Source organism: Euprymna scolopes, chromosome 1 (assembly GCF_053919585.1).
Source record: "Euprymna scolopes isolate OS-2025 chromosome 1, ASM5391958v1, whole genome shotgun sequence".
In the NCBI taxonomy this organism is placed as follows: Eukaryota; Metazoa; Mollusca; class Cephalopoda; order Sepiida; family Sepiolidae; genus Euprymna; species Euprymna scolopes.
Genome location: NC_136482.1, coordinates 175,186,281 through 175,474,638, shown reverse-complemented (window position 1 = coordinate 175,474,638; position 288,358 = coordinate 175,186,281). Strand labels below are relative to the sequence as shown.

The 288,358-nt window shown below is 34.7% G+C and overlaps 1 protein-coding gene across 2 annotated transcripts; it reads left to right on the top strand.

Annotated features, from left to right (window-relative positions):
• Positions 1-45,859: 45,859 nt before the first annotated feature.
• LOC145277637 (uncharacterized) lies at positions 45,860-270,891 on the top strand. 2 transcript variants are annotated; one of them, XM_080129219.1, is made up of 18 exons: positions 45,860-46,085; positions 64,192-64,330; positions 70,776-70,904; positions 72,436-72,621; positions 84,422-84,530; positions 183,341-183,440; positions 198,762-198,938; positions 217,683-218,038; positions 225,604-225,709; positions 236,114-236,260; positions 239,993-240,094; positions 247,557-247,733; positions 252,773-252,904; positions 256,774-257,006; positions 259,881-259,986; positions 263,129-263,239; positions 265,743-265,904; positions 270,608-270,891. In XM_080129219.1, exons 1-18 carry the CDS (start codon positions 46,047-46,049, stop codon positions 270,716-270,718), a joined length of 2,622 nt encoding a protein of 873 aa, XP_079985345.1. In that variant the 5' UTR covers positions 45,860-46,046; the 3' UTR covers positions 270,719-270,891. The 2 variants fall into 2 exon arrangements, with proteins under 2 accessions (XP_079985345.1, XP_079985355.1); XM_080129229.1 differs by lacking the exon at positions 198,762-198,938 and having other exon boundaries at positions 45,940-46,085.
• The last annotated feature ends 17,467 nt before the right edge of the window (positions 270,892-288,358 follow it).

The following is a 288,358-nucleotide window of genomic DNA, read 5'->3' as shown; positions in this document are numbered from 1 at the left end:
TTTTTTTTTTTTTTAAATAACAATTCATGTTCAACAAATCATTTACAATAAGGATTACGTTGCAGCATTAAATATACAAAATGGATGGAAATGTCTTTTAAAAAGACAACTCAATCATTTACAATAGGAATCGTGTTTTGGCATTATATAACACCTGTTAGAGCATTCTATGAAAAGAGAGAACTTGAGTATCTAAGGTTCCTCTGTACTGGGGTTTGTCAGGACAACCTGGCATGAGGATACTTTTCTATAGAAGTAAACCCTGACCAAATATTCAAAATCACATAGTATTTGGTGCCAAATAAGATCTCCTCAGTATGGCTAACTTACATTATCTTTTACAAGGAATGGCGCACCTTCTTCAAGTGCTGTTACCTCAAGTAACAACACGAAGCTGGATACTCCACCTGACTAGATAAATTCTTGTTCTGGAATCCAGTAAGATCAAGAGACCAAAACGAAAGATATACTGCAACGTGTGAAATGAATAATTGGGGAGAGGAAAATTATGTACTCAATTTCTTTACTAACTCAGTGTTTGAGAGATAAAGAACTTTAATGATGGAACATTCGAATATCTATGTATCTCATATAGAATTCAAGTGTTAGCCCCAGGTTGTGGGCCCTTTGATTTCTGAAAACTTCTATTGAAGTAAAATAAAACAAAAAGTGAAAAGAGAGAACATACACTATACACTGTTTTCGAGTGTCTAAGTTCTCTCTGTACAAAGGTTTGTTGTCACAACCTGGAATGAAGAGACTTTTCCTTACAAGTAAACCCTGACTAAATATTCAAAATCACATAGTATTTGCAGCCAAAATAAGGTCCTCTTTGGTATGGCTACCTCATACTGGCTTTTATGAGAAATGGTGCACCTTCTTCAAATTATGTTACCTCAAGTAACGACATGAAGTCGGATATGTCACCAGATGATAAATTCTTGTCCTGGAATCTAGTAAGACCAAGAGACCACAAGAAAGACATACTTGTAACAGACGAAATTGCAACAAACATAAGCAGGAGCGAATTCTCACGGCTGGAAACTTTAAATACACTTCCTTCCTGGCTTGTCTACTCAGAAGCCAACTCTCAATCACATGACCGAGTTTATAAAAAGTTAAACCGGCAACACTCTCTCTTTCTTTCTTCCTAGATCTTGGACTGGCAACAACAACACATGGAACGGACGTGTCACCCCAAACTTCTCTCTTGGGACTCAACAGAACTCATCTGGCCTTTGGGTTCGGGGTTCAACTAAGACATGTATACGAACAAGCTCACATGGTTACCTCCACACACAGACTTCAATGTGGTCCATACACAAACTCTATTTCTCATCCTACGGTATTGTCTCTAATCTTTCGTGATGCACGTTCATGACTTTAAGGAGACAAATAATTCATAACTTCAACACATGAATATGAACTCTTCTTTCTTTCAACAGGCCTGTATAATCATCAACGTCTCTACACAGAAACTCTTTCCACAACTAACCCTTTCTCTATACAAGTCATACTAATGAAGATAATCAATAAAGCTGCTTTTTAAATGTTAGAATGAGACTTCCTGTCTTACTCCACATAGTATAACATTTAAATGGTTAATTCGTGAGAAGAAAATTATGTTATAATATATAAGCGGCATCTTTCATATGTAATATATTACTACTGGGTATTCTGTGGACGTTCAGCATGAATGGAGACCCGCGATATTATTGTAGCCCTTTTGTTAAAACTGTAAATGTATTTATCTAAGTAATCTGATTAATGTAGTGTCAGAATATATCTAGTTATTACGGTTTATCTCCATTATCCTTATAGGAGTCTGTGACATATTTCCATTGTATGGACACCCAGTGCAAACAGAAACCCCACGATATCATTATACCATCTTTAGGCAGAACATATACCACCCTTGGATCCTAGCCAGAACACCAAAAGGTACATTTTAGTTTCACGTACAGCCCAAAAGTAACATCATTTAAAAAAAATACTAACTTATTGTTTTAGAGTTAAAGAAGAACTTTAATGGAATATTCGAATATCTATGTGTCTCATATAGAAATCAAGTGTTAGACCCTAGGAAGGGACCCCCTTGAATTTTGAGAACTTGAACTAAAATGAAACAAAAAAGTTATAAATATATTCTATAATATGTATATAAAGTTAGGTATGTGTATATGTTTATATATTTGTATACATATGATTCACTCCTAAACTAATAAACCGCTCACAAATATCTCCATCTATATAAAGTTAGGTATGTGTATATGTTTATATATTTATATGTACAGGATTCACTCCTAAACTAATTAACCGGTTATTCAGTTTGTATGAATCAAATAATTCTATTGTTGGCATTGGTTTCTTTGATATCTTTCTAGTTAGAAATCTTTTTAAACAAACACAGAGTAGTTACAGGATTGACAACATAAATGTTACCAACCTTCTAATTAAAAGTGTTTCTATGGAATCAACTAGATTCGATAAGCAACTAAATTCCACCCCTTCACTGTTGAGGTCCCTAAATGCTAGAAAGCCTTATACTCTAGTAGTTTTTCCCCCCTTTGGACTGCTAGACTTTGGGATTCCCTTCTGGTTCCCTACTTCACCGACTGTACTAACCTGTGGAAGTTTAAATGTAATGAGAACAGATGTCTTGCTGCTCAACTCCCCACAGTCGCATATTAGATACGATCCTAAATAATAGCCTATTACATCGAAGTAGAGATATGTCTTGCTTGGAGTGAAAAAGTAAAAAGAAATTTAGAAAACAAAAACGCTTAATCATTCATAATAGGATTCGCATTTTAGCATTATCCTACTCTAAAAAAAAAAGGTTGATATGCTATAAATCGAACAATAGCAAACAAATGGTACAGAAAAAGTGTTCTGTAACTTTCGACTCGTCTTTATTTCTTTAAACATATATTTTTTAATATTGAGAATCAATTCATACTATGTATCATGCTACTTTATTTTTCTTTTGTAGCACAGGCTTGAATCTTGTATGAGTCTCATTTTTCATCTTGAAATATTTTTTTTTCTTTTTATCATTTAAAACATGCACTGGGCTGCATGATTTAGTGGTGCAGAGGTTGCAGATAATAGATTCTTGTGTTACATGCAAGAATATGTCTAGGGGAAAACACACAACATATACTGAAAAAAAAAACTAAAGTAAAAAAAACAAACTAAAGTAAAAGAAAACAAACTAAAGTAAAAAAAAAAAAAACTAAAGTAAAAAAAACAAAAACAAACAAACTAAATAAAAAAAAATAAAGTAAAAAAACAAACTAAAGTAAAAAAAAAAACTAAAGTAAAAAAACAAACTAAAGTAAAAAAACAAAATAAACTAAAGTAAAAAAACAAAACAAACTAAAGTAAAAAAAACAAACAAACTAAAGTAAAAAAACTAAAGTAAAAAAAAACTAAAGTAAAAAAAAACAAACTAAAGTAAAAAAACAAAACAAACTAAAGTAAAAAAAACTAAAGTAAAAAAAACTAAAGTAAAAAAAAACTAAAGTAAAAAAAACAAACAAATTAAAGTAAAAAAAAAACAAACTAAAGTAAAAAAAAAAAAACTAAAGTAAAAAAACAAAACAAACTAAAGTAAAAAAAACAAAACAAACTAAAGTAAAAAAAAAACTAAAATAAAAAAAACAAACTAAATTAAAAAAACAAAACAAACTAAAGTAAAAAAACAAAACAAACTAAAGTAAAAAAAAAACCTAAAGTAAAAAAAAAACTAAAGTAAAAAAAACAAAACAAACTAAAAAAAACTAAAGTAAAAAAAAACCTAAAGTAAAAAAAAACTAAAGTAAAAAAAACAAAAACTAAAGTAAAAAAAAACTAAAGTAAAAAAAACAAAAAAAGTAAAAAAAAAAAACAAGTAAAAAAAACAAAACAACTAAAGTAAAAAAAAACAAACTAAAGTAAAAAACAAAACAAACTAAAGTAAAAAAAAACTAAAGTAAAAAAAAACTAAAGTAAAAAAAACCTAAAGTAAAAAAAAACTAAAAAAAACAAAACAAACTAAAGTAAAAAAAACTAAAGTAAAAAAAACAAAAAAGTAAAAAAAAACAAAACAAACTAAAGTATAAAAACAAAACAAACTAAAGTAAAACAAAACAAACTAAAGTAAAAACAAACTAAATTAAAAAAAACAAAACAAACTAAAGTAAAAAAAAACAAAACAAACTAAAGTAAAAAAAAACAAAACAAACTAAAGTAAAAAAAAACTAAAGGAAAAAACACAAAACAAACTAAAGTAAAAAGAAACAAAACAAACTAAAGTAAAAAACAAAACAAACTAAAGTAAAAAAAACAAAACAAACTAAAGTAAAAAAAAACTAAAGTAAAAAAAACAAAAACAAACTAAAGTAAAAAAAACAAAGCAAACTAAAGTAAAAAAAAAACTAAAGTAAAAAAAACAAAACAAACTAAAGTAAAAAAAACTAAAGTAAAAAAAACAAAACAAACTAAAGTAAAAAAAACAAAGCAAACTAAAGTAAAAAAAACAAAGCAAACTAAAGTAAAAAAAAAACTAAAGTAAAAAAAACAAAACAAACTAAAGTAAAAAAAACTAAAGTAAAAAAAACAAAACAAACTAAAGTAAAAAAAAACAAAACAAACTAAAGTAAAAAAAAAAACAAAACAAACTAAAGTAAAAAAAACTAAAGGAAAAAAAACAAAACAAACTAAAGTAAAAAGAAACAAAACAAACTAAAGTAAAAAAACAAAACAAACTAAAGTAAAAAAAACAAAACAAACTAAAGTAAAAAAAAACTAAAGTAAAAAAAACAAAAACAAACTAAAGTAAAAAAAACAAAGCAAACTAAAGTAAAAAAAAACTAAAGTAAAAAAAACAAAACAAACTAAAGTAAAAAAAACTAAAGTAAAAAAAACAAAACAAACTAAAGTAAAAAAAAACAAAACAAACTAAAGTAAAAAAAACAAAACAAACTAAAGTAAAAAAAAACTAAAGTAAAAAAAATAAACTAAAAGAAGGCGTTAAAGAGAAAAAATAAAAAAATTTATTGAACAGATAAACAGTAAAAACAAATATTTATGAGAAAAAGAGTGTAAAGGAGATAAATCCGATTTTAGGTTAATTTAGCTTTTACACAGTATAAATAATAACTGAGTTTGATAAATAATAATATATTACTTTGGTCAGAATATAAGATTAGAAAATCAACATTTACCAAGAGTCCAATTCTTTGTGAGGGTTTTTGCAATTGGCTTGTTTTAGGAATTCCTTATGAATGGATTTTATCTCAGGAAAAATAGGCCAGAGTCATAAATAGTTGAAAGATCGCCCCAAAATAGTGTCCCTTCTCAGAGCTGATTTAATAGCTGAAGTTATGACGCTATTAGCGTCTATTTATAATCCTTGTGGATGGAACTTTCTAGAATTTCTAAAATGGAACACTGCGACTTGGAACTTTCTGGGGCACTCGGAAAAAGAACACTTTCCTATTCTATTTTTAGAACTGTCCAGAAATGCTTAAAAGAATCTTTTTTTATTTTCTAATTGTAATGTAATGTATTTTAATAGTAAAAGTTTTTTTATTATTATATATCGTATAATAATATAGTTTATATTATTATATATATATTAATTTTATATTATTATTTATATTATATTGTACATTATTATTTATGTAAGAAATTGTAATTTCTTCATGTTTTTTAAATGGAAAATCTTCTCTCATGACATTCGCCAAAAGGAAAAAGAGAGGGAGAGCACAGAAAATTGAACTCGTTTAGTAACAACCATTGTCAATAATTTCCACCTTACTCTCTATCAGTATCTACGACTAAACGCAAATTCTATAAACAAAGTTTCTTTGCTAGAACTGCCCGTCTGACAAACTCTATACCACGGGGTGTTTTCTCACCTAACTAGAACATGGCAGCTTTTAAGTCCAATGCGAACAAGTTCTTGTTGAGCTGCCCTACTAAATAATTAAATTCTATCCAATTTCCACCACTACCAATCATCGCAATGTTATCACACCAACTACTTGACACTCATTAACCCTTATTCTTGAGTAGTATCCAAGCCTTGATATGTGATGACTCCCTTTTATAAGAGCAAAAAAAAAAAAAAAAAAGAAATCTCTGGTTGAAGTCTTGTCACTCAAGGGATGTGTTATTGTTTGAAATAGAATAAGTACCTTATTAAACAGGGAATTATATGGAGACCAAATTATTTAAGAAAAATAATGTTCGAGATCATCTGCAGATGGTTCCCTTTGAATAGGAACTTAGCCACTATCCCCAGTGGATATCTCAAGTATTCAACTTCTGGGTGGTCGAATTATGACCACTAACAAAGACCAGAATCTATTTCCGGTCAGGGGTGAAAGATTCCAGGAAATAGGAAGGAGACACAGTGAGAGCCAGCCCTCTGAGAGTGAGGTAGGTCAGTTAGAGTTGGACGGTTGAGGAAGCAGTCGGTTTTTCTGAGGGCTGGGGAGCAGTTCGTCTGATGTGCCTCTCCAGCAATGGATGGCCTTTGTAGCTCTTAACTAAAGGATTGATGAGATATATTTCGGATTGGTCAGGTAAAAATCTCATTTTGCAAGTCTGCTTATTCAAACTAAGAAAACAAATAATATTTTAACTCCGAAAGAAAAATAAATCTCTGTTAACTGTTGTTAAATTGAAGTTGTGGTTTTTACTTGAAAGAAGAATTCTTTTGTTGCAGTATTGACTGAATTGAACAACAACTTTGGATTGGCACACTGCTGTGAGATGATCATATATCCTTGGTTCAGTAAACTAAATATATCCTTTAGTTATACTATTAGTTATAGGTTAATATATTAATCTCTATATTAATACCATAGTAACTTTAATGTACGTACATATGTACGTGTGTCATGATTTCCAGATTATAAATAACTAGCAGTACCCGCTAACTGGCGTTGCTCGGTGGAAGCATACCCCCTCTCAAAAAAAATTAGAGTAAAGTGGTTGTTGTTGGTGTTGTTGTTGCTGCTGCCCAGCCCCTAATTTCGTCATGTTACGAACGGCTTTCAGAATAGACACCCCCAACTCCTCATGGTAAGAATTACCATTAGAATGTCAAGAACGGTTGGAGAGAGGTGGTGTAGTAAGGATATTGAACAACCCCCAGCCAGTGGTGCCAAATGAGATTTTAAAAACCCGCTAGATCAAGAAAAAAAAATCTCCAGATAATCGCTAGATTTATCATTTTTATCGTCTGAAATTTTCAAAAACTGCTAATACAAAACCAAAATATTCTCCCCCCACCAAAAAGAAAAGGACACCATATTTTTACTTCCTATCCTACATAAAAATAATATGAATATAGTATATTCAATATAAAAAATGTTCCGTGTTTTCTCACTATATATTTCTGGAATTATATTGAAGCAGTTAGCTCCCCAGAAGGCTTTCACATTTTATCAGCTAGTTTTACCTGATTTTCGGATAGGTTATATTTTGTTTTGCAAGAAATAAATCATATAATAAAACAGTGGTTATAATAAAAATTAAATTGAAATATATTAAAAATTAAACATCACAATAATGGCATACTTAAATATTGAATATTGTTGAATGAATTCTCTATAAATATAGGATAAATTAATATTTGCAAAATAAAATTTTGTACAAAAATCTGCAAAACATGGGCACTAGATTTTTTAACAATTCATAACAGGAGATCGGGGAAAGTAGGTAAAAATGACAGAAATGTATATAGGGAAAAATAACACTAGATGAAAATCTTTGAGAATATATATAAAGGAAAAACATTAAGTTTGTCAATTTTAAAAATAAATTATAACTATATTTAAAAGCAGAAGGGAACCCATAACAACCCTTCTCCAAAAAATGAGATTTTACTTTTTTAGGCGCTTACATGTGAATATTTCAAAAATATTTTAGAATTTATAGTGGGGGGGGGATCATTTTTTCATATAGATTAAATAAAATGATCCCTCATTTCTAGGACATTCTAACTTTTTTAGGACAGGTTACTAATCTTTAATATATGTCTAACTCTAAGTCTGACTCGTAATATAGTAAAACCACACGAAATCCCCTTAAGAAGTAAGACATGCAAAATTTATCTCACATAGCAAAAAAAAAAAAGAAAAAAATGCTTAAGTCTTTATTCCTAAACTTTTAAAAGCCTTAGAAATAAGGGTGTTACTTTACATTAAATTGGACAGTACTGTTCATGCCCACCATTCACAATCGAGTATATTTTTATGTGCTCTGAATATTTTGAAAATGAAAAAAATATTCGCTAATTTTAAAATATCCTGTTATTATCAATTTGTTTGTATTATTTTTACTTTTCCAAATATAATTAACACAGGAACAACACGGTCATTTGTTAAAGTGTAGAATAGTTAACAGTTGAGAAATTGTAAACAATAACAAAAATCAACAAATACCTGATACCAAATGCAGTAAAATTCAAGTATTTTTATATGGGCTGTAACTGTGTTTAAGATTTTTTTATTTTATTTCATTTCTTTTATTAATAGTTGTCTTTACAACAATTAACTGGTTGCTTGTCGCTTAACCATTGGGGATTTTAATCTTGAAAAATTGTATATAAAATGTCTGACTCTAAATTTTTTGCAACTCAAACTGAAGATTAGTGGTAGAATAAGTCATTTGTTTCCAACTTGAGGAATTAAGCCTCCTTAATTAAATTAAGCGTCCAGTTATTTATTTTTTTAATCAGTTTGTAAAGAACATTTTGAACAACATAATTTGAAATTATGGGGAAAAAAAACAGCATGTTAAAAGTACTTTTTTTTATTTTGTGCTTTTGTTTGTTACTTTTTACAAATTTCTGCTGGTAACTTGTGTACACTTTAACTAAGCGAAAAAATGCTTATAAATTAAGGTGAGGGTGCTTAAGGTGTATTTTAATGTCGACCGGTTAGTCATATGAAATAGAAAAAAAGTGTAAATTAAAAAAAAAGGAAAAAGTTACCGGCAGTTCTTAGGCACGAATGCTTATTAGAAAATGGGGTGAATTAAAAAGCAAACATGCTAGAATTTACCCTTATAATGTCTGATTGAATGAGTGACCTAAATAAAATTGTAACATGGCTGATCTCTCTCTCTCTCTCCTCCTCTCTGTCTCTTTCTATCCCAATTTGTCTCCCCCTCCCCATATCCCCCTCTCTGTTTGTCTCTTTCTCTCTATTGCTCGCTGGTCGGTGAGAATGTATACTGCTCAGACAATTAGTGGGGGCGGATTTTAGCAAGGGAGAAATTATTATCTATAAATAGGAATATGTGAAAGATATCATAAGTGTATGCGTCGAATAATAAGTTAAGAGCGGTGAAACTCTAGTAGAGTAGGAATAAGTAGGAATGGTGGTGGTGTTAAATGGGAGCAGTAGAAGTACAGTAAAGGTAGAGAGGGAAAGAGAAACTACTTCCTCTAAAGATGATGAGATTGTGATCATGACGCTCCTCAGAACTAATAAAAGTTTTTAATATAACGCCTAAATATTTATATAATGCCGTACTAAAGTTACATAAGGCAGTGGCAAATAGTGTAGACATAATAAATTTGTATGTGGCCTATGTTGTTGTAAACCTATGGTATTTTGGTCTAGTGGGGAAAACCTGTGCCTCTTTTATGATATATAGGGATTTAATCGGGTGATCCTATTTATTAAAAAGGAGGATAGACGGTTATAACATATTATGCACATTACGTTAGTATATAGATATGCTAATTTAATGTTTGTAGTATATTATTACCTTATATCCTCCTTTTAAATAAATAGAATCGCCTGATCATCGAAGACACAATGTAAAAAAAAAAAAGAAAAGAATTTAATGATTTTGCTTTTGGCCGTACGTTAAACTAAATTATACCTTTGTGTTCTTCTGGCTAAGATCCAAGGGTCTTTGTTTTCCTAAATAAGTACAAGCCTAAATAAACAATAAATTTAGTTACGTAAAAACATCTTGCAATATTGATTACATGTCAATTTTTTGTTATGAATCTTTTTTTCAATTTTTTTTATCATTTTGTCCTAGGCATCAGATATTCACTCACTATCTCGTACATTCGAACCAAGAGATCTTTTTAAGATTCTAATCATTCCTTTAAGTGCAATTGCTTGTATCTCTCTTGCACTTGGTTCACCGAGTATATTTGTCAGGTAGTTTTTTAAATTCATTTTCAAGAGTCCAGTTGCTCCTATAATTGCTAGAATGATGGAGATCTTCCTAAGATTCCAGTTTCTTTTCATGTTGTACATAAGACTTTGGTATTTCATTATCTTTCCCCTCTCACCTCTCTTTAACCCAACATCATTAGAGACACTAACTTCTACTAAGGTTACTTCTTTCTCCTTGTACCATATTACTATGTTAGGTTTTATTTTCTAGGTAAATAGCTGTAGGAATTACATAGTCATAGTGTACAACTTATTTCCAATTGTTCTTTCTGGTATATGTTCCCAGGTCTTACTGCTACATTTGATATTAAAATTTTTCAATATGTCTTGAACTACAAAGTTCAAAACCAGATTTGAAACCTAGTAGGTAATGCCCTTTTCTCTTTCTTGCAAGCTCTTTTCCACAGAAGAGATGTTACAGGCCAGTCTATGTTCTATCAATATTATCATAGAAAGTGCTCATCTGAGTTTCAATCTATGGTCCCCATTTCACAAAAAACATTTATCTTGCAACAAACAGGTGTTACTTTATCATGGGCTACAAAAAAAAAAAAAAATTTCTTCATTTCTTTTTCTCCCTTTATCCCTCTCTGCTCTGCTCTGCTCTGCTCTAACCAAGTCAGTCGACCTGTTCCACAAATCCTAAAACTCCATTATGAAAAGTCTCCAGAAAGAATACACGATTACACCCAGAACTCCAACTTCCAACGTAGACCCCCACTACCATGTCTCCTTCTCTAACATTAGGGGTTTACATTCCAACCTTCTAGAAGTTGAAACCCAATTACAGGAGACGAAACTAGATTTATTATTCCTAAGCAAAACTGGAATTTCCCTAGATGAGTTCGTAATTAAAGGATACTCTAAATTAACATCAAAATCTGATCCCCAAGATTGCCAGCAGCATGGAGTATGTGTCTACATTAGAGATCGCTTTCCATGTGGTAGGGACATTTCCAGAGAAGACCTTAAATTACCCTATATGTGCTTTCAGGTTGCATTTGCTCACACCATCTGTACGTATAAAAGGCAAAATGTGTGTGCACATTTCTTGGCTTTTTTTCAGGGGGGTTCTCGGGGGATTACTCTTTTTAGAACTTTTTATATACCGTCTAAATCATAATATCTAGGATTTGTGAATGCACGTCGTGTCTAGATTTATTTACATCGGCTTTTATCAAATTTGCAATATTTTGCTGTGTCGTGTGTTTGTTTGGCTTTTTAGTATAAAAGTGAAACTAACTGAAACGAATTCAGTTTCCTCGGCCTTTGCGCCGAGGACGTCCAGAAAGCAAATCAGCTTTGATCAATGCGGTGAAAACCATCATATCAGACAAATGATTTTCAAATAGACATCCCCATATTTTATGGGGAGCTTATTCCCCCCCCCCAAACATCTTGGGGAAACAAACAGCCAAAGTTGGGGAAAGAAAAACTGCCTCGCAGAAAAACTTAACTGCGAGATATGTTTGACCTCATTATCATTTAATTGTTAAAGTAAAACACTTTTCTGTTACTCTGCCGTCGTGGCTGAGTGGGTAACATGTCAGGATTTTTTCCAACTTCGCCTCAAGGTTCCGGGTTCGATACTATCTACCTACCAAAACTTTTTTTTCTTTTACCACATGGGTGACACAGGGCAGTTTGCTGGTTTTTTTTGGGTTTTTTTTCCGCTTTTTTAAAGAAGTTTAACATCGTTTTTTTTTTTTTTTTATCTACCCCCCAACCCTCCAACACACACACACCTCTAAACACCCGGGCACCCCCGCTAGTTATGTTTATATCTTCCCTTCATCTCCCCCACAACAGTGGAGTTTCTATCTTGAAGAGCATATCTGAGAAAATTGACCACATCCTGTCTGCTCATTCTTTGACTAACATTTACATCTGTGGAGATGTTCACAAGGTTAGCCCACTCAAACAAGACAGATGATGAGGAGAGGTTCTGTCACAATTTCTCACGATCTAACTTAGATCGTTCACTAACCCACCCATGTGCCTGACACTGACGATCAGTATATAAGTCTCCTAAACCTTTTTCTCACAACTTGCCCTAAGCTATGTTCATCCTCCGTTCTGTCTCCACTGGGATCCTCCAACCATTCAGTTGTCTCAGTTAAGATAAAACAAAATGTAATAAGTTTTCAGACATACTTCTCCATTGTATAGTTTATTGATAATCTATGGTCGACTGGAATAGCTTCTGTATATTTATCTCAGATCTGCCTCTGTATTCCATGTTTAAAAAGAATATGTCCTCTATAGTATCAGACCTGGCAGAATGGTTAATTGAAGGTATAGACCGCTTCATGCCCTCCAAAAAGTTCCAGCAAAAACCTAACAGCCAGCCATGGTTCTCTCCAGAATGTGCTGCTCACATTGCACACAGAAATCACTTTTTCCATTGTTTCCAACGTAATAGATGTACTGAGATTAAAGCTGCCAGCAACCACTGTAAAAGAGTAATAAAGCACGTGAGGGAGTTGTATGCCCAGTCCGTCAAGTCCAAAGTAGGTGAGCAGCGGCTTGGTTCCCATCAGTTTTGGCAAATAACAAACAGGGTCCTGAACAGAAGCATGTGCTCTATTCCAACTATCGTCAATGGACCTGAGGTAATCTTGTCAGCATCGGACAAGCCAAACTCTTTGCTAAGAACTTTGTAGCTAATTCTACCCTATGCGATCAAGGCTGCCAACCTCCTTTATTTCCTCTTGTATCTGAAAACATGTTATGCAACATACAAATATCTGTGTGTGATATTGCTAAGCTAATTAAAAACCTTGATTCCAGTAAAGCAACAGGCCCTGATGGCATTCCAATTATAGCGCTGAAAAAGCTTAAACCAGAACTATCACCTATACTTACAAAGCTGCTTAAGGAGAATTGCTTCCCGACATCCTGGAAAACCTCATCAGTATTCCCTGTATTTAAAAATTCAGGTGATCGGTCATCTCCCTCTCAGTACAGATCAATAAGTCTCCTGTGCATCATGAGTAAATTGCTGGAATCTGTTAGCAGAAATAACCTCCTCAGCGACATGCCATATAGTTTCCGTTCTGCTAGATCTATAGCAGATGTGCTAACAGTTATATCTCATAGGATTAGTGAATCTCTCGATGGAGGCTTCCTGTCTAGAGCAATTGCACTTGACATATTAAAGGCCTTTAACAGGGTGTAGCATAAAGGTCTACTTAACAAGATCTCCAGCTATGGTATAGCAGGAAATGTCTTTTCAATTATTAAATCATTTCTTTCTGACAGGTTCATAAGATTAGTGGTTAATGGCCAAAAATCAGAAGCTCATAGTATTAATGCTGGAGTCCCTCAGGGGTCCATCCTGGACCCAACTCTCTTCCTCATCTACATCAATGATCTCCCAAATCACATCCTAAGATCATTCATAGACATTTATGCTGACAACACTACCATCTATGGCAACACTTCAAAGGCCGTAAATGACCAAGTTCTCTTTGATTCTCTCTCTTTTTTTTTTTTTTTTTTTACACAGTGATCACCATTTATCAAGGCCCGGAAGCCACTCAGGGATAAGGGTTATTGCAAGTACATTAAGTTAGTGAGGAGATTTGCTGAAGTGTTTACTTAAGGGGGCGGTTCATTAGGAATTTGTTAACATTGGACTTGAAGACATCCAAATTGTAGTCCGGAGGGAAGCAGGCAGACGGAACAGAGTTCCACAGGCGTGCAGTTCTAAGAAAGAAGCTTTGTTCATGGAATCCGCGTTTTGATTTAGGCACAGATATAGAGTGGGGGAAATTTTTCACAGTGGATTCAGCAAGACAGGTGTTTCTCGTGAAAGATTGGCGAGGGGGGACCAGAGATTGGAGTTCAGACGAGCATCTGCCATGGAAATAACGATAAAACAAGGACAGGCTCGCAACGTCTCTTCTGTGGGAGAGAGGTTGCAGGGTAGAGAAAAGGGCATCCTCCACTAAGCCACGAAGTCTATTTTGTACTCTGTCAAGGCAGGATAGGCTGTTTTTAGCAGCTCCTGCCCAGATATGGCAACAGTATTCCATCCTTGGACGTACTTGGCTCTTATATAGATAGAGAATTGCATCAGTAGTGAGATATCTTCTGGAGCGGTAGAAGGATCCCACCATCTTTCCAGCGACCTTGGCAACAGACTTGATGTACGTGTTCCATTTCAGATCAGGAGTAAAGGTCAAACCCAGAAGCTTGTCAAAACACGGAGCCTCACCCAGACGAGAGCCATCCATCACAATTGATGCCAGATGGGGATCAGAGCGTTGATGATGTAAGGATAGGAGTTTGGTTTTGGATGCATTAAAGGTAACCAGCCACATCTTCCCCCACTGAACCACGCGCTTGAGATCAGAGGAGAGAGAATCAGAGAGAACTTTGTCATTTACAGCTTTTGATGTGTTGCCGTAGATGGTTGTGTCATCAGCATAGATGTCAACGAATGATTTAAGTATGTGTTTAGGGAGGTCATTGATGTAGATCAGGAAGAGAGTTGGGCCCAGGATTGACCCCTGGGGGACTCCAGCATTTATATTGCAGGCCTCTGATTTTTGTCCATCGACCACTACTCTTATGAGCCTATCGGAGAGAAATGATTTAATGATTGAGAAAACATTTCCCGTTATACCGTAGCTGGAAATCTTGTGAAGTAGACCCTTATGCCATACCTTGTCAAAGGCCTTTGATATGTCAAGAGCAATTGCCCTAGAAAGAAAGCCTTTGTCAAGAGATTCACTTATCCTGTGGGATATAACTGTCAGCACATCTGCGGTAGATCTTGCAGAGCGGAAACCATATTGTGTGTCACTAAGAAGGTTATTCCTGCTGAGGTGGTTGACTATTTCTCTATTTAATATGGATTCCAGCAACTTACTCATAACACACAGGAGACTTATAGGTCTGTATTGAGAGGGAGATGACTTATCACCTGAATTCTTAAATATAGGGCAAACTGAAGAGGTCTTCCAGGGAGTCGGAAAGCACTTCTCCTTAAGGCAGCGCTTAAATAGTTTCGTAAGTATGGGAGCAAGTTAAATAGTTTCGTAAGTATGGGAGCAAGTTCTCTCCTCTGATCTTGATCACATGGTGCAATGGGGAAAGAGGTGGCTGGTTAATTTTAATGCATCTAAGACCAAGCTTCTATCTTTACATCATCAACACTCTGATCCTCATTTGGCATCAGTTGAAATGAATGGCTCTCGTTTTTTTTTGGGGGGGGCTCCATGTTTTGACAAGCGTCTGGGTCTGACCTTTACTTCTGATCTGAAATGGAACATGCATATCGAATTCGTTGCCAAGGTCGCTGGAAAACTGGTGGGATCATTCTACTGCTCCGGTAGATATCTCATTGTTGATGCAATTCTCTGCCTATATAAAAGCCAGGTTCAGCCAACGATGGAGTACTGTTGCCACATCTGGGCAGAAACTGCTAGAAGCATTTTATCCTGCCATGACAAAGTTCAAAATAGACTTCGTAACCTAGTGGAGGATACTCTTTTATCTTCCCTTCAATCTCTTTCTCACAGAAGAGATGTTGCAAGCCTGCGTCTGCTTTATCGTTATTTTCATGGCAAGTGCTCGTCTGAGCTCCAATCTATGGTCCCTCCTCATCAAACTTACATGAAAAACACTTGTCTAACTGAAACCACTATCAATAATTTCCCCCACTCTTTATCTGTGCCTAAACCTAAGCATAGATTCCATGAGCAAAGCTTCTTTCTGTGGAACTATCTTCCATTTCCCTGTTTTCCAGCTGACTACAATATGATTGTCTTCAAGTCCAACGTAAGCAAGTTCTTGATGAGCAGTCCACTTAAGTAATAAAATTTACCAAATTTCCACTACTAACAATTACTACGATATTGTCCCATTGACTTGTTAACCTTTATTCTCGAGTGGCCTTCATAAGTGGTGACTCCTTTGTAAAAAAAAAAAATAAACAGTATCAAAAATTTTTCTCATTCTCTATCTGTGCCTAAATCTAAACGCAAATTCCATGAACAAAGCTTCTTTCCTAGAACTGCCGCCTATGAAACTCTGTTGCCTTCAAGTCCAATATAAACAAGTTCTTGTTGAGCTGTTCGATTAAATAACCAAATTATATCCAATTTCCACCATTAATGATTATTATAACGTCTCGGTGACTATTGTACACTCATTAACCCTTATCTTTGAGTGGCTTTTGGGCCTTGATAAGTGGTTACTTCCTTGTAAAAAAAAAAGTTAAGATTAAATATTAATCTTTCAAACATGTTTCAAGTCTTCTTGTCATATTTTCTTTAACCTTGTCATAAAAACACTTGAACGCTTTTTACTTTCACAAGAGTCTAAAGAAGGCAGGAAAAATAGTTCATTACACTAAAGCAGTTGAGATACAAAGCGAGCATACAGGTAACCATGTGAGACATTCCCAACGCAATCCTTTACTCAAGTACCTTCTAAGATGGAGTACTGTTGTCACATCTGTGAAGGAACTCCTAAGAGTACCTTTTCGTGACTTGACAGGGTTCAAAAGCAGATTCAAAATCAGGTTCAAAATCAGGTTCAAAAGCAGGTTCAAAATCAGGTTCAAAAGCAGATTCAAAATCAGGTTCAAAATCTAGTAAGCAAAGCCCTCTTCCCTGCGTTACTTTGTCTTTTTCACAGAAGAGATGTAGCGAGTCTATCTCTACTTATTTATTATTTTCATGGTGAGTGTTCAACTGAGCATCTATAGTTCACCCCTGTAGACTGTAGAACATTCACAGCAGGCACTCATCTAGCTACAACAACTGCCAACAATTTTCCTTATCATCTATTTGTGCCTTAAACTAAATGTAAATTCCATGAACAAACTTTCTTTCCAAGAACTGCCTGTCTGTGGAACATAATACCACGGGGCTGCTTCCCAGCTGATTATAACATGGCTGTTTTCAAGTCTAACGTGAACAAGTTCCTGCACTAAATAAACAAACACAACCCTAGTTCCTACATTACCGATCATCACAATCTTGTCTCACTGGTCACCTGACAATTATTGGGAGGGTTTCAACCAGTATTTTGTTTAATTTTCGATTTTTGAGCAAGTATCGAGACTTGCCAAATAACAGTCTCATATCGGTCATTTCCTTTCTTGCTCGAACTTAAGAATTGGCACTACTAGTGTTTCAAACTAAATAAACCCTTTAAAATAAGTGAAAACAGAAAAATCTTATCCAGGTAGGTAGAAGAGTAACTTATCTTACCTTTGATAATATGTATTTGTTATATATTAGTCAATGACCATTTTTTTGTCTTGTCTATACTGCAAAATGCCCTATTGATAAATGGTAACCTTTTTCTCGTAAAAAAAAACCCCAAAAACACAGTTCAAATGTATGTGTATATGGTCGAACTTGTCTCTTTCATTATTCAGGTTTTAGAATTCATACTTGGCTGAAAACCTCTTTTCTAAATGCAACATTTTCTCTAAACATGGCACTCTCAAACTAGTATTCGATTAAGTTTGGGAATAGAAGCCATATCTAGTTTTGGCATTACAAAAGTGGATTGAATATTTTTATGAATTGAGCATTCATATTATTTGGATTCATCGAACTACTGTTCTCATCTTGAGTGTTATTTTCACAACGTTTAGCTCGATGTAACTTCCGACCTTCTTCAGGTGTATCTTGTTGAATTTGGGAATGTTTCTGTCGAACTCAAGAATTTAGACGCAATTTCAAATGGAACTCTTTATTTACTTCATGGGGTAGCATGTTCTTGTTCCATCAGTCATGACTGAATAGAGGCCTGTTATGGCTTGCAATAAGCCACAAAGAAAACAGAACAACGGAACAGAGTTTAAACAATGTATTACTGGAACAACAACGTAAAAAGGTTACAATTGAAAAGAGTAGTAAACGTCACCGAGCAGGCGCAGGTCGCTCTGGTGTTTAATCTACACCTGGGATCAAAAGGTCTATGGTTTATATAATGGATAGAATAGTCCATTTGGAGGGTGATTCCCCCCCCCTCCCAAGCTGATTTCCGCGGTTGTGAAAATCAGTATTTCTTCCTTTTGGGGCAGACCACAAAGGGGTCTGTGCGCTTCCTCTTTCTGCTGGAGCATCTTGGTTCTGACATTCCTTTTGGAGGGTCTATGTCAAAACAGTCATACACAGTTTCAATCGCATCACTGCCGTCCTGCGGTGGTTCTTCTTGATCCTCGTAGAAGCGTTTCCTGATTTGGTTCAGGTGCCTCTTATGTTGGAACTTTGGGCCCTGAATGATGTATGTAACATGGCCAATTCTTCATAAGATCGTGCCCTATTCCCAAAAAGAAACGTTATTTCTAAAATGTCTAAAATACACATTATCTCCACTGTTAAACCGTTTCGTTGGCATTGTAAAGGTTCTGTTGTGTACTATGTGTTTGGGTAGAAGTTTATCAAATACGGATTTTATTTTCCGTCCAAACATGATTTCTGCTGGGGATCCTGCATCTGGTTTGTTCGGATTTCTCGTGATTCTGTAAACCTGCAGAATTGCTGAAGGGCTTTTTCTGTCAGTGTACCGGACGCCTTTTTTAATACCCTTTTAAGCGTATCAACGAAGCGTTCGGCCTGGCCATTGCTTCTGGCATGGTACTGGGGTGTCGTAATATGCTTGACTTGATACATCTCGCAGAATTCTCTGAACTCTGTTGAGGTGAACTGTGTAGCGTTGTCACTAACCAAACAGTCTACAACCGTAAACCGAGCAAACAATTCCAATAAAAAATTTGTCGTTGCCGTGGTTGGTTTTTTGCATCTTAGTACCTCTGGCCATTTAGAGTAAGAGTCAACTACTATCAGGTAGTAAAAATCCTCCACAAGTCCTGCATAATCGATGTGGATCCTCGACCATGGTTGTTCAGCCTTAGGCCAAGGTTTATATGTTATCGATGGTGCTTTTGCAGCCAAAGCACAGCCTTTGCATCTGTTCATCATGTCGGTAATATCTTGGTCCATAGCTGGCAAATAAACAAAACTTTTCATTACGATTTTCATTCTGTTTATTCCTGCATGCTCCACGTGAAAATCCCTGAGAATTCTTTTTTGAAGAGTTTGGGGGATGACAACCCTTTCACCGTATAACAGTATTTCGTCGCAACCAGAAAAAATGTCTGAATTGGTGTCACACAGTGCTAATTTCTGCTTCGTGGTTTGAATGAAATTGTCATTTAGGGATTCTGACTTAATTTCCTGAAGTGTGATCGGCAGTTTGCGGATAATATTGTTTACATCACTATTAATACGTAGTGCCACGATTACTGAATCTTCAAGAGGTTCCATTTTGGCAGGAATCAGTCTTGCATGGGCTAGTTGTTTTGAGGAGAGAAATTGAATTGTAAAATTATAGTTCAGCAGAATAATTCCCCATCTTAATAGTCGGTTCGCAGTTAATGTTGGAAGTCCTTTTTTTTATCCAAAAATGGGTATCAACAGCTTATGGTCGGTTTGTAGAAAAAAATGTCTTCCGTACAAGAACCGATGGAATTTTGAAACTGCAAATATAATTCCTAGGGCCTCTTTCTCGATCTGAGAAAAATTCTTTTCTGCTGGCAAGAGAGTCTGTGATGCGAAAGCAATAGGTTGTTTCGAGCCATCCGACATTCGATATAGCATGCACGCCCCGACGCCATATTGACTAACGTCACTAGCTACTATTATGTCCAACTGCAGGTTGAAATGCGCTAGGAATAGTTTTAAAGTTAGGATTCTTTTTATTTCTTCTTGGAATGATGTCTGGCAATATTCTGCCCACTCCCAAGCCTTATCCTTTTTCAGCAATTCATTAAGTGGTGCGCGCAATATGTGCATATTTAGGATGAACCCCTGGTATGACCTGATGGGGATCGGGCGATGCCGAGTGACCTTGCTAGTCGACACGAATTCAGAGGAATTCGCACGGCTGAATTCTAATGGTGATGATGATGATGGTTTGATCTTGTTTAAACAGAAATGTCTATGGGATTTTGTCAGAAAGAAAAAAAAACAAATGATAATTATTTTATCTCATGGCTGTTATATATCTGTTAACAACGAAAAGGTTGTTTTTAAAAACCTCTGTTGATAGGTATGAAGAATGGGGGTCAAGGGCAGGGGTCGCCGCCAAGCATTGTTCGACTTGGGGTGACAATCACGCCTAATTGGTAATAAGTAAAAACCTCAGTGCAGGTGGGGGTTGAGGTTTGGTAGAGATAAGCTCTAAGAGAAAGAAAGAAAGGTGTTTATAACCACTTTCTGAAGGAGAGGTGGGGAAAAAGGGGTTAGATTTAGAAAAAGGATTTCTAAGCAGAGGAGTCGTAGCCAGCAAGCTGAACGGCTGGGCTTGTCAGGCGCTCCCAATTTGGGGAGCCCTTCAGGGCTTGAAGTTATGATGGGAATTAGCCTGTGTTAATAGGAACTCTGTGACTTTACTGGTCTGGTCTTACATCGTTCACTGCTATAGTCAGTTACCTCAAATTAGACAGTAGTTGTTATGAAGTAATGAAAACAATAAATAGTTTGTTACTGTTATAACCTGGAGTTCTGTTTGTTGTGGTGAGGACTCTTGATTTTTTCAGCAAACTGCAAGGACCAGCGGAGTGATTGATGTACCCGGAGACTCCCTACACATGGAAGAAAGACGATTCGATCGAGAGGAAAAGTGCCCCTCCATGAAAACACAATGAGTAAGGACTATCAACAGGCCAACTTGTAATGAGACAAGGTACGATCAAAGGACACCTGCCACATCGGTACCGTTATGAATGGTGCCGGATCGTACATCGTTATACTGGTAATAATTTGCCAAACCTAAAAGACTCTACAATTGAGTTATCTTTACTGGTGCCGATATTTCTTTAATAGCGGTCACCCTATCTGGGTCTGGGCGTCTGCCATCTTTATCGATTATTTGACTCAGGTATTTAATTGTTTGTAAAAAGAACTCGCATTTATCTGCTTTGATCTTAAATCCATAATCTTGTATTTGACTGGATACTTGTCTGATATGTTTTTCATTTTCCTCCCTGCTTTTGCTCGCTATGATAATGTCATCAAGATATGTGATTGCAGTGTCCAAGCCGGACAGCATAGTATCCATTACTTGCTGGAATATTGCAGGTGCCACCTTGACACCAAATGCGAGTCTTTCGTATCTGTACAAACCCCTGATGAGTATTAATACAGAGGAGGTTAGCGCTTTTATCGTTTACCAGAATCTGTAGGTAAGCATTGCTTAGGTCGATCTTAGAAAAAAACTTGCTGCCATTTAATTTTGTGAACACTTCTTCTGGACTAGGTAATGGATAGTGAAAATCTTCTAAGGACCCGTTGAGTCCTGTCGCGAAGTCGGCACAAACGCAAATTTCCCCAGATCTTTTCTTTACGTAAACTGCCGGAGCGGCCCACTCACTATATTCAATTTTAGCCAGTATACCGATGCTTTCTAATCCGTCTAGTTTCTGATTTATTTTGTTCAGGGAAGCGAATGGGACATTACGTTTCTTTTTAAACACCGGTTGTGTGCCAAGTTTCAACTGAAAATCTGCGGCCATTTTTGTACATCTCCCCAGGCCAGGAGTAAATATGTTTGTAAATTCTTTTTTAAAACAAGTTATAAGTTTCTCCATTTCTGCTGGGCGGGTATTTATTTTCTTGCAGAATGTGGATATAGGAAGATCCCAGAGACGAAACTCCTCCATGCTGTCAGAACCGAACAGGTTCTCACTATCTTTTAGTACATACAATCTTAGTTTTTTGTTTTCCCCCGTAAAGTGACGTTTGTAATTAATTCACATTCAAAATGAATTTTTGTACCATTAACGGCTATTGCCATTCTGTTAGTTTTTAACATAGTCGGCTTTCGTAATATTTTCCACGTTTTGAGATTTATTATTGAAAGATCCGATCCACTGTGTAATTGGAATTTAATAGCCTTGCCGAAAATGTTAACCGTTACATATTTGCGTAGATTTTCATCTACGACGTCCTTAGTTCTGGTTTGACGTACATGGCTTCTATTCTGAGTTTTCCTACAGTGCAAACTTTTATGACCGATCTTATTGCATAAATGGCATCTTTTTGTTAAAAATGGGCAATCCCTTACCCGATGTATTCCACCACATCTGAAACAAGCGCTCGGTGCTTTTAGTTTTTCTGAGTTTCAGTGGTTAGTGTTTGTGTGCCATTTCGATGTTTTTTTCTTAGTTACTTTTTTTATATCCGCAATGCCTGCTTCGATATTTCTTGCATCTTTTTTTATAATTTCTACTTTTTGACAATCCTCAGTCAATTTTTGAAGTGTCTGATTTCCGCATCTTTTCCCGAGGTTAACCTTTGCGCAAATACAAGACATTTAAAATTGTCTGCTGTTAGTTCAGACAACCTAAAGTCATCACAGTGTTTGTTCACTACAGCGGTGTAGGTGGCAAAATCGTCATTATCGTCTTTTACCACATTCAAACATCTCCAACGCTTATGGAAAAGAGATGTTTTCGGCGAGAAAAGTTCTGTTAACAAAGTAGTCTGCTGAAATGCAGGCCAGCAGAACAGAGTTCCACACGTAGGCAGTTCTAGGAAAGTCGCTTTGTTCATGGAATTTACATTTAGATTTAGGCACACATAGACAATGGGGAAAATTGTTGATAGTGGTTGTAGCTAGACGAGTGTATGTTTAAACACGACACCAAGTTTCCATTATAATAGTACTCTTGTCAAGGTATAATAATTTCTCTCAATTAGTGCTAATTTAAAGTTGTACTGAACCCCCAGGAGAGTTGATTGTAATGATAGCAATTATTAATTGATAATGCAGGTCGATATGTTGGGTTTCAAGAAAAATGGCCGTCTGTAATAATGGTGTGTAGACAGTGACACTCAAGAATGTCGAGTGGTTATGAATATTGTTGAAGTGTGAAGCTAATGATTCTACCAGCATGCAGCAGGTGAGAACATGTTCGTGTAATGGGAGATATTTTAGAAGACCTCTTCATATTTCTCTTACTCAATTACTGTCATTCAAAAAATATGTAAAGGGTTATCAGCCAGGTGAATCTGAACAGACTCTGACGTCTTAAGCCTTGTTAATTTTTTGCTTCTTGCATTGGGGTAAGTCCTATTTTCTTAGTTTCTGTTTCATCCTTAGAATAGGGCCGCCAGCTCACATGATCAGTAATTAAATGTTTCAGATTATTCTAGACGAGGACCTTTCATTAAATACCCTCCACCCAACGGGATTTTATGCAAAGCTGATCCTCACTCTCAAGTCTAAAATAATTGTTCACGTATAATCGACTAAAATTGTATAATCTTATTTGGGTGGAGGTGGGGGGGGATTTAACGGATATTACTTATCCTAGAAATTTATCAATCCTCTAGATCAGGGTTTCACAAAGTGGGCTCTATGAAGCCCCAAGGCTCCGTGAATGAGGCTGAGGGGCTCTGGAAGTGCTTTCTTAAAAAGGACCAAATGCTTTAGATGAAAAAATTAAATGGCTGCAGACATTTAATTATTAATATTTTCTACTGGAAATAGATATGATACATGACTACAGGTGTAAAGAGTTTCAGGGTGGTTCATGAAAAAAGTAAATAAAATAAATTAACAAAAATATGCAACAATTTTTGATTAATCAAAAACAAAAAACAAAAAATGGTTGCAAACATGAGAATGTAATAAAATCACAATCAAGAACACCTAATTAAGAAGTATGAGTTAAAATTTGAAATTAATGTTTTTAATGTTTATTTTAGAAATTATCTTGTTAGTGCTCTGTGAAAAACGTTTGCCTTGCTCAGGGGCTTTATGGTGTCGTGAAATTTGGGAAACTCTGCTCTAGATGAGAACCGTCAGCTAAACACGCCCCCCCCCCGCCCATGATATTTTATATTAAATTTACGAGTATATGCAAAATTGATAATTAACTTTAAAATAATTATTACACTGTGCAACAAATTTGAGGTTAAAAAACGTACATGCCACATAAGATTTGTGTCAGTGTAAGAAAAATATCCTGATACTAAATCTGACCTTTATTTCTCTAGATTGGGCATTATTTCCACCTTCTATATATATATATATATAAGTGAAAATGTTTGTGTGTGTGTGTGTGCGTTTTTGTGTATGTCCGCAAAAGGGTTTTTTTCCGAGGCCTTCTGGGTAGGCTCGCTCATACTTAAAACTTTTTATATCACGTCTAAATCATAATAACTACAACTTAACAACGGGGGGTCTTGTGTGTATTTAATTAGCCCGAATTTTATCAGCTCGCTGCGTCTTTGAAAAGCGAAAGTGAATGATCTGGCTTGCAGCACAAAACTAGGTCAGACACCATGCCACTTCCTCGCACCTGTTTATTTCGTTTCATAAACCTTCATATAGTGCCCTTATCAGTTCCTCTCTCTCGTGACCGAGATGGTTAGGTAACTGGCTTTTTTCCCTTTTCGTTTCCACCTTCGCGTCAAGGCTTCAGGGTTCAATCCTATCTTCCTACTAAAACTTTTTTTTTTCTTTTAACGTTTTTTTTTTTTACACACACACCTCCAAACACCCGGGCAATGCTGGGTACGCCCCGCTAGTCTATAATATAAATCTCACTTGTCTGTTTAAATGTATGTATGTATGTATGTTTGTATATCTGCTTAAAACTTTCCAGAGAGGGGACAGATTTTTACAAAATTGGTATCGTTTTGAAGCTCGACCCTTCGGAAGACAAACACCGAAAAATTAGCTAATCCATCACCATCAACTTGGCACTTTTCTACAAGGAGAGGGCCGCTTTTTTCACCGCTATTTTCGAAAGTCATTTTCGATTGACTAGCCTTCGCCACTAATTCAACAAAAAAGAAGGCCAAAAATGGATTTTCCATGCCATTGTGCATATAAAAATGTCCACAAATGTTATTTATTTTTCTGTTTGTTGCACATTGTCATTTTTGTTTACTCCTTTAAAGTATTTCAGGGTGTTCACATGTAATCGCCTAAAAAATATAATTTCTCTGTCTTTTTTTTTTTTTTGATAGAGGAAGATGATTTAACTGAGAGTGCTCATTTATAAATTTGTCCATCCTTGCAGTCAATAGCAATCGAAAATGAGGAAAAATAATTGTGTGTATGGATGTTGCATATTCTTTGATAGTAGTGTGCTTCCTAGGTGAACAATAGCTATGCTTATCAGGTGCAATGGGTTATACAGTATGATTGACAGGAGATGACCTTAGGGTCAACTAATCCAAAATGGAAAAGTAGACAGCTGATTGGTTGTCATAATCATGAGAGATTTAGGTTTCATTCAGTTGCTGCCAATATTTTAGTGAAGTTAGATGTAGTGTAGGGTTTTAATAAACTGTGCATGCTGTGGGTATGGCCCAATCTTTTAGCTAAGGGAATATAGCTTTATAGTGAAGATGGATATAGTCATCATCTACTTCTTCTTAATATATATAATTGTCATGCCCAAGAAAATATTTGACGCAACATCTTCATCCTCACCCCATGAAAACCGGACGACAACATAAACCACATAAATATTATGCAAAGGAGGCAAAAAAAAAAAAAAAATGTAAGATTATCTATAAAGTTGATTATTTTTTCTCGCTCTGACGTTGATAAGCCTACTTATTTTTTTATCTTCGTCATGGATATGCGAGCGACTACATGAAGATTAACTAATTTTCAAATTCTTTGGAAAAACAAGCATTAATAAATTACTTATTCATTGTTTGTTTTCTTATTATTTCACTATTATGCTGAATTCTATTTATGCATAGTTTCTATATTCTGCATAATTGTGTAGAAGAATTTAAGGTGAAAACGTTCTAACACATGGAGATATATATATATATATATATATAAAACCTTGTTGGTGTGTGTACGAAAAGTCTCTATCAAACCCCTCTCTGAATATTTGGTTTATAGAGTTGAAATTTGATATATAGGGTATTTGGACTTGTAGCATACTTTCGATTTAGTTTTTAGCCAGTAAGTAGGTCAAAATTGAAAAAAAAACATTGACCTTGGCTTGGTGTAAGTCGACTATACCTGTTTTTTTTTTTTTTTTCTGTGCATGCATTAATTAAAAGTTTTAGGTTAAACACATTATTTTTTGCAATTTTTGTATACGTATGGATTTAGGTCATATGCTAACAGATAAGGCTGGAGAAGTATATGCTTTGGTTTCGATTCTAGCTGATGGCACTCAAGTTACGTCTTTTTAATTTTTGAAATCACTATTATATATTAAGTACAATAATGGATAGAGAATTGACTTTATAATAATAAATATGAAATCTGCATGAATTAAAAAATAATATTTAAGCGTATTTTATGACCGAGTAACGCCGGGCGGTCTGCTAGTTAAAATATATGCTTAAACTAGACTTCTATTCAGATGATTTCATAACGTTTTGCTTGTTGCACCTTTTCAACCTTCTTCAAGTAAAGATGGAAGAAGTTTGAAATGTCATCGTCTAAGAAGATACATTAAAAGCAGGCATAGCTGATTATTTATGGAGAGAAAAACGAAAAGACTCATAAAAAATAACTGTTCTTCTTCTTCTTCTGTTTTTTTTTACTTTTTTTGGTATTTAATGTGCTATGTGTATTCTGAGCTCCGAGTTGAGCAACACCAGGCAACGTCTTATATCTTCTCTCCATACAATCCAATCTAAAAGGGTTGATATTAGTCAGATTGCATGCAGTCAAATCACTTTGTATCCAGTTCTTCCTCAATCTACTATGCACCCTAGTGCCTGGGATATGTGTGTGTGTTTTTTTTTTAACTCTTTTTCACCCTAGGCAAGGTACATTGCCTCTTGTACGTGAAGGGATACTAATTGGGATCATGTCTATAGGAAACTATGTGGGGATTTAAGCTATGAGATATCTGTTTGCATTACATTTAAAGTTCTACATGTTAGTAAAATCAGGGAAATAGGAAACAGGGATAGAATTCCAAAGTTTTTTTGTCTGTGGGAAGAAACTATTAGAGTAGAAGGCTTTCCAGTGAAGGGATGGGATTTTTCTGCTTGTTGAATTAAACAAGAGTATGTACACTGAGAGGGTACAAGTGCTACAAGTTCATTAGAACATATTCCGTTAAAGTACTTGTAAAACAAGCCCATGAATGCAAAATTGTAGTGATGGGACAGTGGTTAGAGTTTGGCTGATAGTGTGAGGCCTATTGGATTGGAGACTCTTTTTTTTTTTGACTATGTCTAAGATAGAGAGATTATTTGTAGATGCACCAGCCCAGATGTGTTACAGACTTGATGGAAGGGGTTCCATGCTTTATATGGTCAACCTGAGAGGCTGGACGTATGAGGCATCTACAATCCCACCAATAACCAAGTTTCTGATGAAGCACGGTTGAAGCGACCATTTCTTCCAGTATGCAGTTACAGTTCCACCTGACCCTGTAGCAATTTGTTGTCTATCAGGGTCACTACAACCTGACACACAATTAGAAATATCTTTACTGATAATCGATTAGAAATATTTGATGAAAAACTAATCAATACGAGAAAGTAAAGCAAATTCAGTGGATTTTATAGTCGGCCAGATGAGACCGAATATTGTATGACTTTATTTTAGTGTCCATCAAACTGAAGAGATTAGGAAAGGGGGGAAAAAAGAAGAGACGATTTAATTAAAAGAGTCAAGATAATTCTTTTAATGTTATAACTTATTCGTGTAATCCATTTTATTCTTTTTAGCTTTGTTTTCTTTCTTTGTATTGATAGATGGTATTTTAATCAGCCTATTTAGTTTAATGTCTAATATCTACGATGTTGGAACAGCTGACTCAACTATACCCCCACCCCCCAAGTTTAATTTGACTGATTCAATTATAGTTAAGCTGTAGGTGCTCTCTGCATCTTCACCACTATCTTTTTAGTTTCATCAATATGCATAATAATCTGTCTATATAATAACTAGGGCTGTGACATTATTTTGACTCTCAAGTATATATGCAACACAGTAAGACACAGTCAATCAACCGAGAACCACATGAATCTGTATAAAAACGTATAAGATATTAACGGATATATACTCAAGAGTCAAAACAATGAAAAATATACTGTCATAGCCCTAATAATAACTATAAAACTTTGTTGATCGTTCGGGTTTACTTGCTTGTTGGAATCTTGTCTTCGGCAATCAGGCGATTCCATCTTTTAAAAAAGGGATGACAGGTGAATTATATATATGAAATACTGAAGTGTAGCAAGAACACAAATTGTATAATACTGTAAATGTAAACTCCAATATAAATATTAGTATCGATATTTATAAGACAACCCCAGGTAGATAAAGAACGCTCAATATACGAGATAGAGCAATACTATAAACGGAAATTCTGAGATTAATTGTGTATAATTACAACAAAATTTATTGCTTGACAAAGGAATCCAGATAATTATTAAAGTCACTCCTTCGTCAAACAATAAAGTTTGTTCTAATTAATACACAATTAATCTCAGAACTTCCACATTATATATATATATATATATATATATATATATATATATATATATATATATATAAGCAAAATACTTGTTTTATTCATAGCTGAACATTTTGCTAATTACATTTCATTTCCTCTGATGATCTGAGCCATTATTGAAAATCCATGGATAAATCCATGAAATAAACATAATTTTTCTCTATATATTCCTTGCTTAACTTAACTTAAATATATGTGTATGTATTTTGATTTACAGAATTTAACTTCACGCATTAAACTTATATATTGCTCTTTTTTTTTTTAAATAATGAGCTTTAACTTTTGGGCAAGGATCATCCTGAAAATATTACCTCAATGTGATATCTGACAGGATAATTCATTTGATATCTACTCTGTGACTTATCTCACTTTGTATATATATATATATATATATATATATATATATGCGCGCATATGAGTGTGGCTCAGAAAGTAAGGAATGAGGATGGAGAGTTGTATGTTTTGGTTTCAATTCTAGCTGATGAAACCGAAGTCATATATATATATATATATATATATATATATATATATATATATATATATATATATAACTACTTCATTTACTCACATAAATCAATATACGAAAGTATAGATTTATGCGTACACTTTAAGTATTTATTTCAACAGTGCTCAATACGTAGGTAGAGCTAGTTAGTAAGTTATAAATATATATGGTGATTAAGCTGTAGGGGACTAGGATATATAAATACCCCAATCCCGTTACAAAAGAATAATGAAACGAATGGGAATTGAAGGAAACAAAGACTCAAGTAATGGATAAGATAAAGGTAGTTTATTTGCTGTTGAAAGAAATGAATATTTTAGTTATAACATGTCCGCGCGTATGTAACCAATGTCCGTTGCAGGACTGGTGTTGTAGCAAGAAAAGGAAATGTGTTTTCATCTCAAGTTTGGGTCATTATTGTTTGTTCGCGCGTGGGAATTGAAGTGAGTGTTGTAGTGGAAATGAGAATCCAGCGTGTAGGCAAGGAAGAGGATATTAGAGTTGTCATAAGTTAGTAGTCAGCTACGCGAAGGTGTTCTTAGTGGCCAGTAGTAGATGGAGAGAGAAAGAGGGAGAATGTATACATACAGTCATTAGCTCGTGCCCCATACATAGTAGGAAGTGGGCGTGAGGTGTGCGTGCGCGTCGAAACGGCGGCGGCTTGTTCGCCCAACCTCTCTAGTTGAGAGTTGGTCCTAAAAAGAGTTAGAAACAGCTTGTCTCCATGTTTTATACTCGCTTCTGGAGTGTCTTTTGCGCATGTGTATTTCCTTAGAAAGCGGAAGTGACGTCGTCTATGTGTGTGTTCGTGTGTGTGAGTACATGTATATACGTAAGCGTGTGTGTATATATACGTGAATGTGAGTGTATGTACGCGAACGTGAATATGTGTACATGTGTGGACGTGGGCGCGTATGTTTGTGTGCGCGTATGTATATGACAGCTTGAAATATGAATGTGTGTTTTGTGTGAGACTTGAAAAAGGCTCGTACAAAGCTACACTGAATATTCCGCATTTCATCCACTCTAGGATTCTTCATATATATATATATATATATATATGACTTCAGGCACTCTGATGAGTCGTAGACGACGAAACACGTGTCAGTGGATAATTATATTTTAAAAACAATATATATGCCGTACCAAATATATATGGGGGTACCAAATTGGTTAAAGGGAAAATTATTCCCAATTCGAATTTAGGTAAAAACCCACTTTCATAAAGAATTGAATTCATTCAAAACGTATCGTAAAAACAAAAATAACATCTCTCTCTCTCTCTCTCTATATATATATATATATATATATATATATATAATATGTTAAGGGGTCAAAGTTCAACGATTTGACTTTTGAGAACTCTACCAAACTCTTCCGACAATTTTGGGTCTAAACATTTGAAATTTTAGATATAGGTTCCTTGGACATGGAGCTAACTTAATAACTTGATTTGAACCCAAAACAATAAATGTTAAGGGGTCATAATAAACGTCAAAGTTATAAAACAAAATTGACCTCTGCAGTCTCTACCAAATTACTCAGACAATTTCTGGTCTAAAAATTTGAAATTTTACATAAAGGGTATTCAGAGATAGGGCAAGTTTTTCATCGGTTTGAGTCGAAAATTTTTAGTTACCAATATATGAATGTATGTATGTATGTTTGCATGTCTGCCTAAAAGTTTCGACAGAGGCGACGGATTTTACCAAGATCAGTATTGTTTTGAAGTTCGACCTTTCATACGACAAATATCGAAAAATCGGCTAAAAACATTAATATCTTCACCTTCAAATAGGCACTTTTCTACAGGGTGGGGGGGTCGCTTTTTTCGCCAATATTTTTTAAAGTTATCCTCTCCTTTCGATTGTCTAGCCTTAATTTTAACATAAGTCACTTCAGGTTTGGCAGTGGTCGTAACCGCAAAGACATCAGGTTTTTTACCCCATTCTTTTCCTCCTTCACGGTATGGGTTTGAGCCTGCCTTCTTACTACCACTTTTTTTTTTTTTTTGCTCAACATACAGATCGAAACACCCGGGCAACGCCAGGCTGAAATGCTAGTATATCTATAAAAGTGAACGTGTCTGTTTGTCTGTGTACATTTTACTACGCAATAATAATGTCAATTTTAAGTCTACCAAACTCCTCCGCCAATTTTGGGTCTAAACACTTGAAATTTTAGATGTAGGTTCTATGGACATGGATCTAACTTAATAACTTGATTTAAGCCCAAAACAATAAACGTTAAGGGGTCAAACTTTAAAAAATTGACCACTTTTTTTTTTTTTTTTGCTCAACATACACCACCAAACACCCGGGCAACGCCGGGCTGAAATGCTAGCATATATATAAAAGTGAAATTGTCTGTCCGTGTGTGTGTCTGTGTGTACATTTCCCTACCAAACTACTCTGTCAATTTTCAGTCTACAGACTCGCGATTTGACATAAAGGGTATTGAGATTTGCGAAAATCTTTTTAATCGGTTGTGAACCAAAAATTTGGCTGTCTAGAGATCAAAGTTCAACGAGTTGACCTACCAAACTCCTCCACCAATTTTGGGTCTAAACATTTGAAATTTTAGATGTAAGTTACTTGGACATGGATCAAACTTTTTAATTTGATTTGAGCCCAAAACAATAAATGTTAAGGGGTCAAAGTTTAAAAAAATTTGACCTCTGCAGTCTCTACCAAATTACTCAGCCAATTTTTGGTCTAAACATTTGAAATTTTACATAAAGTGTATTCAGACATAGGGCAAGCTTTTTAATCCATTTTTGACCGAAAATTTGAGCTGCCAAAGGGTCAAAGTTCAAAAGATTTGACTTTTGTGGTCTCTAGCAAACTATTAAGCCAATTTTGGGTCTAAACATTTCAAATTTTACATAACGGGTATTCAGAGATGCAGCAAGCTTTTAATCAGTTTTTAGACAAAAATATGCTTGCCAAGAGGTCAAAGTTGAAAGAGTTGACCTTGACTCTACCAAACTCCTCCACTAATTTTGGGTCTTGAAATTTAAGATGTATATTACCTGGACTAGAGTCAAACTTTTTAAAAGTTTTGTACAGTACATAGGTTGAGCAAAGCCGGTTTGAACTGCTAGTATTCCACAAATTTGAGTTTCTTTAGAGTATCTTAAAAAATCTTTAAAGGGCATAGTATGGGCACAACTGCACAATTTGCACTGAATGTGATTCAAAGTGATTCAACACAGATTAAGCACGATTTCACAAATCCCATAAACTTAAGTCTTAAATTTTAGACATTTTCTAAAATCAAACTAATGTAATCCATTTTGATCAAAATTAGAATAAAAATTCTAAACATAAGGTTTACTGTCATTACATCGTAATTTTAGTGTTCAAAGAAACACATAAAAGTGGTATAAAATTGTTCTATTCATTAATTTTACCTGTCCTAGGACGAGTATTCCAGTTTATTTATAATAGGAAAATAGTTGTTATATTATAACCGGTAATATTCAAATAACTTGTTACAATATTTTTGATTAAACGATGCTGCTAGGAACTGACGAATCGAATTAATTCCCGTTCTGCTACCAACCAATCAGAAACCAGAATTGCTCTATAAATATTAAACCTTTTCTATAGCAATTTTGCATATGTTTTTTCCGTCTCGACACGGTAAGAATCTTTTGCTCTGTGGAACTGTCTACTGCAAACCAGTCACCTCTCAGGACTTGTGTGGAACAACGAACCATCGGAAACTGTTCTGAAACTAAACATTGTTTACACTTCTAGATAACTTTCATTTGTAGAAATAAAATTGATTTTTCTTTACAGTTAAATAATACTAGCAAGGAAACCCAACATTGTTCAGGACTGAATGAGAATCAACGAATGTTCCACACTTCCAATACTTTGTCATCGAAATCAGTGAAATCGCCCATTTTGCCAATCAAATCAATTGGTTGCCTGCTCTATTCAGGAACCCACTGTGATGCACCGGAAGGAAACTCACATTCCTCCCTGCAGTGACTTAGTTTACAATACATTGTAGTCTACATTGCACTGTAGAGAACCTACTGTTGATTTTATTAAATTATTTTTGTATAATGACTTGAATTAAAGTTTAAAATGCAAAAGTCAAATATTATGATTCACTTGTGCTCTAAATAGAAACATTGATTTCGAATACACCCCTGTCATATCAAAGAACCTACTGTTGATTTTATACACTAGGACTTTCTACTTGTGCGGTAGTAAATTTCTCAAATGCGCTTGTGATGTTAGTCTGTGTAAAAGTGTTAACTTTTATTAAAATCGTACTGTTCCTTCTTTAGTCAGATTTTTTTCAGTTATCGATTTTCAATACAAAACCTATCTAAGAACACTGCTAGGCACATAAAGTACATTTGTGTGACACTTTAAAAAAATCGGCCGAGCCGTTTTAGAGTCCATAGGGAACTCTCTCTCACATGCACACACAAATTGCCTTTTATATATGTAGAGATTTAACCGTTTTCTTTGTTTTTTTAATTATTTTTTTAACTTAAGCAAAAAATGATTTTTAAATAAACTTAAAAACTTTAAAAAATGTTTATTTTTACTTTTGTCTATAAATAATATTTCTTTCATTAAGATATTAAAATATTAAAATAGCTAAAAAAAAAGTTTACTAAAAGAATTAATTGAAAAAAAGTATGTATTGGTAAATAAAAAAAAAACAAGTTAAATCCTGAATTTTCTGAAATAGTTTTCTTTTCCAAGCCACAAGTTGTTACTGAGCACAGTAAGGTTTGATCCAAGACTTTTTTTTTTTTTTTTCAAGAATTGCTTGAAAACATCAGAATGGGTACAATCGAACGGCTCAATCGACAAGTGCCTTATGACCTTACTCAAATCTGCCCCACATCGTTTTTTGTTTTTTTTTCAGTGCATCTCCAGTTCAATTAACTCTTTTATGACCTTTTTATTCAAATTACATTCATCGAAAGAAAGGTTCATCTTACTAGAAACTCGTAATTGGAAAAAGGATACCGTTGTGTGTTCGATTGGAATACAAAGAAAAGGGACAAGCGAGAAAGTAAACCAATCATTGGCTGCGCCGACTGTTCAAATAAGATTTTGCTTTTTCTAACTAATCAAACGAAAATCTCTCAATTGGTACCATTATTATCTTTGGTGATTTTTTGTGTTATCAGTACTATCAATTTCCCAAAAGGGTGCACACACAGTTTTTATTGAGTTTATCAACAGACAGCTGTTTTGTCATAACATTATCATAATATATATATATATATATATATATATATATATATATATATATATATATATATATATATATATATAAAGTTATAAAAATATATATGGCGATTAAGCTACACAGAATATTCCGTGTTCCATCCATGCTTGGATTCGTCAGGCTTATGTGCATATATATATATATATATATATATATATATATTGATTGATTGAGATTGTCGGATTGACTTCTCATCTTGATTGTTATAGTCACAACGTTTCGGCCGTTTTGCCCTCCGGCCTTCATCAGGTGTTTTTTTTGTATCGAACTAGGGAACCATTTGTTAGGAGTCTCGAACCCAACCCTTTATTATTATTACGGGGGTACCGTGTTCGGACTCCAGCTAGGCTCACTCTCTTTCTCTGCAACAATAGACTTTCCTTCTCACCAGTTAACAGTGAGAGCGCACGCCAAACTAAACACTGCTGTACCCTTTTCTTTCATTTGTTTCTTCACGAAATAAATCCTAGTTCGTTTATTTCAATTTAACACGTTGTTCGTTTCTTCCTCAAAACAATTCATTTTTCCTATTTTGTACGACTGGGGGGGATGTATAATATATCTACCAGTCCACTACAACAACTGACAAGTAAGAAAATTAATTTTGAAATCCGAATACATTTGTAAATATTATTATATAATAGATAAAATATTAAAGCAATAATTCCAAATTGCATTTGAATATTTTAGGCTTAAATTTAAGATTGTAATTTAACTCTAATCAGATACTTAATGCCCTTTTTACTGAAATATGTAAGCAATTTAGTACATCTATTGCTAATGAAGATTTGGTTAGTCTGAAGCCGAAACTATACTATTACTTCTATTACTAATAAAGATTTGGTGTCTGTTTGTCTGAAGCCGAAACCATAGTATTAATATCTTTTTAATGCTCAATTTATTAGATTTGAGACTCTCTTTGGACCTTTTTTTTTACAAGGTGGTCACCACTTATCAAGGCCCGGAAGCCACTCAGGGATAAGGGTTATTGCAAGTACAGTACGTTAGTGTGGGTATTTAATAAAGTGTCTACTTAAAGGGGTGGTTCATCAGGAATTTGTTTACGTTGGACTTGAAGACATCCAAGTTGTAGTCAGGTGGGAAGCAGGCAGACGGAACAGAGTTCCACAGGCGTGCAGTTCTAAGAAAGAAGCTTTGTTCATGGAATCTACATTTTGATTTAGGTACAGATAAAGAGTGGGGAAAATTTTTGACAGTGGATTCAGCTAGACGGGTGTTTTTCGTAAAAAATTGGCGAGGGGGGACCAGAGATTGGAGTTCAGACGAGCACCTGCTATGTGGGAGAGAGGTTGCAGGGAAGAGAAAAGGGCATCCCCCACTAAGAGTGATAGACTACTGGTAGATGCTTCAACCCAGACGTAGCAGCAGTACTCCATGCATGTGCGAATTGTGGCTTTGTAAAGATAAAAGATGCCCTCAAGTGTGAGTAGTTTTCTAGCATGGTAGACGGAGCCCACCTTTTTTTTTTTTTCATCAGCCTTGGCAATGTCCTCAATATATTTGTCCCAATTCATATTGTCTGTGAATGTTAGGTTGAGGTTTAAAAAATGGGCTCTCAGGTAGGATGTTATTTATCATGGTGACTGGTGGTTGTGAAGGTTTTTTTTATAGTTATTAAAGGAAAGAAGCTTAGTCTTAGTAGAATTAAATGTTACCATCCACTTACAACCCCATTCCACTACCGACTGAAAATCGTTTTCTAGGGTTTCTGCCATTGCCTTGGATATGTGTACGTGTGTGCAAATAATGTACCTTATATGCCTGGCAGTATTTTTAGATAGGTTTTGTATTGGAATGTCTTTGATAAGTATCGAAAAGTGAAAAAAAAAAATCCGATAAAAGAAGGAAACTAGCGATTTTGACTAAAGTTAACACTTTATACAGCTTAACATCACCAGTGCATTTGAGACGTTTTATTACCACACAAGCAGAAAGGCCTGACATATAAAATCAACAGTAGGTTCTTTGATATGACAGGGGCGCATTTGAAATCAAAGTTTCTGTTAAGAGCACAATTAAAACATGATACTTAATATCTGTTTTCTAAACTTTAATTTAAGCCATTATATAAAAATAATTTTATAAAATCAACAGTAGGTTCTCTACAGTGCAATGTAGACTAAGTAACTACTGGTTGGATTGAAAAATTAGCAATTTTATAGATTTCGATGACAATAAAAGTGTGAAATATTCGGTGATTCTCATTTATTCCCAGGCAACGCCAGGTCTCTCTGCTGGTTTAATTCTAATCAGATACTTAATGTCCTTTTTACTGAAATATATAAGCACTTAATTTACTATATCTATTTCTACTGAAGATTTGGTCGGTCTGAAGCCGAAACTATACTATTACTGCTCCATTTCATTTACTATACTATTTCAGATTAATGCATTATCTTTCTATGCTCAATTCGGATGGTGGGGAAGTATCTGTTCTGTTGCCATAAAACAATCTTCCCAGGCATTACCCCTTTCCTTTAGGAAAGTAGTGTAGACTATCAGGAGAGGGACAACATAATTCTAATAAATAAAGTTGCGGACTATTGAAAATCCTCTCAGATATATTATGTTCGTTTGGAAAGGTATGAGCCCTCTATATATCCCCAGATATACATAAAATAACAACGTGTGTTCAATGAATTGTATACAATAAATCGTTAATCGTTTCAGCATTAATTAATCTTAAAAAAATGATTGATAATCTGTTTTAAATTCAAATAACATGTTAGCAGTGCTAGATGTGAAGAAAATATATCTGGATGGCAAAGCTATTGAGGTTATTCAGAAGCTTTGTTACCTTGGTGATACCATTGGAGCTCAGTGAGTAGAATAAGTTCAAATGAATTTGGTGGTGTCTCAATGCGATAACTTACTGAAACGAACATTTCAAGAGGTTGGTGGTGGTCATGATTATCGCTGCTTCCTTTAATCATCTTAGCAGCACAAAAGCAAGGAAGTTTTAGCAGGAACATGTGAACTCAGAATATTTTTAAGCAATGAAAATCGTTCTGAGAGAAGCGAAAAGGATGCAATGATTCGCATATCAACATTTTTCTTTGGGCCTTAATAAACGGTGACTCCCATTTAAAAAAAAAATGAACAAACAAAAAAAGCAGGCAATTTTTATTTTTGTTCTGATCCAGCAATTTTTATTTTTGTTCTGATCCAGCAATTTTTATTTTTGTTCTGATCCAGCAATTTTTATTTTTGTTCTGATCCAGCAATTTTTATTTTTGTTCTGATCCAGCAATTTTTATTTTTGTTCTGATCTAGCAATTTTTATTTTTGTTCTGATCCAGCGATTTTTATTGTTGTTCTGATCCAGCAATTTTTATTTTTGTTCTGATCCGGCAATTTTTATTTTTGTTCTGATCTAGCAATTTTTATTTTTGTTCTGATTCAGAATTCTCAACAATATAATCGGCTGCATTTAGTAGCTATGTCTCCATTCTACCTGCAAATGGAATCTACATTGCTAAAAGATAGACCCCTGACTTAGGATGAATACAGCTTAACCAAAATCGTCCAGATCTTAATAGCTGAGCCATTTCAAAAACACTTTAATTAGAAAGTGCATGTAGAAATTCTTTTTCTACACAAATGCAACATTGTAACTTTTGCTTAGAATAATATTTTCTTATACAAAACAGAAAACAAAAACAGCCGTCAAATTGTTATTTATTTATTTATTATTTGTGTGTGCTTAAAACTGACCTCTGTTCCTGAGTGGTACAACTCTAATGACCAAATCCAGAAGATTTTACTCATGATCTTGAGTGGTAATCTGATGGAATGGAACTCTTCAATATCAACTCAAAATTAACACACACACATACATACATACATACATATACACACACACATAAATATAAGTTTGGTGGTTAAATTTTAAATTCTGAAAAAACAACATATAGACACATATATTCGAATTAAGAATTATTGAAAATTCATGGATTAAGGAAATCTTCTATATATTCCTTTTTGTCAAACAATAAATTCTTAATTCGAATATATGTGTCTATATGTTGTTTTTTTTCAGAATTTAAAATTTAACCACCAAACCAATCATATTGCTCTATTCTTAAATATTGAGCTTTTTCTTTTTGGCTAGGATCACCTTGAAAGTATTACTTCAAGTAATATCTATCAGGATTTTTCATTTGAATTCTATCAGTGTCATATCTCGCTTATCTAAAAGCTCCCTTTCCCTGATTGAGCTTTTCTATCCTTACCAAAAATGTTTGACAAGGAATATATACCCCTCTCTGCTAAAAATATCCCCATTCCCTCTAATTCATCCTTCGTCCACAAGCTTACACAGGCTATCAATAAATTCCTCATTAATATTAGATGGAAGGCATACCATTTTGATATGCGCTCCAACAAACAGTATAAAATCAAAACACAAATCCCATACCCAGAATACTGTAAAAATGACCTCGCAATTAATTCTAATAGAGAACTAAAACAAATTGAAAGAGCCGCCGCCAATTTCTATGGACTTAAAACAGTCTCCCACCCAAAATTTAACTCCCACTTAGAAGAGTTTGAAAAACTTATGCTGAACCTAGTTAAGAAGATTAAATTAAAAAGCAGAAGCACCCAGTTAATGCCACCACAAGTAAAATAAACGAATTCACACAGAAAGTTCAGAAAAACCCAAACCTATTTGTACCTGCAGATAAAACAAAAAACCATTACAAGATGGATTACCCCACCTATAAGAAGCTTATGTATAAAGAATTGAATAAATCATATAAATCTGTTCGTAAAAATGAATTAGACATGATAAATATAGATGCCTTGAACATACTCAAACAAATGAACCTCCACAATTTCACCACCCCGGGAACCCCAAGATTTACAATGAAAGACCATAAAGAAAATTTCCAAGACAACCCTTCGTTAAGATTAATCTGCTCCTCAAGCTCTGATTTAGGACTAGTTAGTAGGAAAAACTTAGAATTATACTGCGGATAAAAGAGAAAATAAAATTCCCCCTCTGGCAATGCTCCCAAACTGTCCTCAAATGGTTCACTCAACTCAAAGATAAAAATAGACTTAACTTTATTACTTTCGATATATGTAATTATTACCAATCTATATCCCTAATGCTTCTTAATAAAGCCCTGATTTTCGCTAAGAACAATTCCAATATAACAGATCTAGAAAGGAAACTTATCCTCCTGGCTAGACGTTCTCTGATTGACTTTGATAGAAAGTACTGGACCAGGAAAGATACCCCATCTAATTTTGACATTTTAATGGGGCCGACCGACTCCGCACAAGTTATCGATTTGGTCGGTCTCTACTTGTTAAGGGAGCTCAGCCTAGAATTCAAAAACTTACAGGGAGGCCTGTATAGAGATGATGCCCTCTTCATCACAAAAGACAGACCCAGACAATACAATAATACCATAAAGAAATTACATGAATTCTTTAGAAACTATGGCCTTTCTATTGAAGTTGATCCTAATAAGAAGACTTCCAACTTCTTGGACATTTCCTTAAATCTAAATTCGGAAACCTACTCCCCTTACCATAAGCCTAATTTGAACCTTTTCTATGTGCATAAGCAATCGAATCACCCCAGATCTATTATCAACTCTATAGTACCACCCGTCTCAAAAAGAATATCAAGCCTATCAACCGACAAGAAAACATTTAGCCAAGCAGCAACCTTTTACAATAATGCCTTACACAACTCAGAATATACGGATAAGATAGAATACATAGGAAACAAACTGGAAAACAACAAAAATAAACCCATAATCACACATAACATGACCCAAAAGAAAAACAATAACCCCATCTGTAACTCCTCGAACAAGCATAAGTATATTCCTAATCCAGAGAACACAAAGTCTAAGACTAAATCCAGTAGCAAACAAAATAAAAAGAATAGCAATAAATTAAGGCGAAAAAAATCCATATGGTTCAATCCACCATACAGCTCCAACGTAAAAACTAATATACGAAAGGAATTTTTACATAATTGAACAATCCTTTCAACAACCCCATAGATACAGCTCTATATTAAATAAAAATTCAATAAAAATCTCTTACTTCACTATACCTAACATAGCACAAACAATAATAACATCAAACAACTCTAAAATAAGAAAATCCCAGGCCCATCCCTCGCAGATTCCACCAACACAAAATTGTAATTGCCGAAACAAACAATCTTGCCCCTTAAGAAACGATTGCATGCACAAGGACGTCATCTATTCATGTACAGTAAGTGCAACTAATAGAACACCCAAAAATCGTACTCAAAATACATTAACTACTGAACCAACAACACTAGAGAGCTCTATTGACTCCCACTATGCCAACCCCATAAATAAGACACATGATAACACCCAAGTTACTCAGGAACCCCATCCTGAAAACGATTTGAACCTAATCATTCCTTCCCCCTCTGCAAGTTTATCCCACACCCATAGTAGAAACTCCGACAGCTTAAACACTATTAATGCAAATGTAAAATCCCACATGTATATAATTAAACTGAGAATTTCCAACCATGTAAGCTCCTTTAATAATGAAAATCGTAATAGCAAGAGAGGCACCTCCCTAACAACTCTGATTAAAGACCTCTAAAATAGGAATATTCCGTACTCGCTAAAATGGGATTTATTGAAAAAATCCAATTCATACACCCCTAAATCCAAACTCTGCAACCTTTGCACTTCAGTTGCAATAATAACATATTCTAAAGCCACGATAAACACCAAAAATGAGCTTATTTTGTTATGCAAGCATAGGAAAAAATTCAAGTATAGCCAGCTGAAAACCACTTAAGTCACCATAACTGAACTAGTTTTGGCATGTTGCCCCTATATGTATAAGCATGGATTTATGAGTGTATATGTATGCATGCATGAGTGGGTGGATGTTGCATGCGTTGTATCAGTGTTAATATATATATCTATATGTGTACTTATACATGTGCGTGTTTGAGTAAGTATATGTTTGTACATATCTATGTATGGCTGTACATGTGTATATGTATGTGTATATGTGTGTACACGTGTGTATGTATATATATATATATATATATATATATATATATATATATATATGCATGATTTTGTCTCTATTAATTTAATTTCCTTATGTATGTGGATGTATATATATGTGTGAGCATGTAGGCATGCATTTTGTGTTGAGTGTGTATACATATGATTATGAGCTGGAGTGTATATATGTTTGTGTGCACGTGTGTGTAAGCATATGTATGTGTGTGTATATATATATATATATATATATATATATATATATATATATACTAGCAAAAGTACCCGTCGTTGACTGGGTTCAAAAACAGCCTACAGAAAATGGACTCTGATTTATGAAAGTATGATAGGTTATGAAAAGGAAGGGTTGTAAAAGGATAACTTCGAATTTGGGGGTATCAAAACCAAAGCAAAATATGATGAAAGTAAAAATAAAATAGATAAACCCCATAATTTATTATACCATACCTGTTCACACTGAAACACTTATCATAATATTCTGTGGATCTATATTAAAAAACCTCGTTAAACTTTGTGACATATTTCCATTCTATGGAGGTCAGATGCGAACGAACACCCCATAATTTTATTATACCATATTTCTTCAAACTGAAACATAATTATCCAAGTATACTTATGCAGATAGATATGAAAAGTGTTTATTAAAGTTTGTGCCTATTTCCATTCCATGGAGGCCACGCGTGAATGCAGACCCCACAATTTTATTATACCATCCCTATTTAAGTTAAAACATACTTATCAAAGTATTCTTATGTACATCTATATCAAAAACACATGTAAACTTTTTTTTTTTTAATTTTTAAATTTCTTTATTTCCATACTTTGTGGACCAGGCGCGAATGCAGACCCCACGATTTTAATGAACCACCATTCTGCCAGATCAAACATACCCATTCCTGTGTCTCGATACATCTTCTATCATTATATGTAATCAGTTTTTTAAAATAGTCAACCATATAAGAGCCTATGCATGACCAGACACACACACACACACACACACATTCAGCTTTATATTATATATATATATATGTGTGTGTGTTTGTGTGAGCATGGACATTTAATGGAGTTACACACCTTAGCCATATGTTAGTACACTCTAGCTGTCTGTATCTCCCTGGACCATATGTATGTGCAGGCAAATGGGGATGATCCCCCTCTCTAAAATAGAATCATTAAATAAACCCGATCATTTGTTGATGTATGTATATGTTTAACGGTAGGGGCATGCTCATTGAATTTATATGTTAGATATATCAGTGTGCACACCTTTATCTCTGTTTAGACATAACAGTTATGTATTTATCTGTACGTTGGTATGCATGTGCGGGTGTGACTTGCATGCTTGCACATGATTATAGCGATGTCTAGCCGTGCATATGGGTGCAGCTGTACACTCGAATGCATGCATGCTCAAGTGTATAAGTAGTTCCCTTTTCTAATATGTGTGTTTGCGTGTATGCGTTATGATGTGTATATATATAATTGAGTACACATGTGCATTAGTATAAGGTTGCATGTGTATATAAGTCTGTATTTATGTATGCATGGTATGAATCAGTGTTTGTGCATATGTGTATACTATGTATATGTATATGTGTATGTATATATGTATATGTGCGTGTGTATGTGTGTCTGTGAGTATATATGTGCTTATATCTGCACTTATGTTTAGGTTTGACAGATGGATATACAGTTAATTATTATATAAATAGTTAAATTTAACCACGTTTGGGCAGCCCCATACCCAGCCTTGCATTTAAATCAAATCTCCCCATTATAAAAATAGCTAATAAACCACAGTATATAAAGCACTCACTCAAACATCGACTTCAACCCAATGAATAGCAAAACAAATTCATCCATAGATCGCCTCCAAACAGAAATATATACATTTTAAATAAATTTTAAATAAACTTAATTAAACCAGATCACACTACGACAGCAAGCGTAATGAACAAACTGTATCTCAGTTAATCAAGTTACCTTTAAATATACACTCAAAATTAAAAGAACCCAACCTTAAACTCACTTAAATAAGTAACCCTCCAAGCATTCCAAAATTTCAGGCCATGACTCGTCTCTATCTCCACCTCACCCACTCACCCATCCACACAGCAAAAGCAGCACACCCACCCCATATCATGCACACCCCCATTGAAAATCACAAGAATATCCATTTCCCATTTGAACTTAAAATCAAGAGGTCCACCCTTTTAAAGAATACTAAAATACAAATCGCCCCCCCCCCCAAATTCCACTAAGCACCTGTATGCTGGCCCATTTTTAATCCTCCCCCCTCTCTCTTTACCCTCTCTACTTCACCCCACTCTCCTCTTTCCCTCATCTAAAAGGCTTCCCTCACCCACTATCAATAAGAAAGCGAACTATCTTTCTACCGGAATTCACACCAGAAGCTAATCGGCCAACGCACCGTTCTGAATATCATCTCATGGATTATTTTGCTATTTTGCTACCCATACTATTGATTTCGAGGTCCATTGCATACATAATTCAATGCTCAAATTCTATTACTCATGAGGATAATTACAATGGAATGGTATATCCACCCAATATCAAATACACTTTGTCAACACCGAGAAAGCTTTTCGACTACATCAACCAACACACACTCAACGCAACAACGAATACGGCTGCCCCGTATACCTTTCGAAAAATCAATAAGGAGCAATACGCTTTTGCTATATGGGAATATTCCCTTCTCCCCTAGACCTATCTTCTGCCCACCTGGATTTATAATCCTGAAGGACATTGTACTCCTTCCGATAATGAACTGCCCAGGTTGTATCAACTTCTCTTTTCGTATAATTTTTTCCATATAATTATCCACCACTAATAAAAAAAATTATCAATAATTGTGCTGAAAAGTAAAATAAGCGTCCATTCACAGCTGAACATTTTGCTAACGGCATTTCATTTCCTCTGATGATATGAGCCATTAATTGAAAATCCATGGATTAAGAAAATTAGCACAACCCCTTCTATATATTCCTTTTGTCAAACAATAAATTCTTAATTCGAATATATGTGTCTATATGTTGTTTTTTTCAGAATTTAAAATTTAACCACCAAACCAAATATTACTCTATTCTTAAATAGTGAGCTTTTCCTTTTTGGCTAAGATCACCTTGAAAGTATTACTTCAAGTAATATCTATCAGGACTTTTCATCTGAATTCTATCAGTGTCATATCTCGTTTATATATATATATATATATATATTATTGCATTTTCATCCCAAACAAGACACTGTGCCACTTTGATGTAGGGTGCTACTATCTGGGACATAATTTGCATGGATACTATATAGGGAGTTGAGCAGCAAGATGTCTTTACATTACACTTGAACTTCTGCATTTCAGTACAGTCAGAAAAGCAGGAACCTGGAAAGAAATTCCAAAGTCTAGCCATCCTATATATATGTGTGTGTGTGTGTGTGTCGTTTATTCATATTAATTTAGATTTTTAGGACTACTGTCCTCATCTTGAATGTTATTTGCACAAAGTTTTGGTCGATGTAACCTCCGATCTTCTTCAGGCGTATCTTGTTGAGCTCAGGAATCTTTCTGTTGAACTCGGAAACCTGCATGGAATTTCGTACGAAACATTATTTAACTCAGAGGATTAGAATGTTCTTGTTCCTTAAGTCATGACTGGGTAGAAGTCCTAAATAATTAGCTGTTGTATTTTTAGGTTGCCCACACTGAGGATTGAACCTCCAGTAACTTTTTCTGACTAAACTTCACCAAGTACTTTGTCCACTGCGCGATGGGTTCTTACGGACTGAATTATTGTGAAAATAACACTGAAAATTAAGAGCAGTAGTGTGAAGAATCCTAATAACAAGAATAATTAATCCTCATCTCAAAAATTTAGAACTATATTGTCTTGATAAAAAATACCGTGCCATGAGTTTGATCCTCAGTTTCGCCAGCACATCTTAGCTCATCTCAAACTAACTAAAATACTAACACAAACGTTAACTTGAATTGACAGCTTAAATGATTCACGATTGCTGTGTCAAAGGATTATCCTACTTTTATTTTTTTTATATTTTTAAAATGTTTTTGTTCCTCCTCAGCCAACTTGAACTTTGACGGTTAATTTGATATTTTGGAAATAAATGCATCAAGGAGTAGTTATGGATTAATGACTCTTAAAATGTTTTGTAAATGTTTATTTTAGTTTTGCCTCCCGCATACAATTGTTGTCTTTTTTTTTTTTTTACGGCTCAAGTTTGATCTTGTCCAGTGGCTGTTCACAAACGAAAGAAGATATTAGCCTCATTCGGTTAGAAACTCTTCATTTTACGATTCCTTGTTTGAGGTCGAATAAACATGCACGTATAAAGACGGTTTTCTCTTTGTCAACGCCAATGAAGATAATGTGGTCTTTACACAATATATTGATTTAAAACCACTCCACTCATTGCTGTTACTAATATATTTTGAAGGGTTTTACTTAATCAAATGACCGTTAACAATTCCTGAAAAAAAGAAAAGAGTGATGAATGGATTAAAAAAAAAATTTATATTTGAACGCTGTGTAAGTACATTTGCTTATTTATTTATTTATTTTTTTATCAAGAACTTAAGTATGTTCATTTTTACTTTTAAAAACTTTGTAAATACATTCAGTTTTTTTTTTTTACTATTAAGAAAAATGTGTTAAGATATAGACATAATGGTTCTATATTTTATTTTGAAATATAGAATACTATGTAAATTATTTATTTGTAAATTTTAAATATAGTTTATTTTGAAACATGGTTGCTAAATTTTTAACAATGTCAATTTAATTTTTAAGATGAGAATTTATTATTCATATTATTTGGATTTTTGGAACTACTGTTCTCATCTTCAATTCTATTTTCACAAACGTTTTGGTTGATGCAAACCTCCGACCTTTTTCAGACATATTTTGTCAAACTCGGGAATCTTTCTGCTAAACTCGCGAATCTGCATGAAATTTTGAACGGAAATCTTTATTTAATCCACAGAAGTAGCATGTTCTTATTCAATCAGCCATGACTGGGTAAAAGTCCTAAGAAATTCGCAATTGTATTTTGAGTTTCGCTCAAGATACACGAAGAAAGTTGGAGGTTACATCGACTGAAACATTATGCGAATAACACTCCAGATGAGGACAGTAATCTGAATAATCTAAATAATACGATCAATTAGTCGAGTAGGACAACTGCTATTGTGTTTTTGTGAAAAAAATGTCCATCGCTATTGGCTAAAACAAAACGTCAGCCATTAAAGTGTCAAAAAGTGAGATAAGTATGTCTCCCTGTATTCTCAATCTTCAAGGTGTTCACATATAGGGAAAATGCAATTTCCTCGAATATTCCGTAAAAATTACTTTTAACTAAAAAATAATTTTTTACTTGATGAATTTTTGTACTTTTTGGATATATTACTATTTTATTAGTATTTAGTAAGTACTGTTGTTTTTGCTTAAAATAATATATTTTTTAAAAAATCGATCTGTCGACCCTATCTTAACAAGCCCCACAAAATAAATTTGACCCCTCCCCACACAAAAAAAAGCAACTAGCTATCATGACTGTTCGTTTTTGCATTCTCATTTTTAATTACTTCATATTAAAAGCGAACATTTTATTCCACATTTAGATGTGAATTTATTTGCCATCCTAATTAGAACATTGCATTTATATCTATATATTTTAAACTATTCTCCTTTCGTATAATATTTAACCCCAAAAACTTTCATCCATTCTTTTAACGTAGTAAAACCAACAAAGTCTCCTGTGCATCACACATCCCTTTATACTGTTCAGATCCAATCCACATCTGACGTCATCAGATCTAAGCCTGTTTTTAAGACTCACATTACACATCCATCATTTTATTCCTATATCATTTCCCTCCATGCAACATATATCCTCAACTCTCACTAGCCAGGTTTCATTTTGTATGCATGGTGGAACCACACACACATGCTTGATAGACACTTCTCTTGATAAACAGTGGTAACACTCTACTGAATAGTAATGGCTGAAGTTCCCTGAATTTATTCCATGCACTTTTTACTCTTTCTACTATGCCAGCACCAACTTTTCATATGCTCCAATGTAATCATCAAGTTAACAATACTTCTGAACAGCCTTAATAACTTCTAATAACATTCAAATATACTTTCTCCACATCTGAGAGTTCATCCATGCTTAGTTTCATAACCTCTTGCACACAAACTAGTTATCATCTCTCGTTTACCTGTAATTTCACTGCACTTCTAGTGTACCCAATGCTTAAAAGTATCACACAAAAAAAAAATTGAGTTTCACCCAACTTTATTTCCCCTTAACTAAGCAGAGCAACTTTTAGTAAGTTCAGCTCTTGAAGAAAAATCTCCTCTGAAGCTTCTTGGTCTTTCTTTCTCATCAAATCTTTCTTGGAATTCGTATATTAGATCCACTGCTTTTTCTGCTTCTTGTAAAGTAGGTTCTTTATTCCGTTCTAAACACTTGCTCACACCTAAGGTTATTCTTTATCTCTACAAATCTAATATCAGACCATAGATGGAGTATTGTTGTCATATTTGGGCTGGTGAATCTCTGCCCCATTTGAGAGTTCCTGATGAGATGCAGAAATGTATTTGCAATTTTATTGACCCCCCCCCCTTATGTTCTTTGTAACATTTCTCTCTCACAGACGTGATGTTTGTTAGTCTCAGTCTTTTCTATTAATACTATTATGGAATGTGTCCTTTAGAATTGTCTGATCTATTTAATGTTTCCTTTGTTATGGCTCATTTGACTCATTGGTCTCGTAGTCGCCGTCAATTCGTTGTTTTGATATATCATTGTAATACTTATTCCTATTCCAGTAGCTTCTTTCCAAGGACTACAGGCTTGTGGAACTCTCTTCCCACTGACTGTTTTCCCCCTTTTCAAGACTAAGTTCAATACGCATCTCGTATCTTTGCAATAATCATCTTTCGTTCTTGTTAGCCCCTTGCATTAAGTAGCTTCATGCGTTGTCTGGAACTATTTCCATTAAAAAAATTTCCCCAAACAGCCAATATACTACCAGATTCAGATGTAGACAAATTAATAAAATAATCAGGCTTTTTCTGTTATCCGCAAAGTAAGCTCTCTATATCGTTCTAAACATTTGCTCACACCTTAGGTTATTCATTATCTCTACAAATCTACTACCAGACCATCGATGGTGTATTGTTGTCATATTTGAGCTGGTGAATCTCTGTCCCATTTGAGAGTTCCTGATGAGATGCAGACATGTATCTGCAATTTAATTGGCCCCACTCTATTTTCTTCTCTACAATCTCTCTTTCACAGACGTGGTGTTGCTAGTCTCAGTCTTTTCTATAAAGATACTACTATGGTATGTGTTTTCTTCAGAATTGTCTGATCTATTCCCCTACTTCTTTTGTTCCAGCTCATTTGACTCGTTGATCTAGTGGTAACCATCAATTCGCTGTTTTGATGCCTCATCATAATACAGTTTCCTATTCCAATAGCTTATTTCCAAGAACTGCAGGATTGTGGGACTCTCTTCCTGCAGACCGTTTTCCCTCATCTCCCGTCTTTGCAATAATCATCTTTCGTTCTTGTTAGCTTGTTACATTAAGTGGCTTCATGCTTTGTCTGGAGCAATTTCCATAAAAAAAATAAAAGAGTGCTAATGTGTGTGTCTTGGGAGGCATACAATCAGAATTTGCAGCGGCCACCACCAGACCTTTACACACCATTTTTGCTATAGAAGTATATTTTGGATTCGTTTGAAGTATTTTAGCATTTGACTTCTTGCCTAGGATCCACAGGTGTTTCCATATTATAAACTCAGCCCGCTCATATTTCAAATAATTGTTATTGAAATTATTTTATTTGAAAAATTATTGAACCAACAGTAAAATGTCTTGAGAGAAAATCTTTTAAATGAAATTCAACAGACGAATGTCATTAGAATATAATTGCCATGAAACCATTGAATAGTCATGGCTTTCTGTCAAAAGTTTTATGTTAATTATCGGCTGATGAATTTCAGTGGAAGGCAGAGCGGGTGGTGGTGGTGATGACCTAATTCTTAACCATATGTGCTATGGAATGGATGAGTGGAGTTCAAATCATATTTCATAGTTGAAGAGCTACGAAGGCAGGAGTGGTACCATTAAAACGAGTGACTTTTTGTGCTTCAGAATTTATTTTTTTACATTGCCACGACCATTCTCAATGCATTTTTGCCAGGAATTCAATGATACATCTCTGCTTCTGATGCACGTCCATGACAGGAGTTGCTTACTTACAACCGTCAATATGTGCAAGATAAAGAGAGATAAAACTTTCAGATCATGAATGCATACATTCAGTCATCATAACGATGTAATTTGCAATCCCTCTGATCCATTCGAGCAGAATAAAAAAAATAGGAGGTATTACTTTTGCCGCTCCTATGTGCCCTTTTATTTTCATTTTGTTTCTATCTTTTTATCTATTTCTGTCACTTCATATAAAATCAATTTCAATATTTCAGAATTACAAAAAAAAAAATAAAAAAAACAAAAACAAACGAAAGAGGTTAAAATCAAGTTTCATTTGTCTTTGTTTGCACTCCTTGTCAGCTGATTTGATATATATGAATATCCAGGAAATGTCACTTCTGATTAATGTTTACCAATTTTAAAATATGCAAACGAACTTGGCTGTTTTTTTTGTTGTTTTTTTCCAGAATAACAATATTTTAATATTGGTAAACATTAATCAGAAGTGACTTTTCTAGGGTATTCATATATATCTGATCACATCAGCTGACAAACAGTGTAAACAAAGATGGACGGAACTTGATTTTAACTGAAAAAAAAGACAAATCTCTTTTCTGCGATAAATAATAAGAATGAAATGACGTTCCTAACTTATCCATAACCCATTCTGATATTTGTCCCCACAAATTATATTTTATTCAACTTTCTGTTGATCAAACAATCAATCTTTATTTATTTATTTATTCTTAATAATCGATCTATCTGTAATGTATTTCCATTTAGTTATAATTTTGTGGAGCAACTTTAGTCAAATGATAGTTTGTGCTTTTCTATACAAAGGGCCATTAAATACGAGTACTGCCAAAGTGACAAATCTGCCCATCCCCACTCCAATGATGTAGAAGGCTATTACTGTAGAACCCCCGGGACACAGCGACCCCGTGATACGGTTTTGCAGGTTACAGTGTGGAATAGGATGTTTTTCTGACTCCTGGTTATGGTATTTTCCCCACCTTACGGTGCTATTTATAAAATTATTTTATTTATAAAGTTATTTGATTATATACATGCATATACTTTACTGTATTTTGTAACCAATTTTTAATATGTACTATATAAAATTTTGCTCAGGCCCCACTATACGGCGATTTCACCAACCCCGGAACGGATTAATATCATATCCTGGGCTTCTACTGTATTAGATTTATTACATACTCTAGAGAATATTAATGAACTTATGTTGTGGCTTGGTCATGTGCACAAGATGGAAAACGATCGTATCACGAAGCTCACCTCTGGAACCCGACTAACTGGACAACCCACCCTGCGCTACAAGGACACCTGCAAGAGAAACTTGAAGACTTATGGCATTCAAGCAACAGATCACACCGCCTGGCAAACAATGATCAAGGACGACATCAAATCAGCAGAGGAGAAGAAAAAAGGAACTCATAGACGACAGAGGATACAATCCACTTCTGCCGCTCTCACCATCCTTACCACTGACTACACCCGTAGCAAATGGTAACAAAATTGCAAATCAAGAATTGGACTTTATAGTCACAGTAAACACTATAGTGTACCAGACTAAGTGCAGAACCCCACTGTCTCATGAGACAAAGTTGCCATCATCATGTTGCAAAAAAAAAAAAAAAAAAGAAAAAATTATAATTGTATTTTGAATAACTGCATTAAAAGATTTATGGGATTAAAATCATTATTGGAACAAAAAAATCATTTATTTCCTTTTGCAGACTAAAATTGTAAAAAGAAAAGTGATTACCCTATTATCTAATAAAAACCAGTTTGTCAACGTAATTATGCTATACTAGCTGTCATATCTGGGCTGGTGCATCAACCACTAGTCTCTCCATCTTGGACAAGGTCCCCCCAAAAAAGTCTCTAACCTAACAGGTCCTGCACTATCAACCAAACTCAAACCCCTGTCCCATCACCACAATGTTGCATCCCTGTGCCTGTTTTAGAAATATTTGAATGGAATATGCTCTGATGAGCTCATGGCACTTGCACCCTCTCAACTAACCCGACAAGCAGCAAAATGCCACCACTTCGCTGTAGAGATCCCTGGATATCAAAAAGTCTTGTAGTAGACACAAATAAAGATCTATCTTCTTTTGTGAATCAATGCCCACCTCTCCTGCTGAGTGATTTGACCACACACTGATCAATCAGCTGGGAGAGCGCATTGATTCATCAGCCCCCCCCCCACGAAGGAACTTATTTAGCCTCTTTGAAAACCACGATCAGCCAACAGAGAGAACCCAACCAGCAGTGAAGCCAGACATCTTTTCCTCTTGTCCTTTGTCCACTTGACATTCCAGCATTGACAATTTTCACCGAAGGTAACTGCTGACCAACCAGAAACTACACAAAGAATGGCTGCCTAACTGATAGACTCAAAGAGCTTTCTCCTCCTTTTTTCAACCTGGATACAGTCCAACCTTCAACTTTCTACTGCCCAAATAAAATCCCTTTGCTGTTTTGTTTTAAAAGATGTTTTGTTATCTATTCAGTACTTTGTGTTCGACAATTATTTATTAGGGGTACTAACAAGTAACAATCCTCCTTAAGCTTCCTAATCTAATAGTTTCTCCCCTCAAAAACATAGTTTGAAATTCCCTCCCGATCTCCTGCTTCCCTGACTGTACTGACACACGGAAGTTCAAGTGTAATGTGAACAGACGTGTTGCTGTTCAACTTCCTACGTCGTGTTTCTGTAGATATGGTTTCAAATAGTATCCCTTTATCTCAAAGTGGCAATATGCCTTGTTTAGGGTTAATAAGGGTAAAAAAAAGAAAAGAAAAGAAAATCAAACCTTATTATTATTATTATTATTATTATTATTATTATTATTATTAACGGGGGTGGGGCGCCTGGCTTTGCCCAGGCGTAAAATCTGCTTAATATATTTTAATTTGTCCAGATTTCATATATAATATTATAGTCGTGATTTCAAAAGTAACAAAAAAAAAAAAAAAAAAAAGTATTTGGATGCCATCAGCTAGAATCGAAACCAAAAGCAAAACTGTAGCATTCAAAGCTGATGACGTTACCACTGTACCAACGTGACACGCATATGAACTGATTTAAAATTGAAAATTAAAAATAAACTAAGATGAATTTACAAAATGTATAACAATTTGTTTTAATTTTGACCCATTTAAAACTATTTTAACCCATAAAAGAACCGTCCATAAAAAAATCCTATCATTTGAGGCCCCTAGTGATGCTCTGCAGCTTTTAGTTTCTAAGGAGATAGAGTATGAAAATATGGAGACAGACACACAGACAGACATACAGCCTTTTATATATTAGATTATTATTATTTCATTTTTAATCTAGTTCTTAAAAAAAGTGGCTGTTTGGTGACTTCAGGTCTAAATTGTTTTGATGTTGCATATGACAATTAGATCATTAGACCAAACGTCTTTGTTATTTGAATAACGAATTTATGTTGACATAGAGGAGTTCGAATTTCACAAATCCTTGGCAACAATGAAACTCTTGCTTATGCAGAGGAGGGGAGGGGGTTATCTGCTCGCCCACCCGTTTTAGTCGTTTGTGCTTAGGAATAAAAGGATTGAAAAAAAAAAAAACAAACAAAAAAACACTAAAACAAAAAAAGAAAACCGAAAACAATAGATTCCTGTTTTATGTAGAGAACAAAAGACAACAAAATGGAAGGTAATTAGCATGAAGTTTAGAGGAAGTTCCAATATAGAGGTCAACAATTTTTTGTTTTTGTGGACTGGACCACGACTCACGTATTAATGACTTCGGGCAGACCGAATGTGTCTGAAAAAATAACCAAAAAATCTGTATATCTTTGATTTGAAATTTAAGTAAAAAAAGAAAAAAAAAACAAATTCGTCGACAATATATATTATTAATTGGAATTCATTATTGAGATGAGTTTTATTAATTTATTTTATTGTGGACTATTATTCTCATCTTTTTCTTAGTTGTTTCATGACGTTTCGACCAGCTATTCCTTTGGCCTTCGTAAATTTAAAGAGAATATAAATATTAAATTAATGAAAATTGTAACCTGCATTTGAAGCATTGCATATTATTAATTGCGGACTATTATCCTCATCTTTCGTGATTGTTGTTTCACAACGTTTCGCCCAACTATTCCTCTGGCCTTCGTCAGGTGGTAACTGCGACGGGATAGGAACTCTGAATCTCCTAACTGCATTCTCAGCAATTACTGCCATCCATAGTTGTTGTCGTCTCACCACGTTTTGGCCAAGTAAGCCTCTGGCTAGTTTTGAGTAGGATTGAAACCGCTATCTCCAGACAATGCTCACTTCTTTGGTTTTCATACATAAAGTAAATTTTACAGTGTATAAGGATTATTTGATACTGCAGATATTCATAATCGACCCTGTTTCCAAAAAAGGGGAGATATAACGTATGAGAAATATTTAAAATCAAATCTTCCCTTGCTGTTATTTCAGATCATTTGAAACCATAGTAGAAAGTTTTAGTCTCCCCTCCATCAAGGCCAGATATTTTGGGGAAATATATATATATATATATATATAATTTTTTGTGGGGTATGAAATTTATATATTGCAATTATGAAGGGAAGACATATTTTGATATAAATGATTAAAAGCATAAGGAAAAAATGAGAGGCCAGCTGACTGGTTTCGCCCTCACTCTTCTAGAGTTAAATACATTACAATAGTTTACAATACATTGTTCTTTATACTGCACTGTAGAAAACCCACTGTTGATTTTATAAAATTATTTTTATCCACTAGCTTGAATTAAAGTTTAAAATACAAAAGTCAAGTATCATAGTTCAATTGTGCTCTAAACAGAAACATTCATTTTGAACGCAATCCTATCATATCAAATAATCTACTATTGATTTTATATGCTGAGCCTTTCTGCTTGTGCAGTAATAAAACTTCTCAAATATAATTTTTTAATTTTTATTCATTGCGGACTATTATTCTCATCTTTTTCTTAGTTGTTTCACGATGTTTCGGCCAACTATTCCTCTGGCTTTCGTCAGGTGGTAACCACGACAGGATAGAAACTCTGAATCTCCTGACTGCATTTTCAGCAATTACTGCCTTCCATAGTTGTCGTCTCACCACATTTTTAGCCAAGTAAGCCTCTGGCCGACTTTTGGGTAGGATTGAAACCGCTATCTTCAAACAATTCTCACCTGGAACCATAGAGATTCAACGTCGGGCCCCAAAGGCAGCAGTGACTAGAGACTAGTAAAAAAATTAGTCTCTATTTTCCGATCCCAAAAACGATTACTTAAATTGTTTATTTTTTGGTTGTAAAACGTAGTTTTCCATTGCTGATACTAAAGACAAAATGATAAATATTTATTGATTTGAAAAGTACAATCTATCGATCACTTCAAAATGTGTGTTTTACGTTTGGGAAAATATATGCATATCCAAACATGTGCTCTTACGGTAACCCGAAAAGAAAATAATAATAATAAACAATCGATCTACAACTGAATATTAAGAGATTTTAAAAGAATCGGAAGCAGAATCAGTAATTGTATCGGAATCAGGAATTTAAAATAAAATCGATAATTGTAGCAGAATTAGGAAAAATATTGGAATCGTCTCATCAGTATATATATATATATATATATATATATATATATATAAAATTTATTGCTGTGAGTTCAGAATGAATTTACATTTTGTTTCTGCTAGGAAAATATCCTCTGAAGATGAGGAGAGATCTGACCAGGTTCGTCAGAATTCATAGATGGACTCTATCTATGAATTCTGACAAAGCTGGTCGGATCTCTCCTCATCTTCAGAGGATATCTTCCTAGCGGAAACAAAATGTAAATTCATTCTGGACTCACAGCAATAAATTTCCTATATACTGCTCTGGCTACACATTGAGCACTCTCGTCTGGGTGTTATTCACCACTGAAGAAATATATATATATATATATATATATATATATATATATATATATATCTCACAGGGAGATCCGATGTTGCCCGGGATTGAATGAAAACCAACAAATATTTATTTATTTACTAGCAGTTCCGCCCAGCTTTGCTCGGGCCCTATGTACTGTTCATAACTTTATGTGCATATGTATATATTAAAAAGTGTGCATATGCACGGTAATGCCTTACTATATAATAGGCTTCCTTAACTACCATAGAGAAACGTTATTAAAAAGTGTGAATATGCCTTTTTATACAATAGTCTTCCTTAACTACCATAGAGAAAAGTTGGTAGAGACTGCAGAGGTCAAATTATTTTTAACTTGGACCCCAATTTTGACCCCTTAACATTTATTCTTTTGGGCTTAAATTAAATGAAAATGTTTGACCCATGTCCAAGTAACCTACATCTAAAATTTCAAGTGTTTAGACCCAAAATTGGCTTAATAGTTTGCTAAGTAAAATCTTTTGAACTTTGCTCCTTGGAAGCAAAATTTTCAGCAAAGAAATGATTAAAAAAGTTTGCTCTATGTCTGAATACACTTTATGTAAAATTTCAAATGTTTAAAGCAAAAATTGGCTGAGTAATTTGGTAGAGACTGCAGAGGTCAATTTTTTAAAAACTTTGACCCCAATTTTGATCCCTTAAAATGTATTGTTTTGGACGCAAACCAAATTATAAACTTAATTCCATGTCCAAGTAACCTATATCTAAAATTTCAAGTGTTTAGACCCAAAATTCTTGAAGGAGTTTGGTAGAGTTCTCAAAGGTCAAATCGTTGGACTTTGACCCTTTAACAGCCAAATTTCTGTCCGAAAACCGATCACAAAGATTTTCACAAATCTCAGTAACCCCTTATGTGCAATCTCGACTCTGTAGACCGAAAATTGACAGAATTATTTGGTAGGGAAGTGTACACAGACAGACACACACACAAACATTTTCACTTTTATAGATATACTAGCATTTCAGCCCGGCGTTGCCCGGGTGTTTGGATGTGTATGTTGAGAAAAAAAAAAAAAAAAGTGGTAGTAGGAAGGCAGCCTCGAACCCGTACCGCAAAGGAGGAAAAGAACAGGATAAAACCTAACGTTTATGCTGTTACAACCACTGCCAAACCGGAAGCAACATTTTTTTAAAATTAAGGCTAGACAATCTAAAGGAGAGGATAACTTTAAACAATATCGGCGAAAAAAGTGACCCCCCCCTCTGTAGAAAAGTGCCTAGTTGAAGGGGAATATATTAATGTTTTTAGACAATTTTTCGATATTTGTCGTATGAAAGGTCGAACTTTAAAACGATACTGATCTTGGTAAAATCCGTCGCCTCTATTGAAAGTTTAAGGCAGACATGCAAACAGACATACATACATGCATTTATATATTGGTAACTAAAAATTTTCGACTCAAACTGATGAAAAAGCTTGCCCTATCTCTGAATACCCTTTATGTAAAATTTCAAATATTTAGACCAGAAATTGTCTAAGTAATTTGGAAGAGACCGCAGAGGTCAATTTTTTTTTTTAACTTTGACTCCTATTATGACCCCTTAAAATTTATTGTTTCGGGCTCAAATCAAGTTATTAAGTTAGATCCATGTCCAAGGAACCTATACCTAAAATGTCAAGTGTGTAGACCCAAAATTGTCGGAGGAGTTTGGTAGAGTTCTCAAAGATCAAATCTTTGAACTTTGACCCCTTAATCGCCAAATTTCTAGCCAAAAACCGATCACATCGATTTTCCCAAATCTCAGTACTCTGTATATCAAATTTCGAGCCTGTAGACTAAAAATTGACAGAGTTATTGCGTAGGGAAATGTACACAGACATACACACACGCACAGACAGACACGTTTTATAGATATATAGACTAGCCCGGGTGTTTGGAGGTGTGTGTTGAGCAAAAAAAGAACAGTGGTAGTAAGAAGGCAGGCTCGAACCTGTATCCCGAAGGAGGAAAAGACCGGGAAAAAAACGTTACATCTTTGCTGTTACGACCATAGCCAAACCGGAAGTGACGTAGGTTTAAATTAAGGCTAGACAATCGAAAAGAGGGGATGACTTTCGAAAATATTGGCGAAAAAAGCGACCCCTTCCTGTTGAAAAGTGCCCAGTTGAGGGTGAAGAAATTAATGTTTTTAGCCAATTTTTCGGTATTTGTTATCTGAAGGGTCGAGCTTCAAAACGATACTGATCTTGTGAAAATCTGTCGCCTTTGTCAAAAGTTTTAGGCAGACATGCAAACGTACATACATACATTTATATATTTGTAGCTCAAATATTTGACCCAAACCGATTAAAAAGCTTGCCCTATCTTTGAATACCCTTTATGTAAAATATCAAATGTTTAGACCAGAAATTGTCTGAGTAATTAGGTAGAGACCGCAGAGGTCAAATGTTTTTTAACTTTGACCCCTAAACATTTATTGTTTTCAGCTCAAATCAAGTTATTAAGTAAAATTTCAAGTGTTTAGACCCAAAATTGTTGGAGGAGTTTGGTAGAGTTCTCAATGGTCAACTCGTTGAACTTTGACCTCTTAATCGCCAAATTTCTGGCCAAAAACAGATTACAAAGATTTTTCCAAATCTCAGTACCCTGTATATCAAATTTCGAGTCTGTAGACTTTAAATTGACAGAGTTATTGCGTAGGAAAATGTGCACAGACAGACACTTTTATTTTTATAGATATATAGATAGATTATCATTGAAATTGGTGAAATGGCTCTTTTTTCAATCAAATCGATTAATTACCTTCTCTAGTTGGGGACTCATCACGATGAACCAGGAAAAGGCTCTATATTCCTCCCTACACTGAGTTAGTTCACAATATATTGTAGTTTACACTGCAGTATAGAGAACTTATTGATTTTAGGAAATCATTTTTATATACACTAGCCTGGTTTCCCGGCGTTGCCCGGGTGTTTGTAGGTGTGTGTTGAGCAAAAAAAAAAAAAAGAAGGGAAATTGCGAGCACAAAAAAAAGTGGTAGTAGGAAGGCAGGCTCAAACCTGTATCGCAAAGGGGGAAAAGAACATGAAAAAAAAAGTCAAACCAGAAGTGACGTAGGTCTAAATTAAGGCTAGACAATCGAAAAGAGGCGATGACTTTAGAAAATATTGACGAAAAAAGCGATCCCTCCCTCTCCCTGTAGAAAAGTGCCCAGTTGAGGGTGAAAGAATGAATGCTTTCAGCCAATATTTCAATATTTGCCATCCGGAAGGTAAAGCTTCAAAATGATCTTGTGAAAATCCGTCGTCTCCGTCGAAAGTTTTAGGCAAACATACATATATGATGATTGCAACATCTTGTCAGACGAGTGCCACTCCCTCAGACACTGAGTCCATGAGCCCGAAAATGACTTTTTAGTCCTGCCGGCAAATTCACATGCTCAAGCAGACATGACACTAAAGACGGTCATTGATATACATACATATATATACATACATACGTGCATACATACATATATACACATACATACACATGTGCATACATACACATATATACACACATATACAAATACAAACATACAAATACGTACACATTTTATTTATATACTAGACTACCCGTGACCCGTTGGGTCAGTATGTTATATTAGCTATGGAATTCGTGCATGAGCGTGACACGTGTGACTTAAAGAAAATAGTTTTTTTTGACATTACAGAAACATTTCTATGAAAGCATATTAAAATGAAAAAAGAATATAGATAGATTTCTATGAGTCGTTCTGTTTATTATAATTGATTATTTTTGAAAAAAAAAAATTTACAGTTACTGAATTATAAGTGGTTGGTCATACTTATAGGTAAATGTGCACTGAACAGATGCCATAATACTTATTATAGTTAAATTCAAATTTTGATATGTCTGCCTTTTCTTTTTTTTTTTACATCGTTCATTTCTGTATTACGTTTAAGTTATTTTAAACCCCACTCTTCCCATGTTAAATAATAATTTCGAAATAATAACGTTAACATTTTAGCGTCCAATTGTTCTTTTTTTTTTTTCGCGTTTAAATTATCCAAATAAACAATTGTTAATACTGTCTATTTCTGTATTACGTTTATGTTATTTTAAACCCCACTCTTCCCATGTTAAATAATAATTTCGAAATAATAATGTTAATATTTCAGTGCGCAGGTCATGCGCACATGCGCAACTGGATGTCATAAACCGGAAAGTGGGTTACATACATCGTTACAAGATCATTTGAGTTTTATAATTATATAGATTTATCTTTCAAAGAATTTTTACAATGAATTTGTTTAACTTCAAAATTTAGTTGAATTTGTCAGCTTCTGAATGTCGCTGTGAAAACATTTTTCATTATGATTTTTTTTTTTTTATCTGTACAAATATTTTTTTCCATTTGTAAATTAACTTTAGGCTTTAATCTTTCAAATGCAATCAAAAAGTAGTCGGAAACCTACAAAAAAATGATGATAAACTGGCTTTCAAAACTATGTCCCCCTATCTTTTTTACACCATTATTGCTCGTACCTAGATGAAGTGTTTGAGTTCTCAGAGAACATTCAGTTAGAAGTTATGATTAATAAAATGTATGTACTTATATTTTTATGAGTGTGTGTATGCGTTCGACAGTGTAGGCATTTGTGTATGTGTTACTTTTTGTTGATTATGACCTTCCCAAGTCCAAAGGGGTCGAGGGAAGCAGTGTGCTGACTTTTTCCCAACTGATTTTCTCCATGAAGATCAGAACTTAGATAATGTTTTATCGGCTCTAAATTTATGATTTTATTTGGGGAATGAAAAAGGATTTTAATTGAACGATATATGGCAGACATATTTAAAAGCGCCACATCACGTGAGTGTCATTCTTTTTTTCTTTTTCTTTTTTAAGTATTTCTCTAGGCCTGGGAACTGATTTCGTATGAAAAATGTAATTTCATTTTAAATGTGATTCTTAGGCGTGTTTTTTTTTTAGTATCATAGGATAGAGATACATGTTAACCATATAAAGGTATAATCAAGTTAAAGAATTCTGTTATTTTTACCAATGTTTTCTTATATCTATTATATAAAGGGCAGTTAGTTGTGTGTGTTTGTATATCCAGTTAATTTAAAACATGAAAAATACACAACAAACCTCTACAAAGTTGGTACTTTTTAATCAAGGTAATCCTGGAAAAATAATATTTAAAATTTAGAAAAAAAAAAAAAATTATTTAGGGGGGGTCAAATGGACATTTATATCAGTTATCAAGAAATAAACAGGATTTTTAATATTATCATGTATTAATACAGTCCAGAAAATGAGTCAGTATTTTTTTTTTTTAATTAAAAGACGTTAACTTCAGATTTAATTTATCGTGCCTAAACTATTGTCATTTCTCCGCAAAGAAAAGGGTGGGTAGGAGAAATTTAATTTTAATAGTGTTCTGGAGGCATCCTTAATTTTATTTGGCATTTTCAGTAGCACTATGAGTGCCTCCGGAGTTTTAAATTTTTTCATTCCTCACTTAAAAATAAAAAACAAAAAAAAAAAAAACGAAAATATGTTCTTGCATTTTATGTTCTAGACGAGCGATATCATCTTTTTTTATTGTTTTAAATAATAATATTAAATCTCAGAAAACATTTTTAAAAGATACACTAACTAAAGTGTACTCTCTCCAAAGATCTTCACCACGTGATTGAGAACAGAACTTCTGGGACCTTTGTTTTATTGCCAACACATGTGTAGATTGCCAAACTTTTATAGAAACACTTGTCTAGCTGCAACCACTGTAAACAGTTCCCCCAACTTTCTGTCTGTGCCTAAATCTAAATGCAGATTCCATGAACAAAGATTATTCCCTTAAACTACCCGCCTGTGGCACTCTTTTCTGCTAGCCTACTTTCCAGCTGACTACAACATGGTCATCTTCACGTCAAATGTGAACACGTTCCTGTTGAACCGTTTCCTTTAAATAATCAAGTTATACCCAATTTCCACCATTATTATGACCACCATACACTCATTAACTTTTATCCTTGAGTGACCTTTGGGCCTTAATAAGTAGCTAGTCCCTCGTAAAATAAAATTAAAAAACAAACATTAGCATTCTCCCACATACAACGCCTGGTATTTCCAAATGGTCACCAATTTGATACTGGCAAGGCTCAACATTGCTGAGTGATCCTATTGCTGCATTCAGCCTGTGTGGGTTGAACTGGTTTCCATCTTGAAGGAAGAAGTTTTTAGGAAATATGAAATTTCCAGTTTCATGTATATCCTGATCAGGGGAGATTTTGCAGTGTGTTTTCGTTATTCCGACACATACAACACTAGTTATGTCCAAATGGTCCCCTCCCCCCATCTAGTACTGACCAGGCTCAACATCGTTTACCTTTGATGATCTAATGAGAACCAGTGTGTCAATATGATTAGGTTTCCCCTTTTTGATTCATTTTATTTCAGTCGAAGTTCTCAGAAATATAGGAGCACCCTACATGGATCTAACACTTGATCTCCATATAAGATACATAGATGTTCGAATATTCCATTAAAGTTCTCTTTTACCTCTCAAACACCGAGTTAGTAAAGAAGTTGAGAACATAGTTTTCCTCTCTCCAATTGATCATTTATGTTATGTTGTAGTATATCTTTTTTGTGGTCTCTTGGTCTTACTGGATTCCAAGACAAGAATTCATCTAGTCTGGTGGAGTATCCAGCTTCATGCTATTACTTGAGGTAACATCACTTGGAGAAGGTGCACCATTCCTCATAAAAGCCAGTGTTGGTTAGTCATACCAAGCAGATCTTATTTAAGTAGCGAATACTATGTGATTTTGAATATTAAGTCAAGGTTTACTTTCAGGGAAAATATCCTCATGCCAGGTTGTCCTGACAAACCCCTGTACAAAGAGAACTTAGACACTTGAAGACAATGCCTAGTAGGCATTCAAGTTCTCTCTTTACACTTTTGTTCTATTTTACTTCAGTCTAAGTTCTCAGAAATCAAGGGGCCCACTACCTAACTCTAACACTTGAACTCTATATGAGATACATGGATATTTGAATACTCCATTAAAGTTATTTATCTCTCAAAACAGATCATAATTTTCCTCTCCCCAATTAACCATTTTCAAATGTTGTAGTATATCTTTCATTTTGGTCTCATGGTCTTACTGGATTCCAGGACAAGAAGTTATCTAGTCTGGTGGAGTATCCAGCTTTGTGTTATTACTTGAGGTAACATCATTTGGAGAAGGTGCACCATTCCTCATAAAAGCTAATATAAGTTAGCCATAGTGAGAAGATCTTACTTGGACAACTAATACTATGTGATTTTGAATATTTGGTCAAGGTTTACTTCTAGGGAAAAGTATCCTCCTGCCAGGTTGTTCTGACAAGCCCTTGTACAAAGAGACCTTAGAAACTTGAGGATAGTATCTAGTAGGCATTCAAGTTCTCCCCAGTAGGCATTCAAGCTTTCTCTTTTCATAGAATGCTCTAACAGGTGTTATATAATGCCAAAATACGATTCCTATTGTAAATGTTTGAGTTGTCTTTTTAAAAGACATTTCCATCCATTTTGTGTATATTTAATTCTGAAACATAATTTTTCTTGTAAATGATTTGTTGAACACGAATTGTTACTTTAAATAAATAAATGTTTATAGCATGTTTTCACCTTTCACAAAGGTTTATGCAATAGATCTCATGGGATTTACACTTTGTGACTGGGACTCATAGTCTGCGTCAGTATCCATTTCGCCACATATAAGCCCCCCCCCCTCCCGCCTATCTCCCTAATGTAACATTTGGTAAGTTTTCTTCTTATTTATCCAGCTTATTCGTATGATTGTTTTTGTGACATTGATGCATTCAGCTAGTTTTATCTTATTGTCATGGTTTTGAAGGAATCCGTTCTTTTATGTTTTACAATTCTGGTGTTTTTTAATGGAATTTCTAAAGGAAAATATGCATGCAATTGTTGGTAAAACTGCAGTTTAGTGACTTGGACATTATGTGATGAAAAATTGTGTTCGAGTGATAAATATTGTTTTGTGTTGTTTTTGTTGAATATTAGTAAATGGGCAACCGTTTCGAGTTAAAATCTATTTAGTATTACGCCTGTTATCTTAAGAAAAAAATAGTTGAAATATGTACATACGCTGAAATAATCATTAACTTCCGTTTGTATGATGACTCTTTTGTTTTATTTTTTTTCTAGTGATTATATCATATATTCAAGCACGTTCTGGAGATTACAAGCTAAATAGATTTTAACTTCAAATGGTTCCTAAACAAAAACAAGAAAAAACTATTTATCGCATATACATTTTTTTTTTTTTTTTCATCCAGTTGTTTTAAAAATTATTTTTGTTTTTAAATTGATGTTGCAACTTTGAAACAAATAAATACATGATAGGTAAATGTCCCAGGGTTATGAATTTTGGGTGTATTAACCTATTTTCTTTCTATTTTCAGATATTAATGAAATTGATATCGGCGAAAATGTCAGAAGCGGAAAAACAAACCGTCCAAGAGAATTCGGATAAAGATGATCATTGTTATCTGGCCTGGAAGATGGACTTGAAATTCAGAGAAATACTCAACAAAAAGACACGTAATTAATATGATTTATTATTTCTTGTTTGAATTTGCTGCATATTTTCAATGTATTAGATTAGTTGAAAAATAAGGTTTTTGTATTAATCATATTTGAATAATGAATTAAATGCCTATAACTTTTTTCATTTTTCTTATCATTTTGTTTAAGCCAGGGATGGGGCATCCTACCAGATGCCAAACATATACCTGCTATTTTAGACACTCCAACCGAGAGATCTTTTTAAGATTCTAACCGTCCCTTTAAGTGCAATTGTTTGAATCTCCTTTGCACTTGGTTTACCTGATATATTTGTAAGATAGTTTGTAAAATTCTTTTTCATAAGTCCGGTTGCTCCTATAATTACTGGAATGATAGAGATCTTCTTAAGGTTCCAGTTTCTTTTCATGTCATACATAAGACCCTGGTATTTGGTAATCTTTTCCCTCTCAGCTCTGTTTAACCCAGCATCATTCGGGACACTCTGTCTAGGAGGTCATGTTTCGGGGCAAGTTTGTTGGTTTGTCACTATGCTTGTGTACAGTCTAGTGTCCACATTGCTTGACTAATCGTCACCAAACTTGGTCAAAATATCTGTCATATTTTAACTTAGAATTGATTTACTTTTGGGATGTGTGTGTGTGTGTGTGTGTGTGTGTGTGTGTGTGTGTGTGTGTGTGTGTGTGTGTGTGTGTGTGTAGCAGCATAGACTCTAGCTTGTCAAGATGCTGACTTTAATTGAGAAAATTCTAAGAATACTTAATTTTGTATAGAAATCTACACAAAGTGAAATAACATGATGCAACAATAAAACGATTGGCTAGTGAAAAGCAAATATCGATCTGACAGATTAAAATTCCCCACAAGATAACTTTAAATGTTATATACTAATTTCACCATTCACAATTCATTTGGTAAGCCCATAAGTAATGATAATTATGGTCTGTTTTCAAATATGGGGTGAAGGGAAAAATTATTCTTACCTAGCATTTAGAAGACATGGATGACTGTTTACTCGTATACATGGGGATAAATTTACTGCAGCTTCTTGAAACGTGTAACTGCATAAAAAAAAATCACCAGAAACTTAAACATATGCCCTCAGAATTTTTCAACAGAAAAGCCCCAAATCATTTTGTGAAAGTCTAACGAATTAGGATTGGAAATTCCGTCTCACCAACTAGCATTTCTTTAACCATCTTGATTATTGCTTGTGATAATTCTTGAATTGGAAGCCATGTTTAGTTTCAGAACAGTTTCCGATAGTCGGTTGTTCTATACAAGTCCTGGAGATGACTGGTTCTTAGTAGACAGTTCTTGAGTTGGAAGCCATGTTTAGTTTCAGAACAGTTTCCGATGGTTAGTTGTTCTATACAAGTCCTGGAGGTGACTGGTTCTCAGTAGACAGTTCTTTTGTTCAGGTTTCTGCCACAGAGCAAAAGATTCTTCCCGTGTTGACACGAAGAAACATATGCAAGGTTGCTAAAGAAAAAGGTTTAATTTTTATGGAGCAATTCTGGTTTCTGAATGGTTGCTAGCAAAACGTGAATTAATTTGATTCGTCAGTTCCTAGCAGCATCGTTTATAAATAGAATCTTCCAACTATGAGCCATACCCCATTATGTATCAAAAATACTGCAACAGAAAAGTAGGTTTGGTCACAATTGCTTTTGATTACTTGTCGAGTCCCAGGAGTCAGAATTTTATGCAACTGTGTATTCAGTATATACCACTTATCAAATATAATGCTATATCATTACAGGTTTTTGCCTGATTCTTTCTAGTATCACGCTAAATATTTACTTGGTTAGTTTCAATAATTGTGGTCACTTGTTATCTCAATAGTAAGATAGTGTGTAAGCAATTGTAAAAAAATTATTTAAAAAAGGGTTTATAGTTACATATCTGTAAACAATATATAAAGTTATAAAAATATATATGGCAATTAAACTGCACAGAATTTTCTGTGTTTCATCTCTGCAAGGACTCGTCAACTAGCTCTATGTATTGAGCATTGTTAGAATAAATACGGAAAATTGATACATAAAATATTATATTTCTTATAACATTCATGTGGATATATGAAATAATAATAATAATAATAATAATAATAATAATAATAATATATAACATTTTTGCAAAAATCACAACAAATTATAGAATATGGTGTATTTCCTTATATGTTCCAATAATTTTGTAACAATGTGGACAAATTTAAATATTATATTATTTAAACATATTCCAAAAATAGCTACTCCTCAGACACCAAAAATACATTTTTCATATATATATATATATATGAATATATTCATAATCCCTATTTTAAGAGTATAAGCAGTTTGGACTCACCACGTTAACCCTCATTTTTATATTTTATATATATATATGTGTGTGTGTGTGTAATTAAAAACAATTTAAAACTGTAAATTATGCTTTACAAAAATTTATTCTTCCACAGGATACTTAAAAAAATATTAATATTTCTTTTTTTGAGTATTTTGTTGCATAATAAATTCTTGTAAAGTATAATTTACAGTTTTAAATTGTGTTCTTTATTGGGATTACTGTATACATATTAATACTTATATTCATTTTAAGTTTATGGAAACTTCATTTGTATTTCTTGATATATATATATATATATTTTCAGATTAAATATGTTTTTAACTCATTTCTAAGTGTTTTTTAACATATTTTATTAACTGTTTGCTCATATTATATATATATATATATATATATATATATATATATATATATATATATATATAATGAGGACTCACAGAATTCATATTGATTATGTCATAAACTATCTCTATATATAATATTTTGATTGCAGAAATTCCCCTTCGGACCAAAATACCGTAGATTTGCAACAACATATGCCACATAAAAATTTATTATGTCTAGATTATTAGCCACTATCTTATGTAACTTTAGAACATTTTAGACACATTTAGTTGTTATAATAAATCCTATATTTCATCCTAAGAGAAACATCATCACAATTGCGACCATGTTTAGAGGAAGTAGTTCCTATTTTTCCATCTAATTATCAAGTCCTTCTACCGTCCCCAGTCATCACCAGGAGGAATTCTGCACTTTCAACAGATATGGGGTTTCACCCTTCGTAACTGGATCATAAACATAGACATAATTTTCTGATTCAAAAATAATAAAATATCCTCAGACTAATTCCACTTAATCTGATTGGCTAAGCTCTGATCATTTCTATATTCTGGTAAATGGTATTCACATGCTAGACACAATGCTAATGTACCATTTAAATATGGCGTCACAATGTTACCTACTTTTGCCTTCTGAGTAAATTGCTGCATTCATTTTCTTACATTTTATGGCATAAGTTTGCATTTCCTCTCTTTCTCTCCCCATCTCTCTCTGTATATATTCTTCCCAACTCTCTCTCTCTCACGCATTTGCTTTTTGCATCTCTTTCTTATGTCAAAGAAAAAAAAAACATTTTACAGCGATGCCGATGAAAAAACAACAAACATTTATTTTCTCTCTCTCTTTTGCTTGCTCGCTTTGTACGTTTGTTCCAATAATTAATTATATTTTTTCAAACATAGTTACGTTTTTTTTATATGTACTTTATTTAAATATATTTTATTTAAACTTGGGCAATCTATTATGATCGTCGCTGAATTAAACATAAATGTTTTGGCAATATCATCCACTGGATTCTTGACATTGTGCACACGTTAACTTTTTATTTTTTTTATGGGTGTGGATGTGGGGGGTAAATTTGTACATTAGGTCCATCTCCGTAATTTTCTTTAGAATGACGACTTTTAAGGTTTTCGACTATGCTGATAAAGAAAATCTCACTGAAATTTTGCAGAGAAAAGTACTTACATATATAAATACCTGTATTATGCACTGTAATTCTCTGGTTGCCAGGTTTCTATGCATGCACGATAAAAAAATTACTTCTCTCCTACTGACACTGACACCCCACATTTTTTTTTTTTAGCATTTGCAGGTGGGTATGCTGACACCGATTATCATGATTAAATTTGGAGAAATTATTTTTCCACCCTCTCCCTGAAAAAAAGGGGGTTGTCGACTCTGAAAGTCGTTCTTTACATGAGGATGTTGGGGGGTGTCTGTTCCAAACGCTGTTCTTAACATGGGGAGTTTGGGATGTCTATTCCAAACATCGTTCTTAACATAACAATACTCAAAGTAGTGAAGTGAAAAAAGTCGTAATTGTTTTGTTTTACACATTAAAAAAAGACGACATAAAACTGGAATTTAATTTAATACTATTGGTGGAAGAGTTAAAAAGAAGAGGAAGACTTGAACAACAAACGGAAAAAACTAGGACTGCTACCACTGATTTCGATCACTCTAAACAGTTCAGATGCAGTAAAGAATTCCTAAACCTCTAAAACTTCTGTTTATACTTTCAATTATTATTTTAATGGACCATTTTTCGTAATTTTATTAATTCAAACTGATTTATGCATTCCCTTAATTACTTTTTTTTAAAATTCAAACAGTACCTGCATGTTATCACCTCAAACTAGCACTAATCGCCCGTGAAAGCCATATTACTTCATTTCTGCCACAGCCGCCAGCATCCGCAATTGTTCAGGAATGGCAATGGTCACCAACAACAACCGTAGTTTACTTTTTTGCGAGGGGTGGGGGCAGGCTTCCACTGGGCAACGCCAGTTAATGGATCCTGCTAGTAGCCAAGGCCGTTGGAAAAATGGTGGGATCCTTCTATCGATCCAGTAGATATCTCACTGCTGATGCAATTCTCTATCTATATAAGAGCCAGGTATGTCCAAGGATGGAGTACTGTTGCCACATCTGGGCAGGAGCTGCTAGAAAGGACTTATTCTGCCTTGATAGAGTTCATAATAGACTTTGTAGCCTCATAGGGGATGTCCTTTTCTCTTCCCCGCAACCTCTTTCCCACAGAAGAGATCTGTACCTAAACCTAAATGTAGATTTCATGAGCAAAGCTTCTTTATTAGAACTACACGCCTATGGAATTGTCTTCCGTTTTCCTGCTTTCCAGCTGATTACAATACGGTTGTCTTCAAGTCTAACGTAAACAAGCAGATGTGCTAACGGTTATATCCCACAGGATTAGTGAATCTCTTGACAAAGGCTTCCTTTCTAGGGCAATTGCTCTTGACATATCAAAGGCCTTCGACAAGGTATGGCATAAGGGTCTACTTCTCAAGATTTGCAGCTACGGTATAACTGGAAATGTTTTCTCAATCATTAAATCATTTCTCTCTGATAGGCTCATAAGAGTAGTGGTCGATGAACAAAAATCAGAGGCCTGCAGTATTAATGCTGGAGTCCCTCAAGGGTCAATTCTGGGCCCAACTCTCTTTCTGATCTACATCAACGACCTCCCTAAACACATACTTAAATCATTCATTGACATCTATGCTGATGACACGACCATCTACGGCAACACATCAAAGGCTGTAAATGACAAAGTTCTTTCTGATTCTCTCTCCTCTGATCTTGAGCGCGTGGTTCAGTGGGGGAAGACGTAGCTGGTTACCTTTAATGCATCTAAAAACCAAACTCCTATCCTTACATCATCAACGCTCTGATCCCCATCTGGCATCAATTGGGATAGATGGCTCTCGTCTGGGAGAGGCCCCGTGTTTTGACAAGCTTCTGGGTTTGACCTTTACTCCTGATCAAGACTTTTATTTTAAAAAAAAATCTTGCTCGCGAATATTCGTAAAAATGTAATATTTAAAAATATTATTTTGAAAATATATTAATTGTCGCTGAAGTTAATGTTTTAAAGAATAAATATTGAATTGTCTTAAAATGTTTTGTAAATATATACTTTTTCTTTTAAATCTTCAAAGGTTTTGTAAATATATTTTTTAAAAAATGCTGGTGAATATTCGAGCATGTTTGCTATTTGATGTGTTTAAAAACAACCGACGCCATGTGCTTGTGCCAATGTCAAGGTCGAATCACCGGTGTTAGTTGAATTGTGCGCCTGGCACCGCCGGGCGGCGTTGTCTGCTACGGGGTATCTATTCTTTACTTCATCCGATTTAATCAACTGATGAAAATTACATGGTGTAATTAGAAATATCTCCATCAGTTAAGAAAGAGACGAACTGAAAAAGAGAGGAGGAGGAGGAGACTAAAGCATACAAAATACGTAAGATTGAAAAGAGGTGAGTTAGATAGGTTCAAAGACAACAAGATAGTAGGGAAGTATTTCTGAAGGATATCTTAGTAAAGCTACTTCATTCTTGATTAGAAAATTTATTCTGGAATTCAAATTTTTGGGAACTAAAACTTCTAGGAATGATTTAAGTTTGACCTTTGAAATAATTGAATAAAAATCTTTGGCCATTTTTATTGTATAAAATAACATGAAAAAAAAAATGACATGATTTTGCTTTTTACAATAAATTTAATTCTGTGAAAATTATATTGAATTTTTCAGCCAATTATCTCCAGCATTTGAAAAGCCTTCCTTCCCATGATGCAACTGATTCTGTTTATCAAAGAACCAAATGGTCCCATAATAGCATGCATCCACCACCAGTCCATAATTTTCTTAAAAAACTCAAAGGTAAATATTAGAATATATTATTTATAATTTGTAAATTAAATAGGCTCATTGTACTTCTCTCTCTCTCTCTCTCTCTCTCTCTCTCTCTCTCTCTCTCTCTCTCTCTCATATATATATAGCTTAATTTTTTCTTGTCATGTCATTGATATTAAAAACCTACTTTTTCTATTTAAAAATTATTAAAACAAACTTTTTAATATACTCAGTCATGGATATGTGAGCGATTTTATGAGGGTTAACTAATTTGCATATTTCTTTGAAAAACGAGCATTCATTAATTAATTAATCATTTTTTATTATTTCTTATTAGATGAATGGTTTCATTTAACTATTATGCTTAATTCTTTTTATGCATCGTTTCTACATTGTGCATAATTGTGTAAGATTTAGGATGAAAACGTTCTAGCACACAGACAGATTCATATATATATATATATATATATATATATATATATATATATATATATAAAGTGACTTTGTCTGTGTGTGTGTGTGTGTGTGTGTGTGTGTGAAACATCTCTATCAAACTCCTCTTTAAATATTTGATCTACAGAAACTTAATATATAAGGTATTTGGACCTCGAGAACACTTCTGTTTGTTTTTTAGCCTAAAAAGTAGCTGCTTTTATTTTACTTTTTTGCTTATTTATTTTTTGAATTTTTAAAATTATAATGACCTTTCTTTCAACAATTTTTAGTCATTCCTGAACTCTAGACGAGATGAGTAACATCACCCAAATGTAGATTAATCAATGAAGGTTTTTTTTGGTGTATATATAATTTCACTTGCTCTCCATATTTATTGGGAATTTTTGAAAAAATAGTGTTTTTGTTTTTTTTAGTTCAATATATTTGAACTTATATAATTATATAATGTATACAGGGTGTCCAAAAAGTCACTGAAGCGTTTTGAACTTAAATAGATTCTTTATTTTTGACGATATCTTTCTGTAATTTTAACACAATGCCAAAAGGCCACCACGTTCTCCAGACTTAATTAATCCGAACTTTTTTTTGTGGGGATATCTTAAAGAAAGAGTATATGTTATTAAATTATTAAATCATTTCTTTCTGATAGGTTCATAAGAGTAGTAGTTGATGGGCAGAAATCAGAAGCTCACAGTATTAATGCTGGAGTCCCTCAGGGGTCCATCCTGGGCCCAACTCTCTTCCTGATCTACATTAATGATCTTCCAAATCACATCCTTACATCATTCGTAGATATTTATGCTGATGACACTACTATCTATATAGACATTATTATTCATAAATAAGAATTGTTTGAATTTTGCAGTTTTTTTAAATTTCCCAATATCTTTGTCAGATTGTGTTAAAATTACGGAAAGATATTATCAAAAATAAAGAATCTATTTAAGTTCAAAACCCTTCAGTGACTTTTTGGACACCCTATACATTGTTAAAAATTTTTCATTGATTTTTATAACTTATGTTTCATTGAATAAAAGCTTTCGTTTTGGAGAAATTTATTAAAAAGTGAAAAAAACATTGTAATACGCTTTTCAATTTTCAGGGTGTGCTGAAAATCCTGACTGGAAATCTGATGGCATCAGCGATACTGATTCTGTGCGAACTGAAGATTTTGAAAGTCGTTTTACCGAACTTTTAGTGCCAGTGTCATCCATTGGAAGTGAAAGCCAAGATACAATTGATGCTGCGGATGGAGCTGATATGGATGACTGTAATGATATTCCAATAGGTGAGTACACTCTCTTCTGTATTGTGTCATTAATTATAGCATAAACTCTAAGATTTGACATATGCAATCATTGATTTAATGTTATGGGGACTTACCCATTCACTCGTGATAGACTTTGCTAACCATCATATAAACCGCAAGGCTAATACAGTAAAACCCTGGGATACGGCATTTAAAATTAATAACAAAATACAGTACAATATATAATCAAATAACATTATTATGAATACTGTAACCAGGTGCCAGAAAAACATTGTATTCCACATCGTAACCTGAAAAAAAAGTATCCTTAGGTCACCGTATCCCGGGGTTTTACTGTATCTGCATTGAGAAATATTGTAACCTAATGTCTAATTGTTGGAAATACTCATAACCTTACTTTGTATTCACTTTCTTGTACAATATATTCTTTCTACCTAAACCTGTTGTTCATGTTTTTCTTTATGGCCTTTTCCTAAGGGAACAACATTTAACAAAGTAGAAATTTTTAATTTTGCATTATTGTTTATATGTAAATGTAAACAATAAATACATTAATTTTAAGTGTATATTAATTAAAAAAAGGATACTTAATATTTTTAGTTAGCATTTTTTTTTTTATAATTCCTCTAGGCAACGCCAGGAAATGGAGCCTGTTAGTTATTTATACATGTCTAACAAGATCTGTTGCCTCAAAGAAAACTGGATTTAAAATGTCAATAATCCACTTTTCAACTCTTCTCTTGTCTGTTCCAAACATTTCTGCCACTAAAAACCAAGAGTTGGATTTAGCTTTTAGAGACGCTAAAAGGAAGAAAATAATGAAATACCAATGCTTATGTACGACATGAAAAAAAAAACTTAAAAAAAAAAAAACTAAAAAAAAAAAAAAAAAAACTGGCACCTTAGGAAGTAATTATAGGAGCAACAGAGTTCATGAAAAAAAGATTTCAATAACTATTTGGTGAATATATCTGGTGAACCAAGTGGGAAAGAGATCCATATAATTGAGCTTAAAATCCTAAAAAGATCTCTCGGTTGAAGTTTCTGAAGAAGTGATTGAATGTCTGGCATCTGGTAAGATGCTCCTATTATCAGCAAAAACAAAAAGTTAAGAAATTAAAAAAAAATGTCTGAAAAATTGTGGGATTGTAATGAGCAACGCTTGTTCAAAACGAATTTCACTTGCTGAACCGCCATGAATATAATCCAATGTCCAGTAATCAATTTAGCTGCCTGTTTTACATCAAAATTGTCTTTTCTTAGATGGATTGCTATAGAGCTGGTGGAGGAGCCCCATCGCCCCCAATCCTAAAATAAACTAGACTAGTTTCTCCCAACATTTTTTACATGGCAGCACACTATTAAGCTCTTAAAATTTTTGCAGCTCACCTATCACACAAAAAAAAATAAATATATTCTACCCATAAAACCTTTTTGTAATAAAAGAAACTATATATCTATAATAGTAAGAATGTGTATGTGTGTGAGGACACGTCTCAACCTATATACTCAATGAATTTTTGATTTACAGACTTGAAATTCGGTATATAGGGTATTCAGACATGTGGGAAACTTTTTAATCGGCTTTCATCTGGAGCAAGAGGGCCGCTAAGTGGTCAAGATTGAAAAATTGGTTCTTGAGGGAGGGTCATCGGATTTTTAGCTCTTTCTAAACTGTTTCACGACTGCGCATGCATGAATTGCTTACACAAAAGTTCCTTATGTTAAGAATAAGTAGGTTTGAAAACACTTTTTAAAGATCGTGTCAAGCTGGTCTAATGGTTATTGTACTTGACTCACCGTCTTTAGGTTTTGGTTTTGATCTTAGCTCAAATATTTTTTTTTATTTACAAGAAGTGAACTGTTAAAAAAAACAATACTCACATGCACATGTCTCGGTTCCGTTTTTTTTTTTTTTTTTTCTTAATTTTTTTAAAAAGGAATTTAACATTATGCTTAATACATCTACTAGTAAAAATAAAGATCGTATAGGACGACTTTTTATTCATATAAATAAGTTATATCATATAGTATTCAGTACCTGGTATAAAATAATAATGGTGAATGGCAGTGAGACAGTTGTGGTTAATGTCTCCTTAATACTGCTACCATATGAGGGCTAATATGAGATAGACATAATCTTAACTCTTCTGCAATGTTTTTTTTTTTAAAGTCTTTTATGTTTTTTTTTGTTTTTTTAATATTTTTAATGTTATTTAGGTAAGTGTTGTGGAGACTCACGATGCACATAATATGAACTCTTTCAAATTGTATAAATAGACCAACAGGTACTGACTCTCAAAGTGGCCTGTGTACTTTTGTAGTATGCCATCTTAGCGTTACGTGCTACGACTCTTGCTCTCTGTTAATTCTGTTTTGTTTCAATGCAAATTATTTTTTCTAACCCATATCTGTGTCAGTGTTTTCCTTAGTGACCCTTACAGGCCACAACAGTAAGAAAACCCTAGTTCAGATAGGTACAAAGTTGAGAATTGCAGTAATGGCTTTTTTTTTTATTTTTTTTTATTTAGAGTTGGATATTCTTCCATAACAGAAATTCAAACAGCATCTAATGGCAGTTGTGCATACTTTAGTCTGAGTCTACAATCGCTGGAAAGACTTGCTAGATTATTCTGCTTCATATATCTCAAAATTATAAAGATTGATAATTGATAGATTTAATAAAGAAAACTGATGGAAAACATATCCAAAACGTCTATCTTCGCCCTATTCTTCCATAATCCAATTTTTTACTTATAAAAACCTTCTCAATACATAAATATTGGATAAGAAATACAAAGAATTTGTTACTATTGTAAGCAAGATAAATAGATGCTATCACAGCACAACGCTTACCAATTTTTATGAACATTGGTAACTAGCAGGGAGACACAACGTTGTCCTGGATTGAATGAAGATCAACGAATGTTTCACCCTCTCATATTTTATTGTCACCAAAATCGGTAAAATCGCCCATTTTTCAATCCTCCCTGTAGTGACTTAGTCCACAATACAATGTAGTCTACATTGCACTGTAGAGAATCTACTGTTGACATCATAAAATTATTTTTATATAATTACTTGAAGTAAAGTTTAAAATTTAAACATCAAGTATCATGGTTCAATTGTGCTCAAAACAGAAACATTCATTTCGAATGCGTCTCTGTTATATCAAAGAACCCATTGTTGATTTTATATGCTGAGCCTGTCTGCTTGTGCGGTAATAAAACCAATATACTTGTGATATTCAGCTGTGTAAGGCATTAACTTCAGTCAAAATCGCCTGTTCCTTTCATCGGGGTTTTTTTCAATTATTGATACTTATCGAAGATATTCCGATACATAACCTATCTAAAAACACTGCCAGGCACATAAAGTAAATTTGTGTGAAATTTGAATAAAAAATCGGTCCTATCGTTTAGGAGTCCATAGAGAACGAACCCACACACACACACACACACACACACACACACACACAGTTCCTTTTATAAAATAGATAATGTTTATAAACATTGATAAGTTCAAAATATCTAACAATTTAAATAAACGATTCATTATGGATTTTATTTCTTCTTTTTTTTTATATTTAAACATGAGTATTGTGTAAATAATAATGTGTGAGTATTTATTTAATATAAACAAACTCCGGTCTATATTAAAGCTGTATTTCACCTATAATAACTTGTAATTTTCACGTATAACAAACGAGATTTGTCAGCTCAAAGCAAACTGGATTTAAAGTTTGTTTTACTATACACATAAATTCAAAAAAGTGGTCAAAAATCAAATATATAACAAATAAAAGTTACCAAAGGCAAGATAAGTTACTCTTCTTCCTAGCTGAATAAGTTTTTAGTGGTTTTATTCACTTTAAAACATGTAATCGGGTTGAAAATCATACAGTGTTTATCGATATATTCGAAAAAGAAAAATGGCAGTGTGCTCGCTGTTGAATACGGTAAGTTTGGGAAAATGAGTTCAAACTAAATAATTATACAAAATACTGTTACTGTTCTAAACATTTCTGCAACAAGTAGGATAGGAGCTGGATTTAGTTGTTAAGTTGTTAGAGACTGATACATTATTATTATTATTATTGTTATTGGCTCACAAGGAGCTTTCACACAGGTCATAAAGGATCTCTCCTTGAAAAGAGCCTGTGGTGTTCCCTGGAAGCTGAGTGACAACGAGTCTCCCCAGATTTCCAGTACTCTCCACCTCTTTCGATAATACAGTATGACTCCTATAATTTGAACATCCGCTTCGTTCAAATTAGAGGATGCTGTTCAAGTTTTGTGATAAAAAAATGTGCCGCAGTTAACTTTAATTTTCTAAGAATTAAGAAATAGTAAATGAAATTCAATGCTATATGATACTTCGAGTATATATTAAGTTGAGTTTACGATATATTGCAAGTAAGAATTGGTAAATATTATTACCAGAAACAAAAACATTGAAAATAAATTAAATCTACTCTTACTTGTTAGGTATTTATTACCTAAGTTATCATCTACAGAAATCATACATTTATGTAAAATACAGTTTTTTTAGTTATTCATTGAATGAGTCTCATTGCAGTTTCTATTTTCATTGATTGAGCTCTTGGGCGCTGCCATTGTATTCCGTAAGCGATCACGAAAATCTACAATTTCTTGGTTCTGTAGCTTCTTTATGATTATATCTCTTCGGAGTAACATTGCTTGCAAAACATAGTTGTCACTAAAGTAAGGACTTTTTTCTAGAAATTTTATAACCGTCTCCATAGACTTTTCTGCATCATCCCATGATATTGCTTCATCAGAGTATTCTTGGTTATTTACAAGGGTCAAGAGAATGGGAGCTGTCGCTATTTTCATCACCATTAATGCCTTCAGGATATTGATCAGTAGTTTCCTCATCCTGTTGCACCCACATTTCAACATCATTTGCATTAAGTGATTTAAGAACAGCGTGGTTGGTCGGTAACTGTTTGGTTTCAAGAATTTTATGCACTTGTGAGAGAAGATATGGCATCTTTGATAGTAAAATGGCTCTGAAAATCGCTTATACTCACGGTACTATTTATCATATTCATCATGAAATCATTTCTGTAGAAACATTTTAAGTTCCAAATAATCCCTTGATCCATAGGTTGGATGAGAGAAGTCACATTAGGTGGTAAGTAGCACACAAAAATATTCCCGCAAGATGACACTAGTTCTGACTCAGGAGGATGTGCTCTACAATTGTCCAACAGAAGCAAGCACTTTGAATTAGGTTTACCTAATTCAAGAAAACGCCTCTGGAAAACTGGCACAAATTCTTGCAAAAACCATTTTTTAAACAACTGTTGATTTATCCATTCATTTCATGAAGAATAATAGGATACTGGCAAAGGCGAAACTCCTTCCAAGGCTCAGAGACAGTTTGATTTGCCGATGACAAGAAGCTTAAGTTTACGAGTTCCAGAAGCATTAGCGCATACCATCACTGTTGGTCTTTCTTTATTTAATTTGAATCCTTTTATTTCCTGCTTCTCGGATCCGGCTAATGTTTTGTAGGTAAGCACTTCCAATTTACGCCACTTTCATCAGCATTGTAAACATTAATCGGCAATTATCGTCTTGAATTTGTCACAATAATTTGATGCTGCGTATGTATCAGCAGACCGTTGTTCACCTGACATTGTTAATTGTCTTATACCATGTCTACTCTTAAAGCTTCTAAGCCAGCCTTCACTGAATTTCATATCTTCTGTGATATTCAACTCTTCCTTCAGAAATTTTGCTTTAGCAATTAACATGGGCCCAGATATTGCTATACCTTCATTCCATTTTGCTACAAACCACTCATGCAATATTCGATCGAATTCAACTTGCTTTGGTCTGCAAAGAGTCCTTCTTTTGACATGTCTTTTATTTGAAGAGAAATATTTCAATATTTCCTCCTTTTTCTTTTTGATGTAAAACAGTGTACTTCCTCCAATCTTATAATCTATCAATATAACACTATTTTCAATTCCAGCATCTAATCTTTCTATAATTTGACATTTTTTGAGTAAAGTCAGTGTCACTTGTTTTCTTTTAGAGTTGCAAACCATTTTGATGGGTTGTTTTACACTATTTTAAATATAGAAATCTGAAAAAAAAAATTTACAGTTAGTGTAAATTAATTATCAATAGCTAATCTACATTAATTACATAGTACCAATATTAACATTTCTGCACAATACCTGACTAAACCATGTAAACAGTTTTACTGCAACTCCGCATCAAATATGCTAATACAATTTCAATGACGAGACAGTTCAAGTTTAGAGAAATTCCAGGTTTAGAAGAAGTCTAAATGAGAGGAAGTCCAAATGAGAGGATAAGGAGTTTTACTGTATTTGCAAATAAATTTTCATTAATCTTGATGATAACAATCTAAATTTACATTTGCTGAAGTGGACAAAAATAGGAACTCTGGTTTTGATGAAGTTAATTACTGTTTCCCATATTTTATTTGTGAGTATGCTTGGCCTATTTAAGAGGTCACTGTGACATAGAATGTGTGCGGTTCGTTGAGCCTTCTAACATTATAATATTAGTCTCTCTCTCTCTCTCTCATCCTCTCTATCTCTCTCATTCTCCTCCACCCCCAGAGATCGGTGACCTTCTTTTTCTCTCCATTCATGCCAAACTGATGTGAATCTACAAGCACAAAACGAGGACATTAGTCTGACTGTGATTAATGGCCATAACATCTGCTGCTGCCATAAACTAGCCTAGTTAAGGGTCAAACTGTTACACTAATAACATATTGTTAACTTTTTGACATAACCGAGTAAAAAAAAAAAATGCAAATTCCAATGTAAATTAAACTGTTTGACATTTCTGACTTGTGAAACGCATGCAAAAATACATGGTGTTAAAAATGATTTTTACAAATTATTTTTGAAGTTGAGATTCATTGATGTTTGATGTTTTGGGATCTCTTTGATCGGTTGTGTTTCTGTGGAGACGATGCAAAACGCAGAAGGCATTTCAGAACAGAAATTAGGATTATTATTTAGAGCATGATTGTTCACATGAACCAAGGATTGTCTTCTTTTTTTTTTTTTTTTTTACCCCACTATTACATACACATTTGCTTTCTTTCGAGTACACGTATACTCAAACTGTCTCTCTGACATGTACATGCACTCTCTATCATCATTACATACATGCTCAATTGCACATACTACCCTCCCCCCCATTCTCTTGTGTATACACATTACGGATATAAAAATGCAGAATCAATATCTAACTCGCTCGCATCATATGGATACCAAACTTATATAATACTAAAAATCTGCGTTTGAAATCAGCAGCAGCATAACCAGCATGTCAACCATAACTGCTGACTACTGATATAGAAGAAGAAGAAAGAAAGAAAGAAGGCGGATGAGAAACCGGAGAGAAATAAGGAGTCAGAAGAGGAGAGAAATAAGGAGTCAGAAGAGGAGAGAAATTAGGAGAAGGAGGAGGAGCCCAAGAAAATAAATAAGGGGGGGAGGAGGATAGAAATAAGAAGGAAGAGGAGGAGAAATAAGAAGGAAGAGGCAGCAGGGAAGAGAAATAAGGAGGCAGAAGAAAGAAATGAGGAGGAGGAGGAGGAGGAGAGGAGAGAAATAGGAGAACAGAAAGAGGAGGAGGAGAGAACTAACGAGGAGGAATAATAATAATAATAATAATAATAATACATGTTTCATAAGCTGCTAATAAATAAATGAACTATTAATTCACTTTAAGAATTGTTTAAGGTCATTAAATGTATACACTAATGTACAAGGTGACAACATTGACTCAACGGGTCACGTGGTGTCTAGTATTATTTACTAATATTTTTAAATAAAGAATTGTAGGAAATCATGTTTGCAAACATCGGCTTTCAGCCATAAAACTATTTTATAGTTTTTATACAAAGTTATAAATGGCTTCGTGAAGAATTTACATGTTTTTGTATATTGTCTTTTCTGAGAACATAACATACATTACTTGAAAAACAAAACAAAAAAATTATAACGAGAATTAATGAAACGCAAAAAATATTTATACGTAAAAATAAGTAAAGAAAATATATAAAACAAAGTTATATATATATATATATATATATATATATATATATATATATATATATATATATATATATATATATATATATGAATTAATTAGCAGGGAGGCCCAACGTTGTTCGGGATTGAATTAGGATTAATGAATGTTTCACCCTCCCATATTTTGTTATCATCGAAATCGGTGAAAACCCCCATTTTTCAATCAAATCGATTAATTGCCTACTCTAGTTGGAGACCCACCGTGGTGCACTGGGAAGATGCTTCACATACCTCCCCGCACTGACTTCGTCTACAATACATTGTTATTTATACTGCACTGTAGAGAACGCACTGTTGATTTTATAAAATTATTTTTATACACTGGCTTGAATTAAAGTTTAAAATGCAAAAGTCAAGTATCATAGTTCAATTGTGCTCTAAACAGAAACATTCATTTTGAACGCAATCCTATCATATCAAATAATCTACTATTGATTTTATATGCTGAGCCTTTCTGCTTGTGCAGTAATAAAACTTCTCAAATATAATTTTTTAATTTTTATTCATTGCGGACTATTATTCTCATCTTTTTCTTAGTTGTTTCACAATGTTTTCGGCCAACTATTCCTCTGGTGGTAACCGCGATGGCATAAGAACTCTGAATCTCCTGACTGCATCCACTGCAATTACTGCTTTCCATAGTTGTTGTCGTCTCACGACGTTTTTGGCCAAGTAAGCCTCTGGTGACGACAACAACTACAGGAGGCAGTAATTGCAGTGGATGCAGTCAGGAGATTCAGAGTTCCTATGCCATCGCGGTTACCACCTGACAAAGGTTAGAGGAATAGCTGACCGAAACGAAGGAAGATGAGAATAATAGTCCGCAATGAATAAAAATTAATAAATAATACTTATCTCAATAATAAATTCCAATTAAATTATATATATACCATTCGGTACGGATCTGACCATGGAAGATCAGATAATAAATAAACATGAATTTATAAGACCAAAAAATTCAACCTTGATCGCCCTTCAGGGCCCATGGCGTGATTGATAGAGATGTTGAATCTTTACGGTTCTCGATAATGAATTCCAATTAAAAATAATATATTCTCAAATATACTTGTGATGTTAAGCTGTACAAAGCACAAACTTTAGTCAAAAACGCCCGTTCCTTCTTTCATTGTATTTTTTCGATTATCGATAAGACATTCTGCTTCAAAACCTATCAAAGAACACTTCCAGGCACATAAAGTACATTTGTGTGAAATTTAAAAAAATCAGCCCTACCATTTAAAAGTACATAGGAAACTCTCTCTCTCTCTCACTCACACACACAGACATATAATAGTAGAGATAAGGGAATAACATCTGGTTTAAAAAAAGGGACAGAACATTTTCATTTTTTTCTGTCTATACTAGCCTGAGTGCCAGGCATTGCCCGGGTGTTTGGAGGTGTGTGTTGCACAAAGAAAAACAAAAATTGGTAGTAGGCAGGCAGGCTCAGACCCATATCACGAAGGAGGAAAAGAACATGAAAAAAAAAAATAACGTCTTTGCTGTTTTGTCCATCGCCAAACCGGAAGTGGCGAAGGTTTAAATTAAGGCTAGTCAATCGAAAAGACAGCATTACTTTCGAAAATATCGGCGACCCCTCCTTGTAGAAAAGTGCCCAGTTGAGGGTGAAGGAATTAATTTTTTTTAGCCAATTTTTCGATATTTGTCGACTGAAGGGTCAAGCTTCAAAACGATACTGATCTTGTGAAAATCCGTCGCCTCTGTCAAAAGTTTTAGGCATACATACACACATACATATATTTAAACAGACAGGTGAGATTTATATAATAGACTAGCCTGAGTGCCCGGCGTTGCCCGAGTATTTACAGGTGTGTGTTGAGCCAAAAAAAAAAGTGGTACTAGGATGCAGGAGTACTGTGAAGGAGGAAAAGAAAGTGAAAAAAAAATGTGATGCGTTAACTGTTGCACCCATCACCAAACTGGAATTATTGTAGCGTTTTTTTTTTTTTTTAATGTATATAAATGATTAATTTTTACGTATTACACTTAAAGTATGTATGTATCTGGAAATTGATTTGACAGCCGGTCTGTGACACTGACATCCGGAAAAAAAAAAAAAAAAAAAATGAAGCGACGAAAGAAAAGCCTTGCCGAACAGTTGTATACGTCTTTTTTTTATTTTCTCCCCTGAAGAAGAGATACTACTCTCGAAAATTAGGGACATCAACACCTACCATCACGTATGACACATTATATTGGTAAATAAACATAATATAATTGAAAATTCCTTCCAATCTCGTCATTATTCTTGTATCTACTAACTCGTGTCCACAGTGTTTCAGTGCAGACAATACTAAGAATACAACTACAAATTACATTAAGACTTCTTCCTGGTCATGGCTGACAGAATGAGAGCATGCTACAACAGTGAATCAAATAAAGGGTTCTATTTGAAATTCCGTGCAGATTCCTGAGTTTGACAGAAAGATTCCCGAATTCAACAAGATGCTCCTGAACAAGATTGGAAGTTACATCAAAAACGTTGTGAGAATAACACTCAAGATGAGAACAGTAGTCCAAATAATCCAAATTATCAATCCTCATCTCAAAAATGCAGGAACATATACAGCAATATTCGGTCAAACTCTCATAATATTGTTTGCTTGATTGCACACTGAATGATTAACTAAGATGAGGAGAAGGATGAGACAAGAAGTAAGTGAAGGATGAAATAAGTGGAGAGGAGTTATAGTAAAAAAATATATGGATCACAAAATGAGTGAAAAACTAAAATTGCTTTATATTTAATCCTTCAAGAGAATCCAAAAGTAATAGGAAAAAGTGGAGAGAGAGAGAGAGAGAGAGAGAGAGAGAGAGAGAGAGAGAGAGAGTGCTGTCTCTTCTGCTTTTAAAAAAGGGAAAGACCGTCTTCATTTGTCCTTTTTATTTTTACTTCTCCTTACTTTGGGTGACACAAACGGAGAGGGGGGGGGGAGAAAACAGTCTGGTTTATATATTTAACTAGCCTAGGTGCCCGGCGTTGCTCAGATCTTTGGAGATGTGTGTTGAGCAAAAAAAAAGTTGTAGTAGGCACGCAGGCTCGAACCCGTACCGCGAAGGAGGAAAAGAACGTGAAAAAAAAAAGTGACATGTTTGCTGTTGCGTCCATCGTTACACCGGAAGTGACGAAGGTTTAAATTTAGGCTAAGCAATCGAAAAGAGGGGATAAATTTCGAAAATATTCGCGATAAAAGCGACCCCTCCTCGTAGAAAAGTGCCCAGTTGAGGGTGAAGTAATTAATGTTTCAGCCAATTTTTCGATATTTGTCGTCTGAAGGGCTGAGCTTCAAAACGATACCGATCTTGTGAAAATCCGTCGTCTCTGTTGAAAGTTTTAGGCATACATACATACATACATTTAAACAGACAGGTGAGATTTATATTATGGATAATCGTAATTTCGTACCTGCTTCCCTGAGTCAATTCGTTAGTTTGTTGTACTTAGAGACAAAGTTTTTAAGTTCGAACCTCACCTGGGCTCATAATTATTTTCACTCACATTTTGTCTCAATAAATCAACTTGAAATAGTGAACAGATTGATTAGTTTTATTTTATTTTATTTTTTTATCGATCTTAATCAAGGTAATTTGTGAAAATTAGAATCCCGGGAAACGTTGGGTGACTCTGCTAGTTAAAAACTATATACATTTCGGTCAAATGAAACTGTTTGTTTTTGTTATCAGGAGAGGAACTACTTGAAGGTGTTGTCTCCATTAATCATCCACCTGTTGCCAATGCAGACAGTTCTGATGTGCACAAGTGGAAGAATCCAACTGTTGCCGCAAAGCACAGGTAAAAAAAAAAAAATAATATATATTTTTCAAATCAATTTTTTTTTTTTTTTTTTTTTTGCTGGTTCAATCTTTCTGCTTATGAAGATCTGATGTTTTGCAGATAGAAAAGCAATGATTTATAAACAGGATTTCTTCATCAAAGTTTTTTTTTTCCAGCACTTCTGCATGTCAGTGACATATTAGCAACAGAGACGAGTTATTGACCCTTGTTTTTCGAAAGAGAACTGACGTCTAGCGGCCATTATGTGAACCTCAAATATAAACAAGTGTTTACGATAACGCAAAAATATGAAAAGCGAAACATTTATTGTATAAAAACTGTATAAAAATATAATTTTAATGTATTAATGTAATTTTTTTTAACAAGTGATTCATAACTGAAAATAAAATAATAAATATGAAAAAAAAAACACGAAACATTTATAGATTGTTTTTAGAATTATTTTTTTTTGTTTTTTTACGTTAAGGTCGTATAAAAATATAGCAAAATATAGTACTTGTACAGTTTAGTCAAGACATTAAAAAATGAAAATATCAAAAAAAAGTTTAAATTGTATGTATCCGTTATAGAACGAAGTTCTCCAAAAAAAAAAATTCACTTAATTTCATCAAGTAGTTTTTTTTTACAGCGGAAAAACACGTTTTTATGAGAGCACGTTGAAGGCGGCCATCTTGGATTAAAAAAAAAAAACAACTTTTGTTTGAATTTTAGAAATGCCAAAGGGAGATAACTCCAATTAAAGCGCTGACACCCCTTCCAATCTTTAATACTAGCTTTTCTTCCTAAAAATCGAACATTTTGCTCGGTATCATAACAAATTGTTTTTTTGTTGTAAAAAAACAAAAAACAAAAAAAAACTACTTGATGAAATTAAGTGAATTTTTTTTTTTCGGAGAACTTCGTTCCATAACGGATACATACAATTTAAACTTTTTCCGATATTTTCATTTTTTAATGTCTTGACTAAACTGTACAAGTACCCAAAATATAATTAAAAAAACATGATACATTTATAGAGGTTTAGCCTCATTTGTTTTTTTTGCTTTGTTTTGTTTTTTGGGTTTTTTTTGTACAGAAAGAATGTATAAAAAATGTATCAAAATATAATTTAAAAAACATGAAACATTTATAGAGGTTTAAGAACAACTTTTTTCTTGTACCGAAAGATTATATAAAAATGTAGTTTTTTTTTTTTTTGTAATTAGTTTGCAGGCACTTTTAGAAAAGGAAGATTTATCGACCCCTGTTCTTTGGCTGTGGCTGATAAGTGACATATGTCGGCAGTTCTTGAAACTAAAATACACACATTCGCCTCATGTCACTGACATGCAGAAGTGCGCTTTTTTTTTTCTTATCAATATGCACACTTTTGTTTTCTCCTTTCTCAGCTTAAAAAAAAAAAAAGAAACATCAAAAACTTTTTTAAAAAAATGAAATCTTTTATGTGTTTCACGATTGTCTAATGTGCACAGATTTCGTAGTGTTGTTGTTGTGATGAGCACAGAATTTTAAAATAGCTATAGTATACAGATTTAATATTTATTGCATCCACAGATTTGAAAAAATACTTTGTCTTGTATGCAGATTACAATATCGTGTCTTGGGGTTTGTATCACTATACACATAGATTCGAAAAAGTTATCAAAAAACAAATATATAACAAATAAATGTTCTCAAAGGCAAGATAAGTTACTTTTCTATCTAACTGGATAATTTTTTAGTGTTTTTATTTAATATAACATTTTTATTCAGCTCGAAAAACATGCCGTGATGCATTTGAAAATTGCAAATGGCGGGGCAGGGCACTCTCTGGTGAACGCGGTAAGTTTGGGAAAATGAGTTAAACTAAAAAACTGAAAAAATACTGTTAAAAGCTCGCTAAATATATGTTACCGTAACATAGGCTGACATATATTCAGTGGGTTTTTAACAGTATTTTGTGTATTTTTTTAGTTTTAACTCATTTTTCCAAACTTACCGTGTCCACCAGAGAGTGCCCCGCCATTTGCAATTATCAAATACATCGGTAAACACGGTATGTTTTTCGAGCTGAATAAACATGTTACATTAAAAAAACACTAAAATATTATCCAGTTAGGTAGAAAAGTAAATTATCTTGCCTTTGATAGCATTGATTTGTTATATATTTGGTTTTTTTGACAACTTTTTCGAATCTATGTGTACACAGATTTCAGTACTTTATCTTGTTGGTTGTTTTTGTTTTACGGCATATCAACCCTTTTCAGGTTATTCAATGCCAAATCCAAAGATTTTGAAGAAAATATTTTTAATAGAATATATTTGTTGTTTTCAAGTCGGTTTCTATTTAACCCATAGTTGGGACTCTACCAGGTACTACCACTCCGGGTCAGCGTGGACCTGGGAGCAATAGCAATTAAAGGGTTACTCCACATTCCCCAAAGCCCGCAAGCTGGGGCCTCACCACTGGATATAGTTTAAGGTCATATCCAGGACCACTTTGTCTTGTACACAGATTTCAATACTTTGTCTTGTGTACAGATTTCAACATCGTGTTTTGTAGTGAAAATAAAGTGCTTAGCATTTTTAAATAAAATAACAAAAATAGAAATAATAATTTTGGCCACTAATATTTTTAAATAGATTCTATATTAATGCATTGCTTCAGTTGGACAAAATTTCGAATATATTTTAAAAAAATTTAAACTGGCTCGAAATATTTATTAATAACAACTGAAAATATTTTTGATTGTTGATATTTTTTTTTACATTTGAACATTTATATTTTTATTATGTAATCCCTTATAATTGAAGGGTCCTTTTGGGTGTCATTTAATTATTTTTTACACACACACATATATTAGTCAGTCAGTTAGATAGATAGATAGATAGTTAGATAGATAGATAGATAGTTAGATAGATAGATAGATAGGTTCTTAGGAATCCACGCAGGCTAATCATCAATATTTGACTGGAATTTAGAAAGTTTACAAAAATTCAGTGAACTTCTTGTTTATGTTTCAGCCGATGTACCAAACATTGCTGTTATTGATTTTTCTTTCCCTTTTTCAAACTCAATCATGTTCTGCAAAGTAAAAAAAAACAAAAAAAAACAACAATTTTCCACAACAAAACAACCAAACCAAACACCAGGAATACATATTTGAAAATATAAAGAACTCAAAGCATAAAACCTTTTCCCAAAATAACTGGTTCAGTGTTAAATAACCCGTAAACGGTTGATACGCCGTAAAACAAAATAACTAAACAACTATGTTCCAGCTAAAAAAAAAAAAAACTTAGTTCGGAACTATTTCGATATTCATTCAATGAGACCTTTTGAAGTGTAAGGGATCTTTTTTGGAGTCTAAAAATAATCAAATCTCAAAACGTTTGTTTTAGCATTAATTCTGAAAACAAACCAAATCAAGACTCCAGACGTTTTTAATATAAAGCACTCCACATATTTTCAAATAGAGCTTGATAAAAATAATAAATTTGACATATCTGAACACTTGAGTGAAGTTTTCTATCTATTCATCAGAAATATTATATTATTCAACATCATTTTGATTGCAAAAGTCAAGTGAATGAAAAAAAAAAAGCAAAAAAAAAAACAAACAATAAAAATAAAAAAACCCCGATTTCTGAAATATCTAATGTTATTTTTTAAAATTATGAAAACGTCCCCCATGAAAAGAACCAAGAACATTTGTCTTTGCATATTAGTTCCTAAAATAATTTGAGTAAGAAATGATCTTTATGTTTTTGAGTTTTTAAGAGTTGAAGATTCTTAAAATTCATACTAGAATTGTCCACAAGGACCCATTGCATAGTGGTTAGAGTACTTGGTAAAATTCAGTTGTAAAAGTTACATTTTTGGAGGTGGAAAGTTCGATCCTCAGTGCGGATGACACTCAAAATACAACTACAAATTATTTAGGACTTCTACCCAATCATGGCTGACGGAACGAGATCATGCTACCTCCATGGATTAAATAAGGCGTTTCGTTTGAAATTCCATGCAGATTCCCGACTTTGACAGAAAGATTCCTGAGTTCGACAAGATAAACCCGAAGTAGGTTGGAGATTACATTGACCGAAACGTTGTGAAAATAACACTGAAGATGAAAACAGTAATCCGAAGAATTCAAATAATACGAATCGATTTTTATTCAGAATGTTTTTGTTGAGCTGTTTGAAGTAACAATCAGAATTGGAGTCAGTAGGAATTTGGAATTACACTCGTGAAAAAATGCGAAAAGTCGGGTATTTTAATCTATAAAGAATCAAGAGACAGTCTTGATATTGGAAGGCTTGGAGTCACACATTGTGAAAATCTACAAGTCAGAATCAGTATTTTTGAAATCCGAGGAATCAGAGTTGACGTTGAACCGGTTAACTTCCAATTCTACAACCCTGTTAACAACCTGACTTAATGTGGAAGTTTTTACCAAGGAATACACCAGCCCTAGCAATGAAACCCAGATGCCTTTCAGCTGATAGCAAGGTAAGATATATCTTATATTTCTTTTTGAATTACAAAAAAAGATCAAGTTATTATAAATATGAAAAAATATTTTGCATATCTTGACAGGTGGTGTGGGTACTTTTAGGATTAATTATACATTTTATTATATATTTTTATTTTTATTTATTATATTATTTATTTTTATTATATTATAATTATTGTTTGTCTTTTTTCAAGATTCCTCTGAATATTATCAATGTAGTCTACCTTTCATATTCATTTCAATGGTTTACTAATAATAATATGATTAAAGATATAAATGAATAAAGGCAGAGTAAGGTGTGATGTACCCTGCATCTCCTGGCAAACACAACTTTGATACCTTTTAAAATAGTATAATTTTTGTTTCATGGTGAGAAATATATAGGAGTTAGAAGTTTATTTTAATTATAATCATGGAAAAGAAAATATTTCACTATTTCTGTAAAGATGTGTTATATAGGATGAACTGCAAAAAAAAAAAAAAAAAAAAAAAAAAAAAAAAAAAAAGAAAGAAAAGAGCGACCCAAAAATAAATGTCACACATGGAATCGTTAACAAAATTCACAATACTTTCTGCAGTTGAAATGAACAGCTTGTATTTCAACATATTGATATATGTATGTATGCATTATTCATCCATCCAAACAAAGATTTTACTTATTATAAACCATCCTTGGTGTATTATTATTATTTCCTGTTAATTTCAGGGTTATGTGACCAGTAGTTTAAGAGTTCATCGGTTAAATATTTGCACAGACAGACAGACAGACAGACAGACAGACACACACACACACCTATCTACTGTTTTATTCATATAGACATGTAAATACTTTTCAAGTAACATGAAATACTTTTTGGTAGTTTAGGAGATTTGTTTGGATTTTCTAATGATAATATTTATCTTGATTGAATGAGAATATTTAGTATTTGAATGGTTTATTGAAAACAACACAGATTTTAATCAAACGATTATGTTCGTTAATAACTAATAATTAGTTTATTTCGATTGAATAAATTAATCCTTTTTAAAGCTAATCTATAGATTAGGAGATGAAAATTAATCAGCCATTCAATTTTAATTCAATTTAGAAATTTAAGAAAATGCATCAGTGGGGAATTTTGAAAATTTAATTAAAAAATATATTGTTATCAATTGTTACTAATTTTTTTTACAAATATTTTCTTACATTTTGAATTTTCATTTGCCGAGCAAAGAATCCTCATCTGTGTGTGTTTGATGCATTGGAAGTTGCCCTTTAATTTTATTCACACCATATCCAGGAGGTTAAGCATAAGGTCAAGTGTGAGTTTGATTAAAGTGTTTTTGTGGAATGAACTGGATTCGAACTTGGCATACCCAGGTTTTCAGTCTGTGTCGTTAACATCCTCTCTCGCCAATCTAATAACTGCTAGTTTTAAGAAGATGGTCTATCACTATAGGTGTTTCAGTTTCGAAATTTTCAGTCTTTTCTCCTTCAGCTTGTTTAATGATTAATATGCTTCAATAAAAAGTACAGTTTTTATGTTAATAGCACTACCACTTATGCCAGCCAGAGCCATCTAGCTTTACACAGTCTGAACAGCCAATCTGCAAAGGGGAGATAACCAAATTGACAACTACTGACTAGGTTTCTTGGCTCTTAAATCCTTTTCAATATTTCATCATTTTGTTGGGACATTGTGTCAATACTTTTCAATCAAACCTCATCTATTCCATTAACAGACACAATCCATGCAAGAGTATTATCTTTTGAAGTCACATTGTACAAGTAAATGACCTAGTTGCAGCAATCTACTCTAAACTCTGATGAAATTGCTTTGCTGTGCTGTTCCATACTGATTGAAATAACGAACACATTAATTGTATTGAAAATCAAATACAAGTTATAATCAATATCATTATTACTTAAAGTTCTCATACCAGTCGTTTATTATGGATAACAACTGATCGTTTTTCCTGGAATCTGGGTAACAGCAAGTTCTCTCAGACACTCCAGAACTTCCTGTTCAATTCCATTATTATTGTCACTCACTTGGTGTTTTCGTACCAGACGTTTACCAGTGAATTTAAATGGTTGGTTTGAAGAAGAAAAAGATGATGATGATGATGATGATGGTGGTAGTTGTCAGCATTTAGCAAGTGGTAAATTTATTTTAGTACTTGCTTAAATCACGTCTTCGGATGTACCAAGATTCATGATAACATTAAATATGTAGTATTTAATGTTATTTTTTTTTTTTTTTTTTTTTTTTTTACAAAGGCATCACCACATTATCAAGGCCCAGAGGCCACTCAAGGATAAGGGTTAAAGAGTGTACAGTAGAAATTGGTCAATATAGTAATCATTAGTAATGAAAATTTGGTAAATTTAATAACTTATATGGAACAGCTCATCAAGAACTTATTTACTTTAGACTTGAACACAACCATATTGTAGTCAGCCGGAAAGCAGGAAAACGGAAGACAATTCCACAGGCGTGCAGTTCTAAGAAAGAAGCTTTGTTCATGGAATCTACGTTTAGGTTTAGGCACAGATAAAGAGTGGGGGAAATTATTGATAGTGTTTACAGCTAGACGAGTGTTTCTTGTGAAAGTTTGGCGAGGGGGGACCATAGATTGAAGCTCAGTTGAACACTTTCCATGAAAATAACGATACATCAGAGACAAACTCGCAACATCTCTTCTGTGAGATAGAGGTTGCAAGGAGGAGAAAAGGACATCTCCTACGAGGCTACGAAGTCTATTTTGAACTCTATCAAGGCAGGCCAAGTCCTTTCTAGCAGCTCCTGCCCAGATGTGGCAACAGTATTCCATCCTTGGACGTACCTGGCTCTTATATAGGTAGAGAATAGCATCAGCAGTGAGATATCTACTGGATCGATAGAAAGATCCCACCATTTTTCCAGCGGCCTTGGCAACAGATTTGATATATGTGTTCCATTTAAGATCAGGAGTAATGGTCAAGCCCAGAAGCTTGTCAAAACTTGAGGCCTCCTGAAGACGAGAGCCATTCATTTCAATTGATGACAAATGTGAATTAGAATGTTGATGATGTAAAGAGAGAAGCTTGGTTTTAGATGCATTAAAAGTAACTAGCCACTCCTTTCCCCATTGTACTACGTGCTCAAGATCAGAGGAGAGAGAATTGGAGAGAACTTGGTCGTTTACTGTCTTAAAACGTTACTAGCTTAAGTTCAGAATAAAATCACGATTTTCTTTTAACGGCTAATTTAAAAAAAAATGTTTTGAACGCTACTAACTGAATTTCTTTCAATGCAGTTTGCAATTTGGAGACGGAATTGTTTTTGTTGAGATAAGTGATTTCAATCATGCTTTTTATTTTAGATTTAAAATATTAACAACTCCATTTTATTTCAGTATTTAATTTGTGTATTTCTGTTTTATTAAATGCTAGCTTTTTTTTTTTTTTTTTTTCCTCGTACATATGTTTATTTATCTACCGAGTTGATAGCAAAAATTACGAATTATACTCATTTTTAGTTCGTGTGAGGGGAATCTATCACCATACTTTCCCATAAACACGTCTGTTGGACTTTTATTAAGTACAATACTTAATGTTATTGTGAATCTTTATCATGAACGTTATCGTAGTATGAAATGGACCCCCCCCAAAAAAAAAACGCTTGTTTTGAATAAAAGCATGGCTAAGAAATAGAATATATTCATATGTTTATAGATGTATTAAAGATATTTTTTCGTTTGTAGAAAATTTGAAACAAGGAAAAGATACAAGCATTAGAAATATGTAGATGTTATTTTTAGTTTTTTTTTATTTAGGGTCTCATTTTGTGAATCTGTATGTGTTTACACTTTTTGTATTATTGTAAAAAAGAAAAGCAGCTGTAATTAAGTAATTTTCCATGTGGCACAAGTTGTGTTTCTTGGAGTATGGCCATGACCTGTGTTGGGCACTGATTGTTGATTTACCGAGTTAGAGCGCATGGTGTGTCAGACAGAAGAACTCTTTCTGCTTTTTGATTGTCAACGATTGCTTAAATTGGAATCAGCTAGTTCACATAGGCTCAAAGCAAATCCATTTCAAACGAGGAAGGAATTCACCACATTGGTTGAAAATTCATAAGTTCACACTTACATGTGAAATAATGTTATTATTTGTTTTGTTTTTTTTCATTTTGTGACCGCCTGTTGTGATTATGCCGACGTCAGATAAAGGAATTGATTTGAGTGTATCCCATTTCCATTCATTACAGGAGGAAGAAGTGAAGAGTGAAAAAAGAGGAAAGGCTAAACTAAATGAACAGAGAAAGAAAGTAGCTTATACAATTTCTGATATCTTTTTCATGTTCATTTATCTTGCATACCAAATTACGAATATGCTACAGTCCCCCCCCGCCCCCCCGCTATCATCTACTGAGGGGTTTCCCTGGAATCTGAGTAACAATAGATCTTTCGCAATATTGCAGAACATCTTGTTCAATCTTAGTGTCTGGATGGTATTTAACTGCCTCAGTTTTACTATTACTGCTAGTTCATCTGGCTAATAGCCTGTAAAAAAAATTGTGAGATGGCTATGTGAACTTTTTCCACACCGAAGGAAATATCTTGGATTAACTGCGTCGTCGTCGAGTTGTGAAACATCCCAGCAAAAGAAACAAAAAAAAGGGGGAAACAAAAGAAACTTGTGAGTGCAAAGATTTTGATTACAACCCCCCCCCAGGACTTTCACTCATTTCCCTATGTGTAGATATATTCCAGATTCCATAACTTTGAATACATTTCTTTTTCTTTCGTTAAACTCTTCCTTTTTTTTCCTTAAATAAATCTTTTTTTGTATCGTTTGGAAAAGTGTTTGTTATTTCGTTATTTTCTCGCATTTTTATTGTGTTCGTCCTTGTGGTTCCATCCACTTGTTTTATTTTTATTTTGTTGTGTCACATGTGCGATAAAGAGAAAATACTTGGGTTTTTGCTTTCGCGTAAATTCCCTTGTACCCCCCCCCCCTTTTTGGGCAACGTCTTACAAAGATAAACAATTTTCATTCTTCTCAGAAATTTCTTATCATACCCTATGTTTATTTGTTGCTTAAATCCTCACCTTTTATCGCACATATGTTACAAATATAAAAACATGCTTGGATTAGATAAAAACGCTATCACAAAATGTTGAGGCAATAGCTTCAGTAGTATTTTAGATTATCGATTACGAACAAACATACTTTTTGACATATATATATATATATATATATATATATATATATATATATAAAAGAAACGATAAAAATGTATGACTCTAAATAGCTTGTATAACAGTAATTCAATTAATTTTTTCAGGTTGATAATATTAATCCTTTTGATGCCATATCCACTCCATATGTAATTACAATGAGTAAGGCATGGTATTTCAGTCTGTGATTAATTGCTGAATATTAGTGTCATTTTTTTTCTTCTTTTTCTATTTCTTGCCAGCAAAATATTGTATTAAACCAATTAATCATTGTTGAGAGAAGAGACCACTCTTCCATTATTGATATTAATAATAATAATAGATATTAATCTGTGCAAATATAATGAAGAATGTTTTATTGATTTCTACATCCGACAGTGAGTTGAAAGGATATCATGCTAGTTTGATTATTGGCTAAAGCTTATATAGTTTAAAAAATCAGTTCTTATTCAGATTGGCACTTATGACACTAATTAGAAGTAAAGAAAAATACAGCAAACTCTGTATGATGTACGCACCAGTCACAAAACAAAGATGAAATATTCAAAAAATTATGCAGTTTTTTTTTTTATATTCAAGAAAATCAAATTTTACTCTGAGTCGATGTGGGGGTGAGGGGAGGGGCACGCAGTGACTATGAAAGAATCAAGAGCAGACAACCAACTTTCAGTTCAATTATTATTATTTTTTTTTAATTTTATTTATTTTTTATAATGTCGGAAAGACAACCGAAACATAAGAATTAAAACTAAACAATAATTTATTAACACAACGTGTATTTTAAAAATTTTTTTCAGAAAATAAAATTTTCAAATTATGAAAACATTTTTTAGATGGATCATTTTATGTAAGTTAAAAACAAAATTTGAAGAATAATTAAATGGATTCGGCCTTGACTTATTGGTAAAAAACGAGAAATTTGTTTTTTTGAAAAAAAAAAATACTTGATTAATTTCTGTGATGTTTTTTAGTGTTGTGTCGTGGAACAACAGTGAAAATAAGAACAATCAAGTCGAGGTTCGGTTAAGGAACAAGTGTATTAACAATAATGTACAAAGATAGGAAAGCGTGTATATCTGCTGGGCACTTGGCTAGCAGTTGAAGTGCAGTCGCATCTCTCTCACCGGTGTTGGAATTACTGGCGCTATTTATAGTGCTAATCAGTGTAAATTCCTCTGTTCAAGGAAGGCCGGTATAACATTTAGATACCATCTTCATTCCTATGTGTCACAAGTAGGTACACGATAAAAAGCAAAACAAGAGTAAACCCAAAACTCCAACCTCCAACGTAGATCCCCACAACCAGGTCTCCAATTCTAAAATCATTCAACTTCCAAAAGTTGAAATCCAATTGCAGGAGACCAAACCAGACCTATTGTTTCTCTGCGAATCTGGCATTGGACCAACTGTTTCCTTAGATGAATATCGCGATCAAAAGATACTCTAACTTTACATTCAAATCTGACTGCCAAGATCGTCATGAGCATGGAATATATGCCTACATTAGAGATAGCTTTCCATGTGGTAGGGACATCTCTAGAGAAGATCCAAATTTGCCCTATATGTGCTTCTGAGTAGCACTTGCTCACAGTACCGCGTTCATATTTGCCCTCTATCGACTCCACAACAGCAGTTACTATTTTTAAGAGCATCTCCGAGAAAATGAACCATATCCTGTCTGCTCATCCTTCAGCTAACATTCACGTCTGTGGTAAATTCAATGTTCACAATGTTGAATGGCTACATCACTCAAACAAAATGGATGATGAAGGGAGTTATTGTCATCATTTCTCAATCGCCTACACTCTAAATCGGATTATTCACGAACTCACCCGTGTGCCCAATACTGAAGGCCATTATGCAGTTTTTTCTTACAACTTGCCCAGAGCTATGCTCACCCTCCATTCTGTCCCCACTAGGATCTTCTGACCACTCTGTTGTCTCAGTTAAAATAGAAACAAAATATAATAAATCCTCAGATATTCCTCTTCACACCATGTTTTAAATGGACATGTCCTCTATAGTATCGGACTTGACTAAATTGTTAATTTTCAGTATAGATTGCTTCATACCCTCTAAGAAATTTCAGCAAAAACCCAACAGCCAGCTGTGGTCCTTTCCAAAATGTGCTGCCACCATTGCATACAGAAACCACTATTTCCACTGCTTCCAGCGAAATAGAGGTACTAAGACTAAAGCCGCCTTTAGGACTGCCAGCAACTACCATAAAAGAGTAATAAAGAACGCAAGAGTTATATGCTAAGTCCGTCAAGACTAAAGTAGCTGAGCAGCGGCTTGGTTCTCATGAGTTTTGGTGAATAACAAACAGGATCCTTAATTGAAGTGTGTCCTCCATCATCAAAAGACCTGAGGTAATCTCATCAGCATCAGAAAAAGCCAAACCCTTTGCTAAGAACTTTGCAGCAAATTCTACTCTATGCAATCAGGACCGCCTACACCTTGTATTTCCTCCTGTGTCTGAAAACACGCTATGCAACATACAAATAAATGTGTGATGTTGCCAAGTTTATCAAAAATCTCAATCCTAATCAAGCAACTGGCCCCGATGTCATTCAAATTATAATGCTCAAAAAGCTTCAATCAAAACTAGCTCCCATACTTACAAAGCTGTTTAAGTGTCTTAAGGAGAAATGCTTTCCAACACCCTGGAAAGCCTCTTCAGTCTGCCCTGTATTTAAAAATTCAGGTGATTAGTCATCTCTCTCTCAGTATAGTCTCCTGTGTGTCACGAGTAAACTTCTGGAATCTGTGTTAAACAGACAAGTGATCAACCACCTCAACAAAAACAACCTCTTCAGTGACACGCAATATGGTTTCCGCTCGTCTAGATCTACAGTTGATGTGCTAACAGTAATATCTCACAGGATTAGTGAATGTGGGTTTCATTTCTAGGGCAATTACTCTTGACATATCAAAGGCTTTTAATAGGATATGGCATAAAGGCCTACTGCACAAGGTCTATGGAATAACTGGAAATGTCTTCCTAATTATTAAATCATTCTTCTCTGATAGGTTTATAAGAGTAATGGTTGATAGGCAGAAATCAGAAGCTCACAGTATTAATGCTGGCGCCTCTCAGGGTTCCATCCTTGGCCCAATTCTCTTCCTGATTTACATCAATGATCTCCCAAATCACATCCTTAGATCATTCATAAACATTAATGCTGATGACTACCATCTATAACAACCCTTCTAAGGTGAGAAACGGCCAAGATCTCTCTGATTCTCTCTTCTCTGATCTTAAACATGTAGTGCAATAGGAAAAGGGGTGGCTGGTTAATTTTAATGCATCTAAAACCAAATTTCTATCTTTCCATCATCAACACTCTGATCCACATCTGGCCCCTATTGAAATGAACGGGTCTCACCTTGAGGACGCCCCATGTTTAGGCAAACTGGTCTGACCCTCACTCCTAATCTGAAATGGAGCACATACATCAAATCCATAGAGAAGGTTGCTGGAAAAATGGTTGGATCATTCTTCCATTCCAGTAGATATCTCACTGCTGAGGCAATTCTCTACTTGTATAAGAGCCAAGTACGTCCTAGGATTGAATACTGTTGCCACATCTGGCCAGGAGCTGCTCAAAGCAACCTATCCTGCCTTGACAGAGTTCAAAACGGAATTTGTAATCTAGTAGACAGTGCCCTTTTCTTTTCTCTGCAGCCTCTTTCCTACAGAAGAGATGTTGCGAGCCTGTCCCTGCTCTATTGCTATTTTCATGGCAAGTGTTCGACTGAGCTCCAATCTATGGTCCCTCCCTAGCCAATCCTTCACAAAAAACACTTATCTAGCCAAAATAACTATCAATAAATTCCCCTACTCTCTACCGTTGCCTAAACCTAAATATTGATTCCATGAACAAAGCTTCTTCCCTAGAACTGCCCAACTCTGTTTCGCTGGTCTGCTTTCCAGCTGACTACAATATCATTATCTTCAAGTCCAACATAAACAAGTTTTTGTCCAGCTGTCCTTGTAAATGATCTAATTATACCAAATTACTTCTACAAACGACTATCACGCAACTGTCCCAATGACTACAATACACACATTAACTCTTAACCTCAAGGGCAGGGAGGAGGGCATTGAAAAAAAAAAAAAACTCAAATTATCTCTAAAATTATTTTTTTTATAAAAATAAAACTACTTCAATTTACATGATTTTACGTGTAAAATATTTTCTTTCCGTCAATGATAGCCACATCATAAAAAAATTTTTTCTTTATTTTTATTTTTCAGTGGGTAGAATTCTGGACAAGCGTCTAAATATTACTTTTCATTTTTCTTTCAAAGCAAAAATTGTAAACATGACAATATTTTAATTTTTTCCAGCAAATATATCACCATATGAGCAACGCCGGGTTAAAACCGTTAATAAACGTATCAAATAAATATCAATGTATGAGAGGCTATTATTATTTGTGGCTAGATGGGAGACCTGATATTGCCAAGGATTGAATGGGGATCAATGAATGTTTCACATTTCCATCACGTTTATTTCATCGAAATCGGTGAAATAACCCATTTTTTAAATCAAATTAACTGATTGCTTATTCTAGTTGGGAACCCCACGCAGTGTACCAGGAAGAATTATCAATTTTCAATATTTATCGGAGGTATTCGGATACAAAACCTATAAGAACACTCCCAGACACATAAAATATATTTGTGTGAAATTTCATAACAATAGGTTCAACCGTTTTGGAATTTATAAGGATGAGTTTCTCTCTCTCTCTCTCTCACACACACACACAGAGAGTGTCTTTTATATAAAAATAGAGATAACAATATAGATAATCTGTTTCTCTCTTTACTACTAGAGAGCTTAATTTATCTTCCTGTCGCTGGATCTTGTGTATTTTGTTTATGCCGTTAATAAGCCCTTTTGCTTGTACATAAAACATCTCAAAATGCACTTGTGATATTAGGCTGTATAAAAGTGTTAACTTTGGTTGAAATCAAACTGTTTCTTCTTTAATGGGATTTTTTCGATTATCAATACTCATTGGAGGTACTGATACAAAACCTATATAAGAACACTCCCAGACACATGAAATACATTTGTGTGAAATTTCATAAAAATCGGTTCAACCGTTTTGGAATTTATAGGGATGCACTCTCTTTCTCTCTCTCTCTCTCTCTCTCACACACACACACAAAGTGCGTTTTATATATAAGTAAATATAATAATACAGTCTGTTTCTCTCTTTATTCCAGAGAGCTTAATTTATCTTCCTGCTGTTGGATCTTGTCTATTTTATCTTCTATGTAAATAACCGTCTTATTCGAATTCCTCACAAGACTGAATCCAGCTACTTTAGCTGTTTTTCTTTTTTCTTTATTGATGAATATTTCTTGTTGCAACTCTCGCCCTCAAGCAATTTCATTCTTCATCTCTTACGTGAGGTATCCTAGCAACCGGTTGTCATGACAAAATAGTGATAGTGTTGGAACTAAACCAGGGAAGCCTGGATTGTCGTCAGAACTCACGGCTTAAGGTAAATCATTCAATCCATGAACAATGTAGAAAGATATTTGGTTGACCTATATGAACCCTCACCCACCAAAAATCTTTCTTATTGAATGAATATTAATTTTTTTTTTGTTTTTAAGTCTAAAATCATCAAATGACTATGCTTATTAATCAGCATATTTTCAAGAGAATAATTTGTTTTTTATTGAATCGATTTCAAGATAAATTTTTAAGTAGGGGTTCAATTTACTATGTAAGTTTAACCTGAAATTTATTATTCTTCCAAATTTTTTCATCATAACCCTCTAAAAGTTTTTTATTATTTAATTAAAAAATACTTATGTTTATTGATGATTAAATCTTCAGATTATTAAGCATAAAAAAAAGAAATTTAATAAAAATCGGCTCAGCCGTTTTCGAGCCCATAGAAAATAAACTCACACACACAAAGTTCCTTTTATATATATATATATATATATATATATATATATATATATATATATATATATATAAAAGAGAAAGAAAATTAAAACTAAGTTGAACTTTACAATCAAAATTTATTGTTCGACTGAATACTCCAACCACGGAATAAGGACTTTGTAAATTGTTTTTTGGAGTATTCAGTCGAACAATTAATTTTGATTGTAAAGTTCAACTTACTTCAAGTTTTAATTTTCTTTCTCTTATAATAAGTTCTACTTTCTATTGCATATTGAGCCTTTTTATTCGGTTGGGATTAAATCTATATATCTATAAAAGTGAAAGTGTCTGTGTGTGTGTCTGTCTGTATACATTTCCCTACGCAATAACTGTCAATTTTCAGTCTACAGACTTGAAATTTGATATACAGAGTACTGAGATTTGGGAAAATCTTTGTCATCCGTTTTCGGCCAGAAATTTGGCTGTTAAAGGGTCAAAGTTTAACGATTTGACCTTTGAGAACTCACCAAACTCCTCCGACAATTTTGGGTATAAACAATTGAAATTTTAGATATAGGTGCCTTGGACGTGGATCTAACTTAATAACTTAATTTGAGTCCAAAACAATAAATGTTAAGGGATCATAATAGGGGTCAAAGTTTTAAAAAAATTTGACCTCTGCGGTCTACCAAATCACTCATACAATTTCCGGTCTAAACATTTGAAATCATACATAAAGGGTATTCAGAGATGGGGCAAGCTTTTTAATCGGTTTGGGTCGAAAATTTGAGCTATAAATTTATAAATGTATATATGTATGTTTGCATGTCTGCCTAAAACTTTCGACAGAGGCAACGGATTTTCACAAGATCAGTATCATTTTTAAACTCGACCCTTCAGACGACAAATACCGAAAAATTGACTAAAAACATTAATTTCTTCATCTTCAATTCGGCACTTTTCTACGGGGGGAGAGGTCGCTTTTTTGCCGATATTTTCGAAAGTCATCCCCTCTTTTCGATTGTTTAGCCTTAATTTAAACCTATGTTACTTCCGGTTTGGCGGTGGTCGTAACAGCAAAGACGTCACGTTTTTTTCACATTCTTTTCCTCCTTGGCAGTATGGGTTTGAGCCTGCTTTCCTACTACCACTTTTTTTTTTTCCTTTGCTCAACACACACCTCTAAACACCGGGGCACCCATGCTAGTTATCTATATATAAATAGTAGTATTTATATATAGATTATAGTTTACCGATGCGTATATCAGGTAAACACTATATCCTTTTTATTTCATTACTATATATATATATATATGTGTGTGTGTGTGTGTCTGTTTTATGTATATATAGCAAACTACCTATTCCTCTCATATATATATATATATATATATATATATATATATATATGTTTATATACTTTTTATTTATTTTACATATACATTTATACGTCCTTACATATTCATGAGTATATTTTGATCAGCCAGTTACTAGTAACTAAAGACCTCTTCAGGCGATATTGCTTATACGGAAGTTGAGTCAGTTACCTTACTGACTGAACTTTCATATAAGCAATACTTGTAACTGGTTAAAACTAAAAGAGGTCTCTCTTTATTTGGAACTAGCTGACCGGAACATGCTCATGAATGTGTAGTGAAATATCAATGCTTTATGTAAAACAAATGAAAAAGTATATCTTGCCCTACTTGGGTATTGAGCACTTGCATTAACCTCATTAAAACTTCAAAAGTTGCTTTACCTCTAGAACATATTAACCTGGACTTATATGTTTATATATAGTTTTAATATATATATTTAAAAAGTTAACGGTGTATTGCAACAATCTCATCCACGTGGTATCTATGTTTTTCTGGAGCGGTTCCTTTTTGGAACTATCTATGAATAACCTATATAAATAACTGACAATTACTAAGTTTTTTTTTTTTTTTTTAACTTTTTACCCTTATGACTGTAAAAGAATTCGGTTTCTTCTTCCACCTTTGGTCCTTTTCTAAAAATAAAATCTGTTATGGATTAATATGGGTTTCTGATGAGTTATTTGGTAAACCATTCAACGAAACACGTGTAAGACGTACCATATATCAAATAAAATTATATGAATATAAATATATTTGTGGTATTTGAATTGTTTACAAATTATATATATATATATATATATATATATATATATATATATATAAAATAAACTTTATAACTTAATAATCCTTTATTTTATTTCTTTATTTCTTCTTTGTTTGGCTGGTTTTTTATCTGCAATTTCCGTCTTAGTCTTTAAATATTCCTATCTATCTAATATATCAATCTACCCACACATCTATATCCTGTATATATATTTACTTATATTTTACTATATGCATTTACTTTACATACTTACTTGCTTTATCCTGAATTTGCAGATACCGGGCATCCTCTCCCCTTAAAATATTTTATATCTTATTTATTTTTTTTATTTATTATTTATTTTTTATTTATCTATTTATTAATTTATTTTATTTTTTTTTTCCATTTAGTGTCTTTTAACAACTCGTGCTGACATTTTCTTAAGTAATAACCTGTACATTTCAGTTGACCTATTTTTTTGCCCTATATTTTTTTCACGCCTTTTAACATCTTTTTGTGTGGGTCATTTTGACATTTGCTTTTATATTTTATATTTAATTCTATCACCATTTAATTTTTTTTTTTTAATTTTCCTCTTCTTCCCTGATCTTTCTTAGTTACATTATGTCTCAGCAGCCGTGTAAATAGCATATCTTATTTTTCTTTTATTAATATTATTGGAATTTTCCCCCTTTTCCTTGTACATATTTGTGAATTATTCCATGGATTTCGGCCTTTTGGATTAATTTGGACCATCTTCCAATTACGTGACTTCCTTGGATTTTACTTGTGCAAATGGAAATTCAATTAACTTTCTTGGAGTTATATTTTTTGACTTTACCGTCATTGGATTATTTACTTTTCACTAGACTATCCATTCACGTGTAATCACCTTTTTCTTCACCATATTCCCTCTGCTTCACTGTTTGTTATCAAGTAAGATCTTTGACTTACTTGTAGTTTCATCAAATACTTTTGTATGCAAAATCCAATCCCGCATTTTGCTAATTCCTACCGTCTGATGAGAAGGAAAGTATTTCTTCGAAACTCCGCTTATCCACTTATCAAGTGTTTCCTTTTCAGATTAAATATGTTTTTAATTTTTTTTCAAAGTGTTTTTTAACATGTTTTATTAACTGTTTGCTCTTATATATGAACCTTTTTTCGGGGTCAATGGCCAACTAGCACGGTGTGTGTTTGTGTGTATGTATGTGTGTGCTGGGGTGGCGAGGGCTCCCATAAGCCGTGGTGAAGGCAACCTTTCTAGGAGAAGCAAATCTCTGATTTAAAAAAACAGAAAGCGGGAGACCAGTACCCGCATTAAGCTGATCTGCAGTTTAACTTGTTGCTGGCTATCTTACTCTTGCTTGTTGCTGGATCTCAACATTTTGAACCGAGAGAGAGACTTGGCTGTTGTACAAAGCTAAGACTCTGTAACATCATCTGTTTATAGATACTCCCTCAGGCATTTGTCTATAAAAATGGTCCTGTGGCGATGGAAGTCATTTTTGGGCTCATGGATTTTAAGTGTCTGAGGGAGTGATACTCATCTGACAAGACGTTGCAATCATTATATATATATATTACATAGAAAAATGCAATGATGAAAAGTAATATGGTTAAGATTAAACATGGAAAAGTAAAAGGACTAGTTGTTAAAACTAGAAAATAAAAAGAGAAGATAATCTAGTTTTTTTTTTTTTCCACTTATCAAGGCCCAGAGGCCACTCAAGAATAAGGCTTAAAAAGTGTACAGTAATCAAAGGGACAATATCATAGTTATCGTTAGAAATGTAAATTTGGTAAATTGGATTACTTAAGGGGAACGGCTCATCAAGAACTTGTTTACATTGGACTTGGAGACAACCATATTGTAGTCAGGTGTAAAGCAGGTAAACGGAAGAGAATTCCACAGGTGTGTAGTTCTAAGAAAGAAGCTTTGTTCATGGAATCTACGTCCAGGTTTAGGCACAAATAAAGAGTGGGGGAATTATTGATAGTGTTTTCAGCTAAACAAGAGTTTCTCGAGGGATGGAGCTCAGACGAGCACTTGCTATGAAAATTACGATAAAGCAGACACAGGCTCGCAACATCTCTTCTATGATAAAGAGGTTGCAGGGAAAAAAAAAGGGATTCCTCTACCAGGCTATGGTCTATTTTGAACTCTGTCAAGGCAGGATAAGGTATTTCTAGCCGATCCTGCCCAGATGTAGCAACAATACTCCATTCTTGGACGTACCTAGTTCTTATATAGGTAGAGAATTGCATCAGCAGTGAGATATCTACTGGATTGATAGAAGGATCCCACTATTTTTCCAGCGACCTTGGCAATGGATTTTATGTACGTGTTTCATTTCAGATCAGGAGTAAAGGTCAAGCTCAGAAGGTTGTCAAAACATGGAACCTTCCCAAGACGAGAGTCATTCAATTCAATTAGTGTCAGATGGGGATCAGAACATTGATGATGTAAAGATAGAAGCTTGGTTTTAGATGCATTAAAAGTAACCAGCCACTTCTTTCTCCATTGTACCACATGCTCAAGATCAGAGAGAACTTGGTCATTTATGGCCTTTGAGTGCTGCCAGAGATGGTAGTGTCATCAGCATAAGTGTCTACGAATGATCTAAGGATGTGATTTGTAAGATCAATAATGTAGATCAGGAAGAGAGTTGGACACAGGATGGACCCTACAGGGACTCCAGGATTAATACTGTGAGCTTCTGATTTCTGCCCCTCAACCACTACTCTTATGAACCTATCAGAGAGAAAAAAAATTTATAACTTAAAACATTGCAGCAGTAAGAATTTTTTTAAAAATTCAATTTAACATTATATAATCAATTCTTAATTAATGCTGCAATATTTTAAGTTATAAATTTATTATATTTCTTACTAGAATATCTTGTCTTTTTCTTTTCCAATTTTAATAACTAGTCCTTTTACTGTTCCATGTTTAAATCTTAACCATATTACTTTTCATGCTGGCATTTTTCGATGTAATCCATGATTTTTTCAGGCTTTGCTTTAAAATAGAATTTTCGCTCTGTTTCATTTGTTACCTGTGAATTATTAGCGAGAGTACAGCTGAGCGACAGATCAGGATAGTGGTGAATTATTACCGACAGTTTTTTTATATCCTGTTATGTCATCATCGCCACTGTTCCGAGCTGATTTTGAGGTAGCATAACAGATTTGGTTGCTATGGTAATCATCAGTCAATCAAAGAAAAAAAAAAAAAAACGCCTCTCCATTTCTTACAGATTCTAAGAATTTTTGAACAAAGAAATTTTATTATAACTTTTGTTTTACCGAACGAAAATTGAAAAATTTGTTTCAAAATATAGCCGAGAAGGTGACCTATGAACTGTAAAAATTGTTTGAAATTTATTCGCAAAATGAGTGAGTGGTGAAGCCTTAAAGCATATCTGAATAAGTAAAACTAACACTTAATCATATATTCAAACACGGTAGTGTTCGAATGATATATATACATGCTTCACTATTTTTTACCAAGTAAGATCATTGACTTACTTGTAGTTTCATTAAATACTTTTGCAAGCAAAATCCCATCCCGCATTTTGCTAAATCCTACCCTCTGATAAGAAGGAAAGTATTTCTTCGAAACACCACGGATTAAGGACTATCCACTTATTTCGTGCTTCCTTTTTAAAATTGAATATGTTTTTAACTCTTTTTCAAAGTATTTTTTAACGTTTTATTAACTACTTGTTCTGATATATATATATCTGACAAAACTGAATTCTTACTATAAACTGAACAAGTAATTTTCCTCCAATTCTGTTTTTTAATAATTTGAAAATTTGGGACTTAATTCTTAAAAATCTCTTCCCTCCCCAAATCAGTAAAACTAGTTTTAGAAATAAGATAAAGGAGGTCGTAAACACCTACCAGATTTTTTTTTTTTTTTTACACTTTCTTGGCTTAAGCATACATCTCATTTACAATCAGAACAAAGTAAATATTTGACTGATCTACTTAATATATTTGCTATTGATTTTTGTTTTGTCATCGATTAAGCACTCAAACCTTTACTTTAAATCTTTAAAAATTTAAATAAAAAATAAAAGAAACTGAAAGAGAAATATGTTTATCATTTTTACAGGGAGGAGATCAGTTAGCCATCTAGCTTTTCATATAAAACGACCCCCCCCCCCTTCTTCTCTCCAAGAATCAAACCTGTGCTGCTGTTTAAAAGTGTAACAGTTACGTAATTATAATCTTTTTTCTTTTCACTTTTGGATTCTTCCTCACGGAAGGATTTATGCATGGTTCAATAAGAATAACATTTGCGTAGGAAAGGCGACTTCTGCTTTCACCCAAACCTTACCCACGCTTTTACGGACAGTTAGAGTGGAAACGTCTATGCTATCAGACATTATGCTTTTTTTTCTCATCTCCAGCCATGACAAAAAATCCTGATTCAACATTTTTTTTTTTTTTTTTTTACACAGGAATTACCATTTATCAAGGCCCGGAGGCCACCCGAGGATAAGGGTTAATAGGTACACATTAGTCAATGTGTTTATAGGGTAGTAAACATTAGTGGGAATTTTGTAAATTGGATTACTTCGAGGGATGATTCATCAAGAACTTGTTTACGTTGGACTTGAAGACCATCAGATTGTAGTTAGCTGGAAAGCAGGCAATCGGAAGAGAGTTCCACAGGCGTGCAGTTCTAAGAAAAAAAGCTTTGTTCATGGAATCTACATTTAGGTCTAGGCACAGACAAGGAGTGTGGGAAATTATTGATAGTGGTTTTGGCCAGACGAGTGTTTTTCGTGAAAGATTGGCGAGGGGGAACCATAGAGTGAAGCTCAGATGAGCACCTGCCATGAAAATAACAATAAAGCAGAGACAGCCTCGCAACGTATCTTCTGTGGGAAAGAGGTTACAGGGAAGAGAAAAGGGCATCCCCCACTAAGCTACAAAGTCTATTTTAAACTCTGTCAAGGCAGGATAAGCTGCTTCTAGCAGCTCCTGCATTGCCATTGTTGGCCGTACCTGGCTTTAATATAGATAGAGAATTATTTGAATTAGTCGGACTACTATTCTAATCAAGGGTGCTATTCACACAACGTTTTGGCCGATGTAACCTCTGACCGTCTTCAGGAGTCTTGTGTCGAACTTAGGAATCTTTCTGCATGGAACTCTTTATTTAATCCACTGGAATAACATGTTCTCATTCTGTCAACCATGATCAGAGAAAAGTCTTAAGTAATCTGCAATTGTATTCTTGGTATCGCCTGCACTGAGGATTGAACCATCAACCGCCAGAAGAGTGTCACTTAGAAATTAATTTTACCTATTACTTTATCCGTTACTCCATGGATCCTTGTGGACAATTCTAGAATGAATTTTGGTAACCTTCTTGTTTTTAGATGTACATTCTTACTACTTATCACTACACGTAACTACTTATTAATTTAATATATTAACACTCTTTTTTTTTTCATCTTCTCATCAGTTTGTTCAAATAAGCATGATGAATTCACAGCTCAAACATCAGAATGGTGTGAATGAAATGCCGTACGAAGGACAAAAAAACTCTTAAAACTAAATTATATGGTAGAAACCTTAAAAAAAAAAGGTATAAACATATGGGCAGTGCCACTCCGGACCATTTATAAGCTAGACCAAAGAAGAACTGAGGCAACTTGACCAGAAGACCAGGAAACTCATGACTATGCACAATACACTATATCCAAAGGATGATGCTGACCAACACTATGTGAAAAGGAAAGACAGAGGAAGAAGACTATGTAAATAACACAAAAAAAGGACTCAGAAAAATACATATCTTAAAAAGACTCTACAAAAATTAGATGCAACACATACCACACTCTACATTGCCCCGTGTAATGGCTCCTATGTTTTTTTATTTCGCCCAAATGGATCAGAGAATATTACAAATTGCATTGAAAACTGGAAGTAACGAACTACCCAATTAAACAGTGATAAGGGCACTAGGTGAACAGAACAGCTACAACTATCTGGGAATCTTTGAAGCAAACACTATTAAAGCAACTGAAATTAAAGCACACAAAAAGAAATAAGAATTAGAAAAATACTTAATGCAGAACACTGAAAGAATGATTATTGCAGCAGGAGACACTGAAAAAACGAACAAGACAAAAAAAAAAGAAACAAGGGATAAGACGAGGAAAGAAAAATGGGAATCAAAACAGCTACACAGATGATTCATAAGGATGACAAAAGATGAGACTAACGAAAACACTTGGACATGGCTACAAAAAAAAGCTTAAACAGAGATACTGAATCCCTAATAACAACCGCACAAGATAACATAATCAGAACAAACTACATCAAAGCAACAATCGACAAGACACAAGAAATAGTAGATGCAGACTCTGTGGGCGAAGAGACGAAACAATAAACCACATAATAAGCGAATGCAGCAAACTAACCCAAAAAGAATATAAAAATAGATACTATCAAGTGGGGAAGGCAGTACACTAGGAATTATGCAGACAACTGCATCTTGAACGCACTGACAAATGGTACAAGCAAAAACCACCAGCAGTACTTGAAAACGAAAGTCACAAAATCCCATGGGACATGGATATACAAATAGATAAAACCATTCAAGCAAGAAGACCGGATGTCATAATAGTTAACAAGAAGGAAAAATCCTATCAGATTGTAGATTTTGCTGTTCCAGCAGACTACAGCGTGAATAGCAAGGCGACAGAAAAGCGGAGCAAATACGTAGAACTGGCTAGAGAGCTCAAAGGGATATGAAAGATAAAGAAAGTCGAGATAACACCACTAATAATATAATAAATAATAGTAGGAGCACTAGAAACAATCCTGAAAAACTTTAAAAAAAATATAGAATGGGCGAGATTGGAATCAAAGGGATGGCTAAGAATATACAACAGATAATAATAATGAAAACGGTTGAAATATTAAGGAAAACCCTTGAATTAGGAAACTAATGCATGTAAGCTGAACATATAAAAACTGCTACAGATCTAAAACACACACACAACAAAAATAAACCCACATGGAATCATGAAAAGTTAAACTATATAATTGTAAGTTACCTTCCATCAATTGTAAAACTGGTGCCACACCAAATAATCAAGGAGAGTCAAGGAGGATAGAAAGACCGAGGAGAGAAGCACATACTTCCACTGGAAGAGTGCAAAGAGGACTGAAACCTTGGGGAGGCTTATTGCCACCCAAGTTCCAGTGAAGATCGATGATCACTGCCAACAAGAAATCAAACACAAATTCATTTGCAAAGGTTATTGAAACAGGTGGAGATTACCAGAAATCTGGAGAGACTTGTTGTCACTCAGACGCCAGAGAACACCATAGGTTGTTCTGAAAGAGAAATCTTTGATGATAACCTGTGTGAAAACACCTCCTCCTCCTCCTCCTCCTCCTCCTCCTCCTAATAATAATAATAATAATAATAACAGCAACAACAACATCATCATTATTTCTTCTTCTCATGAAATAATAATTATCTATGGGGATTAACAATATTACACCAAAAAGTTGTCTCTCTTATGTAAAAATAATTGCACCAACGTGTGTTGGGGATGGTGACGTCATATTATGAGATTTCTAGCAGTTTAAGTTCCATTGGGTTTGTGTAATGTTCTTTCTATATCTTTTGTTTTATTTTCTTTTAATCTGAAAATAACTCCAGACAAGACCAAGGATGGAATACTGTTGCCATATCTGGGCAGGAGCTGCAAAAAAAAGCCTATCCTGCCTTGACAGAGTACAAAATAGACTTCGTGGCTTAGTGGGGGATGCCCTTTTCTCTACCCTGCAACCTCTCTCCCACAGAAGAGACGTTGCGAGCCTATCCTTGTTTTATCGTTATTTCCATGGCAGGTGCTCGTCTGAACTCCAATCTCTGGTCCCCCCCTCGCCAATCTTTCACGAAAAACACCCGTCTAGCCGAATCCACCGTGAAAAATTTCCCCCACTCTTTATCTGTGCCTAAATCAAAACGTGGATTCCATGAACAAAGCTTCTTTCTTAGAACTGCACACCTGTGGAACTCTGTTCCGTCTGCCTGCTTCCCACCAGACTACAACTTGGATGTCTTCAAGTCCAATGTTAACAAATTCCTAATGAACCGCCACCTTAAGTAAACACTTCATCAAATCTCCACACTAATGTAATGTACTTGCAATAACCCTTATCCCTGAGTGGCTTCCGGGCCTTGATAAGTGGTGATCACTGTGTAAAAAAAAAAACAAGACATGAAGCCACTTGATGTAAGAAGCTAACAAGAATGAAAAATGATTATCGAAAAACCGAGGATGCTATTGGTTGTAGTCTTTAAAAAAAGAAGACTACAGCTATAGGTAAGAAGGAAAACAGTCAGCAGGAGGAGAGTTCCATAAGACTACAGTTCTTGGAAAGAAGCTACTGGAATATAAAGCTGCATTACAATGAAGGATCAAAATAGTGAATCAATGGAAACCACTAGATCAACAAGACAAATGAGTCAGAACAAAGGAAGCAGGGAATAGATCAGATAATCTTGAAGAATGCATGTCATAATAGTATTTATAGAAAAGACTAGCAACATCACAGCTGCGTGAGAGCGATGGAGGGAATTGGGTTTGAGAGAAAAAGAAAGGTGGAGGCCATTCAAATTACAGATACGTTTCTGCACCTTGTCAGGAACCCTCAAATGGGACAGAAATTTTTCAGTCCAAATATGACAACAGTACTCCGTAAATGGTTGGATAATAAATAGAAGATAACCTCACATGAGAGAAATTGTTTGGAACGATAGAGAGAACCGATATTATGAGAAGCAGAAAAAGCAATGGATCTTATAGACGAACCCCAAGAAAGATTTGATGAGAAAGAAGAACCAAGAAGTTTCAGAGCCGATTTCTCTTCAAGAGAACAGCCATCCATGAGAATCTCAAGAAGAAAACTGATGTGATAAATACAAATACACCCGGGTTTCTTTCACACAGGAATATGATTGGCTGGTGTAAGCCGTAAATGTGGACGAGTATATCAGCTAGGGAGACGTGTTAAAAAACATGCAGAAAGCCTGAAGTTTAAGCATATTACCAGCTACAACTACGATCAAGATTGTATTAATCGATTACTGTAGCTAAGTCCACTCAGCTACTTCAAACAAATATATACCTGGGGCGTATCAAAAAGAGACATGCTTACGATTGAAAGATACAAGCCGAGTCTAAACAGGATTAAACAGAAACAAACCAGTACTGAGAAATGTGATAAAGGGAAATAATTTGAATATGACTGACTGCCTCCCCTCCAATATGGATGTCAGAGCGGCCATTTTGTTATCTCCACCTTGTCCCTTGCAAAAACTGAAGATGAATAAAATTATGATTAATTGAAAAATAAATAAAATAAGTTCCGACCCCTGTTCCATCGTCACAATTTTGCATCCTTGTTTTATAAGTACTTCCATGGAATCTGCTCCAACGAATTTACTACATTGCCCTCCCCCCTTGACGTTAATACCCCCCCAACTGACCTGACAATCAGCAAAATCTCACTTCTTCATTGTAGCGGTCCTCAGATTCCAGAAGGCATTCTATTCTATTAGCTTCTTTCCTTGAATTGTTAGCCTTTGGAATTCACTACCTGCTCCCTGTTTCTCTGGCTGTACCAACACGCAGAAATTTAAATATAATGTAAACATGCATCTCACTGCTCAGCTCCTTCCTCACTGAGAATGCCCCTATAGATATGGCCCCTAATTCACAGTAACCCCTTATGTCTCAATAGCAATGTGTCTTGGTTTGAGATTAATTCAAGTAAAAAAAAATATATATAAAAAAAATAGGTTTGCAACGACCAATCAACTTTTGTTTACTTTGATTATTCATATTATTTTGATTTTTCGAACTACTGTTCGCATCTTAAAGTGTTATTTGCACTAAATTTTGGTCAATGTAACATCCGACCTTCTCGTGGAACTCTAGAATCTTTCTGTCGAACTCAGGAATCTGCACAGAATTTTGAACGGAACCCTTTATTTATTTGTTTCGTCAGCCATGACCAGGTAGAAGTCTTAAGTAATTTGCATTTGTATTTTGGGTGTGGCTGACACTGAGAATTGAACCTTAAACCTTTTTATAACTGAATTTAACCAAGTACTTTAACCACTGCATTGTGAAAATAACACTGAAGCTGAGAACAGTAGTCAAGATAATCCAAATAATCAATCCTCATCTCAAAATTTCAGAATCGTACTTGAAGTTCGTTTTATTGATTAAAAAAATTTTTTTTTATTGCTGTAAAACTGTTTTATCAAAGCAAAATAGAAAAATTGCCAGTGGAGCACAGCACGTGTACCCTCTTCCGCACCACTGGCATCCTAATCTTGTGTATAAAGTGTGATTAACCAGACAGGATATGTTTTTGTAATTAAATAAAATCCTTTTTTTTTTTTTTTTTTTTTTGGTAATAAATATCTTAACGCAGCAGCGATTTACTAAATGTGTTAATTCACTTCCTGTCTAAGAGGATGATCATTTGAGATTGTTTAAAACAGATCAATTCTACTTAGGTGATAATCGATGGATTTACGTGGATTATCCAGCAAACAACTAATAATTTGCTTTATTCTGTGTCGTTTTATATTTCTACTCGTGTTTATCATCATGTGACAACACAGTTTTCCGCGTTTGTTATTGTTGTCTAGTCTCTATTGAAAAATAATGGAAGTATCGTGTAGAAGGGTGCCTATGCAATAAGTAGCTCATAGAGAAGCAAGAATTGCATAATCACCAACTGCATTTATCCTTGCCCAGTATTGCTTAAGTTCAGTGGCAGGAAGAAATTTTAGACCACTAAATGCAATGTTTGGATAAGCTGGGAAGGACTGGGTTTTATTTTGGAGATTTCCCTATCCAAGCATGCTTCTACAGTTTCACCTAAAGCTTGAAGAAGAAGTGGATTCCTATAATTAACCAAAGAACATACATACATACATATATACATATATATATATATATATATATATATATATATATATATATATATATATATATATATATATATATATATATATAAAGGGACTTTACAGCTATTTCCATTTCCGGCAATTGGTATTCCCAAATGGTTACCCACCTAAGTACTGGTCCTGCTCAACATTGCTTAACTTTAGTGATCCGACTAGAACCAATGTTTTGATATAGCCATAGGCATTTGTCTGTTGATCCCAAACAAAACTCGTTCGTCATTTGTCCAGGGCGCTTATTTTGATTTGAGAACTTTTAAAACAAAATCCATCGTCGGTGTAAATTTTCATTGGCGATGTTTTTTTTTTTTTCTTGTGTTGAAACATTTTTTTTTTCTGATCAATATATTTGTTCTAATAACAAACAAAGGTAAGTGCAAACAGCTTTGCTGGTTTATTTATTTTTACTTCATTGTTCAAAAAATTATAAGTTATTTTTCTTATTTCTTTTGTTAAATAAGTAATTGTTGCTTTAGGTTTTTCTTTGTTTAAGAATTTAAAAGTTGAATCCTATTAATATAATCCTGTTAATCCACTTTTAATCCTATTAAAACTCAACTCGTGTCTTTCAGTCCTAAGCATGTTCCTTTACTTCCTGAGATTCTCCACTGAGATGGCTCCACTTTTGAGGGGAAATCGACTCTGAAACTTCTTCCTTTTTCTTTCTCGTCAATTCTTTCTTAGAGTTCATCTATTAGATCCATTGCTCTTACTGTTCCCACTCTAAACACTTTTTCACACCTGAGGCTATTTTTCTATTTCTACAAATTTATTATGAAACCATTTATGGAGTACTGTTGTCATATTTGGGTTGGTGAATCTTTGCCCCATTTTAGGGTCCTGATAATTTGCAGAAACGTTTCTGCAATTTGATTGACCCCACCCCCTCACCTTTTCTTTTTCTCTACAACCTCTCTTTCGCAGCCGTGATGTTGCTAGTCTCAGTCTTTTCTATAAATACTATTTTTTTTTTACTTGGGAGTCAACACTTATCAAGACCAAAAGGCCACTCGAGAACAAAGGTTAACGAATGTAAGGTGGTATTGTAGTAATTGTTAATGGTGTGAATTGGGTAGAATTTGATTATTTAATTATTATCTGATGTATTCCCTGCTTCCTTTGTTCCAGTTCGTTTGACTTGTTTGTCTAGTGGTCTCTGTCAATTCACCGTTTTGATACCTCATTGTAATAAAACTTCCTATTCTGGTAGCTTTTTTCAAGAACCGCAGGCTAGTGGAACTCTCTTCATGCTGACTTCTTTCCTCTTACCTATAGCGTTGGTCAATCAAAGACTTGAGCTAATAGGCATCGCCTGTGTTTGTGATAGTCGTCTTTCATTCCTGCTATTTTCTTACATCAAGCGGCTTCATTTTTTTTACCCTCCTTTTCACACTTAACAAGGCATATTGCCGCTTGGCATGTAAGGGGCCACTATTTGGGATCATGTCAAATGAAGGACTGTGGAGAGTTGAGTAGCGAGATGTTTGTTTACATTACATTTAAACTACTTCTACAGGTTAGTGCCGTCAGGGAAGCAGGAAACATGGAAGGTTGGTTGGTTGGTTGGTTGTTTTTGTCTTACGGCATATCAACCCTTTTCGGGTTATTTAATGCCGAATCCAAAGATTCGGAAGAAAAATTTTTTTTAATAGAATATATTTGTTGTTTTCACGTCGGTTTCTATTTAACCCATAGTTGGGACCCTAACAGGTACTACCACTCCGGGTCAGAGTGGACCTGGGAGCAATGGTAATGAAAGGGTGGCTCCACACTCCCAAAGCCCACAAGCTGGAGCCTCACCACTGGATATAGTTTAAGGTCATATCCAGGACCGAAACATGGGAGGGATTTCAAAGTCTAGCAGTTTGAAGAAAGAAACTATTAGAGTAGAAAGCTTTTTGGTATCTAGGAACCTCAACAATGGAGGGGTGGGATTTTGCTGCTTGTGAGATTAGACGAGTGTATGTAAGTAGAGGGGGCACAAGTGGTATGAGTTCATCAGAGCACATTCCATTAAAGTACTTGTAAAGCAGGTACAGGGATGCAACATTGCGGCAATGGGACAAAGGTTGGTGCTTGGCTGATAGTGCTAGACCTTTCTGATTTGAGACTCTTTTTTGGACTTCATCTAAGAGTGAGAGACTGGTGGTAGATGCACCAGCCCTATATGGCGACAAAACTTCGTGTGTGCAGGGATGTGACATTGCGGCATTGTCTTCTCTGGAGTGATTTCCATTAAAAAAAAAAAAAAAAAAAAAAAAAAGAAAAAAGCATATACACTTACCTAACTTTATATAAAGAGAGATATGTGGATATGTTTATATATTTGCATATCTAAGATTACTCCTTAAACTAATTAACCGATCATGAGTTTTAGAACATAGATAGTAGGCATAAGAGTGAGTAGTGTGGGCTATATATGGCTTTAGTTTTATTTGAAACATTACGAAAATAACAACCAAGATAGGAATAATAGTTTGAATAATCAAAATAAAACATGTTATTAGTAGGGCTGTGACAACAGCATATTCTTTTCATTGTTTTGACTCTTGAGTATATATCCGTTAATATCTTATATGTTTTTATATAGACTGATGTGGTTCTCGGTTGATTGACTGTGTCGGATATATACTTGAGAGTCAAAAGACTGAAAAGAATATGCTGTTGTCACATCCCTAGTTATTAGTTGCTCATGTTTTAGTTCACCCAGAGATGATTTGTTTTATTTTTTTCCAAATTGTTTTCATGGTTTTTAACGAAGCTTGAAACTACAGTAAAAATATGATTCTGTGACATGCGAATGGCATTTTAATTATTGGTGTGAATTATTTCATTGACAATTCGAATTCAAATCCTGTTAGATTTTTTTGTTTTTTTTTAATTTTCTAATCAGTTTGTTCTACCGTATATCAAATATTCACCTGCTAATTCAGGTATTCTAACTGGGAGATCTTTTTAAGATTCTGGCTGTCCCTTTAAGTGCAATTGTTTGAATCTCTCTTGCACTTGGTTCACCGGGTATATTTGCCAGGTGGATTTTGAAATTTTTTTCATGAGTTCAGTTGCTCCTATAATAACTGGAATGATACAGATCTTAAGATTTCAGTTTCTTTTCATGTCGTACATGAGACCTTGGTGTTTCGTGTCAGCTCTGTTCAACTCAACATCATTAGGGACACTAACTTCTACTAAAGTTGCTTCTTTCTCCTCCTTGTTCCATATCACTGTCAGTTTTTTTTTTGGGCTCCGTTTTCTAGGTATATAGATGTAGGAATTGGATAGTCATAGTGAATGGTGCATGACTTATTTCCGACTGTTCTTTCTGGTAAACATGTTCCCAGGATTTGCTGCTGCATTTGATCTTCAACTTTTTACAGATCATCCAGTGGAGATATTTGCACACTCCATTATGTCGGGTCGTATAGTAGGCATTCACTCTTGTGTATGTTGAGACAAGATTTGAACCCACAGTTCTTCCAAATTATGCTTGAAATAGAAGTTGATGAGAAGTCCACAAGAAATTGTTTATCATGTCTATTGTATTTATATTTGAATTGAAAATTTCATAAATTAAGGACACTACTTCTTATGTAGACAAAAGAACTTTTTTTCTTTTTTTTTTCTGGCAGTTTAAAGACTTTTAACGTTCCTTTAGTATTCACTGAATATCTTTGTACATTTTCTTTTTATTTTTAAACTTTGTGAGCATGTCTTTTACACATTAGCTTTCTTCTTCTTCTTCACTGGTCTCCATACTTAGAACAGTTTTAATTTTTCAAAGCATGACAGTTAAAAGATCAGACGCGTGTGATATTTCTATTTTTTAATAAACATTTACTTATTTAAAATTTCTAATTTTCGGGTTATAGCAAGGGCTTTGCCTAGAAGGTTCAGACAATAGTTTTTCTCTTTCTTTTCTTACTTGCCATGATGTTGTTCGGCACAGTCTCTAGTTGTCGAAAGTAGAGGTTGTATCGTCCAGTTCAGTGGGTAAGCGCACGAGCATGCGCACATAATAGAAATCCACTGTTTAGAAGCATGATAAAAATGAACTTCAAAACATGACGATTAAAAAGATCGGACACGTGCGATATTTTTATTTTTTTAATAAATATTTATTTATTACAAATTTCTAATTTTCGGCTTATAGTAAAACCCTCTAGAGGAATGTTGATATACATTTTTTCTTTTTTTACTTGTTATGATATTATTTTAATTTTGCTTAATTTTGGGGGGAGGGCGGGGTATACTTGATTATTCAACATGTTATTCTCTGATATGCAGACCCATGTAATACATTTCTCAGAAGTTTATCCACTTTTTAAATAATGCAGATAATGTTTTTTTTTTTTAATATTTGAATTACAATATAAAGTATTATATTTCTTTTCTACATCCCTTTTTTTATAGACTAGACGTTGCTAGTCTTTCTCTGCTCCATCATAATTTTAATTATAAGTGCTTAAATGAGCCCCAATCTCTGGTCCCCTCCATCTGGAAAACATTTGCAGCAAAAACTCGTCTCTCTACAACCATTGCAAATAATTTTCCTTTCTTCTAAAACTAAACAGCACTTCTTTGAACAAAGTTTGTTTCCAAGAACTACCTAGTGGAAGCCTCCATTCAGTCTCGAAAGACAATAGCTGTGCGTGAAATTTTGTGTAATCCTGAACCACACTTCTCCTAAATTGGCACTGCTTGAGTCCAGTGGCAAGGAGAAGGGCTAGATGACTGGAAACAATGCCGAGATAAGCGGAGAGCACATACAACACCTGGAATTCTCAAATGGTCAACCATTTTAATACTGACTAGGCTCAGTGTTGCTTAACTGATGATCTAACGGAAACTAGTGTGTCAACGTGATTATGCCATGTATAAGAAGAACTACCCATTTATGTAACAATACTGTAGGACTGCTTCCCAGCTGACGACAACATGATCGTTTTCAAGTCTAATGTTAGAAGCTTATTGTCAAGTTATCTCCTTAAATTTCTGTTCTTTGCCCGGTTTCCAATCTTCATGGTATTGTCGCATTGTCCACCTGAAAGACTCATTAACCATTATCCTCGAATGGATTTTGGGTCTTAATAAAAACAGTGACTCATTAATATAGAAAAAAATGGTAAATGATGAGTTTGAAGAGGTAAACATAATGTGCTAAAAATTGTTTATATGCCATAAATATGTTTTGTTTTTTCTTTTAAATAATATTTAACTAGCATCACCTATGGAAATTCCACAGCGGCATCTTTCATATGTAATATATTACTGCTGGGCATTCTGTGGGCGTTCAGCATGAATGGAGATCCCCACGATATTATTGTAGCCCTTTTGTTAAAACTGTAAAAGTATTTATACAAGTAATCTGGTTAATGTAGTGTCAGAATATATCTGGTTATTACTCTTTATCTCCAATATCCTTATAGAAGTCTGCGACATATTTGATTGCAGAGAACCCCCACAGTATCATTATACCATCTTTAGACAGAACAGATACTACCCTTGGATCCTAGCCAGAAAACCAAGAAGATATATTTTAGTTTCACGTACAGCCTAAAAGCAATATTTTTTTTATTTTACATTGCATCTTCAGTGATCGGGAGATCCTATTTATTAAAAAGGAGGACAGAAGGTGATAACATACTACGAACATTAAATTAGCGCATCTTTATAACAATTTAATGTATGTTAGTATGTTATAACCTTCTATCCTCCTTTCTAATAAACATGATCTCCTGATTGAATAATTTAGAATCTGGAAACCGTAACACACGTACGTACATTAAAGGTACTGCGGTATTAATATATAGATGAGGAACCATTTCGACTTAAAATCGATGCATGTAAGTTGAAGGCAAACACGTTTGAAATGTCTAATTATGCTACAAGAATTGTGATTTTTACAAAATGGTGTTATATAAGATGTTTCCATGTTGTTTTTGTACCACTCAAGACAAAGAAAATACTAAAATGCCTTTTCCCCCTCTTACTATGTGATACTAAATTGATTTTAACTCCAAAACGTTTTTAATGTTATAATCTTGAAAAAAAAAATATATATATATATATATATTTCAGAATGTGTGAGAGAATATATAATTATTTCCCCAGCCAAACAACATCACAGCCCACAAGAACCATGGAAGCCAACAAACCGGAAGTCCAAAACTCAAGTTTCACCCTCATTTGGATTCATCAGTTAGACACATCTGAACTCAGGATTCGAAACTCGAGCCACTTGCATGTAAGGCAAGCACTCTACCAACTGAGCAAAATGGCTCGGGTTTTAAATCCTGAGTTCGTATGTGTTTAACTGATGAGCCCAAATGAGAGCGAAACTCGTGTCTTGAACTTCCGGTTTGTTGGCTTTCATGGTTCTTGTGAGTTGCGATGTTATCTGGCTGTGGAAATAATTATATATATATATATATATATATATATATATATATATATATGTATATTATCGTCTATAAAGAAATTGATTAATTCTTCAAACTCATCAAAATAGAGAAAAAAAGTCATTAATGGTAAAATAACAAAAACTTTCACCCCTTCAGTGACTTTTTAGACATCCTTATAAGTAGATTTTGCTAAAAATGGTGAAATATTGTAAAAGACAAATTTTAGATTAAAATTTTTGGTTTTGAAATGGGAGGGGGGATAACCTGTTTGTTTGCAAGAAGTGAGAGGGATGAAAACTCAGATACGGAGAAAGAATATTTGGGTGACAAAATTATTGAAATTTTCCAGTAGTTCTTTTAGTTTGGTAATACAGTTGGAACACCAGTAGGAGCTGGTGCTAATGTGATTGCTAGAATTAGTAGTGAATAGAATTAGTTCAGAAAACTTCTGCCATTAATACTTATACTGTCGACAAAGGAAAGAGTCTGAGAGGCATGACTACACAGTGTGATGATGCATGGAAGTGAAATCTGGCTAGTGAGAATTGAGGACATGTGTTGCATGAAGAGAAGTGATATAAGAATGATATGATAGATGTGTAATGTGTATCTTAAAGACACACCTAAGTCTACTAACCGTATCATCATATTTAAATTAATATGTTTTATATGCTGGCATCTGTTGGACAGTTTTTAGAAATTGACTTTCACACTAACCTATCTCTGACCAGGTCTTTATTCATCCCTCTTTTTCTCAAATCCATCCTTATCACTTCCTCCTATGTTTTCTTGGATTTTACCATGTCAACTGACTCTGCAACCTGTAGACAATTCTAGTATGAATTTTAGGATACTTAAACCTATTTTGTTTGTAGATGTACAATTTTACTACTTGTTATTATATATCACTATTTATTACCATATATATATATATATATATATATATATAACTACTTAATTTACTCACATAAAATTAATATACGAAAGTATAGATTTATGCGTAAACTTTAAGTATTTACTTCAAAAGTGCTCAATACGTAGGTAGAGCTAGTTAGTAAGTTATCTATAAATATAAAAGCGAAAATGTATGTATGTTTGTACGTGTGTTTGCTTTTTCTGTATGTCTACAAAAAGCTTTTTTCAGAGAAGCGGTCGGTCGCCTAACAACTTTTTAAAACTTTTTATATCACATATAAATCGTAATATCTCACAGTCAACAACGAAGCTCGCCTATCTATTTAATTTGCTCGACTTTGGGAAGATAAATATTCAACATTTGTCGCTCGCCGCATGTGGGTTAGTCTTTTTCCTATAACATCTTGGGAAGCGTTCCCGCAGTAAATGAAATACTATCACACAGTCAAACTTGACCTCATTAACTCATTAAAACGAGCACTTGCCAAATCCAAGTAATTAAATAAATTAAAACATGTTTCCGTTAGGATCATGCGGTGGGGCAACGGTTAACGTCGCACGTTTTTTTTTTCACACTTTAATTTACAACTTTGCCTCAACAGTTCGGGTTCGATCCTCATACTTACGTACCAAAACATTTTTTTAACCCCCCCCCCACCCGGAGTTTCAACACACCTCCAAACATCCGGGCAACGCCGGGTACCCCTCACTAGTAAAATGTATATAGCGATTAAGCTACAGTGAATATTCCGCGTTTCATCCACTCTAGACTCTTCAGGCTTTGAGAATACCAGTATATATATACACACATGGCATAATCACGTTGACACACCAATTCTATCCAGATCATGAAGGTAAACTATGATGACCCTGGTCAATATCAGATGGGTAACTAATTTAGGAATACCAGACGGGTGACCAATTTGGGAATACCAGACGGGTGACCAATTTGAGAATACCAGACGGGTGACCAATTTGAGAATACCAGACGGGTGACCAATTTGAGAATACCAGACGGGTGACCAATTTGAGAATACCAGACGGGTGGCCAATTTGAGAATACCAGACGGGTGACCAATTTGAGAATACCAGACGGGTGACCAATTTGAGAATACCAGACGGGTGACCAATTTGAGAATACCAGACGGGTGACCAATTTGAGAATACCAGACGGGTGACCAATTTGAGAATACCAGACGGGTGACCAATTTGAGAATACCAGACGGGTGACCAATTTGAGAATACCAGACGGATGACCAATTTGAGAATACCAGACGGATGACCAATTTGAGAATACCAGACGGATGACCAATTTGAGAATACCAGACGGGTGACCAATTTGAGAATACCAGACGGGTGACCAATCTGAGAATACCAGACGGGTGACCAATTTTAGAATACCAGACGGGTGACCAATTTGAGAATACCAGACGGGTGACCAATTTGAGAATACCAGACGGGTGACCAATTTGAGAATACCAGACGGGTGACCAATTTGAGAATACCAGACGGGTGACCAATTTGGGAATACTAGACAAGTGACCAATTTGAGAATACCAGATAGTTGACTAATATGAGAATACCAGACGGGTGATCAATTTGAGAATACCAGACGGGTGACCAATTTGGGAATACTAGACAAGTGACCAATTTGAGAATACCAGATAGTTGACTAATATGAGAATACCAGACGGGTGATCAATTTGAGAATACCAGATGGGTGATCAATTTGAGAATACCAGACGGGTGATCAATTTGAGAATACCAGACGGGTGACCAATTTGAGAATACCAGAAGGATGACCAATTTGAGAATACCAGAAGGATGACCAATTTGAGAATACCAGATGGGTGACCAATTTAGGAATACCAGATGGGTGACCAATTTAGGAATACCAGATGGGTGACCAATTTAGGAATACCAGACGGGTGACCAATTTGAGAATACCAGACGGATGACCAGTTTCAGAATACCAGACGGGTGACCAATTTGAGAATATCAGATGGGTGCACAATTTGGGAATACTAGACGGGTGACCAATTTGCGAATACCAGACAGGTGACCAATTTGGGAATACCAGATGTTACATACGGGCTGGGCAATATTTTAATATAACAATAAAATGCAAACGCAGGGGGTATGGATGGGCATTTATGGATAGCAAACGCTTATCACAGGCAGACAAATCTTCTGCAGTAGGGGTATGTTCATGTGTCCTAGATTGGGTTCACATTTCAATTTTTATACAAAAAGGTTTCAAACAAATAAAACAACAATTATTTTCTGTGAGACAGGCGGATACAAAATAAACACAAAAATCGAACACAATAAAATTTGCAAGAGATAACGAAACAAACACTTTCGAATCATATAAAACTAAATTTATTAATGATAAGGGGAAAGAAAGATTTAACAAAAACAAATATATTCAAAGCTAATGGGATTGGGGAATATTTTAACATACTAACTGAAAGAGAACCCTATGACAGAAAGACAAAAGGTAAACGGCAGCAACCAGTCAACACGAGGAAAAGTCCGATCTCCAGCTCGACAGAGAAAGAAAGTAAAGTTTTTTTTTTTGTTTTTTTTTCACTTAAAGTTCAATTCTTTACTTTTGTCGACCTAACGTTTTTCAACCCCCTTATTCTCTGTCTCTCTCTCTCTCCGTGGGTGATGAAATCCGTAGTGGTTCTTTTTTCCTCTGCTTCCGAGATTGGATCGCGGTATTCCGCCGTCACATGTCACTCTCTCCGTCTCCGGCCAAGGAAAGAGAATCTCTCCAGACTGATTTTAATATTAGGTTTTGGGTGGATTCTCGTCAAGTCAGAACATGCCAATCAAATATCTACTATATACTATCAACAGAATACTAAAACAATACTTGATGTCGAGATGGCTGTTTGTGACACAGACAAGTGACCAATTTGAGAATACCAGATAGATTACCAATTTGGGAATACCAGACAAGTGACCAATTTGGGTATACCAGACAAGTGACCAATTTGGGAATTCCAGATAGGTGACCAATTTCAGAATACCAGACAAGTGACCAATTTGGGAATGCCAGACGGGTGATCAATTTCAGATTACCAGACAAGTGACCAATTTGGGAATTCCAGACAGGTGACCAATTTCAGAATACCAGACAAGTGACCAATTTGGGAATGCCAGACGGGTGATCAATTTGAGAATACCAGACAAGTGACAAATTTGGGAATGCTAGACGGGTGATCAATTTGAGAATACCAGACAAGTGACCAATTTGGGAATGCCAGACGGGTGATCAATTTGAGAATACCAGACAAGTGACCAATTTGGGTATACCAGACAAGTGACCAATTTGGGAATACCAGACAAGTGACCAATTTGGGTATACCAGACAAGTGACCAATTTGGGAATTCCAGACAGGTGACCAATTTCAGAATACCAGACAAATGACCAATTTGAGAATGCCAGACGGGTGATCAATTTGAGAATACCAGACAAGTGACCAATTTGGGTATACCAGACAAGTGACCAATTTGGGTATACCAGACAAGTGACCAATTTGGGTATACCAGACAAGTGACCAATTTGGGAATTCCAGACAGGTGACCAATTTGGGAATTCCAGAGAGGTGACTAATTTCAGAATACCAGACAAATGACCAATTTAGGAATACCAGACAAATGACCAATTTGGGTATACCAGACAAATGACCAATTTGGGTATACCAGACAAATGACCAATTTGGGAATGCCAGACGGGTGATCAATTTCAGAATACCAGACAAGTGACCAATTTGGGAATACCAGACAAGTGACCAATTTGGGAATGCCAGACGGGTGATCAATTTCAGAATACCAGACAAGTGACCAATTTTGGAATGCCAGACGGGTGATCAATTTGAGAATACCAGACAAGTGACCAATTTGGGAATGCTAGACGGGTGATCAATTTGAGAATACCAGACAAGTAACCAATTTGGGAATGCCAGACGGGTGATCAATTTGAGAATACCAGACAAGTGACAAATTTGGAATTCCAGACAGGTGACCAATTTCAGAATACCAGACAAGTGACCAATTTGGGAATGCCAGACGGGTGATCAATTTGAGAATACCAGACAAGTGACAAATTTGGGAATGCTAGACGGGTGATCAATTTGAGAATACCAGACAAGTAACCAATTTGGGAATGCCAGACGGTTGATCAATTTGAGAATACCAGACGGGTGATCAATTTGGGTATACCAGACAAGTGACCAATTTGGGAATACCGGACAAGTGACCAATTTGGGTATACCAGACAAGTGACTAATTTGGGAATTCCAGACAGGTGACCAATTTCAGAATACCAGACAAATGACCAATTTGGGAATGCCAGACGGGTGATCAATTTGAGAATACGAGACAAATGACCAATTTGGGTATACCAGAACAGTGACCAATTTGGATATACCAGACAAGTGACCAATTTGGGAATTCCAAACAGGTGACCAATTTGGGAATTCCAGAGAGGTGACCAATTTCAGAATACCAGACAAATGACCAATTTAGGAATACCAGACAAATGACCAATTTGGGTATACCAGACAAATGACCAATTTGGGAATGCCAGACGGGTGATCAATTTGAGAATACCAGACAAGTGACAAATTTGGGAATACCAGACAAGTGACCAATTTGGGAATGCCAGACGGGTGATCAATTTGAGAATACCAGACAAGTGACCAATTTGGGAATGCCAGACGGGTGATCAATTTCAGAATACCAGACAAGTGACCAATTTGGGAATGCTAGACGGGTGATCAATTTGAGAATACCAGACAAGTAACCAATTTGGGAATGCCAGATGGGTGATCAATTTGAGAATACCAGACAAGTGACCAATTTGGGAATTCCAGACAGGTGACCAATTTCAGAATACCAGACAAGTGACCAATTTGGGAATGCCAGACGGGTGATCAATTTGAGAATACCAGACAAGTGACAAATTTGGGAATGCTAGACGGGTGATCAATTTGAGAATACCAGACAAGTGACCAATTTGGGAATGCCAGACGGGTGATCAATTTGAGAATACCAGACAAGTGACCAATTTGGGAATACCAGACAAGTGACCAATTTGGGTATACCAGACAAGTGACCAATTTGGGAATTCCAGACAGGTGACCAATTTCAGAATACCAGACAAATGACCAATTTGGGAATGCGAGACGGGTGATCAATTTGAGAATACCAGACAAGTGACCAATTAGAGTATACCAGACAAGTGACCAATTTGGGTATACCAGACAAGTGACCAATTTGGGTATACCAGACAAGTGACCAATTTGGGAATTCCAGACAGGTGACCAATTTCAGAATACCAGACAAGTGACCAATTTGGGTATACCAGACAAGTGACCAATTTGGGTATACCAGACAAGTGACCAATTTGGGTATACCAGACAAGTGACCAATTTGGGAATTCCAGACAAATGACCAATTTGGGAATGCCAGACGGGTGATCAATTTGAGAATACCAGACAAATGACCAATTTGGGTATACCAGAACAGTGACCAATTTGGGTATACCAGACAAGTGACCAATTTGGGTATACCAGACAAGTGACCAATTTGGGAATTCCAGACAGGTGACCAATTTCAGAATACCAGACAAATGACCAATTTGGGAATGCCAGAGGGGTGATCAATTTGAGAATACCAGACAAGTGACCAATTAGGGTATACCAGACAAGTGACCAATTTGGGTATACCAGACAAGTGACCAATTTGGGTATACCAGACAAGTGACCAATTTGGGTATACCAGACAAGTGACCAATTTGGGAATTCCAGACAGGTGACCAATTTCAGAATACCAGACAAGTGACCAATTTGGGAATACCAGACAAGTGACCAATTTGGGTATACCAGACAAGTGACCAATTTGGGTATACCAGACAAGTGACCAATTTGGGAATTCCAGACAGGTGACCAATTTCAGAATACCAGACAAATGACCAATTTAGGAATACAAGACAAATGACCAATTTGGGTATACCAGACAAATGACCAATTTGGGAATGCCAGACGGGTGATCAATTTGAGAATACCAGACAAGTGACCAATTTGGGAATGCCAGACGGGTGATCAATTTCAGAATACCAGACAAGTGACCAATTTGGGAATACCAGACAAGTGACCAATTTGGGAATGCCAGACGGGTGATCAATTTCAGAATACCAGACAAGTGACCAATTTGGGAATGCCAGACGGGTGATCAATTTGAGAATACCAGACAAGTGACCAATTTGGGAATGCTAGACGGGTGATCAATTTGAGAATACCAGACAAGTAACCAATTTGGGAATGCCAGACGGGTGATCAATTTGAGAATACCAGACAAGTGACCAATTTGGGAATTCCAGACAGGTGACCAATTTCAGAATACCAGACAAGTGACCAATTTCGGAATGCCAGACGGGTGATCAATTTGAGAATACCAGACGGGTGATCAATTTGAGAATACCAGACAAGTGACCAATTTGGGAATGCCAGACGGGTGATCAATTTGAGAATACCAGACAAGTAACCAATTTGGGAATGCCAGACAGGTGATCAATTTGAGAATACCAGACAAGTGACCAATTTGGGTATACCAGACAAGTGACCAATTTGGGAATACCAGACAAGTGACCAATTTGGGTATACCAGACAAGTGACCAATTTGGGAATTCCAGACAGGTGACCAATTTCAGAATACCAGACAAATGACCAATTTGGGAATGCCAGACGGGTGATCAATTTGAGAATACCAGACAAGTGACCAATTTGGGAATACCAGACAAGTTACCAATTTGGGTATACCAGACAAGTGACCAATTTGGGAATTCCAGACAGGTGACCAATTTCAGAATACCAGACAAATGACCAATTTAGGAATACCAGACAAGTGACCAATTTGGGAATGCCAGACGGGTGATCAATTTGAGAATACCAGACAAATGACCAATTTGGGTATACCAGACAAATGACCAATTTGGGAATGCCAGACGGGTGATCAATTTGAGAATACCAGACAAGTGACCAATTTGGGAATACCAGACAAGTGACCAATTTGGGAATACCAGACAAGTGACCAATTTGGGAATGCCAGACGGGTGATCAATTTGAGAATACCAGACAAGTGACCAATTTGGGAATGCCAGACGGGTGATCAATTTGAGAATACCAGACAAGTGACCAATTTGGGAATGCTAGACGGGTGATCAATTTGCGAATACCAGACAAGTAACCAATTTGGGAATGCCAGACGGGTGATCAATTTGAGAATACCAGACAAGTGACCAATTTGGGAATTCCAGACAGGTGACCAATTTCAGAATACCAGACAAGTGACCAATTTGGGAATGCCAGACGGGTGATCAATTTGAGAATACCAGACAAGTGACAAATTTGGGAATGCTAGACGGGTGATCAATTTGAGAATACCAGACAAGTAACCAATTTGGGAATGCCAGACGGGTGATCAATTTGAGAATACCAGACAAGTGACCAATTTGGGAATTCCAGACAGGTGACCAATTTCAGAATACCAGACAAATGACCAATTTGGGAATGCCAGACGGGTGATCAATTTGAGAATACCAGACAAGTGACCAATTTGGGAATGCTAGACGGGTGATCAATTTGAGAATACCAGACAAGTGACAAATTTGGGAATGCTAGACAGGTGACCAATTTCAGAATACCAGACAAATGACCAATTTGGGAATGCCAGACGGGTGATCAATTTGAGAATACCAGACAAGTGACCAATTTGGGAATGCTAGACGGGTGATCAATTATAGAATACCAGACAAGTGACAAATTAGGGAATGCCAGACGGGTGATCAATTTGAGAATACCAGACGAGTGACCAATTTGGGAATGCCAGACGGGTTATCAATTTGAGAATACCAGACAAGTGACCAATTTGGGAATGCCAGACGGGTGATCAATTTGAGAATACGAGACAAGTGACCAATTTGGGAATTCCAGACAGGTGACCAATTTCAGAATACCAGACAAATGACCAATTTGGGAATGCCAGATGGGTGATCAATTTGAGAATACCAGACAAGTGACCAATTTGGGAATTCCAGACAGGTGACCAATTTCAGAATACCAGACAAATGACCAATTTGGGAATTCCAGACGTGTGTTCAATTTGAGAATACCAGACCAGTGACAAATTTGGGAATGCTAGACGGGTTATCAATTTGAGAATACCAGACAAGTGACCAATTTGGGAATGCCAGACGGGTGATCAATTTGAGAATACCAGACAAGTGACCAATTTGGGATTTCCAGACAGGTGACCAATTTGGGTATACCAGACAAGTGACCAATTAGGGAATGCCAGACGGGTGATCAATTTGAGAATACCAGACAAGTGACTAATTTGTGAATGCTAGACGGGTGATCAATTTGAGAATACCAGACAAGTGACCAATTTGGGAATGCCAGACGGGTGATCAATTTCAGAATACCAGACAAGTGACCAATTTGGGATTTCCAGACAGGTGACCAATTTCAGAATACCAGACAAATGACCAATTAGGGAATGCCAGACGGGTGATCAATTTGAGAATACCAGACAAGTGACTAATTTGGGAATGCTAGACTGGTGATCAATTTGAGAATACCAGACAAGTGACAAATTTGGGAATGCCAGACGGGTGATCAATTTGAGAATACCAGACAAGTGACCAATTTGGGAATGCCAGACGGGTGATCAATTTGAGAATACCAGACAAGTGACCAATTTGGGAATGCCAGACGGGTGATCAATTTGAGAATACCAGACAAATGACCAATTTGGGAATGCCAGACGGGTGACCAGTTTGAGAATACCAGACTAGTGAGCAATTTGGGAATGCCAGACGGGTGATCAATTTCAGAATACCAGACAAATGACCAATTTTGGAATGCCAGACAGGTGATCAATTTGAGAATACCAGACAAGTGACCAATTTGGGAATGCTAGACGGGTGATCAATTTGAGAATACCAGACAAGTGACCAATTTGGGAATGCCAGACGGGTGATCAATTTGAGAATACCAGACAAGTGACCAATTTGGGAATTCCAGACAGATGACCAATTTCAGAATACCAGACAAATGACCAATTTGGGAATGCCAGACGGGTGATCAATTTGAGAATACCAGACAAGTGACCAATTTGGGAATGCCAGATGGGTGATCAATTTGAGAATACCAGACAAGTAACCAATTTGGGAATGCCAGACGGGTGATCAATTTGGGAATGCCAGACGGGTGATCAATTTGGGAATGCCAGACAAGTGACCAATTTGGGAATACCAGATGGGTGATCAATTTGAGAATACCAGACAAGTAACCAATTTGGGAATGCCAGATGGGTGATCAATTTGAGAATACCAGACAAGTAACCAATTTGGGAATGCCAGACGGGTGATCAATTTGGGAATGCCAGACGGGTGATCAATTTGAGAATACCAGACAAGTGACCAATTTGGGAATACCAGACAGGTGACCAATTTGTAGAATACCATACGGGTGACCAATTTGTAGAATACCATACGGGTGACCAATTTGGGAATACCAGGAACTAACAAGCATTTATTAGATTGACAAGAAGGTTCTCAAAGTATTTTTAATTTTGATTTCAAATAATGTATTTTCAAATAAGTTTTCATTATAATACCTTTACTTTATATATCACTTTGAAGAGCGTCTTTCGCTCTATCTAATTCTTGTGATTACAATCGTTTTAAAACAATGTTTTCTTTTCAAAACATTGAATACAAGATGGGAAAAAAGCAAATTCGCACAATTTTCTTATTTCAATTCAAGCTAGGCCAAAAAGCTGCTGAAACAGCTCCCGCTATCAACAAAGCATTTTGTGGAGATGACGAGAATCATGATGAACGTAGTGGTCAGCCATCGGACGTTGGCAACGATAAATTAAGAGTTTTAGTCAAAGCCAATCGACGCACAACTGTTCAAGAACTTGTTTCTGAATTAGACATAACGTATACAACAATTTCCAAATACTTGAAAGATATTGGAAAGACAAAAAAACTTGATAATTAGATGCCTCATGAATTGAACGACAACCAAAAGAAATGCTGATATGAAGTGTCATCTTCCCTTCTTTTATGCAACAAGCACGACCTGTTTCTCAACCGGGTTTGACTTGCGATGAAAAGTGGGTTCTTTATGACAACTGGTGATGCTCAGCTTAGTGGTTAGATGCCAATGAAGCTCCACAACATTTTACTAAGCCATAGTTACACCAAAAGAAGGTCATGCTGACTGTTTGGTGGTCTACGACCGGTCTCATCCATTAGTTTTTTTTTAATGCAAGCAAAACCATTACGGCAGAGAAATACTGTCAACAAATGGATGAAATACATTAGAAACTTCAACAACAACACTCAGCATTAGACAACAGAAAAGGTCCAAATCTCCATGACCATGGTCGACCGCACGTTACTAAACCAAACCTGAAAAAGTTGAACGAATTGGGCTACAAAACTGCCTCATCCGCCATACTCTCCAGACCTCTCACCCACCGACTACCACTTTTTCAAGCATCTCGACAACTTTCTGTGTGAGAAAGCTTCAAAAACTTAAGCGATATGAAAAACGTTTTCAGCGACTTCATCCCCACCAGAATGTAAGATTTTTACGTTACTGGCATAAATACACTTGTTTTGCTTTGGCAAAAGTATATTGATTCTGATCGTGTTTATCTCGATCAATAAATTTTTGTTTGAGCCAAGATAAATCCATCTGAACTTAAAAGTTTAAAACAGCAAGAACTTTCTTGTCAACCTGATACAAGCAACAGGGGGTCGCTTGTGGATTCCATACTCTCAAGAAACTTCCTCCTTTGGGGGAAGCCGATTAAACCCACATTAGGGTTAGTGCCACAGTTTCATTTCATTCATTTATATATATAATTTTTTTTTATATAGCTGCCATTTTGTGCTAAAAGATATGAATTAGCAAACACATGAAAATCAGACAACATAGATTGGATTCTAGAAAAATAACATCTCTAAGATTTTATGTCAAATTTGATGAGAAAATCAATCCCTATATTTCATTAGTCACTTGTGCTTAGACAATTTTTACTCATGGGGGAGGGGTTAAATGTTTGGTTTTATAGTGACAATTCATGCAAAGGTGATGTAATCTTTCATCATCATCATCGATGCCTCTGTTCAGTCTCGAAAGACAAAGGATACCCCCTGTAGGAGCAGCTGCGCATGTAATTGAGAGGCAAGGGTTGCGCAATCCCTAACCAATCCCCTCCTGAATCGGCACTGCTTGAGTCCAGTGGCAAGGAGAAGTCCAGGATGACTGGAAACAATGCTGAGATAAGCGGAGAGCACATACAGCACCTGGAAGTCCCAAATGGTCACCCATTTAATAGTGACCAGGTTCAATGTTGCTTAACTTTGATGATCTAAATGTAAGTGCTGTGTCAGCGTGATTATGCCATACATCATTACTATCACATCCGGTTTAACATCAGTTTTACATGCTGGCATGTATTTGATGGCTTTTAGAAGTTGACCTTCAAATTTACCTATGTATAACCAAATCTTTATTTATCCCTTTTTCTTTTAAATTCATTCTTAGCAATTCCTCCCATGTTCTCTTTGGTCTTTCGCTGTGAACTGTACCTGCTATTTCAACTGGTCTACAACTTTTGACTCAAATACTCTCATCCATTCTTTTGACATGACCATACAATCAAAGTATCGAATTCTACATCTTTCTATGCTGCCCAGATTTAACCTTCCTCAGATCAAAGCCTAACTTTGAGACTCACATTACACATCCATCATATCACTTACATCATTTCTCTCCATGCAACTCATGTCCTCAACTTTTGTTGGCAAGTTTTCACTTCCATATATCATGATAAATAAATAACCACATGGTTAGAAATAGGTTAGTTTGGAAATCAATTTTCTTTTTTTAAACAAAGGAATCACCACTTATCAAGGCCAAGAAGTCACTCAAGGATAAGGGTTAAAGAGTGTACAGTAGTCAAAGGGCTTCTTATCTGTTGCTAAATTATTATCTCAATCACACACTATATATATTATTCCAGGTTAATATTTTCGAGAGTTAACCAATGAATTTTAACGAGGTTTATACAAGAGTGCTCAATTCTGAAATAGGGCAAGATATACTTTTTATTTGTTTCACATAAGCATTTATTTGTAAGTACACATTCATGAGGATGTTTCAGTCAGTTACTACTACTACTACTACTACTAATAATAATAATGGTGATGATGATGATGACAAATTTGTGGATTAACACCTTCAGTTAAATCACTCCCCTAAAATTAGATCGACTTTATTAGATTAAGTGGAATCGTGCAGCGGAAAAAAAACAAAACAATTAGTTTAAAATTTTGAGTAGGAAATCAGTTTCTAATATAAATGTAACGTAAAACGATCATCATTTCCAGTCTATTCTAACGTGTTAGAGATATTCACTATATTTTGTATCACTAATCGCTCAAAAATTGAAAATTAAACAAAATATTGATAGAACATTACATTTATTCCTCGATATAGGAATTAAAGTTGACACCGATAAATATATTACTTATCCATACAAAAAACCTGCCAGGAAAGAATCATGTCTCCTCAATTATAAAAGCAAATGCTTCGATAGATATAAAATGGCTATAGTGATAAATCTCATCTACAAAGTCAAACGTAGTTCTTCTACTAATTAAATATTCTATAAGGCACGTTCTAACATAATCAAATCCTAATTAATAACAACTTCCCAAATTATATCGTTGACCAGCAGATTAAACACACTTTAACCGCTATTAATAATAATGATAATAATAATATTAATAATAATAATAATAATAATAACAACGATAATATTAACATATTTTATTGTAAACAGATGCATATGAATTATAAAATAGACGAAAAAATAATTAAAAATATCGTACACAAACATATTTCAACCATGGGAAAAAAAAACCCCTCTAAAATAAGATTTATTATTTATTACACAAAAAATTAAAAACAAGCTAATTATTAATAAACAATAACCCTACATCCGACAACAGTATGCTCAAAACCAGAAATGCTGTGTACGTCTTTAAATGCCCTATAGGAGAATGTGTCTCCAAAAATAACACGTACATTGGCATGACTAAAACCAGCATCTCTTGTTGACTAACATGTCGCCTATCTTCCTCGAATAGCTCCATTTATCAGCACCTCACAGTATACGACACCCCAAAACCGAATTTAGAGACATACTAATAAAAAACACTGCCACTTTAGCTGTCTTATATGGTGATGTACGCCTCCCAATTATTGAAGCCTTGTTAATCTGTATTAAAAAAACCAACCATTAATCAAACTCAATATGAAGCGGATGGCACGCTTAAATGCTTTGAAGTATTTTAAACGATTTTAATCGTCTTTTCATTCAATTCATAACTTTATTATTTTTCATCACTCCCTTGAGGACGACTTATGGAGGTTGAAAACGTTTGCGAATACGGCAAATTTCTTTTTACACTCAAACAGAATGTTCGGAAACTTGTTTGTCAAAAAGAAAAAAATGTATTGTAAGAGAAACAAACAAGAGTTGTCTCTGTTCTTCAATGAAACGTGCATATATATATATATATATATATATATATGTGTATATATATGTATATATATATAACACTGAAATATTTATTTTAATTTTGATTAAAATCCATTACTTCTTTGTTTACATAATTTTGATTCTAGAAAATGTCTAAAATTTAAGGTTTTAGCTTAAGGGTTCTTAAAAAGAATTTCACCGACTGATGCTTAACTTGTGTCTAATGACTATGGATCAATGGAAAGCTGATATATTTCAATTTTGAAATGTGAGGCTGTTTCCATATTATGCTCTCTAAAATTCATAACCATCTTTTTTCCCCCGGAGACCACTCAGGGATAAGGGTTATTGCATGTACAGTAATCAATGGGATAATATCGTCGAGATAATGGAGATTTGATAAAGTGTCTTACTTAAGGGGGCGGTTTATCAGGAACTTGTTTATGTTGGACTTGAAGACATCCAAGTTGTAGTCAGGTGGGAAACAGGCAAACGGAAGAGAGTTCCACAGAAAGAAGCTTTGATCATGGAATCTACGTTTTGATTTAGGCACAGATAAAGAGGGGGGAAATTATTGACAGTGGTTTTAGCTAGACGGGGATTTTATAGTGAAAGATTAGCGAGGGGGGGCAGGGATTGGAGCTTAGACGAGCACCTGCCATGGAGATAACGATAAAACAAAGACAGGCTCGCAACATCTCTCCTGTGGGAGAGAGGTTGCAGGGAAAAGAAAAGGGCATCCCCCACTAAACCATGAAGTCTATTTTGTACTCTGTCAAGGCAAGATAGGCTCTTTTCAGCTCCTGCCAGATGTGGCAGCAGTACTCCATCCTTGGACGTACTTGGCTTTTATATAGATAGAGAATTGCATTAGCAGGGAGATATCTCCTGGAGCGGTAGAAGGATCCCACCATTTTTCCAGCAACCTTGGCAACGGATTTCTGCAGCCTAACCATATTTGGTGCAAATAAATCAGTGCATGCTTGATTTGACAATCAAGTTTCAGCCATAAATGCTCAGCAGTATTTTTTACAGTTATTCAATGGTACACATACCTGGATAGAATGTGCATAATTGTCAATAATTCGGCCACACATCTTATTGAATTTTGGCTGTGATGGCTATTTTCAGTTCAGGAATAGTCTGCGAATTGTTTTGATAGACATTATCTCTTAGATAACCCCACACTGATAAAATAAACATCTTGGGTTTTAGCCGGTTAAGGATTGCACCTACTGATGAGACGATCATCAAAGTACTCCCATATCATTGAATAGCTTTAAACAAAGACTGTTGGACATTCATGACTGACACTTGGTGGACAAGTCAGACATAGAGTGAAGTTTATTTGAACCAAATATGGTTGGATCACAGAAAAGGTTGTGAATTTTATTAACGATTCCACGGTTGGCATTTTTCTTTTTTAGGAGTGGAGGTGGAGTGTAGCCTGAATAACCACATCAAATTTAACTCGGGAGGGCGTTGTTATTTATATACAAGATGACTGTTTATCTTTGCAGTAAATGGTTAACATTAATAAGTTACCTAATAAGTTAATAAGCTTTGCTTCTTTTAACCGGATAGTTTGCGTTTTAACTCATGATTTGTATAGATTTAAAATTTTGATGTCATTAGGATAACTAGCAAGTATATTCGCCCTCTGGATGAAAACATTTAACAAGTTTATTATAATTGATGTAACAATATGTTATTGGGACTCATAGAAATTCCATGGTTGCTTTTTTTTTTTTTTGATGTCTCTCTGTACATTTTATTGTCAATAATAATATTTCTGTTAAAATAATAAATATATGTATGTTTTAATAATATTAAGAAACCGATTTGTATTTTTTTTTCTTCCATAAAAGTAATCGCCATTCTCAGATTAATATTCTTTAATCAAATAAAACAAATATACTCCTTTATTTATTTACTAGCAGGCCATCCAGCATTGCCCAACGTAAAATATGCATAAATATTATATTTTAATTAATACAGCATAATCACGTTGACACACTGGTTCCCGCTGGATCACCGAAGTTAAGCAACGTTGAACCTGTTCAGTACTAAATGGGTGACCATTTGGGACTTTCAGGTGCTGTATCTGCTCTCCGCTTATCTCGGCATTGTTTCCAGTCATCCTGGACTTCCCATTGCCACTGGACTCGAACAGTGCCGATTCAGGAAAGGTGTGGTTGGCGATTGCGCAACCCTTGCCTCACAATTACACGCGCTACTGCCCCTAAGGGGTATCCTTTGTCTTTCAACGGAAGCATGGGGAATTAATACAGAAACTGAGACATGTGTATACGAGTATTATGTTTTTTTCTAAACAGTTTACTTGTTGTAAGTAAAAAAAAAAAAATACTTGAGCTGAGACCGAAACCAAAATCTAAAAAACAGTGAATCAAGTACGATAACCATTAGACCAGCATGACATGTTCTTTAAAAAGTGTTTTCAAACTACTTATTCTCAACATAAGTAATCTGTAATGTGATCTATTCATGCATGCGCATTCATGAAACAGTCAGGAAACACATAAAAATACAAGGACTCCCACGCACCAATTTTTCAATTTTGACTCTTCAGCAACTGAGTGAAAATGGATAAAAAAGTTTTCCACATGTCTTAATATCCAATATACCAAGTTTTAAGTCTGTAGATCAAAAATTTGTTCAGTATATAGGTTGAGAAATGTCCACACACGCACACATACATTCTCACTTTTATAAATATATGGACTAGGAAGGATACCAAGCATTGCCCGAAGCTTCAAAACAAATAAAAGAAGTTAAATAATGTGTGTAATATGTTTATAGTAAAACTTCTATCTCTCCCTATCTCTCAGTCATCTCTTTATCTTCCTCTTTCTCTTTCTATATATATTATAATTGTTATTATTATACTAAACGTGTGAATTTATCACCATCTAAAATTGTAACGTCATGACGTCATTTCTAGCAAACTTTTCAAACTTAACAACTAAGGCTGGAACATTATAGGTTTTCGTTTTAATTCTAGCTGATGGCACCCAAGTCATATATTTTTTTAAAACTTGAAATCACTACTACATATTGAGTACAATATACTAATCAATAGAGTATTGGCTATAATAATAAATATGAAATCTGCATGAATTAAATTATCATATTTAAGTGTAGCTTATGACCGGGCAATGATGGGTAGCCTTACATATTGGGTACAATATAGTAATCAATTGAGTATTGGCTCTATAATAATAAATACAAAATCTGCATGTATTTAAAGATATTTAAATATTTGGAGCTGAACACATTTATCTTTTGAGGTTGGTTGTAGGGGATTCATTGGTGAGAGATTATAGAAATGGTTCACTAAAATTGGTCTCAATCACCAGCAGAGAAACAACACAATGTATATTTAAATACATCCAAATTTCGTATTTATTATTATAGAGCCAATACACACTTATTAATACCATGAGGATCCATTTACTGTATCGACTTCAGTATTTACGAGGATAAGCCACATTTCATTGTCGAACTGGTGATTTTTGCTGTTTATAACACTGTTGAAAGGACATTGTCTTGTGACTTGAGTTTACGTATGTATTTGCCGTCATCTTTCCAACCAGTTTGTGTCACCTCTCTTTAACCAGATCCAATAGTTTGCCTTCTGAACTGCTTTGGCTTATTTTTCTGCTGGTGACGGAAGCTAATTTTAGTGAGCCACGCCTGTAATCTCTCACTAATGAATACCCTCTAACTAATGTCAAAAGATAAATGCGTTCAGCTCCAACCTGCTTCTTGGTAATCTTCAAGTAGCTTCTCATAGCGGTCATCTTTTCTCATCTGTACTGCTTCGATTATATGGAACTGTTAATTCTAATTATTAGGGAGGATCTAATACTCCTTGTGTTAGATAGTGATCTGGTTCCTTCATTCTTTGCAAGAAGAGCTGGTCACGAGCATCAAAACGATGTCTGTTATATAGTGGGGCTGCGTGTATATTTACGGGTGTATACAACCGAGTCTATATAATGAATGTATATCCTGTATATATATTTATGACCATGTCTCTGTTGATCGTCTAGTAATGTTCATTGTGGGTGTATTGTTGCAATATTTTTTTTACTCATAATGAGGTATGGTCCCTCAGTGTTGGGAGATTCTATTTATAAACACTGCTGCTAGGAACTGACAAATCAAATTAATTCACGTTCTGCTACCAACCAATCAGAAACCAGAATTGCTCCATAAAAATTAAACACATTTAGCAACCTTACACATATTTTTTTCGTGTCAACATGAGAAGGATCTTTTGCTCTTTGGCTGCAAAATTATGAAGTCCGGAACTCGTACAGAACAGCGGTCCACTGAGAATTCATCATCTCCAGGACTTACACAGAATAATTACTCATTGGAAACTCTTCTGAAAATGTGGGCGTATATAATTGTTCATATATGTAAGAATCTTTATAATTCGTGATCACCTAGTAATGTTCGTTGTGGGTGTATATATTACAACAGATATAAATACTTTTAACAACAACCATTGACAACCAGAACAAATAACATCTTTGTCTGTTTTCACAGACAAAGAAACAACATACCGTTAGATGCAACCATGATGTGTCGTTCCAATGTGCACTTGAAAATGTAAGACATTTCCTCCCCCAAAAACTCAGACAATCAATTTGTTTCCGCAACATTTATTATTGGTTGCGACTCATTCCTGGGTTGCACGCTGTTTCTCTTTCGGGGATTAAATATTACTATCTTGTCAGTCTAATGCCTCTATGACTGACTCCCAGACACAAAATGTATTTATCTAAGAATTCCAAAATTACCATTATCCATACTAAAATTTTTAACTTATTTCTAAATTTCATTCAAGTTAACATTCCTGGTACATTTCTAACATAAATATTTTATCTTTAAAATACCTTATTCATTCGATACATATATTCTAACATTGTATCTTACAAACATCAACAACGATAATAATAAAAACAAGTGAAGCATGCATGGTCCCCTGTGAGTGCACAGTGAACGAGGCATAAAAAACCCCCGACTAAGTTCAGCAATGCCCCTCTCCCCCACCTCTATTTAGCCCCAAAAGTTCCCAGAGGATGTTAAATCCTGGTGCAAATGAACAAGCGGTGTTGTTTTAGGCCTTAACATATGTAAATTTGAGTTCTGCACCATGCAAAAAAAAAAAAAAAAAGAAATGACTAAGTCCATCATGTGCCCTTCCCCACCCAATTTAGCACCAAAAGTCCCCAAGGCCTTAACATATGTAAATTTGAGTTCATCACCATGCAAAACTGCTAAATAGACATACACAGAAAATTTTGGACAAATATGGTAAAATAGTCCCAAAAATGGAGCGTTTTTATTAGCCCTAAACGAGCCCCTGGGGCACACCCAAGAATTATCGCGAAGTATAGGAGGATTTCATAACCACACGCCCATGCTTCTGATCTGGCGACATGCGAGTTGTGGACCGGAGCGTTGTCCTGCAGGAGGAGGTTACTTTTGCTGATCTTGCCCCGCCTCTTGATTTTGATAGCTTCCCTTAATTTCCTCAAAAGTGAAGCATAATAGGCTCCTGTAATTGTGGTACCCTTTGCCAGGAAATCTGTCATCACTACTCCGTTCTGGTCCCAGAAGACTGTGAGCATGACCTTGCCAGCGGAGGGCTGCACCCTTGCCTTCTTTGGAGGTGGTGAGTCCAAGTGCTTCCACTGCATTGACTGGGCTTTGGTCTCTGGATCATAGTGATGGATCCAGGTTTCATCCTGTGTAATCAGTATTTTGAAAAACTTTGACTCACCATCTTTGCACATCTCCAAATTCATCCTCGAGCACTCAACGCGTTCTCACTTCTGGAATGGTATGAGCAACCTGGGAATCCATCTGGCAGACACCTTATGCAAATGATCATGAATGATAGTTTCCACAGACCCTGTACTAATCTTGACATCTTGGGCAATTTGGCGAATAGTAATGCGCCGATCTTCCAAAATGGCAGCCTCAACTTGACGGACAGATGTCTCATCAATGGCAGAAGGGGGGCAACCGGGTCTGGGAGCTGTTTCCACAGACTTCCGGCCATGTTTGAATTCACGATGCCAGCGTTTTACAAGGTCATATATAGGGCATTATCATCATAAGTTTCTTTCATTTCATCAAAAGTCTCCTGTGGTGTGCGTCCTTTCAAATACAAAAAACGGATCACTGCTCGACATTCAACAGGTTCCATTTCACACCTGACTCGGTCCCAACACCTGTAAAACAGAAACCACAATTAGTTCATAGCTGTAATTTGCCACATAACCCGTAGAGATATAAATCATCGTACATGCAAAATTTCATCTAGATCAGACAACTGCAAGTTGGTCAGGGGCATTACTTATTGCACGCCCCTTGGAGATTTGATAAAGTGTCTTACTTAAGGAGGCGGTTTATCAGGAACTTGTTTATGTTGGACTTAAATACATCCAAGTTGTAGTCAGGTGGGAAACAGGCAAACGGAAGAGAGTTCCACAGGCGTGCACTTCTAAGAAAGAAGCTTTGTTCATGGAATCTACGTTTTGATTTTGGCACAGATAAAGAGTGGGGAAAATTATTGACAGTGATTTTAGCTAGACGGGTGTTTATAATGAAAGATTGACGAGGGGGGGGGACCATGGAAATAATGATAAATTGTTGGCCAGGGTTGTGAATTCAAATTCAATCAGATTTATCACATCTCAGCTATAGGTAAAATAGCGACTTTTTTTGTTTGAATCGTTTCCTATTAATCATATATTTCGGCATTAAAGAACAAAGATGTTCAAATGAAACAACCATCGGATGTTTGATTTTTCTGCCACGTTCAAGTTGTACTATGGATATATAAATATGGATATATAAATATGGATATATAAATGCGGATATATAAACATGGATATATAAACATGGATATATAAACATGGATATATATAAATATGAATATTTATGTTTCTTATTTTAATTAATAATCCCATTTCAACTTTTAATTGAAAGAACAATTAATATAAGTTTACACTATATCTGTTTGGTTGATTGAAAACAAAGCCCTATACCAAGATCAAACACAAATATTTTTCTTAATCAGTGCATTTGCATTATATATTCTGTAAGATTATAAGTATTTCTGTGTGCGTGTGTGCGTGCGCGCGCTTGAAGTACAAAAACAAAACTCAAACCAAAATTTAAGCTTTTACACTATAATTTATTTCACCCAAGCTGAGTTATTCAGCTGTGTAAAGGCTAGCTGATCGGTCAAGTACTGAGCGATTGAGACACTTAGACAGTATTGGAAATATTGGGGTGGTATTTACCATTCAGCCATGGAAGAATAAGTTCAAGGTAGGAGTGGGAGTCAGCCAGTACTTAACCTAATGTCTAGTGACATGCTTCGCCCCACCCCCTCTGTCTAGCTACTCTGTTGATTTCATTGTGTCTGGAGTTAACATGACCTTGATCCTATTTCTGTTTATATCCACAACATTATGAGTTGAAATTTGAATTTGAATATGAATCGCCTTCACACCTGTAAACTGTCTACAGAAATATAAAATTGAAAAGTGAATACGGATTTAGCGATATTAGATAATATATAATATTAAATTTATTTAGTCTTAACAATATTTTACACTAAGGTATCAAGACCTGGGGTAAATGGCTATTGTGAAAAGGAAAAAATGAAGAGCGAATTGTAGAGTAAATTGGCCAAAGCGGCACATATTGTCAGAGGCAAATAGTATAGAATGTGATGAACATTTTTCAGTAATGCCGTGTGTTAATTTGAAATAACGTTCAGACAGGAATGTGATAAAAGCAGGATGTTTGTTTATTTGAAGTGTGAACACGAGCGAAATACAAATAAATCCTAACACCTCGTCCTTTTTTTCCCCCTGGTGGCACTCTTTTAATACAAGGGGAGATCACCGGTTTTTCGTTGGGCAGGATAAATAAGGTAGAATGTTAACACCTCCATAGCAGCAGATCTCTATTGTTAAACCAGTTTTTCGCTCTGCCCTTAAGGTAGTATAATTGGTCAATTGAGATGGGCTCAGACTGAGTGGGTTATGTTTCTGCTGATTTATACCTATGCTAAAATAAAGTGAGTCTCTTTCTCGAATCTTGAATGATTAATAGCTTACTTACTTACGATAAAATCAATGTTTGATTCTGATGCAACAATTTTGTTTTGTTGATAATTAGTCTTCGTTTTTAAGAACAAAAAAAAATGTATTTTGATTCCTTTTCTTTAAAAAATATTTCATCCATCTAGGAATATTTTTCAGATGCACATTTGAAATCTCTATTTTTAAACCAGTGTGACAGTGTGGTTGGATGTAACAATGATGATGATGGAAATAAAGAGCATTGTTGAGAAAAGTTGCTGTGGTATCGATTTAATGTACACAATTATTTGTGGATATAATGAATTGATAAAGAAGAAATCTGTTTTCTTTTCTGATAATTAGGATGTCATCCAATAGCCATTAAAAACATGCTAGCTGAAAAATCTGGCATCTTGAATTAGGAAATGTTGTCAGAAATGTCAGAAATGGTGCTTTTTGGCAATTTGACAAATCCCATCTTAATGCTATCTTTGTTAAGAACAACAGCTAACCTAATTCCTTGGGGTGGTCAAATGTTTGAGGGTCCCCCAAAATACAGGTCAGATATTATGAGTTTCTTTGGATAGGAAAAACAGGGTAGCAGATACTAATTCAAGTGCCCATTAATTGTTGTCTTGCCTTGGAAAGAGACAGAAACTTTTCTTTTTTTAGCTTGAAATGACCTCTACTTTTCAGTGATGCCAACTTGGGATACCAGGGCACACTATCAAAAGCAATATGATAAAAGATTTTATGCTTCAAGTTTTCTTTTATATTTTCAAATATTTATTTATAGAGTTTGGTTTGGTTGTTTTGTTTTATGACATTTCATGTTTCATTAGTGCATGTGAGTGGCAGATGTGCAGTTGTTTGATGCTTAACCAGAGGAAGAGGAGTGTGTAGAGAACTGAAAATATATCTGGTCAGTCAGCTCATCCAAGATTTTTGATAAATGTTTACTTCCCCTGTAAAAAAAAAAAAAATAAAAAAATAAACAACAGCAATGTTTATTATTTTGGATAAGTGACATTTCATCAAGTATGAATGGCACTTTAAAAAATAAAGTGCCTCATTTAAGGGAAGATCTTCACTGGGATCAGCTTTGTGAGGGAAACTATGTCTGGGGAACCAGTTGGATGTTATCTTCAGTGAATATCTTCTCTGGGTGGCTAAACAATGACCACCAATAAAAGACCAGAACCAGCCAAGGATATTCCAGGATAATAGAAAGAGAGGCAGTTATATTTAGTCCTCTTCCCTCGGAAGGTTAGGAGGAAAAGTGGAGTCGAACGTTTGGAGGAGTTGGTTTTGGACAGAGCTATGAGGCAGTTTAGTCACTGTGCCTCTCAGACCAGGTTTGGTCTCTTTGGAGGTCTCAGTCAAGAGACTTTGTATTGAGACTTTGGTGTATGAGTTGAAATTTGAATTTGAATATGGATCTCATTCACACTTTTAAACCGTCTATAGAAATATAGAGTTGAAAAGTGATAACAATTCTTCATGCATGAGCGAATTGTGGCTTTAAAAATTACCGACCTTCTTTAATTATATATTGTAGAATTTTGGAATCTTTCTGTTGAACTTGGGAATCAGTACAGAATTTTGAATTGGAAACTTAATTTAATTCATTTGGGTAGAAAGTAGAAAGTTTTAAGCAATTTGGAATTGTATTCTTAATATCGCCTGCACTTAGGATCAAACCATGAACCTCCAGAAGAGTGTTGCTTAGAACTGAATCTTACTTAGTACTTTATCCATTACGTCACAGGTCTTTCCAGATTCTTAAGTTCGACAGAAAGATTCCCAACTTTGACAAGATACACCTGAAAAAGATCGGAGGCTACAATGGCCGAAATGTTGTGCAAATAGCATTTGAAACAAGGACAGTAGTCTGAATAATCTAAATTATCAATCATTATCTAAAAAATTTAGGAACAACTGTATACTATGTTTAAATTACGCATTTTTTTATGTTGATGACATTTTTTTTTTTTTTTTGTCACCTGGTGATTTATTGACTTGTGTAATCCTTGAATCTGTAAGAGGCTTTAAATAGTTGAATGGGCGTGTCTATTCGTTGGTGGATTGAGAATTACATTCAGGTTTCAATGTGAATGCAGATACTTTCAGATACACAGATTGATTGGTTTTTTATTTGTATTTATTTTTCTCGTTGTTTTATTTCCATTTTAATTTCATTCTGCTTGTCTATCTACAAAATTATTCAAAAAGGCAATACAAGTTATGTTTACCTTTTTTCTTGAAAATGGATGCCAAAAGTTCTTAGTTGCACAACTGTAAGTGCCCTTATATGTAAATATAATATCAGAGTTAAACAATACATCTTCTATTATATAAAGGACAGTTGTATGTGTGTTTGTTTGTCCAGGTAAAAAAAAAAAAAGAAATACTACAAAACAAAGACCCACAAAGTTGGTATATTCTTGATCGACGTTTCTTCAGTATTATTATGTACTAATTTGTTAAGAAAATTATTATGTATTAATTTGTTAAGAAAATGCAGACTAATTCCATGGGGAATCTATTATATAAATCTCACCTGCCTGTTTAAATGCATGCATGTATGTATACTTGTATATCTGCCTAAGGTGACGAATTTTCACGATATCAGTATCATTTTGAAGCTGAACCTATATCAAAAATAACAAATATCGAAAAATTAGCCAAAACCATTAATTCCTTCACCTGGGCATACAACGAGGGTTGTTTTTTTTTTTTTTTTTTTTGCATCGCCATTTTTACAACTCATCGTGTCAGTTGGAATGACTTCACTAATTTCAACGTTCCGAACTTACGGTCGCATCATGGAGTAGGGGTAAGACGTCAGGTTTTCTTTCACTTTCTTTTCCGCCTTTGCGCAACGGGTTCGAGCATGCCTTTTTTCATATTCTCTTCCTCCTTCGTGTCAAGGATTTGAGCCTGCCTGCTACCAATTTTTTTTTTTTTTTTTTTGCTCAAAACACACCTCTAAGCAGCTGGGCAACGCTAGGCTAGTCTATTATATAAAGGAGAGTTGCCGGTGTGTATGCGTATGTCAATCTAGGAAGAGGGGTTTAGGGAAAAGAAAGGAGAGAAAGAGAGATGGATAGAAAGAGATAAAGAGACAGAAGTTTTAATAGAAATATGTTACACTTTTGCCCAGTGTTACCTTGGAAAATCGAGGAAACCAAACTTCTGCTCCCACACCTGAACCCAATATTACTATTTTCATCCTCATCTTTTACTTTCCCTAAGTATCAAGAAGACTCAGGCCTGACAGAACTTCATGGATCACACATCACCTGACACCTGGTTTCTCAGCTTGCCTGACTGCAATCCTTTTGACTTCTTAGGGAGAGGTGAATTGAAGCAAAACACAACAGATTAAGCTACAACACTGAGAATTAGCTAATTGCTGAAGCCTTTGGGGTCCTGATGGGAAAAACTGATAAAGGCTTATGACTGATTCCGAAGCCGCATGGAGGTTGTCATCAAGTACAGTAGAAAGTGGATATTTGGTTTACTTTCAGCAACCGCATAACTCTCACTTTCCTTATTTTGTCCTTTAGTTCTCAGATTCAAAGAGTGATGTTTCTGACATTTTTTGTCATTGCAGAGATCACTCATCTTCTTAAAGTATTGGCCATCAAGCCTTGATAGTTTGTGCAGCAAAATGCACATCAATTCAATGTAAATTCATGGCGGTACGATGTTACAAAAAATACATCTTTTTTAATTTCTAATAATTGTTTAATTTTTTTTTTTTTTTTGCATTAAAAGATAGTTTCATTACATTGAAATCAAGCAAAGATATATTGGTAAGCGTTAAAGATTGTGGCCAATGCAAGAAAATATTCTGTATAGGCACTGAAAATGGTTTTATGTTGTTTTTTGTTAAATATTAATAAATAAGCAATCATTTTCAGTCAAACTGTTTAGTATTATGCATGGAACTTTAGGAAAAAAGTACATTTGAAATATGTCAACGTTATATGTGTAGTGACCAGCTAAATCGAATCGCTCGTCATGTAATCAGAAGAATGTATTTGACCGAAATTTATTCATTTCAGGAACAATTTGGTTTTGTCGTTTGCCCATGCAATTCTATCAGCGCATAAGATTGTGGTTGTGACACATAAATCCATGGGACTATATTTTTTGTTTATTCGCGCATGTAGACAGTAACATTCTAGAAAATCCATATAATAGGCCTGATATGACAAAAACAAATCAGCCCAGACAACATTTCCGCGAGTTCCAGACACCGTTTCCACATGTTGCTTCATCGCTGCCTGTGATTTTCACATGCATCTGACTTGGTCAAAAAGGCGTAAAACTCAAGCTCAACTGCAATGGATAAATTATTTGGTCCTTTACCAATGAAGCTCATGCAAACAACAAAGATGAATATTTTTTTCTTGCAAAACTCTTATCTCCATGGTATAGTTTCATTCGTGGTGTTTCTTCATAAAATAAGCTGACAATAACAATTTCTTCGATCGCGAAGGATTTCCTCAATCAAAAAAGATTTCCAGCCAATACCCTCCCAATTACACAAACATTTTTTTTCACTTGGATTCTAATTCTGAACATTCATCTCATAAAAATATGCCCATTTCCCAGTTTTATTTATGGACTTTAATCTTAATAATTTCATGCTCATGGGAGATTATGAACATACAGGGTTGAATACAAATTACACATCTCCCATATATAGAAATAAACTACTTCTGGTTAAATAAAATTTATTATTTTGAGTTTTAAAATTTGTTCCCGCGTTGTTGCTATTTACTGATATTTTTTTTGTTTTTCTTAAGGAAAGAAGTTTCGACCTATGCTCCTGCCACTGTTATGAATTTGAACATCGGTCGTTACCCTATTCCCTTCATATGAATAAGTACAATGAAAACAGATTTTTTGTTGGCATTGAAAGACATTCATTACACTGAAATCATGTCAGAATATATTTTAGGCCACTTTTATAAATCACTAAATAAATCTAAACAACTTCTGTAAAAGAGCAGCACTGCCACATTAGGACTGCATGAGTTTCATAAAAAAATAAATCTTATTCCATTATCTACTGACAATTTCAAACTGTTTTGATTGCATATTTGACATTGCATCTCATTAATCTCACAAAAAAGAAACACTTTAAAATTGCAATTCTCTCATCTGTTAATACTAAAACGAGGCACAAGTGAACTTTAACTCAACTAAGGTATTTTTTTGTTTTCATTTTCAGAAGAGTTATACTCGTGAAAAGAGAAAGCAATCTAAAATTAATGCTTGTTTTCTAACGAAACTTTTCTGATAATTAAAACAAGTTTAATAAAATAAGAAAATATCACAACAGAAAACGTTAAATAACGAAACATTTATTGAATCTAATTGATCGTATTATTTGAATTATTCGGATTACTGCCCTCATCTGAAGTGTTATTCGCACAATGTTTCGGTCGATGCAACCTGCAGCCTTCTTCAGTCATATTTTGCCCAACACTCAAATTACAACCGTGAATTACTTAGGGCTTCCACCCAGTTATGGCTGATTGAACGAGAGCATGCTACCCCTGTAGATTTAATAAAGAGTTCCATTTGAAATTATGTGCAGATTCCAGAGTTTGACAAAATACATCTAAAGAAGGTCGGCGGTTACATCGACCGAAACGTTGTGGAAATAACACTTAAGATGAGAAGAAGCTAAATAACCAATTCTCATTTTAAAAATTATAATTTAATTGAAATTGTTAAAAAATTTAGCAATAATATTTCAAAATAAATCGTACTTAAATTTTACAAATAAAATGTAAAATTCTACATTTTAAAATAATTATTTTCAAATAAAATATAAATAACATTCAGTTTACAATATTATGAAACAGATGGAATATATTTTTAAAATAACTTTTTCTTTTGGAAAAAGATAAATTTCTTTAACAAAATAAATAAAAGTCTTAAGAAGTGCAAGTCATTTTAGAATATTTTGATATGATTTTTTTTTTTTTTTTTTTTACTTGAAACATTGCTTATTTTAATTTTACAAGCATTAATGATATTTTAGAGGCAAGTTTTCTAAAATGTAAAAATTGCTTCCTATATCCATCACTCATTTTATAGCAACCAATTATAGCGGAGAAAGATCAAAATGAAAGAAAACACAGAATAAACAGAGAAACACAAGACAAAAAGGAAATGATTTTTAACTTTAATAAGCATATCTATATTCATAAGATTTTGTGACAACTTCTTGTCTGTGAGTGATTACGTGATTAACACATTTTTATTATTTACCACTTTTAGGGCTATACGGCATTGCCTGGGACAAAAGTGTAGCATATTTCTATGAAAACTTCTATCTATCTACCTCTCTATCTTTCTCTCTTTTTCTATTCCTGTTTTCCCTCTTTCTTCTCCACCAAGCCCATTCCTCTCTCTGGACATACACACAAACAGCTTCTTTTTATAGATTCCTTGAGGAATGAGTCGACATAAGGAAAATAACTCCTGGATTAAAATATCAGAATTATTTCTATTTAGTTAGTACATAATTTGGATGGAAAATCGACCTCCTTACAAAATCTGCACTAGTTTAGGATCAAAGAATGTATAATTTTTTTCTAAATTTTAGATGATTTATTCGAGGTAATACTAATCAAGAAAATGTCAACATTGTAGGTATTTGTTTTGTGGTTTTTAGTTTTAACGAGACATATAAACATACATACATACATACCACTGCCCCTTTTATAGATTAGTGATGGAGGGAGGTGTTGGTATTTATTATTACAGAGCCAATTCTCTAGTGAATTGTACCTTTTATATATAGTACCGGTTTCAAAAAAAATAAAACTAAAAAAATAATAACTTGAATCAAATAAATAATAGTAGCTAGAATCAAAACCAAAACATTTAGCACTCCAATCGTGTTCCCTACCGTTTGAGCTATCGACAGATAGATAAGAAAGATTTAAAATTAAACCACTTCAAGCTATGAATGAATTTGCACATGCGCAAAAGTAATAGAAATGTCGGCAAGTTGAAATGAACATTTTGCTTTTCAACTTGCCAATTCATCCATCCAAACAAAGATTTTACTCGTTATAAACCATCCTTGATGTATGATTACTATTTTCCGTTAATTTTAATGTTATGTGACCAGTAGTTTAAGAGTTTATCGGTTAAATATTTACGCACACACACACACACCCATACATACATGCATTGTCTTATTTATATAGATTAATCAAAAATTTATTGTACTATAAACTGTAATAGCGTAAAAGAATGATCCAATTTAAAAAGCAAAATTTGTAAAAATCGTTCCAAATGAACTCACAATTTCAGCTCGTATTTTTTTTTTTTTTTTTACTTACAAGAAGTGAACTGTTTAGAAAAAAACATAATATTTGCAGGCACATGTTCCAGTTTCTATATTAATTAAAATATAATATTTATGCGTATTTTACGATCAGGTAACGCCGGGCGGCTTGCTAGTATTTGATGTATTATGTATGCACACGTCCCCAGCGTTCTCTCTAGACAATTTAAAGACATTAATAAGCATCTCCATTTGATACTTGGAGGTATGTTTGTCATTCATCATTATAGCTCGACAATAATAATAATAATAACAATAATAATAATAATAACAACAATGATAACAATAATAATAACAATAATAACAATAACAACGATAATAATAATAACAACGATAATAATAATAATAATAATAATGATAACAATAAATAACAATAATAATAACAATAATAACAATGGTAATAATAATAATAATAACAATAGCAATAATAACAATAATAATAACAATAATAACAATAATAACAACAACAATGATAACAATAACAACAACAATAATAATAATAATAATAAAACAATGTCTCTAACTCACTAAGGAAGGACTGAGTTGGCCGAAATATTTGGTTTAGATTGTTTTTATTTATTGAAAAAATATATCTTCTAGCACCAAATTTGGTTTCAAAAACGATTTTTTATATGTTTCATTCTATAGATGGTCTTCAGTGTAAAACTATTGGATTCATTATTTAATTACAGTAGAACCCTGGGATGCAGCATTAAAAATTAACAAAATACAGTACAGTACACAATACACATGTATATAATCAAATAACATTATACATAACACTGTAAGGCAAGGCAAATACCGTAATCAGAGGCCGGAAAAACATTGTATTCCGCATCGTAATCTAGAAAAAAAAAAAGACGTATTCCAGGGCAAACGTATCCTGGGGTTCTACTATAATTTTATTTTAATTTAAATTGAATTAAAATACATATTTTTAACATTAAAATGACATTCAATTCCAGAATATTTTTACGTTTGATCATCTAAAAATATTTCAAAAATGAATTCATATTACTGAATTTAAAAACGAATTTTTAACTATCCAAGATTTCTACCTGGGCAACGCCGGTTAAATTCAGCTAGTTGAATATAAACTTCTTGTCTGAAATTGATGTCACTGATAAAAATAGAAATTGTCACTTAGACATACTTGTATTATTTGATATTTCTTTTGGTCTATTACTGTCTATTTATGAATGTTCAAAAACAAAGGATTTGAATATTTGTTATTCTATTTCATCAAGTTACCAACGCACGGTTGAACAAAATTAAATCAATCCACGTGGGGGGTTGCTAAGATTTGCTGTGTATTGGTTGCCAATGCACACACGTGTCATGTTGGAAAGAAACAAAACTGTTAAAATAGCCAGAGGGAGCGGGGGGGGGAGCACGCGAAGACATTTCATTTATTACTAGTTTGTCTACAACAGAAAAATGCATGAACTATTTCTATGAAAAGGATGTAGAGACGTGTCAAGGACATTCCCCCCTTGTAGAGACAGCCAGCAACAGATGATTAAATCCGGGTCTTATTTCTCAACTGCGTGTGATGTGAGAATTCCCAACTGACCTCCTTTTCTCCCTAAGAGGAGGATTACTCTGTTCTAGAAACCAGTTTCTGCCCAAGGGAGGTAACTGTAGTCTTAATAACATGAAAAATATATTAAAAAATGAACAACTATAATATCAAAACTAAAGTTGTCTTTTGACTTTGTCTTTAAATGTGTGACACTAATCCTGCATTACTCAAACATAAGACATCACAGACTTCATTAGGTCAACCATGATTTCTTCATTTTTATCTCTGTCTCTAGAAAATATATGTCTGTGTGAGTTTGTTCCTTATAGACTCGAAAATGGCTGGGCCAAGTTTTATGAAATTTCATATGAAGATACTGCAGGGTTCTTAGGTTTTGTATTGGAATGTCTTTGAGAAGTATTGATAATTGAAATAATATGATGAAAGAAGGAACAGGCAATTTTGACCAACCTAACATCACAAGTGCATTTGAGAAGTTCTATTTTCATGCAAGTCAAATGACCCAACATATAAAATCAACAGTAGGTTCTTTGATATGAATGTTTCTGTTTAGAGCACAATTGAAGCGTGATACTTGACTTTTACATTTAAAACTTTAATTCAAGCCATTATATATAAAAAAATATTTTATAAATCAACAGTGGGTTCTCTATAGAGCAATGTTCACTCAATGTATTGTGAACTAAGTCACTGCAGGGAGCATGTGAAGCTTCCTTCCTGTGCACTGCGATGGATCCCCGAATAGAGCATAGAGCAGGCAATCAACCAATTTGATTGAAAAATAGGTGATTTCAACGATTTTTATTACAATAAATTATGGGAGTATGAAATATTCATTGATCATCATTCAATCCCGGGCAATGTAGGTCTCCCTGTTAGTCATATATTATATATATATATATATATATATATATATATATATATATATATATAATCTTATTGATATTTTTTTAACCAAAATTTTTATATATTAAAATTCTGATAATGTTCACATACTAATAAAATAAGCGATTTTAACGAAAGTTAACACCTTATACAGCCTAACATCACAAGTCAAAATTAATTGACTCAATTATTTAAGCTTCATGATTATCAGTTTTCATAATCGAGCATGCATATGATATTTTTGCAAAAATCAAGACAACAAAATATGAAATGAAAACATCATATGGTGTCTTTTCTTGAGCGTTACAATTGTTTCATAACTATTTGGACAAATTTAAATATTATGTCATTTAAAAATATTAAAAAAATAGCTACTCTTCAGACAGCAAAATACATTTGTTATACATATATGAATATATTCATAATCCGTATTTTAAGGGATCAAGCAGCTTGATTCATATCCTTACCATTCTTTTATTTTTATTCTCAGAATAAAGAACATAAAAAAAGAAAAGAAAAGAACTGTAGTTTAGTCCAACTGCTTGATCATAGTCATTTGTTTTTCTAGTTTTGCATATGTAATTACAAAATATCTGATATTTCCCCAAAACCTTTGGCCTTGATGAAGAGGAGACTAAAACTTGCTGCTATGGTCACAAATGATCTGAAATAACAGCAAGGGGAGACTTGATTCCAAATATTTCTCATATGTAATATCTCCCCTTTTTGGTGTTTATACAAAAAGTAAATTTCACAGTGCATAAGGCTTATTTGATACTGGAAATATTCATAATCGTACCCTATTTCCAAAATAGGGGAGATATAACATGATAAATATTTTAAATCATGTCTCCCCTTGCTGTTATCATTTGATGCCATAGCAGTAAATTTTAGTCTCTCCTCCATCAAGGCCAGAGGTATTGGGGAAATTTTATATATATATATATATATATATATATAGCCACTTACTCAAGGTGACTCACAACACAACCGGGATTTGTTCATTTGTTGTCACATAATCCAAATCCTTGCTAAAGCAGCTTTTGGTTGATCTTGGAACCAATTCAGATATTTTCTTTCATTTGAAACTTTCCCAATTGTGCCCAGTTAAAATGAGGTCAGATTAGTTACAGACGATTGAAATCTATGAATTTCAACATGAAATGCATATATTGTCAACCGTATATATGTACAACGTACAGTGAGAAGCAGAATTATCCGTACAACTCAATCAACTTTTATTTACATTGATAAAATTCACTTAAAAAAAAAAAAAAAGAAAAAGACCCTTATTCACTTTAAACAAGGCAAACTAACATTTAGACAAAAAGGATCATCATGTGGGGAGGGAGTGCATCATTACAGGGGTATTATGTAGTGAGTTGAGCAGCTAGATGTCTATTGACATTACATTTAAATTTCTGCATGTTAGTACAGTCAGGAATGCAGGAAAGAGGGAATTCCAAAGTCTAGCAGTTCGAGAAAAGAAATTATTCTAGTAGAAAGCTTTCTGGCATTTGTTGACATATCTATATATCTATAAAAGTGAAAGTGTCTGTCTGTGTGTGTGTCTGTGTACATTTCCCTATGCAATTTCACTCTGTCAATTTTCAGTCTACAGACTCGAAATTTAATATACAGAGTACTGAGATTTGGAAAAATCTTTGTAATCCGTTTTCAGCCAGAAATTTGGCTGTTAAGGGGTCAAAGTTCAACGATTTGACTTTTGAGAACTCTACCAAACTCCTCCGCCAATTTTGAGTCTAAACACTTGAAATTTTAGATATAGATTCCTTGGACATGGATCTAACTTAATAACTTAATTTGAGCCTAAAACAATAAATGTTAAAGGGTCATAATAGGGGTCAAAGTTAAAAAAATTGACCGCTTTTTTTTTTTTTTGCTCAACATACACCTCCAAACACCCGGGCAATGCTGGGCTGAAATGCTAGTATATATATATATATATATATATATATATATATATTAGTTAAAATATAATTATCCACTGACAATGTGTTTCTTTGTCTACAACTCATCAGAGTGGCTGAATCTAGCGAGATTCAAAATCAGGACCCCCCAGGGTAAGAAATGTAAACCTCGACCGCTGGACTATCTCGCCCGACTGCTGAATGTATCGCGTTTTATGTAGATGTTATTTGTTTTTGTTTTGCGATACTTTTTGAAGTATATCCGCATTAATATTGTTTTTTCAAATATTAAGGTAGATATTCTGTTATCTACAAAAGTTAGAAATGGAATACAAGACAGAATGAATAGTGATATTACAATCCAGAACGTTTTTACTCAATGTAATAATATCTACTTTTTAAAGTTGGTTGCGTTCGTTTTACATCGATGGATAATAAAAAAGAGAGAAAGCTCAAATTTGGTAAATATTATCTTCTATCTATTGCTTATTATGGTGATAATGCACGGCTATCGTTTATAAATATTGTTCGCTCTAAGAAAAGTGATAGATCATTCACCAAGATGCTATGCGTTGTCTATCATTTATTTAGTACTGATTACACATGTATCCTGATACAAACCAGCTGGAAAAGTACTACTGCAGTCTTTAGAGGTCAAGCGACAAGCTGGAAAGCATTATATTATGATCAACTCGTCTTGAGAATACTGGTCTCTCAGGATTCAAACTTCTGGTCACGTGATGTACATATTTTCTGAATGTTTCTCCATCAACTGATGGATGACTAAGATCAATGGAATTTATTAGTTCATCCAAATGCCATAATTTTTAAAAAGATCCTTACTTGCTCAAAATTTAAATTCTTCAAAATACCATCAATTAAGTACAAACTTTTGAGACTATACATTTTTTTAAATTACTTGTACAATTTTTTCACAAAGGGTTCAGATTGCTTTGTCAGTTTAATGAAACAGTCTCTCTGGAATCGGTAACACTGAAGATTTATTCACCAACCCCCAAAATTTTTGTTATTACTGCATTCATAGATTACCAAAGTTTCAGATAATTTTTTAGGAAGCTTAATGCGAAAAAGATCCTTCCTTGCTCGCAATTCTGAAAAGGTATTTATTAACTATTTTTTTCTTGGTGATTACAGCATATCACATTGTGTGCAATTAACTTTGGCTCAAGGTCATTCCACCAGGAGTCTTCAGGGCATTATGTTATACATATTAAACTCCTAGTTTGTTTGTAACAAATACAACACAGCTTTACAAAAAATAAAAGTATTTCCGTATTAACTGTTTTCACACTTTCAAGAAGTTTCTTAGCATGATATTGGAAATATATAATTACAACTTATTGCCTATTTTGTAAGAAGTAAAGTTCCTTAATAAGTTTGTAATTATATATCTCCAATATCATGCTGGGCAAGGAGATGGGAGTTGAATTGTGAATCATCCTCTGACTTGTCGAATTCTTGAATGCCTTCATTTTTTTTTTTTTTTTTTTGAAGAGGGTATCTGAAGCAGGATGTCTCCAGATATGTTATTAATCCTAGAATCGGCTTTTATAGTCTCACAAGTTATATTTTGACTCCTAAAATATCTGACATTTTGACACAAGCTATTCATTATACTACTGTAAAAAAAAAAGCATTCAAATTTATGCACATACTAAGTAGGTAAACCCGATGTTGCCTGGGATTGAATTATAATCAACAAATATTTCATACTCCCACATTTTTATTGTCATCGAAATCAATGAAATTGCCAAGTTTTCAATCAAATCGATTGATTACCTGCTATATTTAGAGACCAATCACCGGGAGGAAGCTTCATATGCCTCTATGCAATGAATTAGTCCACAATACATTGTAGTCTACATTGCACTGTAGAGAGCCTATTGTTTTTTTAAAATTATTTTTATATATAATGTGCAGTGATAATGGCTTCAATTAAAGTTTAAAATGCAAAAGCCAAATATCATGGTTCAATTGTGCTTTAAACAGAGACATTCATTTCAAATGTGCCCATCATATCAAAGAACGTACTGTTGATTTTATATGCCGGGCTTTTCTGCTTGTATGGTAATAAAACTTCTCAAATGACCTTGTGATGTTAGGCTGTGTAAGATGTTAACTTTGGTCAAAATGGCCTGTTCCTTCTTTCATCAGATTTATTCGATCATCAATACTTATCGAAGACATTCCGATATAAAACCTGTCTAAGAACACTGCCAGATACATAAAGTACATTTGTGTGAAATTTCATTAAGATTGGCCTAGCCGGTTCAGAGTCCATAGAGAATGAACACAAACAAAGTTCCTTTCATATAAATAGATTTTATTTCTTTGTATTTGACTAAAGTGGGGAAAGGCTCGGACGCAATTTATGAAGTAAACAAATAACAAATGCTGAGATTACCGTTAAAAAACATTTCTCACTCTCTCTCTCCTTCAAAAATGGACAAATCTTAAATCGCCGTGACCAGAACCAATGACTACTTAATAAGCACTAAAGTAAGATTACTCTAACCATTCTGCTACTTGACTTAACACTTACTCACTGCCAGACTTTTATGCCTTAGCAACACCATTTCCTTCCTGTCTGCAAGCGGCCATTTCCCATCATAGTCGGAAACTTGTGCCAGCAATCTACATCATTCAAATATCAGCAATTAAAAATATAATTTCACAATTTGACCATGACAATGTGACCTTGGTGTTGAATTAATTTTAGCTTGCTTGGGTTTAAACCTTATTATTCAACTTTTCGTGACTTTCTTTTATTGTAGTAATCCTGTTATTAATATAATGGATATTGTGTGTCTGTTTATAAAAATTATTTTGTTGTTTGCATTGTTGAAATTATTCTTACTATTATGCAAGAAAGAAGAAGAGAGAAAGAAATTGTCCCTATTTACTTGCCTCTTGTGAAGAGAAATTAAATTTTCATTTGAGGAAAATCCAGCTCCTCTCCCTCTGAATTGGGACAAAAATAAAACTTGCTTCAATCTAGAATTATATCTATTTCATTATTCGAAGAAAAAAAAAATAGTGTAATATCAGAATAGATATTAGACTTTGATCCCAGCCAAAAAGCCAAGATTATGTCACATTTTGGAGACATTCACAGATTGTTTCGTTGTATTTCAGCTCTTCAATGTGGTTAGACAATCTAGTGCCTCAATTGACTTAGCTATTATCTGACAGGAGTTGAGAGTAAGCGAAATTTCAATGATAAACATTGTCAATTGCCTGAGAGCTCCAACTCTTTACACAAATAGTAACATATTATAAGCTGGTGGTAATTGACGATTTCACTTACCAAAGAGCTCAACCTACTACAAGGCATATATATATATATATATATATATATATATATATATATATATAATAAAATGCCTGCAGAAATTCCCCTCTGGACCAAAATATCATAGCTTTGTAACAACAGACGCCACATACAAATTCAATACATCTAGGCTAATACCCACTATCTTATGTAGCTTTCGAACACCATTTTAAACACATTCAGTCATGATAATAAAATTCTACATTGCATATTATGAGCAACACCATCAGAATAGCAACATTTTTAGAGGAAAGAGTCCCTATTTTTCTCTCTAAATACTTAGTCCTACCACTGCTACCAGTTGTCACTGGGACAAATTCTACACGTTCCACAGATTCTGTGATTACACCAACTGCAACTAGCTCAAATACATAGACCTACCATAATCTTTTCCAATTTCTGATTCATAAATTTTAAAGTCTCCTTCGCCAAAGTCCATTCATTCTGATTGGCTAAGCTCTGAAAATTCTCATATTTCGGAATCCAGTTCTACATTTAATAAATGAACGCTTACTAACATTAAAATCTGCCGTCACTAAGAGACATTACGACATCTTTGTCAAAACAACAAAAACAATAAACAGACCTTGCTATCAAGTTTTTTCATAATTAAACACACGTGTAGATTGGTGATGTTTCAAACTGATGCAGTTCATATATATTTATATATTGAAGACTTTAGCTACCAAATATTTGCGTCTTTTATATTAAGATTTCTCCTAAAAAAAAAAAATAACAACAAAGAACAAAAAAAAAAACAAACAATTAAAATACGGACAGAAGTTTATTTATAAATTATTTTATCTTTTCCATGCAATTTGATGAGATTTATAGGTTCCAGTATTATGATACTGATTATCACATGTAAAATATTTAGTAGAGTCTGGCAACCCAATTAGGGTCAGCTATTGGACATGTTTACTCTTTTAGAACCTTTAAAATGCACATAACTTTCAGATTGCAAAGTAATAAAAAAAAAAAAAAAAAGAATTGGTGGACCTGAATAATGCTGCCCCTACCATTTAATATTTTTATTTTTAACTTTTATTTCTAATCTTTCAGGCAATTATCAGCACTTGGAGGCTTAAATTTGGAATTATAATATTCTACTACAGTGAACACCCACTTTTTGGCCACTCACGTTGTTAATGCTGCCACTAGCATTTAGGTTTTTCCTTTTCTATTTTTCGTAAATTTCTACAGTGCTTAGATTACATGCTTAGCTTTCACATTACCAAAATACCTTGGAAAAATTTGTATACACCTTAGTAACTGAAAAGGGAAACATTTAAAGGCTAGGGGCAGCAGCATTAACAACTGACGTGGCAAAAAAAGTGTGTGTACCAATTTTTAGAATGTTATTACAAATTGCTCCGCGACTATCACAGTCATTTAAAATACTGCCTTAAATTTTTTTTATGCACAGTCATTTAAAATTCTGCCTTAAATTTTTTTTAGGCATTTTCCTCATGGCACAATGTTAACATGTTAGGTGACAGCACAGAATAATAACAGCACAAAATTACATCCGCATGGTAAGAATGGGATTATAGATACTAACATTGTTACTTCAGCGCAGTACATTCATTTTGGCCATGAGTGCCAGTGTCCGCTATTTTATTCGGCCGGCAGTGGCTCCCACTAACAATTGTAGTTTACTTGTTTTTTTTTTTACATGTGGGGTGGAGGGTATACTTCTACTGGACAACGCTGGTACGCAGGTCCTGCTAAACATTATTGCTCATTTTTCGGTCTGATGAGGTGGTCTCTCTGAACTGAGGTACTACTGAAACATGTATGCGCATATGTAAACAATAATGTTTGTATAATAAACCTACTATACATAAATATAATAAAAAAAAATGCGGAATATTAAATTACTAAGCCAAGTCTAACCTTTATGATAACCTCTCTTAAGAAGACTCTTAGTTTATGCTACTCTATCAATTGTTACATGACGTCACCGATTTTGTGTAAAAACTTGGTGATTCTTATTTTCTTTCTTGTTTCACTTTTGTGAATTGAAAGATTATTTTTTTTTCTATTATCGGATAAAGTGATTTAGCCGTGAAAATCTACATTGATGATTCCAACTTTAATCAATGCACGTGATGTTAGGCTGTGTAAGGTGGTCACTTTGGTCAAAGTCGCCTGTTCTTTCTTTCATCAGATTTATTCGATCATCAATACCTATCGAAGACATTCCGATATAAAACCTGTCTAAGAACACTGCCAGATACATAAAGTACATTTGTGTGAAATTTCATTAAGATTGGCCTGGCCGATTCAGAGTTCATAGAGAACGAACTCACACAAAGTTTCTTTTATATAAATATAATATATAATAGATTTTAGTTCAGTATATTTGACTAAAGTGGAGAAAGGCTCGGACAGAACCTCCGAAGTAAACAAATAGAAAATGCTGAGATTAACGTTGAAAAACATTTCTCACTCTCTCTCTCCTTCAAAAATGGATAAATCTTAAATCGCCGTGACCAGAACCAATGACTACTTAATAAGCACTAAAGTAAGATTACTCTAACCATTCTGCTACTTGACTTAACACTTATTCACTGCCAGACTTTTTTGCCTTAGCAACACCCTTTCCTTCCTGTTGCTTATATTTTTTGTGACATTGTTTGCTTAATGCAGACAAAGAGATTTTTTCTTGGAAATAATGGCTTTTTTTTCTTTGTGTAATTCTAGAAGAAATTCTTTCTTTCTTGTATTCTGATATTTTCTTATTATTAATTATTAATATTATTTGGTTAAGCGGCAAACCTGTTGCAGGAATGGGAGATAATGGTTTTTCAAATCCTTTTTAGCAGCAGAAATGCAAAGATTACAATTATTGTTTTTTTTTGTTTGTCTTTCTGTGGTGCAGATGTTGAGATCTTGGAAAACTATGTTATTCTTTGTTTACCACTGTCTTTGCTTCCAGCAATTTTCCCAAGTAAATCAAGCTTCTTTAAATCACCATTCTTGTGTGATTTGACCGATAAATTGCATTGTGATCTTGTGGTTGTCTGAGCAACATCACAAGTATTTGTTGATTTCTCTCGGTTCACAACAATCTTGTGATATTTCTAAAATACTACCTGATGGAGATATTTTATTTACCTCTTTTTCAGTGTTATTAATCACTTAGCCATTGTACAAGATCGGTTTTGCCACGGTGAAATATTGAAGATTAAATTCCCAAATTTCAGGATTAGTTTTACATGTTTGTCTTTTAACAACAAAATAGATATAGTATGAAATAGTTTTTAAACAGGTGCTATATTAAAAATTTTTCTTTTTTAAATTCAGATTTTTGTGGATTTAATTTGATTACAGTATCAGTGGTCATTATATTAATTAATGAATGTGTTTAAAATTATATGTGACAGGCAATATCCTTTGTGAAAATTTCATCCTATAGATGTTGTATTTCTGCTGTGTTTAAAAGAACGATACTGATATATGAAAATATGACAATACATCTTTATTCTCAGTGATGGTTATGGATGGCTGGTTGTTGAGAGGGAGATGTACGCTCAGGAATTTGGCAGGTTGATTCTTCTCAGGTCCAAATCATCAACCAACAACGATATCTTTTTCGTTTGTTATTATAAAATCATTTGTGACCACTCGAAACCCCCCCCCCGTCCTAGATGATGATGAAGATTTGGAGTATAAATAGAATTTTGTACCAATTACACGTGTTTCTGCTTTGTTCAGATAAGGACTGATAATACATATTATTTGGATTACTATTCTCATCTTGGTTGTTATTCTCACAACATTTCAGCTGATGTACAAAGAACCATTGTCAAGATACACTGGAAGAAGTTTGGAGGTTACACCGGCTGAAACGTGTGAAAATAACAACCAGGACAAAAACAGTAATTCAAACAATCCAAATATTACATGGGGTTTAAATGTCCTTAAAATCAGAGGTAAAACTATTTTAGTAGAGGTTTCAGGCTCTCCTGGGAACACTGTCATGAGAAGAGAGATAAGTCAAGAGCAAATCTCCAGAGACAATTATTTCTAACAAATTTCATATTCCTATGTTTAATCTAAAAACGTAAAAGCATTTGCGTTATTTACATATGTGAAAGATAACTACAACCTTCATCTCAGAAATATTGTCATAATAAATAAACTGAAGATCCATGAGATGATATAATCAAATACTTACCGGATATCTTATCTAATCAAAGGAAAAACTTTATGCCTACTTCGGATTATTACCTTGTGCCTTGGAAGAATTACGATACGCATTGGATTCTTTTACCTCCCTGCTACCAAAAACTCTCACTTCAGGATTTACCATACAATTTGGATATGAAGTTCAATATCTTTTTTATTTTGAACCAACATACCATTTCCCTTACTCTATGATTTTAAAACTTTAAAAACTTTTAATTATAGTTTTCTATGTTTATTGCATTTAGCAAATTAGGTATAAACCATTTATAATATTTGCTGATATTTTTTCCTCTGAGAAGATGGGTAAACATCGAAAACCTATAGGTTAAGGAGATATACTTATTGAAATGTATTCTTTGTCTTGCATATAATAAAAATTCTAGATTTGAAATTTAACCGTTTCACATCATAAAATTTAAATTGCTAAATTATCTATTTGCTCTATCTGGTATATTGAGCAATTTTCATTTAGCTGGGATTGTCTTTATAAAATATTACAGCCAATAATATTTTATAAGATATTTTATAAGACCGATAATCACTGGATTTGCATACCAGTAGATTTATTGCATTACATTATTCTGGAGTAATATATATATATATAAAACCTTTTTTGTCAATTTTATAAGTAATAATAAGGAGCAGTCAGTCCTACATTGTTTGGGCATGATTTTGGTCATACATTTTTAGTAAAACCTCATACAAGTTTTCTATTTTTGCTCTCATCCCAGCATTTTTTATCATGGCAAAAATCTTTGAGAGAGAGCTTTTTGAAAGACTCTTCTCACACAGACTCATTTAGAAGTGTGCCTAAGATTATTATCTGAAGATATTGACTACCTAGAATAAAATGCATTAAACATTGATATTATTGTTTCTTTTTTCTTTTCCTTTGCAAAACTCAATCATGTTTTGCAAAGGCAAAAACACAAACAACAATTTTGCTGTAAAAAACAAAAACAAAAAAAAAAAACAACCAAATCAAACACCATGAATAAATATTTGAAGGTATGATGTACTTAAAGCATAAAAACTTTTATCAAAATGGTTGGATTCAGCATTAAATAATTAAAAAATGTTAATATGCAGTGAAACAAAACAACCAAAACCAAATCAAAAGGGATTTGAAGAAACCTTATAAGTGCAATAGCCTTGAGTCTATCTTATATCTACCCAGCACTGAATTTTCTTTATTTGATTTTTTAAACAACTTATAATAAACAATTTTATTAACTGAAATCATTTAAAACTGCTTTATAGAATATTTTTCTTTTCTAATTTCAGATTTTGGTTCATTTGATCCACAAAATAGATACACAAAATGGATCCACAACTGATGAAAGAATTAAAATGGTTGTCAGATATTAATATAAAAAGCACAGCATTCGTCTTTGCATCAAATATTTGAAGAGAAAATCCACGGATTATCGACTGTCAAGCATTTTGATAGGTTTACACAAAAAACATTTCTTCAGTTTACAAAATCAACCAATCAGAAAACGTTTCAGATTCTGTGCAGCTTTCATTAATTTGAATTTCCTGTAAACTGTCTTTAACGAATCAAATCTTTTCAGCTGCTTACGAAATGATGATATATCAAAGGATTGCATATTCTATACCATCATAACCTTAAATATTACAATCAGATGTTTTCATTATTTCATTGGGGAAAAAGTTAAAACAAAGTACTCTTCGTTATTAAAAACTAGATTAAGGCAACATCTTAACTAAAATGTATAATGATGATTGCAACGTCTTGTCAGACGAGTGTCACTCCCTCAGACACTTAAAGTCCATGAGCCAAATGCCTGAGGGAGTATCTATACAAAGATGATGTTATAGAGTTTTAGCTTTGTACGACAGCTAAGACTCTCTCTCAGTTCAAAATGTTGAGATCCAGCAACAAGCAAGAGCAAGATAGCCAGCAACAAGTTAAACTGCAGACCAGCTTAATGCGGGTACTGATCTCCCGCTTTATGGTTTTTTAAATCAGAGATTTGCTTCTCCTAGAAAGGTTGCCTTCACTACGGCTTATGGGAGCCTTCTTCACCCCAACACATATATACACACACACAAATATACATGGTGCTAGTTGGCCGTTGACCTCGAAAAAGGGTTCATTCACCCTTTGGAAGGTCTTGTTTTTATCCTTCAGGGAGACTAGCCGCCCTCCTCACCAAACAAGTCTGGTGGGGGAAGCAGTTTAGTCACCAGTGACCCGACCATGAGGCAGGTAGTACTGGGTTACATGGTACCAGTAGCATATGACATGACGTGACACACAAAAATGTATAATAGTTACATATATACCTATCAAAATATTATCAACTGACGCAAGAATTTTATGTTCTTATTGTGATAATTCTTTCTTACTTAGTAAAAATGTAAAAAAAAAAAAAATTAATCAGGTTTGCATTCATAGGAATTATAGATAATTTATAGAATAACTAGCAGGGGTGCCCGGCGTTGCTCGGGTTTTTGGAGGTGTATGCTGTGCAAAAAAAGCAAAAAAAAAACAAAAAAATGGTTAATTTTTTAAAACTTTGACCCCTATTATGACCCCTTAAAATTTATAGTTTCGGGCTCAAATCACTTTATTAAGTTAGATCCAGGTTCAAGGAACCTATATCTAAAATTTCAAGTGTCTAGACCCAAAATTGTCGGAGGAGTTTGGTAGAGTTCTTAAAGGTCAAATCGTTGAAATTTGACCCCTTAACAGCCAAATTTCTGGCTGACACCCGTCACATCGATTTTCCCAAATCTCAGTACCCGGTATTTCAAATTTCGAGTCTATAGACAAAAAATTGACAGAGTTATTGCGTAGGGAAATGTACACAGACAGACACACAGACAGACACGTTCACTTTTATAGATATATAGATATGTATATACATATATACATATATATATATACATTATTCCAGGTCAATATTTTTCAGAGATGAAGCAACCAATGAAGTTTTAACGAGGTTAATTCAAGCGTGCTCAATACCGAAGTAGGGCAAGATATACCTTTTATTTGTTTTACATAAGCTTTTATTTGTCGCTACACATTCATGAGCATGTTTTAGTCAGCCAATTACAAGTAACTAGAGACCTCTTTTGTTTGTGCGTGTGCATGCATATATAATTTCAGTATTTACTTCAACAGTGCTCAATACATGAGTATTATAGTAGTTGTATAAAATATACTTATTGCAAGTGAGCTACACAAAAACGGCTGTGTCATTCTAAAGAAGTAATTCATCAGGCAACTACTGACAACATTATTTGTATATTTATTTCATTTAACAAAGTTCAGTTTTTACTTATAAAAAAAAAAAAGAATTCCTTATTAAAAAAAATAATAATCTTATTAACCATTCAGTTTTATAGAAATGAATTACCTGGGAATATATTTAATGTGATTCGTTTGACATTTTAAAGATCAACAATCATAATTTATAACTATTAAAAATGTGGAATTTCTAGCAGAGTCAGATTAGTTCTGGCAGTTAATATTGATAGAAATCAACATTTGAATGTGTTTTGTTTTTTCTAAGTAATTTTTAAGAAAATTTTATGAATGAACGAAAAGGGAAATTGTATTGTCTACTGTAAATAATTTAAATAATTTTGAAGAATAAACAAGGAACCGACGAAATCGGAAAGCTTAGCTATGAAAATGTTATTTCAAACTAAAGAGCGGTAGATCAAAGGAAATGGCACTTAAAAAAAAATTTTTTTTTAAAAGTTTTGTGACAGTATCAATACACTATTGCGATAGCGTTTATGTAGTACCAGTGTTATAACACTTTCCAGCCAGATTGTCAAGATAATAGTGGTAAAGTCCGTCTTGTGTCGATGTGAATAACTTTTTTTCATAAATGTTCACATTAAATATTCTGGAACAGTTTTTCAATTCCACAACATTCTGATTGTCTAATCATTGCATTGGCATTTGGTTTGTGTCTACGAACTGTCATTTTGTTTTGTATGATTAGACGTGTGAGATTGTAAATTCAGTTCGGACAATACTGTTTTAACACTGCCATAACACTCATACTACATTGCAGCGATACTATACCACTGCAATAACACTTACACTAGATTGTGGCGATACTATACCACTGCCAGATGAGGATTACTAATTTTTATCATTTGGATTACTATTCTCATCTTCAGTATTATTTTCACAACGTTTCGATGTAATCTGCGACTTTCTTCAGGTGTATTTTATTGAACTTGAGAATCTTCTTGTTAGAGTGGCTGAATCAAAGGTTAGAGAAATACAGAGATAGCTAAAAAAAAAAAAAAAAAAAAAAAAAAAAAATGGATGGTTGATTTATTCAATTAATTATAACTTACAACTAATTAGAACACTTAAAACAGAATTTTTTTCAAACATAACTCAATCCCAAAACTAAAGTATTTTTAGTGTACATTTTGTATTATTACAGTATACAGGAAAAAATCCTTAGAATAACAAAAGTTGATTAACTCACATTTCCCATAATAATAGATATCGCTTTTATGTTTTTATTATCCAGATTTTATCTTTTGCGAATATAAGAAATTCATTAAGACTTTTATATTTTCTTCATAACTTATGAATTGATTTGAATTCAATAAGAAATAACATTTATAAAATAGTGAAATAAAGATTCCTTATTTATCTGAAAATAAATTACCCCCCCCCAAAAAAAAAAACAATGCCAATCTCAAATGCATTGGAAATGATCCAACCGACTGAAATAAAATATAGCGGAATCGTTAGCAGCAACAGTTCCACAAGTTTACACTCAAAATCTAGTATTAATTCTGAAAGACTGCCTTCTGATTCGTTTTCTGACCGAAAAGTTGATTCTAGAATTTATCATCGTCACGTCTTTTTTGAAGACAATAAAGAAAGTAAATTCTTCCAATTAGAAAGATCCTTAAATGCTGAAGAGGAGGATTCTTCAAATAATAAAGAAGCTTATTACTCTGACTTTTACAACAGTAGCGAACAGTTGCCTGCAATGAAGAAATGTGAGAATTTCCACAAGAAAAATAATTCTTCCAAAAGTGACGATTTCAAAATGTTTGCGATTCGAAGATTTAGCTTGAACCCAGAGATTCTAAGAAAAGCAAAAGCATCGAGAAGCATGGCCCTGACTTATTTCTCTTTGGATGATATGGCCTCCTATCACCAATTTCATGACAGATTCTCTGATTGGAACGGTAAGTCTGCTTTCACACAAAAGACTGCCGACTTTGAAGAAAATATGTCCATGAGCAGCGACCATTTTGACAGTTCGTCAGATTCACTCACTAGCAGCAGCAGTGGTCGCGGACAGTCGCTTGAAAAGTCTATACGGAATTACTTTAAGAACAGAGTAGACAGAGATTCTACCAGTTCGTTATGCACTTCCCAGTCGAGCAGCTGTGCAATGACACCTTTTCCAGAGAAGACAGTGAATAATTTTGAAACGTCAGACATGTCTGTTGAAGAAGAACAGGTTATTAATTCTTCAACTTTTGAAAGCTGCAAACAACCAACCTTTGTGAATATCACAACAGCAGCTGAACAAATGTTGCTTAATCTTGGATTCTGTGATTCTTCAGAAATCATTCCTGAAAGATTTTTTGCAAAAGTACCAAAGCAAAAACACAAAGAAGCACCCCAAAACAACAACCAGGAAAAGGTTGAGACAGAAACTTTGTCTGAAAATAAGGAACTTGAAAATTCAGTTAAAACAACTGAAGATGTTATTTCAAACGGCCGAAAGAGAAAGGACATGAAAGTTGACATTAATGTTGAACACTTGCTGATGAATAAGAAAAAGGATGGCATCAAATCATGCAACCGGACGAGAAGTTTAGATTTTGAAGAAATCAACCGATCGACAGTACACGTTATAAATAATAATAAGCATCTTTTTTACAAACAAAAGAGTATTCAGGAGGAGATTGAAGAAGCCAGCAGAAATACAAAGTCTCTCAGTTTCGAGAATAAACCTGCAAAAAACAGTTCTGTCATTGACAATCTAGACAAAAACCAAACAGAAGATCCGATTGAAAATAGTAAGAACGAACAGAAAGATGCAGAAACTGCTCATTCCACAATACCAAACATTGTTGTTTCAAAGAAACTCTCCATTGCAAAGATTCCCAAAACATCGCAAGAGTGTTTCGAGATTGAATCGATATTTGCTGAATGCAAGCCAACAACAGACGTTGAGGTTGAAACTAAAATTGAAAGTGGTCCAGGAGAAAAAAATAGATTTTGGAATTCGGATTCATTTTTATCCGTCTCATTCACCAGTTCTCCCACAGAATCACCCCTGACTGTTATCAATATGTCGTTTGATGACAGTAAAGACAAAGTCATAAGAAGCAGTGAAGACATTCAAAATCAATCAACTCAATCTTCGGTTGACTTGGACGCTGATGATACGCTGAATGATATCTTAGATGAACAATTCGAGGACATCTTTGCATATAACTCAAATTCACTTTGCATTGAAGAACAGTCTCCAAAATGGAAACATCATTCATTTTTACCATCAAAGACTTCAAGTTCTTCTTTTTCTGATATTGAAGAATGGTATTGGCAGGATGATGAGAATTGTTCCTGGAATGCAGCACCGTTGAATCCCTATCTGACCTCTGGCCCTGATATGGTCACAATTTACAAGAATGCATCACGGGTTAACAATGAAGATCATAAGAATCAAAAATCGTCTTCTGGATCTTATACTTCAAGTTTTAATATGGCGATCAAGACTGACTCAAAAGAATGTTCGGATGAAAGAACACGGTTGATTCCAAACACATTTTCTCCCTTGGTAATAAACGGAATACGATTTAACAAGTTCAAGAGAGGTTCCGCAGATGGAGAAGATACAAAAGAAAGTGAAGTTTTACGTCCTGCTGACTATTTTTCTTCGGATTTACCGGCTGAAAAGATAGCATTTTATTCTAGGGAGTCTGAAACAAAAAAAGATGAGGATGGCAATTCAAAAGATTCAGCAAATGAGCAAAATGAAGGAAATAATACTTCAGAAGCTGAAAACAGAGACGATATGAATGGCTGCCGTGAAATTAAAGTGTCTACAGCAAAACTCATTTTCAAGAAAGTTTCCCAGCATCCTTGGCACAACAAAATTTCAAGCAAAGTCATCCTTAAAAACAAAACAAGTCAAAGAGACAACTCAAAAACCGGAACAAAGATTACCAATTGTACAAAAGATTCATGGACTCAATGCAATTTGGACGGTTATCAAAGATCAAGAAACATTTGCAACGATAAAAACCTTTTGAAGAATCATTTTTCAAAGAATTCCTGCCACCAAGAACCAGACTCACTCATGGAATCTAAAAGGAAAATATTAGCAAAGAAGAAACCCCTAACAACACAAGCAAGTATCCAGAAACATAGCAGCATAAACACCGGCTTAGGATTCTTCAATACATCTGCTGCCGCACAAAACATTTTTACAGATCTGAGCCGGAAGGTTCAATTCCCTAATAATTCCGACACTGAAAAAGCGGTTCTGAGTTTGCACAAAAGTTCCCAAACTAAATTTGTGCAAAGTTTCCACCCATCATGCAAAACTGCATTGAACATTTGTGCAAAATGTTTGCATCACAAGAATGTGCATTGTTTATAAACATTTATGAAATAAAAATGCATTCTGGTATTTTTTTTTGTTCATCTTTATTTGCAATGTGTTCACATACCACTCAAATCAGAAGATAGCAATTCTTCTCCCTTTGCCAGAAACACTGTTCATGGATTATGAAGGCTAAAGGACAAAATAGGGAGGTGGGGAACCTTTAGAAATCTTGCTTCCTCCTCATTTTATCCTTTAGTCCTTACTTTCCATAAATAGTATTTCTGGCAAAGGGGAAAGAATTCCTGCTATCTGGGCCAGCTATTGTTTTCATACAATAGTATATGGATATTTTAATCTTCTCAAAATATTCATCATGATGGAACTCTCAACCTTACTATATTATTGATAATTATCCTCAAATGATTTTAGTCTTGATAAGAGACTAGTCTGGGTTCCCGGGTGTTTGTAGGTGTTTGTTGAGCAAAAAAAAAAACAAAAGTGGTAGTAGGCAGGCAGACAGGCTTGAACTGCAAATTTCTTCTTAACACAGCTAATTCATTCATCTGCAGATTAATGCATTTATATCTTAAACCATGTGTCCCTATGATTTAAAAAAATAATTTTGCATCATATACGAGTAACGTATCAAGCAAAGCCCAGTCATAAAGTACACTAAAATATGATATTTTAATCCCTGCAGATTTCGTATATATTATTGTAGAGTTAATGTTCTATTGATTTTTATATATTATAAAGTTACAATTTCAAAAATAAAAAAATATATATATTCACTGGACTTGGGTGCATTAGCTTGAATCAAAACCGAAATAAAAACTTATGAAAATATATATATATATATATATATATATAATTTGAGTTTCTTCAGCTATAATCGAAACCAAAACCAAAACTTATGAAGAATTCTTGGTAAAATCATTTATGACAAGAAATGGAAGTACATAATTAAACGACCTGGATGTAAACGTGACACAGAAAATAACACACACGCTATCGTATTAATAGATAGATTCTTCTTTCATTTTACTTCAGTGGAAGTTCTCGGAAACTAAGAAAATCGATATTTGCTTACAACTAGTGATTTCTTTAATCACTGCAGCGTGCTATTTCTACTAAAAATGTAATTTCCATACTTTCTTTTGGTCAATAAGTATTCCAAGAAGGCAAATCATTACAGTGAAGATATTTTCCATTACAAAAATCTATAAAAATAAAACAGTAGACGTATGCATGTAGGTCTGTGTGAAAATATTTAACTGAGAAATTCTTAAACAACTGGTAACTCAACACTGAAATTATCAGGAAATAATGGTCATGCATTGAGGATGGTTTATGCAAAATCTTTGTTTGGATGAATGAATAATGCGTACAGAAATATGTCGACAAGTTGAAATGCAAAATGTTCATTTCAACTTGCTGATATGTTTCTATTACTTTTGCGCATGTGCAAATTCATTCATAGCTTGAAGTGGTTTAATTTTAAATCTTTTTTATTTATCTGTCGGTAGCCCAAATGGTACGGAACGTGGCTGGAGTACTAAATGTTTTGGTTTTGATTCTAGCTGATGGCATGCAAGTCATTTTTTTTTTTTTTTTAACTTTTGAAATCAGTACTATATATTAGGTACAATATAATATTCAACAGAGAATTGGTTATGTAATAATATGAAATATGCATGAATTAAAACATTTTTAAATGTATTTTACAACTGGACAAGACTGCCCCACGCTAGTAAATAAATAAAAAGCCGAGTCTACCTATGGTATTAATAAAAACATATCACCATTAATATGTTAAATAAACTTATTTCATTTTTACTTCTGCTTTCTGTTTAATGAAAGTCATGTGTGTGTGTCTTGTATATATATGTGTCAATATTACATGGGTGCGTGTATCGTATATATATATATATATATATATATATACTCCAGCTAATCCAACAACAACACATAGAAGAAACATATAAATAAACATATTTCTTCATATTTTCTCGGTATAATGTATAATGATGTGGACTCACACTAAAATGCAAAGATACAAAAAAAAATAAAAATAAAATAACTAATATTTTTTAGCTTGTTTTTTTACAAGAACATGAAGTTACACCTTACTGGGGGTAAGAAAAACACCATACCATTAGTGTATAACATTCAACTTAATTTTCTTTAAAATACATTATAAACTGTGTATGTTTTACCAAGTTTATGAATTTACTGCAATATAAAAGGATGGTGATCATGTGCAATTATAATGAGTTATTTCCCTTGAATTCTTTTCTCGTTCTATCTACACAATTTTTTATGGGTTTTTACAAAAAGTCTATTTCAAAATTCATGTGGCTTTTTTAAAAAGGAAATCGCTCAAGACAAAGCATGAAGCCATTTAATGTAAGGAACTAATAATTAAAAAAACAAAAAACAAAAAAAAACTACTTCAAGGTAAAAAAAAACAAACTAGCCAACGATAAGTGTTAATAGATTCCAATCTAGAAAACAGCAATTCTTCCCTCTTTGTCGGAAACATCGCTCAAGGAATATGAGGATTAAAGGACAAAATAAGGGAAACGAGTCATGTGTGTCTGTGTTTCCAATAAAGTGCAGCAAAAAAGACAAGAAAAATATTCCCGTGTAACATTTATTATAAATTTAACAAATTAGATGTGCTTTAAATTTCTACATTTCATAGGAAAAATTTAAACTATAATCTTTAGTTACCAAATTTTCACTGGTAATGAAAATGTAATAACAAAAATTAAATTATAAATCTTCCCATGTAACATAGTTAATCTAAAATGCAAATACATGGACATAACTTGCTATTTTGTACCAAAAGACAATATCTTCAAGAATGAAGTTAACACTTTTTGGAAAGGAAAGAAACAAAAGGTGCCATATCTTGGTCAATAATTGCCGTATTCTTAAAATACAAAGTACAATGTGAATTTCTGCTGAATACAGCTTATTTGGATAAGCCACCTCTAGCCTCCAGGTGGGCCCCAGACTTTGAAAATGTGCCCTTCAAGAGATACGTAATCTTGACAATCAACTCGTCCTCATAGTTAATTGTTGCCTTTTTCATATATTCTCCATATATAAAATTCCATGGGGCTGCATTCAGGTGAGATGTTGGAAAAAAATAGTGAAATCATGAAAGATAAACATTTTTATTACAAAGTTATAATTTCTTCCAATCTTTCAAATGTAACGTTACATACGTTACAACCAACATGCTGTTGCAGAGTATCTTGCAAGGAACACAGGATAAGTAATAACTCGACTACTTTTTTTTTTTGGTAACAATGACATTTATTTCTGAGTACTTTCCCATGATTGTGCTCCATTTTTTTTTTTTTATTACATTTTCACCCCAAACAAGGCAAATTGCCACTTTGGTGTAAGGGGCTACTATCAGGGGCAACAACTACTGGGGTACTATGTAGGGATTTGGGCAGCAAGATGTCGGTTCATGTTACACTTGAACTTCTGCACGTCAGTACTGTTGGGGAAGCAGGGACCTGGAATGGAATTCCAGAGTCTAGCGGTTCTGGGGAAGAAACTATTGGAGTAAAAAGATCTTTTACATCTAGGGATCTCTACAGTGTAGGGGTGGGATTTAGCAGCCTGTCGGGTTTGTCGAGGGTGCTCACGTCGTGGGGGCACAAGTGATTGCAGTTCGTCAGAGCATTCACCACTAAAATACTTGTAGAAAAGGCAGAGGGATGCAACATTTCGTCAATGGGACAGAGGCTGAAGCTTAGATGCCAGTTCCGGGCCTATCAGGTTTGCGACTCTCTTTTGAACCCTGTCAAGGAGCGAGAGACTAGTAGCAGATGCACCAGCCCAGATGTGACAGCAATACTCCATACATGGGCGAATGGTGGCCTTATAAAGGTACAGGATACTTTCGGGTGTTAGTAGTTGTCTAGTACGGTAGAGAGAGCCCACTTTTCTTGCAGCGGCCCTGGCAATGCCTTCAGTGTAAGTGTTCCAACTCATGTTTCCTGTGAACGTTAGGCCAAGGAGTTTGAAAGATGTACTCTCAGATAAAGAGTCATTGGCCATTGCTATAGGTGGTAGAGAGGGTTTCTTGTAATTATTGAATGAAACTAGTTTAGCCTTGGCAGCATTGAATGCGACCAACCACTTTTGTCCCCATTCCACCACAGATTAGAGGTCTTCCTCTAGTGTTTCTGCCATTTCTTTCGTCTTCCTGTTGTGCCTGTCTTCTTTCTGACCTGTCCTCTGAAATGTCATTTTGCAGTGCTATCAAACGTCATTTTCAAAAGTCACTGAAGGGTTTTGAACTTAAACAGATTCTTTATTTTTGATGATATCTTTCTTTCATTTTAACACAATCTGACAAAGATATTGGAAAATCGGTAAAAAAAAAAAAAAAAAAAAAAAAAATCGCAAAATTCAAACAATCTTTATGAACAATAATGTCTTAAATGTTGTCCATTATAAGCTTCATATATTTGTGCTCTTTCCAAAACATTCATGACAGATTGATTTTGTTGTCATTTGATTGAAGCAATGTTTACAAAAAAAAAAAAAAAAAAAAAAAAATCAAGCTTTGCTTCTTCAGCAACAAACACTTTCAAAATTGTAAATTTCGTCATTCAAAAATGTGAGGATTTTCCTGGTGGTGTGAGCCGGAGATGACTTCTGCTGCCAAAGGTATGAGCTTTCTGCAACCATCTGATAAGAGTAGACAGCAACTCTTTATAATCATCTGAATCGAGTCTGAGTCCCTCTTCAAAGATGTGGATCTGTCTGGCGACATCCATCCATCTGTGCTCAGAGTTGTTGCACCTGTCCTGCTTTTCAATTTGATATATAAAAGGTATGGTACTGAATACGCCTGTGGAACTCTCTTCCGTTTGCCTCTTTCCCACCTGACTACAACTTGGATGTCTTCAAGTCCAACATAAACAAATTCCTGATGAACCGCTCCCTTAAGTAAGACACTTTATCAAATCTCCAATACTAACGATTACTACAATACTATCCCATTGATTACTGTACACGCAATAACCCTTATCCCCGAGTGGTCTCCGGGCCTTGATAAGTGGTGACCTCCATGTAAAAAAAAAAAAGTAAAGATAAAAATAAATAAATAACTAAACAGTAGTGACTGTGTGTCTAATATTAAGTAGGGTACCAAGGAAGCGCATCTGAATAATAGACCTATCTGTTTCCCCATCTATCATGTGCAGCATCATAAAGACTATTCATATCATTTGGATTCTTTGGACTACTTTTCTCATCTTCAGCGTTATTTTCGTAACGTTTTGATAATGGAGATCGATGAGAACTCACATGTGGAGAAAGTATATTTGGATGGTAAAACTATTGATGTCATCCAAAAGTTGTTTTTGTTTTTTTGTTTTTTAACTTTGATGATGTCATTGGATGAGCAGATGTTAATCTGGTTACAAGAATTTGGAGTCGATAGAATAAGTTCAGAAAACTTTTGCCATTACTAACTAGCAGAGGGTTACCACTATAGACCAAGGGAAGAGTCTATCAAGCACATGCAGGCAGTGTGATGTCGTATGGAAGTGAAACCTGGCAACTGAGGGTTGAGGACATGAGTTGCATGGAGAGAAATGACTCAGCCATTACATCATTCTCATATCATTTTTCTCCATGCAATGTATGTTCTAAACTCTCACTGACCAGATTGCACTTCTATACATCATCACACTTTGCACACACGACTGATTGATTTTTTAAAAATTCTTATTCACTCCAAAGCACAATGCCATTTTGATGTAAGAGGCTACTATTTGGGACACTATGTAGGGAGTTGAGCAGCAAGTTTCACGACGTTTCGACCAACTATTCATCTGGCCTTCGTCAGGTTGTTAACCGCAACGGGATAGGAATGCTGAATCTTCAACTGTCTCTTCAGTAATTACTGCCTTCCATAGTTGTTGTTGTTTCACCACGTTTTGGCCAACTAATCCTCTGGCCAGCTTTGGGTAGGATTAAAACTGCTATCTTTAGACCTGGAACCGTAGAGATTCAACACCTCTATCCACTGTCAATTCCGAAGGCCAGAGGAATAGTGAGCCGAAACGTTGTGAAATAACAATTATGAAGATGAGGATAATAGTTTGCAAATAAATAAATAAATAAATATGCAAATTACTCGTCTCAAAGGATTCCAAAAATAAAAAAAAACAAAAAAACAGCAAGATGTCTGTTCACTCGAACTTCAACATGTCAGTATAGTCAGGGAAGCAGGAGACCGGGAGGGAATTGCAAAGTCTAGAAGTTTAATGAAAGAAACCATTAGAGTAGAAGGCATTCCTGCATCTAGGGGTCTCTACATTTACTTCTTTATTCCTTTTTTTTTTTTTTTTTTTTACATAGTCATCACCACTTATCAAAACCCAGAGGCCACTCGAGGATAAGGGTTCCCTTGGTGTGTTAACTTTCTGTTGGTTAGTAATGATGAAAAAAATTATCGTTATTCTTTGTAATAGAAGATTCTACTCACAACGCATCTGTTTACTCTGTCAGATGACAGGATTAGGGAAAGAAAGAAAAAAGAACAAGCCGAGCATGCGAGTGAAAAATTTACTTTCACCATGACTAATGTTTGTGCAAAATTAAAAAAAAAAAAATCCAAAGCGTGATTATTAAAAAAAGTACGGACAAACGATTTGGGGGTAATTTTACCCCTATAAAGCCCCTAGGGGCAGCAACCAGAGTTCTCGAAAAATCTGTTCTGGCAAAAATTTACTTTCACCATCATTAATGTTTGTGCAAAATTTCAAAAAAATCCATGGCATGGTTATTGAGAAAAGTGCAAACAAATGAACGGAAGTAAATTACTAGGTAGTTTTTTTTATTTTTTCAATTACATTCTTTTCCAATTTTTTTAAAATGGTTTTCTTATTCAGTTTATACACAAATCTGCGGTTTATGCGTCTAAAAAGAAAAATAAATCAATAATTGCAAGTAATTTTATCGATCCAAACATTTTAAAGTCGTTATGCAAATAAGATATTTTATTTACTTGGCTGATGGCCATTTCTCTGGAAACTTGTCGTTAGTTTATAAATAATATCAATTTTAATTGTTTTCCTATAATCAACAAAGCAGACATACACTATGAACTGAAAATTAAAGAAGGCTGTTTGAATTTTGAGAAAAAAAAGAAGCTTATTTTCATTGGCAAGTTGCATCATTCAGTAAAAACATCTGAAACCATTCGTATTAGTTGTATTATTCAGACTGCCGTTCTCATTGGACGTTATTCTCACAACTTTACAGCCACTGTAACTTCTGGGTTTTGTTTTCAGATATGTCTTATCAAAGTCAGGAATCATTTAATTCACAGGAGTAGATTGTTCTTGTTCTATCGGTCATGAACGGGATAGAATTCTTAAGTAAATTTTTTTAAATTTTATTCTCCGTCTCCATCAACTTCCAGAAGATTGTCGCTTAAAACCAATTGTTACTTAACAACTTTATCTGTTGTACTGTAGCGAACTGCTACTACTGTGAGACTAGGCTGTATTCTCACCTTAGTTCTCTCTTTCTCCCTACTCTTTTCTCTTTTCCTTCCTTTCTTCTTATACGTCATCAGAGGTTCCAGCCAATGAAAAGCGAGAACGGTTTACGTGGGACATTCGAGTGAAGAAAACGTCCTTACTTCCACGGCGACTAGAGACAGAACACACGCCTCACTCCTCGGCTCCCGTTAGGTAGCCAAGAGGAGCATTGAACATTAATACAGACTTTACAAAATGCACTGTCTTTCTTTGTAACCCGAGTTTCGGGAAAACACACATATATATTGGATATATAAAACCTCATGAATTCATAACAAAGTCGCGTTACACGTCCTCATTTTTATAAGAAGACAATGTCTTCTTTTACCAGTATTTCTTTCTATTTCAGCACTCCAGTTCTCCCTGTTATCAGAGGCGCCCCGAAGTGGGAGCCTACTGAAATGGTGACCTCTAATTAGTACCCATGTTAATGTATGGTAATAATACCATAGTACAACATTTCTATAAAAGAAGTCATTCAGTTCGAAATTCCATATACATTTCAGAGTTCAGTGAGATACAGCCGAAGAAGATCGGAGGTTACATCGGCTAAAACGTTGTGACAATAACATCAAAGATGAGAACAGCCGTTCAGATAATCCAAATGCTCAGTCCTCATCTAAAAAATTTAAAACAAAGTTTTTGTTTTTTTTAAATTTATATAAACGAGTAAATAACACATACTCAAACGTCCTGTTTCTTTTGTTGTCTATATCTGCTTGTTTTTTCTTTCCAATGTAAACCAACGTAATTTCGGCACTTGTGTCATTTTAGTTTTTGAGGACAATGTTTTTGCTTTCATTTCTGAAGAGTTTCACTTGAAACAAGGAGACACAATTCAAGAAGTTCTTAAATGTATAACTTAAAAAAAAAAAAAAAAAAAAGAAGCAAACTTTTTATTTTTACAAAATTAAACTTTCGTAATAAACAAAGACTTAAAAATTAGAACAAAAATAAAAAAAAATCAAAATATTGAATTTCAGTTTAAACCACTGGTATCTGCTTAATTGTCATGCCAAAAGTAATAAAATCAAAAAATTACAAAAAATGATAAAGTAGAAAATTAATTAATGAAAATAGTTTTCAAAGAAAAAATTACAAGTTATACTTAAATATTAAATAAAATAAACAGGGGGAAATAACTGCAATTTATCTTGTTACATTTTCCCACAAACTTAATGGCAGTCAATGGGTTGTGAAAGTACATGATTTATGGAAAAATATAGTAATATGTTACTAATTTCGACATGACAAATAGATAACATTGCTTGTAGTTGGAATTCACATAAAAATTAAGTTGATAACATTGGATTTTAATGAAAATTCAATTTTACGGCTTTTTATTGTTGTTCTTCTGAAGAAGTGCCTAAATAAAAACAAGCATGAAAAGTTATAGTTTTGAACCGTCATTATTGGAAAACATTAAGAACTTCTTGAATTGTTTCCTCCCTGTCCTGAGTGGAAGTCTTCAAAAATGAAAACAAAAAAACTGTCATTAAAAACTAAAATGAACAATTTCTTATTCATTTAATCAGTTCAGTTTCATAGCATTGCAATCGTTTATTTAATGCTGATGCCAGTCGTATTGGTAAACGTGTTTTTGTCTTAAGTTCTTTATATCATCAGATATTTATTTATATGGTATTCGTTTTCACCAGTTTATTATTATTATTATTCATCCCAAATAAGGCATATTGCCACTTGGACATAAGTGGCTACCATTTAGAATCATGTCTACAGCAGCAGTATGTAAGGAGCTTACACTTAAATTTCTGTAAGTTAGTACAGCTAGGGAAGCAGGAGACAGGGATGTACTTCCAAAGTCTAGCAGTTTGTGGGGGGAGAAATTATTAGAGTAGAAGTTTTTCCAGCATTTAGAAATCTCTACAGTGAAGAGGTGGAATTTTGCTACTTGTCAGATTAATCATCAAGGGGGCACAAGTACTACGAATTCGTCAGAGCACACTCCTTTAAAGTAAAACAGACACAGGAATGCAAAATTCCTGTGATGGGACAGAGGTTGGTGTCTGGTTGATAATGGGAACTTTTAGGTTGGATACATTTTTTTTTTTTTAATCTGTATAGGTTATTCATGATTCAGAGTAAAAGTGAACCTGAAAGTAATAGCGACTAAGGAGTGGCCCCCACCACTATAGACAGTTGCATTTATGGAAGGGAACGGTTGGGATCTTTAAAAGATCTCTTGGTTGGAATGTATGAGATAGTTGGTGAATGTCTGGCACGCAGTAGGATGCCTCATCTCTTACAAAATGATCCCCTCACCTGGCTCGTAGCAGTTGCTGTTGGGGTACTACAGATGACCTCTTAATCAGTCCTCTCCATCCTTTCCTGTCCTATGCACGTTTGACTGCCTTACTCAGCTTCAATCCTGTCCATTCTGTGAGGTTGTTTTCCCCATCTCTTCTGTCTTCATCTTTCTTCCTCCTCTGACTGTTCTCTGGAGCACTGTTATGGCAAGCTCTTGTTACGTTGCCAAACCATTCCTGACTGCGGTGAGAAGATCTTCATAGGGACCAATGGTTTGCCTTATTCTGTTTTTGACCTCCTCATTGGTTGTGTGGTCTTTGTAAGAAATGCCAAGCAGTCTTCTGAAGCATCTCATTTCTAAGCCAAGAATCCTCTTTTCTAATTCTGCTGTAAAAGTCCCTGTTTCACAAGCACACAGGAAAACTGAGTGAACAAGGAAACACATGAGTCTTATCTTTGAGCTGAGCTTGATTGGCTTGTGATTCCAAATGATGTTCAACTTAGCCAGTGTTGCAGCTGTCATTGCAATTCTGGATAATAGTTCAAGTTTGGACCTCTCATCTGCAGCTATTGCTCCAAGGTATTTGAAATTCTTCACGGTTTCAAGCCTTTATCCATTGGCAGTTTGGATTCCATTGTCACTATTTGTCGTCATTTTTTTTTTTTTGTTTGCACTGATTTCCATGCTGTAAGCTGTGCAGGATCTGTGTAGTTGCCTCATCAGGTTCTTCAGTTCTTGTTCTCAGCCTACCAGTTCGTCTATATCATCAGCAAAATACAGGTTTATGATTGTTCTGACACCGATGCTGATGTTGCTTGGTGTTCTTCAAGTGCATCTGTTATAATTCATTCAAGGAAAATGTTGAAGAGTGTTAGTGAAAGCAAACATCCCCGTCTCACTCCAACTGTGGTTGGGAATCAGTTTCCAATGTCCCTCTTGAGGTAAATGACACTGCTGGCCTTGTTGTTAAGGTTTTGTATGACATGGATGTGGTTAGCGTCAATGTTGTAGTTCATGGTCATTCAGAGTGCTGCATTCCACAGTGTGTCAAATGCTTTCTTGTAGTCTATGAATACGTGGTAGAGTTCTTGTTGGTGTTGAAGGTATCTCTTGCATAAAATTTTGAGGTTGAAAATCTGTTCAGTTGTGCTGTGTCCTGCCCTGAATTCTGCCTGCTCTTCAGCTATAATTGCTTCAGTCTGGGGTCTTTACCTAGTCAATATGACCCTGAGCATCATTTTGCTAGGATGGCATGTCAAGCTGATGGTGCGGTAGTTGTTGCAGTGTTGTATGTTGCCTTTCTAAGGTAGGGTGATCATTAAAGACTGGGCTCATTGTATTGACCACTCTCCTATCTCTCAGATAAGAAATATAAAAAAAAAACAGGAAAAGAAGATATATATGGCATAAGCATGCTAACACACGGATTCCCATTAGATAACTGAAGTTAAGCAATGTTAGGTCTGGTCAATACTAAAATGGCAACCATTTGAGAATACCAGGTGCTGTATGTGCTCTCTGCTTATCTTGGCATTGTTTTCAACCATCCTGGACTTTTCCTTGCCTCTGAAATCAGGCAGTTCTGACTCAGGAGGGGTGTGGTTGGGGATTGTGCAATCTTTGCTTTACAATTACACTTATAGGCACTCTTACATTGTCTCTTGAGAAGGGCATTTAATCTTGTTGATATATGTGGCATATCATGTTAACACACCGGTTCCCATCAGATCATTGAAGTTAAGCAATGTTGAGCCTGATTGATACCAGATGAGTATTTTGGAATACTAGGCGCTGTATGTAGGAAAACGTCAACACCTCCCTGCAAGAATTGCAAAAACCTAACATCGTCATCTCCTTTGACAGGAATATGCAAGCAACTAGGGACTGCTTGTGAATTTGCTATCCCCATGAAACTTTCTTATTTGGAGGAAGCTGGTTCAAACTGTCTAGGGTGAATGCTGCTTTGGATACAGGATCAGATGCCCATCACCTTTCAAGCTTTAAAATTAGAGCCTCACCATCAGATCCAATTTAGTGTTACACCCAGAACAAAATCATAGCTCAACCTTGATGGATCAAAGTGGACTTAAGAATAATGCTAACCAAGGGATTATTCTGTACTCTCCAAATCCCTCAGATTTTAGCATCACAACTGGATGTAGTTTATGACATAACATAACATAACATAAAATTTTCTATTTATTTTTTCTGCTAGAAATTAAATCTGGCAGATTTTATTTATTAATAACTCATTCTGAAGTGCCATTGTTTTGAACAACAAATGTAAAGTCTGAGATATAGTGAATAAAGTACTTTGCAAGATACATCTGAAAAAGGTCAGAGGTTACATCAACCGAAACCTAGAAATCACTCAAGATGAAAACAGTAGTCCGAAAAATCAAAATGATACCAATATGATTATCAAGTAGATTAATTCAGGGTTCCTACAGATTTTTAATGTCCATTTTTAAGTTCTTTTCAGTTTTTCAATGCCTTCTCCAGGAAAAATTAAAGTTTTCGAAACAAATAGATAATAGAAATAAGTCCTTTTCAAGGCAAAAATTAAAATTCAAAAACTTTTTAAGTCTGTACAAACCCTGAAATTATTCTTAATTTCTTTTTTTTAGAACTGCAATTAATCAAATAAAAATAACTTAATTTAATAGATATATGCAGAGTAAAAATTTTGTACTTTTGCATTTGACTTTTAACTTATGATCATCTTTGCTCATTTGACCACATTATCTGCACCGTAGAAAAAACTGGATTGCACAGATGCTAGCTGAGAGAAACATTCACAGGAGACATGAATTCAAACAAATACATAGAAGATAATGTCCATGCATGGAATATTGCTGCCACATATGTGCCTGTGCATCTAGCATTAGTCTCTCTCTCTCTCTATTGGACAGGATGCAAATGAGTCTTTAATCTAATATGTTCCACATTGTCAACAAAACTCTAACCTCTGTCCCATCACTGCAATGCTGCATCCCGGTGCTTATCTTACAAGTATTTTAATGAGATGTGCTTTTAATGATGTGATCTGACGAACCTGTAGGATTGTTAACCCCTCCACATAAAAACCACCGACTAAACTGACAAGCAGCAAGATCCCACACCTTCACTGAAGAAGTCCTTTAATGCTGGGTAGCTTCATCAAAGTTTCTTTGCTCAAACTAAAATTTTCTCCCTATATTCTGCTTTCCTGGCTTTACTAACATGTAGAAATATAAGTGTAAAGTGAATGGGCATCTTGCTGCTCAACTCCCTACTTAGAGCATTCCTGTAGGTAGGGTCCCTTATTCACAGTAGCTCATTATGTGTCAGTCAGTGGTAATTTGCAATGTTTGGGATGAACATGAGTAAAAGAAAAATGGATTGTTGGAGTAATTGGATAGAAGACTGTTCTAGAAAATACTTTAAAGATAACATGAACGATAACATGGCAGAATAAATAAACCAATCCTAGGTTTAATATGGTGGTCATGATCACTCCAATAGCCAATGGTGCTGTTGTCTCCTAACATTAAAAAAAAATAAAATAAAAATAATAATAATAAAAATAATAATAATAATAAAAAAAAATAATAATAAAAATAATAATAATAAAAATAATAAAAATAAAAAAATAATAAAAATAAAAATAAAAATAAAAATAATAATAATAAAAATAAAAATAATAAAAATAATAAAAAAATAATAATAAAAATAATAATAATAATAAAACGGTCAAAAAAGAGTCAAAGAAAAGTATTACTTATATTACAAGTGTTTCAAAGAAAACTATTTTATTCAATTCATAAGGTTTTCTCATGACCTAATTTAGAGTCATGATCCCTAGATTGAGTTTTACTGCTTGCTCACAAAAACACCTTATACTATTATTTGAGCTATTGCGTCTCGACTGACACATTGATATTGTGATATTTGAAATCCAGTCAGTTCGCCTGTGTTCAGCAATAACTAGACTTATCGATTCTACGATGTAAGGTCTACCCGCATCTTATATTACTAGTATTCTGTGCTGATATGTATATTATTTAATGTCATTTATATATCGTCTATAAATCTTTGTTCTTTGCCTATAAACTTGTATATTGCCTCAGGGGGCTTCTCGTATTTCTGGTATTTGTATTGCTTGGATTTTAGATAGAACAGCTGAAAAACATTGATTTCATAAAAGGAAATTGTGAATAACAATCACAATGTAATAAAGATCTTTCTTTTTTTTTTATAGGTATGAACCTGACTTGATGATTTCGAAGTCTTTTAATAAAGAAGAAGTAAAAAATCCAGTCTCAAAGAAAGAACAGATTCCAGATACTAAAACACAAAAGGTATTGATATTTTAATTTGAGATCAGGTTATTTACACGTTTCTTTATTATGTTTTCTCAAGGACTTGGGGCATAGTGGATAAAGTACTTAGTAAAATTCAGTGGTAAGTTACACTCTTCTGGAGGTTGAAGGTACAATTGCAAATTACTTAAGACTTATACCCTGATGGAACAAGAGCATGCTATTCCCATTGATTAAGTAAAAGGTTTCGTTTGAAATTCCATGCAGATTCCAGAGATCGACAGAAATAATCCAAAGTTTAAATAGAGACACCTGAAGAAGGTCAGAGGTTACATCAACTGAAACATTGTAAGAATAACACTCCGTTGCTGGACCCATGAATGGTTTGCATTCATAACAGAAGCAGTCTTGAATTGCCGTTCCTGATCAGCCAGTTTGGGACATGGTAAACTTAGTAGAAAGTCAGGGTGAATGCCACAACTATGACAATGATGAAAATATCACTCAAGATGAGAAAAATAATCCAAACTAGCAGGACCTGTGGAAATTCCACAGCAGCATCTTTCCTATGTAATATATTGCTGCTGGGCATTCTGCAGATATTCAGCGTGAATGGAGACCCCGCAATATTATTGTAGCCCTTTTGTTAAAACTAAAAATATTTCTGAACAACATAATTAACTCCTTAAATAAGAAAAGAATCCAGGTTGTCCTCGATGGTTGTACATTTAAACAATATGATATAAATGCAGGCGTACCTCAGGGGTTGATCCTTGGGTCTTTATTATTCCTGATATTCATAAATGACTTCCCTGATAAAAGTGTCTCTGAGGTGGGTATATTTATTGATGACATCATGCTCTACAACAGGCATGAGGGGAAAACGAATGAACACATATCGAAGCCAGTCTGTAGTGGAATGTGGTCAAAAATGGATAGTAACGGTCAATGCTGCCAAGACAAAGCTCGTTTCCTTTAATAATTACAAGAAACCTTCTCACACACGAATAGCTATGGCTAAAGATACATTACCTGAAAGTACTTTGTTCAAACTCCTTGGCTTAACGTTCACAGGGAACATGAGTTGGAACAGATACATCAAGAGTATTGCCAAGGAACTGAATGAATGACACTAATATGAATTCTATGCTAATATAAATGTTACAATTTTGTTGGTAGTTTGACTGATGTTTAAGAGAAAGAATGGTTTTAGGTGGAAAATAGGCTTTTTGCAAGTTTAGTTGGAATATTTTGTTTTACAGCATATCACATTTTTTTTTTTGGGTTATTTGATGCATAATTCAGTCATTTTTGTAAAAGTTTTTTATGCTTCAAGTTGTTTATATCTTAAAATATTTAATCATGTTGTTTGGTTTGGTTGTTTTGTTTTATGGCATATCAACCCTTTTCATGGTATTTAATGCTGAATGCGGTCATTTTGGTCAAAGTTTTTATGCTTAAAGTTTTTGTTTTTTTTATGCTTAAAATATGGTGTTTTGTTTGATTGTTTTGTTTTAACAGTTTTATCAATACTTTTCAGGTTATTTAATGTAAAATCAAGTCATTTTGAAAAAAAAAAAAATCATATGCTTCAAATTATTTATATCTTCAAATATTTATTTATGGGGTTTGATTTAGTTGTTTTGTACAAGAAAAGATTGTTTTTGTTCTTGACTTTGCAGAACATGCTTAAGTTTTGCAAAGGGAAACTAAAAAAAAAAAAAAAGAAATCAATGTTTGGTGGTGCATTTTAAATCAGGAAGCCAATATCTTCAGACAACCTGATCTGGTAACACCAGAGAAATAAGAGAAAAAAGACAAATTTTGTTGTAAAATGGAATAACTGGTGTTAACAGTAATTACATTTCTCTTGTTCTGATTATTGGCTTTCTTCTCTTATATGAACATCTGTTGATCAGAAAAAGTTCAGACAGTGCAGGCCATTTTCTCTCCAATCAATTCTTTTCTTTTTTACCTGAACGCCTACCTTCCAACATTGCATGCAAATGAAACAAATTTGACCTACACACAGGAAATCAATCATCCTCCCAGCCAGTAGCTACTCTATTCCGAAAAGGAGGAGGTTAAGGTTTTGAGGAAATGCTGATAGGACTGAGGTCATTGAGTGCTGATGTGATGGAAATGGCCTTGGTTCCTACCTTTCCTTCCTTTTTATATTGTCCTTGTCTTTTTATTTATTTATTTTTTTTTTTTTATGGAAATCAACCCAGAAAAGCAGTGAAGTTACATGTATTTATATTTATAGATGTGTTTATTTTAGTTATTTGAACTGGTTTTCACAACCATTTCTTTATCCTTCATGGAAATAATACAGCACAAGTCGAGATGGGCAAGTTCTCTGACAAAAGATAAAATAAAAAAAAATGTCAGTTGCAGAGAATAACACCCACAAACCTTTCGTCATTTAAATACAATTTCATACAACAGACATAAAAGATATTTATATATTTGTTGATATGAAAACAAATATAACTTATTTTCATAAACCTGTCATTCATCCAACATTATGGGAATCGCTTGAGACAAGCCGTGAAGCCACTAGATGTAAGGAGCTAACAAGAACGAAAGATGATTATCAAAAAGACAAAAAAGATCAAGGCTGTATGTAGGAAGAAAACAGTGAGCAGGAAGAGAGTTCCACAACCTTGTAGTCCTTGGAAAGAAGCTAATGGAATAGGAAGCTGTATTACAATGAGGTATTAAAACAGCTAATTGATGCAGACCACTAGACCAACCGAGTCCAACAAGCTGGAACAAAAGAAGCAGGGAATACATCATATAATTATGAAGAAGACATGCCATAACAGAATTTATAAAAAAAGACCGAAACTAGCAACATCACATCTATGAGTGAGGGTTGCAGTAAAGAAGAAATGGTGGTGGTGGTGGTCAATTAAATTACAGAAACGTTTCTGCATCTTATCAAGAACTCTCAAATGAAACACAGATTCACCAGCCAAAATATGACAACAGTATTCCATAAATTATACTGCCTCCGGGATGCGTATGTTTCAGAGAAACGTTCACAAACCTTGAACAACTATTATTTTGTACACTCAAAACTCTGAGGCATGGCATATTTTAGTCACAAGTTTATTGATAATCAAAAAAAACTGAAAAGAAATAAAAAAAAAACAACAAAAAAACATTGTTTCAGAAATATGTAAATATAAAATGAAGATAGGACAGAGAATAAGTTTACTCCAAACTAAAGGCAATCATAGATATGTAGGAAAAATGTTTTGAGCATAAAAACTACTGCTAGAATACAAGCTATTCTATGTAATAGCCAGGTTACAAGAAAATAAATAATGCTAAAAATGAATAATAATAAAAATAAATAACGCTAAAAATAAATAACGCTAAAAATGAATAACAATAAAAATGAATAACAATAAAAATAAATAACAATAAAAATAAATAACGCTAAAAATAAATAACGCTAAAAATAAATAATGTTAAAAAATAAATAACAATAAAAATAAATAACGTTAAAAATAAATAACGTTAAAAATAAATAACGTTAAAAATAAATAACGTTAAAAATAAATAACGTTAAAAATAAATAACGTTAAAAATAAATAACGTTAAAAATAAATAACGTTAAAAATAAATAACGCTAAAAATAAATAACGTTAAAAATAAATAACGCTAAAAATAAATAACGTTAAAAATAAATAACGTTAAAAATAAATAACGTTAAAAATAAATAACGTTAAAAATAAATAACGCTAAAAATAAATAACACTAAAAATAAATAACACTAAAAATAAATAACATTAAAAATAAATAACGTTAAAAATAAATAACGCTAAAAATAAATAACGTTAAAAATAAATAATGTTAAAAATAAATAATGTTAAAAATAAATAATGTTAAAAATAATGTTAAACATAAATAATGTTAAAAATAATGTTAACATAAATAATGTTACAAATAAATAACGTTAAAACTAAATAACGTTACAAATAAATAACGTTAAAACTAAATAATGTTAAAAATAAATAACGCTAAAATAAATAACACTAAAAATAAATAACGCTGTTTGAATAACTGTTTGAATAACTGCTGCTGAGTGTCAGCTACTGGGCTCATCAACAAAGCCATGGCAAAGTTGGAATTTGGGAGGCTTCTTGCTCCCAAGTCATTCTGGAGACTTGTGAAAGTCTCTGGCTTCATGGAAAATTTTTCTTGTCACGGAAATTGTCTCAATAAACAAATGACTATAATTAATTCCAGGCCAGATTTCTAACAGTAAAAAATGTTTTGAGTGTTTTTTTGATTGCGTATTCTTAATCTCGGTCTGTAAATAAAGCTGATTGTTTTTGTTTAGTTGTGAAAAATTAAGTTTTATGTGTGCGCATGGTCATAAGGTTTTTAGAGGTGTTAGTCACGTATCTATGTCTGTCTCTGCTGAACGGTGTATTTGAATTTGTTTCATTCTAATGTAAACAAAGGGGCAGAAACATGACACGCCGCGACAGAAATATCAAAACAGTAAATTAAATGGAGATCACTAAACAACAAGTCAAATGATCACAAAAGAAACAAAGAATTGGTCAGACACTTTCGAAGAACACATATCATAATAGTATTTATAGAAATGATTGAGACTAGCAACAGGATAAATGGGAGGCTGGGACTATTAAAGGAAAAATGGTAAAGGACAAAGGAGAAGCTTGCTAAATCAAAACAAGCAAAAACTGGCAAAACAAACTACTTTTTAATTTAAATTGTATATTATTTATTTAGGAAACTTGACTTCTGCAGATTGAACTTGACAGCACCCATAAACTAACTAATGGACTAAGCGATGAGTAAATACTGATAATTTTGATCTATTTTCATCTTTTTCTTTTTTTTTTAAATTCGTAATCGCCCCAAGCAAGGTAAATTTCCACTGAGACTTGAGGAGCTATTATGAATTAAGGACACTAAGTAAGGAGTTGAGCAACGAGATGCATTTACACTTACAATTGTTTCAATTTTAGTATAGAGTGGGCTGAGCAAATTTATTGTTTGTTTTATGCCATTGTGCTCACATAAGCACACCATTAGTTGAGTCTTTATTTATGGGGTCGTCAATCAACTATTATGAGATGATGCATGCATATTTGTTCTGGCTAGACACAAAATAATTCCTAACCAAGTTACGCTACAAACCAATTACTTTTCATGTTGAATGTTAGACCTCTCCATTCAAATATCAAAAAGACAGTATTCTAAAACAACGACTTGTCATACTTAGTTGGTCAAATCCATAGTCTCTTACCAATGGCATGATGATCTGCACAATGTTAATATATGTGATGTCGATTTGCTTGGAGAAAAAAATTACCATCTTCTCATTTAAACTTCCGCTCCATAACCTGAGCTTAACACGCATAGTTCTACCAAAACAAGACAAACTTTTCTATTCCCTTCTCCTCTGAGGGATTACCTTCACCATAACACTAAGATGACAAAAGAAAAAAAGAAAACAAAAGCTCTTGGACAGAACTACTTACCCTGATGAGGTTATTTATTAGCGAAATATTGGCAAAAAAAAATTAAATAAATAAAAATAAATAAATAAAAAATAAAATTATTTCATCATTACACTTAAAGGTTTTAAAAAAAACTTTTCATTTAAAAAAAACTATAATATTTTTACATGATTATTCTGCCATTTGCATTTTGGACAAGAACAGTACAGCTGGCAATGGAGCTTAATATAACTAGCAACAGATGGCCATGTAAATCAGAAAACGTGTATAAGGCTATAAATAGGTTAGTGGCAGAGGTGACTTTTGAATATCATCAAAGTAACAGTAAAAAAAAAAAAAAACAGATTTCAAATGCATTGTGATGTGTTTTCAAAACAAAAACTACGTGCAACCACATTTTGCTTGTTGCAATTACTAACTTTCATTTTTAGGAGTGCCCCTTTCCCTCCTGAGATTTTCATAGATGGCTCTGCTTTTGAGGAGAAATCAATTCTGAAACTTCTTGGTATTTTTTTCTCATAAAATCTTTCTTGTCTTTCATACAGTAGACCTATTGCTCTTTCTTTCTCTCTATCGCTCTAAGCACTTTCTCATACCTATTATCTTTACAAATCTTTTAACAGACCATGTATTGAGTGTTGTCATTATTTCAGCTGGTGAATCTCCGTTTCATTTGAGGGTGATTTATCTGTACTTTGATTGGCCCTTCCGCCACCCTTTCTTCTTCACAGCACCCTCTCTCTCACAGTCGTAATGTTGCTAGTCTCAGTCTTTACTACAAACACTATTATAGCATGTGTTCCTCAGAATTGTCTGATCTATTCCCGGCTTCCTTTGTTCCAGCTCGTTTGACTTGTTAGTCTATTCATTTCCATCAATTTGCTGTTTTGATATCTCATACAGCTTCCTTCCAGTAGCTTCTTTCTATGAACTGCATACTTACGGAACTCTTAGTATTTCTAAATGGTCACCCATATGGTACTGGTTAAACTTACTGTTGCTTAACATTTGGCTGGTGATCTAATAAGAACAAGTGTGTCCACATGAACATGCTGTATCACACCAGCTGCCTTACATAAGTTTCCAGACCTTTTCCATATGGGCACTTCTATTGATGAAACTCTAGTCTCCTTCCAAGTAATCTCCTCTAGATGCAATGCACTTGATGTACCGTTCCAAAAACTCTAGGGAACGCCCCAGGGAAGTTGTCTTGTGTGAGCATGTCAACGATCCTCATAGCAACCTCTTTAATCTCCTCAATTGTCTCATACTGATAGCCTCTAAAGTTTCCTTGAGCTTAGGGAATAACCAAAAGTCATACGGAGCAAGGTCTGAACTATAGGGAGTCAAGAAACTGTCTTGATGCCTATTTTGGTCAAATAGTCCGTAACAAAGATGGAGTTGTTGACTGGTGCATTGTCCTGACCTGCTACTGACCCGATTTGAAAAGTGCTGGCCTCTTCTGACGGAATCTCATCCTGAACTCCCTTAAAACCTTAACATAGTATTCCTTGTTGACTGTTTGCCCAGTGAGAACCCAGTGCATATAGATCATGTCCATGCTGCCAAAAAAAAAAAGGGATCATCATAAGTTTCTGGGTTGATTTGCTCTGGGTCTGGGAGAGCTAACATGTTTCTACAGGGAACTGTCTCTTGGTCTCTGGGTCATATCAGTAAACGTAGCTTTCATCACAAGTCACCAGAGCATCAAGAACTGCGGGATCTGAATTGATCAACTCGATCATCTCCCTGCTGTTATAACATCTTTCTTTCTGATCTTTGAGAACCCTTGGAACACACTTCACGTAAATCTTCTGCATCTTCAGTTCCTTGCGAATAATTGTGTGTACAGTTCCCATTACTTACATCAAATTATGCACTTATCTCTATTGACACATGAAAGTCCTTATTCATGAAATTCTTTATTTGGCCAATCAACTCTGGCATTCTGACTTCCTTACTCAACCCACATCTCATCATCCTTCAAACTCCCTGCCTTCCTCGAATCGCTTATGCCACTCAAAAACTGATTCTGGATTCATGTAAGATGGTCCAAAAGCAGTCTGAAGCATTCTATATGTTTCCGTGGCATTTTTCCAAGTTTAAAACAGAATTTTATTGCATATTGTTCTTCTAAAGTGTCCTCACATCCAGATTGCATTTTGGAAATTCACCAGCTGTGACAATCAGGATTTAGTAGGATGTTATTCTTGCTGGAATGTAATATTGCGGGGGGGGGGGGCATACATACCAGATACACTGGCGAGTGTGGGACACTTTTAGCAGGAAATGGTTTGTCTCGGGCAATATGTCCTTTCACCAATAGGGAATGTCAAGTATTAATACTATTTAATGCATGGCTGAAGAGAAAGAGAGAGAGATAGAGCGCAGAAGGATAATTTTGGATTATGCTATTTTATTTTATTAATAATATGACAGGCTTTGCAAACTCGTTTTTTCTTGATACAAACAAGCTAATCTGATTTCAATGGATGACCCAACAGATCTCATTTTCTCTTTCTCTTTATTATGTAATTACTAGCAAGGAGACCTGATATTGCCTGTGATTGAATGATGATCAATGAATCTTTTCTACTTCCATATTCTTATTGTCATCAAAATCAGTAAAATTGACCATATTTCAATCAAATCGATGCTCTAGTTGGGGACATATTGCAGTGCATCGGGAAGAAGCTTCACATGTCTCTTGCAGTGACTTAGTCCACAATACATTGTACACTACATTGCACTGTAGAGAACCTACTGTTGAGTTTATAAAATTATTTTTTATATATAATGGCTTGAAGTAAAGTTTAAAATGCAAAAGTCAAGTATCATGCTCCAATTATGCTCTAAACAGAAACATTCATTTCGAATGCACCCCTATCATATCAAAGAACCTACTCCTAATTTTATATGTCAGACCTTTCGACTTGTATGATAATAACACTTTTCAAATGCACTTGTGATGTTAGGCTGTGTAAGGTGTTAACTTTCGTCAAAATCGCCTGTTCCTTCTTTCATCAGATTATTCTGGAAATTGATTATTGATACTTATCGAAAACATTCCGACACAAAACCTATCTAAGAACACTGGCAAACACATAAAGTACCTTTGTGTGAAATTTCATAAAAATCGGCCCAGCCGTTTTCGAGTCCATAGGAAACTAACTCTCACACACACATAGAGGAAAGGTTTCTTTTATATGATATATTTGTAGTCATCGACATACAGTCCTGTTTCGTTGTATCACAACTCATCAGTGCTGCTAGACTAGCATCTCTCCCAAGCCAAGGATTGAACCTAGGACCGTCGTGTTGACAGTCGGCCGTTCTCCCACTCGACCATGGAATTGACGCCCGTAAATAACTTGTCAGAATGTCTATTTAAATAGACACCTGCCACCACTTTTATAGTGCTCAAATCACCTGTTCGTAAACAAACAAACAACGAGCTATATATATATGTGTGTGTATATAATTATTTTTATACCTACAGACACTAGTGTTTCATGTTTTCGTAATCATCAATGAAGAAAGTAATAACTGCTACTGATCGGGAGATTCAAACCCAACTAGCAAGCCACCTTTGACTCCATTTGCTAAGACATTACCTCTCAATCACCATGAGAATTAGGGGAAATTAACTACATACAGGCACAATGTTAAGACAGTCAGTAGTTATCAAATGATCAGAAATTGTGATCATGCACAATATATATATACTAGCAGAAGTACCCGTCGTTGACTGGGTTCAAAAACAGCCTACAGAAAATGGACTGTGATTGATGAAAGTATGATAGGTTATGAAAAGGAGGGGGGTTGTAAAAAGATAGGTTTTGATACTCAAAAATTTTACCCTAAGCAAAATATGATGAAAGTAAAGATATATTTTTTTTTTATATCAACTTTGTTTCCATTCGTAGCCAAGAGTGACCAACAAAATGATGTTTCCTTACAAAGAGAATATATATATATATATATATATATATATATATATATATATATATATAAAATATAAACATACAAGAAATAAATGTTACCATCTATATATATAAAAGCGAAAATGTATGTATGTATGTACGCTTTTCCTCAATGTCCACAAAAGGCTTCTTTCAGAGAAGCGCTTGCTCGGTTCACAACTTCTTAAAACTTTTTATATCATCTATAAATTGTAATATCTCAGAGTTATCCACGGAGCTCGCCTGTCTATTTAATTTTATTGACTTTCAAACGTTAATTATTGGACATTTCCCGCACCGGCACGCGTTATATTCGGTTTTCGGTATAAAAAAAAGCGAAACTCGACTCTAATCACAGGCCGAAAGCCAGTTTGTTCAATGTCGACTTCGTCATATCAGACTGTAGCTTTCATTTCGCTCCTCCTAATAAACAGGGAGCAGGTTTTTAAAAGCAAACAAACCGATTTATTCACCTCATTCAAAACTGTCCCGCACAAAATGCTTACTGCTGAATACCTATCGCCGTCACGTCAATCAAAAACGCGCACCTGTTTGTTTTTTTAACACTTTACTATTTTCCAACTGCGCGTCGTGAAGGCTTCGTTTTTTCACGGGCACCTGTCTTTTTTCACATTTTCAGGTTTTTTTCACATACCTCGAAAAACACCCGGGCAACGCCGGGTTCCCCTCGCTAGTAGTCAATAAAAGTTACTTTTATGGTAGAAAAGTTCATTGGTTTGTATTTTTAAGTAGTTTGTAAAAAAATTTTTTTTTTAATTCATGAACTGGTTTAAAAAAAAAAAAATCAAAATGGCAGCGACTTTGAAATGGAGAGCCCCGTTTTCAATTTGAAGGAGGGGCACCTGAGCATTCTGTGTTAACAATTTAAGAGAGTTCCGTCAACGTAAGGAATATTTATAAACATATTTTAATGTTTTCTGTTATTTTGTGCTTGAGGAATATTCGATTATGGCATGTGTAGTTTATATAAAAATTCATTTAAGTAGTTATCGCCTCAAATTTTGTTTTAATTTCGGTTCACTGAAATTATTTCAAGTAAAGAGCATTAAAAACTATTTCAAAACAAAAATAAAACATGAACTGAGCTTTTATTGTCTATGGTAACATTTATTTCTTGTATATTTATTTTTTCGGGTAGTCGTTTGTTGGCTTTTCTGCTAAACACTCTTACTAAATAATATCGACGAAATATAAAAAAACAAAGAAACAAAAACAGTTTTGAAAAATAATGAAGCTTTACTTACTTTAGTAAAATAATCTGAAACAGCAAAATGGGATATTAAAAAAGTAAACACGTAATTACTTTAGTTTTTTAAAGCAAAGAATCGATATAAATATGAATAAGAAGAAAATGGCGCCCTTTTCAAGCAGAACAGCTTCGTTTCAGTTTTACAGTATTGAATGGTCTAGTATTGTGCTGTCGGATTCAGGGTTGTACTATTGTAATGTAAAGAATACACAGAAAGGGTTATAATCAACTGTATTCCTTCTAGTACACTAACAAAAAAAGCTTAAACATATATATAAATAAAAATAAAAAGGTTATGTAAATGTTTTTAAAAAGACACGTAATCATGTGAGCAGGATTTTTTCCTTCTTTTGACACGATAACAAGTAACGTTCTTATTTTTTATTATTTATCTATTTTCGAAAGAGTGCCACGTGCAAGTGGAGAAATAAAAAACAGAGTTATGCAAAATTTGTGTCGAGAATTGTCTAAAGTTCCGACTTTTTTTTTGGCTTTCACTTTAATAAGAACATGAATTTATGAGGTGAATTTATTCGACACAATATGATTCAACTCAAAAAAATAAATAAAAGCTAACATGAATTAAGATTAAAGTTAAGGTATTATTGTGGACCCTCATCCCTTTTAAAAACCTTGTTAAACTTTGTGACATATTTACATTCTATGGAGGTCAGGCACGAACGAACACCCAATAATTTTATTATACCATATTTTTTCAAACTGAAACATAATTATCAAAGTATACTTACACAAATAGATATGAAAAGTCTTTGTTAAAGTTTGTGCCATGTTTCCATGGAGTACAGGCGTGAACGCAGACCCCACAATTTTATTATACCATCCCTATTTAAGTTGAAACATACTTATCAAAGTATTCTTATGTACATCTATATCAAACACCCTTGTGAACGTTTTTTTTTTCATTTTATATTTCCATACTTTGGGGGACAGGCGCGAACGCAAACCCCCACAATTTTTATGAACCACTGTTCTGCCAGATCAAACATACCCATTCCTGTGTCTTGATACATCTTCTATCATTATATGTAATCAGTTTTTTAAAATAGTCAACCATATAGGAGCCTATTCGTGACTACACACACACACAGCTTTATATTATATTAAATAAAATAGGTGGAAGTTTCTCAAGAGCTTTTTCGGCTTTCTCACTACAATTTATAGGAAGCCGACATTTACTGGCCTATACGTGAACTGGTTCTCTTTTGTACCAAAATCACATAAGGTCGGTTTAATTAATACTTTGGTACATAGAGCCCTCATGATTTGTTCGCCTAACAGATTAGATGCCGAACTCGATAAGATCAGGGAAATATTCATCAATAATGGTTATTCTGTTGACCTTATTGATGACTGTATTTTCAAAAAGGTTGTGGATTTTAAATCCCCTAAAAAGTTTGGACCTTTGAAATGCCCGGTTTATTTAAAATTACCGTGGATTGGGGAAAAGAGTAACAGACTTTCCAAACAGATTCGCAGAAGTATTTACGACTGCTTTTATTCTGTGTCCTTGTGTTTGGTATATACTACGAGACCTGCTTTTCCTTCTTTTTGCAAGGATAGTTTGCCTTACATCCAAAATAGCAATATTGTATATCAATTCAAATGCCAGTGTGATGCTGGTTATGTTGGGCGAACATCCTTGCATCTTTTGACTCGTATAAACCAGCGTGTTCCATCGAAGATAAGACAAGGAAGGATGGGGTCTGGTAGTCTCCCTCCTTCTGCAGCCTTGGACTCTGCTATCGGCCAGCATTTGGTTGACAACCCGTGCTGTGCCGATAGATATAAAATAGAATGGTTCGAGGTGCTATATAGAACGGACTCCAGAAACCATTTAAAGATTTTGGAGTCTGTCTATTGTAGTAAACCTTCTTTGTGCCGGCAAAAGGAAACAGTAAAAGCATTGTTTCTCTTTGGGGAATTTTGAATCTTTTCTCCCGTTTTTTTTTGTTTTTTTTTTCCCCTCGTTGTGCCAATATTTTAATCGTTTTTAAACGTTGATAAACTTAATTTTAGTTGTCCCCGTACTTTTGGCACATTCAATAGTTCCCCATCAGAACTCTTTAAAGTTTCGACATAATATTATTTTTTACGCTATCAATTTTCTCCTGAAGAGATGATAGCTGAAAGAGCTCTTGAGAAACTTCCGCCTATTTTATTTAAAACTATATATAAATTCTTTACCCTCAAACATTTATATATATATATATACGCAAGATCACAGGTACACTGGCAAGTGTGGGACATTATATATGTATAGGGATTATACATACATATATATATATATATATATATATATATATATATATTAAAGAGAGGTGGTGTTTGATCAACGCTGCTGGAGAGTCATGATTTAATATACTGTTTTGTTTTTGAATCTCCGAAACAGTATTTCAATGCAAACAACCGATGATCTCTGAACACTTAGGATTATTGTGAATTTGCGAAAGCACGTTTATTCAGCGATTGCAAGAGATTAAATGACTTACTGACAAAATTTTCCAACAAAGAACTAAAAAATTAGAAAAACTTTTTTATTACTTTGATATAGTTTTAAAGTTTTTCTGATTTTTTAGTTCTTCGATATAAATTAATGAAATCAAAGGGATGTAGTGTTTACCTGATATATGCAATGGTAAACTTTAAACTAATATAAATAACAGTATTTAATCCCAACCGAATACAAAGCTCAATACACAATAGAGTAGAGCTTATTATAAGAATAAGGACTTTGTAAATTGTTTTTTGGAGTATTCAGGCGAACAATAAATTTTGATTGTAAAGTTCAACTTAGTTTTAATTTCCTTTCTCTTAGACTTTGAATATTGTATTGTTTGTTCAAATAATAAATTTTTGTTTTGAAAAATTATATTATTTTTCTGGATGAAATTTAAATATAAAAAACAAAGATTTTAATTTGCTCTATCTAGTATATTGAGCAATTTTATTCGGCTGGGATTGTCTTATATAAAAATATTACCTCCCAAAAATATTTTGTAAGACTTGATACCACGAGATTCATTGATCTGTGATCTAATTCATCTCCTTATTCTAAGATATATATATATATATATCTTATCTCTATATATATAAATTCGTATTCCTGTCTGTTTGTTTGTTCATAATTTGATTAATGTATACAAAAGTTTCCCTACTTTACTCTCTCATTTATTTCTATATATAGTATCATTCTTGCAAACTAGATACAATAGAGAGATCATCTCATTTGCATATTACATTAAGAAAAATCAATTTTATTATTATTGTTACCCACCTAAAAAAAATAAAGATCTACTTTTTTTTTTGACCTAATACATTTAAATGCCTTTAAATAATATGAAAGAAATTTTGAAAAGAAAGAAAATTAACATTTTAGAGTGGTGGATCACTTTTCCATATTAATTTAATGTAAAATGAACACACACATTTTGGCCACCAAGCATTCAACGAGACATGTCACCTCTAGCATCTTTTCAAGTTTGGCGATCGAGGGGGGGGGGGGGGACAAAAAATACAATTTGTTTTTTTGTTGTTTTTGGTGGTGGTGGTGGGGGGGGGGCGGGAATTACATTTAAAACATAAAATAATGATAAATTTAATTAATTTTTATGAGAACATTCTGTACTTTCACCTAACAATTTCATAAAGAAAACGAACCCTAAAATATGACAAATTACATTGGGGGGGGGCATTACAATGACGAAAAATTTCATTTAATTGTTTTTGAAATTAATTTTTGGTAGATCTTCATTCTTTTAGGGGTTCTGCCTACTTGGCTATTTTTTTTTTTTTTTTGCGATCGCACGGGTATTCGCTGCTATTTTTATTGAAACAAAAGTTGTAATGATTTATTTTTAATTATTATTTTTTTTTGGGGGGGGGTTCCAGTGCTCAATATCTGGAGAATAGTTTCTTCTCTTTGTATCCCTTCTGCTGAAATATCTGGTGGAGAGAGTATCACATACTTCTTTTTGGGGTGATGTTTTTATCCGTTCTTTTATTTTTGGGATTGTTGTGGGGGTATCCACGTTGCCCATGATGAAAATGATTAGTATAGCAGGTGTGTTCCAAACAGAACTTCATGTCAACCCAGGCAATGCTGGGTACCCATGCTAGTATTATTTATAATTTCAAGCTTCAAGCCCAATATATATTCATTTTTAATTCCACAGTATCTATAAATAAACAGACAACTATATTCCAATGACTATGTTTTTATTCATTCTTAAAGTGATCCAATCCTTTATGGTCAGTTTCAACATCTCTTTAACAAACAAAATATAGAATTATATGTATCTTGGATGTTTATTGAATATAACTCAGAGGAAAAGGCTAAACTCATGTTCAAAACATTAAAAAAAAAAAAAAAAAATGTGTGTGTGTGACAGACCCATGGACAATTCCTTGTGTTTTAGACGCATCTATTCAGTCTGCACATTTAATGATGAGAATGTTATTTCAATCACAAGTATGACAGACAAACAGACTGACTAATGAATGAACGGGCCAATGTTTTTATTTTTTATATCTAGAAATCTGTAAACTGATTATCAGTTCTCAAAAATTGTTACTGCATTTTGTTTCTTTTTCTTCTTCCCAGATAGAAAACCATAATATTTCCTCCCCGAAATTAGAAACAGCCAAATTTGATGAGAGTTTGGAAAGCTTCCAACCGTTGCCAAAATGTTCTCAGGGTAAATTGTGGCAGTTGGTCAATGAAATGCCGACACAAGCTGATAAGAATCAAACATTCCAGGAAAATATCTTGAAACAAAAGGTAAACATTTGAATGTAAAAGATATTAAAAAGTCAGCTATGGCTGGCCACATCTGAATCAGTCTCGTAACTCTTGCTTTTCTTTTTTTGTCCTTTAGTCCTCACATCCATGAGCGATGTTTCTGACAAAAGGGGGAAAATTGCTATTTTCTGGGTCAGAATATATCCATCTAACATGTAAGTTCATCAATTTTTAACCTTGAAAGCTATTTTTTGGCACCTTACATTAAGTGGCATGATGGCTTGTCTGGAGAAATTCCCACATATAACAGGTCCGAAAGAGAGCTGCCAACCTAATACGTCCCACACTATCAACTAGGCTTCAACCGCTGTCCCATCGACAAAAAATGTTGCATCCCTCTGCCTGTTTTACAAGTATTTTAATGGTAAGTGCTCCAATGCTTTTTTTGTCTCCTCGATGTAAATACCCCACCCCCGCGACAAACCCAACAAGCAGCAAAATCCCACCCCTTCTCTGTAGAAATCCCCAGATGCCAGAAAGCCTTCTACTCTAATAGTTTCTTCCCTAATACTGCTAGACCTTTGAATTCCCAGACAGTACTGACATGCAGAAGTTCAAGTGTAATGCAAACAGACATCTTGCTGCTTAACTCCCTACACAGTATCCCTGAAAATTATGTCCTGGAGAGTAGCCCCCTACATCAAAGTGGCACTGTGCCTTGTTTGGGATGAAAATGCAATAATAAAAAAAAAATTTAAACGTCTGCTCTTATGAGATGAAGTAAAAATTATAGACAGTGGAGAGTTAGACGTCTAAAGGAAACAATGCATATGTTGAGAGACAATAATGAGGTTTAAGCTTTTAAATTCAGACTAGAATTTTCCATATGGAAATGTGGCCTAACAGATAAATGCATTGGTTTACAAGTGACGGTACTTATCTGGTTTAGAACTCAAGCTTTTGTAAGCAGTAGGTATATGCCGAAGCAAAGATTGCCAAAGGATTAATTCAAAACGCAGCATACTCCTCCTCCTCCTCCTCCTCCTCCTTTCTCTATTTTAAAAATGGCTATCTAAACAAAATCCATTCTTAACATTCTTTTTCTTATTTTGTTATCTGAGAGTCAGTTATCAAGATCCGAAGGCCACTCGAGGATAAGAGTTAATGAGTGTACAGTAATCACTGAGACAACAGTGTATTAATAGTTAGTGGAAATGGGGTAAAAATGGATTATTTGAGGAGGGGGGGCCCTCAACAAGAACTTGCTTACATTAATATTGAAGGCTGCCTTATTATAGTCAGGTGGAAAGCAGGTCAGCAGAACAAAATTCCACAGGTGGGCAGTTCTATGAAAGAAGCTTTGTTCATGGAGTTTGTGTTTAGATTTAGGCACAGATAGAGAGTGGGGGAAACTGAAAATGTTAACGGTTGTTGTAGCTAGACGAATTTTTTTGTGAAAGTTTGACAAGGGAGTAACATAAATTGAAGCTCAGACGAGCACTTGCCATGAAAATAATGATAGACCAGAGGCAGGTTCACAACGTCTCTTCTATGGGAAAGAGGTTGCAGAGATAAAAAACGGGTATCACTTACTAGATTTCGAAGATAGTTTTGAACTTTGTCAAGGCAGGATAGGGTGCTTTAAGCAGCTATCGTCCAGATATGGTAACAGTACTCCATTTAAGGATGTATTTATCTCTTATACAGTGTAGAATAATCAAAAGAACTGTGTTAGTCAATAACACACAACAACAACAATAATAATAATAGCAGCAACACTTACCAAGGGTTCAGCTCATGCACAAGACAGACATCAGATTGAGCTGGACTGAGGGCTTGTATTTATGTACAAGCATATCCAAGCAGGTGATTCAGCCAATCACAATCCAAGGAATAGACTGGCCCATGTGTGCACAATGGAATCTCCCATTGTGCCATAAATAGTTCTCCTCTTTCATGAGGAGTAACTTTAGTCTTCGTCTGACTACGTCTTCATCGTTCGAGTTACATGGTTAAAAATTTGTTGGTTCGTATATTGTTATTCTGCGCGTTATATTGTTAATATTTTGTTATCACCCTGTTAAATTTGTTATTGCTTATCTTCTTCTTCCCCCGGCACCACTTTTTCAATTACCGGACTCTTTTTTTTTTTTTTTTTTTTTTTTGACTGTTATCTTTCTCTCCTCTTGTTATACGCCGGCCATGGCATCTGCCAGCTGTGTGCCGACGGTTGAGGTGAAGGAAGATGAGGCATCAGGTGGATGGACAAAGCCACCAAAAGTAAAAATTGACGTAGTAAAATTTGTCGAAGACGCAAAGAAATGCGTTGAATTTACGACAGAAACTGGTATCAAGTTGGAACAACCGCGGTTACAGGAGTTTGCTAAGAGGACTATTTCTCTATTTGTAATAGACCGCAAAACAAAAAAATTAATAAGATCAACGAAAGATGTTGTCACCAAATTAATTTCATCAGCAGGTTTAAGAGCTGAGCGAATTACAAAATGTAAAGGATACAACACATGGGCAGCTCTTTTTAAGACGGAAGACGAATGCATAGCGATGACAAAAAAAGAAATCATTACCAATGAGTACGTTCTGAGGATGGAATACTTAGGAAGGCGAAGAACTACAGTGTCAATTTTTGAAGTTCCTGGTGCTGTCCCCGGGGAATACCTAGCTGCTTTCTTACTTAAGTTTGGGGACATAACCGGAATAGAAGAGGACCATTATAATGGAGTATGGACTTTTGACATTCTGCTTAACGCAGAAGCATTTTTACGTATACCATACTACCTGGAGGCTGGTGTAGAGAAGCTGCCAATCGTGGTCGCAGGCAGAAGACCAGCATGTTGGATATGTGGGGAAGTCGGCCATCTTACTTACACATGCCCCAAAAGGAAGCCAGCTGTAAAAATTATCCCTACAAATGACCGGAAAATAGGTTATGTAGAACCTAAGGACAATTCCCAGACACCAGCAGAAGAGAAAAAAGAAATCACACCTGAGGAGTTTGAAAAGACTTTTAATTCAGAGCAACAATCCCCCAAAAAGAAGGACAACTGGACACTCATCCCTCTTTCAAAAAAATCCCCACCCAAGACTTATGCTAAGTCCCTCTCTAAAGAAGAGAAAATTGAAATTAGATCAAGTAAGGACCCAGGGGGCAATAAATTCAAAACCTTACTTAAACTAAAAGAGACTCTTGATGAGAAAAGGAGAAAATCTGAGGAGAAAGAGTTCCCTGAATCCCTTTTCCCTGAAAAACCGACCTCAAAAGAAAAGCAAATCTCTCGCAAAGCCCCCCCCCCCTTACTAAAGCTTCTCTGCCCCATAGAGACACCAAAATGACATCTCTAGGTTCTCCCTCCAAAAAGACCCTCAAACCGTCACCATTCTGCTCGCCAAACAACACGCCCAAGAACACCCCTCCCCCTTCTCCAATGAAAACAGACATGCCCCCTCCTCCCCCCTCAGATAAGAAAAGACATAGAAGCCCCTCTGTAGAGACTGAATCAAGAAAAAAAAAAACAACCCTTCTTTAATGGGAAGGATGTGTGCAAAATCACGGCGGAAGTAGAGAACATAATGAAGTCCCATAACAGGAAAGAATACAGAAACCTCCTCGCTTTCAAATCATACCAAAAAAAAGACATTACTAACCCTGAAAATTTTAAAACAAACCATATACTAACAGTTGTCAGGAAACGCGAGGAGGCCAAAGGACTATGGACTATGCTGGAGGAAGCAAACTCTGCTTTCAACCTTTATCCTCCAGCAGCCTATTTTAACGACAACGATTTAATCGAAATTAGAAAACGATGTGTTGGACGGGTCCCCATCAAACTCCATCCTTCACTTTATAGGGCAGTTAAACTAACCTTCCCCCTAGACATCGGCGGTCTGTCCCCTGACGGGTCTATCACCACTGAGATGACCACGGGATCATTGGGGACAGCTGTCGGTGTCTTGACACCGTCTTTGTTTGATTAGGTTTCTCAACCCTAAGTAACTCAAGATGGCTTCCTTAAGATTAGCTAGTTTAAATGTCCGAGGGTTGAGGGACGCCTCTCGTAAACTTCGAGTTGCACGCGACCTTCAACGCCTTGGTGTGGATATTTGTTGTATACAGGAAACTCACTTCATTCCTAGTGATTATCAGGGTGTGCTCCTTAGAGACTTTCAGCTCTATTCAGCACATTATGATACCCATGCAAGGGGGGTTACCTGGCTAGTTAAGCGCACTCTTGATGCGTCGTGTGACCCTATTTATGCAGATCCAGAGGGAAGATTGCTCGTTCTAGATGTTACCGTAAAGGATGTGGCATTTCGTTTTATTGGGGTTTATGCGCCCAATAACCATGCTGAGCTAGTTTCCTTTTTTCGGCGAATCGAGCCTTTCATGAATTCGTCTCGACGGTTAGTTTTAGCGGGAGACTGGAACGCGGTCCTGGATCCCGAGTTAGATCGCGGGGTTAATACCAGAAGGGATACTAATCAGAACCGGGATGCTAAAGCGTTTCGTGACTTTGTCGACAAGTTTGATCTTGTCGATAAATTTCGGAACGAAAAACCCGGGGATTTAGCATGGACTTGGACAGGTAGACGCGGCTCCGATTCGGTGCAACTTTCGAGTTACATCGATCGGTTCTTAGTTAGGAGAGTCGACTTAGGGCTTTTAGACTGTCCAAGTTTTCATAGTATAGTTTATTCGGACCACAGGCTTGTCCGGGTTCGAGTAAACTTAGATAGTGTAAAACCTAGGATGGCTAGTTACTGGAAGTTCAACACGTCGTTGTTCGATGTGAAGGACTTCCGGGAACAGCTTCTACTAACAATACAGAGGGAATTGACGGGGGCTATCATCGGGAATAAGTGGTGGGGCAACTTTAAAAAAGTCATTAGGTCCTTCGCTGCTGATTTTAGTCGCCGGCTCAAACGTAGTTCTAGAGCAGCGAAAGCGGCGCTAGAAGATAGATTAGAAAGGGCGGTGGAGGAGGGGGATAGTGCTAGCTATACTGTAGTTAAGGCTGAACTGGACTCCTTGGATAACAGGGAGGACCAGGGAGTATTAGTTAGGGCTAGATTAAAAAGAGCGCCAAACGAGGCAACAAACATGGCCGCGTCATTGCGTGCGGAGGAGTTTCGACGTTCTGCAGATCGACACATCGCCAGTGTCACATTGCCGGACGGACGAACCGTAACTTCAAACGACGGAATCTTGGAGGGTTTTCGGACTCATTTTCAGGAACTTTTTACCAAGGAGCCCGGTCTGACTATTGAACAGTTTGACACCTATTTAGCCGACTTTTCTCGCCTGGAGGCGACCGAAGCAGCTAGGTGTGAAGGTAGCATAAAAGAGGAAGAAGTCATTGAGGCCTTGAAACAGGTCGGGCTAGACAGGACCCCTGGGATAGATGGTCTGCCCTACGAGGTGTATTTGAGGCTGTCGCCCATTTTTATCCCTTTGCTGACCGTACTTTTTAACTCCTGGTTTAGGAACGGGTGCATACCTCAGTACTTTACCAGGGGGATCATTAAATTGTTACGCAAAGATAAAAATGGAGGGGATGGGATAGGTAATTTCCGGCCCTTAACGATGTTAAACACAGAGTTAAAGATTTTGGCCAAGATCTTAGCAAATCGTCTGCAGATTGTCTTACACCGTCTAATAAGTCCCGAACAGACTTGTTCTGTTAAGGGCCGGACGATTCAAGACAATTTGCACACGATACGCTTGATCGTAGAAAAAGTCGACACTGAAGCCGCGCTGATCAACTTAGATCAGTCCAAAGCATTCGACAGAGTAGACCATCGTTACCTAGAGGCTGTTCTTCGCTCGGCTGGGTTTGGTCCCCAGTTTCGCTCTTGGATTTGCCTCTTGTATGCCAACCCTGGTGCTATGGTAGAAGTGAATGGGGTGAGGTCGAAACCCTTCATGTTAACAAGATCGATCCGTCAAGGTTGTCCGTTATCCCCAATGTTATATGTGCTGGCGCTTGAGCCATATTTGCGCCAGCTTCGGGTGAATCCGGTCCTTCGCGGGATTACTTTGCCAGGTGGCTCTACCCCGGTAAAGTATACCGCCTATGCTGACGACGTGACTGTGCTTGTAACGAGCAGTGCCGAGATTAGAGTCGTTGACATAGAAACAAGTCGGTATGCCAAGGTCACAGGGGCCATAATTAACTACGTTAAGTCTATTGGCTTACGTATCAGTGCCTGGAGGGGTATGCCCCTTCAGGGACCCTTTGGTTGGACTGATGGGCCATGCAAGCTACTCGGCGTCTGGTTTGGCCCCGGTCTCCAGCTGGAGAAAAATTGGTCGGAGGTATTGGAAGCGGTCAAGGTCGCATCTCATTTGTGGGCCTTGAGAAATCTGTCTTTGAAGGGTCGGGCGGAGGTATGCAATTCTCATATCTACCCCCTGATCCTTTACCGTCTATCAGTACTTCCACTCCCGGAGACCACACTAGTTGATCTGGTGCGTGCTCTTTTTGCATTCTTATGGCGCGGAAAGCAAGCCATGGTTACTCGGGAGGTCTGTTACCTACATCCGTCTGAAGGCGGTCTGGGTATGCCTAGTGTGCAAATACGTAGACACACTCTTAGGCTGATATACCTGGATCAAATGTGTACACCAAGTGAGGGAAACGGTGTCTTCTGGATAGAAGACACTAAGAAAGCCTTTCAGGCTTTGGAGAGTGTGCATTCGGCTAGAGGAGAGGCACACAAGTTGTTCCGAAACGAGTGCCCTTTCTATCGCGAGTGTCGGCAGGCCTTGAGATTTCTTCTACGGGTCCAAGAAAGCCTCTCTGACACCCAGCTGTTGTCTCGCAAGGCGCTATATCGGGCCTTAGTGAGGGGATCCGTTCGAGACGAAAAGATTGAGGAGTTCGGTTTTACGAAGGAGGAGCGCCGCTTAATATGGCCTTGGGCGCCTGGGTCGAGCTGCTTCGATAATTACGAGGCATCACTCACCTGGCTGGTAATACGAAATGCCCTCTGGGTCGGCAAAAGACTTTACGCAGCGGGTTTTACGGAGACACCCAATTGTGTCCGATGCGGAGAATGGGAGGAAGACCTTGATCATGCTTTCTTCCACTGCGCCATTGTTCGACCGTTGTGTGAGTTAGTTGAAGGCTTCACGGTTCGCATGCTGAGTGAGCGGTTTTTTGTGCTGGAGTCGGTTTCCCCGTGCTGCAACTGGGCACCAACCATGAAGAAAGAAGAACGCTATGTTTTTCTGTGTTTACTAGCAGTTATGAGAGGCGTGATTTGGACGACGCGACAGAAGGAGGTTTACGGAGGTGAGACCTTCACTGCTCCCCAGCTTGTCCTCATTTTCAAATATCGATTGAAAATGCGAATTAAGCTGGAGAAGGTGAAACTCACTCCTGTGAATTTCAACGACAGGTGGGTGAAAGTTTCGCGATTGTGTAAAGTGAATGGAGCTAATCTTGAATTTCTTTTTTGAGTGGCTTAGGTTTTTTTAAGGATTTTGGGTGACTTGATCAAACATAGACATGCATCGGACCTCCTAGAGTAGGCTAGTTAGGCATTTTTGTTCGATTTTTAACTTAGCTAGAGTATGCATGCTATCATCGCCCCAATCCCCTTTTTTGGTTTTCCCTGTCCCAGCGTCCCCCCCCCCTTTTTTTTTTTTTTTTTTTTTTTTTTCCCACTTTTGGTTCGATAACCCCCAATCCCGGCCCCTTAGGTGACGGATAAACTGTTTTGCCAGAGATGTGGGCCATTTTTGTTGTGTTTGAATAAAGTCAGTTTTTGTGGGACCCACATCTTTTCGACTGGCAAAACTTTTTATCCGCCACAATTAGTAGTGAGGGGGTTCTTTTTACTAACCACCTTTTAGCATTGTATATTTTTCATCCAATTTTGTAAATAAGATTTTTATCCCCAACCCCCCCACATCATGTATATATATTTGTAACTTTCGGGGTTTAAGTAGGATGTCCACAGAGTGATTCTGGTATTTTGGTGAAAGAGTCTAGTTAAGTTAACGTTATGTTAGTTAGGTCAACATTAACCCCCACCCCCCTTTTTCGGCCTTGTGCCACATTTTTATTTGTGTAATTTTATTTTATCAAATAAAATAAATATTAACTTTAGTCTTTGTCAAGTTATCCACAACTTGAACGCTGACCGAAAGTCCACTACACAATCCAACATGGCGCTACGAACAGGATTTGAGACAGAAGATTGGGAAGACTATTTCCTCAAAGCAGGCATTGCTGCCGATTCCGCCAAGAGCTACGCTGCAACTTTTGTGAAGGAAAAACTAAGAAAAGAAAACCTTCAAGTAATGGATCGAGCCATGCTAAGAGAATTGGGAATCACAACAATGGGAGAAGCTCTGTCTATCCTTCGACAAGCCAAGGAGCCCGCTACCCAGACCACCTATGCTAAGGCACCAGCTGCCAGGCCTCCCCAACTTCATCTCGAAATGACCCCTCAACAATTCAGAAAATTTCGGATTGACTGGGAAGTATTCACCAGAATAACGGACATGCCAACTTCTCAGGCCAATACCCAGTTATACAGTTGCGCTGATGAATCCGTTCAAAACGCAATCATAAATACGTACCCTAAGTTCTTCACCACCAACCCAGACAAGCTGCTAGAGATGACAGAAGCACTGGTAACTCAAAAATCAAATCCCATGGTCCATCGGATGACATTTGCAGCTATATCACAGCATGAAGATGAACCCATCCAACAATACCTTGTTCGTCTTAGGTCCACGGCCATAGACTGTAATTTTTCATGCCCCAACTGCGATCACGACCTGTCCGACATCTACATCAAGGACCAATTTATCAAAGGGATATCGAATGATACGCTTCAGACCGATCTACTGGCAAAAGCCGGGTTGCTAAAAACTCTCAACCAAAATATTTGTCATGCTGAGGCATTTGAATCTGCACTACGAGACCAAACCGCAATAACTGATACCTCAGACATAGCTACAGTCCGGATGTCAATGCATCGCAAAAAAAAAAAACACAGTGCTGTACGGACTAGCAGAGGCAATATTCGCACTAGCTCTACTGCTACTCACAACGATAACATTGCTGATAAAGAACCCCGTCAAACCTGCATAGGTTGCGGTAGTCACCAACACGGTACTCCAAGGACAAGTGCCCGCCATTTAACATGTCCGGCATGGAATCAAATGTGCAACACTTGTGGGAAACTTAACCATTTCTCAGCAGTGTGCCGGACAAAGAAATATCGCCCGGCAGTGATAAAGAGTTTTGAAGACCAAGAAGCTCCCATGAATACACTCATGGCCCATATCACATTCGATCAAATGAGGGGCACCATTATGACTACAGAAGGTGATCCGTTAACTGAAATAAATGCATCAGTAATCCCATTCTCACCAAAACCAGATCCCAGACGAGCTGTCAATATCCCTAGGAGTTGTAGTACAACGCTAAAGGTTTTTCCCGACAGTGGTGCCGCCATTTGTCTTGGGGGACCAAAGCATTTAATCAAAATGGGCCTCACAGAGATTAGTCTTATCCAATCAAGAAAGATCATACGAACAGTTGGAGGTTTCACACTCATGTGTCAGGGTTGGCTACCAGTTGAGTTTGTGGTCAGAGGGAAAACAACTAAACAAGCCCTCTACATATGCAAGGGCATACAACGGCTTTATCTCAGCAGAGCAGCCTGCATCGATGTGGGAATATTGCACAAACATTTTCCAAACCCTTTAGCAGACGTACATAAAGAGGTAGACACCGAGTCTAAAAAGTGTGTAGATCAATTGCCAAATCGCCCCAAAAACCTCCCTTTTCCCGCAACAGAAGATAACATAGGCAAACTTAAGAACTGGCTCCTAGAAAAGTTTGCCAAAACGACATTCAACAAAGATGGGATATTTCCAGCCATGTCCGGCCCAGCTGCCCACATTCACCTCAAAGAGGGAGCAATCCCTAAAGCCAGGCATAACCCAATTCCTGTACCCTTCCACTTCAAGGAACCAGTAAGACAAGCCCTTTGGAAGGATGTAGAAAAAGGTATCATAGCTCCAGTACCCGTGGGTATGCCTACTGATTGGTGCAGTACTATGGTAATAACTGCCAAAAAGAATGGTAATCCAAGGAGAACAATAGATTACCAACACCTTAACTCTCAATGCAAGCGAGAAACCCACCATACTGGGTCGCCATTCCAGTTGGCACTGCAAGTGCCACCTAGAACAAAGAAAACAGTCCTAGACGCTGTTGATGGATACCACTCGATTCTCTTAGACAAAGAATCTCAACCATTAACCACCTTCATAACTGAGTGGGGAAGATACATGTATCTTAGGATGCCTCAAGGATATGTCGCATCTGGGGATGCTTACACTCGCAGATACGATGAGATAATAAAAGATATCCCACGCAAGGTGAAGATAGACGATACCCTGCTATATGACTCTAGCATTGAGGGAGCCTTTTATCATACCTTCGATTTTCTGCTCCAATGTGCTAAGAATGGAATTGTGCTCAACACCGACAAATTCCAATTCTGTCAGGATGTCGTACAATTTGGAGGCCTCCAGATAACTTCTTCAGGAGTGACCCCTTCTGAGTCCATGATACAAGCGATACAGGATTTTCCAGTCCCAAGGACAATTACTGATGCCAGATCATGGTTTGGGCTTGTCAACCAAGTAGCCTGGGCATATTCACTGGGTCCAGTTATGGTGCCTTTTCGGGACCTCGTCAAACAAAACTCCAAATTTGCTTGGAATCAAAACCTTGAAGACGCATTCAAAGATTCCAAGCGAGTTATAATTCACCTAGTCCAGAAGGGGGTAGCAACATTTGACAAAGACAGAGCAACTTGCCTTGCTCCAGATTGGAGCAAAGAAGGAATGGGCTTCCTACTCCTACAAAAACATTGCCAATGTACTATGGAAAAAGCCCCAATCTGCTGTTCCGAAGGTTGGCATCTGATATATGCCGGCAGCAGATTTTGCACGGATGCTGAGCGCAGATACGCACCAATAGAGGGTGAAGCAGCAGCAATAGCATGGGCATTGGAGAAATGCCGTATGTTCGTCATGGGTTCTCCAAACATCATAGTGGTCACAGACCATGAACCGCTGAAGGGGATATTTGGCGATCGTGATCTGAGCAAAATCCAAAACCCCCGGCTCTTTAGACTAAAGGAAAAGACCCTGAGACACAGATTTACCATACAGCATTGCCCCGGGAAGTGGCACAGAGGCCCTGATGCAGTTTCCCGCCACCCAGTGGCGATGGTGCAAGCCCTCCTTGATGTATTTCCAACAAAACCCTCTCAAATGGATATACTGGAGTCGAACAACATAAGCAACATAACAGAGTCGACAGCCTTAATAGCAACATTTGCAGACAGCAGTAATATAGCCATGATATCACCAGACCTAATTCGTTCAGCAGGTCGTGGCGATCAACAATATAACAAATTAATAGACACAATACAGCAAGGCTTCCCAAAAACACGTAATCTCACTGCGCCCGAAATCCGTGAGTATTGGGAGGTGAGGCACCGCCTTAGCACTGACAATGGTCTAGTATTGTTGGATCGAAGGATCGTCATCCCCAAAACACAACGAAAAAAGGTCCTACACTGCCTGCATTCTGCACACCAAGGAGTAGTCGGCATGAAAGCACGTGCCAACGAATCGGTGTACTGGCCAGGGATGGATGCATCAATCCGCAGTATTAGAGCGAATTGCATGGTATGCTCAACCATCGCACCTAGTCAACCAAGGGAGCCTATCATTCTAACACGATCCCCAGAGTGGCCATTCCAACAAATCGTCATGGATATTTTTTATATTGGAGATCACACATACCTTGCCTGCGCAGATAGGCTAACTGGTTGGCTAATTTTATACCGCCTAGAATCAGGTCACACTACTACAACCAAATTGATGTCCATATGCCGACAACTGTTCCAAACATATGGTGCCCCAGAAGAACTCAGCACCGATGGCGGCCCACCTTTCACTTCCAGCACGTTCCAAGAATTTCTGAAAACATGGTGTGTTAGGCACAGATTATCTTCTGTTGCGTATCCCCAATCCAATGGCAGGGCAGAGCTCGCAGTAAAAACTGCAAAGAGGATTGTGAAAGGAAACACAGGCCCCCACGGTTCCTTGGACAATGACAGTGTTGCCCGGGCCATCTTGCAGTATCGGAATACCCCAATCCAAAGCATTGGCCTATCACCGGCCCAATTATTACTTCACCGTCGACTACATGACTCCATCCCATCACAGCCAATCCTCTACAAGCCTCATCCTGAATGGGTGTCAGCGGCACAACATCGCGAGGAAATGCTCCACCACCGCAATGCAAAAATAGTAGAAAGATACAATAAATATACCCACAACCTTCCACCATTACAAGCTGGTGACACTGTAGCCATCCAAAATCCAGTCAATCGCAGATGGAACACAACGGGCAAAATCATCAGTTCCCTACCAGATCGACAGTACCGAATCAGGGTTAACGGATCCAGAAGGATCACACTTAGGAACCGCCGTTTCCTCAGAAAATGCGAACTTAAGCCTACACCAACCCCAATACCAAGTGCAGCACTAGGACCAACAATTCCCTCAAGCGATACTACATTCTTGCATATCCCACTATCTCCCTGTAATAGCACATACACAGCAACCAAACCCCAACAACAAACCACACATATCCCCACGCTTTCGATCAAGGATTCCCCGAGCTCTTTCTAGGTTACTACCACACAACAAACTAGGCCTAAAAGAGAGATACACCTCTCACACAACCCAGCCTACTCGTGGGGGGGGGGAAGAGGGGAGATGTAGAATAATCAAAAGAACTGTGTTAGTCAATAACACACAACAACAACAACAATAATAATAATAGCAGCAACACTTACCAAGGGTTCAGCTCATGCACAAGACAGACATCAGATTGAGCTGGACTGAGGGCTTGTATTTATGTACAAGCATATCCAATCAGGTGATTCAGCCAATCACAATCCAAGGAATAGACTGGCCCATGTGTGCACAATGGAATCTCCCATTGTGCCATAAATAGTTCTCCTCTTTCATGAGGAGTAACTTTAGTCTTTGTCAAGTTATCCACAACTTGAACGCTGACCGAAAGTCCACTACACAATCCAACATACAGGTAGAGGATTGCGTCGGGAATTAGATACCTTCTTGAGCGATAAAATGACGCAATCATTTTTCCAGCAACATTTCATGTTGAAAGTTATTTTTTTGTTTCATGAATTTCACACTTTCATTAAAACTTGTCTTTTGACAACTGATTGGATAATCACTTCGGCATCTTCGAGCTGCTTATGCAACCTACTGGAAGATGCCGACGTACAGTTGCCAGAGATTGGGTTGTAAACAAGATAAGCACCTAAGTGACAGTCTTTTAGAGGCTGAAGGTTTAATCCTTACTATAAGTGATAATAACTAAAAATAATATAAAGATTCTACCAAGCCATGTCTGATGGAACAAAAACAATCTATCCAGTGTGGAGTAAATAAATGGTTTAGTCAAAAATTCTGTATGAGTTCTTGAGTTAGGAACAAAGATTTTCAAATTCCAAGAAAAATGCATGCACTTGAAGAAGGTTGGAATTTACATCAGCCAGAGTGTTTTAAAATATAATGACCAAAATGAGAATAGGAGTTTGAATAATCCAAATAATAAATGCTCTTAAGACGTTTCATCTACGGTAAAACTGCTAATATATAAATACTAGCAGGCCACCCGGCATTGCCCAGTTTTAAAATAAATATAAATATTATATTTTAATTCATACAGAAACTGAAACATGTCCATGCGAGTATTATGTTTTTTCTAGTTCACTTCTTGTAAGTAAAAAAAAAAAATACTCAAGCGGAGATCAAAAACAAAACCTAAAGACAGTGAGTCAAGTACAATAACCAGTAGGTCAGCTTGACACTCTTTAAAAAGTGTTTTCAAACCTACTTATTCTTAACATAAGTAATATGTCATGTGCATTTGTGAAACAGTTGATAAAATGATAAAAATTTGATGACCCCCCCACCTCCATGTACCAATTTTTCAATTTTGACTCCTTAGCAGCCTTTTTTCCAGATGAAAACTGATTAAAAAGTTTTCCACATGTCTGAATATCCTATATACCAAATTTCTAGATCAAAATTCGCTGAGTACATAGATTGAGACGTGTCCTCACACACATTCTCACTTTTATAGATATATAGATTTAAAAAAAAAAAGAAAATAATATTCATTGCGCAAGAAGAATATTTTTTAAACCTAAGATTAAAAATCTTTACACAAATAAAATATACCACTTCTGTTGCGAACCCTAAGCCATCGCAATTATTACCAGAAGTAAGGTTCATGATAGCTGCGTAAGAAACGTGATGTTGTATGGCAGTGAGTGCTGGGTCATGGTTTTCGTAATTGTAGGCCTCTCTACCAAAAATCATATGACGTACTAATACCCCGGGGGAAGTCCAATGGTCACGGACCTACAATACTGATTATTACGAAGGATCATTATTTTTTTGTTTCAATTCTCAAAGAAATTACAGACGGAAATCATAAAACTGTTCTAAAAGTGGCTGCATTTTATTTCTGAAAGATAAAAAAAAATTATTTTACATAGACAATAAACCTAGATAGTGAGTGAATGTTTGCATGAGGGACTTCAGCTGGTTTCCGGTTAGAAATGGTTCATATTTGCAAATATGTAGCAAAAAATGTTTGTATAAATAAGTTTCATTCTTCTGATAGAGCGGAAAATATTCAAAACTTGACATAATTATATGATTGTTTCTATGCTATGAAACAGGTGCTGTCAAGAAATGAATAATTTGACATGCTGAAAGAAATAAATGGTAAGATCAACAACATGTTGGAATTTGGAATATAGACTTTTTATCATTTATTTGTATATGCTCTTTAGATATATTTAACATACATCGAGCTTATAAATAAAAGGATTTGTATAAATAAAGGGTGAAATATAATTGAATAAGCATATTTTCCCCCATAAACATACATTATAAACATACATTATAAACATACATTATATAGTTATGAAAATATATTTTAAAGATTTCTTACAAGGGTGAAACGTGGGAAATTCTGTGTAACTTACTTGCCATATATATTTTCATAACTTACTAACTCTACTAACATATTAAACACTGTTGAAATAAATCCTGAAAATCGATATATAAAATAATAATATATTGGATGCACTGTTCTAGATGCATCTATTGAATAAAATATGACTAATCATACTGTATATGTCCACTGATTTGACATAATAGAAAATTTAAATTCTTTTCTTTCCCATCTTAAATGATCATGGCCTAGGGGTTGAATATCAAGCTGTAGAGTTTAAAGTGTCTGTTTGAATCCTTCAACCAGCAGTAATTATTTCCTCCACTGAAGATTGCATTAGTATAAAATACTAGTGGCTGTAGGTAAAAATAATATATATATAGTAAGTTATAAAATATATATGGCAATTAAGCTACACTAAATATTCCATGTTTCATCCGCTCTAGGATTCTTCAGGCTTATGCGCATAAGCCTGAAGAATCCTAGAGCGGATGAAACACGGAATATTCAGTGTAGCTTAATCGCCATATATTATATATATATATATATATATATATATATATATAGTCCAAAGAAGCACTGAATAAAAAAAAGTGCAAAAATAAAAATAAAGAATGCAGCTTAGATTCCCGGAAGGAAAAAAAATATTAATTTTAAGATATCGTAAACTAAGCACTTACATAATCCGATTTCTAAAAAGTTTATAATGACCAAAGAGAATTCATTTATATATGGATGGAAAAAAAAAGCCTTAACTAAAATTGTTAAATAGAAATAGACTTAGCATTTGCATAAGCCGATTTCGCAAAAGTTTTTAATTTTAAAACAAAATTTAACTACATGAGGATGAAAAGAGAAAACCTTAACTAAAATTTTGTAACTAGAAAACAGGGATCATCAGCTGCTTACCATGTAGCTGTTTCTGAGATTTAAAAACAGGACAGCTGTTAAATACATGGCTCATATATATATATATATATATATATATATATATATATATATATAGTAAGTTATAAAATATATATGCTATGTGAGTAAATTAAGTAGTTATATATATATATATATATATATATATATATATATATACATACACACACATTTTTTAGTCTGTTAAAAACGGGCAAAAATTTGAATGAGTGCTTTATGCCAAATTGATAGTTAATGATTAAATTTGCCCTCATTTTTGCATTAACACTAATCCCTAATTAATCTCTAACTGTACATTGAATGGATACCATAATACTTAGTTCGCTGCACCTTATCGTAAAGGTTCATGCAAAATTTCAGTCAAAATGTCACAGTTTTTTATCATGAAAAAGTAGAACAAGCAGACAGATAGACAGACTAAGATATATATATATATATTTATATATATATATATATATATATATATTTTCATATACACACAATTATTAAAAAAAATATCTTTAAATGCTTGTTTATACAATACTAACACCTTTAATGTTCCCCCAAAACATTCAGCTGCAGTTAAATTTGGAAACATATTGCTACAAATAGGAAGTGGTGCCACCCTGGTGTCAGATTGACAAACTAATAACATGAAATTAAAACCATAGCAAGCAATGTTTGTAGACTATAAAATTATACATTAATGTACTTTTGAAGAGTTGTCATGCACATGAGAATTATACATAACTAAGGTGTCTGGAGGTGTGTGTTGAGTAAAAAAAGTTGTAGTAGGCAGGCAGGCTCGAACCCGTGACACAAAGGCGGAAAAGACAGTGGAGGTGTGTGTAAGGGTGTTGGTTGAGCAAAAAAAAAAAAATTAAATAAAAAAAAATAAAAAATAAGTAGTAATAGGCAGACGGGCACGAACCTGTATCATGAAGGAAGAAAAGCAAGTGAAAAAAAAAAAAGTCACCAAACGGGAAGTGACATAGGTTTAAATTAAGGCTAGACAATCAAAAAAAGGTGATCACTTTTGAAAATATTGGCGATAAAAGCAACCCCTCCCTGTAGAAAAGTGCCCAGTTGAGAGTGAAGGAATTAATGTTTTTGTCCAATTTTTCGATATTTGTTGTCCCAAGGGTCGAGCTTAAAAACGATACCAATCTCGTGAAAATCTGTCGCCTCTGTCGAAAGTTTTTGTAAGACATACAAATATACACACATACATTTAAACAGATAGGTGAGATTCATATTGTAGACTAGCGGGGGGTACCCAGCGTTGCCCAGGTGTTTGAAGGTGTGTTGTTGGGGGGGGGGGTGAGATCAAAACATGGCCGGGTGTTTGGAGGTGTAAAAGAAACAAAAGATTTTAGTAGGAAGGTAAGCTTCAACTCCGAAGCCTTGACACGAAGGTGGAAACGAAAGGGGAAAAAAGCCAGACACCTAACCATCTCGGCCACGAGGGGAGAGGAATTGATAAGCATGTTAAGTTAACGTTTATAAATTGAAATTGACAGGTGCGAGGAAGTTAAGTCACGTGATGTTTGACCTTGAAACATGACGTAAGCAATGGCTGTTCAGCAGTTAAGATTTTGTGTGGGACAGTTTTTACCAAACTTTGGGGAACAAAAAGCAGCTCCCCCGTTTAGTAGGGGAGTGTCTTGAAATGAAAGCAACTGTCTGATATGACGGTGATAAACCGACATTGACCAAATGTTACATCGTTTTCTGGAGACCATTAGTTGTGGGCCAGGGAGCTGTATATTCGAATTGAGTTTCGTTTCTTTTATACCGAAAAACGAAAGCAACACGCAGCGATCCAAAAATGTGGAATATTTAACGTTTCAAAGTCGGGCAAATTAAATAGACAGGTGACCTCCATTGTTAACTCGTAGATATTATGATTTAGACATGATATAAAAAGTTTTAAGAATGAGGGAGCCGAGCGAGCAGCCCTTGAAAAAAAGCCTTTTACGGACATACACACACACATTTTTGCTTTTATATTTATAGACTAGCAGGGGTACTCGGCGTTCCCCAGGTGAGAAACACAGGGGGGGGGTAAAAAAGGTAGGAAGAGAATTGACAGGTGCCCGCACCTAATGACTTAATAAGGTCAAGTGGAAATCGTGGAGTTAACATTTTCTGTGAGCATTATGACGGCGTAAACAATAGCTAGTCAGCAGTTAACATTTTCTGCGGGACAGTTTTTAATGAGGTCAATAACTCGGTTTGTTTGTTTTTACCCAACTTTGGGGAAAACCAGCTCCCCGTTTATTAGGGGAGTGTCCAGACGAAAGCAATTGTTTGATATGACGCTAAAAAAGCCGACCTTGACCAAATGTTTACATCGCTTTCCGGAGACCACCAGGAACTGCCGATTCGAATCCAGTTTCGCTTTTTTATACTGAAAAGCGAAAGATACACGTGACAATCTAAAAATTTGGAAAAAATAGCACGTGAAAGTCGGACAAATTAAATACAGACGCGACCCCTGTTCGTAACTCTTAGATATTATGATTTAGACGTGATATAAAAAGTTTTAAGAAGGAATGAGCCGACCGAGAATTCCAGCGACAAAAGCCTTTTACAGACATACACAAAAAGCAGACATACACACATTTTTTGATTTTATATTTCATTATTATTTTAAAGCATTCCAATTTGTCTTTGTTTTGCATTACAAAAATGCTATAAATTTGTTTTCAATTTCAAGAATATTTGATTCTTTTCATGTCATTTTGATTAGGTTGAACAGTTGGTTGGTGAAAATATCAAATTAGGTGCTGAGAAGGCGTTACTCGCTGACGAGTTAAAAGAAATGAAAGACAAAAGGGAACATGGAGGAGCTGCTTCCAAACTCAAGAAGCTGCAAGAAGACTGCAGTAAACTAAGGGCAGATAACCACGTATTAGCATCGAACTCAACAGAGTTGAATCGCAAATTAGATGACCAGTTAAAAAATGTCTCTGAACTGACACAACAGAAGAATCAATACAGTAATCGAATAGTTCAACTCGAAAACAATAACCAGATTCTCATGGACAATATTGCAAAGCTAAACAAACAACTGGAACAAAATGCAGTGAAAATTAATGACTTGGAGTAAGTTTTCTTTCTTTCTGTGATCTTATTTTTTTTTAATCTTCAAAATGATAGATAAATTAGTGAGTTGAAAATAGAAATACCAAAAAACTGAGAACTAAAAAGTAATGTCATAAGTCAGCTCTCTAGATGAAGATTACCTCCCTTGAATAAGAATGCTCCAATCTGTAGATGACTAGCAGGGAGATCCGACGTTGCCCGAGATTGAATGAGGATCAATGAATGTTTCACACTCCCATATTTTTATTGTCATCAAAATTGGTGAAATCACGCATTTTTCAATCAAATCAATTGATTGCCTGGTCTAGTTAGGGACCCATCGTTGTAATCTATATTGCACTGTAGAGAACCTACTGTTGATTATATATTTTTTTATAATGACTTGAATTAAAGTTTAAAATGCAAAAGTCAAGTATCATGCTTTGTACTCTAAACAGAAATATTCATTTTGAACACGCCCCTGTCATATCAAAGAACCTACTGTTTATTTTATGTCAGGCCTTTCGGCTTGGGTGATAAAACTTTTCAAAGGCACTTGTGATGTTAGGCAAAATCGCCTGTTCCTTCTTTCATCGGATTATTTTGATTATTGATACTTATTGAAGACATTCCGATACAAAACCTATTTAAGAACACTGCCAGGCACATTAAGTACTCTTGTGTGAAAATTTCATAAAAATCAGTACAGCCGTTTTCGAGTTCATAGAAAATGAACTCACACACACAAACAACGTTCCTTTAATATAATAGTACAGATTATAAATTATAAATATACATGACGTGCCTTCAATAAGTTTCCAGACTTTTTTGTATGGGTACTTTTATTGATAGTATACACATGAAACTCGTTCCCTTTGAAGTAATCTCCTTTGGCTGCAATACCATTCTAACAACTTCTGGAGGGCCCCATGGAAGTTCTTTTGTGTGAGCATGTCAATGATTCTCGTCACAGTGTCTTATCCCCTCAATTATTTCATAACGAGTCTCTAAGGTTTTCCTTGAGCTTAGGGAATAACCAAAAGTCACAGTGAGCAAGGTCTGGACTATAGGGAGGGTGAGGAACTGTCTTGATGCTCATCTTGGTCAAATAGTTTGTGACAAGAATGAGACACCCTTAGGACAAAATTTTCTACATCTACAGTTCCTCACGAATAATTATGTGTACAGTTTCCACACTGACATCAAACTGTGTACATATTGTCTCTATAGACACACAACGGTCCTTATTCATGGAATTTTCTATTCGACCAATCAACTCTGGTGTTTGACTTCCGTACTCCTCCCAAATCTGTCATTCTCTCTCACAGACTCCCTGTCTTCCTGGAATCTCTTTTGTCACTCAAAAACTGATGCTCGATTCATGCAAAATGGTCCGAAAGCAATCTGAAACATTCCATATGTTTCTGTGGCATTTTCTCCAAGTTTAAAACAGAATTTTATTGCATATCGTTCTTCTAAAGTGCCCTCACATCCAGATTGCATATTTGAAATTCACCAGCTGTGACATTCAGGCTTTAGTAGGTAGGGTGTATTCTAATTCCTGCTGTAGCTGTTCATTAGGCAACGATGACATTTATATATACATTCATTAAAATACAACATATTACAATCAAATTACACATGCATTCACTAGAGTACAATGCATTACAATCAAATTATGCATACATTCACTAAAAGATGCATTACAATCAAAATATATATGCATTCACTAAAGCATAACATATTACTCCAGTTTTGAACTCTATAACCACACCAGATGCTGCTGTATACCAGACTAGATGCAGAATGCCATTGGCTCACCAGACAAAAAGTTGCCATCATCCACTACACGTCATCTTTTCTGTCAGCAAAGCAAAAATCTTTCTAGACTAAAGCAATTTTTATTTTTGTCCCATCCAGAGGGTCCCCCCTTTTTTTATTTGACCTTATAATTATTAATCTTTAACAGCTATCCCTGTTTACTGGCTTCCCCATGAGAATAGAGTTAGACACAATGTGAGACAAATCTAATCACCCAAAAAGGAGCATTCTGAATTTAGACAAAAATTAAAATTGCTTCAGTCTAGAAGGATTATTCCTTCATTAACCAAGAACAGAACACATTATGTGTAGAACAGTTATTACACTTTGAATTATTTATTTACAGAAAATATAAAAATAAAACAAAAAAAACATTTAAAAACAAATTAGTTACAAGGCCATTCGAAAGTGTGGGAAAATGGGTGTCAGTCATCCTTTGTTAGTATATCTACTCTTAACTACAATCATCAATCACCATAATACTGCATTTACTCCAGGGGTCATCCTACTTAAATTTTCCAAATCGTTTAAAAAATTTTATTGAAAATAAATAAACTCGATTTAGTTTAAATTTTAACCCTACCAGACCGAGTTACCGATATACCGATCATTTCCGAAAATGTTATATACCGAGTTACCACTAAACCAGTATTTTCCGACCACATGTTTTGTGTTGTCAGAGAGCTAAAAATAACTATCCAATCGCTTCTTAGCCTCGAATTAGTGCAAGCCTAACGTTCTGCAAATGTTTTCCTTTGTTTTGGTGGAATTGTGAGTTGTTTTGTAGACTAAAGTAGCCATGAAACGAGCTAGTGACGAACCAAGCGCTTCAACAGGTAAAAGAGCAAGACTAACGAGTTTCACAGTGCAACAAGTGTTGGATAAAGTGACAAATTATGATTCAGATGAAGGCGAATTTGATCAGGAGTATATTTCTGAATCAAATAACGCTAGTGATGATGAATATATCGATGAAGGAGAAAGTGATAATTCTGATGATGCAAGTGTGGCTTAGATCAAAATCGAGTGTTCAAAGTAGGGGGTGTGTCACTCAACCAGATGATAGGGGAGATTCCGGTGTGGTTGATGAGGGATGGAGTCGCACTTTTGTAGCTCCAGATCTAGATTAATCACAATTTTTCCCAAGAGGCCAGGCACAGGGGCAAATTAGGTTCTGTAGCTCAGGTCTGGTTGAGTTAACTTACTCTTTGGCTTTTTGACTACAAAAAAAAAAAAAAAAAAAAAAATTTTTTTTAAATTGATATTTGAACCATCTAAGGTCATTAACTACTTTACAAATAGAATAGAAAATTTTAAACTATATATAAATGGCATAGCACACGTTTCCCATTGCTTTGGGGTGACAAAGTATTGAGACCAGTTTTGGTGTCCTCACTTTGTTTCTAAAGTATTTGTTTTATGACTTATTATGCACCTAATGACATCAATAAAAATAAATAATTACAACCTCATTCGAGACTTACATAAACAGCCCAGATCTCATGACTACTGACCAGTGCAATTTTTATTTATATGTGGGTCTTAAAACCCATACATTATATATATAAGAATCATGCCATCTATGACAATAGGTTTACGAATCTATTTTGCTCATAAACCTATATATTCTTCACTAGGTCTTACATAAGCAGAAAAACATGATTGGCAGTCAACACATGCAGACATCTAGTGTATATGTCAGCAAACATTATTTTGGGTTTAGGTGTAAGAGGAAGGTAGTGATGGGACGATTTTAATATTTTTCCTGATTCCGATGCAATTATCGCTTCTGATGCTAAAATCGTTTTAAAAAGTAGAATTTCATTTTTTTAATTTGACAAACTTTTTATTATATTCTCATTGTGAGATTTGTAACTTGTGCCAGCAAACAACTACGTTTTTAAATTAAAATTTAAATAACTAAAAGAAACGTTTACAGAATGAGAAATTAGGTCCAAACTTTTTCAATTCTGATCCACCGAAAAGTTCCGATTTTTTCCGATTTCTGATTAACCGTCCCAATACTAGAGGAAGGAAAAGGAGAAGCTATTTATAAAATTAAACTTCTATGATCTTACTCTCTTTGGTTTACAGTGTCTTGTAATATGCTGTTGAGTGAATGGCTTGAATTAACATAAATGTCAGGCGGTTTAAAACCAAGTTTATCTATAAGGAATGGCCATTACTACAAAACAGGATCTGGGGTTTTAATCAGTTGATCAACCGGAAGTAATGAGGTAAGGGAAGAGGATACATAGTTACATTCACATGTGAAAATTATATTTTTAATAGCAAAGCAGTCGAAATTCCTTATGATTATTCATCTTCAATAATATAAATCTCACCTGTCTGTTAGTGTGTGTGTTTGTATGTCTCGCTAAAACTTGTCAGCCACATCGGACCGGATCGAAACCGGTACCATCTGAAAGACCGATCCCTCTGATGCATAATATCTGAAAATTAGAAAAAAAAGATTAATCCTGTGATGATGGTCAACTGAACCATTTCTTGCAAGGAGGGGTCACTTTTTGCGTCAAGATTTTTGCAAATCATGTATGCGTAGCATGACGTCATAAGTTGCTGTGGCTGTGACAGCTAGCACGTTAGCCTTTTTCCCTTCTTTCCCTCTTTCGCGTTTCAGGTTCAGGCCTGCCTACAATGGCTATATTTTTTTTTTTGTGGTCAGTGGGGCACTCGCTGCTATTTTGATTGAAAGAAAAGTTGTTTTGATTCATTTATTATTTTTTTTTTAGGGGGTGGTTTCCAGCGCACGGATTGATGAAACTTCTTCCGTTCTTTTCTGGGGGTTGCTCAATATCCTTAATATAGCAGCTTTGTCCAAACCGAATTTCATGCCCACCGAAGCAGCACCAGATATCCATGCTAGTCTAATTATATAGAGAAAAGTTACAATTATGTCAGTGCATCCAAATAAAAGTAAGAAACACCACAAGATACACTCATATCTAGCCTCTATTTTGTCTAGCTAGAGAGACAATGGATACCCCCTGTAAGAGTGCTTGCACATATAATTGTAAAGTAAGAGTTGCGCAATCCCCAACCACATTTATTTGGAGTCAACACTGCCCGATTCCAGTGGCAATGAGAAGTCCAGAATGACTAGAAACAAAGCCGAGAAGTGGAAAGCACATACAGTGCCTGGTATTTTTATACTAAGGTTTCACCACTTATCAAGGCTTAAAGACCATTTGAGGATAAGAATTAGATGAGTGTCGGGTGGGTGGTGAGACCACACTGTTCTAATTAGTAATGATGGTGATTCGGCAGAATTTGATTTAAGAAGGTGGCTCAACAAGAATTTTTCATATTGTTTGGTCAGCTAGGAAACAAGTGGGTTTTAGCTCTCGGTAGAGAGAGAGGGGGGGAACTTGACAGTGGTTGTAGTTAGATGAATTTTTATGAATGTTTTACAAATGAGGGGCGAATCATAAATTGGCTATGAAAATAATGATAGAGTACAGAAAGACTAATATTTCTGCTGTGAGAAAGAGGTGGTAAGGAGGAGAAAAAGTTACCACTCACTACATTTCAAAGTCGGTTTTGTACTCTGTCAAGCTAAGAAAGGGTGCTCGGAGCAACACCTCCCAAGATGTGGCCACAGTACTCCATCTTAACAGAAAGATGTTACGCGCCCATTTTTCTTCTTACCTTCTATATTATTGTCCAATGCCCCGGGCAACGCCAGGTAGCCCTGCTAGTTACGAATAAAAGGCAGGTAGCTCAAGTTATTAGCATTATATCTAGTTTTCTCAATGTAAATGGATTGTTACAATTTCCACATATCTTTATTTGTTTAGGGCAGAAGTTCTTAACCAGGGGTAAATTTACTCCTTGTGGTGAGGGATTTATATAGTTAGGGATAAATAATTGAAGTACCTAATAATTTAAAAATAATTATTTCTTTGCAGATTGTGTCGTGTCTAGCAAACGTAATACAAATTAACTTCATAATTTTCTCTTTAGAAAAAGTCTGAGTTTCCTTAATTTTTTGTGATACGAATGTATAATGAACTATTTTTATACAAAACCTAAAACCCTAAACAATAAAAAGATTCTTTTGACCTTATTTTTTTTTTTTTTTGTTTGTCACTTTATGATGGCTATGAATACAATTCATACATACACACTCTCATAAAACACCTCTGGGTTTATTTAGTATTACTATTTATACAGCCAACAACTTTCAATTTTTTCTCCCTAAGATGGCTTTACTCTTGATGAGAAATCGACTAAAACTTAGTCATTCTTTCTCATCAAATCTTTCTTGACATTCATATATTAAATCCATTGCCTTTTCTGCTTGTTGTAAAGTCAGTTCTCTGTATTGCTTCAAACACTTTCTCACACCTAAGGCTATTCTCTATCGCTACAAATGTATTGACAGACTATGAATGGAGTACTGTTTTCATATTTTGTTTGGTAAAATTAAATTAAAATGGAAAAAAAAAAAAAAATAAAAATAAAAATCGCTCCTTTGCAAAATAATATTTCAGCAGCATATTTTCTTGTTATAACATGGAGATAAAAAAAATTAAAATCATGTTTCTGAATTTTTTTAGATGACGATTAATTATTCATATTATTTAGATTCTTTGGACTACTGTTCTCATCTTTAGTGAGCAAGGGCCCATGGTATAGTGGATAATGTACTTGGTAAAAAAAAAAAAAAATCAATTGTAAATTACACTCTTCAAGAGGTTGAAAGTTCGATCTTTGATGTGACTGACACTCAAAATACAATTGAGAGTTGACAGAACAAGTGCATGCTACCCCACCCCCTGGATTAAATGAAGGGTTCCATTCAAAATTCTGTGCAGATTCCCGAGTTCGACAGAAAGATTCTTAGAGTTCAATATGAGTAAAAAGTAAAATTGAAAATAAAAAATTTGTAATCTTTACCGTCCATTCTCTATCTCTCTCAGTTGTCAAAAATTCATTTGTGCTTTCCTATTCTTTCTTTTCACAACCGTCACTGTCATAATATGCAAATTAATGCCAGATGTATAATAATGAACCGAAAGTTTTTCCTTTCTCTTTCCTTCCTTGATTCAGTCACTCGACAGGATAGACAAAGGCGCCGTCTCTTGTGTAAATCACGTTCTACATTATCTTTGCCACACAACAAGATGTAACCTCCAACTTTTTCATCTGAAAAAGTCAAAGGTTACATCAACCAAAACACCGTGAAGATAACACTTAGGAAAAATAATCTGGAAAGAATCCAAATACAAAAAATTTCAAATGTTTAACAAATTTAAATTTATTACATTTTGTGGCAAAAGTAATGAAATACGTGACTTACACAAGCAATAGAACCTTTGTCTCTTCTGTCGGATAATGAAATCAAGAAAGGAAAGAGTAAAGAAAAACTTTCATCTATAGACGGTTTATTAATATGCATATGGTATTGATTTGCATATGAGGACAATGACTGCTGTGAAAAAGAATGAAGTCAAAAAGCACATGGTAGTCTTTTTTTTTTGTGGACAGTTAAGAGAGAGAGAGAGAGAGAGAGAGAGAGAGAGAGAGAGAGAGAGAGAGAGAGAGAAACAGCGAGAACGGTCGGTGAAGATTACAGTTGAAGTCGAGAGTTGACAGAAGGGATATATTATTATTTGTAACTCTCATTTTCATTCACAGTTGAATAAACTGTTTGACAGATAAGGAATTTAGTTAATTTAAAATCAATTTAATAGCATCATTGAATCTGTTTGCTACAATCATTTTTTTCTCTCTTATTGCAGAGATCAAGTTAAAGACTTAAAAGAACAATTATGCCATGAGAAGGAATTATACGAAACGGAGAAGCAAGAACATTTGAAATCAATGACCACCTTGGAAAAGCAATCGGTATTTTACATCCAACTTAACTAATCTATATTTTTATATATTCATATTTTCCATCATATAAGATGCTTAAATTGACAGGTAACATTTTTCCAAAAAGGATGTCCATGTGTGAACCAGAGAAACGTCCATGATTATAGATTACTAGACTTTTTAGCCCATTAAAAGCAGGAAAAATTAGAGCCAGTTGACATAGAATGGGCGTTTTATGGTTGTTGTTTAGTTCTCTACCACTGAAAGAACTTAGACACCGGGGTTGGAAAGTGGGATTGAGAAGTCAGCACTCCCGAGGAGGAGCATTCTGATCTGCAAAATGTGCCTGGGCAGCCTTGTCGGCATTCCCTGGTGAGGCCGCCTCAGGAGATTAGCCTGAAACTAACCCTTCTCAAAGAAAGAAGACAAAGCCTTGGATAGTGGACTAGGATGGTGGACCTCCTAGAACTGCACAGAACTAAATTCCCACCACAAAATCAACAGGGATCGGGTCATTACAGAAATGGTCTAATTAGCCAGATTTTATGGTTGAATGTGGTTAAATTTATGTTCATTTTTGCATTAAATACTAATTCCTATTAATCACTAACTGCCCACATACACTGAACAAATACCATAATACTTAGTTTGCTGCACTTTATCATAATAAAGGAACATAAAAAATTTCAGCCAGACCCGACTTGTAGTTTCCAAGAAAAAGTCGAATGGATAGACCGACTAAAAGAAATATGATATACATTATTGGCTTCCATAACTAAAACATTGAATTTTCATAAATTAATATGTTAATCATTACTATAAAGGACGTTCCAAAAGTAATGCCTCCTATTTTTTATTCCACCCGAATAGATCAGACTGGATTAACATTGTTATGATGACTAAACTTATTCATTCATGACCTGAAAGTTTCATCTCTCTGTTGCAGATAATGTTGGTGTGAGACTCTAAGAAAGCAACCCATGTTATGGACATGTGTCATTGAATGCTAGAGCACAAAAAGTTGCTAGTTTTAATGATATCATTCCCGTCTTCATAGCTCTTCAACTTTTTGCAGTAAAAAAATAGGTTTTGGAACAACCCTCATATTACAGACATAAATTACTTTTAAGGAAATGCAGTTGGAAAATTAGTCAAAAACAATTTATTTTGTTTTACGGTCGAGATCTATTTGCAAAAAAAAAAAATAAAAATAAATAATAATAATATTTCATAATAGCTATAAGCCTTTACATATTGTGTAAATACCAATTCTGAGCAAGGTAGCCAACTTGTTTACATTAAGTGGGTAAACAAGGAAATACTACTTTGCTTAGAATGTGGAAATTTTACTTCCACCATTTTCTTCTTTCTCTTATTTTTCCGTCTTCTGTTCACCCTCTCTCTCTGAATTATTCTATTTCTTTCTCTTTAACAACACATGATCCCATTTGGCTTGCTGATTGGACGAGTCACTTATTTTCCCGCTCACTGGTGAAAAATTCCAAGTAAAAGACAGTTGCTGACAGGATGTCTTCGTGTAAAAGACAGGTTTAAATATGTCTAAGTTACCTGGCATATTTGTCGACGTCTCTGGCAAGGAAGAAGAGACCAGAAATTTTATCGTGGACACTCAACAACTGTTTTAACTAAGACATAAAAATTAATTTTAAATATTTTAATTATCTCGAAAAAGATAATTATAGAGCAAGAAGTGAACATTTCTCTCAAGAAGTTTTTCTAAGCTACCTGAAAAAAACGACTATAAAATTCTGGAACTTCGATATTTATGCTTTCTAATCCACTTGAAGGAAAGAATATTGAAAATACGTAAAGAATTATTCACTTGTTGTTTGCACAATAGATGCAAGGAATGTTTGGTTAATTCGTTTTTTTTTTTCTCTAATAGAGGAAAAAGGAATTGCTCACTTTGGTGAATGTACTATTCTCTAGCACGAGAGAATTTATACAAAGTTAAAAAAAAAAAAAAATGCACAACGTGCTAAAACATGTTTAGAAAAGAAAAGCAGAATTCTCTTAAAAAAATAAGATAAAAATGCCGCTCAAAAGGAAGTTACTTTTATGAACACAAACACTTCTACAAAAAAAAAAAAAATTAATTTGAACTCTGAATGCTTTATCATCTAATAAGTGAACTCTCTCTATATATTTCTATCCTTTCAAAAACTGTTACACTATAAGGATTAATTCCTTAAAAGCCTGATGGACGTATCTTGGAAACCTGCAAATTACTAAACCTTTCTATAACCTCCTTTTCTCGGTCTATCTCCGCAATAAAAAATGACCTCTCCAAAATTGGTCTCCCCCCCCCTTCTTCTTTGTGTGTTTCTTTATTTTTATCAAGGTTATCAAGTTAACATGCTATGCAGAACTGCTCTTCATCGGACATAAAGAAAATAATTTCCGTAGGAATCAGTGCGAACTTTAAAGGCTTATAATTCTATGAAATAATAATTTTTTTTTCCACACAAATAGGTTACAAATAAGTTAGTAAACCAAAATGAATTGTTTTTGACTAATTTCTCAACCATAATTCCTTTAAAATAATTTATATTGGTAATAGGCCACTTGTGCACTATTCTTACAGGAGAACGTTTTTAGATTCAGCTTGAAGAGTGCACATCTATCTCATCTTCTTCTATATATATAAAAGTGAAAATGTATGTATGTATGTACGCTTTTTCTTGATGTCCACAAAAGGCTTCTTTCAGAGAAGCGCTCGCTCGGTTCACAACTTCTTAAAACTTTTTATATCATCTATAAATTGTAATATCTCACAGTTAACCACGGAGCTCGCCTGTCTATTTAATTTTATTGACTTTCAAACGTTAATTATTCAACATTTCCCCGCATGGGCACGCGTTACATTTGGTTTTTGGTATAAAAAAAAGCAAAACTCGACTCTAATTACTGGCCAAAAGCCAGACTGGCCCGCGCGCCCTCCGGGGCCCGGGTGACATGATCAAAGTGTAGTATCTGTTCCGACAGATACTGCAAGCTATGACTAGCTAGGACTAGCTATGACTAGCAAAGACCAGATGTGGGGGCAACCCCACATGCTTGACCTTTAACCAGCTCCCATTTCCCTCCTCTCGGGAGCTGGTCCCCTTTTTCCCTTCCCCCTCCCTTGACTCCTCACAATAAAAATCGGCCTTGTCCCTAATTTGCTCGGTGGGGGAGCAAATAAATACCTACTGGCCGAAAGCCAATGGTCTCTAGAGAGCTAAGTAACGTTTGGTCAATGTCGACTTCGTCATATCAGACTCTAGCTTTCATTTCGAGATGATAATAAACAGGGAGCGGGTTTTTAAAAACAAACAAACCAATTTATTGACCTCATTAAAAACTGTCCCGCACAAAATGCTAACTGCTGAATAGCTATCGCCGTCACGTCAATCAAAAACGTGCACCTGTTTTTTTTCACACTTTACTATTTTCCAACTGCGCGTCGTCAAGGCTTCGTTTTTTTTTTTTTTCTCACATTTCGGGTTTTTTTCACACACACCTACAAACACCCGGGCAACGCCGGGTACCCCTTGCTAGTCTATCTATAAATATAAAAGCGAAAATTGTGTGTATGTATGTTTGTTTGTATATCTTGCAAAAACTTTCGACACGAGTCATGGATTTTCACCAGATTGGTATCATTTTAAACTTCCAACCTTCGCCCGACAAATATCAAAAAATTGACCGAAAACGTTACTTCCTTCACCCTAAAATCAGCAGTTTTCTACAGAGAGGTGGTCAGCAAAAACCGTCCTCTCATGACGAGTTCGCTTCTATGCACACGTCATCGGAACATGATTTACTTTAAATATTTGAAAAAGCGACACAATTTCGTCGACGTCATCTTAGCTCAGTTGCTTAGAGCGCAGCCTCATTATCTAAAGATTTTAGGTTCGAATCGTGGTGTGAGAAGTCTTTTTTTTTTTTTTTTTTAGATTTTTTGAATTTTAATATTGAAACAGGGTTATTTAAGCCATTTTTCACGTGTTTTTTTTGGGGGGTGGGTATATTTTTCAGATTTTTTAACGTTCGTTTTTCTGTTTCGCGTTTTCTTTTTTTATTTTTCCCACTTTTACATTTAACATTGTTCGTTTGCCTTACGTTAGTTTTTTTTTTACTTCGCTTATTCTTACGTTTTGATTAACACCCGAGCACACACACCTTCAAACACCCGGGCAACGCCGGGTACCCTCCGCTAGTATATTAATACAATAGCATTTGTGTTATTTTTTGTGTCACGCTTACATCTGGATCATTTAATTGTTATGTACTTCCATTGCTTGTAACAAATAATTTTACCAAGAATTCTTCATAAGTTTGGGTTTCGATTAGAGCTGCTGGCACTCAAGTCATTTAATTTTTTATAAATAATTTTACTAAGAATTCTGCATACTTTTGGTTTCAGTTTCAATTATAGCTGATGGCGCTTACGTCATCTATGTTTTTATAAATAATTTTACCAAGAATTCCTGATAAGTTTTCGTTTTGATTATAGCTAATGGCACTCCAATAATCTATTTTTTAAAAATAATTTTATCAAGAAATCTTCACAAGTCTTGGGTTTTGGTTTCAATTTTAGCTGATGGCACCTTAGTAATCTATTTTTTTTTATAAATGATTTTATCAAGAATTCTACATGAGTTTTGGTTATAGCTGAAGGAAGTAAAGATATATATATATATATATATATATATATAAGTTTTGGATACGGTTTAGATTTATGCTGATGAACCCAAGTCATATACATATATTTATTTTTTATTTTTGAAATCGCAACTTCATAATATATAAAAATCGATAGAACATTATAACAATATATACAAAATCTGCAAGAATTAAAATATCATATTTAAGTATATTTAACGACCTGGCTACGCCGGACGTCTCTGTTAGCTTGGATAAATACTTTTGCAGTTTTAACAAAAGAGCTACAATAATATCAGAGCGTCTCCATTTATGCTGAATATCTACAGAATGCCAACATCAATATATTACATATGAATCAATCCCCTGTGGAATTTCCACAAGTCCTGCTAATATATATATATAAAGTCGTAGTATTCGTGTGTGTGTGGGTGTACAACTCCCCTACAGCCCACACCACTGGAACGATAATAGTCCCCGACCTAGGGATGGTGGGCATCATTTTTCAAGGTTAAGGTCAAATGTCAAGGTCACAGCCCACACCACTAGACTGATCTCGACATGATGGTCTCTGGCCTAGGGATGGTGCACACCATTTGTCAAGGTCATATTTGGTGCAGCTCTTTATAAACTCCCCCACACGAAGCACAGGTATCATTGCTAGTAAGGGGAGACTATCAAGAATTTCCTATACTTTTACAAGTCATTAAATAATATATATATATATATATATATATATATATATATTAATATATATATATATGAACAAATGATTAATAAAACATGTTAAAAGACATCTTGAAAAAGAGTTAAAAACATATTTAATTTTAAAAAAGGAAGCACAAGATAAGTGGATAGTCCTTAATCCGCAGAGTTTCGAAGAAATACTCTCCTTCTCATCAGAGGGCAGGAATTAGCAAAATGCAGGATCGGATTTTGCATATAAAAGTATTTAATGAAACTACAAGTAAGTCAAAGATCTTACTTGGTTAAAAAAAGGGTGAGGTAAGGGGAACAGGAGGCAAAAGAAAAATAATAAAAAGATTTCACATGAATGGATAGTCCGGTGAAGGGTAAAAATCCAAAAATGGTAAAATCCAAAACGGTTGAATTTAAAATTTCAATCCAATAGGTAAATTCCAAATGGTCCAAAATCATCCAAAAGGCAGAGTTCCTTGGAAAAAAGCGCAAATGGAATGAATTCCAAATCATTAAATATTATCTCTAGTGCTTTTCTTTTAATGATTTGGAATTCATTCCATTTGCGCTTTTTTCCAAGGAACTCTGCCTTTTGGATGATTTTGGACCATTTGGAATTTACCCATTGGATTGAAATTTTAAATTCGACCGTTTTGGATTTTACCATTTTTGGATTTTTACCCTTCACCGGACTATCCATTCATGTGAAATCTTTTTATTATTTTTCTTTTGCCTCCTGTTCCCCTTACCTCACCCTTTTTTTAACCAAGTAAGATCTTTGACTTACTTGTAGTTTCATTAAATACTTTTATATGCAAAATCCGATCCTGCATTTTGCTAATTCCTGCCCTCTGATGAGAAGGAGAGTATTTCTTCGAAACTCCGCGGATTAAGGACTATCCACTTATCTTGTGCTTCCTTTTTTTAAAATTAAATATGTTTTTAACTCTTTTTCAAGATGTCTTTTAACATGTTTTATTAATCATTTGTTCATATTATAAGCTCTATTTCCTTTTCGGTTTTATTGAGCTTTTTACATCTGGCTGAGTTTATTTTACTTGTAAATATTAACTCTTTAATATTTATAATATATTTTAAGTTTACCATTTTGATTACCTTAGTAAACTTATTGTAACTTTTATTTTAATATATATATATATATATATATATATATTAATTATCTGAACATTTATTGAATTAAAATAAAGTCTTTAAATTTTATTTATACAAAATAAATGAATGTTGCCAAAGCAATGGAATGTGTGCAGTTTTTTTGTTTTTTTTTTACAAATTTATTTAAAATAAAATTCTGATAACAGGGATTTTTTTTCTTTCCAAAATTCCAATTTTTGTAACAAATCAAATCCTTTGGAAACATTTAGGGAATTCTAAAATTGCATTGTCTCCCCTACTGATGTGCCCTCTTCAAACTAAAATTAAAAAGTTCTGTAACAATAGTATATAAGCGCCAGTAATAGTAACCATTACTAAAAATCCTTGTAATATTTTTAACCAAACTGTTATTTACTGTTCACCTCTAATTTACAAAAAGAAAATATAGCTGTCAAATATAACAATTTGATTATCAAAAAAAAAATGGCCATTTATTAATTTCTTAAATTGTGATTTCATAAAAACGTTCTAAATGACGATTTTTAAACAAAACATGTTAAAACGAAACTCTTTATTTTACAGTAAAAAAACAAAACAAAAAGAATGTAATTACTTTGTTTTTGGCAAATGTTTACTTTAGGGTTCTAACTTCTGTATTATCAAAACCCCCAAAATTCAACATGGTGACCATAGCTTGTTGAAGATCTCTTATGCCATTGTGAAATCGGATATCATATTCTGATTTTCAAATTTCATAACAAATAAGAACTGGAAGATCAAAAGCTTTAATGACCAGATGAATTTACAAAACCGATCCGACCATTTGTGAACATGTAGAAGAGGACCATACAGTGCATCACTGCTTTGTTTATATTCTACTCTCCAACTAGTGCAGCTTGAAAGATCTTGTAGAGTTCAATGATACTGCAAAGAAGTAGGAAACTATCTTATGACAACAGCATATTCTTTTCATTGTTTTGACTCAAGTGTGTATCTATTGATATCTTATATGCTTTTATATAGACTGATGTGGTTCTTGGTTGATTAACTGTGTCCAACTCTGTTGGATATATACTAGAGAGTCAAAACAATGCAAAGTATATTCTCTTGTCATAGCCCTACTTATGACCTTATGCTTTAGAGACAAAGAAAAAATTAGCATAATTTCTTTAGGTTAATTCGAAACTAATTTCAAAATGACTTTATTTTACAAAAGATTAACATGTCAGTTGGAGATATTTCAAGTAATGCTTTTTGGGATTGAAGTAGTTTTTCTTTTTCGATTTAAAAACTCCATTTCTTTTCGGAGTACAAATACAGTTGTGGGAAAATAAAATTATCAAATTTAGAAAAATAAACAGTTCAAAAAATTTTTTGTCTATCAAAAAAATAAAATGAATCCCAGAAATGCATGACTCATCGTGGAACGATCTTCAACCATGACGTCAATCAGTGTAAGAGCCATTTTAAAACTAGTCCCCAATTAGCATTAGGGAGATTTTTTGTCAAAAAATAAATAAATAAAATATTTAATGTTTTATGCATTAATAAGTTGTTGCGAGCGGTATTTTTTTAAAGGATTCCCCTAAAGCTAATAGTAATCACATTGTGCACAAGAAAACCCATTTCTGGAAGGGAGATTTCAATCATACCAGTTTATATAGGTGCCACAGGGCTTAGGAAGAAGAACCTGAAGTCCTACCTAACTAATATTTCTGATGAACCAAGTGTAAGTGAGATACAGACAATTGCACTTAAGAAAACAACAAAGATACTAAAAAGAGTTTTCGGTTAATATCAATAAAAAGCAGGAGAATGTTTGCAGCTAGTTTGGCTGCCTCATACCCAGCATTATTATCTTAAAAGAAAGAAAATAATAATAAAAAAATAAATAAAAAAAGCTTTTGAGTAAAGCGAGTCAGCAACCTTATCCAAGGGAAATAACTGGGAATGTTTTTAATTCATGTTTAAACACGATTTCTTCTTTAATTGGCTGACTTTGTTTGCTACAAACATTTGTAGGTCCACTTTTTAGGAGGAAGATTTTTTCTTTTTTTTAGTTGTTTAATGAAAATCGTTTTTAAATTTAAATTTTTAAATTTAAATGCAAGAAAGCGATAGAAATGTTAGATAAACACAAAAATAATGAATTTAAAAACATATTCACAAGAGATATTTTGTGTTTAAAACGGAAGGAAAACATGGAATATTTGTTCATTATTTGAGAGTGCTTGCAGGACAAGAAAGATTCTTTAGCTGAGATATTGAACTTTGAACAAATTACATTTGATTAAAAATTATTATTAAGAGTTAATGTTCATTTGTTTTCATTGTAGAAAGTTCAATGAGAAAAAGTTAAGAGTATTTAAAGTGAATAAGTTTATACATTTGTTTTTGATGAGCAGATGATAATGAGAGAAAGTTAACGTGTATGTGTGTGCATTAGTATCAGCATGTGTTTGCTTATGACTGTATGTGTGAGTTGAAATAGCTACCACAAAGTCGACAGAGGGGTAAGGCAAGCTAAGGTAAAATAGATGTTAGCTCTGTTGTGAATTTTGGCTGAACTCTTTGTTGAAGGAAAAATCTTGCTTTTTATGCATTCAGAGTGAACCAAAAATGGTAAATTTTATAAACTCAGAGAAATCCATCTGATTGGCTTAGAACAGAGGTTCTCAGAGGTAAATTTACTCCTAGGTGGTAAAAAATTATATAGTCAGGGGTAAATAATTGAAGTACCTGATAATTTAAAAATAATCATTTCTTTTCAAATTGTGTCATATCTAAGAAACGTACATAGCTGAATTACTATGTCCAATATGGAAATAATTTAGTAGTTGTGAAAAGCCGATGATGATATTAGAGTAGCCTTGTCAGAAACAGGTCCTCACATAAACAAACAGATTGACTAAATGAATCAACAACAGTGTACCCATTGATAATAGTTCTGGTGTTTCTGTTCATTATGCTTTGTTATACAAATTAACTTCATACTTTTCTATTTAGAAAAAGTTTTATTTTCTTTTATTTTTGTGATATGAATGTATAATATTATTTTTATTAAAAAAAACAAAAAAAAACTAAAGTTCTAAACAATAAAAAAAGTTCTTTCTGACCTTGTTTTTCTGTCATTTTATGATGGCTATTAATTTTTGTATGAAAGTAAGGGAATAAATGGAAAGATACATAAAGTCAAGGAGTTGATCATGGAGGAAAGGTTGGGAATGGCCGACTTAGAATGTTTTCATTTGTTTAAATGCTTAAACTCCTTTCTGCATGCACTCACATGTGCATGCAGAAAGGAGTTTAAGCATTTTCATTTTGGATGCTTTGGTGATACACACATCAATAAGATAATTTACAAGCTGTGAATTATCAACGAGTCTAAAAAAACAATGAAAACTTCGTCACTCAGTTGCACAAATTATATTTGATTAAAGTCAATGTTTATTTGTTTTCATTGTAGAAAATTCAGTGAGAAAAGTTAGGAGTATTTAAAATGAATAAATTTATACATTTGTTTTTGATGAGCAGATGATAATGAGAAAAAGTTAATGAGTTGTGTGTGTGCATTAATATCAGCATATGTATGCGGCTAACATAAGTCCGATAAAGGGATAAAGCGGGCTGAGGTAAAATACATGTTAGCTCTGCCGTGGATTTTGGCTTGACTCTTTATTGAAGGAAAAAAATCTTGATTTTTATGCATTTGGATCAAAACAGCAAATTTTATAAATTCTGAGAAATGCATCTGATTCGTTTAAAACGTTTTTATTCATTAATGTGAGTGCATGTTTCGAGCCGGGTACACAGAAATGAGTTTAACCATTTTCATTCGATGGTACACGTATCAGTCACATCCGATTTTTGTCAAGAAAATCAATCATTTATCTTTTACTCCATCCCCGCCTCCTCCCAGTTTATTCACTGATGTTTATTATTTTTTATTTTCAGAAAGAATTTTTGTCTCAGCGTCAAAATGATCACAAACAAGAATTGGAAAAACTGGAGAGTGCAAGTAATGCCGAACGAGATGCACTCGTTGAAAAATACGAACTAAGATTGGCAAAACAAGTTGCTACACACACTTCACAGGATGCTGTAAATTTCATTTCGTTTTGTCATCGTTATTTTTTTTTTTCAAAATCTCTAATAAAATAGTGTGACCACTTCTCATGCATCTGTGCGTTTCTCTCCTTTGACTTATGCAGGGATGTCTGGCATTACCCATTGGGGCAAAAGTGTAACATACTCCTATTAAAACTTCCATCTGTCTATCTTTCTCCCCCCCCCACCCCCCACCCCCTCTACCAAGCCTCTCTTTCTTTTCCATCCAGTCCCTTCCTTTCTCAGCAGTCACATACAAGTCTCCTTTATATAGCTTCCTCGAGGAATGAATTGGCATAAAAAAAATAACCGCTTAATAATAATAATAAAAAAATTAGTTACTTCCTTTTAGTATAAAATGGTAAAACACTCTCTCCAGATGAAATCTGCACCAGTTCAGGGTCAAAGAATGACTAATTTTTTTTTTTAATTTTAAATATCATTCATCCAGGGCAACATCGATTATAAATATATAATACCAACTTTATTGTTTTTTGTTTTGTAATTTTAAACCTTTAGTTGGACCTACACGCATATATATATATATATATATATATATATACACACACAGAATTTGTTAAAATTCTATTTTAAAATAATTACATTAAATCCATCAGAATATATTTTTTTTTATCTTCATAAACAATAAAGTCATCCTTTAAAATTTGCACAAAGACTCATGGCACAGTGTTTAGAGTACTTGGAAAAATCAATTGTAAAAATGATAGTCACCTGAAGGTTGAAAGTTAATTTCTCAGTGTAGGCAACCGAAAAATACAATTATGAATTACTTAGGATCTCTCCAGTCATGGCTGATGGAACGAGAGCATGCTACCCCATGAAGTAAATAAAGGGTTCCATTCGAGATTCCGTCCAGGTTCCAGACTTCGACAAGATACACCTGAAGAAAGTCGGAGATTACATCAACCAAAACGTTGTGAAAATAAAACTCAAGATGAGAACAGTAGTCCAAAGAATTCAAATATAAATAACCAATCCTCATCTATAAAAAAAATCACAAACTTACTTTTTCTATTAAAAAAATTATTAAAATAAACTTTTTAATACACTCAGTCATGGATATGCGACCGACTTTATGAAGAGTAACTAATTTGCATATTCTTTTGAAAATAAGTGTTCATTACTTATTTTTTATGGTTTCTTATTAAATGATTGGTTTCATTTCACTATTATGCTGAATTTTATTTACGTATAGTTTTTACATTCTGCATAGCATTTAAGATGAAAACGTTCTAGCACACGGATATATATAAGTAACTTTATTGGTGTGTGTGCAAAAAGTCTACCAAAGTCCTCTCAATATTTAGTCTACTAAGTTGAAATTTGATATATAGGATATTTGGGCCTATTGGCAGGGTAAGTCAAATAAAACAATGTTCTTGCTGTTACTTTTGCACATGTGCAAAATTAAACCATTCATGGCTGAAAGTCACTTAATTTTTTTTTTTTTGCATATCCATCTGTTGGTAGTTTAGACGGTAACAATGCTGAAGAGATAAATAATAACTAAGGCTGATGATACCCAAGTCATATTTTTTAATAACTTTTGAAATCATTACTATATATTGGATAATAATCAATAAAGAATTCACTCTATATAATAATCAAGAAATCTGCATGAATTTGAGCAACACCTGCTAGTCCAAACTTTTCAACAGATGTCTGAAGGAATTTTGCTGTCCTGACTACTGGAAAACTGCTTTAGTTTACATGAAATCTGGTGAAAGAACTGACCCATTAAATTATCGCCCCATTAGCCTCCTCCTTTTCGACAAAATATTTGAGCCCATAATTAATCAAGCTCTAGTCCACCACCTCACAGCTGCAAAACTTCTATCCAACCAACAGTATGGGTTTAGGCAAGCCTGCTTTACTGCAGATATCCTAACTGTAATCTATGAATATATATACCATGCAATGGATAAAGCAGGGAAAGCTAGGGCAGTAGCCCTAAATATATCAAAGGCCTTTGACAGAGTATAGCACGATGGTCTCCTTATGAAAATCAGATCCTATGGTATTACTGGATGAATACTTAATATAATTAAATCCTTTTTAAATAAGAAAAAAATCCAGGTTGTCCTCGATGGTTGTACATCAAAACAATGATATAAATGCAGTTATACCTCAGGTGTTGATCCTTGGTCCTTTATTATTCCTGATATTCATAAATGACCTCCCTGATAAAATTGTCTCTGAGATAGGTTTATTTGCTGACGACAACATGCTCTATAACAGACATGACGGGAAACAAATGAACATGCATCGAAGGTAATGGCAGAAACACTAAAGAAAGACCTAGTCTATAGTGGAATGAAGACAGAAATGGATGCCCACATTTAATGCTACCAAGATTAACCTTCTTTCCCTTAATAAGTACAAGAAACCTGCTCAAACACTGATAGCCATGGCTAATGATACATTACCTGAAAATACTTTGTTCGAACTCCTCAGCTTATTGTTCACGGGAACAGGAGTTTGAACAGATACATTGAGGGAATTGCAAGGAAGGTGGACTCTCTCTACCGTGCTAGAAAGTTACTTACACTTGAGAGTATCCTGTACCTATACAAGGCCACCATTTGCCCATATATGGAGTATTGTTGTCATATTTGGGTTGGTGCATCTGCTATTAGTGTCTCCCTCTTAGACAGGATCCAAAAGAGAATCGTCAGCCTAATAGGCCCCGTACTCTCAACTAGGCTTCAACCGCTGTCAAATCGATAAAATATTGCATCCTTCTGCCTGTTTTACAAGTATTGCACCAAAAAAGATAACTATAAAGTGGGTGTCCATTTTACATTATAGAAACATATAGAAATATAGATTTTTTAAAAGTATAATTTCTTCATATCTTGGAAATTACTCATTTCCTGGAATTTTAAACATTATTTTCGTTTTCAGCACTCTCGAAAACCTTTAATAAAACTTAATTGAAGCATTTTTTTAGGGTGGAAAGATACTGCACCCTTACCAATGTTTCAATCATAGTCATTTGCTTTCTTAGTTTTGCATATAAATTACAAAATATGTGATATTTCCCAAAAACCTCTGGCTTTGGTGGAAGGGAGACTAAAACTTGTTGCTATGATTTCAAATGATCTGAAATAACAGCAAGGAGAGACTTGGTTCCAAATATTTCTCATATTTTATATCTCCCCTCTTTGGTTTTCATACATAAAGTAAATTTCACAGTGTATACGAATTATTTGATACTGGAGATATTCATAATCATACCCTATTTCCAAAAGAGAGGAGATATAACATATGAGAAATATTTGGAATCAAGTCTCCCCTTGCTGCTATTTCAGGTCATTTGAAACCATAGCAGCAAATTTTAATCTCCCCTCCATCAAGGCTAGAGGTTTTGGGAATATATATTTCTTTAAGAAAATCAAGAGTAAAATTAGAATATTTTGAAATGTTTGCACTTATGTTTTTGTTTCATCAATAACCGTATTTGCAAAAGTTAGTTTTTGGAGAAATTATTTTTGAAAATTAAAATTCGGGTTGTCACTTATTCCTCCTAAACTCTTTAAAAAATGAAAACAAAAAAATAATTCCGGTTAGTTAAAGTGTATTAGTACCAAAATTTAGGTCTGTAAAGTAATGTTTTAGCAAGAAAAAAAAAAAAAAAGATTTATAAAAAATAAAATAAGTTTCATGCAAAAATAACAAATCTATTTTTGAAATTTAAATTTTCAGATCAAGGAATCACAGATTTCTTCGCTGAAATCAAATTTGGTTAAACTCAAATCCGAACAAGACTGTGAAAGGCAAAGATGGAAACAGATTCTTGCAAAAAATGTGAGTCATTACTTAAAATATATTGTTATTATTTAATACATTTTATAAAAATATATAAAAGTAATTTATAGAAGGCAAAACAAACTGAAACAAATTAAGAAATTATTATGGAGCAAGCTATGCAGATTCACCTTTTATTGATATATATTATATGTATTCTTTTAACATTGCATTGTGTTCTTATTTGCATTAGTGTGGTCTGATGGAAATTCTGTATTGTATGAGGTTTCAGGAAAATATTCCTGCAGATATGTATTCGACTTCAGTTCAAATTTGCATATGGAGGACGGTTGTCAACATGAGCAGTTTTGCATTAATTAAAATGGACCTGGAGTAGATTTTTTTTTTATATGTTAAAATCTTTTGTTATTCTTTAAACCTACTAATTTAGTGTCAATGATAATGTATTCTGTATTATTTATTGTATTACTAGCGAGGGGTACCCGGTGTTGCCCGGGTGTTTTTCGGGGTATGTGAAAAAAACACAAAGCGTTGACGACGCGCAGTTGGAAAATAGTAAAGTGTTAAAAAAACAAACAGGTGCGCGTTTTTGATTGACGTGATGGCGATAGGTATTCAGCAGTTACGATTTTGTGCGGGACAGTTTTGAATAAATCAGTTTGTTTGTTTTTAAAAACCCGCTCCCTGTTTATTTGGAGGAGCGAAATGAAAGCTACGGTCTGATATGACGAAGTCGATATTGAACAAACGTTACTTCACTCTCTTGAGACAACTGGCTTTCGGCCTGTGGTTAAAGTCGAGTTTCGCTTTTTTTTATACCGAAAACCGAATGTAACATGTGCCGATGCGAGAAATGTGGAATAATTAATGTTTGAAAGTCAATAAAATTAAATAGACAGGCGATCTCCGTGGATAACTTTGAGATATTACAATTTATAGATGATATAAAAAGTTTTAAGAAGTTGTGAAGCGAGCAAGCGCTTCTCTGAAAGAAGCCTTTTGTGGACATCGAGGAAAAGCGAACATGCATACACACATACATTTTCGCTTTTATATATGTATAGAAGATTTATAAAAATGTATTTTGAAAATATTTTTCTGCTGAGTTTATTTAAAATCAAGACTTTAAATTAATTGAAAATGAAGACGGAATGGTTAATTGTAGGTATAGACAGTTTCATACCCTCGAAAAAGTTCCAGCAAAACCCAACAGTCAGCCGTGGTTCTCTCCAGAATGTGTTGCTGCCATTGCACACAAATCACTTTTTCCATTGCTTCCAACGTAATAGATGTACTGAAACTAAAGCTGCTTTCAAGACTGCCAGCAACCACTCTAAAATGTAATAAAGAATGCGAGAGATTTGTATGCTCAGTTTGTCAAGTCCAAAGTAGCTGAGCAGTAGCTTGGTTCCCACCAGTTTTGGCAAATAGCAAACAAGATCTTGAACAGAAGCATGTGCTTTATTCCAACTATCATCAGTGGACTTGAGATAATCTTGTCAGCATCAAACAAAGCCAAACTCTTTGTCAAGAACTTTGCAACTAATTCTACCCTATGCGACCAAGGCCGCCAACCCCCCATATTTCCTCCTGTATCAGAAAATATGCTATGCGATATACAAATATCTGTACATGATGTTGCCAAGCTAATCAAAAATCTTGATTCTAGTAAAGCAACTAGCCCTGATGGCATTCCAGTTATAGTGCTCAAAAAGCTTCAACCAGAACTAGTTCCCATACTTACAAAGCTGTTTAAGCATTGTGTTAAGGAGAATTGCTTCCCAACACCTTGGAAAATCTCATCAGTATGCCCTGTATTTAAGAATTCTGGTGATTGGTCATCTCCCTCTCAGTACAGACCAATAAGTCTCCTGTGCATCATGAGTAAATTGCTGGAATCTGTGTTAAATAGAGAAGTAGTCAACCATCTCAGCAAAAATAACCTTAGTTACATGCAATATAGTTTCCGTTCTGCTAGATCTACAGCAGATGTGCTTACTGTTATATCTCATAAAATTAGCGAATCTGTCGATGGAGGCTCCCTTTCTAGGGCAATTGCTCTTAACATATCAAAGGCCTTTGATAGGGTATGGTATAAAGGTCTACTTCACAAGATCTCCAGCTACAGTATAGCTGAAAATGTTTCCTCAATTATTAAATCATTTCTCTGTAATAGGTTCATAAGAGTAGTGTTTGATGGGCAGAAATCAGCTCACAGTATTAATGCTGGAGTCCCTCAGGGGTCAATCCTGGGCCCAACTCTCTTCCTGATCTACATTAATGATTTTCCAAATCACATACTTAGATCATTCGTAGACATTTATGCTGACGACACTACCATCTATGGCAGCACATCAAAGATCGTAAATGACCAAGTTCTCTCTGATTCTCTCTCCTCTGATCTTGAGCATGTGGTACAATGGGGAAAGGAGTGGCTGATTACTTTTAATGCGTCTAAAACCAAGCTTCTTATCATCAACGCTCTTATCCCCATCTGGCATCAATTTAAATGAATCGCTCTCGTCTTGGGGAGGCTTCATGTTTTGACAAGCTTCTGGGCTTGACCTTTACTCCCGATCTGAAATGGAACACGTATATCAAATCCATTGCCAAGGTCATTAGAAAAATGGTGGGATCCTTCTACTGCTCCATTAGATATCTCCCTCCTGATGCAATTCTCTACCTATATAAAAGCCAGGTACGGCCAACGATGGAGTACTGTTGCCACATCTGGGCAGGAGCTGCTAGAAATCTTATCCTGCCTTGATAGAGTTCAAAATAGGCTACGTAGCCTCATAGTGGGTGCCCTTTTCTCTTCCCTGCAACCTCTTTCTCACAGAAGAGACATTGCGAGCTTGTCTCTGCTTTATCGTTATTTTCATGGCAAGTGCTTGTTTGAGCTCCAATCTACGGTCCCACCTCACCAAACTTTCATGAGAAAAACTCGTCTAGCTGAAAACACTATCAATAATTTCCCCTACTCTTTATCTGTGCCTAAACCTAAACGTAGATTCCATGAACAAAGTTTCTTTCTTAGAACTGCACGCCTGTGGAACAGTCTTCCGTTTGCCTGCTTTCCAGCTGACTACAATATGATTGTCTTCAAGTCCAATGTAAACAAGTTCTTGATCCTTTAAGTAATCCAATTTACCAAATTTCCACTACTAACAATTACGATGATATTATTCTATTGACTACTGTACACTCTTTAACCCTTATCTGTTAACAATTCAGTTTCCATCATCTCCTTATTCTCACTTAAATAATTTTTTATAAAATTGCATTCAACCTTATAGGTCCTGCACTATCAACCAAGCTCCAACCACTGTCCAATCACGGCAATCTTGCATCTGTGTCTGTGCCTGTTTTACAAGTACTTTAATAGAATGTATTCAGATGTAGTATTTGTGTTCCTTCAATCTACATATCCCCGACTAGCCTAACAAGCAGCAAAATCCCACCCCCTTCACTGTAGAGATCTCTAGATGCTGGAAAGCTTTTTACTCTAATAGTTTCTCACTTCAAACTGTTAGAGTTTGAAATTTCCTGCTTCCTTGACTGTTGTAACATGCAGAAAGTTAAATATAACACAAACAGACATCTTGTTGCTTAACTCCCAACATAGTACCTTGCAGACAGACTCAAATAATAATGCCTTACATCCAAACAGCAATATTCCTTGTTTGGAGGTAAATAAGAGTAATAAAAAAAACATTAGAATCTAACATATTATCATCATAATCATTGGTAATACCACTGGAGCACAAGGTGGAGCAGGTGCTAGTTTAATTGCAAGAATTAAGAGTGGATGGAGTACGTTTTGGGTATTTCTGCGAGTATTAACCAGTAGAGCAGTATCACTGTAAACCAAAGGAAGAATCTTTCACGCATGTCTATGAAATGTAATAATATATGAAGTGAAACCTGAACAGTGAGAATTGAGAACATATGTTGCATGGAGAAAATGATATGAGAATGATTTGATGGTTGTATAATGTGAGTCTTAAAGCCAGGCTTAGTTTTGATGACGTCAAAATAAGATTTAATCTGGACAGTTATAAGGAGCAGGAGACTTTGATGGGTATGGCCACATTGAAAGAATGGAGGAGTGTTCTTGGATTAGTAAATGTAGAACAGTTGAGGTAGCAGATCTGGTTTACAGGGGAAGGTCAATTATAGCATGGAAGGAAATTATAATGAACTTTTAGAGAAAGAGGAATATCTAAAGACCTGGACAGAGATGGTATGGCATAATCACGTTGACACACCGGTTCCCGCTGGATCACCAAAGTTAAGCAATGTTGAACCTGGTCAGTACTAAATGGGTGACTATTTGAGACTTCTAGGTGCTGTATGTAATCTCCGCTTATCTCGGCATTGTTTCCAGTCATCCTGGATTCCTCTTTGCCACTGGACTCAAACAGTGCCGATTCAGGAGAGGTGTGGTTGGATATTGCGCAACCCTTGCCTCACACTTATACGCATAACTGCCCCTACAGAGGGGGCATCCTTTGTCTTTTAAGACTGAACGGAGGCATTGATCGATCGATTGGACAGAAATAGGCTTGTTTGGAAGTCAATTTTTTTAAAAGCCATCCAATACCTGCCACCATGTAAAATGTACATAAAAAAAGATGATGCGGCTGGTGCAAAGCTAACAGCTATTTTAAATTCTCGCTTTTAAGATTTTGGTAACCATGTGTTCTCATAAATCTTTGTGCGAGGTGTTATTATAACTTATACAAGGATCGGAAGAAAGAGGAAAGAAAGGAAATATGAGAATCATTCTAAAAGTAAACCCTCCTATTTTTTTCAATGCCAAAAGTTAAAGAGCTACGAAGATAGAAGTGGTATCATTAAAACAAACAACCTTTTGCGTTTCAGAATGTTTTTTCAGCATAGTCACCACCATTCTTAATGAACTTTTGTGATGCATCTCCTCTTCTAATACACATCCACGATAGGGGTTGTTTTCTAAGAGCCTCACACTGTCAGTATCTACAACAGAGAGATGAAACCTTCAGATCATGAATGTATAAGTTCAGTCATCATAATGATGCAATTTGCAATTGTCTTTGATCCATTTTAGACAGAATAAAAAAATAGGAGGCATTACTTTCGGAATGCCCCTCATACTTAGTGGTGACAAACATGAAAAGGGATATATGAAACATAAGATAGAACTTTATCTTCCTCTTAAGTCATCAGATCTAAGTGTCTCTTTAAGACTTACATTAAACATCCATCGAATCATTCTCATATCAATTCTCGCTGTGCAACACGTTCTCAACCTTTCCTAGCTAGGTTTTACTTCTATTCTTCATTACTGCATACACATTCCTAATAGAGTCTTCCCTTGATCAACGGCGGCGAGGCTTTGCTGATTACTAATGGTAGAAGTCCCCTGAACCTAATCTTTGCACTACTAATTTTTGCAATTACATTAGCACCTTCTCCTACCTGTGTTCCAATGGCTTCACCAAGGTAACAAAACTTCTGGACAATCTTAATAGTTTTGCCATCCAAATATTTTTCTCAACATTAGAGTTCTTATCTTTCTTTTATTCTTATTATCTTACACTTCATGCACACACGCATATCATTTCGTGCACACACGCATATCATTTCTTGAACTACTTGTTATTTTTACCACTTCCTTCTATATTTACCATCACCTTCACCTACCAATTGACCCTACTACCTCAACTTTTCTACATTTAACCCAATGACTATTCCATTGTTTTTCAATGTGACCAAACCAACAAAATTTCCTTTTCTGCCCACATCTTTGAATATTGTCCATATTTAATCTTCTTTTGAAGTTATCAGATCTAAGCTTGTCTTTAAAACTCTCATCACACATCCAACTTATAATTCTCATATTAATCCTCCCCATGAAACGCAGGTCCTCAACACTCCCTGGCCAAATTTTACTTTCACGCATCATATACATGCCTGATAGACTCTTCTCTTAGTCAACCGTGGTCATGCTCTGCTGGTTAGTGATGAAGGAAGTTCCCTGAACTTACATCATCCGCTTTTATAGCTCTTGTAATCGCACCAGCTCCTCTCCATACTTCAGTGGTATCATCCAAGTAACAAAACTGCTGGACAACCTCAATATTCTCGCCATTCAAATATATTTTCTCTGCATCTGAGTTCTCATCCACTGCCATTGTCTTTACCCTTTTTGGTTTAATGTGTTTTGCATGCTGGCATGTGTTGGACAGCTTTTAGAAATTGACTTTTAAACTAACCTACCTCTGGCCAGGTCTTTATTATCCCTCTTTCTCTCAAATCTCTTCCTTATCACTTCCTATGTTTACCTTGGCCTTCTCCTGCCAATATTTAACATATTACACATCTATTGTATCATTCTGTATTTCAACGGTATCAACCAGGTATATGCAACTCAACGGTATCAACCAGGTATATGCAACTCAACGGTATCAACCAGGTATATGCAACTCAACGGTATCAACGAGGTATATGCAACTCAACGGTATCAACCAGGTATATACAATTCAACGGTATCACCCGGATAACAAAACTATAATAACCTCAATAACCTTGTTACCTGTATATAATTTCTTCACATCTAAATTCTTGTCTATTCTCATATTTCTTACACATAAATATTTCTAACATTACTTTCTCATTAATATTTCTGACGTTTCTTGCACGTAAACATTTCTAGCAGAAACAGGTTATCATTCCTTAAATTACTTGTTCTTCCATTGCACTTTTTGTGTATCCAATTCTTACAAGCCTCTGTTCAGTTTTGAGAGACAATAGATACCCCCTGTGAGGGTGATTGCATATATAGCTGAAGTAAAGGTTGCATAATCTCCAACCACACCTCTCCTGAATCGGCACTGCTTCATTTCAGTGGCAAGAAGAAATCCAGGACAACTGGAAAGAATGTCAAGATAAAGAGAGAGCACATACAGCACTTAGTATTCTCAAATGGTAACCCATTTTAATACTGACCAGGTTAAATGGCACTTAACTTCAGTGATCTAATACGAACTGGTGTGAAAAACATGACTATGCTGTAATCTTACTTACATAATCTTACGAAATTTCAGTAAAACTTTCGGGTTTGTATTACTGTACACATAGATTCGAAAAAGTTGTCAAAAAACAAATATATAACAAATAAATGTTATCAAAGGCAAGATAAGTTACTTTTCTACTAAACTGGATATATTTTTTGTGTTTTTATTCAATGTAACATGTTTATTCAGCTCGAAAAACATGCAGTGTTTACCGATGTATTGGAAAATTCAAAATGGCGTCTGACTCTCTCTTTAACACGGTAAGTTTGGGAAAAGGTGCTATAAATAATAAACTAGACAAAATACTATTAAAAACCCACCGAATATATGTCAACTTATGTCACGGTAACATATATTGAGCGAATTTCTAACAGTACATTGCATCACATAATCGGTTATTTATTTACATGATGCAACTCAACACGATGTGATTTTGTTGATAGGATGATTCTAGAAAGAAAAAGAAAGAAAGATGCCAACCTGTCGACTCTGAAGTGACCGACCAGCCACAAAAGCACAACAAAGAACTTCACGATCAATTAGAACGAGCAAACAAACAGATATCAAATCTGAATACGATCAATCAGCAACTTTACCTGCGAATCGGACATTTGAGGGAGGTAAGTGGCTGCTTAGATTTTAAATCTGTTTTTGTTTTTTTTTCAAAATAAATATAATGTAAAGACAAAAAAAGTCATTGCTTGCTGATAAAATTTGAGTAAAATCTATTCACCTATAAAAGTGAGAATGTGTATTAGGTCACTTATCAACCTATATACTCAAAGAATTTTTATCTACAGACTTGGAATTTGGTATATAGGGTATTCAGACATGTGGAATACTCATACAGAAAAAGGGATGCTGGAGGGTCAAAATTTAAAAATTGGTACATGAGGGTGATCGGATTTTTATCTATCTGTCAACTGTTTCACGAATACGTATGCGGGAATCGTTCCCATGACAGATTACTTATGCTAAGAATAAGCAGGTTTGAAGACAACTTTTAAAAGATCGTATCAAGCTGGCCTAATGACTCACTTTCATTAGGTTTTGATTTCGATTTCAGCTTGAGCATTTTTTTTGTTACTTACAAGAAATGAATTGTTTAGAAAAACCCATAATACTTGCAGGCACATGTTTCAGTTTCTTTGGGTTTTTTTTCTTTATTTTTTTAAAAGGAATTTAAGGTTACGTATAATACCTATGGTATTTCTGTTTATAATAAATAATTCTGTCTTGATTAAAATATAATATTTATGCATATTTTATGACAGGGCAACACAGAGCGGATTGCTAGTCTATAAATATAAAAGCGAAAATGTATGTATGTTCGCTTTTTCTGTATGTCTACAAAAGGCTTTTTTCAGAGAAGCGGTCGGTCGGTTCACAACTTTTTAAAACTTTTTATATCACATATAAATCGTAATATCTCAGAGTTAACAACGAAGCTCGCCTGTCTATTTAATTTGCTCGATTTTGGGAAGATAAATATTCAACATTTGTCGCTCGCCACATGTGGGTTAGTCTTTTTCCTATAACACCTTGGGAAGCGTTCCCGCCCCGCAGTCAAACTTGACCTCATTAACTCATTAAAACGGGCACCTGCCAAATCCAAGTAATTAAATAAATTCAAACGTGTTTCCGTTAGCATCTCGCGGTGGGGCAATCGTTAACTTTGCACTTTTTTTTTTCACACTTTAATTTACAACTTTGCCTCAAGGGTTCGGGTTCGATCCTCATACTGACTTTTTTTTTTTTAACCCACCCCACCCCCGGAGTTTCCACACACACACACACACCTCCAAACACCCGGGCAACGCCGAGTACCTCTTGCTAGTACTTTATAAAAGAAAGCAATTAATAAAGTTTTTTGACCTTTTACCTAACATAGACAGGAGCTTTGATAAATGATAAAGTAGAAAATTTATCGCCAGATAATGGCGATGTGCATGGATTAAATTTCTATGTGACTGCTTAAAAGTTAATTTTAATTCAATGGCCGAATGATACCTTATTGAAAATTAATTTAACTTTTACAAAAGTCCTATTAAAAATAAATAGTAATTTGGTTAAAAAATGCATTTCTTGGCTGTTAACTTATTATTTATAAATTGAAAAGACCCTCCCTAGAAAGTATTCATTGGATTTAAATTTCAACATTTCATAAGGTGTGTTATAGATTTTATTACAAAACTTTTTTTTTTAAATGATATTTTCTTTCATAGAATTTTCTTTCCAAAAAAATGTAAATATTTTCTAAGAAATTATGTTCCAGAGCCTTTATTTCCATTGACACCCATATCCACATCAGTCCTCATTGAGTGTCCATTTGCCATTTTAGGATACAGCCAACCTTTTTATTATCGAGATACACACTGATGGTTAAATGTGTATTCCATTACATATTAAGTACGTATGCCTGTGCTTGAAGCTTTTTATAGTGAGGAAAGAATTTGCACGAAGACAATCCCACTCTCTAAACAACTACCACATTGAACGAAAAAGAAGAGCAAGTCAACATCATTGGATCCAGCAGTTGCCGCAGGTTTTATATCAGAGTTGTCCTTCTCCTAGAGAGGTTGCCTTCATCACCCATCATGCCATTTGATCCATGATTGGGATTTAGGTTGCTGGACACCAGAGCATATTCCACATACCGGTGGGTCATGTATGCCGCAGCTTACAAGGCCTAAGCTCCTCTGGAGGTTTCTGTCAGGGTTACCTCACCTTTAACCTTTGGTTAAAAAAACCTTGGCCCACAAAGCAGTGGATGTCCAGTTATATGGCGTAGGACACTCGTCGTTCATTAGAGCCCCGTCTGCATGGCAGTGGTCACGACGTGCACGTGGGGTTGATTTGTCTGGGAGAAGCACAGTATGACGCTAAGACATCTGTTTGCTTTTAACACACATCCACACCAGACCTTGACCACCATATATATACACACATACAGGAGTTGGACAAAATAAAAGAAACACCTTAAAAATCAACAAAATTTATTTTAATATAGAGTAGGACCACCTTTTGCGGCAATTACAGCCTCAATTTTCTGAGGTATTGATTCATATAAATTGTAAACTGTTTCCAAAGGAATTTTATCCAATTCTTCAGCTAAAACATCCTCCAGTTCTTTTAGAGGAGATGGTGGTGGAAATCGAATTTTTACTTGAACCTCCAAAATCAACCATAAATGCTCAATAATGTTGAGGTCTGAGCATTGTGATAGTTCAAATCAGATGCTCAACCGTGTCAATCTTTAATAATTCTAGCTGAATGGATTGGGGCATTATCACCTTAAAAGATAGCATTCCCCTCAGGAAATAGTCCTTGAACTATACGATGAACTTGTTCACCCAAAACTCCTAAAGAGTCTTGACTGTTAATTCTTCCATGAAGAGTAATCATTGATACTGTGGATTACCAAGAAATAGCAGCCCAAATCATCATAGAACCCCCGCCATGCTTTACGGGTGGGAAAAGGCAGTCTGGGTAAAATGTTTCTTTTGGCTGTCTCCAAACATAGACTCGGCCGGTGGTCGGAAATAAGGAAAACGATGATTTGTCAGAGAAAATCACATTTTTCCACTGCAATGATTTTGGCAGTTTTTACACCACTCTAATTGCTTTGAAACATTTGTCTTTGAAAGCAGAGGTTTTCTAATTGCAGCTCTTCTGCAAAATCCAGATTTGTGCAGCTCTCGAACAGTTTTTGTGGAAACTGGGTTCTGTAAATGTTTGAGCTCTTAAGTGATTTTAGGAGCTGTGGCCTTGCGATCTTTTCTAACACTCTGCTTAAGAGTCCGACAGGCTCTTTCAGACATCATCTTTCGACCAGACTAAGGACGTTTTTTTCTTCTCTTTTAAAAACAGTCATTACTTTAGAGACAGTACTTCTTGAAACGTTAAGCATTCGTGCAGTTTCTGTTACACTAGCACCTGCCATTTGAGCTCCAACAATTTGGCCTCTTTGGAAGTCCGTAAGGTTTGCTATTTTTATAGGAAAGCTTTTAATATCTTTAAATATCTGAAAAAGAAATTTATTTTAATTAAGTATATCATATGGCATAAATAATAAACAAAAATGCATTAAAATATGTCAAGATTTGATTGTTTGAAACACGTTCAAAGATTGATGCCAGAAATGTTAGGAGTTTCTCTTATTTTGTCCAACACACACACACACACACACACACACACACACACACACACACACACACACACACACACACTAGTTCTGAAAATTCAAATTTACAAACTGAATAATTCTGTAAACTTAAAAGCGAGACGAGCATTGATATAAGAAAATCAATTTAAACTTTGTAAATTAGAAATTACTTCATTTATTATTCGACAAGAAATACAGGTTGAAGACTTAAAATTTCCTTATTTCATAGAGTTTCCAAGAATGGCTTTATCGTCAGAGAAAAAAATAATTAGCAAAATATTTTGCTAACTATTTTTTACTTCAAATTGATGAATGATGTTTAGAATGAATCCACATTTTGAATGCCATTGTTTGATTTGTTTTTCATTTCATGAGTCACTAATGATTTATTTGGATTTTTAAAAGCCTTTTAAAAAGCAGGTCCCTTGCAATGAAACTATAGTACGTCTCTGAAATATGTAACAGTTTTTATATAAATAATTTGTATTTTAGTTCTCACATTTGTGATCGAGCGCTTTATTGATTTCTTTTATTTATTTCCTGAAACCTTATATATATATATATATATAGTTATTTCATGTATCAATTTACAGTGTTTACTTTAATAGTACTCGATATGTGAATAGAACTAAGTAGTAAGTTATGAAAATATATATAGCAATTTAGCTACACAGAATTTTCCTGTTAATATATATATAATCATGTTATAATCAGTAGACCACTATGGACGTATGTTATGATATTTAAAAATTAAATGTTAAAATTTCAACGATATTTCTTGCAGTTGAGATTGGCCTTGAGGTCAGTTTCTTGCTAAGGGAGTCAAAGATGGCTTTGTGGCCGGGTTTGAATCTCCTGACCGGTAGTAATCACGTCACTCTGATGATTCCCGAAAGGATGAAATGCTAGTGTATTAAAATTATTATTTTAATAATTATATATATATATATATATATATATATATATATTAAGGACTATCCACTTATTTTTTACTTCCTTTTTTAAAATTAAATATGTTTTAACTCTTTTTCAAAGTGTTTTTTAACATGTTTTATTAACTACTTGTTCTTATATATATATATATGAATTTTAAAATGGCTACAGTCCGACGTGACCACACCTCTTGAAAAAGCCCGCATAATTTGTGAGAAACGTCGAGCCTCCGGTCTTTCGCTTCCTTTTCACATCATACATATATATATATATATATATATGGTAATAAAATTAAGCTGAAAAATAAATGTTCAATGAAAAGACAAACATATCAAGATAAAAAAGCTCTACTCGACTAAGAAAAGCAAATATATATGCATGGACAATATATTCAAACATTTAAAATTTCTGATGCCTTGGATGTATTTGCAATGAACATCGTTTCAGCACAAATTCTAAAAACAGATAAAACTTCTGATGGATCTAATAGTATTTATCGGATTGAATTGTTGATGAGGTTTCTAGCATTTAAACATAATATTCTACATCATTTTTAAACAGGAACTTTCTAAACTAAGAGAAATCTACAAACCATGGCAAGAAGAAGGATTATGGGAAATTTCTGGAACCAGAGATATCCGGGCTCATCCCAACCAGTTAATGATTCAAAATTTAAAGGACAAAATCACAAAGGTACAAATAAGTTGTTTATTTTTTTTCATCATCATTAATATTTTACATGTTGGCATGTGTTGCACAGCTTTTAGAAATTGACTTCCAAGCTAACCTATCTCTGGCCAGGTCTTTATTTATCCCTCCAACTCTCCATTTTTTATCACTTCTTTCCAAATTAGCCTTGTCTTTCCATTGTGAAATAGACTTGCTACCTTAGCTGTCCTATATCTACTGATCCAAGAACTGTTATACATTCTTTTAATGTGGCCATACTATTGAAGCCTCCTATACACATATCCCTATATTGTTCAGATTTAATATTTCTCTCAGGTCATCAAAAGTAAGCCTGTCTTTAAAACTCACATTACACATCCATCGTACCATTCTTGCATATCTCTTCATGCAACGCATGTCCTCACTCCTTACTGGCCAAATTTCACTTCCATACATTAAAACACTTCTTGCACATGCCTGATAGACTTCCCTATACACAATGTTTAAAAATATGCACAAAAAATTGAATTGCATATTACTCCCTTCTCACAAAATAAACAGAACTTTTCTATTTCTAACCAGGTCTTTATTCACCTCTCTACACACACTGGTCCTGGATATGACCTTAAACTATATCCGATGGTGAAGCCCCAGCTTGCGGGCCTTAGGGAGTGTGGAGCCACCCTTTAATTGCCATTGCTCTCAGGTCCACTCTGACCTGGAGTGGTAGCACCTGTTAGGGTCCCAACTATGGGTTAAATAGAATACGACTTAAAAAACAAATATACTATATTAAAAAATTGTTCTTCAAAATCACAGGATTCGCCATTAAATAACCTGAAAAGGGTTGATATGCCGTAAAACAAAAACAACCAACCAAATCTACACACACTGCTGTTTTGTACTTACAATCTTTGAAGAATTTGAATCCAGTTCCAAAATCACCTTTAACCCTATAATCTGAAATTTAATCCTAACAAACTATTAATTAACATGAAAACAAGAAAATTTATATCAAATCAGTTGATATTTACAGTAACCTTATAGTGATATAATGATCAACAACAGCAACTGGAGCATCGGTGTGTGCGTATACATATATATAACACATACAGACCGTTTCGCTGTATCACAGCTCTTCAGTGTGGATAGATTAGTACCTATACTGAACCAGGAATCAAACCTACAACCATCTAGTTTTATTGTTGGCAATTCTATCATCCGACCCACAGGATCAACATCTGCAAGTAATATCTTTAAATGTCGTTTTATATAAACATTTTGATTGCTAAAGTGCTCGATTTGTTTGTCTATTTACAAAGAGGTTCGCATATCACTAAACAAGCAGTAGGCCAGGTCATTTATGACAAGGCTCTACCCAAGTAGGGGGAGGGCTTCAAAATAATCATCCACAGATTGTTTCGCTGTATCACAGCTCTTCAGAGCGGCTAAACTAGCACCCATCCTAAACTAGGAATCAAACCTACAACCATCTAGTTGATAGTAGGCAGCTCTATCCTCCGGTCCATGAGATATATATATATAATTATTCACAGAGAGACTGTCTCTCAACTCTTTAGTGTAGCTAGAAAGACAAGTGCCTTAAGCTGGAATTGAAACTCAACCGTCTAGTTGACGATTCTAAACGTTCAACTATTAGACATGAGCTATGAGTTGCGAGCCTATCTTTGTTTTATCGTTATTTCCATGACAAGTGCTAGTCTGAGCTCCAATCTCTGCCCCCCCCCTCGCCAATCTTCCACGATAAAGTCTAGCTGAAACCACTGTCAATAATTTTCCCCACTCTTTAGATGTTTTCTTTTAACAAAAAGATGAAGGTAACTTGTTCTATATAACTAAAACAAATGCATCTAAGAATAATAGTAACATACAAATCAGTGACCAATGCATACCTAAACATAATATAACCATTTCTGTTGAGAAGGGTTGTCGCACGATCCTGCATCATGGGATCATAGATGTAATCCCTCGGTAAGCAGGTCATACACATGGGCAAGAAGTGCACTAACGTCAAGTCCCAGTGGCTAGACTTTTACTTTGTCTAGTGACGGACTCTTTCAAAACGTAACCAGACATTCACTGGTCACTGGAAATTACCGTTCTGATGTTCAGAGTGCACGAAATGTACACGACCCTAAGTCTATGTGGAAACATCTTTAACACATTAGCTGGCTGTTCATTGTCAGATGTGGCTGGTTCCTCCTTCATTCACAGGTGCTCCAGGTGATGACTAATATGTGCTTCTCACAGCTGTAGTTTGGGCATTAGATCTCAGGCCAAATCTGTAATTAACTAGTACACTCTCAAATCAACGCAGTCAATAATGAATAAAAACTTTGATCATTTTCTTGTAAATGAAAATAATTATTGCATAAAATAAGTGCAGATACAGTTTGTGCAAAGAAAAGCTAAATTCAAGTTTTCTCTCGAATTTAAGAAAAAACTAACGTAAAGTAACGTTTTTGTTGCAGAATTTTCCACTCAATTTGATTTTCATTGCAAAAAGTTCCAGACATGATCTCTGGTTGTCTCTCTACTCAGTCGGTCATGAGAAAAACTCTTTGCTTCCACTTTACTCTTTCGGAGAGTTTGATTGCCAGTGAGGGAGTCTCTCCTATCTGCTAAACAAATGGTTTTTATGAAAACTCTAATTTTGCCCCCCCCCCCTCTCTCTCTCTGAGATTGGCAGTTCCTTCACTATTCTATTTTTTTTTTTCTGAATCTCTTTTTCCTTTCTTTTTTCTTCTGAAATCTTTCTCTCTCTCAAACCTCCCTCTCCCTCTTTCAGTCTAAAGAAAATCGGTTATAAATCTTTTGAGAAATCTTTTTGCTGACATGCATTTGTTCCATTAACGACTTGACAACGAGCTTTTGTTTTTAAATTCTTTCCTTGTCAAGTTGCAGTTGTTGATTCCAATTGTTGTCGAAGAACTCATTTCTGTGACATCTTCCAAAAATAGAAAATAGTTTCTCATTTCCAGAGCCATCTGGGTCTTTTAACAAAATGTGAAAACCCAAAACCCAGGATCATTCGACCAACTGAATCGCCTTAGCAAAGTCGTTTGATGTCACCCAGGATATGAAATAGTGTTACGATAATAGTTGCACAATACATATCTATACATAATAAATACTACATAAAAAGTAATTTTATTTATTTTGTCTATACATAATAAATACTACATAAAAAGTAATTTTACTTATTTTGTCTATACATAATAAATACTACATAAAAAGTAATTTTACTTATTTTGTCTATACATAATAAATACTACATAAAAAGTAATTTTACTTATTTTGTCTATACATAATAAATACTACATAAAAAGTAATTTTACTTATTTTATCTATACATAATAAATACTACATAAAAAGTAATTTTACTTATTTTGTCTATACATAATAAATACTACATAAAAAGTAATTTTACTTATTTTATCTATACATAATAAATACTACATAAAAAGTAATTTTACTTATTTTGTCTATACATAATAAATACTACATAAAAAGTAATTTTACTTATTTTATCTATACATAATAAATACTACATAAAAAGTAATTTTACTTATTTTGTCTATACATAATAAATACTACATAAAAAGTAATTTTACTTATTTTATCTATACATAATAAATACTACATAAAAAGTAATTTTACTTATTTTGTCTATACATAATAAATACTACATAAAAAGTAATTTTACTTATTTTGTCTATACATAATAAATACTACATAAAAAGTAATTTTACTTATTTTGGGAAGTTTATTTTATTACAAACAAAAAAAATAACCCACAATGCTATTAGACATGCTTGCACAACTATGAATTTAGTGATTTATACAAATTTACAATTTTTTTTTTATCACAGGAGATGCATATTGAAGTTCTTTCTCTGATGCAGCGTCTTCATCAACAGGAAGACGAGTTGGTTTATATAAAGTCTATGTGGAACAAAATGCTAAAAAATTTACATCTTTTCGAGCGTGATGGGAACAACTCGACTGTATTCGATACAGATAAGTTGGAGATTTTGATTGCTGGTCTATTGAATGAAGAATCCCATTTGAACATGAACATCCTTGGAATCCAATACTTGAGCAGGTAATTAATGAGATTCTTGTGAACATGATGATAATCCGACAAGTGTAGATGCAGGTGAGGAAATAGCTGCCGATATGAACAGTGGGTTGGAGGTTTACTGCACAGTTATTGACGCTAACCATTTTCTTCATATCCAGAGCTAGTTCCAAGCCAACTCAATAAGTTTGTTTAAATTGTACTCTGTATGCTCACCCGAAGAACACAGAATTTTAATTTTTTTTAATTTTTATTTTACAAGGGACTCACAACTTATCAAGGCTCGAAAGCCATTCGAGGATAAGGGTTAATGAATATTAGGTGGTAGTGTAGTAATCGTTAATGGTGGAAGTTGGGTACAATTTGATTTATGGGGACGGTTCAACAAGAACTTGTTTACATTAGACTTGAAAGCTACCATACTATAGTTGGCCAGGAAGCAGGCCAATGGAACAGTGTTTCATAGGCAGGCAGTTCTAGAGAAGAAGCAGTGTTTATGGAATCTGCAATTAGATTTAGGCACAGATAGTGAGAAAAACTTAATAGTGGTTGTAGCTATTCGAGTGTTTTTTTATGAAAGTTTGGTAATGAAAGAACCATAGATTAGAGCTCATATGAGCGCTTGCCATGAAAATAATGATAGAGCAGGCTCACAACGTCTCTTCAGTGGGAAAGAGGCTACAGGAAAGAAAAAAGTACATCACCTACTACATTTTGAACTCTGAATGAATAAGTATCTTGCGTCCATTTCTATGAAAGGCTGTAAAATAGAAAGATAGAGCCACATTCTAACATTTAAAACAACTTTTTATTGAATCATCTTTCTACTACTCCAGAAAGTATTTCACTCTTGATGTAATCCCCTACCTGTCCATCCATCCAGCGTGACCGTAGCCGAGATTGAACTCACTACACGAGTTTGCAGTGTAATTCAAATCTTGTCGGTAGCTGAATATTCGATGCTTCGCCAGAGGCTATCATGGATATTTTTTATCGTGATGTCATCACTAGATGAGGTGCCTATCACGGCTTAAGAGAGTCTTATCTACCCTAGAGAGAAGGATAGACCGCGCCAGTTTCTCAATCTGTTATTTTACCGTGCAGTACATACAGCGCCTCACCTTCCCAAATGGTCACCCATCTGGTACTGGTGAGGCTCAACGTTGCTCAACTTTGGTGATTTGGTAAGAACCGGTGTGTCAATGTGCTTGTACCTGTAGAAGAGCCAAATAGGTTCTAAATAAGTACTGTTGCCATATTTGAACAAGAGTTACTCGGAGATCCTATCCTGTCTTCACAGAATTCAAAACCAGCTTTGAAACCAAGGTGATGTCTTTATCTCCTTGCTGCAACCTCCTTTCCACAGAAGAGACATAGCGAGCCTGTCTTGACTTCATTGTAATTTTCATAGCAAATGCTTGTCTGAGCTTCAATCTATAGTAACCTCCTGCCAAACTTTCACAAAAAAGCATTCGTCTAGCTACAACTACTATCAACAATTTCTCCTCACTTTCTATCTGTGCCTAAATCTAAACGCAGATTCCATAAACAAAGCTTCTTTACTAGAATTGCCTGTCTGTGAAACTGTTCTGCTGGCCTGTTTTTCAGCTTACAATATAGTCATCTTCAAGTCCAATGTAAAAAAGTTTTTGCTGATCTGTCCCCTTAAATAATCAAATTCTATCAAATTTCCACCACTAACGATCAGTATGCGTTTGTCTCTGTGACCACCATACACACATTAACTTGAATGAATGTTCTGTTTGTAAGAAAAGGAAAATTTTTCATATATGAAGAATGTGTACCATACACTAGTGTTGAAGTAAGGGATGTAAGTTCCCCCTTTTAAAAAAACTTTTAAGAAAAAACCGTTCCCATCATTCTGCTGTCTAATTTCGTCCAACTGCAACCTCACAACTCTCTGCTCACAAGACTCGTTCCTTTTGTCACCAAATCCTAAATCGCTGAGTCTCTATAAAAGTCAGCCTTTTATACTACAATCAGCAGCATCTCATTTGCATAAAGCGATCAGTTGGATTAGCATAAAACTAGAAAGGCAGCCATTTTTTTTCTTTTCTTTTTGTCTGTATGAGACCGCACAAGAAAAAGGTGTGTACTGATTTTTTCAATGCCTTTTAATTACAACCTAGGGGGTAGGTTGCACTCCAACAGAGAAGATTGGGGGGTTAGAAAAAGTGCTATGAAAAGGGCCAGCCTGCTTTGATCTCTTGGTCAGAAAAGAGAGAGTAAACCGTGTGTCAACCCTTTTTATCTACTTCTATCACATGCTCAGATCACCTGAGAGAGGGCCTCTGATTGGGCAAGTCAGAAAGGAAGTTGAATGCTAGCACCAAGCTCATAAACAAAGCACTAAATTTTCTCTTGCACACTCACCATTAATTTTGTCTTTTCTTTAAATATTCTGAGCAGTTTTGAAATTCTTCAACTTTAATTAATATTCCTTACAATCATCATCATATCATATAAATATTTTCTTTCTAGAGAGACATCGAGTACTTAGAGGAGGGATCACGTGAAAGTTGCCAACATCCTAAGTAAAAGTGATTTTGTAGAACGAGCTGGATTTGAACTTGGAACACCCAGGTTGCCAGTCCATATCGTTAACCATTTAAACACTGCCACCTCTCATTTCTTACTATGATTCTTCATAAGCTTAAAATAGATTTTAAAAATGTTTTCCTGAGTGAAATTATTTTTTTAGAAGTGTTGGGTTGAGGCGATGATCACCTTCTGCATTTTTATTCCTAGAGAGCTTTATGTCAATTTTTTTTTTATATTCTACACAATAATGTTAAATTCAGATGTGTTTATTGTGATTAATATTTTTTTATATTAAAAACCAAAAAATATGTCATTGGTTTAATTTGTCTATTTCAGATTGACATCTGTTTGTGGAAGATCCGACAATGGCAAAGATCAACCCCCTCTGATTGACAAACCAACCGTGGCTCAATATCTTCATGAACCAATCAAGACAGCATTTGTTTAGTATTTATTTACATATATTTTTTTTTCACATGGAGTCATCACTTAAAGCCCAAAGACCACTCGAGGATAAGGGTTAATGAGTGTAAGGACATTGAGATATCAATGTAGTGATCGTTAGTGGTGGAAATTAGGTAGAATTTGATTATTTTAGAGTGCAGGACATCAAGAGCTTGTTTACATTTGGTTTGAAGATGACCATGTTGCAGTTAGCTGGGAAGCTGGCCAGCAGAATAGAGTTCCACAGGCAAGCAGTTCTTGGAAAGAAGCTTTGTTCATGGAATTTGTGCTTAGATTTAGGGGAAATTCTTGGTAGTGGTTACAGCTAGACGAGTGCTTTTAATGAAAGTTTGGCAAAAGGGGGACTACAGATTGAAGCTCAGACGAGCACTTGCCATGAAAATAATGATAGAATAGAGACAGGCTCATAACGTTTCTACTGTGGGGAAGAGGTTGGAGGGATGAGAAAAGAGCATCACCTACTAGATTTCAAAGTCGGTTTTGAACTTTGTCAAGGCAGGATAGAGTGCTATGAGTAGCAACAGTACTCCATTATTTGTGAACATCTATTCATCTATAATATCATTCTTCAACTATTTAAAACTGGTCTTGTAAAGTGGATATATTAAAATAGCATCATGGCAAAATATAACTGATGATTCAACTAATTTTCCATAGTTCTTTTTAGTTATATTAGCAGAATTCAAAAATTAAAATATTGAATTTAAAGTGAAACCAGTAGTATCTACTGAATTATTAAGTCACGGTAATAAACATATCCAAAAATTACAAAAAACGATTAGGTAGAAAATTAATTATTAATGAAAACTAGCCGAACCTGTGGAAATTCTACAGGGGACTCATTCATATGTAATATATTGACGTTGGCATTCTGTTGATATTCAACATAAATGGAAACGCTCTGATATTATTGTAGCTCTTTTGTTAAAACTGCAAAAGTATTTATCTAAGCTAGCAAGGACACCCAGTGTAGTCTGGTTGTAAAGTATGCTTAAATACGATAATTCTTGCAGATTTTGTATATATTATTATAGAGTTAATGTTCTATCGATTTTTATATATTATAAAGTTGCGATTTAAAAAATAAAATATATCCATATGACTGGGGTGCATCAGTTTGAATTGAAACCAAAACCAAAACTTGTGGAAAAAAAAATATGCATATATATATATATATATATATATATATATATATATATATAATTTGAGTTCCTTTGGCTATAATCCAAACCAAAACCAAAATTTATGAAGAATTCTTGGTAAAATTATTTATTACAAGAAGTGAAAATCCATAACAATTAAACAACAGTCACTCGGATGTAAGCGTGACACACAAAATAAATAACACACATACTATCCTATTAATATATAGATAATTTTCGAAGACAATTAGTAAAATTTGAGTTTTGCAAAAAACGAAACTGGAGAGTTCTTATTTCAACAAAAAAGGAGGTAAATATTTTTCTGCAAACTGAAAATCTTTGATCAATTTAGAAAAACTCAATTTTCACTAATTGTCTTCAAAAACTGTTTTCATTAATAATTAATTTTCTACCTTATTGTTTTTTTAATTTTTTTATTTTCATTACTGCAACATGACAATTCAGTAGACACCATTGGTTTCACTTGAAATTCAATATTTCGAGTTTTGAATTTTACTACAATAACGAAGAACCTTCTGTCTGCAACCTAGTTTTTTTTTTTTTTTTTTTTTAATTCGCAAAAGTTGAAAAAGGAATAAATACACATTTTTCCAAATTAATTGCCAAATATTTGGTATTTAAAAAAAAAAAAATCAATCTTAAAACTTTATTTGGAGTGCAATATTAAAATTATGCAAATCGGGCAATTTAGTGTATTTACCAATCAAAATGACTTCCGGTTTTGAAACTCCTCAGAAGTAAATGGTATTACTTAGTTTGAAGACCACACTATAAAACGTTTCTTTTTAATCTGAAAACAATGCTAATATTCAATTTTTTTTTTTCCATTTATTAAATTTATATCTCTAAAAAAAAAAAAAAAAAAAAAATCATCAAACATTTTACTTTCAGTGTGCATTATTTCAGTAAAAATGTTGTGGTTATCCAGCTCATCACTCTCCCATTTTGTAAAGAAAACATGCAAATTGGCAGAGACAGACATGAAACCAAACACTCCTGGAAATATGTCACAACCGCATGTGCTAAATATAGCAAAGAATGTTTTCAAACAACAAAGAGAAAGCATTAAAACTTCATCTTTCACAAACTAAACAAAAACAAAGGACTATCATTTCGAACCTAGATTAAAATAAATACAGTTAATAAACATGAAAGATACTTAACTAAGTAATATGGCGTGAAATTAATTGTAGTCTAGTTTAGCAACACCATCACTGGTCGTGGAGCCTGTATCATGAATAGCTCTCTATAAAGCTAGCGGTTTTCACAGCAAATGTTCAGTTCAGCTCAGGGGCTAGGAAAACTTCCATCTTAACAAGAGTCAAATTGACACTCTACTGCTACTTCTGGTCCTGAGTTCCTGAACCTGCTTTGAATACGGTTCACTTTCAATGACTCCAGCTTACTCCTGCAGCTTACAGCAACTCCAGCAACATCTTCAACTTACTCATACATCTCCCAGCAACTCCAGCTTACTCCTGCACTTCCAGCTACCCGCTTCAGTGCCTACTCGTCCGACTACCTGTTTCCAGTGCCCACTGACGCCCAGCTATCCATACCAGTAGCCACTGACGTTCAACTATCTGTACCAGCAATAAACTGGTCAACTTATTAGCATGATTTATGGATTTGAAGTCAGAGATTTGGGAAAGAGTCAAACTCATAAAAAAATGCTAGAAGTCAAAGTTGGATTTTTTAATCTCCAAAGAATCAACAATTAGTCTGAATATTGGAAGATTTTAAAATCAGGATTTGAATATTTGGAAATTTTAGGAGTTGGAGTCGAAATCAGACTTTATACTTTCAGACTCTGTAACTTTGTTTAGCAGAATTTTTACTCAGATTTATCATTTATTTGTGAAATATTATTCTGCATGTGTTGATATAGTTTAAACATTTTGGTTGTTTGTTTTTTTTTTTTTGCTTGCACAATTGAAAACTTTTTTGTGTTTCCAGACCAGACTTCATTCAACGACACAACAGCTAAGAGATTTGGTCAAATCATTATCGAAAATGGATTTGCAAAATCCTTCACTTCAGCTTTACTCAGCCAGGCAGACTGACTCGGTAAGATCATTTCACCTTCAAAGCGAAAAAAAAAAAAAAATTTTCATATGTTTATTTACATAATATAATTAAAACACGTTATAAAAAATTGGCAATAGACAAAGTAATGAGAAATTAATATCTACAATATACATGAATTGTTATACTCCATTATCACCTCAGTTTCGAGCATATGCCGTTGTGACATCTTGCTGTTGTTCTGCTTCTAAGTCTTATAGCATAGTCTTGAACTGACCCTCTTTTTTTTTTGTCTTCTGTGTGTCCACAAAAATTCTAGGCTTTCAATCTTTTTATTATTTCTTGTGATGATGGTGCAGAGAGACTGAGGATTATGCAACCACAATTAGCATGTGCCTGCTGCAGAGAAACAGTAGTCACATGTGGGTATGAACCTAGAACCATTTGATTATGCGAAATAGGCACGGTTAGGAATCCAAAATATTCAAATAGGAGACAGATTTTTGCTCAAGAGTCAGTTTTGTTTTGGATGCCATATTGTTCGATATTACGAGTGAATGTTGTCACTGTTGCTGGTGAAAGGAAGTACTTGACCAAACACATCTAAAGATCTCTGGTTCAATCCTGGGTTTCATTACCATAATTGAACATCTTTTATTTCTCTAAATTGAGAGAAAAATATTTCACATGAACCATGGTATTCATTGTCCAGAGTCGAAGTGGCCCTGAACAAACATTCACACTGTCTATAGAAACAATATCAGTGCTTATGTAGAGTTGCATTTACAATGAAAATTTTAAGCAAAGAAAATGCAGAAAAATCTTTATGATGTACATACTTGTCACGGAACAAAGATGGTATATTCCAAAATTCACATAATTTCATCAAGTAATTTTGTTTTTTTATTTAAGAAAATCAAATTTTATAACTTGCTCAATATGAGAGAAAGCAGTCGTGATATTTCATTGAATTCGAAATTCATCCCTGGTTAGCTCCCCTTAACAACCTTTCCAGAAGCCAAGGCTCATCAATATCTGATAAAAATGAATTTTCTTAGATAAAAAAAACAAACTACTTGATCAATTTATGTGATTTTTGGAATATTACATCTTCATGCTATGGCAAGTAGGTACACCATAAATGTTTTTCTTTATTTTTGTTTTCCTGAATAAGTCTAAATAAGCACCTAATTTTCTTCTGTCTGTTTACATGGCTTGTTACACTTTGCTGTTTTTTTTTTTTGGGGGGGGGGTTGTCAATAAAGTTGATTTCATTTGATATTTTTATATACTTAAACCTTGCTTGTGTGGGGTCTTGTAAGTAACAAACATTTATGTCTTAAAGGTGGAACGGAGTAGTTGAGATTGGTTCAGCTCTTGCATATGATGCCACAATACGCAATCCCATGAAGCATCACCTTCCTACCACACTAATGTATAGCACGAGGATAAGATGGAGACCCTTAACATAATGTGGCAATCTATAGAATAGAAGTGAGCGTAGGCCATAGAATCTTCCTTTTCCCAAATCATGAAGAACATTCCAGACTTCCCATAGCAAGTGGTGATATTTGTGTATCAAGTTGGACCAACGCATTTTAGGTGAAAACATTTTTTTCCACAGACTTACATGTTATGGCACAATTAGTATAAATTCGAAAAATTACGAAAAATGATTCAATAGAAAACAATTAAAAGTAAAAATTGAATTTATCTAATTATCGAGTTTTATCGTATGTTTTAATATGGAAAAGTTGTGCGACCAATTCAGTATGACAAACTGACTTACCTCCTTTGACTTAAATTAAGCATCCACTATTTTTAAACAGAACGTAATTGTGGATGATTTTTTGTTAAAAATACATCTAGCATATCTACTGGATCATTTTTCATAATTTTTGTAATTTATACTAAGTTCGTCATAACATGCAAGTACGTAATAATGTTTTCACCTGAAATTTGTTGATTTAAAAGATCAGCAATGTAAACAAGCACCTAGAAATATAAGTCTCAAATATAATAAGTCCTGTATTATCAACCAAGCTCCATGCTCAGTCCAATCACTGCAATGTTGCTTGTTTTACAAATATTTCAAATGGAATGTGCTCCAATGAACTTGCTTGCAGCACGGGCACTCCCTTAACTTAAATACTTCCAACCAACTCGACAATCAGCAAAATCCCACCCCTTCACTGTAAAGGTTTACATATGTCAGAAAGCATCTACTAACAATTTCTTTCCTCAAATTGCTAGCCTTTGGAATTCCTTCCCTGTTTCCTGACTGGACTAACATGCAGAAATTTAGATGTAATGTAAACAGATATCTTGCTGCTCAGTTCCCTACTTAAAAAGTCTAATTCATAACAGCCCCTTATGTCTTAGTGGCAATTTGCCTTGTTTGGGCTGAAAATAAGTTAAAATGAGAGAAAACGTTATTTTTTATTTTTATTTATTTATTTTTTTAAACTGGCACTAACCCTAAAGCAGGTGTAACCGGCTTCCTCCATAATGTAAAAATTGTAATTCATTTTCATTTTTTTTATAGATTCGCAGTGAATTCACGAGGGAGAATGCAAACCAAGAGCAAAACGTGTTTCGACCTTTCATTGGGATTTCATCTTCTTCATATGGTTGCTCTGCTAATGGCTTTGATGAAGAATCCCAGAGGATGATTTTGCTAGAATGCGACTTGAACCATCAAGCCAAGGTTATTGTCATTACAAAGTTTGAATTAATAAGTACATTTGGTGCTTCTTCATTAGATAGGGAAATTCAAAAGCCGAAATATTGAATTTCATGTAAAATCAATGATATCTACTTAATTTTCATGTCACAATAATGAACATATCCAAAAATTATGAAAAACAATAAAGTAGAAAATGAACTATTAATGAAAATAGTTTTCGAAAACAATTAGTGAAAATCGAGTTTTACTAAAAAAAAAAGCAAAAGAAAAAACCAAAAAAAAAAGATAGTTTGAATTGTAACAAAAGCAAGGTAAATATTTTCTGAAAACTTTGAAAATCTTAAGCCAATTTAGCAAAACTCAATTTTTGCTAAGTGTTTCTGAAAACTGTTTTCATTAATAATTAATTTTCGACATTGTTTTTTTTCCCTTAATTTTTGGATATGTTCATTACTATGACATGACAACTAAGTAGATACCATTGATTTTATTTGAAATTCAATACTTTGATTTTCGAATTTCGTTCTAATAACAAAAAAAAAAAAAAATCGCCGTAAATTCTTATGAAGCAACATGGTGTGATTAGTTTTGATTGACCTGATTCTGTTATTGGTGTTGATCTTTTTTTTTTTCTTTTCTTTTTTTTACATAAGCGTCACCACTTATCAAGGCCGATAGGCCACTCAAGGATAAGGGTTAAAGAGTGTACAGCAGTCAAAAGGACAATATAGTAATCGATAGTAATGGAAGTTCGGTAAATTTTTTAACTTAAGTGGAACGGCTCATCAGAAACTTGTTCACGTTGGACTTGAAGACAAACATATTATAGACAGCTGGAAAGCAGGAACCAGATACGTAGAGGAGGAATCACGTGAAGATTTCCAACGTCCATAAGAGAAGATGATGCTAATGGAATTGATTATATTCAAATTGCATGCTCAGGTCGTCAATTCATGCCGTTATTCACTTTATCACCTTCATCTTCTGTTGGCTAAATTAACGGGCATTCCGTCATATTTCTCAAGACATTTCATTATTGCATTATGTCCCTTGTTTTCTAGACGGTGATAGATGATTCACTTCCAACAGATATTATGTATTATAATATATAATATACTAGCAGGGGTGCCCGGCGTTGCTCGGGTGTTTGGAGGTGTATGCTGTGCAAAAAAAACAAAAAAAATGGTTAATTTTTTAAAACTTTGACCCCTATTATGACCCCTTAAAATTTATAGTTTCGGGCTCATATCACTTTATTAAGTTAGATCCAGGTTCAAGGAACCTATATCTAAAATTTCAAGTGTCTAGACCCAAAATTGTCGGAGGAGTTTGGTAGAGTTCTTAAAGGTCAAATCGTTGAAATTTGACCCCTTAACAGCCAAATTTCTGGCTGACACCCGTCACATCGATTTTCCCAAATCTCAGTACCCGGTATTTCAAATTTCGAGTCTATAGACTAAAAATTGACAGAGTTATTGCGTGGGGAAATATACACAGACAGACAGACACACAGACAGACAGACACGTTCACTTTTATAGATATATAGATAGATTATTATTTATTATTAACATTTTATATGAAAATAAGTGGAACAATGTGAAAAATTCCTACTTTTATTTAATAAATGTGTAATATTTATTTCTTGTAAATGTTAATTTTTTTATTTGAAACATTCTTAAAAGTAAATAAATATATTTTTTACAGAAAAGTATCATTTTTATACCAAACTACTTATAATAATACAAATATTACTACTACTACTATCACTACTACTAATAATAATAATAATAAGCAGCAGCATAATAATAATACTAATAATTCGTCTAAGAATATAATAAATTTCTTCAGTTAAAATATATGTTGGAACATCGGGACGGGGACGCCAAATCAGCTACCACCGTTTAGAAAACAGAAAGTAATGCAACAATGAAAAGTCTCCAGAAATATACTTGAATGCTAATTAACGAGTCTAAGTATAAAATGGGGGAGAGGAGATTAAATTGAAATCATGATCATCTGATATTTTGTTAGATTATGAAATCATTTTTATATTTATTATTCTGTGGAAAAAAAAATAAATGAATAAATAAATAAAACAAACATAAATTTGATGACGTTCTCTTGTACATGACCATTTCTCTTTATTGACGCTAAACAAGGAATGCCATTCACAAACGAATTTCCTCAAATTCATGCTTTTTTTTAATTTCATATTGTTGGTTCTGGAGGACTGGCTGCTTGTTAGATGAGTGGATTAGGCTAGTGGGCAAACATTGTCATCCGTGTTTCTAGTCAAGGCTGGGGAGGAACTGAATCTGGTTTGCAACAAGCCCCTCCCCCGCCCTTTTTATTAGAGAAAAGTTGATTATCTTGACAAGTCTTGTGTCAGTCCCTTTTACCCAAGATACCTATTATTAGTTCTTCAATCAAATTCAGTTGTTATTATCTGTAATAGTATTTGGACTTATAATAATAGAAAGTGATTAAATGGTATAACCCTCAACACTTTAATACACACACACAGTTTACAGAAATTAAATCCCTACTAGACACCATCCTCAAGGTCTAAAGTTTCACTGTACAGGAGTTTTGTCAGGAGAACCTGCCACAAGAATACTTGCCCCTATAAGTAAACTCAAATCAAACATTGTCAGCCGTATTTCTTGTCAAAGCTGGAGAGGAACTGAATCTGGTTTGCAACAAGCCCTTTTTTGTTATTTGAGAAAATTTGATTATTTTGACAAGTCCTGTGTTGGTCTCTTTTACAGAAAACATGTCATTAGTTCTTGAATCAAATTATCTATTTATTTGAGAACCAAATGAGATGCATGAGTACACTCTACAGAGAAACATTTTTTGTCCTCTGTGTGTGTGTGTGTGTGTATATATATATATATATATATATATATATATATATATACATACTAGCAGGGGTGCCCGGCGTTGCTCGGGTGTTTGGAGGTGTATGCTGTGCAAAAAAAGCAAAAAAACCAAAAAAATGGTTAATTTTTTAAAAACTTTGACCCCTATTATGACCCCTTAAAATTTATTGTTTCGGGCTCAAATCACTTTATTAAGTTAGATCCATGTTCAAGGAACCTATATCTAAAATTTCAAGTGTCTAGACCCAAAATTGTCGGAGGAGTTTGGTAGAGTTCTTAAAGGTCAAATCGTTGAAATTTGACCCCTTAACAGCCAAATTTCTGGCTGACACCCGTCACATCGATTTTCCCAAATCTCAGTACCCGGTATTTCAAATTTCGAGTCTATAGACTAAAAATTGACAGAGTTATTGCGTAGGGAAATGTACACAGACAGACAAACACACAGACAGACAGACACGTTCACTTTTATATATATATATATATATATATATATATATATATCTGTGAGAGGGAAAATGATGCAAATTAAAACTTACAAAATTTATTGCTCAAAAATGGAATACAAAAGATTATTTCCTTATTTCATGGAACTTCAAAAATATTTTCTGCAATGGAAATAACTAGCAAAATAAAGTATAGAATTGCTAATTGGCATAAAAATTGAAAATTGTATTGTTTGAAAAAGTGATTTAAATTGTAGAAGGTATAGCAACAGTAGCGACATATCACGGTCTGAGACTCTGAATATGTTTGCTTTGTAAAGTCCATGCTGATTGGTGCTAGCAGTAAACTTCCCTTTTGGCTTGCCCAATCAGATACCACCTCTTAGGCAAGTGGTGAACATGACTAAGTTCATAAAAAGATTCAATCATACAGCAACTTCCTCTTTCTTTGTCAACACACTATACTGACAACAACTCTTTCTTGAAATTTAACAGAACCCAGGAGACAAAGAATCCATTATGTCTATCGCAGGACCATAATTCCAACACACATGCATGAACTTTTCTCTTCCCACAGGACTACCTAACTTTTCATTTCCATCTCTGTCAATACACATGAGCTCATTACACAACTAACCTTCTCCTTTTCGACATTCTTATTAACGAAGATAATCAACAAAGTTGTTTTTAAATGTTAAAATGGACGTTCATCATCACTTACTCTACAAAGAATATTGAAAATGGTGTCCATGAATTCAAATATAGTCAACTAGCAAAATCTGATCAATGAAAATGGTTGATAATAAAATACAGGTAAAAAATTAAAAAAAAAAAAAAAAAAAAAAAAAAAAAATCAATAATATGATGTGTATAAATCCAAGTAGATCAGAGTTGAAAAGTCTTTAGAAAATTAAATCATGAATATAGGCATCTTATTACAAAATTGGCACTTTCATTGAAGAGTAGAAAAGATGATACTGAAAATATTAAATATAAAAATTGTGGATGTGAAGCATTAAAAATGATGTAAAATATAGTCAAATCACAAAATCTGATCAAGAAAATTGGTTGATAATGAAAGTGGGCAACTTTAATAAAATACTTAAATATCTATGATCTCAAATAAAAATCAAGTGTTAGTTCCAGGAAAATCACAAAGAGGAAGGTAAAATCCGTAAATAAAAAATAAACCAAAAAAAAAAAAAAAAAAAAAAAAAGGATCCGGTAAAATTGCTTTGTTGATTGGTCAGATTTTGCATTTTCATGTGTATATATGCCTGGATCAGAAAGAAGTCCCATTTGAGCAGACAATAATAATGATTAATGAGTTAAAAATAAAGTCAATCATTTTAAATCTTTCAAACAATATTTCTTTTCTTTTTTTTTTTTCTGCAGGTTCTGTTGGAACTGATGCGATCTTATAATGGTTTACAGGAGGCTTTGGTTGCATCGCATTCATCACGCCAAACGCAGAAAGAAATGAGGAAAAACTGCACCAAAGAATGATAAAAAAAAAGAAGAAAGTTTTATTTTCGCTGTTTTTCATCAATAAAAAAAAATTAAAATTAATTATGCATAAGTAGATAAAACAGTTTCCAAATTTGAAACAAATTTCAATTGTTATTATCGGTAATAGTATTTGGACTTGTATTATAATAATAAAAAGTGATTAAATAGCATAACTCTCCTCCAGATATTTTAACACACACACACACACACACACACACACACACACACACACACTATGAATGCATTCAAGAAAATGGCAGGTCTCAGTAATGACAACAAATGCAGATTCTGCCAAACGGAATTGGAAAATGTGAGTCATTTGGTATCAACTTGCAAGGTTCTTTTTGGGGGATGGCTACTACACAGCGAGACATGATGGAATATATAAGTACCTCTATTGGACCATCTGTAATAAATTAAACATCCAATGTAGCAGCAAATCTTGGGAACATTAACCTGAAAGAACAGTTGGAAATAACTTATATACTATACATTACGACCATGAAAATGCTGCAGTCACACCTGACATAGTTATATGGAATAAGTCAGAGAGAGTTGAAGTGGTTGTCCCTAATGATGGAGGTCTGAACAGAGCTAAAAGGGAGAAACAGTCTAAATTTCAAGGTCTCATGTATGATGTGAAAAAAAAAACTGGAATCTTAGGGAGATATCAATCATACCAGTTATTATAGGTGTCACGGGGCTTATAAAGACGAACCTGAAGTCCTACTTAACTAATATTCCTGGCGAACCAAGTGCAAAGGATACTAAAAAGAGCTCTCGGCTGGTTTCAATAAAAAGCAAGGCAATGTTGGCAGCTGGTTTGGCTGCCCCATACCCAGTGTTACAATTTTCAAAGGAAGAAAATTAAAAAAAAAAAAAAAATGAATGCCTACTAAACATTATTCTCAAAGTCTCAAGTTTTTCTGTACAGGGTTTGTCGGGAGAACCCGATATGAGGACACTTACCCCTATATATAAACTCCAACCAAATGTTCAAAATAACATAGTAATCAAAGCCGTTGGTATAGATAACCCACACTTGCTTATATGAAGCATGGTATATCTTCTCTAAGTGATGTTGCTTTTAGTAACAGTACGGAGTTGGGTACTCCACCAGATAAGATGAATTCTGGTCCTGGAATCCAGTAAAACCAAGAAACCATTAGAAGATATATTATAACAAAGTATATCTGGTCAATTAGGGAGAGGAAAATTAATGTTCTTCATTTCGTTGCTAATTCAACGTTTGAAAGGTAAAGGAGAACTTTAATGAAATATTCAAATATCTGTGTGTCGTATATAGACCGTCGGGTTAGGGTTATATAGACCGAAGAGTAGGCAGGTGTATTCAGACCAAATTTATTTCTGCTGATTAATTAATAAGATGTGCATTCAGTTTGGTACGGCACAATCACGTTGACACACAGGTTCTTGCCAGATCACCGAAGTTAAGCAACGTTGAGCCTGGCCAGTACCAGATGGGTGACCATTTGGGAAGGCTAGGCGTTGTATGCACCTTCTGGGAAGGTTGGACGTGGGGCCAGCACCCTCACCCCGAAAAAAGAACTCAGTCGCTACAAAAGCATCTACAAAGTTGTAAATGGCCTATGCTCCTCCAGGGCCTCGAGGCTATGAGGAGGGGGGGGGGAGAGAACATTCAGTTTGAACTTTCTCGATTTACTGTTTTAGTTGGCCCTAATTGAATCCCTGGAATTCAGTTAAGCTCTTCCCCGTCCTTTATTAATTAATGACGTGACTTTGTTAGATTTTCCCTTATTTTCAATATTCATGGCCGGATGTCACCGGACAAGACCAAAGTTTATCCAGAACTGTCATAGTCCAAGTTGAGATTAGTATATTTCAAATCAGCAGCATCCCAATTAAACTAAGATATATCTTAAATCTTTATAGTTATAATTCTTCTACTTTTGGTTTTGGTACTTAAGGTGCTGCAGGTGTCCCAGACAGGGATGAGTCTTCTCTCCATGCAGTTAGATTTAAAAGTACAAGTGTTATGTGATCGCTGGGCAACGCCGGTTAGAAAATAGTTATTCAGAATCGGCTTATCTATCTATCTATCTGTTTATCTAATATCTATTTTTCTCTAGCTGACAGAATGAAAAAGATGAATCGTGGGAAACGATAGTCTAGCGAACTTTGTAGGTGCAAGAAAGGGTCAGGGGTCATGATTTCACATAGATCAAAGTCTGTGACTGGCCTAAACTTGCACCGAAAATTAGGTAGATGGGGCCAGATCTGACATGTCAAAAGTTCCGGTTGGGGAAATTTACTAAATTTGATTTGAAAGAGGTGGAGAGGGGGGGGTGACGGTTCCCAGATGGAACCAGAGAACAGAGCAAGCCAAAGTTCGCCATTCACTCTGGCCTAATGTGATGAAAAATGCCTAAGGTTAATAAATAATATATATACAAACAAGCAGCGTCTTGTGTTTGTCTCAAAAGTGTCTTTGTTGAGAGAACCATCTCCCAAGACATTGGCAAATCCACTCAGAAGAACAAGGCAGGAGAAACAGGTGCGTCACATTCGTCATATCTGTATATTATTCTATGTTCACACACACACACTAAGAGACATTAAAGACATTAACACACACGATAGATGCTAAGAACTCTTTCCTCCTTATAAAGACAAAGCAACATTTTGTTACACAAGATGTCAATTACTTTTCTGCATTTCAATCGCGTTTTCCTAGATCTATTATATTGCCTAGTGTCTGGGATATCCAGATGCATTATGGAGTTTATTTTGTTTTTTTTGTTTTTTACTTGGGAGTCGCTACTTATCAAGGCCCAAAGGCCCCTCAAGGATAAGGGCTAATAACTGTAAGGTGGTAGTGTAGTAATTTTTAATGGCATAAATTGGATAGAATTTGATTATTTATCGCGACGGCTTGGCAAGAACTTGTTTACATTGGATTTGAAGACCACCATATTGTATTCAACCAGGAAGCAGACCAGTAGAACAGTTCTGGGAAAGAGGCTTTGTTCACAGAATCTGCGTTTAGATTTAGGCACAGTTAGAGAGTGGGAGAAATCCTATATAGTGGTTGTAGCTAGTCGAGTGATTTTTTTTATGAAAGTTTGGCAAGAGGGAACCATAGATTGGAGTTCAGTCGAGCACTTGCCATGAAATTAACGATAGAAAAGAATTGATACAAGACTTGACATGTTGCACATAGCCGAACCATCTGAAACACAAAACGTATAAAACATTCATAATTCTACCAATGTGGTGAAGCACAGTTGTAGGGATCTAGTTTGCAGCTGCACATTCATGGGATTATGTTGAAGCCATCGCAGGTCAGAAGTGTTTGAGGCTATATTTTACTGCCATGCAAAAAATGGCAGTGCAAACACAAAAGGAAAAGACTTTGCTCCAAATCTTGAAGTACATGTGCCTAGATGTAAGGATTAGCAACAGCCTCCTGAACTTTCTCAAACATCGTAATAGTAAACAGTAATAGCACGTTCGCAACAACCACTAACATTGAACATGTTGGCCAAATAACTGAGTGTGACTTCAACATAAAGTGGGGCACCATCTACATTGACTTGAGCCTCAGCTCAACTATTAATTGAATGATCGTCACTATGAGATCTACAGCAAATATAATCTGGATCAACTACAAGACATCCAGTACAACCACAACTCTTCTTGTGTTTTCATAGTGTACATGAGGAGCATTCAATGAAGTTTACGTCCCTGTGCCCACCTTTGCTACAGACAATGCCGGGAAATATGCCAGTATCTTGCAGATGTCAACTAATGTCACTTTGCAGGCCATTGTTCTAGAGCAGTAACTCAAGTTATTTTTTTTTCCTTACTTCTGCGGAACTTACTACCTACTCACATACCCTGGTGTCATTGTAAGGGATGCTAATGTTGAGAAATGGGACCTGGAGGCAGTCATGCAGGACAGAGATATCTGGTGTGAATGTGTGAATCTATAGTCGAAAGATGATGTGATGAAACCAACTAACATGATCCATTAGAAATATTCAAGGAGAAATTGCTTCATATCTTATGCATTTACTTTTCTTATGAATGGATCATTTTCAATAACAAAATAAAAGTCTTTATACATATGTGCAGGGTGTTTATATATGGTCTCTTTTTTTCCCTAATTTTGTTACAGTCACATTTTTCAATTGTCATCGTTTCATCTAATGGTTGCTATAGAAAGGAGACTTTGCTGAGAGTATTCATAAAATATTTTTTTGTAGATAATTGACTCGGAAGAGAAACTAATTTGAGCTAATTATTTAGTTATTAAATTTCTAACTTACTGAAATGCGTGAGACAAGCAGACAGACATTGGAGTAACATTCGCCTTAGATTACAAGTTTTCTACATTATTGACAGTGTCTCATTTGTGTGGCTACCATAGAAAGAGACTGATCTGAAAAGCCTTTGTTTCTTTCATTCATAATCGTTCAACTGTTTTGTCTACCGTTTGACCTGTTGCCTCCTACCTCAACTTTAAATCATCCAACACTGGGAATGATTCCGTTTTATAGATCTGGGTTATTATATACTCAGTTTGACCTTTGCAAAAATTCACACTAGCTAACTTATTTGCTACTAACATAGGGTTCCTAACAACATGAAGAAAAAAAAAATTGGAGGGGGGAAATTTCTAATTTTCGCCAAATATGCTAATGGCATTCATCCTAGGCATGCTAAACCGGCTTCCTCCAAAGTAGGAAGTCTCATGGGAATAGGTTCACAAGCGGTCACAAGTTGCATGTATATCTCAATCAAGGGATATGACAATATTAGTTTTTTGCAGTTCTTGAAGGGAGATGTCGACATCCTACATACAGCACCTGGTATTGCTTATCCAGCTGATACTGATCAGGTTCAACGTTGCTAAACTTTGGTGATTTAATGAGAGACAATAGGTCAACTGATTATGCTGCATTTTTTTCTCAAATGCACTCTCCTAAGTGATGCACAAACTCTAAATCATTGGACCCATCCCCAATTGTTTTATCAATGCCCACTTGAAGCTCCAGGTATCGAGTACTTTAGAACTATACATTTTTTCAAGGTTTTTTAAACTTGGAAAATAAATAATAGAAATGGATTGATGATAGTTGATTGTACCCTTTTTTGTAGCCATAATATCTAAATTTTTTCTGTTAGATAACGTATGGATAGTCCAGAATATATTACTAGTAACACTGCCCAAGTGATTATTCCTTTTATTAGATTTCTACTATATTATTATTATTATTATTATTATATTTTATTTATTTTTATTTTTTTTTGTCCCTTGACAAAAGGAGGGTGGACCTGTAAATTCACCCTTGTCCGGTCATCTGTCCACACTTTTCTCAATAACTACGCCTTGGAATTTTTTGGAAATTTTTCACAAACATTAAACATGATATGAGTAAAAAAGTAACAGGGGTGCCGTTTGGGCTAAAATTGACACTTTTGTGCTTATTAAAAAAAAAAAAATTGATGCCTTGGATTTTTATAAAACTTTCTGAAAAGTTGTAACTAACTGATTTCTATATAATTTTGTTTGTCTACTTTGCGATAACTCTTGGGTGTGTCCCAGGGGCTCTTTTAGGGCTAATAAAAACACTCCATTTTTGGGACTATTTTACCATATTTGTCCAAAATTTTCTATATATGTCTATTTAGCAGTTTTTCAGGGTGCTGAACTCAAATTTAAATATGTTAAGGCCTTGAAACTTTTGGGGATAAATGGGGGGGGGGCAAATAATGGACTCGTCTGAACTCCAATCTCTGGTTCCCCCTCGCCAATCTTTTACAAAAAACACCCGTCTAGCTGAATCCACTGTCAAAAACTTTCCCCACTCTTTATCTATACCTAAATCAAAGCGTAGATTCCATGAACAAAGCTTCTTTTTTAGAACTGCACGCCTGTGGAACTCTGTTCCGTCTGCCTGCTTCCCTCCTGACTACAACTTGAATGTCTTCAAGTCCAACGTAAACAAATTCCTGATGAACCGCCCCCTTAAGTAGACACTTTAAATATCCACACTAACGTACTGTACTTACAACAACGCTTATCCCTGAGTGGCTTCTGGGCCTTGATAAGTGGTGACCACCTTGTAAAAAAAAAAAAGAAGCCATTTTGTTTCTTTTGCATGGTGCAGAACTCAAATTTACATATTTTAAGGCTTAAAACTGCACCATTTGTTCATTTTTACCAAGGGAGGGGAGCAAATGCTAAACTTAGTCATTTTTTTTTTATGCCTCGTTAACTATGCACTCATGGGGGACCATGCATGCTTGACTTATTATCATTATTATTTTTTTTTCATAGTAATCTCAACTTTTGGATGTTTTTAGTTGGATTTTTTTCTTGAACATCAGGTCAATTATATTTAATTTTTTCATTTATTTTTATTGGAATCCTTTGAGATGAGTAATTTGTATATTCATTTATTTATTTGCGGAGACGGTGCAGTGGATAGAGGCATTGAATCTCTACAATTCCAGGTGAGCATTGTCTGAAGATAACGGTTTCAATCCTACCCAAAGTAGGCCAGAGGATTAGTTGGCTAAAACGTTGTGAGACAACTATGGAAGGCAATAATTATTGAGGATACAGTTAAGAGACTCAGCATTCCTATCCCATCATGGTTAACCACCTGAAGAAGACCAGAGGATGAGTTGGCCGAAACGTGGTGAAACAACAACTATGAAGATAAGGATAACAGTTTGCAAATGAATAAAATCGAGTCAATTCCTTTGACTTTAGACATTCAAGCTGTACCTTGACACTCCTGTATTCCTAACAGGCAAACCTTTTGCAAATTTCGAAAAGAAATTATCTCATCAATCTGATTAAGCCATTTATAGTGGCTTTTTGTTATGATCTCAAGCATTCCAATTACAATGATAATCACCTTGATGTAGAGAGGGATGCTATTTCTTGCCCTGGATTGGTCTACTTATTTTGAATCGTTAGCTTATATACCTATGTGTTTAGCAAAATTTTATCTGAGATGGATATATTTGCCGATGACACCACATTCTATAGACATAAGAGGGAAAAAACGAATATGCAAATATTTAAAGCAATGACAAAAACATTAAAAACAACCTTCCGTCTAGTGGAATAGGAAGTGGGTGGTAACATTTAGTGCTACTAAGACTAAACGTCTTTCCTTTGACAATCACAAGAAACCTTCTCAAACACTGATTGCCATGATGAATCCCATCCAATCTGAGATCACACCTTTCAAACCCCCCCTCAGCTTAACATTCACAAGCAACATGAATTGGAACAAATATATATATATATATATGAATATATATATATATATATATATATATATATAAGTTTGGTGGTTAAATTTTAAATTCTGAAAAAACAACATATAGACACATATATTTGAATTTAGAATTTATTGTTTGACAAAAGGAATATATAGAAGGGGTTGTGTTAATTTCCTTAATCCATGGATTTTCAATAATGGCTCATATCATCAGAGGAAATGAAATGCGGTTAGCAAAATGTTCAGCTGTGAATGGACGCTTATTTTGCTTTTCAGCACAATTATTGAAAATAGTTTTTTGAGTGGTTATGGATAATTATATGGAAAAAATTATACGAAAAGATAAGTTGATACAACCTGGGCAGTCCATTATCGGAAGGAGTACTATATCCTTCGGGGTTATAAATCCAGTTGGGCAGAAGATAGGTCTAGGGGAGAAGGTAATATTCCCACATAGCAAAAGCGTATTGCTCCTTATTGATTTTTCGATAGGTATGCGGGGCAGCCGTATTCATTGGTGCGTTGAGTGTGTGTTGGTTGATGTAGTCCAAAAGCTTTCTCGGTGTTGACAAAGTGTATCCGATGTTGGGTTCATATACCATTCCATTGTAATTATCCCCGTGAGTAATAGACTTTGATGTATGTATGCAATGGACCTCGAAATCAATAGTATGGGTAGCAAAATAGCAAAATAATCCGAGAGATGATATTCAGAATGGTGCATTGGACGATTAGCTTCTGGTGCGAGTCCTAGTAGAAAGTCATGTATTTGTAAGCATGCATATGTGTGTAAACAATGCATAAGGTTTAATGCGGCACATGAATAACAGACTTGCTGTGATTGGGAAATGGTTGACCAAGATAAGGGGAGAAGGCATAGGAGAAATTGAAAATATTTCTGATTGTGAATTAAGCCACCCAAAAATTGCTTTTTTAGTTGAAATAAAATAAATGCCTAATCAAATGGGGGTGGGGTCATGTTGCAAGAAACCTACTTGATAAAGGTAATATTCCTAGATTGTTTGCAGATAAGCTCTTTTGAATGAACACTGCCTAGCAGTTATCTCAGGTGGATATTGGGGTGGTCCTTCTGGATGGTCGAATGGGGAATGACCAAGATAAAGACTTCATATCCAGGATTTCTGGTTGAAGGTGCATACATTCTAGAAGCTGAAAGGAAAGAAGTTAAAGCCAACCCTCTATTTATGGAACAAAGATAGTTTATTTTTCTAGTAGCTGGGAGTTAGTTTGGTCTGTGTGTCTCACCAAGCAAGTTAGCTTTTTGGACATATGTTTTGATTTGGTTGGGTGAAAATTTCTCATTTTGGCAAGTTTGTTGTTCAAAGGAAGAAACAAGTACCATTGTAACAGTAACACCCAACAAATAAACTTGTTACTTGTTTTAAACTAGAATTGTAGTTTTGTTTGGAAGTAAAGTTCTTTTGTTGCAGAACTGACAAGAGACTGAAATTGTAGTAACTTTGAACTGGCATAGCAAGCAGGACAATCATGCCTATGCAGTGGACGCACGCGCGCACACACACACACACACACACACACACACACACACACACACACGTGTTGCAATGGTATAAGCCCATGTGTTTGAAGCTTGTTGCCATTTTAGATACGGGAAGTCTTTTTATTGCTGTTAACCATTGCTTACAGTGAGAGATTTGCAAGCCAAGAAAGTTTTGTGGCTGCACAGAGTGACATGGATAAATAAGACAGCTGTGCCTTCTCGTGGCTAATAAGAGCTAGAATAATAGTGAGCACTTATTTTTATAAACTCCATTACCTATGCTCTACTTGCATGAGGACTGGTTTCTGATTCGGAAAATCAGAATCAAAGTTAAATGTTTGGACCAATCAGGGCCCAGCTTAGAAATCAAGCAAATATCTCAAACAATGCTAATAGCAGTTGTTGCTGTTAAGTAACCTTCATTCATTTCATATGAATTATTGACGGCATTTGTTTCTCCAATATCTTTCTCGTTAGAATTCTTTCTGGAAAGACACCGGATACTTATGGGGGAAAGACCACATGAAGGTTGCCAACATCTCTTTGTGAAAGTGTTTCTGGGGAATGAACTGGATTCGAACTTGGCACAACCAGGTTGTCAGTCCATGCTGTTAACCACTTCGCCACCGTCACCTCACACTGTTACTTATTGCAACTTGTAGTATTACTGCTATAATCTTAATGGTTTGCATGTTCTCCAGATTTCGTTTGGGTTCTCAATCCAATCGAAAATCTATGGCGTATCTAAGGTACATGTATCAATACAGATAGCTATTTTCAAGAAAACATATACTTGGTGGTTATTTTAGATTCTTTGTCAAATACTTTATCTACTTAAATATCCCGTTTCACAAAGTTGATTGACGAGTCATGCATGAAAAGCCTTTTACACATGAGGCCCTTATATTGACCATTAAATACATTTTCTGTTCATGTTTATACTTGCATTTTTCAGACATCTATAATATAAATCTCACTTGCCTGTTTAAATGTATGTATGTATGTATGTTTGTATGTATGTCTCTCAAAAACTTTCGACAGGCAACAGATCCTGACAAAATCAGTATCATTTTGAAGCTCGACATCTCCAACGACAAATATCGAAAAATTGGCCAAAAACATTAATTCCTTCACCCTAAGCTCGGCCGTTTTGTACAAGAAGGGGGTGATTTTTTTTGCCAATATTTGAGCAAGTTATCGTCACCATTGGATTGATTTTGGTTAATTTCAACGCTTTTGACTTCTGGTCACATCACGGAGACATCAGCTAAGACGTCAGATTTTCTTCCACTTTCTTTTCCGCCTCCGCGGCATGGGTTCGAGCCTGCTTGCCTATCCCCCCCCCTTTTTTTTTGCTCAACACACACCTCCAAATACCTGGGTAACGCCTGGCACCTAGGCTAGTCTAATATTTATAAATCTCACCTACCTGTTTAAGTGTATGTATGTATGTATGTATGTCTGCTTAAAAATTCAACAGAGGCAAGGATTTTCACGAGATTGATATAGTTTTGAAGCTCAACCATTCAGATGACAAATATCGAAAAATTGGCTAAAAACATTAATTCCTTCACCCTCAACTGGGAACTTTTCTACAAGGAAGGGATTGCTTTTTTCACTGATATTTTTGAAAGTCATCCCCTCTTTTCGATTGTCTAGCCTTAATTTAAACCTTCGTCACGTTTTGTTTTTCACATTCTTTTCCTCCTTCACGGTATGGGTTTGAGCCTGCCTGCCTACTACCACTTTTTTATTTTTTTTTACTTACACACCTCCAAACACTCGGGCAACACCGGGCACACAGGCTGGTCTAATATATAAATTTATCTGGTTTTATTTTCAAAGTTTGTCATCAATATTATCGATACTATCGATTTCCTCCTGACCTCAATTGTTACAAAATAAAAAAGAAAAGAGGAAAATATATAACAAACACACAAAAAAAGAGGAAATAAGTTTATCAGCAGAACAAAGGTACATGAAGTTGTTCACCAAAGCTCACAAAGGGAGTTAAAATGGGATTGTTAATCAAGGTGTGGCAGTGATGGAGACAATAGAGGTCAATATATTTAGAGTTAGTTTATGGACAGCTTTGGAAGTGGCAATGAGTTTTGCGACAGTTAAGAACAATTTACAAATGGTCTTCAGCTTGCGATAGTTGAGGAGAATTTTACGTTGAAGACTGTTGAACTCAGGTTATGGCTTGGAGCAGATAGAGATGAGTCAGTGTCAAGCAATGAGAAAGAGGCCTCAACAGTAAATGTGAACTTTAGTCCTCACACACACACACACACAATCACAGTTCACCCACCATCCACAGAATGCGTTTTCTTTTGAATAGTTTTATTTTTTATATGCGGTGCCTTCAATAAGTGTTCAGACTTTTTTTGTACAAGCATTTAAAATTTCGTAGACTCTTGAGAATTCAGTATGTTATTGCTATACGTCTTATGAAATGACTGACCAATTTTTATAATTTCAAGTTCAAATGAACAGCTACAGCAGAAATTGGAATACGCTCTACTAAAGCCTGATTGTCACAGCTGGTGAATTTCAAAAATGTAATCTGGTTGTGAGGATACTTTAAAAGAACGATATGCAATAAAATTCTGTTTTAAACTTGGAAAAAAATGCAACAGATACGTATAGAATGTTTGAGACTGCTTTTGGATCATCTTGCATGAATCGAGCATCAGTTTTTGAGTGGCATAAGAGATTCAAGGAAGGCAGGGAGTCTCTGAAAGATGATAAAAGGTATGGGAGGAGTAAGGAAGTCAGAACGCCAGAGTTGATTTGTCAAATAAAGAAATAAAGATTGTATGGTATTACCCAATGACTATAATATAATAAAATCCTTCTTAGACAAGAGCAAAAACCCGGTCGTACATCCAAGCAATGTTACATTAATGCAGGTGTGCCCCAGGGGTCGATCCTTGGATGTTATATAATTATAAATGATCTCCCAGATGAAATTGTGTCAGAGATGGGTAAATTTGCTGATGCATGATGCTTTATACTAGGCATGTGAGAAAAATGAACGTACATATATCCAAGTTAATGTCTAAAACTTTAGAAAATGATCTCCAGTCTGTAGTAAAATGAGAACATTTAATGCTACTAAGACTGAGCTCCTTTCCTTCAATAATCACGAAGAACCTTTCCAGCCACTGATTGCAATGGATAATAACACTAGATGAGAATTCATCATCTAAACTCCTCGGCCTAACATTCACAGATAACATGCAAGTAGATTTCACTGCTATTGTTCAAATTCTTGGTAATTCACTTAGCCAGTTATCAAACTGGAATCCAGGTGAGATGCACCGGACTACAACTTGGATGTGTTCAAGTCCAATGTTAACAAATTCCTAATGAACCGCCCCCTTAAGTAAACGCTTCATCAAATCTCCACACTAACGTAATGTACTTGCAATAACCCTTATCCCTGAGTGGCTTCCGGGCCTTGATAAGTGGTGATCACTGTGTAAAAAAAAAGAGCTGTCGGAAGTGTTAATGTCCTATATACAGCGTCTGGTATACCCAAATGGTCACCCATCTGTTACTGACCAGGTTCAACATTACTTAACTTTGATGATCTAACAAGAACCAATGTGTCAATGCGATTATGCCAACAGCGATCATTATCTATGAACATCTAGAACATGAACCATCAGTTCAACGACTGCAGTCAATGAAAATATTCCGCAGTCATCATAAACCTCTCGCAACATTTCAGGATTGTTGGTTGTTTTTTGTTTTATGGCATATCAACCCTTTTCGTGTTATTTAATGCCGAATCCAGTTATTTTGAAGAAAAACTTTTTAATAGAATATATTTATTGTTTTCAAGTCGGTTTCTATTTAACCCATAATTGGGACCCTAACAGGTACTACCACTCCGGGTCAGAGTGGACCTGGGAGTAATGGCAATTAAAGGGTGGCTCCACACTCCCCAAAGCCCGCAAGCTGGGGCCTCACCATTGGATATAGTTTAAGGTCATATCCAGGACCAACATTCCAGGAAGAGAGGAGACTATAGCTCTGGACCAGATGACTAGAGAATGACCCTTATCTTTTTAACACGAGAATCTCCCCTTCTTTTTACAAGTTCAGAAGTACCTTGGGTCCAGTGAAAAACACTCAACTGCATAAGAACAGGAATGGGGAATCAAAAAGTTAATAACAGATGGGTCTACAAAATTAACGTGACCATCTGCGAATGTGGAGAGGACCATACGATGCAACACTGACTTGTAAACTCTCTACTGCCCAACTGGTGTCATTTGAAAAAATCTTGCAGAATACAACAATAATGCAAGTGTGAAACTGTTGTACAACTACATGCTTTGAAAACATGCAAAGAAGAAGAATCTTTGAACAAATCCATAGCGGCTCCACTAGGGTCATGTTGCACATTAATAGGATCCCATTATAGGGTTTTATAGGAAGCAAGGTGACAGTTTCCTCATATCAATTTGAAAAATGACCCATTTTTTGCTCAGCATTATAATGCACTTTAGCATCTTTGAAGGCTTTATTTATAGTGATGGCATTCAACGATGGTCTGTCTTCTTTCTTATCTCTGATATGGCGTTAAATTAAAGAACCATTTTCCTTCTTTTTTTTTTCTGAGATCTGCTGGTTTTGGATTCTCATCACCCTGCTAGTGCTTTTTTGTGGTACACTTGAAGTATTTGACATATGCAAAACATTAGTCTTGCATATGCATTAGCATAAAAATAAAAATCACAGAAACAATATTTGTTTTTCCTAATAGCATTTGCTGGTTATAGACACAGGCCTTCTCTCAACAGATGTTGATATACGGTTATGATTTGCACTTTGAGCAAGTCCTATATATCAATGACAATTTGGTTTCATTGTAAACATGCACAGTATGTCTTGGGCAAATGAATGGCAGATATTGCAGGTGATAGATGCTTGGCCAAAGGAAGAAGGGTCGCACAGAGAATCGAGGATATCTTTAACCAGAATCGGACCACCCAAGAGATATTTTCTTTGTTTGAAAAAATAAATACCCCATTTAAGGAGGAGTCATAGAATCTATATATATAAAGTAGTAGCATTCGTGTTTGTCTGTATGCACAACTCTTCTGCAGCCCACTGGACCAAACCTGACATGATGACGTTTCCCACCTAGGGATGCTGCACACCATTTTCCAAGGTAAAGGTCAATGTCATAGCCTATGTATATATACTCTCCTACAGTCCATGCCATTGGACTGATCATGACCAAACCTGAAATAATGATGGTCTCTGACCTAGGGATGGTGCACAGCAATTTTTCAAGGTCATGGTCATATTTGGTGTGACTATTTATAAACCCTTCCACCTAGGTATGGTGCACACCAAGTTGGGGTTTGCCACCATTCTGGGGGCCGCCACTATGGCACCGACCAACTTCTTTGTGAATTTGAATCATATCCCCCTCCTTCACTCGCATCCCCTCTGCCAATCTTGATGAAATTTGGCATGATAGTGGTCCCTAACATAAGCCAAAATTTATTGCACTGTACCTCTCAACTTTGACCTGCCAAAATAATGCTGCCAAAAGCAATGTAAGAGTGCCCGCAAAGCAGGTACCCAAGCATACAGCAAAGTCTCGCCTAAAGTGCATGTATCTTTGCTAGTATTATATATTTTACATGCAAAATTATTACTCCCATTCTAAATTCAGTACTCATGCATAATTTGACCCGAATTCTCGTGAATTCCCATCAAGCATGGATCGGACGAGACAGGCAATCACAGGTGTCAACCGAGCGTTGTAACAGACGTAGACTAATGAAAAAAAAAAATAAAATAAAACAAATCGGAAAAAATACAAACGAAAATAAAAAATAATGAAAAAACTTACCTTGAAAAATGAAAATGTTTATTTTATTTTAGTATTTTTTTTTTTTTTTTTTTTTTTTTTTTTTGCAAAATATTTATCAACAGGAAGTTTGTTTTTCTCCAAGAAAAGATTTTTTAACCGTATAATTGGTAGGTGTAAGTACAAGTTTTTTTTTTTTTTTTTGTTTTCTTTTTTGTAACCATACTTTTTTTCTTGTTTTTTTTTTATTTTCATTGTCCATTTGTACATCTCCAGGAGAAACCATCTTTTTTTTAAGTAAACATTTGTGTTTACAATTGTTGCACCTCATTTTTTGGGGACAGCAATTACTTCTCCTGACAATATAAGATTGTCTGCATCGATGTTTTCATTTCTTTTTCTAACATGTATAGATTTATTTTCTTGCCTGTCATTTTTCTGTTTGGCGAGTTTGAAAATATATTTGTTTGTCAGCTTTTTTCTTTTTTTTTTTGTTGTTGGTTTAGTCGCTTTCTTCCAATTCGAATGTCATCTGCTTCAATTTAGATAGCGCTTTTTAATTGGCTAATCAAACTTCCAAAAATTCAATTAAAAAAATAAATAATAAGTAACTAATCAGAAAATAAAAAGTCCCCCCTTAATATCACCTTAAAAATTACTAAAAACATAACAGAAAAAAAATTAAATAAAATAAAAAGTAGAGTTAGCGTTTCAACATTTGAACAACGCTCGGCTGACACTGATGATTGCCAGTCTCGCCCGATCTATGCTTGACAGGAATTCACGAGAATTCGGGTCAGATTATGCAAAAGTACCCTAAATTCTGAATGTATATATTTTTTTCTTCTTTCTGTCAAATTTTTCAGAATGTTCACTCGTAATTACAAAAACATTAGAATCCCATTTTGGGTTTGGCTGAATTAACTGAATGTATTATCTTTTTTTGCTGATAAATACTGACATAAATATTCTTACCAAGGTAGGTACCAGCATGATTAGTATCTACCTTGGTGAGAAAAGCAATGTGCACAGATTATCTGCAGATAAGCCCCCATGAATAGAGAGTTTGGAAGTTACCTTCTAGCCATCTAGGTCGTTGAATTGTGACTACTAACAAAAGCCCAGAATCACTCAGGACTGAAAAAATTCCAGATGAGAAGGGGAGGCAGTCAAAATCTGGAGGAATGTTTGACAGGAGAGTTGATTTTCCTGAGAGCTGCCGGGCAGTTTAGCCAGTGTGCATCTCTGGGCAGGTTGGGCTCTTTGCGGCTATCAACCAAAGGACTGTGTAATAGGACTTGTGTTTCAGTCTATACAAGCCTGCCATTCAACCGAGGGAATACTACTTGCAATCTCCTGTCAAAAAATAAACATTTGTTTGTAGTTTTTGTTAATAAATAGCTTTTGCACTAAATTGAAAATTATACTTAAAGAAAATACACAGAGGAGGTAACTACAGTCTGTCTTGTTACATTTCCCCACAAAGTAGATCATGAAAATACAGGTTTCATGTAAAATATAGTAATATATTACGAATTTCGACATGATATTTAAGTAAATAACATTGCTTTTAGTTTAAATTGACATAAAAAACTAAGTACAGGATGGAAGGATAAAATTGTTGCCCTAGAAAAGATGACATGATTCCATTTCCGTTTGATGATGATCGGTTTTCTTTTGTTGCAGACCATCTACTAGTTGGCCAGCTTTGTACAAATCCCAAGAGCGATAAGAGCCTTCTATCATGTTTGAAAGTGGCACAATGTTCAACGAGTGAGATCAGAGATGCACCAATGTACAACTCATGTTCTCTAACGATTCTAATTATGACAACAGGACCATTGCCAGCACTCTCAAAATGCAAATCCGGCACAATAAAGTTTCCGGCCATGGTTATGGTTTTTTATGTGTTTTCAAGTGAGGGGCACATCATACCACCTCACATCTTCGAAGTCGGCTTCAAAGTCAACAGCAAAGTGTACCTGGATCTGCTGAAGAGTGTGGTGATCCTCTGGTGGAATCAGGTGGGCCACTGGCGACTTTGTACCCTTCTCTCACTGCCCCCCCCCTCATCCTTCGCCAACCTAAACCTGCTGGACTACTTCATTTCGTTATACATCAAGAACATCACCAACATGACCTCCTACAACACCAAAGCCAGTCTGATAGCTGCCATCTGCCGAGTATTCGCCGAGTTTCCGCCGGCGCTTGTGGTAAAGACATGCTCCCAGTTCTGGACCCATATTGAGGTGGTGATTGAATAGATGTCAGGTCTATTACATAACAAGTTACCTGAATTGATTTTTCAATAAAAGTTTCAAAATAAAGCTGTAGTGTTGCTTTTTTTTTAAGGCGACAAATTTATCGTTCCATCCTGTAGATAACATTGGTTTTTAATGAAAATTCCATTTTACGGCTATCGATTTTCATTTTTATTCAGAAGAAGCAATTTTTTTTCTCTCTAATCGCCATTATGGCTTAGGGTTAGTTTTGGGGGTTAATAAAGGACATGTTTTTTATTATTTTAAAGTAAGGATTTTCTTCTGATCTGCGGAACTTAAAACTTTATTTTTTTTTAACATGGAAATCACCACTTATTAATGCCCAGAAGCCACTCGGGGATAAGGGTTATTGTGTGTACAGTAATCAATGGGATAGTATTGTAGTAATCGTTAGTATTGGAGATTTGATAAAGTGTCTTACTTAAGAGGGCGGTTCATAAGGAATTTGTTTATGTTGGACTTGAAGGCAACTAAGTTGTAGTCAGGTGGGAAACAGGCAGATGGAAGAGAGTTCCATTAACGTGCACTTCTAAGAAAGAAGATTTGTTCATGGAATCTACGTTTTGGTTTTGGCACAGTTAAAGAGTGGGGAAAATTTTTTACAGTGGTTTCAGCTAGACAGGTGTTTATCATGAAAGATTGGCCAGAGGGGACCAGGGATTGGAGCTCAGACAAGCACTTGCCATGGAAGTAACAATAAAACAAAGACAGGCT

Excerpts from the sequence above, each read along its gene's own strand:
- LOC145277637 (XM_080129219.1), top strand. The coding sequence starts at position 46,047 with ATGAATGGATTAAAAAAAAAATTTATATTTGAACGCTGT. Across the intron at positions 225,710-236,113 it reads CCACCTTGGAAAAGCAATCG|AAAGAATTTTTGTCTCAGCG; the intron begins GTATTTTACATC and ends TTTTATTTTCAG. Across the intron at positions 259,987-263,128 it reads AACCAATCAAGACAGCATTT|ACCAGACTTCATTCAACGAC; the intron begins GTTTAGTATTTA and ends TTGTGTTTCCAG.